The sequence below is a fragment of the Marmota flaviventris genome, chromosome 10, assembly GCF_047511675.1.
Source record: "Marmota flaviventris isolate mMarFla1 chromosome 10, mMarFla1.hap1, whole genome shotgun sequence".
NCBI lineage: Eukaryota > Metazoa > Chordata > Mammalia > Rodentia > Sciuridae > Marmota > Marmota flaviventris.
Genome location: NC_092507.1, coordinates 89,406,272 through 89,694,629, shown reverse-complemented (window position 1 = coordinate 89,694,629; position 288,358 = coordinate 89,406,272). Strand labels below are relative to the sequence as shown.

The window sequence follows — 288,358 nt, the reverse complement described above, 5'->3', positions numbered from 1 at the left end:
TTGTATGGGATTTATTTAATTTCATTTGAATTATCTTGCATTATTCTCTTTATGCATAATAAAATAATATGATAAAATAATTTAAATTATTTAAACATGGTGATTAATATTGATCTAGATGTATTTGTGTGCCTAAAATAAGAAAGATTTCAAAAATACAACAAACTGAAAGGGTAGAATGAAGGAAATGGATTACAGTACAAGAATGTCTGAAATATTGCAATACCTTATATTTTAAGAGAGAACTTGATATTTATAATTTCTATCAACATAAAAAATAATAGTTTTTAAATAGCAAAACCCAGATTTTCACATTATTTTCTTCATGTTGGAACCAATTATGTGATTTCTGTATTGTAATTTTAATCAAATTTTCCTAATTTTGAGATACAAAAGAATCTCATTTTGAAAAGCTGGCACAGGTTTTGGAAAGTTAAGGTTATTCTATAATTTGTAGGTGAAATGAATTATTTGTAAACTATCTTTCTTTTTTTGCTTTTTTAAAATTTATATGATAGCAGAATGCATTACAATTCTTTTTTTTGCCATTATACATGAGCTCTCTTATTTTTTTGCATACAATTCTTAATACACCTTTATACCACAATTTATCATATCTCTGCTTGTATATAAAGTATGTTGACACAAAATTCATATCTTCATACATGTATTTTGTATAATGATGACTGTCTCCTTCCACCATCCTAGATATTCCCCTTCTCCCTTTCTTTCCCTCCTACCCCCTATTTCCTATCTAGAGGTAATTTTCCTCCCATGCTCTCCCTTCCTAACTCACTTTGAGTCACCCCCCTTATATCAGAGAAAACATTCAGCATTTGTTTTTTGAGGATTGGCTGACTTCATTTAGCATAATCTTCTTTAATGCCATCCGTTTCCCTGCAAATGCCATGATCTTATTCACTTTTGGTGCTGAGTAATATCTCATTGTGTATAAATGCCACAGTTTTTTATCCATTCATCCACTGAAGGACATCTAAGTTGGCTCCACAGTTTAGTTATTGTGAATTGTGCTGCTATAAACATTGATGTCGCTGTGTCCCTGTAGTATGCTGTTTTTAGGTCCTTTGGGTATAGTCCGAGAAGAGGAATAGCTGGGTCAAATAGTGGTTCCATTCCAACTTTCCAAAGAATCTCCATACTGCTTTCCAAATTGGCTGGACTAGTTATACACAAAATATATTCACACCAATTCGTGTCTTCATACGTGTACTTTGGATAGTAATGATCATCACATTCCACCATCATTTATAACCCCATGCCCACTCCCTTCCCCTCCCACCCCTCTGCCCTAGCTATTCCTCCCATGTGCCCTCTTCTTATGCCCACTATGAATTAGCCTCCTCATAACAAAGAAAACATTCGGCATTTGGATTTTTGGGATTGGCTAACTTCACTGCTGAGAGCCATAGCCAAGTAGGCATGACGCATGGCAATTTCCTTGTCAGCCTACCCAATGTTGCTTAGAGGGAGGACTCTCCATTGTGGAAATGGGCTTGCCTTGGACCCAGGTCATTTGCAGTGACATTGCATGAATGTTTGAGAAAGGTGACCCTGCTCAAGGACCAGGGTGGATCTGGGTTTAGGGTGGATCTGGATTTAGGGTCGATCCTGCTGGGAATAGGGCGGTTCCAGGTTTAAGGTGGATCCTGCTGGGAATAGGGCGTACCCTGCTGCCTCAGGCGCCCACTCCTTGAGTTCCCGTTGAGTTCTCCCGGGATTCAGAGAGTTTTTGGTATGCAGAGCCCAGTGGAGTGTGTGGATTTTCCCAGAACGTGCATGTAGAGTGCCAGTGAGAGTTCGGGAATAAAGAGTTGCTGTTTGAATCTACAAGGCGGTGTGGTGGCTCGGTTATTTTGTGCCCAGCCAGACTGCGGCACTTCACTTAACATTATCTCCTCTACCTCCATCCATTTACCTGCAAATGCCATTATTTTATTTTCTTTTATTGCTGAGTAATATTCCAATGTGTATATATGCCACATTTATTTTATTCATTCATCTACTGAAGTGCATCTAGGTTGGTTCCACAGTTTAGCTATTGTGAATTGTGCTGCTATAAACATTGATGTGGTTTTGTCCCTGTAATATGCTGCTTTTAAGTCCTTTGGGTATAGACCAAGGAGAAGGATAGCTGGGTCAAATGTTGGTTCCATTTCCAATTTTCCAAGAAATCTACATACTGCTTTCCATATTGACTGCAATAATTTGCAGTTCCACCAGCATTGTATGAGTATACCTTTTCCCCCACATCCTCACCAACACTTATTGTTGTTTGTATTTATAATAGATACCATTCTGACTGGAGTGAGATGAAATCAGAGTGGTTGTGATTTGCATTTCTCTTATTGCTAGAGATGATGAACATTTTTTCATATATTTGTTGATTGATTGTATATCATCTTCTGAGAAGTGTCTGTTCAGCTACTTGGCCCATTTGTTGATTGGGTTATTTATTTATTTATTTATGCTTAGCTTTTTGATTTCTTTATACACCCTGAAGATTAGAACTTTATATGATGTCTGAGGGGTTAAGATTTGCTCCCAAGATGTAGGCTCTCTATTCACTTCATAGATTGTTTCTTTTGCTGAGAAGAAACTTTTTAGTTTGAGTCCATCCCACTTATTGATTATTGATTTTATTTTTATTTTTTAAAGACAGAGAGAGAGAGAGAGAATTTTTTAATATTTATTTTTCAGTTTTCAGTGGACACAACATCTTTATTTTATTTTTATGTGGTGCTGAGGATAGAACTCAGTGCCAGGTGCATGCCGGGCTAGCGCATTGCCACTTAAGCCACATCCCCAGCCCTCTTGATTTTAATTCTTGCACCAAAGGAGTCTTATTAAGGAAGTTGGGGCCTAATCCCACATGATGGAGATTAGGGCCTACTTTTTCTATTAGACACAGGGTCTCTGGTTTTATTTCTAAGTCTTTGATCCATTTAGAGTTGAGTTTTGTGCATGGTGAGAGAAAGGGGTATAATTTGATTTTGTCGCATATGGATTTCCAGTTTTCCCAGCACCATTTGTTGAAGAGGCTATCTTTTCTCCTATGTATGTTCTTGGCATCTTTGTCTAATATAAGATAATTGTAATTTTGTGGCTTAGTCTCTGTGTCCTCTATTCTGTACCATTGATCTACTAGTCTGTTTTGGTGCCAATACCATGCTGTTTTTGTTACTATTTCTCTAAAGTATAGGTCTGGTATAGTGATGCCACCTGCTTCACTCTTCCTGCTAAGGATTGCTTTAGCTATTCTGGGTCTCTTTTTTTCCAGATGAATTTTATGATTGCTTTTTCTATTTCTATTAGAATTGTCATTGGAATTTTGATTGGAATTACATTAAATCTGTATAGTGCTTTGGAAGTATGGTGGTCATTTTGATTATATTAATTCTGCCTATCCAAGAGCAAGGTCTATCTTTCCATCTTCTAAGGTCTTCTTTGATTTCTCTCTATAAGGTTCTGTAATTTTCATTATATAGATTTTTCACCACTTTCATTAAGTTTATTCCCAAGTATTTTATTTTTTGAGGCTACTGTAAATGGGGTATTTTTCTCGTTTTCTTTTCTGAGGATTTATATGCAGAAATGCCTTTGATTTATGGGTGTTGATTTTATATCCTGTTACTTTGATGAATTCATTTACTAGTTATAGAAGTTTTCTGATGGACTTTTAGAGTCTTCCAGGTACAGAATTATATCATCAGAAAACAGTGCCAATTTGAGCTCTTCTTTTCCTATGTTTATCCCTTTAATTTCTTTCATCTGTCTAATTGCTCTGGCCAGTGTTTCAAGAAATATGTTAAATAAAATTGGTGAAAGAGGGCATCCCTGTCTTGCTCCAGTTTTTAGAGGGAATGTCTTCAATTTTTTCCCATATATAGTGATGTTGGCCTGGCTTAGTGTAGATAGCCTTTATGATGTAGAGATTTGTTCCTGTTATCCCTAGTTTTTCTAGTGCTTTGAATATAAAGGGTGCTGTATTCATCAAATGCTTTCTCTGTGTCTATTGAGATGATCATATGATTCTTATCTTTAAATCTATTGATGTGATGAATTATATTCATTGATTTCCATATGTGAACCAACGTTGAATCCCTGAGGTGAATCCCACTTGATCATGGTGCAAGATCTTTTTGATATGTTTTAATATTCAATTTGCCAGAATTTTGTTGAGAATTTTTGCATCTATATTCATTAGATATATTTGTCTGAATTTTTCTTTTTCTGATGTGTCTTTGCCTGGTTTTGGAATCAGGGTGATATTGGACTCATAGAATGAGTTTGGAAGTGCTGCCTCTTTTTCTATTTCCTGAAATAAATTGAAGGGTATTGGGTAATTCTTCTTTAAAGGTCTTGTAGAACTTGGCTGTGTATTCATCTGGTCCTGGGCTTTTCTTGATTGGTAGACTTTTGTTGGCATCTTCTATTTCGTCACTTGAAATTGGTCTGTTTAAATTGTGTATATCATCCTTATTCAATTTGAGTAAATTATATGACTCTAGAAACTTGTAAATGCCTTTGATGTTTTCTATTTTTTGGAGTAAAAGTTTTCAAAATAATTGATGATTGTCTTCTGTGTTTCTGTAGTGTCTGTTTTTATATTCCTTTTTCATCATGTATGTTAGTAATTTAAGTTTTTTTCTCTCCTTCTTTTCATTAGCATTGCTAAGGGTCTGTCAATTTTATTTATTTTTTAAAAGAACCATCTTTTTGTTCTGTCAATTTTTTTGTTTCTTTTGTTTCAATTTCATTGATTTCAATTCTGATTTTCATTATTTCCTGTCTTCTGCTAATTTTGGTGTTGATTTATTCTTCTTTTTCTAGGGCTTTGAGATGTAATGTTAAGTCATTTATCTGTTGACTTTTTTTTTCTTTTAAGGAATAAACTCCATGAACTGAAGTTTCCTCTTAGAACTGATTTCATAGTGTCCTAGAGATTTCTATATGTTGTATCTGTGTTCTCATTCACCTCTAAAAAATTTTTAATCTCCACCTTGATATCTTCTGCTCCCCATTGTTCATTCAGTAGCATATTGTTTAGTCTCCAGATGTTGGAGTGGATTTTATTTCTTATTTTATCATTGATTTCTAATTTCATTCCATTATGATCTCATAGAATGCAGGGTAATATTTCTACTTTTTTGTATTTGCTAATAGTTACTTTGTGGCATAATATATGGTCTATTTTAGAGAAAGATCTATGTGCTGCTGAGAAGAAAGTGTATTCTCTCATTGAAGGATGAAATATTTTATATATGTCAGTTAAGTCTAAGTTATTGATTGTGTTATTGAGTTCTATACTTTCTTTGTTCAGCTTTTGTCATTATCTGATGTTCTTTCTTCCAAGTGATCAAATCTGTTGGTTATGCTTTCTATTAAGTTTTTTATTTGATTTATTGTATCCTTTATTTCAAGTATTTCTGACTAGATTTTTTTCAGAGTCTTTATCTCTCTCTTCAAGTAATCTTTTGCTACCTGTATTTGCTCTCTTATCTCTTTGTTGGAGTGATCAATTTTTGCCTGTATTTGCTCATTTAAGTCATTCTTTAATTCACAGATCATTTTAATTATGATCCTCTGAACTCCATCTCTGACATTTCATCAACTTTGCTGTGCATGGGTTCTGTTATTATAGTGTCCTGGTTTGTTTGGGGCACTTTTCTTTCCTCCTTGTTTTTTTTTTTTTTCATGTTGTCTATGTGTCTTCCTTTCTTGCAGTGTGGATCTGAGATATTACAGTTTCTTCCCTATATTCTTGTAATAACTGTGCAGACTATCTTTACCTCACCTTGATCTTGCTGGTGTCCCTCGGTATATGCTACTGCATCTAAGGTTGATGGTGGCAATAGCAGAGATAAATTGAGATAAAGGTTAAGGTGCCCCAAGATGGAAGCAATGTCTTACAGAGATGGGGCTACAAGAGTGGGCCTCACACTCCCTTTGGGATGCCTGCTCTGAGATGCAGCTGCTTGTAGGCCCTGTCTTTTATCAAAAAAAAATGTGTGGGGAAGGCTATGGCAATGACTGCAGTGTCTCAAGATGGAAGTGGGTTAGCTTTAGGCTCCCAAGTGTGGAAGGAGGGCAAACTTGAATCTACCCTGGACCTGGGTCCATCACAAGTTGGTGTGGACAAATCTGGGCCAGGCCTGACTCCTGCCAGTGGAGCTGTGGACCCGGGCCTACAGTGAGCCTGTGTCCCCCATGGGTTGGTGTGGGCGGTCTGGGCTGGGTCTTGGTAAACTATCTTTCATCAGGGCCATTCCAATTGCTAGTTTCTCTAAAGATAAAAAGGTGAAGTAGAGATGCCTCTTATCTAGTCTAGCATTTAAACCTGAAACAGAGAACAATTTTAAGGACTTAGAAGAAAGATGCCAGAAGGGATGTATTTGTACCTCTATTTCCTTTCTGTCATGCATTTTTAAATGATAAGGTTTGAGTTGATATCTTGTCCCAGAATACAGTGATAACTTGCAGCCAGGAATAAGTCATTATCTAGAACCACTGAGAATTATAATAAAATTAAAATTGAAATTTACAATTCAAAAAATTTATATTTAGAATATAAAGTGATACTATTCATGTTGCTACCTTCATTTAAGACCAAGCAAAATGAAGCTGAAATAAAGAGGTCAATATCTTATTTTTTAAAACACTTGTCAAAAATATGTAAGAGTATGCTTATCTATAAGCATATATTTTCTGGATTATAAAAGGAGAACATTTTAATTTCATAAAACTTAAACTGAAAATCAATATTTTTAGCTTATAACAGTTTAAAATGATAAAAATGGCAAATATATAATATATAATGTGAATTATTAATGTCTACTGATGGTTTTCTTGTATTAATATAGTTGATATTACTTCTTCATCCTCTGAAAAGAATTGAGCTTCCTATGAAGATGAATGCAGCATTGCTTGACTGCACATTAATGTTAAAGATATCATTACTTTGATCTCCAGGAATTCCTGGTAGCAAATATCATTAAATCATAACATCCACACACTGCCTTTTTAGTTCAATGAGATTCTCTAAATTTAACAGCAACAAATGTGATTTAAATAGCAACAGATTTTTATTTGAAAAAAAATGTGCCATAACTACTTGGTCAAAATTATTGAAATTCTATTCTGTTTAGTATTTCATTACCAGATTTCTGTGGGAAATTGCTAAACTTCATTTTTACACAGTCATTAGGAAGCATACTAAACATTATATTTTCTATACTTTTTAAAAAAATTTAAATTGGTTTATTAATTGCAACATGTTAATATGTAATAGTTAATTAACAGATTGCAGGATATGTGGAAAACTTTTTATTATCTTTGCAATTTTTTCTGTAAATCCAAAACTTCCTAAAAATCAGGCTTATTGTTAAACAACATTAAAAACTTGAACTGGGCATACCTGTAATAATTATTACTGGCATACCTGTAATAATCTCAGCTGAATGGAGGCAGAGGCAGTAACAAGAAAGTTGGAGGCCAACCTCAGCAATTTAGGGACACCCTGTTTTTACCAACTTTATATTTTTTTTACCAAAGTATTTTGGAAACAGAATATGATCTGATTCTCACCTTTGACTCTACTTTAATTAACAACAATAATATTCAACAAGCCAAGTAAATGTTTTCTCTCTAAATATCCCAGATGCTTACTCTACTAAATATCTATATTTGTCTGTGTTTTTTTTTCCAATTTTCTATAATATTTTGAAAATAGAAAGCAAGGAATAGAAAAGAGTGAGAGATTTTTCAGACTTGACCTGCCTTGGGGGGGAAAAAAACTATATGTTTGTAGGTTGAAGAGAAACTTCCAACACAGGACATTTAGGATATGTGTCTTAAATTTTAAAATTATTTATCCTATTTACTTACCTTTTAGGTTTATAACAGGAACCTCATCATGTCTCTTGACAGCTTAGAAGTAAGAAATCTAATCAAGTTATGATGGACATGTAGGAAAAAATTTTGAAGATGCTAAGTGCACCAGGAAGGTCATAAATATTCTTTCTAGATCATCTTCCTGGCAATCTAATTCTTTCTTTTTTTCTTTTTTTAAGATATGTCATAACTCTATAAGTTTCTAAACTGATGTCATGGCAAATGATTCTTTCTCATGAAATATGAACAAGCTTATCAGTAAATTTAATTATTTCCCCAGAGTTAAGCCCATTTTGCATCAATTTCAGAATTTATTTCTATAAGTTATAACTGTTTATATTTGTTGTATTGGGAACCAAAACAGAAATTTTAAAATGTTTGTTGGTTCATTTTAAGATAGCAATGATGTCATGAATGCATCACATGATAACATCATACAATTAACATGAAATTAGTTTTGATCACAAAGACCTCCTTGATCTGTCCTAAAGGAAAAGCAGGAGTTGTTATTGATATTTTGTTGTTGTTGTTTACCAGAATAAGAAAGAATATAATGAAGGAAGGTAAAATTATGGAAAATAATTCTTTTTGCTTTAACAACTTATAGGGATCTGAAGAGAATCTATGAAACATGTTAAAATCTTAACTAAGATTGTTAAAATTTGATAGGCTTCTTTACTTGATTTACTAACTAATGTACTTAGCTAAAATATGCAAAAAAACCCATTCTGTGTAAACTATCTAGATAATAGAAATTTTTCATTATACTAGAATAATTTGTATTATTTATTATTAGGGAACAAAAATAAGTATTACCTAGCCTGGAAATGTGACTCAGTGATAGAACACTTGTCTAGAATGAGTGAGACACTGGGTTCAATACCTAGCACCACAAAAAATTAATTAATAATAATGATATAATGTGTTCATCCCTTATAAAATAATTGTTTCTTTCCAACTGTTTTAAATTCATTGATTATTTTCAATTTTTTTCAACTTTGCTTTAATAGACAATCAAGTATTATTTCTTAGGCACTTAAGATTCTATTTTAATTAAAATTCCAAATCTTCTCAAACCACTTCTTAATTTTTGCTTTTCTAAACTGAATCAAAAAATAAGAGGAAAAAATGTTTACAAAATGTTACAGAGAAAAAAAACTACCTTTAAAATTTTCTCCACAGGATTCTGAAAAAGCAGAATTATTCTTCTTTTATCTTAAAAAGAGAAAGAGGTGCTATAAAGGATTATGATTTGTGAGAAGCTTTCATCATGTCTCCTAATCATAATATGCTATCATATCAAGGAAAAAAGATCAAAATTCTCATGAAATATTTTTATTAAACTTTCCTATATTTGTCATTGTCCCAGTGGTCTCTTTTTAAACTAATAGTGGATAAGAGCAAAGATTTACTACAAGTAGCTTATTGTTTAAATGATTAATTGTTTAATTGCTCAGAATCTTAATTCTTTTATCAAAATCTAGCAGATTCTAGGCCTCTAGTTCCTAACTGGTGATGCACACTAGACTTGCTCATGGAATTTTATGAAACTTCAGATGTCTGGGTCCTATAACTTATTGTGTCTTTTTATATAATATTTTTAATAAGTTGAATATATCACTATAAGTAACTGTATGGTACATCTCAGTATTTTTCTTCAAATCATGGCTTTGAGGCTGACCTTCCATAGAAACATCCAATGTGTAGCGTGAGTCTGTATTTCCAGGATTCTTAGTCAAAAGCAGATGATTCTGAAGACTATAACATTCATCAAAACTCCAACAGAATAAGAATGAAATACACAGGATTGATGGAACTGAGGAGGAAATCATTATTCTGATTTTATGTTTGAAGCATATTTGATTTACATTAATTTTCTATTTTATGTATTTGCAAAGAAACTTTCTTTTTCTCATGCTATTGAACTCATAATGTCACATTTTTGTAAAATAAAATAAAGTATTTTTAAATGATGTCAGGTTCTCAATGACCCCTACTGGTTCTGAAACTCCCTTTCATATTATTTATAGAAATATATTCATTTCAAGGCTTTGTTAAGTTCTTTTAAAAAATCCATTCTCATTTTGACAAAATGTAATTGGACATATTCATTGTACAATCAATATCTTCTCTGGAGTTTCATATTTAAGGATAATTTGCATTGAATATGGTGTGACCTGCTAGTTGTAAAAGATTCTAAGGCAACTTAATTTAAGAATCTAATACCTACCAGACTGTGACAAAAACAAAAAATGTTCCAGTTTTACAGGGCCCTAAGCTGTAAGTAAGATAATCAGAAAGTTTTTCGTGGCAACCATGGGACACTGGCAAATTTGGAAGGAGTATCAAGAAGTGAACACACCCATATTCATAAGAATGACAGATAAAATATTGTTGCATATTTCAGCAACTTGTATTCCTAACTTGGGGATACCTAATAGGGATTTTTAGTGTTCAATTATAGAGTACTTATAAAAACTTGCAGATTAAAGTGAATTTTGTGGCCATAGAAATTGGTCAGTACTATGAGGCCCAGATTTGTAAAATAAGTTTGGATTCCTACAGGATTAATTAAAATTCTTGTTGAATCTATGTAAACAATCAGAACAAATCTATTGAAAGAAAAAGTTTGGCATACCAATTATAATATTTGAGATTCTTAATCAAAGGGGGAAGGACAGATATTGTAAGAAAAAAAATTGAAAGAATCTGCAATTCAGCAAAAGAGACTATAATGTCCTGAATGGCATAGCCTTCCTGGTTATCAAAGCCTTTCATCATGTTTGAGCTATTTTTGAAACTTCATAAGGCATAGAAAATTGATAACAATACAAATGATTCTTATTCATAGAAAGGCAAATTCATTATGCCCCATGAAATACATTTGGTTTTGATCAGTGGATACAAGCATTTTTATATCTATTTATAAATTGATTTTAACAAATCTTAATTTTCTATCTATATGTGGCAACTTAAATTTATTTTTGAACTGGTAGTAACATCTTTTTGGTTCTCTGATTTATTACTAAGTTAAATGAAAAACTGAGGAAACATTTGCTTTATAATTTTATAAAAGCAATTGATTTTCCTTGTAAAAACACTTAGCTTTTAGGAAAGTCTTATGTTTTCAGTTTGTTTTTTACTTCTTTGCTTTTGTGTGTGGCTTTTGGTAAAAATCAATGAAGGGACTGAATTTTATATCTGGTTCTACAGATAAAGTAAAAAAAAAAGTTATATGAGTACAAAGGTAGAGGGAACCACAAGAAATATAACATATATTAAGAATTAAAAGGTTTGGGGGACATTTTGAATTTTTCAGATTCTAAAATTAAGGAATTTAAGATCAACTTATGTAGATATCAGAGATTCAAGAGTCTCAAAGTCACATATACTTAGCTTTGTTTTTGCTATTTTTATTATTATTGTTATGACTCTGAAAAGTATTGTTATAATTATTGTTATAACTAAAGCAGAGTCTTGGCAAATGGCAGGACACAAAGAGCAAGTTAATCACAGGCTTCATTCCTGCTTCAGCTACTGACTTTGACTGAACACAGTAATTTTTTACATTCTTGAAATCTTAAAATGTCCTCCAATGTAACTTGAAAAAACAATTACAGTTATAAGTATAGATACCAGAAAAATATAAACAAATCATATCTAATTTATTTTAATGTATTTTTGGAGAACTATTTATGTGATATATCACTTTAACATAAACTATTTCATGAGAGCAAGAGGATTTGAAAATTTAATACAAGAAAATTGTAGCTACTCATAATTTTGATCTAAGTAACTTCTGTAGATTCACCCAGAAAAGGAAAACCAAATCTTGCCAATCAGCTTCATTATAATTATTAGATAATATGCAAAAGAAGAAAAATATTAAGAACTGATAAACTTCATAGCAGTAGGTAACATGTATTGAGGGCTTATATGCTAGCTATGACTAAGATTTGGGTTTTACTTTTATAAAAAAAAATTAGTTTGTTCAGGTAATTAGAAGCAGAACAAATTGAATTCATTTATTCAGCTGCTTTACTGAACATCTACTTTGCATCTACAAAGTGACTATTAAGAACATTTTTCATGGATAAGAAGACATATAGCCTGACTATATATAAAAATTGTTATAGGAACTAGTCAACAAATACTTTATTTTCTATTGTATATTGTATCTTATTCCCTATGGCCATGACCAACCCTACACACACACACATGCAAATGCACACAATGTTACTAATTCCCTTGCCCTAGCTAGGTACAGTAAAATAGGCACACGACCTGAATAGTATTCAGGAATGTCCAGCCTTATGAAAAATAAAATGATAACAATGCCAAACTGTGGTAGGGATATTTTAATCATCCTTTGATTTTATAAATATAGACAAAGACAGTGATTTCAAATAGATAGATTTTTTTGGGGGGGGCAGGCATGTATTATCTGCTTTGAAAACATAGTGAGAATTAAAGGCACCCACATCTATACACAACATATCTTCATTTTCCACTGACTTCATCAAATTAATTTTACTCCTGGAAACTCTTGCTGAGAAAGATAATAGTGTTCATGCTAAGAATTTTCTGAAAGACATCTGTTATACAGCATATCAAAAAACAATTTTTAGGATCCTTTTTCTCAAAATCCTCTCCTTGCTATGTCCACAATACTAAATTGCTCTTTCTGCAATTCTAATAAAGTCCCTGAATCAAAACACACCCCCACCTCCAAAAAAATTTAGCCTTTAAAACCTTAGACGTATAACCTTCTCTCCTCCTTCCAAATGGTAGGAAGACTTCCATGAGGTGGCGCTTGCTCTCTTTATGGTAGGAATAAAGCCAGCATTTCCTCATGACTCAGCTTGCTTGATAATATTTTCTGGAGCCAGAATTCAATGATAGGTTTATCAAATACATAGAAATTGTGTTTAATACTTTGTGCTTTTAAGTTGTACCTAGAATATATAATCACTGGTTAATTTTTCTTAAAAAGTAAAGATAAAGCATTCTTGCAAGATGACTACCCCATGATAAGGTAAAGCAGTAGGCATTTTGCAAATATTACATTCTAACAATGAAAATATATTAAAATTTAAAGAACAGAAAAAGAAGATATTCAATTGTAATCTTTGTTTTTTAAGGTAAAATAAATTCAAAGTGTTTATGTAATAAGTCTTCAAATCTTTATTTGTTTTTTAAATTTATTCTTGACATTTTTCTGTGCCTTGTTCTTAAAGTGAGGCGCTCCATATGGCTAGGAACAAATACTGAGAAACTTCCTTCTGCAGTAGCTGAAAAGAGGAAGTCAATCAAAAGCAGATGATGCAGAACAGCTTTGAAGGTGGAGTAAAAGGAGATTAAAGAAGAGTAAACCAGAATAGCTGAAGAAAGGACAGGAGCCCTGGGATCAGGGCCAACAGTTTGCTGGAATGGAGACTGGGGTATGAAGATAACTAACAAACATTGGAATTGGGTGGCTTTCTGCAGTGGGGTCAGAATAGGAACTAGAATGAGAAGCCTGGGGTTGGTAACAAGCTTTTCCCTATCCTAGATATACATCAAATGTATATCATTTGATGCCAGATTTAAATGAGCTATTTCAAAAACATTTGTGAATTAAAAGCAATGCTTCAAAAGGTATAGAATTCACCTCTTAATTGCTAGCTCCCAACATGTTCATATTTATAAATTCAAGTTTAGAGAAGGGCTGTTTCAATTTGGCCTATAATCCTCTTCCCACTTTTTAATTTACATTAGATCTATAGGATTACCTTAAGTTTAATTCTACTCAAGTAGCATTGTAATGTGAACCATATTATCCTCTTTATACCAAAAAGGAATTTATCTTTCATTTTATCATCTCAGATTATCCATGTTATTCTCTTTCTTCAAAAGAAATCCCTGCTACATTATGTACAACCATTTCTGTTGTTGGTCTATTCCAAACTAATAGTTATTTTCTTCCATTTTGAAAATATAGGATTTATATTGAATAAATTTGGGGAAAGAATAGAGAAAATTCACAATAGAGAAAAACAAAATAGGTTTGGCATTCACAATAGAGAAAAACAAAATAAGTTTGGCTTATGAGATTTCTGGAATTTATGTAGTTTTATTAGAAGATGTATATATTTTCTTCATGTTGTATTATGTCTCAAAGAGTATTGTGCTGCTGCGTTAAAATGTGAGTATAAATGCTCAGCATGCTGCATACCATTGTTTCTGCCACAAAAAGTGAAATTATTCTGTTATAAAATATTACCTTGCACAAAGGTGAATTTCTTTGTTGTATGTGTCACACATTTATGTTAAAGCAGTTTGTCTTCTGAATTTAGCTATAAATGTACAAAAAAAAAACTTGCAGAACATTGCATGAATATTCAATTAGAGTTTTAAAAACATTTATATACTTCTATCTAACATAATCCAGAAAGGTTTTTTTTAAATTGATTTCAGGGTTTTGGCCTGATTCATAAAAGTGCATTTGGACTTTGCATAGGCCTATGAGTATTAAAAATTCCGTGTTTAAAACACATTCAGAACGTGAAACCAATCTTTTTTCCTTGACAAATCCAATAAATTTATCTTCTCTGTGGTGATCCCAGTAAAGTTAGAAGCTGAAAGTCATCCTTCAAGTTTTTTTTTTTTTTCATACTATTTCCAATTGAATGGATCGTGTGGATATATAAATTTCACAGCAGTAATATCTTTCCAAGCTGGCCTACTTTTTAAAAATTCCCATTCCTATTTTGCTAAATTTGGTTCTGTATTATTTCTCTTTTGCACCATAGCTATAATGTCCTGAAAGAGTTTCTTTTATTAAACATTATTACCTCTGAAATAATCTCACTGGGAGTTTTGTTTTTGTTTTATTTTGGTTTTTTCATTTAATGATCATAAGATATTTTTTCATATCTCATTGAAACCCCTTGATGACTGCTTTTCAGACAACAAAGTTCATCATTACGTACACGAGGTCCTGATTCATCTCAACTGACTTTCCTCTTGCTTGTATGCTTCATAGATAGAGATTATCCATCTTTGTCAAATGTCACCATTGTATTCTATCTATGCCTTCCTAATTCGGCCTACAATATTCTAATATAACCCAGGCACGGTGTTCATAATTCCACTGGTACATACTGGGGATTGAACCCTGGGGCACTATAACACTGAGCTACATCCCCAGTCCTCCCCCAACCCTGCTGAGAGAGTGAGTTTCTCCTAATCATAAAATCTTAATTTGTCACTAAGGAGGGTCTCCTTAACTTATTGAGGTTGGCTCAAAATTGTGATCCTCCTGCCTCAGCTTTCTGAGTTGATGAGAGTATAAGTGCATCATTCTAGGGTTACAGAGCTGGGGTCTTCTGAGAAACTGAGAAAATGTGAAGACCCTCTTTCAAACCCTGATTCTTGCTATCAAGCCAGAAATATTTCAGATATATTGTTCAGTATAACTGAAATGAGTTTATTGAAGAAATAGGAAAAGGGAAAAAGGACACTTTCAAGAGACAGAGTGTGTCTTCTCAGAGAGGAGAAAAACAACATGTGTCGGGGTTTTTAGCACCCCCCACACAGTTTCCTCCTAACCTGCGGGAGAGATAGGGAGAGCATGCCCTGACCAGGACCAGCCAAGAAAGGAAAAGGGCGACTGACGGCCTGCACCCAGCCCTCCCTCAGCGGAGGACAATCAGAGGCATCAGGGAGACCAGTCAAAGCAGGATCTCAGTTTATTGAGAAAACACACACAGCTAATATACTGTACAGGAGCCAATCAGGATAAAGGTCAGCAGGGTGGGAAGAGTTCACGTGAACACCCATCCTACAGGCCGTAATGGGAGACACAAGCTGTCCATGAGGGTGGAAGGGTTCTGAGCCTATCCTAGAGGTGGTCTGATTTTTCATCACAACCCATGGCAATGCCTTCTGGCTGATCGTCAGGCGCCATCTTAGCCACATGTGCAGCCCCAAGCCCGGGAAGTTGGTAGCAGCCAACAAGTTAGGTTTCCTCTTTTCTGATGCAACATGCCCCACGTGTTACATCATGCCCTACAAACATGCCTCTCTTGCACTCCAGTTTTATTGGCGAGCCCAGAGAAGTTTACAGAGAGTTTTCCTAGGTCCATCTCTTGACTTTTGACTGACATCAGAGTGAGACTTTCAAGTACCCACTCTAGATCACCTTGGCTCATGCTAACCATTTCTTACAGATTTTATGGTTAAGAGGACATATCCTTATCTCTAGAGTTTTAGGATTTATTCACAAAAGTCTTCTAGCTTCCTCCTATTGACACTATCATGAGCTTGCATTTCTCCTGCAGTTAACAGGTATTTTGCCAAGGAATATGACATATCTTTCCACTTACGCCAGGCAGGACTATAGGTAAATTGCTTGTTGGAAAAGAAAGCATCGGGGGTTCAGCACAGTGGGCCCATTTTATACAATTATTTTCTTAACATTGTGTTCCCATTTTTCATATGTCTGTCCCCTAACATTATCAGGGTAATATAGGAGTGCATACTGAAAGAAAAGTGACTACAATACTCGGAGCAACCAAAAGATCTTTATTGCAGCAATGCAACAAAGAGAAAAGAAAGAAGGAAAGAGAGAGAGAGAGAGAAAGAAAGAAAAGAGAAGAGGAGAGATGAAGAGGGAGAGAGCAAGAGAGAGAGACAAAGAGCACATGCAAGAAAGACAAAGAGAGCAAGAGAGAGGGGGGACTGGCAGGAGGGAGTTTTTATAGCCCAAATATAATGGGCCCTTTGGGTCTGCAAGCTACCTTGTTGGCCCAAGGGGGGTTAAGTGTTCAGCCTTGAGGCAAACAGGTGATAAAGGACTTGATAGAGGGGGGTTTGAGTGTGTGGGCTATCCTGCAGCCAACATCTGTTCAGCCTGCCCTGCAGACAACACAGTTCAGCCTGCTCTGCACCCAACACATACTAAGTAGGAAAGTAAAAACAAAATAAATCTGAATTTCAGAAAACTTTAACAAATACTCCTGAAGTTACACTGTGTGTGTGTGTGTGTGTGTGTTTCACAGATATGGAAATCTATACATGGATGAAATAGACAATGATAAAATTTCAATATAGTGATTAATTCATTTCAAATCTAATTCATTTGAAATTAATTATTTGAAATAAAGTAGGTTTAATTTAGTGATTTACATTTGTCCTGCTAGTTTATTAGTCTTTTTTACACACACTGATGTATCTCACGAAATTAAACTTTAACAGTATATAATGTCTGAAGTTTTACACAAATGTCTTCTCCTAAGCCTGGATATGTATGACAGATAGGTAGATTACAGATAAATACAGAGAGAGAAACAAAGACATTATCTTATAAAACAGAAGTATTTAGGAAAATGTATACTTCCTAGCCATTAAAAATCTAGCACAAACATTCAGCTATATTTGTATTTATAAAATACCCAGAAAAGAAATATAGATGATCCCATTTATAATACCATAATAATACTTAGGAACTAATTGGAAAAAAAGGAAGTGAACAATACTAAAAACTGTCAAATTATTGATTAAAGAAATAGAAGAAATCACAATTAATGGAAACATATCCCTTTTCATGGATTAGAATTAATTAATATTGTGAAAACATCCATACTATCCAAAGCAACTTACCAATTCAATGCAGTCTCTGAGAATTCAAATAGTATTTTTCATAGACATAGAAAAATAATTACAAAATTCCTATGAAACCTCAAAAGACATCAAATAGCCAAAGTAATTGAAAGAAGAAGCCGTGTGAGACAATTCACTGGAGAAGTTCCACTTCATTGCAAAAGGCTGTGGGCTTATATAGATCTAAGGAGAGATGGCAGGGCTTAGATAAATGACGGACGGGTCACCCGTTTATTGGTAAGTTCTCCCAGATGTCAGTTCCTGAGCCCACAAAATTAGTTCTTATTGGGGCTAAGGTTCCCCGCCGGCGGGATTCAAATAGTGGCACCAGCGGGAGAGACTTGGCGCCCAGGGGAACTATTCTCGCTAGCAGGAAAAGGAAAAGCAGGAAGAGAAGCTCTTCAGGCGCCATGTTTTTTTTTTTTTTTTTTTCCTGGGGTGCGGCTGCCGTTATACTTTTTCCCAACAGTAATTTTTAACAAAATTAAGAAAGTTGGAAGCATCATACCACCTGATTTCAAAATCTATGCCAATGCTATATAATTAAATCAGTATGTTATTGGCATAAAAACAGACACATAGACCAATAGAACAGAAGAATAGTGAGTCAAAAGTAAACCATGAATTTATACTCAATCAATTTTCAACAATGATGCTTAGAATATACAATGGGAAAAAAGGAATCTCTTCAATTAATGGTGCTGGAAAAACTGGCTATCCACATGCAAAAGAATGCAATTATCCCCTTATCCTATACCATATAAAATCAATTCAAAATTAATGACTTAAATGGAACACTTGGGAATCTTCGGCTTGTTCCTTACCTTAGAGCAAAAGCTTTCAACTTCTCACTGTAGAGTATGTTTGTATATGTGATCTTAATTATGTTGAAATACACTCCTTCAAAAACTATTTTGTTAAAAAGATTTTTATTATACAAGGATATTGTATTTTGCCCAATATTTTTCTGTATCTACTGTGATGATCACATGATTGTGTCCTTCCTTCTGTTAATTTATATCACATTTATTGATTCACAAATGGTTGTACCACGTTTGTGTTCCTGAAATAAATCTCACTTGATCATGGTGAATGATTTTTTATTGTGCTGTTTAACTTGGTTTTCTATTATTTGGTTGAGGATTTTTGCAGCCCAATGATCTCTGGTGGTCCTTTCCCCATCTGTGGTCATTTTTTCTGATATATATGTACATACCATTTCTCAGCCTGAAGACTGGAGGTAATGCAGCAGTAGATTTCTAAAGCAGTCTCTGTCTCAGCAACTTACTCTGTAAATCTGTACCACAAAATATAGGTACCTGAACCTTCCTGAGCTCTGATCTTCTCCTTTCCATTTGAGAACACAGTCACAAGTTTCTGATTTGGATTATTTTTTTCCTCTCTGTGTAACCCAGTAACTACCTCTAGACCACAAGCTACAGCAAATGTAAGCCTGGCCCCATTTGTTGCATTTATTCTAAGGATCACAGTCCTGGGCTGCTTGTTATCTTATCTAAAATTAATTGTTTCTCATACATTTTATAGCCTTCTAGTTCTTTAAAGAAGAAAGAGAATTTCTACAAAATAGAAGTGTAAAGGTCGGGCGAACGTTGGAGGAAAAGACCACCAAGAGACTGTCTCATGCAACAGCAAAGGGTTTATTGGGGGTCCAGCATGCTGGAGCTCCAAGCCCACCTAGAAGGGGTAAAGAGCAAAGAGCCCCAAGAACAGCTTGAGCAGAGCTTATATACATTTTTTTGGAAAGGGCGGGGACTTCACATACAGCATAACAAATCATCACACACCGCGGGAAAATCAAACAACAACTCTTAACCATGATTAGTACATTCACTGGCGGGAACAAGTCAGGTAGGGGTGATTGGTCAGCACAAAGAAGGGTATACATTCGAACTGATTGGCTTAAGCCCTGAGGTGTGTACAGCCGGACTGCACAGTTTCTGGGTGGGGGTGGGTTGTTTTTACAGAGCAACCAGATGGTCAGGGGAGATTTCAACATACATTTCAGTGGCTTTTCTGGGAATTGTTTTTAACTTCCACATGAATTTCAGGTTCCAAATGCAACTTAACAGAACTTAAAAACTTTACAGAACTTGAAACGAATCTTATCCTTTACATTTCAATTTTTTTAACCTTTCAGAAGTTGTCCTCAGGTTTTTTTTAAATGTAATGTATTTCTACTTTTTTTTTTTCATTTTTATAAAAAGGTAACCTTGGTTTTTGGGGAAACAACCCTGCCTACACACACGCACACATAAACACACATATGTGTACTTAGTAGTATTTAATTCCTTATTGGAAATGTTCTTATTTACTATATCAATGACATATTTTTTGAACTTAATTTAACTAAATCTTAACAAATTTGAACATTGCATTTTCAGTTTATATAACCCACTGTGAATATTCAAGAGTAATTTATATTTTAAGTCAGATTCTCATGGCTTGAATATCCATAGAAATTGTAAGCATATAAACACAAATTTCCAATTGATATTTGGAGAAACATAAATTTAAACTCATTAGAGATGTTGTAATGCAGTTCTTAACAAACTCTTAAAAGATATTTGAGGATGAAATTTCTATAGTGTTTAACACAAGACAGTGCAATAATCAAACCCATTCAAATATTAATTCCCAGAGGAAAATAACATCATATCAAATGAAAGTATGATAGAAGAACAATAATTTCTTTCTAGAATAAAGATAAAAAGTGTTAACACAGATCATTGAGTTTATCCTTAATGGCATTTAAACTTTAATTTCATAATGCTGAAGAATAATTAAGCTTTTCCCCTCAATAGGTGGAATTCTCACAAATACTACAGAAAAAAATGTGCTGTGAAAGTTTTATTAGTCTTGGTTTTAAAAATTTTATTTAGACCTTGTTTGGCATTTTCAGATTGAACACTTTCTGGTTTGGTCTTCCAAGTTTAGCAAAAGTAACTTCTAAATTCTCAAACTATCTTAGATATTAAGGAGGCTAAAATAAACTATGTGATATGTAAAAGATAAAATATAAGATGTGTAAAGCATACATGACCTCTCATCTTAAAATTTAAATATACAGGTAAACAGGGAGAACAGTTCAATTATGGAAACATTTGAGAACAAATGACCATAAAAGAATATGGAGATAAAGGAAAAAGCCATTAACTTGAGGAAACACATGATAAAGAAAGGAAATTGCAGATTTGGCAGTTAAAGGAGAGATTGAGATAGAACAGTATTGTGCAGGGTACACTGGAGAGGAAGGAACTAAAAAACTAATTGGATTTATATACCAGTGTTCATAGCAGCAGTCTTTACTTTAGCCAAAATGTAGAAACACTGTCTACATATATCAACAAATGAATGGATAATCAACATGTGATAGATATTTGTATATAGTTATCTCATTGTGTGTATTATATCTGTACATATTTATATATATGCATTGTTATATATATAATATATATAATAGTTACACAATAATAGTTACACAATAGTTACACAAATGACATGCATATAATTTATATTTTAAGTCAGAGTAATTTTAAGAGTAATTTATATTTTAAGTCAGATTCCCATGGCTTGAATATCCATAAGAAATTGTAAGCATATAAACACAAATTTCCAATTGATATTTGAAGAAACAGATATATGTGTTTATGCATATATACATAAGCATACACAGTGGAATATTATCCAGCTTTAAAAAAGAAATGAAATTCTGATAATTTTTACTATGTGGTTGAATCTTGAAAAACATTTTCTGAATGAAGTAAATCAGACAAAAAGGTAGAAATATATACTAATATGAAAATTCAAAGAGCCAGAAAATAGAATAGTAGTTATCAGAGTTTGGAAGAAAGAAGTAATGGGGAGTTAAGAAAATTACTTTTTCATAGTTATAGAATTTCAGTTTGGGATGATAAAAATGTTCTGAGAATAAGTAGTGAGATGGTGCAGAACAATGTCTTTCTACTTAATGCCATTAATTTTTAACTATTCTATAGTTAAAATTTAACTATTATATAGTTAAAATTTGCTAAATGCTAAATTAAAAGTGTATATATATATACACATTTCTGTATATACATACATATATATTATTACATATATGTATATATAACAATAAGAAAAATATTGGTGAGTAGTTTGGGGGTAAATGATGGAAGTCATTGAATGTGTTGTTAAAGAGCTTATATTTTTCTCTTGTATTGATGCTTTTCGAATTGACATCTAGTACCACTGAGGAACATAAGGATTTTTCATAGGTATACAGAGAACTAATGTTCCCATAGGATCTTAATTCCTACCTGGCTTTAAAATTTCTTTTCTCCTGCTTTATAGAAGAAAAGCATATTTGTTAACTCTCCAGGATCTTACTGTGATGTGTTGCTCTTTATTATACAAATCTTCCAAGTATCAAGTAAAAAGAGTTCTGAAAAAAAAAATCCTTAAAAGGTCTTTGTTTTTTTTTTAAAGAGAGAGAGAGAGAGAGAGAGAGAGAGAGAGAGAGAGAGAGAGAGAGAGAGAGAGAATTTATTTTTTTTTCCGGTGGACAGAACATCTTTTATTGTTTTATTTTTATGTGGTGCTGATGTGCATGCCAGGTGAGTGCATTGCCGCTTGAGCCACATCCCCAGCCCAAAAGGTCTTTCTTCTCTAATCAAGTCAAAATATACATCACTTGAAGGGATAATACTGGGAAAACAAAACAAAAAGATTCAAAAGAAGAGTGAGTCTATGCAGCCTTATTGAGTTCAGATGAGAACAAGCAGTGAGGTCACATGTCTTATTGACCTTTCTTAGAATTAAATTCCAGACACCTTATTTTCTTATGCAATATGTATTATTGTGTAATTATAGATTGAAAAATGACAATGATCTTGTCCAATCTGTTTTGACTAGTTAGTATGAAGCTATAAACTACATTTTAACAATAAGTCATATGCTATTTTTCATTTAAACTGATGAGATAAAAGTACAGTGCCATGTTATTGATAAAAAATTTTAAACAAATGATAATTAAAAGTATTACATAAAATGTTATATTGGTAAAGGCATAAAATTCATAGATTTTATTTTTCTAACTCAGCCAATCAAGATTAAAAGATGCTTCCAATTGAAGTATTATTTATAATAATTTGGTTATATTAATTAACTTTCTGATTTTTTTTCTCAGAATTTATTGAAGTAAATACTTCTAATGAAAATGTAATATACCTTTACAACTGTCTTCTTTCTACCATATACAAATAGAAATTAAACTTGTTTATTTATCATAAAATACAGGACCTAGAATGAGGTTTGAAAATGTACTCAGTGCTCTAAGTCTTTCCTATAATCCCCACTGACTTATATTTGTGAATGATGTTTTGTTGATGTTAAAATCTTCAACTGTTAAAAATGTTAGGATTGGATTGATACAAAACATTTTCTTACTGTAACTAGAATTTATTCTAAAGATACATGCAGTGATTAAAAAAAGCAAAATACCATAGAACACTCCTTGTCATTTCATTAAGAACTTCAGATTTTACTTGTATGCTTAATTATTATAAATTATATTTTACATTTTACTGAATTATGCACCAATAACATTTTTTAAAACAATTTTATCCTGGAAAATATTCTGTCAACAAAAAGTTTTTAGTCATAGGAAATATTTTTGAAAGCAATATTTTTTCATATTTTGTTATAGAGAAGCATGATTAAAATTATCAGTAAATAAGTTTCTCTAATAAAAATATTATATAATAAAATTGTGTGAAGGAAATAGGAAGTGAATATAAATTCAAGGCATAAAAAGAACAATATAAAATTTCTCTTATGTAGTTCATGTATTTTAAATAGATACTAAGAGTAAATTTGCTCTCCTATTTTTATTTCATTACATATCTTTAAAAGTTAATATAAATGGTTTAATTGCTTATAACATAAAATATAGTATTTTTATTTAAGAATGAAAAAAGTTGGTATCAGTTTAATAAATGCAAAATGATACATAGATTTCAAACTTATTTTAAAGGACATGGGAAAAATTTGGGAGACTATTGTCATATACCATATGCATTAATGAATGTCTTTGAGTAGAAGTTGGAGTAAAGAACTAAATTGTTGTGGTAATTCATAAAGGACTATACTGAAAAAATGATTAAATTAGGTTACTTATCTTCTCAAACTATATAGCTGGAAATAAAGTCCAAAATAAAATAATGTTCAAAGTATAAATTTGAAATTTACAACTCAGAAATCATATTGAAGTATCAGTTCTAAGCAACAATTTATATGTTGATTTAAATATTATCATGCTGGTATAAGAGAAAATATGTAGATACCGTTTCAGTATGTTACTAAATGGTATCCTAGAGTTATGAAAAAAATTAATTTTACTAGCAGAGACATTCTACTTTACAAAATTAGACAGGAAAAACAGTTATTTTCATTTTTCTTCTTTCCAATACTAAGTTTTTCTGACCTAGTACCAAAATAAACTGTTGATCAATGCAAGACAAATCAAAATTAATAACAGAGTAATAACAAAGTCCCCAAATTCAACAAAACCAGAAATATGCATACATACATAAGAGGAGGAAACATGAAATTATTTTTGCATTGAATATCGCAGCTATGTATTTTTTACTCAGGTAATCACCTGTTAGAAATCACTGAATATATGAACCACACTTTCATGGTAAAACATGAAACTACTGAAAAAAGTAAACTCGAATACTCAACATTAAAAAATAGTTTACATAAAATACTATAAAAGTTTTTTTGAATTTTGCCATCATAATCTTAATGTATATTTTAAATATGCTAAATCTTGTTATTACTAAGTCAATGGAAAAGGAAGGAAAATTTGAAGATATGGTTAAAATAAAATGTCCACCTTAAGAACAAAGTAATTTAAAATTCCACTTAGAGATAAAATAATACTAACTCTTGAGATAATTATTGTAAAATCAATATTATTAAATCTATAAGTAATATATATTTATGATCAGGATTAAAAATAACATACTTGATATGAAAATAATGTACATTAATAGTTTAAACATTATACACTAACTTTGGAAGTCATATTTTTCTAACACATTAACTGTAATATAATAAAAGATTAATATTTTTCCAAGCAAGCTAAGACTTTTCAGGACCTTAAAAATTAACAATAAAAAATAGAATACTTCATTCAGAATATCAATATTTAAACTCTTTCTCATTTTTTTTTTTTGCCTCACAAAATTTTTAAAACAACTATATATTAGAATTTATTTAAAAAGATTTTGGAAAATTCATTATTGCTCTTTGGATTTCTAAGTTCTGATTCCAATTAAGAAAATTAAAAAAAAAAAAAAAAAAAAAAAGGCCAAGCATGGTGGTGCTCACCTGTATTCCCAGTGGCTCGGGAAAAACAGAGGGAGAAGGATTTTGAGTTCAAAACCAGTGTCAGCAATTTAGGGAGGCCCTAAGCAACTAAGTAAGACCTTGTCTCAAAATTAAAAAAAAAAACAAGGGCTGGGGATGTGGCTCAGTGGTTAAGTACCACTGGATTCAATTTCCTGTATCCAACCACCTCCCCCTCCCAAAATGGAAGAAAGCAAAGTCTTCATAGATTATCTTTGAAACAAACACTCTCATTTTTGAAGATTTCTGGACCTAATATTCATTTCATAGTGTGATAGTTATTTTAGGGTTTGTTTTGTTTTTCTGAAAGACAGAAACAAAAAAAGATTTTTTTAAAATCAAGCATTAGAATTTTGAAATCTCCACGTAATTTTAAAGTGCCAATTTATATATATAAAAAAAGAGAAAAATCCAGCATGAGTATTTGAAGCCTTATTTGCTTCAAATAGAAAGATCTATTCTAAATTAGAAGCTCACTGTACCCTTCACTGCAGATCTGTCTGTGACTAACAGAGTTGCCAGGCTTATTATCTTCACAAGACTCAGACACTCTGAATGAACCATTGGGCTCATTAGAACACACAAAGCTGGGAATATCTTTCAACAACTCATACCAACAAATTACTGACACTCCAGAAAACTTGCTGTCTACAAATTTAAGTGGAATAAAGAGTTATCTAAAACAACGAAATAATCAGAGCAGAGCCATGTTTTAACACATGTTAGACTTCTACAATCAAGGAACTGTCAAGAGGAAAAATGGTAAGCTACTACTTTTTCTTCCTATCAAAGTGAAAATGAAAACAAGTGTTAGAGTGACATGAAGAAAAAATGTGTAGACAGAATTAGAAGACCTCTCCAGTGACCTCTGTGTGTGTGTGTGTGTGTGTCTGAAGGAGAAAATCAAGTTTGCTTTCAGAAGTCATCTTGTTTTTAAGTTATATTATTATATTATTTTATATTATTATTATATATTGTTATATTATTAATATTATTATATTATATTATATTATTTAAGTTATATATTGTTATATTACAATGCTTTGCCAACCTCCAAATCTCTTTGTTGAGGAAGTTAAACTCTGACCTGACTGTGAGAGCTCATTCAGCAAAATGAAGAAATCACAATGGGATCAAGATTCAGATTGTTCAGGCAAAGACACAGAAAACATGTCTTGAAGTAACTTTCTAAAATCTTCCCAAATAATAAATATGACAATGATGTATTTGAATTTAATATAAACCCAATTAGGTGACTTTAACCCCAAATATACATCTTAGTTGGTATTTCTGTTATCTTTTATCAGCATTTTTGATAGAAAATCTTTTTTTTTTTCAGGAAAGAATAAGGAGTTTATGAAAAATAGTTAAGGACTTCAGACCTGCTACTAACTACACTAGGTATTTTCATAATAATATTTACTCCAGGCATAGGCCTTTTAAAGATAAAATATTTTCAATGCTTAATCTCTTGATCTACCATTATTTGATTTTTTTTACTCTAAGATATTATTATTATAAAAATTAATCAAATCAATCAGTACCTAAAATACTTTAAAAATATAGCTAACATAGCTAATTGTGCAGCTATATAGCTAAGTGACTTTAGATATATTATTCTTGGATTCCTAATTTTTCCTCCAAGATATAATGCTATGACAGGGATTACCAAAATTTTACTCCATTGCTGTCTATTGAAACATATAGGACAATTCCTCACTAATTGTGTTCAGTGAGGCTAGAATTTTCACCCAGTCTTTGAAAGAAAGAGATGACAATCAAACTTGGGAGAATAGGGTGGTCATTTGTTATTTACATATTAATTCATGTATAATCAATTATTGGTTGGAGTATGAATTACAGAGAACAAAAGTACCCTTCTTAAGTGTTGACTTTTGACAACTGTGTACATCTGTGTAACAAACACATACTAAAGGAAAAACCATTTACGTCATCACAGGAAGTTTGCCTCTGCTCCTTTCCAATCATCTCCACCACTTTGGCAACAATTTTCTGATTTTCATGACCATGGGACGGCTTTTCCTATTCAAGAATTTAATCTGAAAAGCATCGTGCCTTGTATTCTACTTTATCTACACCTTCTATCTCTCATAATAATGTACATATGCTTCACCTACTTGGTTGAGTTAGTAGTTTTGTTGCTTTTAATGCACATTATTATTCCATTGTACAAGATCCAACAATTGGTCTAGTATTCTTCTGTTGATGAAGAGTTAGAACAATTTAAAGATTGGATGTACTATGAATAATGTGCCTGTGAACTATCACACATAAATCTGTGTGTGAGTGTGAGTGTGTGTGTGTGTGTGTGTGTGTAAGTTTTGCTGTATATTTGTACATCATTGTGCACTTTATACATTATTCTGGTATCCCTTGCTTTTGTGCAAGAGTCTAAGCTTCTCCTACACTGCTGAATAGGAAAGTAAAATTGCACCCCTGCCTTATTTCTGATCTTTATGAGTGTATCATCTAATATTATTAAAGATATTATCTTTAACTAAAGATAACATCTAAACATTAGCTAAGGATGATATGTTTAAGATTATCTATAGGTAATATAAATATTATTATATTAGACATAAATATTTTATAATTATTAGATATTATCTTTAATTTTTAGGAGTACCTTTTATCAGCATGAAGAAGCTCCAATTTCTCATTAGTGATAATTTTTTTTACAAAAATTTCCTGAATTTTATCAAAGCTTATGTGATTTACTGAGATCATTATATTTTCCTCCTGTTTTCTATTGATTTGATTAACATGATTTATATTAAAAAAATTCAAGCTTGCATCCTTGGAACAAACTTAGCTTGCTCATAATGTGCTATCATTTATATTTCTGGTTTCTATTTCATATTCTATCTCTGTGTTCATGGAGGTATTGGTCTATAATCTTCTTTTCTGATGATATCTTTGTCTAGTTTTGATATTGGGTTTATGGTTCCCCTATAAAATGGATAATCGTAATCTTCTTCTCTTCTTTCTTAAATAATGTACTGGGGATTGAATCCAGTGAGCTACATCCCCATCCTCTATTTTATTTACAGACAGTGTCTAGCTAAGCTTCTTAGGTCTTGTTAAATTGCTGGGGATGGCTTTGAACTTTGAATTCTAAGCCTCAGCCTCCCAAGCCTCTGGGATTATAGGTGTGCACCACTATGCCTGGCGGGGGTTTAGTTTTTGTTATGACTTGAATTCTGTCCTCCCCAAACTCGATATTGAAGTCCTAACCCACAGTACCTCAAATGTAATCTTTTTTTGAAAATTAAAGGATTGCAGATGTAATAAGAAACATTAGTAGGATCTGTCTCTAATCCAATATGTCTGGTGTCCATTTAAGAAAGAAACATTTAGACACAGACATGCACACAGGACATAATGTCATTTAAAAATGAAGGCAGTGATGATGGCAATATGTCTATCAACCAAAGAATACCAAACAAATCTAGCCAGGTAAGAGGTATGGAGCCAATCCATCCCTTACAACCCTCAGAAGGAACCAACTGTGCTAAAACTTCATCTCGGATGTTTTGCTTCCCAAACTGTGAAACAATAAACTTCTGTCAATTAATACTATTAGTTGGTGAGACTGCATTGTGACAGCCCTAGGGAACTGAACCACATACACCATACCACTATTCTGACTTCATCTCTCTTACTATTTTCTACATCATTCACTTAAAACTGCACTGGATACCTTGCTGCCCCAGGAAGAAAGAGAGCATGCTCCTTTCTCAGATTTAGCATACACTGTGCTTCTTCCCAAATCTATTGTTTTCCACAGAAATTGTAAATGGCCCATTTCCTCATCATCCCAGGTCATTAATATCCCATTCTTAGTGAGGCCTTGGCTGACTACTCAAATGCACCTTCCATCCCTAATATCTGTATTACTAATATACACCAGTTTAACCATCTTGGCAGAAATATGACTTTATATATAACTCCATCGATAGAAAAGTCTAAGAAACGAAAACTATTGTACAAACAGGTTGAAAGCAGATTCGTGGTTACCTGGAAAGGGAGATAGAATGGATTACCAAGTAGCACAAGGAGGTCTGGGGATGTGACTGAGTGGTAGATTATAATGATGATTTCACCAGTGTATGTATGCAAAAATATATCAAATTTTACACATTTTAATGTACAGGTTATAGTGCTTTAATTGTTTCTCAAAAACAAGATGTAGCAGCAATTTCAGGAATGAAAAAGGAAATATTGGGCTCAGTTGGTCACTGAGAGTTTAATAGTTTGTGACACACCATTACTTCTGAAAAATATTAAGATGGAAATCACAGGTAGTATGAAAAACATTGTGAGAGATGATGTAAATGTTTTTAAATAACTAGACACTACCTTCACAGTCTAACTAACTTCATATCATTTTATATTCTGTATTGGAAATATATTCATACATATGAATTTTAAAATCTGGTAATAAAGAAACTTAAGTTTCTTCATATTTAAGGCACATCTTCCTATTTCAAATAGAATATCTTTTGGCAAATAAAAAACAAAATGGATGAATCTAGATGCTTTGTTATAATTTTTTAATAGAAGTAATTCATGGTAATCTTCAGTAAATTAGAAATATGCTGTGGCATAAAGAGAATTTGTACAATATTAGAGACACAAACATGATGCTCCTTATGAATCAATGGTCTTCAAAAATGAATTGAAAAGGACAGAATTAAAATTGCTTCCAGAAACGTAAGCCAAAAGGAAAAATCAGAAATGACTATCAACTCTGCAAACCTAAGAGCTATAACCTTGATTATTTCCTTTGAGTTATGCCTGTATTAAGAATTTTAGGGCAAAAAATATAGATTGTTAAAATGTACTAAGCAACATATTCTTACATGTAGATTATTGCTTCTTTGGGGGTTTAAACTATCATTTTTTTCAAGGAGAAGTGGAAGTTAAAAAAATAGACATACTGATTTTCTTGTCTTTTATATTTCAGAGATGATATTCAATTTCAAATTGCCAAGAGGACCTCCCGTCTGCATTTTTATTCCAGAACAGTTATATCCCTTTGGAATTATTAGGCCTTGACAGCTGTACATAAAGTTAAAATAATGGGATTTGGCATCTGAGAGCTCCTTAATCTTCTTTCATCAATATAGCTATAATAATTGAAAATGTCAAGTTAAAATGATTGCAAGGCTCAGACATCTGTCACTTATAATCATAAAAATTTAGCTATGATTACTAAATGTATGCATCATTTTGAAGCCTATTATAGAAAGCATAATTATTTGCAAAGCTTAGAAAACTATGTATCATTTAATAGCAATTATACATAAATAATGAAACATGACACTAATTTACAAAGAAAATTTAAGATCCTCTTTAATATAATACAAAATATGTGCTACTCCCTTAATGATGGTCAAAAAGTATGTTATGGTACTTAAACAATTTGGGTAACTATGTAATAAAATAAGACACATTTTTATGTACCCTGAAAGTGGAAAGATCTTCTTTGTTCTTGGTTTCAGGCATATAACGAAGAAAACATATCTCTGACTTAAAAATGTTTATCAACCCAAGTGATGCCTTCTAAAAATGTTTGGATATAATTTAGTGTTTTGTCCTATAATTTTTTTCTTCTGGCATATAGTATCTTTCTGAAATAATATGATACCTTTTATTAATAGTGCATAAAATGTGATTTATTATTGTATACATTACAGCTTCATATTTAGCAAATTTTTGAATTTTTAGATAATTTTAGTAGTCTTTCCATGAACAGTTTTGGTTCCCATGTAGGTGATCATATTATATGAAAATAATGGAAATTCAGTGTCTTCATTTCTAATTTTAAAGTTTGCATCTTTGTCTTCTTTTATTGTCCTAATTTAGACTTTATTAGACAACTTTTAGTGGTCATCCTTCTCATAATGATTCTGTTATTTCCAAATTAAGTGTGTCATGTTTCATAAATTTTTTGGACCTCTAGACAAATCACAGCCCTAACTGAAATTTTCATTTTCTCATTGTGAAGTCCTAAGCAGACTCCCAATTAATGTTTGCATGCACTCCTGACCCAAAAAAACCTGGTGTTAAGTTGTTTGCTAGGTTTGTGGCGTTGATAAGTGGCAAAAAATAGTTATTTTGAGTGGGATTGGGAAACTTTTTCAGGAAGCTCTTAATTTAGTGGCTCATACTTAGTTATCCATACAACCGCATAATTGTGTTTTCAATGTCTAAAGAAGCATTAATAATATGCCCACTTTATCCATGAGATTTATAATTTGCTTATTCTATGTTTAATCTTGGTTATTTGGGCTAGAGTTTTATCTCTCTTATCAATTTATTTTTCAAATAAATAGTTTTTGATTTCATTAATCTTCTCTTTTTTTATCAACTTTGTTAAAATCTACATATGTTTTATAAGGCCCTTGCCTCTTTAGGATTTCAATTTGTTTGCTCTTTTTAGTTTATTCTCCTAATTTCTGTTTCTACTTTTGTAAGCGCATTTTTGAATTGAGATTTTTCTAACATGAGTATTTTATGTAATGGATTGACCAATTTGTCATTATGCACCAGCCTTATTTATCACTGGTAGCATCTCCTTCTCCAAATTTTACTTTGGTATTATTATGGTTACTATGACTTTGATTTGATTAATGTCCTGTATGTATTTCCCCCTGATTTTATTTTAATCAGTTTGTCTTTATATTTAAAATTGGTTTCTTGAATATAGTATAAGGACTCTGTTAACACAATCTGATAATCTCTGCCTTTTATTGAATGTTTGAACAATTTGTATTTAAGATCATTTTATATGGTCAGATCACAATAATCTCATTTTTATGTGAAAGGAGGAGGCAAGTGCCAAGGAGTGATATTGGTCAAATTATATTATTATGTTATGTGCACGTATGACTACCTAATAACAAATCTCATCATTATGTACAAATATAATGCACCCATAAAAATTTCTCATTGACTTTTTTTTTCCAAATTAGTTGAAATGTATATCAATGTGGATTTATTTGGGTTTATCTTATTGGGTATACACAGGGCGTCTTGAATGTAAGTGTTCACGTTCTTTCCCAAATTTAGGGAGTTGTTGGCTATTTTTTTTTAATAGAACAAACCATCTGGCCATTTCTCCATTTATTTTCCTTCAGAATATCCCATAATGTGTATATTGGTCATCTTTTTTTAAAATTATTTTTTTGTTGTTGTCGTAGATGGATACAATATCTTTATTTTATTTGCTTATCTTTATGTGGTGTTGAGGATGGAACCCAGAGCCTCACACATGCTAGGCAAGCTCTCTACCATTGAGCTACAACCCCTGTCTATACTGGTCATCTTAATGAATGTTCTGTAATTCCCTCAAGTTTTCTTCACTGATTCAATTTTTATCTTTTTGCTCCTCTTAATTATTATTTCTAGTATCCTGTTTTAAACTTTTCTAAGTGTAACACTTAGAATGCTTTTTTAAAAGAGAGAGAGAGAGAGAGAGAGAGAGAGAGAGAGAGAGAGAGAGAGAGAATGAATATTTATTTTTTAGTTTTTCGAGGACACAACATCTTTGTTTGTATGTGGTGCTGAGGATCAAACCCGGGCTGCACGCATGCCAAGCGAGCGCGCTACCTCTTGAGCCACATCCCCAGCCCTTAGAATGCTTTTTAAACACATAAGAATGCTTTTTATGGTTTGCTCAATTGAATCCCTCTCCTCAGTTTTCAGCATACAAAATATGTTTATCAGCTTCAAGATGCCTATTTAGAATTTTAAAATATTTTTCTATATATTTCTTAAAATTCTCACTTTCTTCACTGCATTGTTCTTTGGCTCTCAACATCTTTAGGGGTGTTATTTTAAATCTATTCTCAAGTGAGTGACATCTCTCTATTCAGTTAGGGAGAGCTTCTGAGGATTTATCTTCTGTTTTTGTTATTAGCATTTTTTCTCACTCTTCACATCCCTTCCTTCTGCATTCATGTCTGTGCATTAGACCAAGCAGGTATCCTGCCAGTCTTGACTAATTGGCATTGTACAGAAGACCTCCACTCAGCAGCTTGGCCAGAGATCCTGGAGACCTCTACAAACCCATTCAAGGAAGACACACAGGCAATTCTTGAGTTTGTCTGCTTAGTATGTGTTGCACCAGGTAGGTAGTGGTGGCATCTAGTAGCCCACATAGCCATCTCTATTTTCCCATGTATCTAGATGGGCCACCTGTCTCAGCTTCAAGACTGGCAAGACAGATGCTAGCTCTTAGGGCAGGCCCAGATAAAGTTTGGGAATATGGATTAGAATTTTTCTTCCTCTCACTCTGCTGTGTCAAAAGTCGGAGAGTATTCTTAGCCCTGTGTTTAGAATGGAAGGTTTTTTTCTCTCCTCTACCAGCAGCAGTATGATTTTACCGGTGTGCTAGGGGTGGCAGTATTGGCCATCCTTTACTCAGAGAGTTCTGGCTTTTGATCAATGGAAAAGGCTCAGAGCAGGATCCAAGCAGGCCCCAAAGCCTTTCTTCTTTTTTTTAAAGAGAGAGAGAGAATTTTTTAATATTTATTTTTTTAGTTTTCGGCGGACACGACATCTTTGTTTGTATGTAGTGCTGAGGATCGAACCCAGGCCATACGCATTCCAGGCCAGCGCGCTACCACTTGAGCCACATCCCCAGTCCCCAAAGCCTTTCTTACAGTAGTTGCTCTTTCCCTTCTCTGGGCCCACACTATTCAGGAACTTTCCTTTCTCTTGTCTTTTCTCTGGGTGCCTGGGAAGGTCTGTGGAGAAAATCTTGTGGTTTCTCTCTTTCTTTTTTCCTGTTACCACAGGTACTCTATATTCTCTCAGTAGCCTGCATTCAGCATCTAATTAGAACTTTGTTAATTTTTGTTGTTGTTGTTGTTGTTCTGCCTTGTAACATCTGTTCCTAGTAGGAAAGTGCCAGCAGTGTCTTTTGGAGCATATATATATCTTTCCTCAAATTTGAGGAGTGTTATTCAGTGATAAAAGGTTTCTGAGTTCAACAAAAGTTTTTCTGGATTCAAAAAAAGTTTTGGATTTGCAGGTTCTGTTTTGTTGTTTTGTTTTGTTTTGGTTAAAATGAAGGCAATGATAGTTTCAACTCTGTTTTCTATGCAGAATGTGGAAGTGGTCATCTATTAAGTTATGTTCAACATCTTCCTGGTCTTTTAGTAGCATCTTCCTCTTGAGCATGTTTTTAATTTCTTTTTTTTTTTAAATTTCCTCACACATATTAAATATAATTATTAAATGTAATTACTTTTCAATATCAGATCATTTTAATATTCCTTGCCTGGATTTTAGTACTACTGCTGTATACCTGCTATTACATGAGTATTGGTACTTTTATGAACAGGGAGAGGATGACTGGCCTTAAATCAACAGCATTACCTTTAAGAACTGAGGTGAAGTGGAGATAGAGGGGGCTTTGAAAATTGAGATGCAGCTAAGAAAATTATCATGTGAAAGAAGATTCTAAGTTACCTTTCCAGGAACACCTCATCCACAGCTGCATTGAGGAACATTCCAGGCCCTCAGGATAGAAAGATTCAGCAAAAACGGTCAAGACAGTGCATAAGATTAAATGCCTCTCATCTAAGGCATGAGTTTATATAAACTTTATTTGAACATAATAAAAATAAAGTCCAGGGATAAATCATAAGATCATTTATTCAAAGGTATTGGATAAACTAGAAACAGTTATGATGTTTTAGGGTACAAAGTTACTTTCCTCCTACCCAGTCATGTGTCTAATGACACATGATATAGGGAAAAAATAAAATTTCTACACATACTCTTGTAATTCTAATTTAAATTGTGTATTTGGAAATCAGATTTAACATTGATGGTACAAACTTTTTCTATATTCATTTTCTTTAATATAATCAAAATCAAGGATAACAATTTTGTAAAATTTTACTTATTAATATCAATATCATTATTGCTTTAAATATTTTCCCATTCTTACTTCCCTCTTTTTTATAATATTCTCTAGAACCAATTCAAATCAGCTATATTTCAATTTTAACTGTAGTATAGAAAAAGAAGTCATGGTATTAACAGTTTTAAGTATTTGTTAACAATTATGTTTTTAATTGATCTCTCTGTTCAAACAAAGGTAATCTTCTACTTCATGCTTATATTATTTTCTATAGTTTATAATTATGTTCTATAAACAATATTGAGGCAATAAAGCATGTGTTTTCTTCATTAGAGATACATAATGTGATTTTTAAATTTTAAACTCTAATTCATGTTCAGTAATAATGAATCCCTAAGCAATTTCACATTCATGACTTAAATGATATTTATCTGGTTTTCATTATACAATTTTATTATTAATACTTTCTGTCTTTTTAATTTTACCTATTTAGAAGGACTACTCTTTGCCTGAAAATATTTAATAAAGGTAAGACATTTTTTTCTTTTTTGATTAACAACACAGAGTTTGCTGTTTGATTTTCTTTTGAATATTATCTTTAGTCAGAGGAATAAATTTTACACTAGGTAATTACCATTGTTTTTCTCAGTGTCAATTCACATTTCAGATTAGGTTTTTAAAGATTATTCATGTGTAACAAGTTAAAGAAAGTAAATTAAGCTGAAAGTTTAATAACTTGATTGAGAATCACTGCCTAAATAAACCTTATTAACATGTAAGATTCCAGAAGCTTACCCATGTCCATGCCAGCCACCTGTTTATTATACACCTTTTAACTTTCCTTTCTAGACTCCAGCAAAGTAATTAGAGAAACAACTTTTCATTCTACTTTGCTGAGTGTTTTACTTCTACATTATATGTACTGTTACTATAACATAATGCTATATGAATGTAGATAATATTGGAAGCAAGTTAACTCTCCTAGTTTCCTCATGTTTAGCTGTGCTTCTAGTTTACCTGAACATTAAGGACAAATTCTTCAAGGAGACATGTTTCTAAACCTCTGCTGCACTTAGAAATTATTTAGAGAGCATTCAAAATAACACTGATTATGGTGCCTCTTCCTCCTCACTCATTGTTTTTTAATTAGTTTGTAGTATGAATTGGACACCAATTGTTAACATTTCTTTTGAGTTTTCTAATATGTAGCCAAGGTTGGGAACCGCTGGCTTAGATTAGAATAATTTTCTTTGCAATCATCTTAATAATAGCAAGGGGAATCAAATAAGTTCAATGGTATGGAATTTTATCTAATTTATATTTTATGTGATTCTTGGCATTTGATAATGAGCTTTTACAATTTCTTCAAGATGAGAAAATAATAAAAATAATATAAATGTTCTAATTTAGAAATCATTAAATACTTCATATAAAGGTTAAATAGTAAATGTTTTAGAATTCACAGACCATACTCTATCTACAACTACGTAGCTCTGCTGTTATGGCATAAGAGGAGACAAGACAATACATAAACAAATATGTCTCAAATGAAATTTTATCTATAAAAATATGTAGTTGTCTCTAGGTTGTCAACCCATGTTCTAAATCATTATTTTTCTTCTGAAAAAAAAATTAAGTTCAACAGATAAATTGAGGGATAGCTTAATTTCCTACTTATTTCTTTATCTCTTATTGTCAGAACTAAGATCTTATTTTTGAAAACAATTATAACAGGTATCTAATTTTTCATATGACTATAAATTTTAGTATTCTTTGGCTCCATTAACTTTTAGAAAAAAATATCAAAAATTCATGTTGTTAATTGAAAATAAAATCACCTAAAATCTCTATCCATTCTATACATCATAACTAAATTAAGCATAATAAGAATAAGATTATTTTATTCCTTCCATATCTAGGTTTGGGGGGAAAAAGGTAATATAAATGTGATATACTCAGTAGACAATAAAAATATGTTGTTGCTCTGACCTATAACTAGTGATTCCTTACATTAAAAATGATTGTTAGATTATTATTTTTTTTTAATTTAAGATGAAACTTCATTTTAATTGAAGTATTATTTTAAGTTTTGAAGGGGTATTACAGACCTAAAACCTGAACAGGATTTTTCTAAAATCAAATCGTTAACTATATGTACATTTACACCACCATTTTCAACATGTTCTTTTAATAGCTTTACTGCAAATTCCTTGCAGTTAACCTTCCTTTTAATGAACCAAATATAAATTTCAAGACTTGCTGTCATCTCTCTGACAGGAAAATATTTACTCTAAAAGTAGAAATCTTATTTAACTATATGTGTGCGTGTGCATATGCACATCTATAAACTATACATACTTATTTATAAATATATTGTTTTATATAATAATGCATGTATTATCAAATATTGTTAATATATATGCATGTATTTGTAATTTACATACCTATTGATCTATGTGTACTTTTGTGTGCAGAAATTGAAATATTCCTTCAGGACATTTAAGAGCCTTTGAATATTTATCAAAAAAGCATTTATCAGTTTGTGTAAATCAGGATATACACCAATGATCTTTATCGAGTTAAGGTGAAATTGATACAGACACCTTAGCTTTTGTGTATGTTAGTGATTGCAAGGTATATCTTTCCTGTCTCCTTTTTCTATCTCTGTATTTAAAATGAGATTCTCAATGGTAATGCATAGTTATTTTTTTCTTCCTTAGTCAATTTAACAATGTTTGCCTTAATTGTACTATGTTGATCATTTAAAATCAATGGGAAAATTAAGTGAAATTTTCACTAACCCATTTGAAATTAATGGGAAAATGAATTAAAACTAAGTGTAAATTTACTGTATTGCTATTTATTTTCTATTTTCCTCTGTCTCCCCATTTCTTATTTGTTTACTTTTGTATTAATTGTATTTTTAATGTTTCTATTACATATCTATTGTTGGTTTATAGTTAAATAACTTGCCTTTTTTTACAGTAGTTGTTGCTCTTGAGTGTATAATACACAGTTTTTAAAGTCAAATTCAACCTTCAATGCTGCATTTCCATTACCAATACAGTATAAGAACCTGAGAATAAGTTATTTCCTCCTGTTGCTCTTCATTCAGTTGTCATACATTGGGGTACAGCTTGTGCTGTAAACTTCAGAGTACTTTGCTTTTTGTTGTTTTGCAAATTTTATTTTATTTTTTTAAATTTTTATTTGTCTTAATTAGTTGTACATGACAGTAGAATGCATTTATGCACTTTCATATATCGTACATCAATGGGATTTAATTTCTCATTTTTCTGAGCGTACATGTTGCAGAATCATATTGTTCATGCAGTCACATATATTCATACAGTAATGTCTTCTACTATCTTTCCTATCTCCACCTCCCCTCCCATCACTTCCCTCTGCCTAATCTAAGGTAATGCTATTCTTTCCTAGTGCCCCCCTCCACCGCCTTATTGTGAATTAGCATCCACATATTACAGATAATATTCAGCCTTTGGTTTTGTGGGATTGGCTTATTTCGCTTAGCATAATATTCTCCAACCCCAACCATTTACTTGCAAATGCCATGATTTCACTCCTCTTTAAAGCTAAGTAATATTACATTGAGTATATATACCACATTTTTTTTTTATCCATTCATCTATTGAAGGACATCTTAGGTGGGTTCCATAGTCTAGCTCTTGCGAATTGAGCTGCTATAAACATGATGTGGCTGCATCACTATTGCATGCTGATTTTAAGTCCTTTGTGTATAAACCAAGGAGTGGTATAGCTGGGTCAAATGGTGGTTCCATTCCCAGTTTTCTGAGGAATCTTTTGGATTAGAAAATAGGTGATTTTAAATATCAAATAACAAAAATATTTACATATTGGCCTAAAGTGCTATAATGATTATTTTGCTTTTTAATATATCTTTTTTATGTATTAACTTCTTTTTTAATGCTTCTTCAATCATATCATGTTGCTCCTTTACATTTTCATTTCTTTCTTTTATTTTATTTTATTTATTTATTTTTAATGAATGCTATACTAATCTTTGTTACACTGCAACTAACATGCTGCTTTTAAGATTCATTGTTTTATTATTGGTTTTGTGCTATTATGATGTACTGTGTTGTAGTTCTCCTTGTAATTTTTGTCCTGGGAAATCATTAATTTTCCTGCATCTTTTTATGTGTGTCATCCAACATATAAATGACTTGGGTATTATATCTGCAAAATTCTCCTCATCCTTAGGGGACATCAATTATACCACTTTTAGATCACTTAAAGCTTTCCTGTGGTTCAATGATATTTTGTTTATTTGTTTGTTTGTTTTTAAGTGTGTCTTCTTTCTTTCTTTGTATTGTATAGTTTTCTGTTGCTATGTTGTCAAGTTCACTAATATTTTCTTCTGTAATGTCCGTTCTGTCTTTTTTTTTCTTGCATTATCATTGTCAAGGCAAATATTTATATTTCATTTTTAGAAGTTAGATCTTTTTGAAAAAAACTCATGTCTTCCATGTCTGTAATTAGACTGCTTATTGCTTCCTGTACCATTCTGAATCTGTAGAATATAGTTATAGTAATTTTTAATAGTCTTGCTGGCTCATTCCAGCATCTGAGCCATTTGAGGATTTTCAAAATTGACCTAAATTTTATATTAATTATAGAATTATATTTTCCTACTTTTTTCATACATAGTAAAATTTCATAGTATACAGTCATTTGGAATTTGAGTGCTGAATACTCTGTATTGAGACACACATACACACAAACGCACGCACATACACACACACGCACACACACACACACAGACTTACTCTTGGGTACAGATAAGTGACTTGAGAACAGTTTGATACTTTTGGATCTTGCTTTTCACCCTCGCATTGTTAGGTAGGCCCAGAGCAGCATTTAGCTTTGAGTTAGTTATTTCATATTGTGGGGTCAGGGTATATGCTTTTGAACATTCTATTTATGTCTCATGAATTATGAGATTCACTTGTATAACTTGGAGGACTAAACACTATTTCTGGCCCTAAATGAGCTCTGAGTGCTGATTCCTTGTTTTTATTGTTGTTGTTTGTTTGTTTGCTTTTTTTTTAATGCCATCCCTCCTCTAATTTTGGGCATCAAATTCCTTCCTCACAGGCATGTGTGGGTCAACATGCAGTGAATTACTTGTGTGGGGTTCTCTGCACATTTCCAGGACTCTTTGTCTAGTTCTCCTGCCTCCAGTGTTCTCTCATAAACTCTAACTCTATAGGCCTCCTTGGACTCTTCACTCTGGCACCTCAAGATAAGAGCTCAGCAGGTTCCAATCAGGATTTTCTTAAAAAAAAATATTCACTATGATCTGCAAAATACAGTAAGGTGAATAAATTATAAAATACACTTTATTTGTCCCCCATATTACAGAAATGAACTTCTCATGTTACTGTGAAAAGAAAAACATTGTTTTATCCTTTCATGTGTCATCAAACCATGGCCCACCTAACAAATTTGTCAATATGCCTTCACTTACATATAGTCGATGAATATAGACTTTTGAAATATAATAACAAAGTTGAGTAATTGCCAGGGAAACTACATCTTTCACAACTTTGAAACTGTATTCTATCTGGACATTTACAGAAAACTTGTTGTCTATCTTGTTACATACTGTCTTATTTTATAGTTGTTGCTATTGTTTTTCGAGACAAAACAAGAATTGTTGACCCTGTTACTACATCTTGACCAGAAGCAGAATTAAGTTCATTCTTTATCAACAATTCTTTTGGTAATCTTTATTCTCAGTAGAGATCCATGTCAATCTCTGCAATATTAAAAAGACAAAAGTAAAAGCATAAACACATTTCCATCTTTATAGGTAACATATACCAGTGCCAAAGTCTCCCTTATGGAGTGATTCCTCAAGTTTTTCTTTTATGTGCTTCACACTGTGTCAAATATTTTGCTATAGAGACAGTTTCTTTTTTAATTTTTTTAAAAAACTAAATAAATAAATGACAGCGGGAGACAGATTCTTAATATCCAAGATAATAGACCAGGTTGTGTTTATTTATAGTTTATTTGGAAATTTCAGAAGCTCTTATATGTGGAAAACAATACTATTTTTGTTTTTCACATCCTTTTAATGTAGTTCAATGTGAATAATAAATTAGTAATACTTTCCAAAATGTTCTTGGGTAATTTTCTTTGAATAATTAACTTCTGTTATTTTTAGTTAGCTTTCTTTATTTGCCTCCCTAAATTTTGTCTGGACTATAAAACCTTAGGGACAGTTCATTTGTTTTGTTGATATGTAAACATGTGCTCTAAGTACATACATACTGTCATTAAAATAACAACCTATTTTATTGGATTTAAATATTATTAATATTACCATTATATAATGCTTTAGTATCAAACATTAGAGACGCCTAAGACATTTTTTTCTACTAAATAAATATTCAAAAATATAATTGTATGGTACTTTAGATTTTAATTATTTCAATTCCAATTAAATAGCCTGTGATTCAAGTTAGATCTTATGAAATACTGAGATAAATGTGTATAGTCATGAACACTAGCTTAAACCAGGGCATGTTAGGGTGATTTATTGATTGATATCAACCTCAAAGCAGTAAAATAACAAATTATTTTCTGGTAGTATTTGCTGATGAGGCATACTGGCATCTTTGATTTATGTAAGTAGATAACCATTAAAGATTCAAGTAGAGAAACATGATATGATTTTCCGTTTTAAAAGAATCACTTTGACTCCTAACTTGAGAATATCTTTAAAGGTATAAAAACACAAGTATAGAAGCCAGTTAAAACCCTACTGAAAAATCACAGAGAAGAGATGATGGAATCTTTATTCCCAGGCTCAGAGTTGTAATATACTAGATGTATTTTAAAGACCTGCATATAAGGTATAAGAGAGAGATGCCAAAGATGTTTCCAACTCTACTTGTTCATTTTATATGACTTGAGTTGCTTTCAAGGTGGTAAAGAACACAGGTTTGGGAGGGAAAAAATTAGAGGTTCAGTTTTGAATAAATTGAGTTGAAAATGTCTATTGTGCATAGGAGAAGTAAGGGAGAGTACACAGTAGACACTAGGGTTTAGGGAGAGGTATGTGTTGGGGACACAAAGTTGGCATTTATAACCATATACCATTTTATTTATCAAGCCATGGGATTGGATGAGAGCCAAGAGACTGAGTGTGGAGTATTAACATTGAAAGGCAAAACCCCAGCACATAATACTATTAAGGGATGTGAGAAATGAGGAGGAAGCTTCCAAGAAGACTGAGAAGAGTCACCAGTGATAAAGGAGAAAGGAGGATGTAGTAATTCAGCTCCTAATAGAAAAAATTACTTTTAACCCAAGAAGGAAAAGAAATGAATTCTACTGGTTCCCTATGCTCTGGAATCTCAACACTATTCATTGATATTTATTTGGGATTCTGTTTGCCATTTATGCATGAGATTCACTGTGGAAATAAGTTAAGGATGATGATACCAAAATCAGGGTGAAACATATTAAAGATAAGCCAAAAGTTACAAACAAATAAGATGCCCATTAGCAAAAATCATAAACATTATTTTCCTTTTCTTTTTTTTTTCTTAGCAATAGAGACAGGGTAGCCTTGAGTTGCTTAGGGCCTCACTAAGTTGTTGAAGTTGGCTTTGAACTCACGATCCTCTTGCCTCAGCCTCCCAAGCCTCTGGGATTCTAAGTGTGTGCCGCTGCATCCAGCTCATGAAGACAATATTAAGCTTGGTTTTCCTAGATTACTTTATATGACATGGCTGACCTCAAACCAAGAGGCCATCACTTTAGTCACAAATTTGTTTTCACAAAACTAAAGGTTTAAATAAGTCACATATCCAAATTAATTGAAGTGGACAGACCCATAGGTACAAAATAAGCCTTAAAAACATTGACTTGAATTTAAAAAGTAAATAACTAACCAAGTCATTTTATTCATTCACACATTCATCCAAGTAACATTAATTTATTTACTTTGCCTGGAATGAAAATTTATGGGGGCACATGAGACAGAACAGTGGCAGCGGACGGAGACAGATAAATATGACAGTGTGACCTTTAGTTGATGATTTAAAGCATGATGAAGGAATTGCCACGTAAAACAACAAGCTGTGTGTAGAGTAAGGGAGAAGATGCTGGCATAGGAAAGACCACCCTAAACCATCAGGAATCTTCCTGAACACTGGGTGAAAGCAAGATCAGTAACAGTGCAGAGGCTAGGGAAAAATGAGGAGGATGACAGAATAAGAGAGTCAGAAAAGCAAACAATAGCTCCTGCAAAGCCTTTCATGTCTCGCTAAGGATTTTGGATTGCATCCTGAAAGCCACAGGAAGATTTTTAAGCATAGACATGACACGATCAACTCTGTTCTTTATAAAGATAACATTAATGTTTCTATGGAGTCAATGCATTCAGTTGAGAACAAATATCAATCAAGCTGGCTGTTTGGCATCATGTAGACAACATAGATGGTTGATTGACTGAGTACTTCACATTTTCAGCTAGTTGTTTTGACATGTGTATACATAACCTCTAAATAAAAGTGGTATTTTTAGCATGCCTAAATTATTCCATAATTCTTTATGGCAGTTATCTGTAAGAATCAATTCTATCACAAATCTTAAAAGTACAGATTTTATCTATTTGATATATATAGCTTATATTCAGATGATGATGAATCTAGTAAACTATAAAAGATAAAAATAATATGAGCAACTAAAAAATTGAGACAGTTAAAACTATTGACAAATGCAATCATAAACTTTGTTATGTAGTCAAAGTTAAGGATTACAAAGAGGGAATTTAGGCTGTATTTTATGTCATGAGATTCAATTGATGGGATCTTGAACTTCCTGTTTCATAGTCAATGGGTAATTTTCTCATTTTTAATGCCATGCATTAAAATCTAATTCAAGTTTTCTTGTATTATTTATAGTACAAAGTCTGATTTAAACAGGATATTAAGTTGAACATCAGGAATAAGATAAAGTGTTACCAAAGAGAATTTGTACAATCTAAATATGAGCTTGATGTTTATTAAGGAATCTACACTAAATTGAGAATTAAGGGCATACATAAGATAAATTAAATTCTCCACATTGAAAATGAATAAAAGAGAAGAATGTCAGAGTTCATTTCTTGAATTAAGTCTCATATCATCAGAATAGTAAGTTACAGTGAATTGATAGCCAGTAGGTGGAAATGAAAGGGGCTTTTTAAAGGGTAAGAGGCTAGACAAGATGATTTCATTGTTCCCTACTGACCCTTTCCTGTTGGTATTTGTTTGCAATTAATGAGCAAAATGTCTGGTCTGATATTTCTCCAATGAAATTCTGACTAACAAAACATTATTTCTATTGAAATAGAAATATTAGTACACATATTTTTTCTGTTATTTCAAACTGAGAAAAAATTTGGGGTGAGTCCCCACAATATTATGTAGATTTAAATGTGGAATAAGTAACTAAAGAAACAAAACAGAGCTATAATTGAAGTAGGGTCAATGAATTCTAGGAAGCAAAAAATAAATGCTCACTCTAAGCAGACTCATACATCTTAATAATCCTAAATATACTCAGAACACTGAATGACTAAAGAGAATTCAGGTATTTGATATGCACTCTGCTTCTTGTCACTGGACTAAGTCCCTTAATTCTATATAACATCCACTGTAATATTTTAACATTAGAGTAGCCACATAGTCCTAGTTTGTGCCTGTTATCTAGGATGGGAGTTACTGGCATTCTCTTGCCCTTTCAAAAATATCAATTTGGATGATGAATTATATGATTGCCTATTTGTTTACTGGGGATGGAACCTAGAACATTCTACTACTGAGCTAAATGCCCAACCCTTTTATTATTTATTTTGAGACAGTGTCTCATTAAGTTACCTAGGGCCTCAGTAAATTGCCGTGACTGGCCTCAAACTTTCAGTCTTTCTGTAACATATTTTTCTCATGCATTAGGTTTTATCTTTTCCAAAGACCCTGACCATCCTCTTGTCTGTAAAAGTTAGAATTGAGATCCTTCTTTTCCAGTAAATATTTGATTCAAATAATAGCTCTCTTCTTATTTAGAAAGGAATATGTTGGCTGGTGAAGACCTTATATATAAAAGTAAAGCTTATCCTTAGCAAAAACATGTAGAATTTGTGGCTTTTACAGTGTAATTGGCAGGTCCTTCATCTCACAAAATATTCAGAGTCCACCCAAATTATAAGAGCACCAGATGGGAATTCTCCAACAAGAAATCTCAAAAGCTTTTTCCTTCTGTCTCTCTAAAAAATTACCCTAAAAATTTGGTGTGGTATGATATTAATTATAGTGATGGTTAGAAGAATAAGTGGAAAGAAAATTTTGTAGGGATAAAAAAATAGGTCAAACCAAACCAAACAAACTAAAAACAACAACAAAAATTTAAACCATTTAAACTTCCCAGAAATTTTACTGTATACCTCTACACATTTGTCCTTGCCACAATACCTTATTATCTAAACCCATGACAATGGCAGATATGTTTTAAATTTTTATCATTATATGTGTGTTATTATACATATATATGTGTGTGTGTGTACATATGTGATACATGGATTTTTGTGTGAACATAGTATATAGGCCTGTGATGGGGAGATATATATATACACACACACACACACACACACACATATATATATATATATATATATATATATATATATATATATAAATTGTAAATATATAATTATATATTTTTATTGCAAATAAATATATACATATATGTATATATATTTTTCTTACAATAAAAAGCAACTCTACTACCATGTTACTTTTCATCTATTAGCTTATGACTCAGATTAAATATCTTCAACATTTTATATATATTCATATCACATGATTATCCTTTTGTCTGAGTTGTTTAATGTTAAAGATTATCTATTGGGGCTGGGGATGTGGCTCAAGCGGTAACGTGCTCGCCTGGCACGCGCGCGGCCTGGGTTCGATCCTCAGCACTACATACCAACAAAGATGTTGTGTCTGCCGAGTACTAAAAATAAATAAATAAATAAATAAATATTAAAAAAAAATAAATAAAGCATTACATATGAGATTTATAAAAAAAAAAAAAAAAGATTATCTATTGGCTTAATCCTATCATTGATGAAATTGTTTTTGTCCTACACTTGTTTGTTTACCATCATACTCAAAACAAATTATTTTCATTGTTTTAAATATGTTCATTATGGATTCCAATTATAGTACTAAAATATTTTCATGAATTATTACTATTAAAAAGTTTGTATTTAATATGTCTTTGCAATGTATTCTTAAACAAAAACATTCTTGATATCTTTTGCATCTGTAATAACTGGAACATCTGACCACCCTGATGTTTTCCTCATTTAAAAAAAATGTTGTAATACACTTTATGTTTAGAGAAGTTTTAAGTTTATAGCAAAAGAAAGTGGAAGAAACAGAGATTTTTCATAAGCCTCTCCTCTTTCCACATATACATAGCTTACCCACTATCAATAATACTTACCAGGGGTATATTTGTTAAAATCCATAATCCATAGTGGTATATTTGGTCAAAAGTATATCATTATCACTGAAAGTTCATAGTTTGCATTACAATTCATTCTTGGTATTGTACATACTGTGCTTTGGCAAATGTATATAGAATCAAACAAGAGTAGTTTTATTGACCTAAAATTCCTCTTTCTTCTGCCTATTCATGTGTCTACCCCCAGAAACCATTGCATTTTTTTTTATAGTATACATACTTTTCTCCTTTTCCAGGATCATTAACATTTTTCACCCAGCACTATGCATTTAGGATTTCTGGATTTCTGAATGGATTTGTTTCTTTTCTTCTTCTCCTTCTCCTTCTCCTTCTTCTTCTTCGCTACTGGGCTTGAACCCAGGGCCTTGTGCATGAGAGATGCAAGGCAAGCACTCTACCAACTGAGCTATGTCCACAGCCTTCTGAATGGACTTTTATTCCCTAATCCTTATAACTTATTTATTTCTAGTGCTAAACAATGCTCCACTTTTAACATATCTATTCACTTTCTGAAGAATATCTTGGTTGTTGTGTGGGCTCTCTCTTGTCTAGCGAGCAGGTCCATGGAACAGGGTAGAGGAGAGTGTGGAGATGCTAATCAAGACCGCCGGATACCAAGCAGGAAGCAGATCTAATTTTATTGTGCAGTTACCATGTATACTCAGATAGTAGCTAAGCAGATTACAGGCAGCCACTAATACAATTTCTTGCCAACTGTCCTTGCAGCAACCAATCGAGGAGCAGGCTATGGAGCAAGCACAGGGACTGCAACCAAGGCCTCACACCCAGAGCTGTGCCTTCAGAATAAGTGGTTTGCTGCTCACACACCTAGCATGGAGGAGTGGTTTGCCACTCAGACCCCCCTAATATGTGCCATTTATGCAGTACTCCTTATTAATAAAACTGCTATACACATTCAGGTTCAGGTTTCTACATTGATTTACACTTTTAGGTTATTTGGTTGAAAAAATCTTAATTGCTGTGTTATATATTTTAGTTAACTTTTCATAGCTGTCACCAAATTACCTGACAAGAACAACTTAGAAATAAAAGTTTATTGGGTCTCACAGTTTTTAGAGGATTCAGTCCATAGAGAGAAAACTTAACTCTGGGGCCAAGGTGAGTTAGTACACCAAGGGGGGAAAGATCCATTAAAGAAAAGATGCTTAACTCATGGCAGGGTTAGGAAAAGAGAGAGAAGTTAAACCCTTTTAAGGCACACCTCCAGTGACCTATCTCCTCCACCTATGCTCTACCTACCTAGAGTTACCACCCAATCAATTCAAACTAGGATTGACTAATTAGATTACAAGTCTCTTAATCTATTAATTTTACTTCTGTCTATTCCTTCACTAACCAGGAGCTTTGGGGGACACATCATATCCATACCATGACTGTATGCTTAGTTTTATAAAAAATATTCATCCTGGGTCTTGGTTTAACTTAGTGGTAAGAACACTTGTCTAGCACACATGAGAAGAACCATATTGTTGTAGTTTCTGTGTTAACTCAGGATTATTCAGAGGTAAAATGATTGCATTTTTGAAAGCTGGAACCATATTAGCCCATCCTAGTTTAAATGGACTGCTAGGTGGTGACTGTAGGCAGATGGGGCATGGCTGGAGGAGGTGGATCACTGGGGTTGTTCCCTGTGCCCTGGAAGTGTTCATCTTTTCTTTGGCCCCTTTCTCTAGCTTTCTCTGTTTCCTTTCCACCCTGAAGTGAACAGAGCTCCTCCACCATGCCCTTCTGCCATGATATTCTGCTTTACTTTGGGCCCAGAGTAATGAAGTTGACCAACCACGGACTAAACTTCTAAAACCATAATTAGTTTATAGGAAAAAAATTTGGAAAATATGGAGATACAGGCTTGAGAAATCTTAGGATGCTGTAAACCAAGGATAAAAGGGTGATTCTGGTGGGAGCTCAGAAGAGCAGAATGCTGACAAGAATGCAGATAGCAAAAACTGTACTCGTGAGAGTTCACAGGGGAATAAGGGCTCTATTGGAAATTGGGCCAGGGACCATTCATGCTACATTCTGGAAAAGAACTTTCTACAATTTGCTCTTGTCTTGTGACTTTTTGTGAGGCTGAATTTAGAAGTGGGACACTAATTAATCTGGTGGAGAAAATTTCAGGGCAACACAGCATTTGGTCAGTGGCATGAATGTTGCTGGCAGCTTTTAGTCAGATGTACTATGAGAATTGGAAGCTGACAGCAGAGGTGACAGATTTTTAAAATTTCAATTTGGCCAGAAAAGTGCATATAAAATTGGGGCCAAGGAAGGTGTGGTGGTTAAAGAGATTAAGCATTAAAGACATACTATGTACTCTGCAAAGAGACACTAGAAATAATACCTAAGGACTTATAAAACCATGCCTATTGCAGGCTCAAGAAAATAAAATAGAAAATTCCTTTGAGAAGAGATTATGGGTCACCCTTTTTGCACAGTGTGTCCTAGGAAGTTGTTCCACCATGCCTAGCCACCTAGACACTCACGAGTCCACTGTAGCCATGATCCTGGGGATGGGGGTGGTGGTGGCAGATACTGCATAAGATGATGTAAGAACTTGGTATCATCCATGTGGTACTGGTTCTGCACTGATGCAGGATACTTGAGTTCAGGAATTAAGGGGTCATGGAGGCCCCCACAGAGCTTTCAAAGTAAGACCTGAGACACCAGAAAAAGTATTTCAGGACTAGAGTGTGTCAAGGCTGCCCCTGAGAGGGCAATGAGTGAAGCTGCAAATATAAGACTGAAATTGAAATAGAGTCCCCAGGAATTAATAAATGCCAGAATTGGGGACTTTCTGCCAAGTAAATCTTCTGGAAACAAAGAAAGGCAGGTTAAAAGAGAGCCAGTGTGGGTTGCAACTGGCAATGCTGAAGGTGTGGGACTGTCCAGACCATTTGGAGTAAACATCTCACCATGATGTGACTCAGATGCTGGATGTGAATCTACAGAACTTAACATCTGCCTGGCTAAGTTTCATTCTTGCTTTGGTTCCATCCCTTAATTCTATGCCCCTATTCAGACCTTTTAGAATGGAAATGTTTATTCTGTGCCATTGTATATTAAGAACATGTAACTTCCTTTTATTTTTACAGGGACTCAGAGCCAACAGTTTTCCTTGGGTCTCTGATAGAACTTTGGACTACGAATTTTGGGCAACAATGAAACTATTAAGGCTGGAGGTGGGGTGACTCTTGGAAATGTACTAAATACTTTCTGCATTGTGATATGGACATGAGCTTTGTAGGCCAAGGATAGAATATTACGGTTTGGGTATGAGTTGTCCTCTCAAACTCCTTTTTTAAATACAGGAATATTCAGAGATAAAATCATTATAATATGGAAACTGTAATCAAATCAGTCCATCCTAATTTGAATGGATTAAAAGGGGGATAACTGTAGGAAGATGGAATGTGATTGGAAGAGGTGGGTCACTGAAACCATGTCCTGGAAGGGTTTCATCTGCTCTATGGCCCCTTCCTTTTGATCCCTCTGCTTCCTGCCTTCCATGTGTGGAGCAACACTTCTCTTCCATGACTGTCCACCATGATGTGTGGCCTCACCTTGGGCCCAGAGCAATGAAGTTGACCCCCCATGGACAGAACCTCTGACATTGTGAGCTGAAATAAACTTCATTTCCTCTAAGTTGTTCTTTTTGTATATTTTGGTCATAGCAGCAAAAAGGGGACTAGACACACACTGGTTTCCAAATGCCTGCATTGTTTTCTGTTCCCACAAACAATGAATAAGAACTCTTTTTTCTTCATAGCCTCATCAGTTTTGATTTTCTTTTGGATTTTGGCCATTCCACTAGGATGTAGTGGGATCTCAGTATTACTTTACAGTCCCATACATAATATATGTATGATATTCAGCATCTTTTCATATGATTTTTCACCTATCTTATTTGGTGAAGAATCTGTTCTGGTCTTCAGCCTATTGTTATTTGAGACTTTCATTTTCTTATTGTTTAATTTAAGGGTTATTTGTGCATTTCGATTAGTAGGCTTTAATCAGATGTTCCTTTTACATGGAATTCCTTCCAATCTGTTACTTGTCTTCTCCTTCCACCAACAGTGTCTTTCACAGAGAAGAAATGTTAATAAAGTTCAGCTTCCTAATTTTTATGAATCATGTCTTTTATGTTATATGTAAAAAAGTCTTTGCTTACAGGTCACATGAATTTTTTATGTTTTCTTCCAGATTTTGTGAAAGTTCTATGGTTTTCATCCAGATTTATTTTTGCATATGAGTGCCCAGTTGTTTCATTGACAATTGTTAAAAGAATATCTTTGTTTCATTGTATTTTCCCCTTTGTCATCAGTTGACTATATTTATGTGGGCTTATTTCTGGAATGTTTTATTTATTCATTTGTCACCAATATGACTGTCCTGATGTCTGTGGCTATATAGTAGTTCTTGAATTCAGGTAATATCAGTCCTCTAAATGTGCTCATCTCATTTTAGATAGTGTTGGTTTTGGGGGGGTCTTTTGCTTTTCCCTATAAACTTTAGGATTAATTTATTGATATCACATGTGTTAATCAGAGTTTCTTTACTATAATGAATACATTAGATAATCAGTTAACAAAATGCTCAAAAAAACTAAAATCTATGTTGATGAATACATGCAAGAAAATCTATGTGTACGTAGTTAACCTTTCACATATATCTATATATGTATGTAATTATATATCTGCTTGCATATAATTATGTTTATTTATATTACACTAAACATGAGTTCATATTGATATTATTAACCCTAATGCATTGCACATGGATTATCTCAGTATGCACCTTTTGTTTATCCATAACTTTATACACTGTAAATAGCAAAAGTGAGAACTCTGGTTCTACCATCCACCGTCTATTTACTTAATTGTTAACCTTCACATACATATGCAGTGCTTTCAGAATTATCAATTCATATCTTGACAGAAAACAATTTTTAATGGCTAGAGCACTGTTCTTATAAACATTTTATTTTCCCATCATCCTTACAGACTCAATTCATTTCCAAAATTATATAAATCAGCTTATTTTATTTCAGTGAAATGTTTCATATTTTGCATGATAGTCAAACTGTCTTGTCACATTGTATTCCTTTCTGGCATCTTCGCATACCCTGGATAATTTTTCTATTTGCATACACTAAAGTTTACTTTTTATGCTGTACGGTTTTATGGACTTTGATAAATGCATCATGTCATATATCCAACATTATGATACCATGCTTCCACCACTGTGAAATCCCCTTAACTTCATTTATTTCTACCTCCTTGAAGTGTTGGCGACCATTGATATTTTTGCCATCTCTGAAATTTTGCCTGTAGCATATGTCTTGTAAGTAGAATCATACTATGTGAGCTTTTCAAGGCTGGTTTCTTTTACTAAGCAAAATACTTTCAAGGTTCTTCAATGTCTTTCATGGTTTAGAAGCTCATTTTTAAACTGCTAAATAATATTTCACCTTAGAAATATACCAGAGGTCTGTTTTCAGTCTTTTCACCTATTGCAGAACAACCCAGTTATTTTGCAAATTATGAATAAATCTGCTGTAAATATTTGTGTGTAGAATTTTGTGTGAAAATAAATTTTAAACTCATTTGGATGAATACCTACTAGCACAAATGCTAGATTACTTTGTTAGACTATTATTATTATTGAATGAAATGGTCAATTTATCTTCAATGTGGTTGTATCATTTTGCACTTTGCACTAGACTTGTATTATATGAATTTGCTATAATTACTTATTATATCCAGAACACTTTTATTATTGTTGATTTTGGGGGCAATATTTTATATAGATAATAATGTCATCTATGAACAAAGATCATTTTATTTCTCCCACACCAATTTGCATACTTTAGTGTTGATATAATGTGATAACATCTGCCATGTTTGTAAGCTTTTCCTTCTTGTCTGATTGTTCCTTTCATTCCTCATCACCTTTTTCTGTATTTTATGGTTTAATTCAAAATTTATTATAATCCCATTTCTCTTTTCTCTTTGCATATCAATATACTTGTTTGGTTCATTCTGAGGAATTGCTTTAGAGTTTGAAATATACATTAACAATGGCTTAAAGTTCACATTCAAATTATACACCGTCATGAGTACTGCAGGTTCTTTAGAACAACTTTGTACTTCCAGTTCTTTCTTTCTTTTCCTCATAAAATCGCTTTAATTCATTTCACTTATTCATATGCCTTTATTACTTTGAGTAAATATCTACAAAGTCAAATAAACTTTTCAAACTATCTTTCATTTCAGAAAATGAAAGATAGTTCATTCAATTTTACCGATGCTTTTCACTTTTTTCCAACTTTGATCAAAATTTTATTGCTATTATTTTTTATTTATTTTCAATGGATACATAAAAACACAAGAATTGTACATGTATGAATGTACAAACCAGGTATGTTGGGGCCGGAGTTGTGGCTCAGCGGTAGAGCGCTCACCTAGCATGTGTGAGGCCCTGGGTTGGATCCTCAACACCACATAAAAATAAAATAAAGGTATTGTGTCCACCTACAACTAAAAGAAAATATTTATTTATTTATTTATTTATTTTTTATTGGTTGTTCAAAACATTACAAAGCTCATGATATATCATCTTTCATACATTTGACTCAATTGGGTTATGAACTATGCCATTATGTAAAAATGTGAGTGTGTAACTGATGTGATTCTGCAATTTGTATTTGGGGTAAAAATGGGAGTTCATAACTAAAAGAAAATATTAAAAAAAATAACAGGTATGTTGGCATGCAACTGCAGTCTTAGCAAGGGAATCACTTGCTCTCAGGGATCAGCATGGACAATATAGAAAGGCTCCATCTCAAATAAATAAAATAGAATTGTAGCTATTAATAAAGTATCAAATAATGTTTTAATACATGTACACAAAATGTGATGTTTAAATCAGGTTAAAGATATTTATTTCCTCGAACATTTATCATTTCTTGAAAGGAAACTTTTTCAAATACTTTCTTTAGATTTTTAAAAAATTATAATGAATTATTGTTACTCTACTACACAACAACACACCAGAACTTCTTGCTGTTATCTAAGTATAATATAATGCCCATTGATCAAACTTTTTCCATCTCTACCTATATCAACTCTCCCTAATCTGGTAACCACCATTTTACTCTCAACTTCCATAAGATCACTTGTTTTAGATTCCACATGTAAGTGAGATCATGCAGTACCTGTTTTGTTAACCTGACTTATTTTACTCAACACAATTATCTATTCCATCCAAGTTATGGCAAATGACAGAATTTTATTCTTTTGTGGCTGAATAGTATTCAGTTTCTATATAGACCACCATTTCTTTATCTGTCAATTGATGGACACCTAGTTTGTTTCCTCTCATCAGTATTGCGCACAGTACTGCAATGAATTCATGACATGAGATGTCTCTTCAACATATTGATTTAATTTCATTTGAATATATATTCGGTAATAAGATTTCTGGATCATGTGGTAATTCTATTTTTAATTTTTTGAGAAACTTCCACACTGTTTTCCACAATTGCTGTATTAATTTACATTTCAATCAACAATGTCAAGGGTTCTCTTTTCTCTAAGTCTGTGTAAGCATTTGCTATCTTATCTACTTGATAACAGTCATTATTACTGTGGTGAGGTGATATCTTATTATAGTTTAAATTTGTGGAATTTCTTTTCATTATGTAAACTTGTTTTGATCTATATATTTTTATTCTTCTTAAAGAGATTCTTTCACTATTTCATGTCAGGTAGATATATTGTCCTCACTTATTTTCTTTGAGTCTAAAGAAAACATATTTCTTGCACTTTCCAATAAAACTGAATTTTTTTCTCCTTTCAACACTTAATTTTTTTTGTTTCACTCCCTTCTCTCATAATTTCTAATAAGTCCAAATTAACTATTTTCCTTTTTACTGTATAAATAAGTTACCTGCTACCTCTACCACTCCCACCACTTCTTTCAAAGTTTTATATATGTTACGCTTTTGAAATGTCCCAATATGATCTTCTTTTCTTCTACTTCTCCTTCTTTTTCTTCCTTTTTAGCATGATGTTAATTTTTATTAAAAAGCTGATATGCTCTATCAGGTAATAGCACCTGCAGTGAATAGATCCTAAATGTGAGATTATTTTTAAGTAAGCTATAATTTGAGCTGTTTTGATTGTTTACTATGTCCACAGTTGCCAGGGGCTTCAAATTCCTTAGGTGTTCTTATTTCTCTTTCTACTGGTGTCTTTGGTTTTCCTAACAATTATGTATTTCAAAGTAGTAACATTTCCCTTCCTTTGTCAGAGATGTGGCATGACTTTTGCCTTGGATTTTAGTAGTGACAGCCTTGTGAGGTTCTTAGAGATAAAATCCATACACTGAGATCCCTTACTCTGACTGTGGGTGCAAGGGATTTTTACTCTGACTCTAGTCCAAACAGAACTTCTATCAATTACTCAATATTATCATGTAAGTCTTCTTGCCAATTTATAGTTCCAGCAGCTTTGATCCAGGTAAACTGATCTAAGCTCTGATTCTCCACATTGTATGGTATCTTCAGATTTCATGGTGCTGGTTTGTTCTGTGACCACTTCTCTTTGATGGGCTTGAGAAGAATCCTTGTTTTTCAGTTTGTTTAGTGTTATACTTGTAATAATGATAATAACATGCTCTTTACATGTCAGAGCTGATGTCCATTTTTTTTTGATAAACTAGTTTGTACTAATTTTTCAGGAATCACTTTGGTACTTTCTGTTGAGAAAGTATTGGCATGAATTTTCTCCTAGTCCTAGTATTGGGTATATTTCCAAGTAAGGAACATTCTGAGCCGAGTCATCTCTTCAAATCTTGACAAGTCTTGTCCTAGGTCCTGTGGCTGCTAAAGTCTTCTCCTCTAGGTTCGGCAATCCTTATTAGTGAGAATTTGGCCTTTTGAGGCAAGCTGGGGTTTATAGAAGGCAAATGTGGCAATATAATCACTAAAATTCTTCATTTTAAAATATTTTAAAACTGTGTTTAAGTCACATGACATTTTAGTAATGTGCCTCACTAATGAAACATTTGTTGATTATTTTAATATATACTGCCTTTAAAAACATTATTCCAGGTATATAAAAATAATATATAAAATTAAATATTTTATAATTATTACCTTATTGGCTGTATTTACATGCATATATATGTACTGATATTTATTCATACTTTAAATTTGAACAAATAATTGACTTTTACTGATACAAAAAATAAACTTATGAAAGATTCAACAATTTATTTCTCATTTCTATTTTTCTACATATTCTGTTGTAGTTTGAACACATCTCCCATACTTATGACAACTGTTTGATATGTCAAATAACTTAGTCGTGAATTTCAAAACAAAATTGAAAACATCTACTAGTAAAAGTTCCTGACCTATATACAAAGTCATCAATTACTAATTCTGAAAACACTGACATGCTCTATCATCTCAAAAGAATTACTAAAGTTGAATTATCTCATAATTAAAGAAGGGGAAATTATTTTTTATAGAAAATAAGTTGTGTTGAAATATAAATAGTTCTAAAATTAATAATCATACTGAATAATATCATCATACAAAACTGGTAAAAAAATTTATGTTAACATTCTGTATTTTCAAATAGATGACCTGCAAGTACTCAAAAATAAGTGATATGTCATGGAAATTAATAAAAAAAACAGTACTTTTTCTCTAGATAAATATTTTAAATGAAAAATATTCCTTAAATAATCAGTCACAATATTCATTTAAACTGGAGTTCACCAAAATTTTAACTTTGCTTGTAAGTGAAATTCATATCACCATAGAGATGACTGAAACTATAACAAGGTATATAAATGTATATGTGTTTGTGTATTGTAAGTGGCATGTATTTAAATAAGCATTTCTTCATTTTAATTGGAATAATGTTTTTTCCACCTCTCTGAAAAGGGAGTTTAAAATCTTATAGCAATAACCTTAGAAATATTGCTATTTTTTAACTTGTTATGTAATTTATAGAAAAATATTTTTTAAAAGTCATGATGGATAAAATGTTGATGTTTATGGGATCATTTTATAATACATATGCTATGAATAACTTAAAATTATATATGAAATATGGGCAATAACTATAAATAGAAAATTTTATATTAAAAATAATGCTCTATAACCAAACTTTTATTATAGATTTTATACAGAAAATTATCATGATATTTTCAACTCGATATATTAAAATTTGAATCATATAAGACCAGTTTATTAACAATATTTTGAAGAATATTTTGCTAATGAAAATCTGTTACTGTTAGATTTATATACAGAAACATGGAATCAAAATATATGCCTGCCTAAAATAGGTGAATTCTAAGTGATGAAGTTCACACACCATTCAGTTTAATATGACACATAGCAAAAGCTGTTATTCTGTTCCATTAAATCCCTGAGTATATTAGTCAGCTTTTCATCACTATAAGGAAATATGAGAGTTACCTAACTTAATTTATAAGAGAACAGGTTTATTTAGATCTCGGTTTGGGTGGCTGAAAGTCCAGTCACCATAGGAAAGGTTTTAAAAGCCTGCCCCTTTAACTACACCACCTGGAGGTATGACTAGCAATGGCAGGAGTCTGTGAAAGGAAGTGATTACATCTCAACCCAGGGACAGAAAGGGAATGAAAGGAGTTTACCTCATGCCTCCATTGCCCTAAGAACCTCCTACTAGGCCTCCCTCTGAAGGGTTTCACCATTTCCCAATAACACCAACTTAGGAGCCAAGCTTTGGGGGAGAAACAAATCATATCCAAACCATGGCAATGAATTTTTTGACTTAATATCTCTACTTGGATTTTAAGTTTTTAACTTAAATTCAATACGTGAATAAAGAAAATATTCCCAGCAAAACTTGTAAAATGTTTTCATGAAGGTTTACACTGATAGGTAATTTCTCAATATTTTATTTACATTTAGTAACTAAATAGAAGCTTGATATCCTACAACCAAATATTTATTTAAACGTTTGAAACTAAATTGCTGAAGCTGACATTATATTTGCAATCCTTCTGCCTCCAGAGTTGCTGGGATTATAGGCATGTGCCGCCATGCCTGGAATTTTTTTTTAATATATATCTGGGAATTGAACCCAAGGGCACTTTACCATAGGACTACATCAAAATATGCTTTTGAGTCCATTGTACCAGTATTAATATATGAATCATAATGATAACTTGCTGTCAAATAAGCTCTATCCTGGGGATTGAACCCAGGGCCTTGTGCATGAGGGACAAGCACTCTACCAACTGTGCTATATCCCCTGCCCCTCAACTGTATTTCTTTTATATTATTTATTTCTTTTATATTAGGTACTACTTTCTCTTTACATTATCCCTAGCAGTATAAAATTTCCACTAAAATAATTTTTTAAAGTTGTAAAATATATACACCATATTATCAGTGAACAAAATGACTCATAGAAATGCTGAAGTACTTAAGATATCAAGTAAATAAGTTGTTTGAACTTTCTAATCTCAAAATTAATCTTAAAATAGAATATTTTACTGCAATTGATTATACCATTGAAATAGAACATATCATATACCTATATCTCATTATGTCATGATTTTGTTCTTATTATATAATAAGAAAGAACTATCTATCTATCTCTATCTATCTATCTCTATCTATATCTATATATATATATATCTATATATATATATATATATATATATATATATATATATATATATATATCTGTTGTTGTTGTTCTATTAAATCCCTGAATATATTAGTCAGCTTTTTTCATTTTCTATATATGTTTCATTAAAAATAAACATTTACTTGAAAGATAAGTCTTTCCTCATTTATAGCATAATGAAAGATGAAAAAAGTGGATATATATATATATATATATATATATCAGCATCAATGTTTCTAGCAGCTCAACTCAGAATAACTAAACTATGGAACCAACTTAGATGCCCTTCAGCAGATGAATGGATATAGAAATTTATATATATATATGCATATATATATATATATATATATATATATATATATATATATGCAATTTGCCAGAAATTTATTGAGAATTTTTGCATCTGTGTTCATCAGGGATATTGGTCTGAAGTATTCTTTCCTTGATGTGTCTTTGCTGGTTATTAGGGTAATACTAGTCTCATGGAATGAATTTGGAAGAGTTCTCTCTTTTTCTATTTCATGGAATAATTTGAGAAATATTAGTGTTAATTCTTTTTTGAAGGTCTTGTAAAACAGCTGAAAAATATGTCTGATCTTGGGCTTTTCTTGGTAGGGTTTTGATGGTGTCTTCTTTATTGCTCTATATTGATCTATTTAATTTGTGTATGTCTTCTTGATTCAATTTGGATAAGTCATATGTCTCTAGAAATTTGTTAATATCTCCTAAATTTTTTATTTTATTGGAGTATAAGTTTGCAAATTAGTTTCAGATTATCTTCTCTTTGTAGTGTTCATAGTGATGTTTCCTTTTTAATCACAAATTTTATTAATTTCTGTTTTCATTAGCATGGCTAACCATTTCTCAGTTTTATTTATTTTTTCAAAGAAACAACTTTTTGTTTTGTCAACTTTTTAATTGTTTCTCTTCGTTTTCAATTTAATTGATTTCCGATCCAATTTTAATTATTTTTTATCTTCTACTGCTTTTGGTGTTGATTTGCTCTTTTTTATCTAGGGCTTTGAGATATAATGTTAGGTCATTTATTCATTGATTTTCTATTCTTTGAATGAATGAGCACAGTACAATGAACTTTCTTCTCAGCACTGACTTCATAATGTCCCAGCAATTTTGATATGTGTATTGTTGTTCTCATTTACCTCTAAGTATTTTTAATTTCATCCCTGATTTCTCCTGCTATTCATTTGTCATTCAATAGCCTATTATTTAGTTTCTAGCTGTTAGAAAAGTTTATAAATTTTATTCTAGCATTGTTTTCTAATTTCAGTCCATTTATAATCTGATAGGATGCAGGATATATATATATATATATATATATATATATATATATATATATATATATATATATATATATATGATTTGCTAAGAGTTGCTTTGAGGCATAAGATCTGGTCTATTGTAGAGAAGGATAAATGTACTCATTGATGGATGGAATACTCTATATATGTTGGTTAAATCTAAATTATTATTTAGTTCTCTCTCTCTCTCTCTCTCTCTCTCTCTCTCTCTCTCTCTATATATATATATATATATATATATATATATATAATAGAGATTCACTCTATAAAATATGAAGGTTATGAATAGAATTATATATTTTCATTTTTAATGTGATTCCATTAATAAACTCTTGTAAGGCAGGATATTGTACTGACATACCTAAAAGATTTATTGTAGACGTGGATTCTTACACTACTGAAACACAATTTTGAAGTTTTCCTTGAAACTGAAAAGGTAGAAGGTTGCAAGATATAAATTGTTCCATTAACAAGTGGCTTTATAAAAAGGAAAAAAGTAATAAATTTTTATAATTATTTAATTATCTACTTAAAACTATATTTACACTTGGCAGTAGGAATTATAATACATATATTAACTTTGTGGTTAAAAGAAATCCTAGTTTGAGTTCTGAAGATACTTTAATTTTAAGAAAAGTTTTCCAATTTGAATATTAATTTCCTAAGAAAAACTCTGAAAAGAAGGCCAGATAATGTGCAGCATAAGTAGCTGATTAAAGTAAAGCTCAGTAGAGAGAGGCATACAAAAATCTTGACACGATTCAGACAATTGAGCAGTCTTATTTTGCAGTAAGCATGGTTTTAAAACCTTACCATTCCAAATTTAAAACCGGATTGTTATCTTTAGAATATGATTTTACTGAATTTCTAAGTCTGTATTGGCATTAACACTGCCAGTTCAATGCACTGGGGAAGGGTTACTTGGGCAGACAGAGAGGAATGTACTAGGAATAAATTTGGATTGGGAGAACCCGAGGTATGAAGAGAGAGAATAATCTTAACTGACTCAGAAATGGTGGGACAAACTGATAATTTGAAAGTAATCAGAAAGGGGACTGAAGGGAAGGGAGGAGGGATGAGAACAGGAAAGACAGTAGAATGAATCGGACATAAGTTTCCTATGTTTGTATATGAATATATGACCAGTGAAACTCCATAACATGTACAACTGAAAGAATTGGAAGTTATACTCCATGTACATATCATATGTCAATATAAATTCTACTGTCATGTATAATTAAAAAGAACAAATAAAGAATTTTTTAGAAAGAACAATTATCTACAAAAGTTCTTTATGTGTCTAGCCCTGTTATACTATATCTTTTTAAAAATTAATTTAAGTTAAATTCTGGCATGAATAATAAAAATAACCATTGAGTTTGGATTTAAGATTTGATATCATTAAAATATAATACATATAAAATATAAATGGTTAAAAATTTTAAAACATATATTAAAAAGAAAGTGATCAGAACCTCAACAGGCAATAGATTTTTCCCAGCTCAGAAAGAAAACAATTGTCAGCCAACAGTTCAATATCCAGTAAAGCTATCTTTCAGAATTCTTCAATTAAAAATAAGATATTTTCATGATAATTATAAACTGAAAGGATTCATAACTACCAAGCCAGCACTACAAAAAATACTTAATGGTATACTAAATACAAAAAAAACCCAAAAACCTCAAAGACAAACCCCAAAACTCCCAAATGGATGAAACTTTCTAGTAAAACAATTAACTATTTTCCCCATTTTTTCATTGTCAGTATGCTTTCTATGCCTGTTAGAGGAATCTTTTAAAAAATCTAAATTCACTTTCTTTTCAGCAGCTCATGGAACCTTTTCCAAAATAGATCATACCCAAGCTTACAATGTAAGTCTTAGCATATAAAAATATATGTAATCCTGTGGGTCTTATCAGATCGTGATAGAATAAAATTAAAAAGACCAGGTCAGGAAAAAATATATAAATCACATAAACACATGGGAACTGAAAAATATTAAATGAGGAATGCATCATAGGAGAAATGAGAGAAAAAATCAAGAACCTCTTAGAAACCAACGAGAACAGACATGCAACATATCACAATCTCCTGCATAGTATGAAGGCAATTCTAAGAGGAAAGTTTATGGAATTGAAAAAATAGAAACATTCCAAATAAATAACCCAATTCTACATGTTGAGGCCCTGTAAAAGGAAAAAACAAACTAATTTCTAACTCAGTGGAAGACAGAAAATAATTTAAATCAAACCCCAAATTAATGAAATTGAGAATAAAAAACACAAAAGATCAAAGAAACAAAGAGTTAGTTTTACCTAAATATAAACAAGATTGATAAACCTTTAGCCAAACTAAAATGAAAGAGAAGAAAAATCAGAGATGGTGGAGTAGAAGAAAGCTGCAGTCCAATGTGCACCATTGTTGGGACCAAAGAAGCAAGTATACAGCTTCCCAGAGAGGTGGGTGAAAGAAGGGTTTCTCTAAAATTTAATATTAGACACTCAAAGAAGCCCAGGAACTCAGAAATTTGGGTACAACAAACAAATAAGAAAGCACACACCAGACTTGACCTAGCAGCCCCATGGGTGACACCCAGAGGAGATTATAACAAACTGATTATTAAAATGTTCATTGAACTAAAAGAAGGTCTAAGGAAGAAATTAAGAGAGTAATTACAGGAGACAAAAGAACACTTTAATAAAAAAATAGGAATTGTGAAAAAAAAAAACAGAATTCCTAGAAATGAAGGACACAATTGATCAAATTGAAAACTCACTTGAAGGCATCACCAACATACTGGATTAACAAATTAGATTGCATAAAAAAATAGAACTTCAGCCCCTGGAGACAAAACTTCAGACATTTAAGACAGGGTACATAATCTTGAGTAAGAAGAAAGTAGTAAAGGAAAACATATAGAGAGAACATGATCAGAATGTACAAAAACTCTGGGACACTTTAAAAGTCCACACCTGAGAATCACTGGGATAGAAGAGAACGTAGACATACAAACAAAGCATAAAGAACACTTTCAATGAGATAGTCACAGAAAATGTTTTCCATATTAGAAATGATACACACACACACACACACACATACAGGAGGCTTACAGGACCCCAAATAAACCTGGTTAAATGAGAATTTTGCCAAGACATATCACAATGAAAATGTCTAACATAGAAACTAAGGAAAAAGCAGCAGCACACGCCTGTAATCCCAGTGGCTTGGGAGGCTACGGCAGGAGGGTTGCAAGTTCAAAGTCAGCCTCAGCAATTTAGTGAGGTTCTGAGTAATTCAGCAAGAGAGCCTGTTCGTAAATACCATACAAAAAAAGGGTTTTGGATGGGGTTCAGTAATTCAGTGCCCTTGAATTCAATCCTCAGTACTAAGAATAAATACATAAGAAAAAATAAAGAAAAGTAGGAAAGAATATTAAAAGTTGTAAGAGAGAAACATCAGGTCATATTTAGAGACAAACAAACGAGGCTTACGTCTGATTTCTCAGCTCAGACCCTGATATCAAGGAGGGCCTGAAATGAGATATTCAAAGCCTCAAAAGAAAACAACTACCAGCCAAGGATACTATAACCAACAAAACTCAGATTCAAATTTGAAGGGGTGATAAAAACTAAAAAAAAAAAAAAAAAAAAAAAAAAAAAATCATGAGCACCAAGCCAAACAACAAAGAATACTCAAAGATAAACTGCACACAGAGGAATCAAAAAATAATTCCCAAAGCTCACAAACAGAAGTTCAATAGAAGAACAATCCACCAAATGAGAATAAAGACAGAAAAAAAAAATATAGCAAACAAAAAAAGTCAGAAAAACACAAACACCTATCCATACTAATACTGAAATTTAATGGTCTCAACTTTCCAATTAAAATACACAGATTTGCATCAACAAACAAGATCTAAGTATAAGATCTTTACAAGAGACTCATAGGCAAATACACTCATAGGCTAAAGTAAAAGGATGGTGAAAAATACTCCATGCATATAGTTCAAGAAAACAAGGAGGAGTAGCTATTCTTCACACACACACACACACACACACACACACGAGGTGTGTGTGTGTGTGTGTGTCAAGCAATATTCAAGCAATTATTAATCAGAAGAGACAAAGAAAGGCACTACATCTAATAAAAGAAACAATCCAATGAAAAGACATAATGACAATAAACATTTATGTTCCAAATGTCAATGCACCAAATTACATGGAAAAAAATACTCTGTGATATTAAATTCTACATAGACACCAACAAAATAATACTGGGTGATTTTCAGTATTCTGTTATCACCAATAGAGAGGTCTTCAAAACCTCAATAAAGATATCTGCAACCTAAACTACACTATAAATCAAATGTACCTAATGGACATATATAGAATATTCCACCTGAAACAGCTGAACTTACTTTCTTCTCAGCTGCATATGGAACTTTTAAAAAAATAAATCATATTCAAGGCCACAAAGCAAATCTTTTCAAATAAAAAATTAATAAAGTTCTATGTATCCCATCAGATAATATTAGAAAGAATCTATAAATTGACAGCAAGAAAAATAATAGAAGCCACATAAACCCAGGGGATATTGAACAAATGCCCTCTAAAATAAAGAATTAACAAAGAAGAAATGAGAATAGAAATTATAAAATTCTTAGAAGTGAATGATAACAGAGAAACAGCATATTAAACTCTCTGGGACAGTAGGAAAGTAAAAATATATAGCACTGACAGCCTACATTAAAAAATTAGAGCAATCTCAAATAAATACACTTATGCTCCACCTTAAAGTTTTAGAAAAAGAACAAACTAACCCCATGAACCAGTAGAAGACCAATAATATTAAAATCAGAGCCAAAATCAATGAAGTTGAAAATAAAAAAAAAAAACAATATACAGGATCAATGTAATGATGAGTTGGTTCTTTGGAAAGAACCTTAGCCAAACTAACCAAAAGAAAGAAGATGCAAATCAACAAGATCAAAGATGGAAAAGGAGCTAATACCCAGATTTTTTTGAACTGCAGAGGATTCTGGGAACCTATTTTGAAAACTTATACTTCAATAATCTGGAAAATCTGGAATACACTGGCAAATTTCCAGACACTTATGACCTGCCTAAATTGAATCAGAAAGATATAGAAAAACTATATAGAGCAATATCAAGTAATGAAAGTGAAACATCAATTAAATGCCTTGGAACGAAGAAGCTTAGGACCTGATGGATTCTCAGCTGAGATCGAACATTTCTTTACAAAAGAACTAACACTAGTCTTTCTCAAATTATTTCACAAAACTGAAAGTGAGGGAACACTCTCAAATACTTGAAGCCAGTATTACCTAGATACCAAAACCAGACAAGATGCATCAAGGAAAGAAAACTACAAATCAATATCCCTGATAAATATAGATGCAAAAATCCTTAATAAAATGTTAGTTAATCCCATCCAAAAACACATCAAAAAGGTAACACACCATAATCAAATAGGTTTCATTCCAGGGATGCAAGGTTGGTTCAACCTACAAAAATCAATAAATGTATTTCACCACTTAAAAAGAATTAAGGACAAGAATCATCATCTACCTAAATGCAGAAAAGGCCTTTGATAAAGTCAAGCATCTCTTCATTTTAAAAACTATAGAGAATCTAAGAATTAAAGAAACTTACCTCCACAACATAAAGGCTACATATGACAAATGCAAAGCCACCTTCAAACTGAATGAATAAAAACTAAACCAATTTCATCTAAAATCAGGAACAAGACAAATATGTCTACTCTCACCATTTTTTTCAACTTTAGCCAGAGCAATTAAAAGAGTGAATTAAAGTGATACAAATAAGTAAGAAAGAATTAAAACTGTCTCTGCTGGTGATATGGTTCTATATCTAGAAGACCCAAAATCTTTACCAGAAGACTTCTGGAATTGATAAACGAATTAACAAAGTATCAGGATAAAAGGTCATCATTCATAAAGGACGTTTCCTCCAAAAGTGATTCTGCTGAGAAAGAAATCACAAAACCATCCCATTCATAATAACCTAAAAAATTACATGGTAACTAAAGTAAGAAATTGAAAGACCTCTACAATAAAATTTTAGAACACTAAATAAAGAAATTTAAGAAGCCCTTAAAAAATGGAAAGACCTACCATGTTCTGGGATAGGTAAAATTAATACTGTCAAAATGGCCATAATACTAAAGGCAATACAGAGCTCTAATGCAATCCATCAAAATACCAATGACATTCTTCACAGAATTAGAAAAAAAAAGTTAAATTCCTTTAGAAGAAAAAGATACCCAGAATAGCCAAAACAATACTAAACAAGAAGAGACATCACATTACCTGATCTGAAATTATACTACAGAGCTGAAGTAACAGAAACATCAAAATAGATATGAAGACCAAGGGAATAGAATACAAGATTCAGAGACACAAATCCCCATAGTTATAGTCATCTAATACTTGTCAAAGGTGGCAAACATACATTTTGGAGAAAAGATAGTTCTTTTCAAATGAACATTGAGATATATAGAAGAATTAAAATATATTCCTATTTCTCACCCTGCACAAAAGAGTCTAACTGAAGTGGATTAAAAACCTGAGAAATTGACCAGTAATATTGTAACTGCTGGAAGAAAACAGAGGCTCAACACTCCAACATATTGGTGCAGGCATTGAATTCCTTAACAAAATATCTACAGCTAAATAAATAAAACCAAGAATTAATAAATGGGATGGTATCACATTAAAAAGCTTCTGCACCGCAAAGAAAATGATTGAAAGCTTGAGGAGAGAGCCTAAAAACTGGAGGAAATTTTATTCAAACTATTCCTTTGACAGGGGAATAACATCCAAAAAAATGTAATGAAATAAAAAAAACTTAACATGAAATAACCAAATAACCCAATCAATAAGTGGACAAAAAATAAATAAATAAACAGACATTTTTTTTTTCAAAAGCAGAAATGCAAATGTTCAACGAACATAAAAAAAGTGTTCAATATCCCTGGCAATCAAGGAAATGCAAATCAAAACAAACTTTAAGAATTATCTCACTCCAGTTCAAATAATAATCATCAAGCATACAAATAATAAATGCTAGTGAGGATGTACACTCATACATTGTTGGTGGAAACACAAATTAGTACAACTACTTTGGAAAACAGTATGGAGTCTCCTCAAAACACCAGGAGTGCAACTACTGTATGAACTAGTTATTCTTCCCCTTGGTGTTTATCCAAAAGAATTTAAATCAACATACTCAAAAGGCACATCAATATTTAAAGCAGCACAATTCACAACAACAAAGTTATAGAACCAGCCCAGGTACCTTTCAACAGTTGAATGGATAAATAAAATGTGTTTTATACACAATGAAATTTTACTCAACCAAAAAGAAGAATGAAATTATGGCATGTATTGGTAAGTGAATGGAAATGGAGATTATAACACTAAGTGAAATAAGCTAAACTCAGAACATCAAGCATCAAATATTTTCTCTCATATACAGAAGATAGAGCAAAATATGGAAAAGAGTAAGTATATCACATGATCAGTGAAGTAGATTAAGTGACTGAGAGGGAGGGAAAATGAGCAGAAAATGGAACTGTGGAATGAAATTGACAAAATTATGGTATATACATATATGAATATAGCACAATGAATAAGCACCAAAAAGCAATAAATAAAAAGAAGTAGTAAAAGAGTAGACAAAGAGAAATAAGGGGAAGAAGAAACATTGGGAACTGGAGCAAATTATATTGCATGCATGTATAATTATGTCAAAATAAACTCCATTATTATGTATAGTTATTATGCACTAATAAAGAACATTTTAAAAAAATCATTCCCTTGAAGTAAGCCAATCCCCAAAAAACTACATGCAGAATGTTTTCTCTGATATAAGGATGCTGATTCATCAGGGGGATGTGGGTGGGCATAGGAGGAATAGACGAATTCTAGATAGGGCAAAGGGGAGGGAGGGGAAGGGAAGAGGCATGGATAGAAAAGGCAATGGAATGAGATGGACATCACTACTCTAAGTACATGTATGAAGACATGAATGGTGTGACTCTACCTTTTGTGTACAACCAGAGATATGAAAAATTGTGCTATATATGTGTAATATGAGTTGAAGTGCATTGTGCTGTTATATATAACAAATTAGAATAAATTTAAAAAAAAACAAAATAACAAAAATCATTCCCATTGTGAGGTATTAGGATGTTAGAAACTTATCTATGGTATATAGAGATGAGACCTTTGAGAGGTAATTAGGATTAGATAAGGTAAGGCTACTAGTGTAGGGTCCCCACAAATGAATACTGGGGCTTCATAAGAAGAGGGAACGAGAGACCAAAACACCACACACACACACACACATTCTACTTGCCTCTCGCTAACTCTTGCCCTGTGCCACCTTGGGATTTTGACATCAAGAAGACCATCACAAAATGCTGACCTTAGACTTTGCACTTGATTGAGGCAAAATAAATCTACTGTCTTTGTAACTTACCCTTCTGTGGTGCTGTCCTGTTACAACAAAAAACAGAGTAGCATATCTCTGTAAGATGACTTTCACCTATTATTCTTTTTTTTTTTTTTTTGAGAGAGAGAGAGAGAGAATTTTTAATATTTATTTTTTAGTTTTTGGCTGACACAACAACTTTGTTTGTATGTGGTGCTGAGGATGGAACCCGGGCCGCACGCTACAGCTTGAGCCACATCCCCAGCCCCCACCTATTATTCTTGTTTCATTTAATTAGAATCTTTGACATTACTTCTACTTCTAGGTCAAAATATCCTTCTTTACCACTCACCAACATTCATCAGTCCCGTAGGACTGGAAATTAGTTGTAGTTCATGCCTTCAATCCTGCTGTTCATTCATTTATGAGCAAACGAATGAATCAATGTCATGGTTTGGTTTCTTTCAAGTTATATTACATACTTTGTGTTAATTATTGCTTAACATCCAAAATCTATAGAGTAGATTTAAATATTTTCCTTCTTTCAATTTGGTCCTAATATTAGCTTATTTTACAGTAACTTTTTATGTTAAGTCATGGTTAGTCAACAAGACTGTCTTCTAATTTTATTAACATATTTTTATTCCTTTCCTTATTTATTCTTTATGTCATATTTTGCTGTGTTCTGAGATAAAAGTTTGAGAAAAGAGAACATTTGCTTCACCACCTTGGAAATTTTTTCTGTGTTATTATTTAGCATCCATAAGATATAAAAAATTATTTATTCTTTACACAATTGTGGTTTAAAGCTGAAAACCATTGCATTAATGTATACTCACTGAAAATTACTTAAAAATATTTTTCTTTATATTGTTTATTTTTCACTTAGTCCATAAAATTCATTTTCTGTAAAGTGCTTGGCACACATACGATTCTCTTTAGAAAGATAAAAGAAAAAATATAATACTTATGTTCATAGTCCTTTGGGGTATTCCCCAATTGAGTCTTTTGTAGCTATAGCATATTAATGCCATCTTATATTACAAATGTACTTAAAAACATTATAAAGAATATTTTTCTATGGCATATGTTGTATTATTTCACATAAAAGTTTATTGTATATGTTGAAAAATAAAGTTCAATATGAATGAAAAGCAGATCAAAAGTTCACTTTAACAAATTCACTAAAAGAAATAAAAATGTTCCGTGTGTCATTTTAAAAAACTCACACTAGTATAGTTATTTTGCAAATGCATTTGTTGCAATAAACATTAATCAGTGCCTAAGAAGGCTTGAAGTGAGATAAGAAGGTTTCTACTGTATGTGATAATGAAGAAAATGGAGAAGGGAAGTTGGCCACCTCTCTTGTTTCTGATCTTTAGGTGAGGATCAAAGCAAAGTAGCCTTAATTGTAAAATAAAACAAGGTATTCATAAAACATGTAAATAAATCTATCCTTGCAGTGGACATGAAACTTGATGCATTCCCCATGTTTTTATCTATCTATCTATCTATCTATCTATTTATTTATTATTTGGGGGGTATTGGGAATTGAACCTGGGATTTTTAACCACTAAGCTACATCCCCAGTTTTTTTTCCACTTTTTGTTTTGTGACAGGGTCTTATTAAATTGCTGAAGATGGCCTTAAACTTGTGATTCTCCTACATGCAGCCTCCTAAGTCACTGGGATTAGAGGTCTTCACAACCATGCCTGGATGTTTGTATTGCTTTTCTAGTCTTTGGCAGTATCTACCTTGTGTGGAAGAAAAGATTGATTATTGAATGTAAAGGCAACAAATAATAGGAGTGCATGAGTAATAAAATAATTAAACCCTCTTCATTGAGTCCTCCAAGTTCTTTAACATTGGTAAAATGTATGCTTGGGGCATTTACAGCCCTGAGATTGAATATCAGTGGATCACATTAAAGGAAAATCAGTTGGCATTATAAATAATTTGGGAATGATTATATGCAAATTATACATGTGATATGCAGAAAAAAGTGGATATAACATTCAAAAAGTATTTAACTATAGAATATTTTAGAAACCACATTCCTATATGAAATATGAAACCTCCACTCTCAATGTAATCAGTGATGCTTTTATTATTTTATATCTATTGTTTTATAGGAGAAATATTTTACCTTATTGAAAAGCAACTTGATACAAATTTGCAAGAATGCAAGACAGTTTATCACAAAAAAAGGATTAAAAGCAGATTATATGAGCCATATATGACATATTTGGTATATGAAGTATGATTATAATAAATCATGCTGTTATAATTTCTAATTATACATATTAAAAGACAATATGTGAAATATAATTAAGAAAGTATGTTCTGTCTGTGTAAAGAAGAGTGTCTGATGTTGGAAAAAACAGGAAACTAGATTATTTTCAAGAAATTTGTAAAATATCGGTGAGAATACAAGCCTCTGTCTTTAGGCAACACAAAATTAAGAACACTGACAATTAAACCAATAACAGCTGTGGTTTGGTATAAGTAACATAAAAATTTAATTAGGAATATACATTTTAAAATCAAATATTAAATAATAATATTCAAGTTACAAAATTGAAATGAGAAGAAAAATGGAAATTAGTTGTAGAATATAAAATGCTAAAGCTGTAAATTCTCTTGAAAGAGAAATTTAAGAAAACTCATATCCATACCCTAATTAGTTTTACTTTGAATACACACACACACACACACATATTATATACATATATGCCTAGAATATGTCAAAATTCACTATATTTCATTTACATTTTTTAAACAAAATATAAAGAAGTTGATCAAATGTAAATATTAAAGTTCTCTAATAAAGTTTTCATGCAGGTAATTCATATAGAATTGTGCCTAGAACATGTTAAGTTCATTATATGTGTTTTTAACATAGAGGAGACAAAATAAGCAGATTCTCAAAATATGTGTACCCATTGCTTTTGTTCTTGCAATAATCAAACTGCTCAAATAACCACATTTATTGTAATAAAAAAGCACTTGTTTTTTATTACTCATGTGTTTTTCTACCTTCAGAAAGTTCAAATAATTTTTAATGGAGCAAACTTGATTTAAATTCTATTTAGTCAACCTTAATAAACTGATGTTATTAAATGAGAAAACTTAAAAATATATAAGGCAAACCTTTAGTTATAACCTCAGATAAATATTATTATATTTTAAATGGTATTCCAATAACTTATTGATGTGAAAATTGATAACACCTTAAAATATTTTTATGACTTATTGCTTATCTGTGTGTGTGTGTATGCATGCACGGACACGTGTGTGTGTGTATGGGGGGGGGTATTGGTGATAGAATTCAGGCACAGTACATCTTTGAGCTACTTTCCCAGTCCTTTTTATTATTTACTTTGAGATAGGGTCTTGCTAAATTGCTGAGATTATCCTCCTACTTGCAATTCTCCTGTGTTAGTCCAATGAATCACTGGGATACAGACACGTGCTATGAAGCCAGGCTGTATAACTTGTGTTTATAATTTTACACAAAACTTACTTTCTTAGGAAGGAAAGATTGTTGAAAAGGCACCAAATAATATTTAATGGAGAAAATTTAGCCTTTTCAATAAATGCTGCTGGCAGAACTGGATATCCATATGCAGAAGATTGAAACTTGACCATCATCTCTTACTCTGAACAAAATCAAACACAAATAGATTAGAGACCTAAATGTAAGATCTGAAACTATGAAACCACTAGAAAACACGGGGAAACACTTTAAGACATTAGTATAGACAGTGATTATTGGATATGACCCCAAAAGCAAAGGGAACAAAAGTAAAAATATACAATTAGTATTGCTTCAAACCAGAAAGATCTGCACAGTGAAGAAAACAATCAACAGTCTAAAGAGATAGCTTATAGACTAAAAGAAATGCTTGTCAACTATTTATCCAACAAACGGTTGATATTCAGAACATATAAGGAATTTAAACATATAAACAGCACTAACAAAAACCAAATAATAATCTTTAAAAATTGGCAAATATCACTTCTTAAAAGAAGAAATGCAAATGACCAACAAATGCATGAAAATATGTTCAATGTCATTAGCCATCAAGGAAATGCCAATCAGAACTCTAATGAGATGTCCTCAAACCTTAGAATGGCTAGAATGAAAAATTAATAATAAAATAACAAATGCTGGTGAGAATGTGGAGAAAAGCAATATTTAAGTCATCGTTAGTAGAAATCTAAATTAATATAGCAATTATTTAGAACAGTATGGAGGTTTCTGAAAAAAAAAATAGATCTACCATATAATCTATCTATCCTACCCTTGGATATATGTTCCAAAAAAGTGAAATCAGCATACCAAAGAAATATCTGCTTGCCCAGTTTACTGTATAATCATTAAGATATGGAATCAATGTAGACACCCATTAATGGGTGACTAGATAAAAAAAAAAAATCCTGTGATTTGCAGCAAAATGGTTGGAACTAGAAGACATTATGCTAAGTGAAATATGCTAGACAGAGAAATAGAAGGACATATAGTCTCTCATGGGAAAGCAACAGAAATATATCTGATGTAAAATAATGGTTAGTAAAAGTCAAGAAATGATGGGCAGAGGCTAGATTTGATTAGTGCACAACATATGAATGTGTTGAAATATCACACTGCACCCCCTAACATGTACAATTAACACATTTATCAACAATAAAATATTTTGAAAAATAATAAAATAAATTATGTATACCTTATTGTCTCTCAGTCATATAGTTCCTGAATTATCAATAGTCATATTTTAAAATTTAGTTTTTAAATCTCCCTCTTCTTACAGTTCTGGTCAAATTATTGTTATCCAATAAATACTGCTTAACTAACTCATCATGCCATTTATATTTCTTGGGGAAACTACAAATAAGAGTAAGAAAACTAAGAAAAGAGAAAATAGTGTGTATATGTATGTATGTATATATATATATATATATATATATATATATATATATATATATATATATATATATATTACTTGTGATGCTGCAAAAAAAGGTTTAGATTTTTATAATGAGGAAGGAGAGAGAGTTAGATACCTTGTTTAAAATAATAGGAATTTATTTCTCCATGTGTTAAAAAATACACAGCAGGAAAACAGAGTTTACAAAGACAAATCCTTCTCATGAAGGATTCCCAGAACTATGGAAGAACACACACACACACACAAAGAGGCATCAATGCCTTGAAGTTTTCTACCAGAAAATCATTTCAAGAACAAGTCTGTACTGATTTGAATTCTGTTTCCTGTTTGTTTTTCTTTATCTTCTCATTGTATATGTTAAGCTAGTTTATTAAATGTATGGTTGACATGCAAAAGAGCTGTGCACTTTTAATGTACACATCTTATTGAACTGGGGAATAAATACAGACTCTTGAAACGTTTACAACTATCAAGATCATGAATATGTCTATCAATTCCCCAACTTTCTTTATTTTTATGTGTATGCAAAAAGAACACTTAATAAAATATATACTGCCTAATTAATTTTACAAATACACTATTGTTGGCTATAGGCATTATGTTGTTTATTAGGGTTCTAGAACTCATTTATCTTGCTTGATTTTAATAGCATTTCATAGTAAGTATATAACCACACTTTCTTTGTCCATTCGTTCACTGATAGGCAATTAAACTGATTCCATATCTTCCCTATCATGAAGGATGCTGCAATGAATAGGGAGTGCAGTTATCTATTTCACATGCTAATTTTGTATCCTTTGTACATACCAGAATTGTGAAGTTTTACACTTAATGTTTTCTATGATGGCTGTAATTATTTACATTCCCATCAATAGTGTGTAAGGGCTCCCTTTTCTCCACATCTGCATCAACATTTATCTTCTCTATTTGATTGTTTGTTTTAATAATAGCTATCTCAGGGGGAATGAGGTACTATCATTGTGGTTTTAAGTTTCATTCTCAGACACCTAGGGAATTTGTGTACATTTTCTTATACTTGTTGGAAATTTGTACGTCTTCTTTGGAGTAATGTTTATATTATACCTTTGCCCATTTTTTAAAAAATTATACCTTTCTTTCTTCTTTCTCTTTCCTTTCCTCTCTACCCTCCCTTCCTTCTCTCAGTCTCTCTCTTCTTCCTTTCATAATTTTTGCCATTTAATTTTGTGAAATATTTATATATTTTGGATAATCCTTCAGATAAATGATTTGGAAAATTTTTTCCATCTCTTATGCAGTCTTCTCATTCTTGATATTTATTGTTGTTTTGCTTTACTGTTTGAAAGCTTTTAGTTCAATGCAATTCCAATTACTTGTTTTTGCTTTCCTTGCCTGTGTTACTCATATGATAACCATAAAATTATTGGCAAGACTATTATCAAGGAGCTTCCCCCCTCTGCTTTCTTGTAGGAGTTTTATGATTTTCAGTCACATATTTAAGACATTATTACATTTCAGTTTATTTCATGTCTTGTGAAGTAAGAGCCCAGTTTCACACTTCTTCATGAATTTGTTAATATGAGTTGACCAAGAATGTATTAAAGATCACTAGAAGTTAGGATGATATATGAAAAACTAAAGGTCATGTAGTAAGTAAAAAAATTAAGAAATGCTCACAAATGAGTTCCCAAGGTATGGCATCCAAATGGTAGGAAAATATGGCCTTTAGAAGCAAACACCTTCATTACCTTGGGAAGGCAAATTAATATTTCATAATAAGACTGAGACTTTCAGGTGAAATTCTAGAACTTCACAATCTTCGAAGGTTTAAATTATATTTCAAAGTGTGTTAACTAAAAACTGATAACAAAATTAATTTCAGACTGAGGAAGTAAGGAAAATGCTATTAGATGACCCAATAAAATTAGAAAAATATTGTATTATGTAACTAAATTATGTTATGAAAATGTCTAATTAAGAATATAAGATCAATATTGCACAAATGTAACCATGTACAAGTTCCAACATTTCCCATTAAATACCTCAGTGATGTTCTGACCCTAAAGTAGTAGGTACATTAAAAACGTATTCAGTTTAGAATTATAAAATACTGTATTGATTTTTAAAAAGATACATAATTCATTCCAGCATATTATAATTGATGGCATTAAATTGGCCCTTCCAATTTTACCATCAATTGTGCAAGTTACTTTACTACATCATAGTTACAACTGTATAGCATTCTAACACTATTAAATAATATTATACACTTCTTTTAGTAGATACAAAATAAAAATACTAAAGTCATTGTTTTTCATGCTTAATATCCTTTTATCATGTTACTCTGAAGTCATTTTTAAAGATATCATTAAATACTACCACAGACTTTTGTTACAAATGTCCCAATATCATGCTGTTTATTCAAACTTTTGTCTTTTTATAATTCAAAATCATTCATTTTAATCATACTTCTTTGCACAAGATAAATATATGAACCATGAATAAATATTTATCCACTCAAAATTTCTAAATCATAAATTACAAGAGCAAATATTTTAATAATTCATTATTCAGCAAACACAAATAGTGTGAGTAGTCTTTTCAATTTACGATTCTCTGTCCATTGGATAAAGAGAACTCTAAAGATTGACAACTAACTGTCATGAATTTACATTAGAAGAAAAAAAGTCCAAAAACGAACACAAATACATTTCTATAGTAAAGTACTGCAGATCAGGAAAAGAGTATATGTGGTAGTAATGTAAGAAATAATGTTTCAAAGGAAAAATCAGGTTAGCGGAACACAAGTCAAAATGATACATTTTATTACTTACAAAATGGATTGTACTTAGGATAGCACAGCCAAAGCTGAATGACTGAAAAATAAATTAGGAAAATAAATTATTGAAAAACAGGGAAAAAAGTTAAATATGTGGTCTGATCATATCATGTCACTACTTAAAACTTTTGGTAGCTTTGGAGTTGTTCATAGAATGAAAATGCTGATGCTCTTGCTTGGCCTACAGCCAAGATCTTAATAATTACCTGCCCCTCTCCATGTTATCTAATCTCTCTAATTATTAGATATCTTATAGAGCCATGAGTCCCGGTTTCAATTTCTTGCACAACCTCACCCTTATTCTCTATTACTAATTAACTCCTACATCCATTTTAGATCTGAAATCGAAGTTACATCCATAAGAAAGACCCTCTGTGCAGCCCCTTTTCCTACACACAACTACAACAGTGCCTACTTTCCAAAACTTACTATAATATTCTCTTGTGGCACTTAACTGTGATAAGTTAATCATATATTGGTTTTATTTAATCAATTCTTGTCTCCCCAAATGATATCTTAGCTCTGTGATGAAAAGAACATATCCCATGCTTTTTTTGTCCTGGTTTGTCTATTGAAATGGCAGAATACAAAATATATTTGTTGGATCAATTAATCATTTGGAATGATTCTCCCTCAGGTTAAAAGTGGCTACTTGTATAACTTCATTCAGTATGTGATATATATTTCAGCAGTTTTTAAAATATCACTTTGATTCCTCAAATCTTATATCTGTCATCTAGATCATAATTATGTCTGCTATGAAATAGTTCAAATGTTTTTGAGGGAGGGATAGTTAAATAAATGAAATAATATTTGGATATTAAAAATAAAGTACTTCCACTGTTATAATGAAAAAAGTACCTGACATTGGACTTGATTTCTAAGTGTAAATAAGTGGAAAACGATGCTAACAGTAAAAGCAAGAGTTTTTATACACTAGAAAACTTTAGTATTGGATTGTGATCACTTAGGCAAAATTAACAAAGAAAGCCTTATCTTTATCCTGATTTCTACTGACAATTTCTGTACCAGGTGCAGTGAAAGAAATCACAAACAGTACACAGCAATTGAAGAGATGGAGAAGACATCAGAGAGGATTAAGGGGCTGAAATTTGTGAGGCAAGTGCAAGAGAAGTGGGCCCTAAACACAAGAGTAAAGAAATATTGTTAGAAATCTTCTGGACTCTTCTTGAATATTAAACCATATAATCATAGAGGAGAAATTTAAAAGCTGGAAAATGAGTCCACATAACCTCCATAATTTCACAGATTCTCCTGGGTTAGAAGAGAGTTAAATTTTGATAAGCTGGGGAGAAGAGACTTTACACAATGCTAGAAGCATGTGGAATGAACACAATGAAGGACATACCTTAATAGTAAGCTAAACCTGCCCAAAGCAAAGGCTTATCTAGGTATGGAAGTACAGTCCTTAAAACCAGCCTAGAGACTTGAGCCAGCTCAAATTAGCAAACATGATGATATATCAGAGATTATCCAGCCTGGAGAGCAAAAAAGAAAAAAAAAATAGAACTCAAAAGAAAAAGAAAATTATCTGATTCTCAAAGATCTGTAGGATAGAATCAAGGATAATAACACACACACATACACACACACAATTTACATTACACTAGGAGAAAAGAGAAAAGACAAAACAGAATATTACAGAAAATAATGGATGAAAACCTATAACGTTTGATGAAAAGTATAAATCTACATATAAGATTTTTCAACAATATTAACACAAAAAGAAGAGGAAAAGAGACTATGTGAGGTCTTTTTATATTGTTGGAATTGAAATTAAGGTGGTAATACTACAAAGTATATTGCAACCTAAAAAGTTAAATGTAATCTCCAGAAATGAAAACTCACAAAAAGGTTGTTATGGAAGAATAAAAGGGGAAAGATAGAGCTAAAAAACAATGGATGAATTATTAAAGTGAATAAATAAATAAATGGGCCGTACAACTACAAACTGTATATCAGAAACAGTTTAGGTTCAAAGAAACATAAAACTTGAAAGTAAAATGAGGGAAAAAATATGCCATGATTATGGTAACCAGGAGATTCCAGGAGTGACTATAATTGTATTAGACAAAATTGACATTAAAGAAAATAAAATGGTTCTGAGATGGCTGAATAGAGTGACCTGAACTCACCTCTGCCACAGAGAAAAACGAGGACAATGAAGGGAAGGGATTTTGAGGTGAATGTCTAAGGGAGGGCGAACTCTGGGTATCTTGCTAGTGTTGGGCTGGGTATGTGGGGAAGGAAATATTTTATGTTGCTAGAAAAAGTTAAACAGGCAAATATCAGCAATCCCCATCATAACAGCATACCAGCAATTTAAATTACAAGAGAATCCGACAGTTCTCACAAGCTATAAATCCAGTTCAGAGTTAATTTAAAGTAAATTCAACTTCTGCCTGAGGTTTCTACAAATACTGTTCTCCAAAGAAAGGCCTCACATTTCCCTTCCCCATGCCCCCAGAATTTAAGTTGCTACAACAGATACTGCTAGATGCCATACTGCCTTAGAGGCAAGTAGACACTCCCTTGAAAACTCCCCATGTTTTGGGACCAAAGAAACTAGTTCCAAAAGCCTTGGCATCATATTCCTTCTTCCTTAAGACCTGAAGAAGGTCTCATCTGTGTCCTTTAGCTCCAGGACCAACGATTCCAGCATCACAAGCCCTGGCACCACCTGTATACACTCAGTAGAACCTAGGGAAGTTCCCCTTCATATCAAACAAGATAATTCAACAGAAATAGCAATATTGGAACAAATACCAACAAAAAAGAATCAGACTGTTGGAGCTGAAAACAACAGTCAATGAAGTTAAAAATACAACTGATAGCTCCCACAAGTTACTAAGATAAGCAGAGGAAAGAATTTCTGAACTTGAGGAAGGTCTTTTGAAATAATTCAGGAAAAAAAATAATTAAAAAGAATGAATAAAGACTGAAATAATGGGACTTAATTAAATAAATTCATTTATGCAGTATAGGATAGTCAGAAAGACAAAAAAGTGTACTGAAAACCCATCTAACAAAATAATAGTTGAAAGCTCCCCAAATCTCCAAAGAGATATATAAACATCAGTACGCAAAAAGTTCAAAGGATCTCAAGTAACTTCTACCAAAGATGACTCTCTGCATTGCTTATTGTAGACAGACTGTTGAAAGTATAAGAAAAATAGCTGCAAACACAACAAAGGAAAACTAACACATTTAAGGAAATTTCAATTAAACTAACAGCGGATTTCTTAGAAAAAACTTTACAGGCTAGAAAAAAAATGATGATATATTCAAATCTATCTCTCAGAAATGAAGGAAGAAATAGTATTTCCAAAACAAGCAAAGCTGGAGAATTCATCAATATCAGAGTGGCCCTAACTGAAATTCAGAAGGAAGTCCTATACTAGACACAAAAGAATGACAAGTACCATCACAATAAAGGAAAAAAAAAAAAAAAAAAAAAACAACAATACTAAAACTCAGTACACCAAAAAAAGAAAGAGAAAAAAATCAAGCCTATCATGAAAGAAAGCTAACAAACCACAAAGATAAAAGATAAAATAGATCTTATGAAAAGGAAAAAGAGAATATAGCAAAGTGTCAGAAAACAATACAATTACAGGAAGAAGTTTATACCTATCAATAATTGATCTTGAATACCAATGTATTAAATTCATCAACTAAAATTATAGACTGACAAAATGGGTGAAAAAAATAAGACCCAACTAATATTATCATAACAAACTCACTTCACTTGTAAAGATACACATAGGCTGAAAGTGAAGGGTTGGAAAAAGATACAAAAAACATATATAAACACTGAGGAGGAGTGTATTCATATCAGGTAAAGCAGATTTTAAATCAAAACCTATAAAAGGAGACAAAAGGTCATTGTACATGGATTAAGAGATCAATTCATTAAGAAGATACAACAGTTGTGTATATATGGACACCAGAAACAAACCATCTAAATATATTATTGATTCTAAATGACGGATATTACTGTTTGAATATGAGGTGTCCCCTAAAAGCTCATGTGTGAGTCAATGCAAGGTTTAGAGGATAAAGTATTGGGTTATAAAAGACTTAACCCAACCAATCCCCTGATAGGATTTATTGAGCAGAAACTGAAGGTGGGTAGGGTGTGGCTGGAGGAGGTAGATCATTGCAGGCGTGTCTCTGGGGTATATATTTTGTCTATGCTGGGTGGAGTCTCTTTCTGTTACCTGATCATTATATGAGCCACCTCCCTCCACTATACTCTTCCACCATAATGTTCTGCCTTACCTCAAGCCCTGAAGAATGGAGTCCACTGTCTATAGATTGAGACCTCAGAAACTATGAGCCCACAATATACTTGTCCTCCTCCATAATTGTTCTGGTCACGTCTTTTAGTTAGAGCAGTAGAAAGCTAACTAACCCAGAGGAATAGACACAAATGCAATAATAGTTGAGTCTCCCTATGTCCAGCACAGCAAGGGATCAGTAAACTGACTGGAGGGGTGAACCCACTGGGAAACTAAACATCTGAAGAAATATTTAGAAATAAAGACAAAAGACCACAGAAAAATATATTTGTTTCAAAATCAGGGGCCTCATGGGTGTTTCAGACTTGATGTGTCTGATTCCTCTAACACAGGGAAAAAACCCGGAATGCTTTATTTAAAGGGAAGCCCATCAGAAGGATTTATTGGCAGGTGGAGTTCTTCAAGATAGACAAAGTCCGCTGGAACAGGCTAATTGGGGCTGATATATTTGCACAGATACCTTCTTCTTACTCTGGACAGCTGGCTCCTCAAGGCTGTTGAGCACACCCATATTTCTTTTACCCCAGGGCAGCAGGTAATTCAAAGCTAGGGAACCCATAAATCCCACGCCACACATGGAATCTACCTCATTAACAGCAGCCACCTCCAAATGGTGGTGTCACACTGATGTACTAAGAGACACTCAAAAGGACAGTGTAGCTGTCCAAGACCAATGAGTTCCAAACAATGATTCATTTGTGAATCCCAAAAGTTGATGGTTCAACACTCCACTTACTTCAATAGAAAGATTGTCCAGACAGAAAATTTACAAACATACCTTAGACTTGAACCATACTATGTAGCAAATGGATTTATTAGTCATCTACAAAGCATTTCATTCAACAGAAGCAGGATACACTTTCTTGTCATCTACACATAGCAAAATCTCCTATAGATCATGTTAGGTCACAAATCAAGTCTCAATAAGTTTTAATTGAATTATATCATGTGTCTCCACAGATCATGAGAAAACAAAGCTAGAAATAAGGGGAACAAGGAAAATAAATAACTACATGACAAGCTCCACTCAGTAATAAAACAAACTGAAGATTAATAAAAATTCAAAAATCATAAAGATTCAAGTAGAAATAAAATCAAAACTAAAAAAAAATTACAAAACATCATTGAAACAAAAAAATTAGAAAAAATAAACAAATTGGCAAACCTTTAGCTAAACTAACCAAGAAAAAAAAATGAGAACTAAAAAATGATACAACATAAATACAAAGGAGAATAAGAAACTTCTTTAAACAATTACATGGCAAGAAAATGAAATGTCTAAAAGAAATGGATGAATTCTTGGAAACATACACCTACCTACCAACATCAAATAAAGAAGAAACAGATCAACTACACAGACAAATAAGACATAACACAATTTAAGCCATAATTAAAGTCTTCCATTGAAGAAAAGTCCACGACCTTATTACCTTGCAAGCTGAATTCTAAAAACATTTAAAGAACTAATTTAAATCCTTTACAAATTATTATAAAAAACTGAAAAAATAAAACAGAATTCTGCTGCAATTCCTTTTAATAAAGCCTGGATTACCTTGATAACCAAACTCAAGGCACATCAACAACAAAAAAGCCTATTACAAACTAATATACCAGATGGACATTGATGCAAAAAAATTTCAGGAAATACCTAGCAAAATAAATCCAGTGGCACACCAGATAGATCATATAACATAATTGGGTGCAATTCATCTCAGTGATGTGAGGTCGGTTTTACATTTGCAAATCAATAAATGTTACATCACATCAAAAAAATGAAAAACAAAATTTTAACACCATCTCAACAGATACAGCAAGAGCACTTGATAATATTGGACATCTCTTCATAAAAATAACTGCCAATAAGTTATGTTTAGAAGTAGCATGCTTCAAAATACTAAACTCTTTACATGGTACACCCATAACCAATATAGCATGCTGAATGGTGAAAAGCTGCAATAAATTTTTCCAAGATCTTTCATCATTCTTATCCAATATAGAACTGGAATCCTTAGCAAGAACAATTAAGCAGGAGAAAGAATTAAAAAGTATCCAAATTGGAAAGAAAAAAGTCAAATTACCCACATTTGTATATGACATGATTTTATACATAGAATACCTAAATAATCCATCAAACAGCTGTCAGAACTGGTGATGAACAAATTAAGTAATGTTACCAGATACAAAAGCAGATTTTTTATATAAAAATATAAAAAATTTTCAACTTACTTGAAAAAAATTCAAGATATCAATCACATTTTAAAAAGCTAAAAATAAATACATAAAGTATTCAGGAGTGAATCAAGGAAGTAAAAGAGCACTGCAATGAAAACTAACATACTAATGAAATAAAATTTACAGGGCATGAAAATACAACCCATGTTCATAGACTTGAATAATTAATAATACTAAAATGACCATACTGCTGAAAGCATTAATGAGAGTCTTTGGAGAAATATAAAAGAAACCTGAAATTAATATTTAGACACACAAAAAAATCCTGATTAGACAAAGAAATCCAGAGTAAAGTACAGCAACAACAAGAACAATAAAACTTGGAGGCATCACAATGCTACAAAGCTACAATAATGCAAACATCATGGTATTGATATAAAAACAAATATACATACCAAGGGAACAGAATAGAGAACCCAAAATAAATCCACAAACACAACAGATTTTTGACAAACTCACTAATAACACAAATTGGAGAAAGACAATCTATCAATAAAAACACTGACATAAGTGGATATATTATACATAAATATATATATGGAAGAATGAAACTAGATCAATACCCCATATCTTAAAAGGATCAAAGATCTAAATTTAAGACATAAAACTATGAAATTAATACAAGAACTCAGAGGGTAAACATTCTGGGACTTTGGTATGGATGAAGATTTTTGGAATTGGCAATGAAAGTTAAATCTTGACAACTGGGAGTGTATCAAACTAAGATGCTTCTGCAGGGCAAAGGACGTAATCAATAGCAGTAAGACAGAACCTGGAGAATGAAGGAAAATACCTCCAGACAATTAATTTGAGAATGAATTAATACCAAGAATATATAAGTAATTAAAAGACTCAAGAACAAATAAATAATCCAATTAAAAATGAGCAAAAGAAAATGAACAATCATCAAAAGAAGATATATAAATGACAAATGAGCATATGAAAAATGCTTAATGTCACAGTCAAAAGGGAAATGCAAATCAAAACTACAAGGAGATATCACTTTGCTCTGGTTAGAATGACTACTATCAAGAAGAGAAAAAAAGGAATAAATGTTGGCAAGGATGTGGAGAAAGGTGAACTTTTATTCATGATTGGCAGGAATGTAAATTAGTATAGCTATTATTGAAAATTCCTTTAAAAACTAAAAAAAAAAATAGAGCTGTCATATATTCTATCAATCCACTCTATTTGGGTATATATACGAAGGAAATACAATCTTTACATCCAGAAAATACCTCTACTCCCATGTTTACTTCATCAATTAAGGTGTCCATTCACAGATGAATGGAAGAAAATGGGGTATACATGTAAAATGTAATATTGTTCAGCCACATAAAAGAATGAAATCCTTTCATTTGCAGCAACATGGGTGAAGCTGGAAGTCATTATATGAAGTTGTAATGGCTTAGATATGAGGTATCTCCCAAAAGCTCATATGAAGCAATGCAAGAATATTCAGAGGTGAAATGATCAGATTATGAGAGTTATAACATAATTTGTGGATTAATACTCTGATATGCGTTAACTGGGTGGGAATTGTAGGCAGGTAGGATGTGGTCAGAGCAGAGAATCCTTTTGGAGTTTATAATTTGTCCCTGGTAAGCAGAGCTGTCTTTCTCAGCTTCCTGGTAGTCATGTTCTGAGCTGCTTTCCTCCTCTGTGCCCTTCTGTCATGCTGTTCTGCCTAAATTGGCCACGAGGTATGGATTTGGCCATCTATGGACTAAGATTTCTTAAACCATGAACCTCAAATAAACTTTCCTTCCTCTTTGTTTTCTTGTCAAGTCTTTTGGTCATAATGGTGAAAGAGGACTGAAACTAAAATGAAATAAGCCAGATTTAGAAAGGCAAATAACATGTTCTTACTCATTTGTGGGAGCTAACAGGTTAATCTTGTAGAAGAATGGAGTGGAACAGTGTTCCCTAGAGACTGGGAAAGGCAGAAGAGATAGAGATGGAAAGAGGTAGATTAGTGGCATCAAAGCACACTTAAGAGGAATTGGTTCTGATGCTCTATTGTATAGAGTACAACTACTGTCTGCACCAATCTGTAACATATTTCAAAATAATTCAAGAGTATGAAACTTCCCAACACATAGAAAATATTAATATTTGAGAAATAGAAGTGCTTATTATTTTGATTTGTTCATTATACAGTATATATATATATATATATATATATATATATATATATATATATATAGTTTCAGGACTGAATCACATAAATATGTACAATATTATAACCTGGATATCTGTATATAAAAAATTCCCAGCTACTCCATTTATATGAAAATTTGATATTCTCTAAGGTTTTATTGTAACTAACTTTGAATAAAGCTGGTATTTCTATTTTTTAACGAGAGAAAATAGTTATAAAAAACAAATAATTTTACTAAAAATAAAAATTTACTAAAACTAAAAATTACGATAAAAGGGCAATGGGTCAATCCATTCAGGAAGTTGTTACATTCATAAACTTAACACTTATCAAAAAAGGCCAATAGTATATGAAACAGAGTTCACAGAATTAATGCCCAACATAGTAGGAAACCTCAAAATTCTAATTCTAATAATGGTCAAACAAAATGCAGAAGGTGAGTAAGAAGCCTTGAATAACATGATAAGTCATCTAATACTGAAGTCATATATAACACTCCAAAAAAAGGCATAGAAAAAGCAGAATACACATTGATATTAATTACACAAAGAACATTGCCCAGATAGGCTATATGCTAGACTGCAAACAGGTCTCACTAAATTTAAATGGACTGAAAATAAAGAAAGTATGTTATCCATTGATAATGGAATAAAATTAGAAATAAATGACAGAAGGAAAATGGGGAAATTCACAAATTTCTGGAAATTAAACCATGTGCTTCTAAATAAGAATTAAATCCAAAACTTAAAAGTGAAGACTGGAGAATTTCTATAGATCCATGGAAAATAAAAGTATAACATATAATAGCATATAGGATATAGTTAAATCAATGGTTAGAATGGAGTTTACACAATGTAAATGCCCACATTGAGAAAGAAAAAAAAATCTCATATTAATAAGCTAACATTCTACTCCAAGAAACTCTAAAAGAAAAATTAAACTATAAAGAGGAATAAGTTACTAAATATTGGAGTAAACAATAAAATATATAACAAAAAAGTTAAAGAGAAAATTAAGCAAAATGTTGATTATTTGAAAAATCAACAAAATAAAAAAAACATTTTAGGCTTACTTAAAAAATGAAGACTAAAATAGCTAAAATCAGGAATGAATAAGGAAAAACCACTAGCAACCATGCAGAAATGAAAGAGTTGATAAAGGGACACTATAGATAAATATATACCAATAAATTACATGAATTATATTAAACAAACTGACTTTTTGAGACTTTCACAAACTAAAAAGCTGACTTTAAGAAGAAAACATCATCTGAATAGGAGTATAAAGATAGATGGATAGAAATTTTCATATTAAAATTTCCAGCAACATTAAAACCTAGGTTTAAATGAACAATTAAATTTTGCTGAATATTTTAAGAATTAATGCCAACCCTATAAAAATTCACTGCAAAAAAAAAAAAAGGGCTGGGGATGTGGCTCAAGTGGTAGCGCATGTGCCTAGCATGCGTGAGGCACTAGGTTTGATCTCAGCACCACATAAAAAAAATAAAGATATAAAAAAAAGAAGAAGGAGAGTAAAGAAGTGAATCTGGAAATATACGTAAAACATTATATACCATAACCAAGTAGGATTTGGTGTACAAAGAAGTTTAAATATATGAAAAGCAGTCAATGTAAAGTGCTATATTAATAGAATAAAAATCAAAAACCAAATTATCATCTTTATAGCCACATAAAAAGCACATGATAAAAAATTATCACCTTTGCTTCATAAAAACACTCTACATACTAGGAACACAAGCAAATATGCTCAACCTCATAAAGGGCATCTATTTCTAAAGAACACAGCTGACATCATATGTAATATCAAAGACTGAAAGGTTTTCTTCCTCATAATCTAGAATAAAACAAGGGTATTTGTTCTTATCACTTCTATTAAGCATTGTACTGGAGGTACTAGACAGGAAAATTTAGCAAGAAAACAATATTGAAAGTTTCTAGATTACAAAAGAAAGAAGTGAAGCTCTCTCTACTGGCAGATAACCTAATCTTTTACAGTTAGAAAAAAATAGATAATAATGGGGCAGAATACAAAACTGATATACCAAAATCCCTTGCATTTCTATAAAACAACCAAAATCTGAAAATTAAATTAATGAAACATTTTAATGTACAATAGACTTAAAAAGAATAAAATGCCTAAGAATGTTTTTAATGGAAAATAAAAAATTTAACCATGAACACTATAAAATATTGTGGGAATAATTAACCTTAAACAAGTAATAAGAAATCTGATATTAATAGGTTGGGGTTGTGGCTCAGTGGTAGAGCACTTGCCTAGCATGTGTGAGGCACTGGGTTTGATTCTCAACACCACATATAAATAAATAAAATTAAGGTCCATCAACAACTAAAAAAATTAAAAAGAAATATGATATTAATGTATAAAGTGTTGCATATTGTTAAGATTACAACATTCCACAAATTCAATACATTCCTATCAAAATTGGGAAGTTAATACTAAATTCATATGGAAATACAAGGGATATAGGCTAGCCAAAACAAACCTGACGAAGAACAAAGTTAAACTACGCATTTTTCCACATTTCAAAACATTACAAATCTGTTCTTTGAGGGTATATTTCTGGACCCTGACTTCTATTTGATTCAGCAATGGAATAGAATAAATATCCTAAAAATCACCTCAAAGATTAACTGAATATTAACAAGGGTTTCAAGGCAATTCAGTGCAGAGAAAATAGTCTTTTAACGAAATGGTACTGAAACAAATAGATATGCACATGCAAAATAATAAAAGTAGACACTTCTATGATATATAAAAATTACCTACATGGAAGAGATAAAGCTATAAAAACCTTAAAAGAAAACATAGGTCTAAGCCTTTGTCAACTTATATTGACCAATACTTTCTTACATGTGACACAAAAACATAAGTGATAACAGAAAAAATAAACTGGACTTCATTAAAATTATTAATTTTATTTTCTTCCAAAAGATACCATCAAGTAAATGAAAAGACAAATCAGAGAAAGGGATAGTCTTTGAAAACCATTAAGTAAGTGAACAATAATCCAGAAAATATAAAGCACTTTTACAACTCAAAAATAAAAAAAAGGAAAATACTCACAAGTGGAAATACACATTATTCTAAAGAAGAATGCAAACGTCGGGTATGGTGGCACATACCTGTAATCCCAGTGACTCCAGAGGGTGAGGCAGGAGAATCACAAGTTAAAAGCCAGCTTCAGCATTTTAGAGAGACCCTGTCTCAAAACAAACAAACAAATAAATAAATAAATGGGTAAAATGACCCTGGGTTCAATTCCTAGTACCAAAAAACTGAACAAACAAAACAAAGGAAGTATGCAGAAGACTAATGAACATATGAAAAATATCATTAGAATCAAATGAGATACCACTTCCCACCTATCATCATGGGTCCTAACAGAAAATAGTGGTGGTTGGTGTGGGTGGAAGAAATTGAAACCCTAATACACTCCATGTGGGCATAAAAAACAGTAGCTATTCCTAAAATTGTTAAAACAGTATATGAATCATCATGCACATGGAAATTCCTAAAAGGGTAGGAAGCATGTCCATACCGTTAATAACAGCATTACTCCTAATGATAAAAAAAAGAGGAAATAAGCCAAATGTACTTCAATATACAAATGGAGACGTATGCATGCAATGGAATAGTATTCACCTATAAAAATTAATCACATACTAATGTATTACTTACCATGAAAAATCCTTAAAGATTATGTAGAAGAAGTCTGATTCAAAAAGTCACATTCCCATTTATATAAAATATCTACGATAGGCAGAAATTCTAGTGGTTGTCAGAGATTTAGAGAATGGAGAGAGAGAACTAGTAATACCTATGAGACTGGTTTGGTAATAAAAATTTTCTGGAACTAGATATCAGTAATGGCACATGCCTGTAATGTATAACCTGAAATATACTGAAATTCACTGGATTCTGTACTTAAGAAGAAAAAATGTGGCATATACGTTATGGCTCAATATATTTTTAAAAAAAATCCCACCTAGAAACAATTGTGATTCTAGACAAATAAAGTCAAATACTAGATAAAAATTATACATTCTAAAGTGAAGCAACACAATTTAGATAATGCATGCTTTTATAATATTAAGATGGAATCAGAATTTAATGGACATAAAAAGAAGGTCTATGCGATACATACTGAGGAACAGAATCAGTCAAATTGAAATAGACCCCGTCCAAAAAATAAAAACACTAAAAAACAATTATATAGATGCTGAAATTAACACACAAAGATACTAACATAGTTGTTATAAATATTATTAAGATTGAAGAAGAACACTCGAGGAAAGAATTTAAACAAAATATAAAATTCTAGAGCTAAAAATTATAATTTCCATGATTTTAAAATTTGTCTTTAGACTCTAGAAAAAAAATGCACACCACTGAAATAAAATATCAGTAAAATTGGAATAGCAGTCAAAATTGTTTAGACAGAAGCAAATAAAATGAAAAATATTGTTTTAAAGTGAATAGAAAATAAGTAATGTGCATGGCAATGTTCATCAATTAAACAAAGATGTAATGGAAGCATCAGTAGAAGAAATGACAGAGAAGGGAAGAAAATTAAATTTGAGTAATGCTCAAATTTACCAAGATTTTATATATATAATCTATCATCTATCTCTATACATACATATATTCATATAGACAATACCTTATATAATCTAAAACAGAATAAATAAAAGTAAAACTAGACATGTGAATGTCAACTTCATAGAACCAAATATAAAAAGAAAAGCATTAAATTACCAGGTACATTGTGTACAGAAAGCAACAATAAAAGCAATTATCAAATACTCATCATAAACATATAAGCCAGAAATAATAAAAAGAGTTTTGATAGAAAAAAAAAAAGTGTCACTCTATAATTCTGATTCCATGGAAAACATCTTTTAAATATGGAGGTGTAATCAACACCCATTTAGAAAACTAAAGATGAGAGACTCTTGCCACTCACGCCACTAGACACATTACAATGCTTCAGGGTAACAGTAAATGATCATAGAAGAAAGCATATGTGTACAGGAAGAAATGAAAGCAACAGAAATAGCATTACGTATGAGTAAATAGAAAAATATTATTAAATTTATTAAAATATATTTATTGTTTAAAGCAAAAAGTAACATTGATTTAGTAAATATATCAAATCTGTCAAAGTAAAATATGATTTCAAAAGGATAAGGATCTAGAGTAGGTAAATAGAACTGTGTTATAAGGTTTTTACAATGAACTTGAAATTGAGTATTATTGATTCAAGGTACACTATAAATAAGTAAGAGCACATATTTTAACAGGACTAGTAAGACAGAAAAATAAAATTAAAGTGCATACTATGTGCACATTGTTATGTTTCCTTTTTTTCCTCATAATCCATTGCCTGGGGCCCAACTCTTTTCTCTCTCATTAGAAAGGGTCATTTTTCATACAGACTCCAATTTTCAGTCAGCAAATGTCCAGGTAGTCTCTGACTCACCTTAGTCTGTCTTCATATTTTCATTCAGAAAGTGAATAAAAATTCATAATCAATTTTCTAGACATTAATTTAGAGTTAATTAATATTCTTTCCAAAATTCAGTTCTATGGATAACAAGTTTTGTACTTACAGACTTTAAATATCTGAGTTCTCTCACTATTGTTTACCATATTGAAAAATAATTTTAGTTTTACACTGAATTACATCACATTTAAAATTTTAACAATATGTACATGTTAATAAGAATCTGCCGCAGTCTGGCTGGGCACAAAATCACGAGCCACCACACACCTTGTAGATTCAAACAGCATCTCTTTATTCCTGAACTCACACCGGCACTCTACAAACACGTTCTGGGGGAATTCACCTTCTGGGCCCCAATCACGTTCTGGGCAAAATCCCAAATACTCTCTGAATCCCACGAGAACTCAAGGAGAACTCAAAGGGAACTCAAGGAGCAGGCGCGCCTGAGGCAGCAGGATACGCCCTATTCCCAGCAGGGTACACCTTAAACCTGGAACCGCCCTAAACCCGGATTGTCCTAAACCGGGAATGCCCTAAACCCCAATCTGCCCTAAACCCGGATCCGCCCTGGTCCTTGAGCAAGGTCACCTTACATGCAATGACACTGCAAATGACCTGGGTCATGCCATGCGTCATTCTTACTTAGCAATGGCCCTCAGCAAGAATCTCTATCTACACATGACCTATTTTAAAATTTAATGTACCCTATGTATGTACCTGTCGCTCTTGTATCCCCTGTAGTATTTTTTCTTCCTTGCTTTGGCTGTCTGAAGTCACAAGTGTTTTCAAAAGTCTACTCAGTAAGTGATTTCACAATGTCTTCTTGTGAGATTATTTTTCCCTTAGACTACTTTTAATTTTATATTAAATGGAAATGGCTCACATGATTATGTGATTCTTTTATTTGCTCTACCTAAGTGTGATAATTACCATCACCATTCTCCACTTTTCATTAATAGTGTTTCCTTTTATTCATTTACATCATCTGGGGAATAACAAAAAGAAACTATCTCTATTATCAACTCACATCCAATGCTTTTTATTGAGACACAAAAGAACTGACTAAAATAAAAACTGAAAAACTATTTTTAAATCCATAACTAATAGATTCATGTAATGTCTGTAACTTTCTTTGCCACAGGGTACAGTATTTAGAGCTATTTCATCTCAATGAAGATTTTAAATATATGAAATAAACAATTGCTTTAAATCTAATTATTATTTTTCATCATAGTTCTTCTGTATCATAGTAACCTCCTGTACATATTGATCTCTAATTACAAATATTTCTGAAGTGAAATTTTATTTAAAAAACAAATATTTTCAAAAATTTAAGAACTATTTTCAGAACATGGAGTAAATAAAGTAAATATGAAAGTACCTCTTTAGAGGTGGTAATAGTGGTAAAAAGAATAAATAATATTTCAGATCAGTGTAGTACATTTTTAAATGCCAGCTACTTTGAATTAGCTAGTTCAAATATGATATGTTTTTAAATATAAAACAAAATCATTTAGCATTAGCCATGATGATTGGATGTTTGCCTATCACTGCTATTTGTTGTTGAAATACTAAAAGTAAATTTGGAACTCAAAATAGGTTATATTTCATCATTATTTTTAGCAATGCTTTGGGGACATATCCAGCACTTAGTAAAACCACTCACTCAGAGATCTAGCAATGCAAATAAGAAGTAAGCAGAGGACAGTGGATAGCCCTAACTAGAGGTAATTTATTTTATCTATAGCACCAGGTAAAGCTTAATTATAGCTGGATTAAACAGCAAGAGAAAAGGGAAGACATAATGTTGCGCACAGTACTTGGTAATAAACTTGGGTTCAACCGGGAAGCATTTTTCTCTCTTATACATGGTTGGGCACAGCATGGTTTTCAGATATTCATTTTCTCCAATAAATAGACAATTATCTAGCAAGATACTAAAAAGAGAATTTCCCCAACTGTAATCAGTACAGTATAATTGGGCAGTAGGGTGCATGCAAGACATTAACAGGAGATGTGATTGAAAACTTATCTTCAAGATTATCTTCATTAAAAAGAAATAACATTCCATGTTCTCAAACACATTTAAACTAGAAAAGATGGCACTGCACGTTCCTCATTAAGAATAAACAACAAGAAAAATCTTTTTTAACCCTTAATTCTTACACTGCCTTACTACCTTGATTAAACCCTCAATTTAAGATCCAAATATTTTATTATTATTTCTACAATTTGAGTAAATTCACAAAATAAGTGTGTGTGATTGTGTGTGTGTGTCTGTGTATTTGTATAAGTATACACATATGTATACTGAGAGAATAGGAAAAGGGAAAAATAAATATGGCAAAATGTTAATTTGGGTGAAATTATATAGTTATTTGGATGACATTACTTATGTTTCTTTACAATGTTCTAAAAACTTTTCTGTAAGTCTAAAATTACACAAAAACAAAAAGTTAAAAGAAAACAAGGTTTTCCTTTTCCAAAACTGTGAGAATATATTGAGCAAATTCGCAGGATGATAAAAAACAGCATAATCATTTTAATTGCATTTTTTAAATATGAAAAATTCAAGTTCTACAAGGAGGAGAATGTGAAAACACTTTTAGATTGTAAGATTTTTTCCCTAGAGTCTACTCTACAAGGTACAATGGAAATAAGTAGATGAATATAAGAGTACTCCTCTTTGTACAAAAGAGATATTAGTTTCTCTTCCTTTATTCTGTGAAGCAGACTGGTAGGAGGTGGGGACTGTTCTCCCATATTGTAGACTGTGGAATGCATTAAGTAGTACTGTAAATATCTGACCATAATGAAAACTGCGAAATGAATTCCTATATTTTTCTCCTGGAGAACAAAATATATTTATTTCCCTTGTCCTATCCCTCTAATACAAGCTTTATATCCTAATTAGATCCACAGATAGTAGATGTGGAAAATAAATGCAATGAGAAAGTCAGCATCAATTTACATCCCTACTGTGTTGTTGTCAATATAGCCAAGAATAAGTTATGAGTAAATTTACTGGATGATATGCCCTATATACTCTCTTGCCTGAATATATTTCCGGTGGATTTTTTCCCCTACCTTCCACACAAGTGGAGAATTACTTATTCAGTCTTTGCTATTATGCACACTTAAAAGTGTCCTGTAGTAGAACAGTAGTGATCTTGTCTAAAACAGGAAACCCAGTAGGTTAGAAATGGACCCTCTATAAATATATCCTACATTTATAATCATTTCCAATAACAACTTACTATTGTTTTTAAGCATTTAGTGCCCCTTTCTGTGAGCAAATCGTATAAGTCAATTATTCATTCCTTCATTAATTTCTATGCACCAGAGAGGAATATTTGGAAGGGCTGTTGTTGAAATGCAGAAGTCAAGTAACTGAGGATCAAGTCAGCTATTGTAGACAACGTTGGTAGATTAACCTCTGTGTCAGTTTCCCAATCTAGAAAATTAATGTGACGAATTCTTCAGCTGCTTTTTGTTTTCGTAACTCATTAGTCTCGGGTGCTCTCAAATTGAAGTCACAGCCAATTAGTGTAGAAAATAAATACCAAACAGGCGAAATATGTGCTAAGATGCCTCCTCCTCTCCTCCTTTTACCATTGGTATCTGCATTTGCAAAGCAACAGTGGAATTGACGGTGTATTTGTCACAGTCATAACAGAAGACAGATGGCACAAGCAAATTAGGATAATTTGAAGAGGATTTGTAAACAAAGAGACTAATTACCAAAGAGTGGGCAGAGTGTAGAGGACCCACAAGGGAGTGTGCAGGAATCTGGGCTGACAGCCATGGAGTAGTCATCACCTGTAGATCCAAAAAATGCTGGAGGTGGGAGGCAGGGAGAGTCTACTGCCATCATAAATGAGAGAGAGTCCTCTAGAGCAGGCACATTAAAAGGAAGATGAGGCTTTAATGGAGAGAAACACCAGCTAAGATTACCTCTCAAGGATGTAAGCAGGGTGATAAATATCCCTTGACTCCCGTTCTTTTCTGTTCTCCCTCCCTTTAATTTCCCTTGTCTGAATGGAGAGCAGAAGCAGAAACTGATAATAGTCCATACAGGTTACACCTCCCCAAGGTCAAGAACAGGGGAAGGTTGAAGAGGATGGGCCACTAGAAAGTAACTGGCAGAGAAAGGAATGAAAATTGCCTTCATATATTTATTCACTCATTCATTTAATCAATAATAAAATTTTTAAAATATATCCAGTATTTCAGTATTATTAATAGATCTTGAATTTATAGTCACATTTGGAGGAAGAAGTTTTTTTTTTTTGTAATATACAAAACACAAAACCCCAAACTGTATCTTAATCCACTCTGTCTCCTGCAGTCCATTGAAGCCTATAAAGATAAGCAAGAAAATTCATACTATTAATGAACTTAATCATGTTTTTCTCTAGTAAAGAATCAAGGAGATTATATCTGAAAATGAAAAAAAAATCCATCAAGATTGAAAAGAACAAACAGGAATAAAAGATCCTACAAGGGAATCCTGAAGTTTGGAAGTAGGTATCTGTATCTGTATATGAATGTAGAGATAAAATGGCCAATGAAAGTGTAAGCTGGACTTCTGGGCTCAGTTCTGATTAAAATCCTGCCCATTCTAATAAAACCCACACACTAATGGCCTTTTCCATCAATTTAAAAAAAATGTAACATGTAGCTAACATAATATAAAAATAGAAGTGAGATTATGTTGCTTCTCACAACACCCAAATAGCTTGGCAGATCACTGAAAATCAGAGCAAAGTTCCTTAATATCGTCTATGAGAACCTAAATCAGCTGGGCTTGCTCTCCTTGTTACCTCTCCATATTCACCTTCATCTGTTTTTCAAATTCCCTTTGTTCCTTCTGCTTCTGCTGTTCCTTTCCTGAATGTGCCACACTTGATTCTAACCCAAAGCATTTACACTATTGTCTACCTGGAATGATTGTTTTCTGAAAAATAAACTCCAATACATCCTCATCTTTTTTTTCCTCTGTCACTCAATCAGTGACACCTCTTCTGACCACCCGATGGAAGAGTTTCTCACTTAGGGAAGCCACACCAAGATTCTCTCTAACCAATTTCTCTGCTTTATTCTTTTTTCTGTAGAGAGTTTATCACTGTTCGTGCATCACACATTTCACTTACTCATTTCTTCATCGTCTTTTTATGACAACTAAATCATCATCACTACAGAAGCGAAGTGTTTTCTGTTTTGCTCATTGTTTTATTCCCAGGAATAAGAACAGATAGAGACAGATATGGTAGAGATTCAGTGCAATTTATTGAGTAAGTGGATAATAGAAACTGTGACTTTGGGGTTAGTGAGCTGAAAGACAAACGTGACAGCAATAATATCACACCTAATTAAAATTTCAGTTTAAAAATTTGGAACAAAGAAATGGCTAATCATAAAATTGATTTCCTGCATCATAACAAATGATACCAGAATAAAGATCTACTAGAAATGAAAGAATGAAACTGACAGAGAAAGAATAATAAATGAAGGAATAAGCTTTCCTGTTTGAAAGACTATTTATGTCTTCTGAGTTGAAAGTAAGATTCATACACACAATATGTGTATACACATATAACTACAGAACAAATCATGATAGATTACATGTATTTCAAACATCAGCACCTTAATGAAAGCTGTGCCTGGAAAATAACAATAATAGAAAAATTAGCTATAGAATTTTTAACAGCTATGAAATTATAGATTACAAAATGAGTCTTTTCATTTGTTTCCTAACTTATCTATATATCAAATTAATTAAATGCTTATTTAAAATAATTTCAAAAATGTGAAATATAATCAGAATTTTTGTGGAGGCACTTTGCTTTAACTAAGATAACATTATCCTATTGAAATTCCAAACATTGTTTTCTAAGGTATTGTTTCATGATTAGATCTTTTTTTACAACCCAGTGAGATGAATAATCAAGACAAAAATGTGGCATTTATACTCAATGGAATATTACTCAGCATTAAAAAAGAGCAAAATTATGGCATTTGCAGGTAAATGGATGGTGTTGGAGAAGATAATGCTAAGTGAAGTCAGAAAATAAAAAAAAAATGCCAAATGTTTTCTCTGATATAAGGAGGGTGACTCATAGTCGGATAGGGAGGGAGAGCATGGGAGGATTAGATTAATTCTAGGTAGGGAAGAGGGGTGGGAGGGAAAGGGAGGGGGAAGGGGATTAGCAAAGATGGTGGAATGTGGTGGTCAGCATTATACAAAGTACATGTGTGAAGACTTAAATTGGGTGTCAACATATCTTATATACAAACAGAGATATGAAAAATTGTGGTATATATGTGTATTAAGAATTGTAATACAAAAAGTACATGTATAATAGCATAAATTGACATGAACATACTTTATATACACAGATACAAAAAATTGTGCTCTATATGAGTAATAAGAATTGTAATGCATTCCACTGTTGTGTATTTAAAAAAATAATAAAGTCAATAAAAAATTTAAAAAAAAAGAATTACTGTTCCTATATTACAAGTACATTAAGTTTAGCTTCAGAGAAAGAGGTGTGTTCACTTAATTACAGGCATCCTGCTAGAAAGTGTAAACTTGAGACAAATTAATATTTTCTGGTTTTTAGCCAATGCTTATTCACTAAGATTCTAATATGGATACAGACAAGTCTAACAGAAATTGAAATGCTTCTTATATGAAATCTGTAGTGGTAATAAAGACCAATGGTTTCTTTGGAGCTTTGTAGAGTGTCTTGCTCAGCAAAAGGGGGATGGCTAATGAATTTCTATTCTTTTTTAAGACTTTATTTTTTTTTTCTACAGCAGTTTTAGGTTTACAGCAATATCAAAATGAAGGTGAAGAGATTTCCCCTGTACCCCTTGCTCTTATGAACACATAGCCTCCCCATTAACAACACCCCCCACTAGAGATAAGGTTGTTACAATCCATGGACCTACATTAACAAAGCATAATCACCCCAAGTCCACAACTTAAATTTAGGCTTACTGTTGGTGTTGTCCATTCTACGTGCTTAAAAAAAATCTATATTCACCATTAAGAGTTATGTGAGCTGCAGTGTGTGCAGTGTGTTTGCTTGTTTGTAGAAATTGTTATCAAGGTAAAAAAGATCCCTTCTTTCTTAGTTAACTAAAAGTTTGTTTATTTATTTATTTTTTTACTGTGAATGGATATTGTATTTTGTCAAATATTTTTTCTACATATACCGATATGACCATATCGTTTTTCTTCTCTCTCCTGAGTATGATGTACTGAGTAAAAGAAACTAATATATAGGCCTTTAATAATGTCATGGTAAGGTCTAAGACACGGATAGTCATCCTGCTGCCCTGTGATTAGATCTCAAGCCATTTAGTGGTCATATGCCTCTTAGCTATTAACTTCATGAATATTTCCCAGTTTTTTTTTTCCTAGCTACTTGCCTTCTTTCATGTTGAAGACTAGAAGAAGTCGGCATTGAGTATATTCCTCCTAAGAAACTTTTAAGTCTAGAGCTGGATGGGAGTTAGATGGTTCCCTTCCTATAAGTCTGTTAAGCTACAGTGATACCCCAAGCATGTTAGCCAGCCTCTGGCTATTTTCTCCTGATTGCATGCTTTGTTTATCTGGACAGAGTCTGTGGCCTATATAAAAATGGTTCCTTTTTCCTCTTGCCAGAAGCATAGCAAGATATTGTAGTTCCAACCTGGAATGTCTTCCAAGGCTCATGTACTTAAGGGATTGGTCTCCAAAGGTGCAGTGTCCAGAGGTGAGGCTAAAACAGAAAGGATTTGATAAGGAGAGAGAGAACTTTATCAGTAGATTACTCCATTTGATGGATTAATAGTTTGAAAGGAATATCAAGAGGTGGAAAGTAGATGGAGGAAGTAAGTTATTGGGGGGGGGCATGCACTGGAAAGGTTTACCTTATCTCAGGCCACTTCTCCCCAGCCCCACATCCTCCCACCTTCCTGCCTGCGTCACCTGGGCAGCTTTCCTCTGCCACACCCTTTCACTGTGATGTTCTGCCTCATCTCAGACCCAAAGCAATGGAACCAGCCAACCAAGGACTAAAGCTCCGAAAGTGGGAGCTAAAATAAATCTTCCCTCCTTAAAGTTGTTTTATATTGGCATTTTGGTCATAGTGATGAAAAGCTAACATAGTATTTATGAGGGAAACTGATCAAATTCTGGAGGTAAATCTCATACTATTTAGGGGATTCCATAAGTACAAACTCCCCTGGAGCTTTAAACATGAGGATTTTTCTAGTCTGAGCATCCAGGAGTTTGTTGATTACAGTCCAAGCTTTCCTACCCTAGCACTGGTCCCTGTTATATTTTTCTGCTCCTGAATTTCAGTCCCACTTGTCTGTGATTCCCTGTATTCACTTTTCTGCCTCTACCATCTTGGGGGAAGCTGTTCACGCTTGTTGTCTCCTTTCTTACAGATCCACAGAGAGTGGTTGATTTTCAGTCCATTCAGCTTTTTACTTGGTTTGTTTTTTTTTTTTTGGACAGGCTGGAGATTCCCAGACTTCTTAGATGTGAAATTTGAAACCAGAAGTCTGTGGCTATATTTCTTATTTGCATGTACACTTTCATTGGAACATAGACAAATCCATAAATGCAAATGTTATCCAGGATTTGATTTTTCAACTACAGAGAAATACTTGACTTTATACAAGTGTCAAGAAGCTAAGGAGAAAATAAAAGCTTATATTAGAGGTATTAATAGTCAAGAAAGATACTATATATGTATACAACCAGAGATATGAAAAATGGTGCTCTATATGTGTAATAAGAATTGATTACAATGCATTATCATTCTGCTGTCATATATAGATAAAAAATTAAAAAAAATAATAAAGGAAAAAGCAGGGATGGAAGAATAAAATCAAAGATTTCAATTTTGAGAACTTTTGATGTTGCAGGATTTGATTAATAAAAAGAGATAAGCACTCCATAAAAAATAAATAGTAAGAAAATGAATATATAAGAAGGGACTATCTGTATTGAATTTCAGAAAAAACAGGGAGCAAAAATGTCCAGAAATGTAGTGTGTTTTAATCTGGGCAGTGCTTACAAGGGTATGTTCATTCATATTACCATTCAAACTGTGTCTTAAAATTTGTAAATGTTACTGAAAATAAACTGTAATTCAAGTGTGTGTGTGTGTGTGTGTGCGCGCACACATGTGTAAAACAAAGGTCAGCAAACAACTGCCCTCTGATTTAAATTGAACCCAATGTCTGCTTTAGTAAGTAAAGCTTTATTGGAATACAGCCAAAACCATTCATTTATATATTCTCTAGGGCTATTTTCATGTTACAACTGCTGAGTTGAATAGTTGTGACAGAGAAATTATGGTATACAAATCCCCCAAATTTATTATACCTTACAGAAAAAAGATGACTGAAACCTGATTATAGCAATTGCTGTATAAATGAAATTATATGTACAGTACATGTTTGTGTGTGTGTGTATGTGTGTGTGTGTGTGTGTGTAAGTGAAATCAGAAAACTGCTCTAACAAAGTAGGGAGAATAGGGAAACTATAATGTGTGAAGGAGAGGGAACAGTCTGGAATATGACTTATCATGAAATGTAATTACCTTTTCTCCAGCATGTTTCTGAATGAAGGCTCTCTTGCGTGGATGTTCATTGGGCTAAGATTTACCTGCAGAACTTGAATCATCTAAAGAGGTTTGAGCAATCTGACATCTGTCACCCCAGATTTCTGACTTAATTAGCCTTGAGGATGTGCTAGCAACAAGGCTTTAGAGAGTTATTCTAATACACAAGTAAGCAGTCAAACCTATTGCCTTAGTGTTTGAAGATGTTTAAAATATAAGATTAGCTTACTGTATTTATAGATTTTGTGCTTGTACCCTATTGTAACAGGACTATTTATATTTTTTGATGATACCCCTCCTCACATCATTTTAAGTGCATATAAGTTCCTTAAAATAATAAGAAAGTAAGAAAATGGCAGTAATTTTAAATGTAATTTTTCCATATAGAAATATTCAGTCCAGTTATTGCTAAAATCATTACAACATAGTCAGATACTTACATCCATACCAGGAACCACCTTTTTAGAATTTCTGTGAATAAAACAATAACCAAAGAAGATTGAGTTGCATTGTTTTAGAACTTCAAATACCATGAGCAGAAATTGTAGACAAGGATGGGTTTTCTGAAATATTAAACAACACTCAGTAAAGCAAGCTTTTTTTCTCCATCAATAACATAAGCAAAGATTCAGACAATCAAAATTGTACCTACCACATTTACAAAATATACCTAGGAATCATTGCCTCTTCTATTAAAAACCACTGCTGTAAGTGATTTTTATCATATGTTATTATTGTCATGATTAGTTTCACTTTCAGGGTAATATGTCACTATAATAAATGAATCAATCAAGTAATTTATTTATTAAGGACACTAAATAAACTTACATCCTGTTCTTTGGAAATCTGATAGTTTCAATTGCTGTACTTGTGTGGTTATCTGGGAGCTTCAGAATAATTCAGGCTATGAAGGTTCACAGTCTTACTGACTGTCAAATACCATATATCATGTCATTATCACCAATAAGGTTAAGTGTGATACGTATGATGGCATAAAAAGATTAAAGAAGTACATAACTTTTAAGAGAGTGAAATTCAACCTTGCAAAAGAGGAACTCATGAAATTTCTAGGACCAGAATCCCCCAAGTCAATTGTTTGTAATCCCAGAACATCATGTAAACAAGTATACAATAATCTTCTTGGGAAAGGTGTTCTAAGTACAGAATGAAAAATTTACATAGATAGGAAGAAAGAGAATCACTCCCAAATACAAAATTCCAGATCTCCCAAGATATTTTTACCTCATCTTATTGCAAAACAGATGATCTACAGTCTTATAGTAAAAGGACAAAAGATCTACCACTCTGTGATCGTGATTGATGTAGGAAACAAGGACACACACACAGAATCAGGCCTCCTTAGGTACTTTTCCTGTCTGTCCACTGGTCAGTTTAAAGAAAACACAGAAGATGAAGTAGAAAACTCTATTCACAATGCTATGATTTCTTTGTTTACTTATTTTGTTACTGGGGATTAAACACAGTAACAAAATAAGTAAACAAATAAATTTTTGAATTTCTGAACTACTTACTTGGTCCATTTTACACTTTTTTTGGAGACAAAGTCTCTCTAAGTTGCTAAGGCAGATCCTCCTGCATTAGCCTCACAAGTTGCTGGAATTACAGGTATGCACCAGAACATCCATGTCTATTTGGTCTTGATTGAATTTTTGGCTCCACTTAATGAGAACATTTGTGTCAAATTACATGACTTTTCCAAATCATGCCCTTAAATATTCATTTTTAAAATGTTCTCTTTTTTCCTAAATGAGGTTTTTCTGCCATTATGAGATTATATTACAGAAGCATGCTGATTGCTATAACAAGAAAAAACATATCATGCAAAGGAAAACTTAGAGAAAAAAGCACTTATGAAAGAGAAGTAGTTTACTAGCAAAGATTTTCTGCAGAAATGTAAAATATATGAGGTATTCATAAAGTTTCCAAAGAAACCAAATTTGCAGAGACTCCATTCATAGAGGAAAGAGAGCAATTTTCTTCCACAATTTTCATGTCTGAAAAAGTCATCATATATGTCATCATATATTTCCAGGAATCAGCATCACAAAACTAAAGGGAAAAATTCTTTTGGTTATAGACACAGTATGTTAACAAAAAATGATTCTAGTTTTCCTTCTATGAGAGAATAAAAAGTGATAGGGTGACCATTTATTATAATTTTTAGAATTTATTTTACAACGAAATTTTCAAATTACATATACTGACTGATCTCACATATGAATAGAACATGAACCAGTCAAATTCATAGATGCAGACAATAGAATTTGGGGTATCAGTGTCAGAGTGGGGAACATTGAGGAGATATTGATTAAAGGACATAAAACATCATTGGGAAAAAGGAAAATTCAAGAGATTCATTGTACAAAATGTTCACAATAGTTAATAATGATGTAATTTGCACTTGAAAAGTGCAGAGAGAGTAGATTTAAAGTGTTCTCCCCACAAATGAGTAACTATGTAAAGTGATATCTATATCTATATCTATATCTATCTATCTATCTATCTATCTATATATATATATATATATATATATATATAATTCATTAGCTTGATTTAGCCATTCTACAATGTAGACATATGAAAAAGCATTTAAAATTATCATATTTTTTTCATAAATATATGTATTTATTTTATGTAGATATAAAATTTTGTCATAAATAAATGTATACACAGACACACACTCACACATATATATGTCAATTAAAACTAAAAAATGAAGAAAAAACTCCTCAAAAGACCATAGTTTCTTCAATCACTTACTTCCATAGTCATAGTGTGGTCCTTGACTATAATAATGGTAACTGTAGGTACAGTTTCAAAGTTTTCATGAACACTGTTTCCAATTTTACCAGTTGACTTTATTAATACTTTGACTATGACAGAAATTTAGTATCCCACTGTGAACTTTAATATGTAATCTCACTATCTCATCCTTGTCTATTCACTTGTAATCACTTGTCTCTTTTGTCCAGCTAAAATACAATGTCCCATCTTCATCATCATTTCCTTTGATATCCCTTCAATTCCTCATTTCCTCTCTTGCTTTATCATACTTACTTTGCTAAACACAATTATGTTTAATTTAAACTCTACACCTATTACACATCAGCAACCATAAAATTAAATATGATTAGAAGAAAACTAAAGCTATACATTTTAACATTTTGCTCCCTAGTAATAATATATGCTTTGTTCATTTATTCTTCTGCAGTTCTAAATCACTATTCTCCTATTTTTTTAATCCTTAAAATTCCAAATCTTCTTGCAATATTGACTTTCTGGTGATAATCTTTCTTCCCAGTTTACTGAAAAAAATTGAAGTAAACTTCAGAAAATTTCCATTAGCTCCCACTAACATGCATCCTGCATATGTTCTTTATCTCCTATGTCTAAGGATAAATTGCAAAGACGACTTTTCAGTAGAATCTATCCTACATTCTCCTGAGTCAATTCTCCCTTTGCCACTAGGTTATTTCATATGCATTCAAACTTGGTGCAATGTCTCCCATATCCATTAAGATTATAGTGGTAGCTTCATGATGATTATGCAGAAATTTTCTCTTAGGAAACAGAAAATAACCAAGAGAGCCACATGCAACTGTCTGAAAAAAAAAAACAACAAAACACAACATCTATATCATAAAATGCCTCCTAACAAACAGACTCTCAGGCAGAGGTTGGTAAGCAGGAAGATTATTAGAAAGTGCTCTCAGAATAAACACTTAAGGAGTAGACAGCAGGAATGCTCAGGGGGAGAAGTTGAATGGCATGCAGTTAGAGTGGAGGCCTAGTTTTCTGTAAAGTATCATGACAGAGGTCTTATGAGCTTAGATGACTTGTTCTGAAGAGCAGAGTTGCTCCAAATCAAGGTCATTCCTGTGGAACTTTATATTGCTAAGTTGCCAAGAATTGGATGATAACACTCAGCAAGTGATGTCCTGGAGAGGAACTCAGTGATAGCTGGGAAAATATACCCTCTATTACTTAAAGGATATCTGTTATTCCACAGAAATAGATTCACTATATATTCAGCAAAATTAAGCGATGGAAAATTTGAAATCACCAAATTGCATATAAATTCTTCCCAGATAGACCTAAATAGAAAATCCATGTATATGATCTCTAAATCCTCTCTCTTCATATCCCCAAACAAAATCAATTGTATCCATGTCTGACTCATCTTCCCCACTAGCTCTAGTGTCCAAGTAATTAATTTTGCATGACTCTTCTAACTGAAATTGTAGGTAGGAATCATCCTTAATTGTGATCTCACTCTCACAGTAAACATCTAATCCCCAAATCTAAATGTTGTCTCTATCATCAAAATATCCCTTTAATCTTCCTACCACATGTACTGCTACTGCTCTCATCCAAGCCACCCTCACCTAGCCACTTTATGCCTAAAAAGCTAAATTTTTCCACAAATTCTCTTTGCACACTTCCTTCCCCCAGATATTCTGTTTCTTTCCCAAGACAGCAGCCAAAATGATATTTTGGAAAAAAAATAAGCACATGTAACTTCCATGCATAAAATCTATCATACATGGGAACAAAATTTAATGTAGGCATTACATGGCCTACAAAGCTCTGTCTCTTAATCTAACTTCATTTCCTATCACTCATCCTTATTTCAACAGAATGGAAAACCCCAGGAAAGGGGAGAAATTTTGTCTCTTTTGTCTACTTCTGCCTCATTGTACTTAAAAATGTACCTAGCACAAAACAAGAATTCACTAAACACTGGTTGAATTCAGTATTTACTTATTTCTCATGCAGCAAATTGTATTTTCCCAAAGTGGTTCCAATACTTCCATTTAGCTCCCTTTTCCCAGAAGGGACTTGATATTTCTCTTATTAGAAGGTGACATCTGTGTTTGCTTTCTTGAAATCTGAAGAGAACTGTGACTAGAACAGAAGTGACACTGTGTGACCTCCAAGGACTGTCATTAAAAGTAGTACAACTTTTGAGCTCATTTTCTTGAAATTTTCACTCTTAGAACCCAGCTGTCACTGCAATGAAGCAGACACAGTAGCTGGGAAAGCCTATGTATTGAGGAAGTAACCCAACGGCCTGTGTTCCCTAAGTACATGTGAATCATCTTGAAAATAGATACTCCAGCTATAAATTAGCCACTCTTATTCCTTAGGAGGGCAACATGAGTTACTGCCATTAAATACTGAGCAAATTACAGATATATGAATAAAATAAGTGATCATGAATTGTAAGCCACTATGATTTGGGGCGGTTGGTTATGTGGTGTTGGTAATTAGTGCACCTGGGAATGTTCTATTTTCCATTTCTGCTCACTCTCAAGTCTTTCCGTTTGCACTTCACTTCATTACTATAAATTACCAATATCAATATTAGCTCTTGAAAAGCTGCCAATTAGTGTCAATTGTTTATATGACATTCCCAGAATAATACCCAAATCATAATAGATACTGCAAAAAATGCTAACAATTACAAATATCTTTAACTAGTTTTTCTTTTTACCACTTTTGACTTAATAAGTATTATAATATTTATTCTGATAAGGACACTTGAGTTTGCACTTGGATACAGCATTTAGCAAAGTATAGCCTTGGAGGACCTCATGGAATATGGGGGAAGACTCATGAAAAAACTCGGGTCTAAAATGACAGGAATCACAGTGATTAAAAACCAAGAGATGTAGGAAGTAACATTAAAAATCCATGTTGAATTTTAATTTGAATGTCACAAGGGAATTCAAAAAGGTGTTACATGAGATGACCTTGAAGAATAGTATTCACAGTAGAAGAATCAGGGATCATAATTATTATCTGCAATCTATCAATATTTACTACTATCATTTCATTTAGTCTTCACAACCTTTTATAAAATCGTTATTTCTAAAATTCCTATTATAGAGATGAAAAATGACAAATTATAAGTAAAACAACATATTCAAGGTCACATGGCATGGTGCCATTATGAATGGAATGTTGAAGGATGCATAATATGCAAAGTGGGCATGTTTAGAAACAATAAGTCCAGAACTAGCACCATGATGGAAGACGGAAGCAAGAGATGTACTTGATGTTGAGAGTGAAAAGGTTTGTTAGGGTTGAAATGATAGCCTTAAATGTCATGCTCAGAGGTTTGATCTTTATTCATTAGGTAATGGATCATCCTTAGTGGATTTCAGATAAGTGCTATGAATATTTAAAGTATATTAAGAAAATAACTCATTATGCTAAGGATACACTGGACAGTTATGAGGTTTGAGGGAGAAAACAGTTACTATATTATAGCCGAGTTGTCAAGAGGGGGCAATCTGTCCCCAAGAGATAAAGGAAAACGTCTGGACACAGTTCTGATTGACCCAACTACAGGTAAAGTGTTACTGAATTTTAGAGAATAGGGGTTATAAATGGTAAGAAAGAGCCATAATACATTGAACAACTTAGCACACATTCAAAAAGAATTCTCTGAATAAAAATCTTGTTAGTGCTGAGATGGAGAAAACATAAAATACTGTATTATCTTATGTATAAAGCTGTGATAAGTGGCATGATTTTAATGAGATCATATAGCATGAAAGAGAATATCAGGTAAAGAGAATATAGAGATAAAATCTGGTAATACCTATTCTGTACTGAAGATGTGGTTAATGAAAAAAATAGAATAGTCTTTAAAATTATACTCAGAAAAATAAAAATCCTATGACATAAAGCTGCATGAGTATCAAGTATAATAAAAATAGAGAAAACAACATCCTTTTAAGCAATTAAATCTAATCCACAAATTTAGATACTTGAAGATTATTGTGATTTCTTAAATATGTATTTTTCCCTTTATCATTAGTTTTAATAACACTCTAGACTCTATTTTAAAATTGATCAAAATCATGATGTTTGATTAGTGAGACCTCCTCTTAAAACAGAAATTAGATCTGTCAGCTAGAGTTAATTTATTCCCTTATGTTTTCAGAATCATAAATACATTATGAAATGCTTACCTACATAAATGAATAAACTACAAATTCAAATCTTTGTTTTTCTAATGGCAAGATGAAGAGTCCATGACCTTTAATTGAAAAAATGTATACATTAAAAATTTTCACAATAGAGGACACAGAGACTAACCCACCAAATTACAATTATCTTATATCAGACAAAGGTGCCAAAAACATGCATTGGAGAAAAGGTAGCCTCTTCAAAAAATGTTGCTGGAAGAACTGGAAATCCATACGCAACAAAATGAAATTAAACCCCTATCTCTCACCATGCAAAAAACTTAACTCAAAATGATCAAGGACCTAGGAATAAAACCAGAGACCTTGCATCTAATAGAAGAAAAAGTAGGCCCTAATCTCCATCATGTCAGATTAGGCCCCAACTTCCTTAATAAGACCCCTTTGGCACAAAAGTTAAAATCAAGAATCAATAAATAGGATGGACTCAAACTAAAAAGATTCTTCTCAGCAAAAGAAACAATCTGTGAGGTGAACAGAGAGCCTACATCTTGGGAGCAAATTTTTACCCCTCACACATCAGATAGAGCACTAATCTCCAGGATATATAAAGAACTCAAAAAGCTAAGCACCAACAAAACAAATAACCCAATCAATAATTGTGCAAAGGACATGAACCGATACTTCTCAGAAGATGATATACAATCAATCAACAAATATATGAAAAATCATTGGCAATTAGAGAACTGCAAATCACAACTACTCTAAGGTTTTCATCTCACTCCAGTTAGAATGGCAGCTATTTTGAATACAAACAACTATAAGTGTTGGCGAGGATGTGGGGAAAAATATATACTCATACACTGCTGATGGGACTGCAAATTGGTGCAACCAACATGGAAAGCTGTATGGAGATTTCTTGGAAAATTGGGAATGGAACCAACATTCGACCCAGCTATCCCTCTCTTCAGTCTATACACAAAGGACTTCTACTACAGGGACACAGCCACATTGATGTTTATAGCAGCACAATTCACAATAGCTAAATTGTGGAACCAATCTAGATGCCATTCAATAAATGAATGGATAAAAAGACATGGCATATATACACAATGGAATATTACTCAGCAATAAAAGAGAATAAAATAATGGCATTTGTAGGTAAATGGATGGAGTTAGGGAAGATAATGCTAAGTGAAGTTAGTCAATTCCAAAACTCCAAATGCTAAGTGCTTTCTCTGATATAAGAAGGCTGATTCATAGTGGGGTAGGGAGGGGGAACATGGGAGGAATAGACAAACTCTAGGTAGGGCAGTGGGGTCAGATGGAAAGGGAGGAGGCATGGGGTTAGAAATGATGGTAAAATGTGATGGACATTATTATCCAAAGTACATGTACGAAGACATGAATTGGTGAGAATATACTTTGTATACAACCAGAGATATGAAAAGTCGTGCTCTGTATGTGTAATAAGAACTGTAATGCACAGTCAACATATAAATAAAAAATAATAATTAAAAAATTGCACATATGTATACAGGTCAATGAGCTTTCCAAAGTAGTTACTTCTGTGTAAACATCTCACTGATTAAAGAAATAGGTCATATATAAACACACATATTAGTATACATGTATATAAATCAGGTCTTTGTAATAAGGTTCTACATCTCTTTCATTAGATTTAATCCTGTTATCTTAATTATTTTTTATACCATAACAAATGTTATATTTTTATACTTTGAAAATTTTTATGTGCATATAGACAAAATTGACCTTTGTGCATTGATTGTATATCTGACAATTTTACTAAATTTAATTCCTAATTCTGATAGTTTGACAGATTACAAGTATGGTTCATCTTTAGATATCTTCCTCTTCTGGCACAGGTAACAAACCTGATATGATGTAGGAACTTCACATTGAGAATGAACTGAAGAATATCAATGCCTACACATTTTATTTTACTTCAACATCAACTTTAACTGTCATGTGTTAAATAGAAGAGATGCATAGTGGAGTTGGTCCAGTCTGGATCAGCAAAGAATTGTTGAAATAGGTAACTGGAGGCTTGAGATACTAGGCATGAAGATTGCTAATCCTTTCAGATTCCTAAGTGATCTTTCTATTACTAACTTTGTTAAATTACAAATTTTTTTTATTTAATCAATAACCTTTAATTTTGAAGAACTTCTAAACTTGATCTCTTGTATCAATGCAGGAAGTAGTTAACTGAATAATATCCACATGCCTTGAATCTGGGACATTCATGCTACATGTAGCTTATTCTTTTCTTCAACCATTACCACTATCCCTACCAGACTCATATTTCTGTTTTTTCTCCAAATTTTTCTCTCCATTCTTGTTTTTTGACTACATTGTGATGGTTTATCTATTCAACATTGTTTGGGAGCACAAGATATGTACTAGACATTGGCTTATCTTATCAGAGTTATGTGTTCTGTGTCAAGCTAGCCATAGAAATTTGCTTCTCAAAGTGATATCCCTAAAAGTAAATCTCTACTTCAGTGTATTTTTAGTAGGTAGAAAACTTCCCCTCAATAAAAATGAAGGGGTTAGTAGGACTTCCTTCCTGAGAGAAAGATGATGGTCCCTCAGCACATTCCAGTTTGGGTCTGCTGTTCTACTTGATAAATTGTCTAGGAAATATTTTTGAAGGATGATCTTTCTAATGGTGAATTTCTACTGCATTTTTCAAATGATTTTTCCTCTATTCTACTCTTTCCCAGGAAGAAAATGTGGGAAACATTTACACTCCTTATCATTACAAGTAGGACCTAAAGGTTAAAAAATGGAATTTCTATAGATAATACCATAAGCATTTGTCTTTAAAACCATGATAACTGAATCAAACACATAGATGATGTTAATAGCCTGGCCACCTCGAAATGTATAATGCATAAAATGCCAAAATATCCAGAGACATTAGCTAGACAAGGGGATAGGGCCACAGATGGTTTCATTTTTAATGATTGAAGTAGTTGTAGTAATTCTATTGGTACATATTTTAGTTAACAGTATACAGTTTGTTTGAACCCATCAAATATTCTTGGGAAATTATTAAGCAATTTAATGTAGAGAGAAACTGAATCAAAGGAAGGCTTCATAATTTGTTCCAATCTTTACAATTTGCCTAAGAATTAAAAGACTGATTCCAGAACCTGATTACAGTAAACGAAACAGTTTCTTGAAGACCCTTGTAATAAACATCATTTTTATGTTGGCAGAATATTACCCTAAAAAAACCACCTGATGAGTCTTCACATCATGCAATATATAATAAGCAAATGGCTAGTCTGTAGAACTAGCTGAAAAAAAACCTCATTAAATTACACTTTCCTTTTCTAAAAATATTGCTTCTATTTTTAGAAAAGGAAAGTGTTATATTAGTATTTTTAAAATTTCAAGAAACACTAAAGTAGAGGGAGAAAGAAGATAAGTGAAACCAGTCCTATGACTATTTAACCTTAATTGCACTCATTAATTAGCAATAATTGTTGAGTCTCTCCATGTGCCCAGCATAAAGAGCACATACTAGAAATATAGAGATGAGAACCAGACACTTCTGTAAAGAGGCATCTCAGAAGACAAATCTATTTTATGTATTGCAAGAGGCAAATATTTAAAAAACAAATCATGCAATAAAGGGTCATAGTTAAATAACAAAACTTGAAATACAGAAGATGAAAGACATATACCCTCTTTTTCCAATAATACCTGTAGTTGGCTATATAATCATCCCCAAAGATATGAGCTTCTAATCTCTGAAGCCACAAATGTTATCATATATGAAAAAAGTGGTTTTTCAGATGTAAATAATTCATGATTTTTGGAATGAAGATATCCAGAATTATAGTCCCTACGTTTAATTTCAACAGTTTTTATAAAAACTTAAATGTTAGTAAAGGGAAGACATTAATCTGAAACCAACTACTTGCATTAGAATCATTAAAAGGCAGATTTTTTAAAACTATGTTTTCTAATGTGTCTTTATACTGTGCAGATTAGTCTTATTTGATACTGATTATACCTTGCAACAAATTTGGTAGTTTCTCCTACAAAATCTTTTGTATTAACACTTGTGTTCTCAATTTCTTTTTATTCTATTATTTCAGTAATCAATTATTGGTGAATTTCAAAGAGATGCCCAATTCATTAAGACAAAAGGCATCTGTCCTGTACCTAGAAACTATTTTAAGTACCTTTATTTTCTAAGTTATATAAGCACAGAAGCAGGAAAGAGAATCTTTTTTTTATTGTCTTTTCTTAATAAATATGGTCTCCTCCTATTTGACACTCTATGTGGTTTTCTTCTGCTTTTGTCTGTCTCACCAGAAAATTTAAAACTATACAATATTTTAATAGAGAAAGCTAATTTCTCTGTGAAAATTAATTTTATTTATTTGTCTCATCAAAGACACATCTTTGTGTATTGTTTTACTGTTATCTTCACCTGGATCTATTCGAAATCAAAGTAATGTTTCCAATGATTTTGGAAGCAGCATTTTAAAGCTTGAAGTTAATTTTAAGAACCATTACACTCATTTAAGTAAAATACTTCAAGAATTTAAGCTTGTCATTATCTGTCATCTTCACTCATCATCTGCATTTTCCCCTTACATAGAGTATTGAAAGAACTTCAAGATATACCTATGGAATTATTCTCAGATACTCTGCAGTCATTGGTGTCTTCCTTTCCTAAATTTCCATATCACTTAAGAATCATATCATTCATTATATACAGGTTTCTTTTCTTCATGTGGCTTCATATACCTACATTATGGCTTTGCAACAAATTATATGCTTCTTAAGCAAAAAGTTCATGGTTTTACTTTATTTCAATTTTCTCTAACTAAAAAATATTTCCACCCTTGTGAAATGTTTTAATTCACGCACACTGTTCTAATTTTTGGTTACCTTCCCAATTCCCCAGCAATACCAGACCTCCCTGTTTGCCTCAGCAAGGCAAGAACTGTTTATTGGTTTAATGAATGAGTAAACACGCCTGTGAATACACAAAAAGCTAAAGATTATTATTTATTACCTTTATAAATATTTTCTATTTTAATTTTGTAATTGTTTCCACATAATAGTAGCTCATATTTTTTCATTGAGATAATGGCTTCCATTTTTCTGTCAGTTGTACTTGCAAAGAACACTGACTGCAATCTGATTTATCTCATAATAAAGCAAAGCTTTCTTACATTTTGTATCAAACTATTGAGAATTTATGCTGTATGGATAATTTTGTGGTTCTATTCTCTTATTTCTCCCCAACTTTTAAATTGCTTTTAATCCCTGGTCTCACTTCTCATATTCTTCATTTAAAAGTTTCTCTTAATTCAAACAATATTACTATCCCATAAAATCTTAGCATAAACCAAAATATATTTTTACAAATATCAGGACTCTATTTCAGGGAATAATGCTTTTTTTTTTTCCTATGCTGTGTCTAATTCTCTAATGGGAAGAGTGATTTTCAGGGAAAAGAAGATGCTAGAATTCTCTATCCTATACTGGATAAAATAACACCACTATAATGTGAAAAATGCTTCTTCACATAGAACTTCTTCAATATATTTCTTTAAGAGACTAACATGTAATAACTATGTCCAAAAGTTTATTGCTAATATGGTATAGATTGATCACTAAGTTCACTTAACAAAGAGGTGACAGTGCTATGCCCCCATGATCAGCTTCGAGGTCCTGATTACCAGTTTTTGTGCTTTAGAGAAAACACAGATGCTCTCCAACAGACCAAGTTTCTGTGTATAAGGCTAGAGTTACTTATAAGTGCTTTGGCAAGTAATCAACAAGGCCATAATTTGAAGTTACATTGAGAGAAATCTTGCTTCATGATAATTTCATTGTTAATGTTGGATTTAGTTGGAATATAACCGACATTTATTGAAGGTAATTAGATAAAGATTATGAACACAATACATATAAAAATACATCCAGTGGACATTACCGTCTTCTTTATAAACAATTAAAGTTCAGAGTGGTTAAACTCTAATAAATCACATACCTGAGGAAAATGATTCTCAGTGAAGTTAAATAATTTTTCCAAGTGGTCAAAAGCCCATTTAAATACAGGGACTTCTCACAAACAAAGCTGTGAGAATATTTATTAAACGGGCGAATGAATGACTGAGTATAGAGAAAAAATGGGCTGGACATAGATGCTTAGTTCCCTTCTCAATTATGTTACCATTATCTTTGCAAAGATAATCTTCAAGAACAAGGACACACCTTGTGGCTTCCTCGAGTTGCAAATAAAGCCCATTTTCTACACACATGAAGTTACCAGAATCCAAATAGATGGCAGAAGCTCATATTTCACCATGCTTATCTGTTGCTCCTGGAAATAGCTTTAAGAAGACAACTAGAGACAGGCCAGACCTCGCTTTTCTTGTTCTATAAACTTTTAGTCTCCCATTACTGGCTTCCATTGGCAGATTTTAGCTAGAAATAAGTTGATACAAGAGTCTGAAAAACACAGCTTGTGGAAATGAATATATCACTTGCCATAGATCTTTCTTTGGGTAGCCAAATAAGTGAGATGTAAGAAATCTGAGGGCAACATTTTCTGGGTCCAGAGCGCAACTGTCCCAAGAGTTTAGAAGTGAGTTGCAGAAGTCCGCTCGCTAGTCATTTAATCTCAAGTTATCGCCTGATCAGTAAATCTATAATAGACTTCACATTAGTATTCATGAAAGACTGTAATCTATATGAGGGATATTACCTCAAGATAGAGGACTGAAATTCATATTTGAAAAAAGAAATCCCTTGTAATTAGGAGCAGACGTTCAACTTGAACTTTGCTTGGCATCCATGGCAAAGTTGTTTTACCCTGTCCTCCCTCTAGGTGGCCTAATAACCCTCTTGGGACTTGAAGTTTCCCTCCTTCAAAGGAACACTGCACTATTTCAATCTCAGCCCTGCCCCTGGAGTTTATTTCACACCATAGAGTACTTCTAATATTGCACAACTTCAAAATTTCTTTGTCCTCTAGAATTTCTCCAATCTAGAAAAAAAATCTAATTTACAAAAATTCTTTTAGCTGAAAAGAAGTAGATTATGAATATTAATCAACATGAACAAAAATAAAATAGTCACTCAAAATTCACCCTACTACCTACAGACATCATCACAGACCTATCAGTGAAGAAACTTACTTCCTGGCAATGGTCACCACTTTGTAATTTTTGTTTTTTAAATCTCCTATGGCTGACCTTTTTCTTTTTTCTCAGAAATATTCAACAAGGGCTGGAGGTATATAGCTCAGTAGTTGAGTAGTACTGGTGGTGGGGGGATTAGAAAACTAGATAAATAGATATAAAAGTAAAACATCTTTTTTGACACTCATTTACTTTTCATTCATTAAAAGAGATTTTTACTCACAAAGGAAAAAGAAAGTGTTCTATGGTCATGTCTGGTTGCACTCTGTGCTGCAGGAATGTGAAAGAATAAAAATTGATTAGTGGATGAGATGCTGTGGTGGGAAGCTAATCAGCTAAAGCACTTTGGTCAACTGGTTAGCTGATCTGTGAGGCTGTGGGATGAACTTGGTGTACTGCAACAGCTGAGAAGAATCCCATTTCTGCATTTTCCTGTGTGCACTGACTGTTTAATCTACTCCCAAGCATATGCTGTGTAAGAAAAATAGAATCTCTATCAACAACTCAGGTTGCTTTATTTTCTATAATGTGCTGTTTGAAATTATTTTACACATGACTCTGCTAGACAAGACTGATCTGAAATGGAATGCTTCTCAGCGTGAGATCTTAAATTTAAAACAGTGCTGTGTTCAGTTTTATTAACAATAGTTTCTAAAAATAATGATTTTTTTCTCTCTACAGAGCAGCAAATTTATCAGAGATAGACACAAAGATATGTATGCACATAGACATGTTTAAAATGTTATTTATTCTGGTGAAAAAATGAAAAAAACTTAAATGTCCCAGAAAGGAGACAGTAGGATGGTTGAACTACATTTCATATATACAAAGGATACCATGTTCTTGCACAGATATTTCTCTCCCAGACCCATTTTTCACAATGGAGAATATCCACTTAAGTCCCCTTCCCCATCTCTTATACACTCCTTCTTACCTGGTTCGTTTCAAAAAGGTCATGTTCAGATCAACAAATTCTCCCTATCTTTATTTACAGAGCAAGCCTATCTCATGAATGTAAATACACATTGTACCTTCAATGTCATGAATTCATAGGAGCAGGATCCAGGAATGTGTACCACTGTTAATTCAGGATCAATTATTAACAAATTCACTTAAACATGAATCTAGCCTCATTTTACCATGATATCAGTAATAGAGATAATATTTTGATTACTCTCTCTGTGCCTTTCCCATATGTTCATCATTCAATTGGTTCTTTTAAAAAATCCAGGTTGTTTCTGTCCATTTTTGTTTTTATTGACTCAACTGAAATCCTAAGTCTTTGCTGGTCTTGCTATCTTGAGAAGTAGCAAAAAGCTATACTTTGGAAACCAAAATATATCATCAAGATAAATTTCTGAAGGGGATCCAAGATGGTGGGCTAGAGTGAGGCTGCATTCTGTGTGGCTCCATGACCAGGGATTCAAGTAGTGAGAATACTGTTTCTCTACAAATTATTAGAGGACCCCCAACAGGTGCTCCCATTCAGGAATTATGCCCACTGTGCCAAGTAATTCTCCAGGCCTCAGCATAGGACCCCAAGCCACTCACCCACACAGGACCTCCAGGTGCTGTGCCTGAGAAGGAACACCATCAGCACCCATGCAGGACCCCTGGCCACCCACCAAGGCTGGACACTCGGCCACTGCCCATGCACAGGACCTCCGGCTGCCACTCCTACGTGGACCCCCATCTACCAACATGGGGCTCCCCCAGTCACCTCAAACTTAGGACACTACAACCACTACCATAGTCCCCAATATATGGTAGCCTGTACTAGGGGACACTGGACAGGGGCTGGAGAGAGCCACCAGTCACAACATAGCATGCCACAGAGCTGTGTCTCAGAACACACGACCCAACATGACCACCTGACCCAACCCAACAACTCCCCATCACTGAAAGCATCTGTCTCCATCTTGGAACAACTTTTTCACCATCTTTAGTTGTGGCAACTCCCAGCTTGGTACATCAGCTGGGTATTAGAAGCAACAGTCCTCAATTCCCCCCTATCTTCTGAAGCCACTAACCCAGTACAGTGCTTGCTGTTACATGGCCAGTTCTTAGTTCACAAAACCTGGTCCTGAACTGCCTTATACAAAACAGTTCTCTGAGACAGGTATGCAGCCCAAAAGACCTCCAGAGAGAGAGAGAGGTTCCTGATTGGGAAGTAAAAAGGGAGGGGGTGAGTGAGATACAGCTTAGAGACTAATTTAGAGACCAGAAATTTCAAGGTCTAAAGGCAATATAAGGAGATAAGACCAGACACCCACATCATACAGGCCCCAAAGGAGATATGTGGAGTTCAGTCTCCCATTGGGGCCCCACAAGTGCTGTACCCCACCTCCAGGAGCTCCGTTCCCAAGACCAACCTTCTCATCCTAATAATCTTCACCCTCCTGAGGGTGGAGATACCAGAAAACAGACATCCCCACCTATTGGATGAGAAGGGAAGCAGAAAAGATACTGATCTCCAACAAAAACAATTCTTATATCTTCCTTGAGATTTTTTTTTCTTTTTTCTATCTCTTCTCCTGCCCTCACATCTTTAACATTTGTGAAACCAAGTATTTATCATGAATGAGGCTACTGTAGACTGGGATGTCTGAATAGTATACTATGGTTGTGTTGTCTATTATTTATCTTCTATATTCACAATTTTTTTTTTGGTGAATTCTTTTTTTTTTTTAACTTTTTTTTTAATTTTTTATTGTGGGTTGTTCAAAATATTACAAATTTCTTGACATATCATATTCCACACTTTGATTCAAGTGGGTTATGAACTCCCACCTTCACCCCATACACAGATTGCAGAATCACATCAGTTACACATCCATTGATTTACATATTGCCATACTAGTGTCTGTTGGGCTTCGCTGCCTTTCTCATCCTCCACCCTCCCCCCTCCCCACCTCTCCCCTCCCCTCCCCTCCTCTCTCTCTACCCCCTCCACTGTATAACCCTGAGGGTCTCCTTCCATTACCATGCAATTTCCCTTCTCTCTCCCTTTCCCTCCCACCTCTCATCCCTGTTACATGTTAATCTTCTTCTCCTGCTCTTCGTCCCTACTCTGATCTTAGTTACTCTCCTTATATCAAAGAAGACATTTGGCATTTGTTTTTTAGGGATTGGCTAGCTTCACTTAGCATAATCTGCTCTAATGACATCCATTTCCCAGCAAATTCTATGATTTTGTCATTTTTTAATGCAGAGTAATACTCCATTGTGTATAAATGCCACATTTTTTTTTATCCATTCGTCTATTGAAGGGCATCTAGGTTGGTTCCACAGTCTTGCTATTGTGAACTGTGCTGCTATGAACATCGATGTAGCAGTGTCCCTGTAGCATGCTCTTTTTAGGTCTTTAGGGAATAGACCAAGAAGGGGAATAGCTGGGTCAAATGGTGGCTCCATTCCCAGCTTTCCAAGAAATCTCCATACTGCTTTCCAGACTGGCTGCACCAATTTGCAGTCCCACCAGCAATGTACAAGTGTACCCTTTTCCCCACATCCTCACCAGCACTTGTTGTTGTTTGACTTCATAATGGCTGCCAATCTTACTGGAGTGAGATGGTATCTTAGGGTGGTTTTGATTTGCATTTCTCTGACTGCTAGAGATGGTGAGCATTTTTTCATGTACTTGTTGATTGACTGTATGTCCTCCTCTGAGAAGTGTCTGTTCAGGTCCTTGGCCCATTTGTTGATTGGGTTGTTTGTTCTCTTATTGTCTAATTTTTTGAGTTCTTTGTATACTCTGGATATTAGGGCTCTATCTGAAGTGTGAGGAGTAAAGATTTGTTCCCATGATGTAGGCTCCCTATTTACCTCTCTTATTGTTTCTTTTGATGAGAAAAAACTTTTTAGTTTGAGTAAGTCCCATTTGTTGATTCTAGTTATTAACTTTTGTGCTATGGGTGTCCTAGTGAGGAATTTGGAGCCCGACCCCACAATATGTAGATCGGAGCCAACTTTTTCTTCTATCAGACGGCATGTCTCTGATTTGATATCAAGCACCTTGAACCATTTTGAATTCACTTTTGTGCATGGCGAGAGAAAGGGATTCAGTTTCATTTTGTTGCATATGGATTTCCAGTTTTCCCAGCACCATTTGTTGAAGATGCTATCCTTCCTCCATTGCATGCTTTTAGCCCCTTTATCAAATATAAGATAGTTGTAGTTTTGTGGATTGGTCTCTGTGTCCTCTATTCTGTACCATTGGTCCACCCGCCTGTTTTGGTACCAGTACCATGCTGTTTTTGTTACTATTGCTCTGTAGTATAGTTTGAGGTCTGGTATCGCTATACCGCCTGATTCACATTTCCTGCTTAGCATTGTTTTTGCTATTCTGGGTCTTTTATTTTTCCATATGAATTTCATGATTGCTTTCTCTATTTCTACAAGAAATGCCGTTGGGATTTTGATTGGCATTGCATTAAACCTATAGAGAACTTTTGGTAATATCACCATTTTGATGATGTTAGTTCTGCCTATCCATGAACACGGTATATTTTTCCATCTTCTAAGATCTTCTTCTATTTCTCTCTTTAGGGTTCTGTAGTTTTCATTGTATAAGTCTTTCACCTCTTTTGTTAGGTTGATTCCCAAGTATTTTATTTTTTTGAAGATATTTTGAATGGAGTGGTTGTCCTCATTTCCATTTCAGAGGATTTGTCGCTGATATACAGGAATGCCTTTGATTTATGCGTGTTGATTTTATATCCTGCCACTTTGCTGAATTCATTTATTAGCTCTAATAGTTTCTTTGTAGAGTCTTTTGGGTCTGCTAGGTATAGAATCATATCATCTCCAAATAGTGATAATTTAAGTTCTTCTTTTCCTATTTTTATGCCTTTAATTTCTTTCGTCTGTCTAATTGCTCTGGCCAGTGTTTCGAGAACTATGTTGAACAGAAGTGGAGAGAGAGGGCATCCCTGTCTTGTTCCAGATTTTAGAGGGAATGCCTTCAGTTTTTCTCCATTCAGAATGATGCTAGCCTGAGGCTTAGCATAGATTGCTTTTACAATATTGAGGTATGTTCCTGTTATCCCTAGTTTTTCTAGAGTTTTGAACATAAAGGGATGCTGTACTTTGTCGAATGCTTTTTCCGCATCTATCGAGATGATCATATGGTTCTTATTTTTAAGTCTATTGATGTGGTGAATAACATTTATTGATTTCCGTATATTGAACCAGCCTTGCATCCCAGGGATGAATCCTACTTGATCATGGTGTACAATCTTTTTGATATGTTTTTGTATCCGATTCGCCAGAATTTTGTTGAGGATTTTTGCATCTAGGTTTATTAGAGATATTGGTCTGTAGTTTTCTTTCTTTGAAGTGTCTTTGTCTGGTTTAGGTATCAGGGTGATGTTGGCCTCACAGAATGAATTTGGAAGTTCTCCCTCTTTTTCTATTTCCTGAAGTAGCTTGAAAAGTATTGGTATTAGTTTTTCTTTAAAGGTTTTGTAAAATTCTGCTGTATACCCATCTGGTCCTGGGCTTTTCTTAGTTGGTAGTCTTTTTATGGTTTCTTCTATTTCCTCAATTGATATTGGTCTGTTTAGGTTTTCTATATCCTCCTGACTCAATCTGGGCAGATCATATGACTTAAGAAATTTATCTATGCCTTCACTATCTTCTAATTTATTGGAGTATAAGGATTCAAAATAGTTTTTGATTATCTTCTGTATTTCTGAAGTGTCTGTTGTGATATTTCCTTTTTCATCCCGTATGCTAGTAATTTGAGTTCTCTCTCTTCTTCTCTTCGCTAGCATCGCTAAGGGTCTGTCGATTTTGTTTAGTTTTTCAAAGAACCAACTTTTAGTTTTGTCAATTTTTTCAATTGTTTCTTTTGTTTCGATTTCATTAATTTCAGCTCTGATTTTAATTATTTCTTGCCTTCTACTTCTTTTGCTATTGTTTTGCTCTTCTTTTTCAAGGATTTTGAGATGAAGTATGAGATCATTTATTTGTTGTTTTTTTCTTTTTTTAAGGAATGAACTCCAAGCAATGAATTTTCCTCTTAGAACTGCTTTCAATGTGTCCCATAGATTCCGATCTGTTGTGTCTGTGTTTTCATTAATCTCTAAGAATTTTTTAATTTCCTCCTTGATGTCTTCTATAACCCATTGATCATTCAGTAACCTATTGTTCATTCTCCATGTGATGTATGCTTTTTCCTTCCTTCTTTTATCGTTGATTTTCAGTTTCATTCCATTATGATCAGATAAGATGCATGGTATTATCTCTACTCCTTTATATTGTCTAAGAGTTGCCCTGTGACATAATATATGATCTATTTTTGAGAAGGATCCATGTGCTGCTGAGAAAAAAGTGTAACTGCTTGATGTTGGGTGGTATACTCTATATATGTCAATTAGGTCTAGGTTATTAATTGTGTTATTGAGTTCTATAGTTTCCTTATTCAACTTTTGTTTGGAAGATCTGTCCAGTGGCGAGAGAGGTGTGTTGAAGTCTCCCATGATTATGGTATGGTGGTCTATTAGACTCTTGAACTTGAGAAGAGTTTGTTTGACGAACATAGCTGCACCATTGTTTGGGGCATAAATATTTATGATTGTTATGTCTTGTTGGTGTATGGTTCCCTTAAGCAGTATGTAGTGTCCCTCTTTATCCCTTTTGATTAACTTTGGCTTGAAATCTATTTTATTTGATATGAGTATGGACACTCCTGCTTGTTTCCGAAGTCCATATGAGTGATATGATTTTTCCCAACCTTTCACCTTCAGCCTATGTATGTCTTTTCCTATCAAATGCGTCTCCTGTAGGCAGCATATTGTTGGGTCTTGTTTTGTGATCCATTCTACTAGCCTGTGTGTCTTAACTGGTGAGTTTAAGCCATTAACATTTAGGGTTATTATTGAGATATGGGTTGTTCTTCCAGCCATATTTCTTTATTTCTGTTACTAAACATAGTTTGTTTTCCTCTTTGATTATTTCCCCCCCTTTACTGTCCTACCTCCCACTGTTGGTTTTCAATGTTATTTTCCATTTCCTCTTCCTGTAATGTTTTGCTGAGGATGTTTTGAAGAGATGGTTTTCTAGCTGCGAATTCTTTAAACTTTTGTTTATCGTGGAAGGTTTTAATTTCATCTTCCATCCTGAAGCTTAATTTCGCTGGATACACAATTCTTGGTTGGAACCCATTTTCTTTCAGTGTTTGAAATATGTTATTCCAGGATCGTCTAGCTTTCAGAGTCTGTGTTGAAAGATCAGCTGTTATCCTGATTGGCTTACCCCTAAATGTAATCTGTTTCCTTTCTCTTGTAGCTTTTAAAATTCTCTCCTTATTCTGTATGTTGGGCATCTTCATTATAATGTGTCTAGGTGTGGATCTCTTATGATTTTGCACATTCGGCGTCCTGTAGGCTTCTAGGATTTGGGATTCTGTCTCATTCTTCAAGTCTGGGAAGTTTTCTCGTATTATTTCATTGAATAGACTACTCATTCCTTTGGTTTGGAGCTCTGTACCTTCCTGTATCCCAATGACTCTTAAGTTTGGTCTCTTGATGTTATCCCATATTTCTTGGATGTTCTGCTCATGGTTTCTTAACAGTCTTGCTGAGCTGTCTATGTTCTTTTCCAGTTGAAATACTTTGTCTTCATTGTCTGATGTTCTATCTTCTAAGTGTTCTACTCTGCTGGTAGTATTCTCCATTGAGATTTTAAGTTGGTTTATTGCTTCCTGCATTTCTAGGATTTCTGTTTGTTTGCTTTTTATAACCTCTATCTCCCTGTATAGTTGATCCTTTGCTTCCTGGATTTGTTTGTGTAATTCATTGTCGAGGTGATCTTTCATTGTCTGATTTTGCTCTTTAATGTCTTCCTTGATACTCTAGATCATCTGAAGCATGTATATCCTGAATTCTTTATCTGACATTCCATCTGCTGCAGCTGTTACCTCTTCTAAAGTTGCATTGACCTGCATTGCTTGTGGTCCTTTCTTTCCTTGTCTTTTCATACTGTTTGCGTATCTTTCCTGCAGGCGCGGGCGGCGGCTCTGCTCTCTCCTTATTCCAATTGGGGTGTCGTGGCTACCACGCCGGCAGGTCACTGGGCCTGTTCTGGGCGCTGGTGGCGGCTCTGTTCTGCCCCTACTCCAATTGGGGTGACGAATGTACCACGCCGGCAGGCCACCGGGCCTGATCCGCTGGTCGGTTGCAGGTTTGCCTACCCTGCAGGCGCGGGCGGCGGCTCTACTCTGCCCCTACTCCAAATGGGGTGACGTGTCTGTCGTACTGGCAGGCCACTGGGCCTGTCCCGCTGGTCGGTTGCAGATCTGCCTACCTTTCGGGCACGGGTGGTGGCTCTGCTCTGCCCCTACTCCAATTGGGGTGTAGTGACTACCCCGCCTGCAGGTCGCTGGGCCTGTTCCTGGCACGGGCGGCGACTCTGCTCTGCCCCTACTCCAATTAGGGCGGTGTGTGTACCACGCCGGCAGGCTCCTGGGCCTGATCCGCCAGTCTGTCTCAGGTCTGCCTACCTTGGAGGCGCGGGCGGCGGATCTGCCCTGCCCCTCCTACCACGCCTGCGGACCCCTGGGCCTGATCTGCAGGTTGGTCACAGGTCTGCTCACCCTGCGGGCACAGGTGGTGGTTCCGCTCCGCCCCCACTCCAATTGGGGTCACGTGGCCACCACACCGGCAGGGCCTGATCCGGGCGTGGGAGAAGGATCTGCTCTGCCCCTACTCCAGTTGGGGTGACGTGTGTACCACACTGGCAGGCCACTGGGCCTGACCCGCCAGGCTGTCACAGGTCTGTTTACCTTGCAAGCGCAGGCGGCGGCTCTGCCCTGCCCCTCCTACCACGCCCAAGTACCACTGGGTCGCGGGTCTGCCCACCTTGCGGGTGAGGGTGGCGGCTCCGCTCCGCCCCCTCTCCAATTGGGGTCACGCTGTCACCACGCTGGCGAGCCGCTGGGCCTGCTCCGGGTGCTGGCGGCGGCCCGGCTCCTCCCCTCTGGCTCGACGACAAATTGAGGAGACTCGGGTGTCTGTGCCTCACCCCCCCTACCAGGAGACCAACTGTTTCTGTCGCCGCTGGTATTGATGAAGTTCTCTCCTCCGCCGCTTTCTGATGACATCAGATCTCTGCCATGTTGGTATCCTATGCGAATGGCAGCCTTTCGTTCCCCTTGCCGGGCAACCAAAGCAACGGGTGAGTCCTGACCGGCCCTCAGCAGGACCCGGACCGAGAAGCAGTTTCCGTGGGCTCCTAGCCCTGGGCCAGGGCAGTTCTGGGAGCCGGAACTCGGCCGCTCCGTGCTCGGTGTAAGCTCCTATAAGGGTAGGCTCCAAGAAGCAGTCCCCGCGGGCTCAGTTCCGGGAGCCGGAATTCGGCCGCTTAGTGCTTGGTGTATGCTCTGATAGGAGCAGGGTCCAAGAAGCAGCCTCCGCAGGCTCCCCAGCCATGGGCTAGGGTGGTTCTGGGAGCCGGAACTCGGCCGCCCCGCGCTTGGTGTTCGCTCCGATAAGATCAGGTTCTAAGAAGCACCCAGGCACTGAACCCTAGCAATCTGTCTGCCAGCCGCAGGCGAATGGCAGCCTGAAATTACCTGTTCTATGGCTGAATGAGCTGCGGTCAGTCGAAAACAGGGATGGTGACGTCAGCTCTCCAACATGGTGGCTGCTGGCCCCCTCTGTGGTCTGACCGGTGTGGAGAACCGAGATGGACCGCTTCCTTCCCCCGTCTCGAACCCAGAATTCAGCCCTGAGTACGGTGCTTGCACGGCTGGCAGAAACTGCAGCGCTCTATATTCACAATTTTTTAAAAATATTATGTTCGTTTGTTGTACTCTCTCTATTGTCTTCCCACTTACTTGTCTCCCCCAAACTACTTTCTTTTCTTCTGCTACTAACCACATTCTTTAGATTCCTCTTTCACACTTTTTAAGTTCTAATAACTCTATAGCCTCACCTTCTACCTCCTTAATTTCTCATCCTATACCTCATCACTTGGTTCTCTCTTTGTTCACCATCAGAAACTGTAGACCCTGTTGCAAAGCTACTGTTTACACTGTAGAAAATAATTGAACTCATCATCTCTGTATATCGTGACAAAACTGTAAACAACTTAATAGCAGATATTTGGTTTAAGGCTGTATATTCTGTGTATTGGGTTCTGTTAACATTGTTCTTCCCCTTAAAGGAGAGGTACTGGAACCCTGCATGGACACTATAAGCCTATAGTAACACCTTGGATGCACAGGGCTAGAAGGGAAGAAAGACAAACATCATGAAAAAAAACAAAGGAAGAAAGTGCCCCCAACAAACCAAGACACTACATAATTAGAATCCATGGACAGCAAAACCAAAGAAATTACAGAGGAGTTCAGGATGTACATAATTAAAATGTTCATTGAATTAAAGAATGATATAGAGAGCAAATACAGGCTGCCAAAGATTACTTCAATAAGGAGACAGAGGTTCTGAAAACAAAACAAAGAAATCCTTGAAAAGAAACAATATACCAAATTAAAAACTCAATAAAAAACACCACTAACAGAAAGAGGGGTGGGAGGGGAAGTGACGGGGCAGGGGAGGGTGGGAGGAAAAGGGAGGTGGCAGGGAATTAAGACATAAATTGGGTGTCAACATATTTTATATGTTCAAACAGAGATATGAAAAATTGTGGTATATATGTGTAATAAGAATTGTAATGCAAAAAAATGTGCGTGTATAAAGACATGAATTGGTGTGAACATACTTTATATACAAAGATATAAAAAATTGTGCTCTATATGTGTAATAAGAATTGTAATGCATTCCACTGCTGTGTATTTAAAAAAATAAAGTCAATCAAAAAAAGGAAGAAAAATAAAGCACCACCAAGAGATTAGATCACTTGAAAGACAGAACTTCAGACAATTAAGACAAAATATATAGTCCTGAAAAAAAAATGGTAATCACATAGTGAAGATGATAAGAAACCATGAGCAAAACATTGAAGAATTATGGGATATGGTAAAAAAAAAAAAGATCGAATTTAAGAGTTATATGGATAGAGAAATACCTACAGTTAAAAATGAAAGGAATAAGCAATCTATTCAATGAAATAACATTGGAAAATTTTTCAAACATGAAGAATGAATTGGAAAATCAAATACAAGAGACTCAATAAAATCACAACAGATCTACACTGAGGCACATTATAATGAAAACACCTAACGTACAGAATAAGGAGAAAAATTTAAAAGCAACAAGAGAAAGGAATCAGATAACATATAGGAGGAAACCAATTAGGATATCTGCAGATTTTTCCAACCCAGAGCCTAAAAGCTAGAAAATCCTGGAACAACATATACCAAGCTCTGAAAGAAAATGGATACCCACAAAGAATTGTATATAAAGCAAAATTAAGCTTTAGATTTGATGATGAAATAAAAAGCATCCATGATAAACAAAAGTTAAAATAATTTACAACTAGAAAGCCTGCACTACAGAACTTCATTGCCAAAATATTCCATGAGGAGGAAATAAAAAACAAAAATTAAAATCAGCAAAGGGAGGATTACAGTAAAGGAAAAGCCAATTAAAGGAGAAACCAAGTCAAGTTAAATACCAAAAAATGAACAAAAATGATCAAGAAAACAAATCATGTCTCAACAATAACCCTGAGTGTTAATGGCCTAAACTCATCAAACAAAAGATATAGACAGGCAGACTAGATTTTAGAAAAAGACCCAACAATATGCTGCCTTTAAGAGACTCATATAATATGAAAAGACATCCACAGACTGAAGGTGAAAGGTTGAGAAAAAAATACCATTCACATGGACTTCAGAAACAAGCAGCGTTTTCCGTTCTATATCAAATAAAGTAGACTTCAACCCAAAGTTAATCAAGAGGGATAAAGAAGGATATTTCATACTGCTTATGGGAAACAAACACCAACAAGACATTACAATTATAAATATATATGCCCCAAAGCATGGAGCATTTACTTTCATCAAACATACTCTTCTCAAATTCAAGAGTCAAATAGATCATAACACAATAATTCTGGGTGGCTTTAACACACATCTTTCACCACTGGATAGATCTTCAAAACAAAAGGTAAAGAAAGAACTATAGAACTCAATATTACAATCAATAACTTAGACTTAACAGACATATATAGAATATTTCATCCTTCAATGAAATAATACACTTTTTTTTCTCAGCAGCACATGAATCCTTCTCTAAAATAGACTATATAATGGGCCACAAAGCAACTCTTAGCAAATACAAAATAGTAGAGATACTACCCTGCATTCTATCAGATCATATGGAATAAAATTAGAAATCAATGATAAAAGAAAAAAATACAAGATACTCCAACACCTGGAGACTAAATAATATGCTATTGAATGAATAAAGGGCTGCAAAAGACATCAAAGAGGAGATTAAAAGATTCTTAGAGGGGAATGAGAACACAGATACAACATATCAAAATATATTATATATAGACCAATGGCGCAGAATAGAGGACACAGAGATAAACCCACATAAGTACAATTATCTAATACTAGATAAAGGCCCAAAGAACATATATTGGAGAAAAGATAGCCTCTTAACAAATAGTGCTGGGAAAACTAGATATCCACATGCAACAAAATAAAATTAAACCTCTACCTCTCGCCATGCAGAAAACTCAACTCAAAGTGGATGAAGGACCTAGTAATTAAATCAGAGACCCTGCTCCTAATAGAAGAAGAAGTAGCCCCAAATCTTAATCATGTAAGATTAAGCCCTGATTTCCTGAACAAGACTCATATAGTTCAAGAAATAATATCAAGAATCAAAAAAAGCTTCTTCTTAGCCAAAAAAAAAAAAAAAATCAGTGAGGTGAAGAGAGAGCCTACAGAATGGGAGCAAATTTTTACAAACACATATTAGAGAACTAATCTCTTGGATATAAAAAGAACTCAAAAACTTAACACCAAAAAAATAAATAACCCAATCAATCAATGGGACAAGGAACTGAACAGACACTTCTCTGAAGATGATATACAATCAGTCCATAAATGTATGAAAAAATGTTCACCATCTCTAGCAATTAGAAAAATGCAAATAAAAACTACTCTAAGATTTTATTTCACTCCAATCAGAATGGCAGGTTTTAAGAATACAAACAACAATAAATGCTAGTAAAGATGTGGGGGAAAAGACACATTTAAACATTGCTGGTGAGACTGCAAAATAGAAAGCAGTATGGAGATTCCTTGGAAAACTGTTAATGAAATCACCATTTGACCCAGCTATCCCACTCTGTGGTTTGTACCAAAAGGACTTAAAAACATCCTATTATAGTGATGCAACCACAACAATGTTTGTAGCAGCCCAATTCACAATAGCTAAATTGTGTAACCAACCTAGGAGATGATAACCTAGTCCTTCAGGAGGTGAATGTATAAAGAAAATGTGGTATACATACACAATGGAATATTATTCAGCATTAAAAGAGAATAAAATCATGGTATTTACAGGTAAATGGATGGATTTGAAGAATATTATGCTTAGTGAAGTAAACCAATCCCAAAAAATCAAATGCTAAATGTTTTCTCTGAAATGAGGATGCTGATCCATAGTGGGGATGGGGTGAGTACATGAGAGGAATGGAGGAACTTTAGATAAGGCAAATGAGAGGGAGGGCAAGGAAGGGGTAGTGGGGATAGGAAAAATGGTAGAATAAGATGGACATCATTACCCTAAGTACACGTATGAAGACATGAATGGTATGACTCTACTTTATGTATAGAGACATGAAAAATTGTGCTCTATATGTGTGCTGTGAATTGAAATCAACAAATGGGACTTACTTAAACTAAAAAGTTTTTTCTCAGCAAGAGAAACAATAAGAGAGATAAACAGGGAGCCTACATCATGGGAACAAATTTTTACTCCTCACACTTCAGATAAAGCCCTAATATCCAGAGTATACAAAGAACTCAAAGAATTAAGCAAAAAGAAAACAAATAACCCAATCAACAAATGGGCCAAGGTCCTGAACAGACACTTCTCAGAGGAGGACATACAATCAATCAACAAGTACATGAAAAAATGCTCACCATCTCTAGCAGTCAGAGAAATGCAAATCAAAACCACCCTAAGATACCATCTCACTCCAGTAAGATTGGCAGCCATTATGAAGTCAAACAACAACAAGTGCTGGCAAGGATGTGGGGAAAAGGGTACTCTTGTACATTGCTGGTGGGACTGCAAATTGGTGCGGCCAATTTGGAAAGCAGTATGGAGATTTCTTGGAAAGCTGGGAATGGAACCACCATTTGACCCAGCTATTGCCCTTCTCGGACTATTCCCTGAAGACCTTAAAAGAGCGTACTACAGGGATACTGCCACATCAATGTTCATAGCAACACAATTCACAATAGCTAGACTGTGGAACCAACCCAGATGCTCTTCAATAGATGAATGGATAAAAAAAAAAAATGTGGCATTTATACACAATGGAGTATTACGCAGCACTAAAAAATGACAAAATCATGGAATTTGCAGGGAAATGGATGGCATTAGAGCAGATTATGCCAAGTGAAGCTAGCCAATCCCTAAAAAACAAATGCCAAATATCTTCTTTGATATAATGAGAGCAACTAAGAACAGAGCAGGGAGGAAGAGCAGGAGGAAAAGATTAACATTAAACAGAGACATGAGGTGGGAGGGAAAGGGATAGAAAAGGGAAATTGCATGGAAATGGAAGGAGACCCTCATTGTTATACAAAATTACATATAAGAGGTTGTGAGGGGAATGGGAAAAAAAACAAGGAGAGAAATGAATTACAGTAGATGGGGTAGAGAGAGAGAAGATGGGAGGGAGGGGAGGGGGGATAGTAGAGGATAGGAAAGGTAGCAGAATACAACAGTTACTAATAGGGCATTATGTAAAAATGTGGATGTGTAACCGATGTGATTCTGCAATCTGTATTTGGGGTAAAAATGGGAGTTCATAACCCACTTGAATCTAATGTATGAAATATGATATGTCAAGAGCTTTGTAATGTTTTGAACAACCAATAAAAAAGGAAAAAAAAAGAAGAAAAGAAATCAATGCTACATGTATAATCTTGCAACCAGATTTCAAGCATATGATACACTCTATTTCATTATAAATATTCAAAATTTGTTAAGACTAATTAGCCCTCACTTAGGAAAAATCTGAAATCAATATTCTACAAATTAAGTAATTTAAAGCAAATAGTCATATAAAGGACAAAATAATTTTCAATGTCTATTTATACTCAACACAGCATTTCCAAAAAAAACTATACCAGGGGAAGATGAAATATTACAGAAAATTTAAAAAGTTCAATACTGAATAAAAGCACAAACTAAAAGTCTATATTTTACAAAACTAACATGAAAACTCTAGCTAACACAAGATTATATGATCAACAAAATCAAATAATAATCATCAGCCAATAATTATAATGGCATGTGAATCATACTACATACTCTTATTTGTGTTGCTCAGTTTGAATAATTGCTTTTCTCCGTAATTTTAGTTTATGTTCATAAATTTCACTCTATTCCAATGGTTATGTCATTCCCATTAATTTAATATTTTTAACCTGAGTGATTTTACTACAATATTAACCTTTTTCCAAAAAAATATAAAATACTATACCTTCCCTTATCATCAACTGCATGTATGTTTGCTTTATTCGTTTTTTTTTAAATTTTTTTATTGGTTGTTCAAAACATTATAAAGCTCTTGACATATCATATTTCATACATTAGATTCAAGTTGGTTATGAACTCCCAATTTTACCCCAAATACAGATTGCAGAATCACATCGGTTACACATCCACATTTTTACATAATGCCCTATTAGTAACTGTTGAATTCTACCATCAAAAAAACAAAGGAATGCATTCTGTTGTCATGCATACAAATTAAAATAAAGAAATAAATTTAGAATTAAAAAAAGAACAAGTACACAAAAAGATAAATGTCTTTTTTTATTCAAAGTTTTCGCTTTTGTATCTTGGTTTGATATTAGCTTAGAAAGTAAATATGATACAGTGCATATGGATAAGAAAATACCTTGTCAAGCATCATCCAGGTCCTGCCCTAGCAAAGTTAAAAAAAAATAACTACCCCTGAAGCCTTCTAATTAAATATTTAATTAGAATATTATTTAAAATATTCTATTTATAAATTTTTACTCTAAAATATTATCTTTTATAGTATTTATTTCTGTGTAATTCTTTATGTTAACCTTGCCCTCAGGATGCATCATTGGATATTATTAGTATATTCTTGTTCATGGTTTTGCTTCATGAGTCCTTTAACTTGTTATTGAATTAAAAATCTGTCTCTGTTTTCCTAGTGCAGAGTCACATACCAAGAAAAACTGAGTGAAAAATACAAAGATATTTCGTATACTTCCACTCGCCACACAAGCACACCCTCCTGCATTATCAATATGCTCCAACAGAGTGCAATATTTGTGTCAAATGATGGACCCATACCGACACATGTTTATCATCTAAAGTCCATAGTCCATGTCAGGTTTCACCTTTGTTGGTGTACATTCAAATTTGGATAAATATATATTGACACCTATATGCCATTATGCTATATCATAAACATTGGTTTCAGTGCATTAAATTTTTTCTGTGCTCTTTGTATTTATCCCTGCTGTTGCTCTAACTCCTGAAAATCATTGACCTTTACTGTCTCCATAGTTTCTCCGTTTTTCAGAATGTCATTTTATCGGAGTCATATGGTATGTGTCTTTTTGGATTGCTTACTAAGTAGTGATGTACATTTAATTTTTCTCTGTTTTTCCTTCCTGGTTGATAACTCATTTTATTTTAGCATGGAATAGGATTCCATTGTCTGGATATGCCAAAGTTTGCTCATCTAAGACCCAATGAAGGGTATCATAATTGTTTCCAATATTTGGCAATCATGAATAAAGCTACTATACTGTCTGTGTGCAGGTTTTTATGTGCATATAAGTTTTTAACTCCTTGGGGAAAATAAAAAAAAGTATAATTGCAGAACTGTATGGTAAGAGGATGTCTCCTTTCATAAGAAATGGTCAAAATGCCTTCCAAAGTGGCTTTATCGTTTTTAATTAGAATCAGTAATCAATGAGATTTCCCTATTGCTCTACATTCTCACAATCATTTGGTTCTCTGAGTTTTCTGGATTTTGGTCATTCTTGTAGCAGTGTCTTGCTTTCATTTTAATTAACATTTCCATAATTGTGCATTATGTGCAACATTTGTTTTGCATGGTTATTTAGCATCTATATACCTTCTTTGGGGAGGCATATTATGGTTTTTAACCCATTTTTTAATTGTGCAGGTTTTTATTTAATGTTAAAGAATTCTATGTATATTTGAGGTAAAAGCTCATTATCAGATATACTTTTTGAAAAATATTTTTTCTAAATCTGTGGTTTGTCCTTATATTTTCTTGACAGTCCCATTCATGACACATGTAGGAAATTTCTCTAAAAAATGAAGACCAGCCTATCAGTGCTTTTTGCCATGGACTACAATTTTATATCCTATCAAAAGGCCATCACCAAACCTCTCAAAATTTTAGAATTTTGCACTTTTAAGTTGCTTTGTGATTCATTTTAATGTAATTTTTGTGGAAGGTGTAAATCTATGTCTGGATTCATTTTTGGTTTGTCGATGCCCAACTATTACAGTAACATTTATTAACACTTCTTCTTTATTTTTTGTCTTTGCCCTTTTGTTAGCCTTTGTTAAAGAGAAGTTGACTATATTTTACAGGCCTACTTCTGGGCTCTCCATTTTGTTCTATTGACTTTTTTGGTACCTATTTATGCCACTTTTTCTTGATTCCTGTATCTTTACACTAAGTTTTGAAACCAGGCAGAATCAGCCCTGTAATGTTCTTCTGGAATACTTTGCAAGTAATACTGTTTTGTTTTATTTTTTAACTTCTCCATATAAACTTTAGAATCAGCCAATATCCACATTTTTATTGGAATTGCATCAAATCTATACATCCAGATGGGAGAACTGACATTTTAATAATATCAAATCTTCCTATCTATGAACAAGAATATCTTTTTACTTACATAGAGTTGTTTCTAAATTTCCATCATTAGAATATTACTTTCCTCATATTGATGTTGTATATATTTTGTGAGATTTATACCTGAGTATTTTATTTTGGGGGTTGATAATGCAAATGATGTTATAGTTTTCATTTCATTTAATTTCACTGATGGTATATGGAAAAGTGATTGCCTTTTAGATATTGAACTTGTATCCTTCCGACTTGAAATGGTTGCTGAATAGTTCTGTAACTATTCAGACTTGTTTTTACTTTTTTTAAATTTTCAGTGTTATACATAGACTGTCATGTCTTTTATATAAAAAAAAACCTTTTATTTCTTCCTTTCAAATCTCAAATCTGTAGTCCTTCTATTTCCTTTACGTGTCTTATTCAATTATGATTTCAAGTCCAAAGAAATGTCAAAAGAGGACATTGTTTCCTTCTTCATCATCTTAGTAAAAAGCTGCCTTTCTTACCATTATATATGATGATAACTGTAGTTCTGCTTCACTTTTGTGTTATTTTGTTGCAGATGTTCTTATCAAGACAAGGAAGATCCCTTTGATTCCTAGTTTATTGAGAATTCTTATCATGAATGAATCTAGAACACTGTCCGATGTTTTATGCAACTATTGGTGTGATCATGTGATTTTTCTGCCCCAGCCTGTTGATATGATGGATTACATTAATTGGTTTTTAAATGAAAATACAGTCTTGCATACTTGGGATAAATCCTGCTTAGTCACGGTGAATTATTTCATAAAGAGAAACTCTTTGCTCCTATAATTTGGCTACATGGAAGTAAAGTTTGAATAGGAAGGGTGTAAAAAGCATTTGACTCTTTCCTTTTATTTATACAACTTTCCAGATAGTTAGTTTCTTATTATCCTATTATATAATGAACATAAACATAAACATATGGATTGATGGGTACCTTTCATCCACCAACTTTTAGTTAGACAAATGCCTCTCCCAATTCCAGTAGTTATTCTCAACTGGACTGGTGAACTATTCTATGAAAGATTTTAGGCTCTTTTGGGTTTTCCTCTTGCCAGATCTGTCAGAGGTACACTGCTTTCCCTTCCATCTCCCACACAAGATGCCAATAATGCATGGGTCTCATGCGTGTTCATGCCTTGGGGTCAACATTGATGTTAGTGGACACAAATCTTCAGCTATTTTTTGGTTTTCCTATCTAATGATATCTTTAATTGTCTTTGAATAAAAATTCAAGAAGATCCAAAAATTATTCTGTGACTGCTTTCATCAACTTCCCATGATTTCCTTTAATATTTCATGACTTTGAAGAATAGCTTATATGAAGTTTGAAACTACTGAATTATAACATACCATCAAGATTATATCCACAAAGTCGTGATAGCTCTATATACTTGCACAGGGACTTTCTCCTAGTTTTAACTAAATGCATGTCTTAATTCTTAATAGTAGGGATATCTTGGTTTCCTTTGCAGAACTTGATCTGTCCTGTGAAACAAAACTTTTAGGCATGGCTAACACAAGGCTTTGATTATAGAGAAATAACATGAATCCAGTGCTGAGATTAATGTATTATTGGAATTTGTGTGTAGGAAAAAAAGCAGAAGGAGGCAATAGCTTTTATTACTGAATAGATAAGAAAGAACAGCAGGTCCTTGAAATGAACAGAATAGCCTATGTTTTTAGTTTGAGCTATAAAAACCATTTCAACTCAAACACTAAAATATTCCACTGGAAGATATCAAGGAAGAAACAGTGTTCAAAAAACATGCATTTGTCTTTACTATTGCAGAAAAACAATGTGAGACATTTTTAAAAGGAATCTGATTCTTCAAAGATAGCCTGATTAAGTTAGAAGAACAACTAGATTTTCTTAAGACAAAGTTGAAATATCAAAGTTTGACTTCTATGCAAGAGAAAAAAATAATAGACCAAACCTGATTTTAAATGAGACACTACAAAAATGGGACAGGTTTTAGACATTGCTAGAACAAAAGGTTACTAGGTTCTGAAAACTTTTAACATAAGTGCAGAGGAAAGATCACAGAGAGCAGATAGGGATGATATGGAGCAACCCAGATTCCATAAGTCTTTAAAATATATCCTCTTAAAACTTTAGAGTAGCTATAGTAACTTTACAATTAAATATTAAAATGTAACCCTTATATTTTGTCCTCTCACACTAGATCCTTAAGGGAGAACAGTGAAAATCAAGTAAAATCTACATCATAAAAACAGATAAGAGCAATCTGTGTATGACTAGCAAGGAAGAGAGCTGTAATAAATTCTTCCACCATCCCACCATCCACATCCAACCTAGGAATCCATTAGGAGGCCAAACTTGTGACTCCTTTGGAGAGACTTGGAAGAGTGCTCCATGTCTTTTCCATCCTCTTTAGAGGAAGAATAAGGAGTGCTGTAACCTCCTTGGTCAAGGAACAAGTAAGAGAGACTTGAGAAAATCACTTGAAACCAGGCACAGTGGCACACACATGTAATCTCACCTGTTAGGGAGGCTGAAGGAGGGGGGTCACTAGTTCAAAGTCAGCCATAACAATTTAGCAAGGTTCTAAGCAACTTGGTGAGACCTTGTATATATAATATATATATATATATATATAAAGGGCTGGAGATGTGGCTCAATGGTAAAGTGCCCTTGTGTTCAATCTGTGGTACCAAAGGGGGAAAAAAAAGAGTCTCTTGATGAACTTGGCACTTATACCCTCCAGATACAGTGGAATTTCCAGGCATGAAGACTGTTCTAAATAACTCATGAGACCATTAAGAATAGAATTTGTCTGGTGTTCTTAGGGATCATTGAAAGTGTGGAGTCAACTGGCATCCTTCTGTGTTTCCTGGTCTCGGAGAAGTTTTTTCCAAATGTTTCCCCAGAAGGAATGATGTTTTCTGAATAATATTATGTAAATAATCTTTATTAACTTAAGTAAATTCCTTTATAATCATTTGATAACCTCATATATAGTATATATAAAATATATATGCTATATATAACTATATATAATACACATATACATATATACATAGATATACATATATACATATATTAAACTTAAAATATCCATCTTTTTATAAAGATGCATTGCATGCTTTCAGCAATTGATATATATATATATGTATATAATGTAAATATTTTATACACAGTTATTATAGTTATTCATATTAATTATATCACATGTAACTATACACATATATGTTACCTTTGCTAATAATGATTGGTGAGTAATTATTCATCTCTTTTAGTGTTATTTTTGAGTTTTGAAAGGAAGATTTTGATAATCTTACAAAGTGATCTGAAGCATGTTTCTTATCTTTAGAATAATTTGTTTAACTTTGTAAATTTATTTTTCCTTGAGTGTTGGCTAGAATTTTCTAGTGAAGTAATTACAGGATTACAGTTTTTCTTTGAGAGAACATTTGACCATTTTAATACATTAAATTTTAATTATGATCTTGGTAAGATATTCAAGTTTTCTGTTTTTCTTTTGTTTTGTTTTAAAATCTGCCTTTCTACCTTATATTTTTAGGAAAATTCTGACTTGATTCATGTTTCATATACAAATTTATTATAGCAGATTGTATTCTAAATACGTGGCACATACTGGGCAAGTTCAATCCCAGAGTTGCATACCCAGTCCAATTTGTGATTTATTTTAATTAATTAAACAAAGAGATATTTTGAAATGTCTCCTAATTCCAGGTTTATATTGATTTCTATTAACCTGGTTTACACTGATTTCTAGCTTGTTAGCACTTTACTCAAAGCACATGCTCAAAATAATTTTAATTCTTTGAAATTAATTGGAATTTATTTAATGAGAATTTTATTATAATTTTTAAACATTATGTGCTGTAGGCAATAATGTACTCTCTGTAGCCTATTATGCCTAGTTTTTTAAACTACATCATTAAAATCTTATATATCCTAATTATGTGAAAAAATACATTATGTACCCTCTTATATCATTTGTTAGGTAAGAGATATCAAATCTACTTGCATATGAATTTTTCTATTTCATGTTTTCACCTAATTTTTATTAATTCATTATAGTTGTACATGATGGTGGAATTTATTGTTACATATCAACACATATGTACAATATAACAATATAGTTTGGTAAATATCCCTTTCTTATCCTATTTCTTAATGTAGCTATGTCAAGTTTTTGTTTTGTTCTTAGATGTTTTTGAATTTTAAAATATTATATATTTCTGGTCAATTAAATACTTCAGCATTATGAAACTACACTATCTTTGGTGATTCATTTAGTTTTTTTTTTTCTTTCCAACATCTCTCATTCACTTCTCAGAGCATAACTAGCTAACAAGAGGAGTCACATATTCCTAGAGATGCTGTTAATGATTAATTAACACTGTCTTTTTAAAATTTTTAATTTGTTATATATGATAGCAGAATTCAATAAAAATCATATTACATATATAGAGCAAATTTTTCCATATGTTTGGTTGTATATAAAGTATATTCACACCATTTGAGTCTTCATACATGTACTTAGGGAAATGATGTCCATCTCATTCCACCATCTTTTTTTATACCCCTTGCCCCATCTCTTCCACTCCCTCCTCTTTGCCCTATCTAGAGTTCCTCTAATCTTCACAAGCTTCCCCTCCCATTCCCACTATGAATAAGCCTTCTTATATCAGAGAAAACATTCAGCATTTGGTTTTTCAGGATTGGCTAACTTTACTTAGCATTATATTCTCCAACTCCATCCATTTACCTGCAAATGCCATGATTTTATTCTCTTTTATTTCTGAGTAATATTCCATTTTGTATATATACCACATTATTTTTATCCATTTGTTTACTGACGGGCATCTAGGTTGGTTTCACAGTTTAGCTACTGTGAATTGTGCTGCGTTTTGGCTATAGACCAAAGAGTGGAATAGCTGGGTCAAATAATAGTTCCATTCAAAGTTTTCCAAGGAATTTTCATAGTGCATTCCACATTGGCTGCACCAATTGCAGTTCCACCAGCAGTGTATGAGTGCGACTTTTTCTCCACATCCTTGCCAACAGTTATTGTTGTTTGTATTTTTAATAACTGCCATTCTGACTGGAATGATATGAAATTATAGAGTAGTTTTGATTTGCATTTCTCTAATAGAAATGGTGAACATTTTTTTCATATATTTGTTGATCATATATCACCTTCTGAGAAGTGTCTATTCAGTTCCTTCTTCTATTTATTTGTTGGGTTATTTGTAATTTTGGTGTTTAGCTTTTTGAGTTCTTTATATACCCTAGAGATTAGTGCTCTATCTGATGTGCAAATGGAAAAAAATTGCTCCCAAGCTGCAGGCTCTCTATTCACCTCACTGATTGTTTCTTTTGTGAGAAGAAGCTTTTTAGTTTGAATCCAACCTATTTATTAATTCTTGATTTTAATTCTTGGGCTATAGGATTTTTATTAAAGAATTAGGGGGCTAGTCCAATGTGATGGAGATTTGGGCCTACTTCTTCTTCTACTAGTTGCAGGGTCTCTGGTTTAATTCGTAGGTCCTTGATTCACTTTGATTGAGTTTTGTGCATGGTGAGAGATAGGGGTTTAATTTCATTTTGTTGCATATGGATTTCCAGTTCTCTCAGCATCATTTGTTAAAAAGGCTATCTTTTCTCCAATGTATGTTTTTGGTGCCTTTGTCTAATATGAGATAACTATAATTATGTGGGTTAGTGTCTGTGTCCTCTATTCTGTACCATTGGTCTACAAGTCTATTTTTTGTGACAATATCATGCTGTTTTTGTTTCTATTGCTCTCTAGTATTGTTTAAGTCTGGTATAGTGATGCCCCCTGATTTACTCCTCTTGCTAAGGATTGCTTTGGCTATTCTGGGTCTCTTATTTTTCTAGATGAATTGCATGATTGCTTTTTCTATTTTTATCAGGAATGTCATTGGGAATTTGATTGGAAGTGCATTAAATCTGTATAACACTTTTGGAAATATGGTCATTTGGACAATATTAATTCTGTCTCTCCAAGAACAAGGGAGATCTTTTCATCTTCTAAGGTCTCTTTAATTTCTTTCTTTAGTGTTCTGTAGTTTTTGTTGTAGAGTTCTTTCCCCTATTTTGTTAGGTTGATTCCCAAGTATTTTATTTTATTTTATTTTTAAGGCTATTATAAATGGTGTTCCTTTTTTCCCTTTCATAGGATTTGTCACTGATATACAGAAATGCCTTTGATTTATGGGTGTTGATTTTGTATCCTGCTACTTTGCTGAATTCATTTACTAGTTCTAGAAGTTTCCTGGTGTAACCTTTTGTGTCTTCTAGGTATAGAATCATATTGTTAAAAAATAGTGCTAATTTAAGTTCTTTTTTTCCCTATTTGAATCCCTTTAATTTCTTTTGTCTGTCTAATTGCTCTGGCCAGTGTTCCAAGACCTATGTTAAATAGAAGTGGTAAAAGAGGGCATCCCTGTCTTGCTCCAGTTTTCACAGGGACTGCTTTCAATTTTTTCTTTATTTAGGATAATGTTGGCCTGGGGTTTAGCATAGATAGCTTTTACAATGTTGAGATATGTTCTTGTTATCCTTAGTTTTTCTAGTGTTTTGAACATGAAGTAGGGTTGTATTCTATTGAATGCTTTTCTGCATCTATTGAGATGATAATATGGTTCTTATCTTTAAGTCTATTGATGTGATGAATTACATTTCATTTCTGTATATTGAACCAACCTTGCATCCCTGGGATGAATCCCACTTCATAGTGGTACATGATCTTTTTGATATGTTTTTGTATTTGATTTTCCAGAATTTTTTGATCATTTTTGCATCTATGTTCATTAGAGATATTGGTATGAAGTTTTCTTTCTTTGATGTGTCTTTGCCTGGTTTTGGAATCAGTGTGATATTGGCCTCATAGAGTGAGTTTGGAAATGTTCCCTTTTCTTTACCCTGAAATAAATTGAAGACTATTGGTATTAATTCTGCTTTAAAGGTCTTGTAGAATTTGGCTGTATATCCATTCAGTCCTGGGCTTTTCTTGGTTGGTAGGTATCTGATGCCATCTTCTATTTATCACTTGAAATTGACCTAACTTGTGTACATCATTCTGGTTCAATTTGGGCAAATCATATGCCTCTAGAAGTTTGTCAGTGATTTCAATATTTTCTGTTTTATTGGATTACAAGTTTTCAAAATAATTTCTAACTATCTTCTGTATTTCTGTAGTGTCTCCTTTATCATCATGGATGTTAGTAATTTGAGTTTTCTCTCTCCTTCTCTTCATTAGCATGACTAAGGGTCTGTCAATTTTATTAATTTCTTCCAAGAACCTCCTTTCTGTTTTGTCAATTTTTTCAATTGTTTCTTTTGTTTAAATTTCATTGATTTCAGCTCTAATTTTAATTATTTCCTATCTTATACTGCTTTTGGTGCTGATTTGTTCTTCTTTTTCTAGGCTTTGAGATGTAATGTTAAGTCATTTATTTGTTGACTTTTTCTTCTTCTAAGGAATGAAACCCATGAAATGAAGTTTCCACTTAGTACTGCCTTCATAGTGTCCCAGAAATTTTAATACATTTATCTGTGTTCTCATTCACCTCTAAGAATCTTTAATCTCTTCTTTCATGTCGTTTGCAACTCATTGTTCATTCAGTAGCACATTATTTAGTCTCCAGGTGTTGGAGTAGCTATTATATTTTCTTTTATCATTGATTTCTAATTTCATTACATTATGATCTGATAGAATGCATGGCAATATTTCTACTTTTTTGTATTTGCTAAGTGTAGCTTTGTGGCATAATATATGGTCTATATTAGAGAAGGATCCATGTGCTGCTGAGAAATAAAGCATTCTTTAACTGAAGGATGAAATATCCTATGTATGTCAGTTAAGTCTAAGTTATTGATTGTATTATTGAGATCCATAGTTTCTTTGTTCAACTTTTGTTTGGAAGATCTATGCAGTGGTGAAAGAGGTGTGTTAAAGTCACCCAGAACTATTGTGTTGTGGTCTATTCGACTCTTGAGCCTGAGAAGAGTATGTTTGATGAATGTAGATTCTCCATTATTTGGAGCACATAAATTTATTATTAATGTGTCTTGTTGATGAATTGTTTCCTTAAGTAGTATGAAATATCCTTATTTATCCCTCTTGATTATCTTTGGCTTGAAGTCTACTTTATTTGATATGAGGTTGGAAATCCCTGCTTGCTTCTTCAGTCCATGTGAGTGGTATGATTTTTTCCTAACTTTTCATCTTCACTCTGAGGATGTCTTTTCCTATGAGTCTCTTTGTGACCACATATAGTTGTCTCTCTCTCTTTTTTTTTTTTAAATCCAGTCTGCCAGTCTATGTCTTTTGATTGGTGTGTTTAGGCCAATAACATTCAGGATTATTATTGAGACATGATTTGTATTTCTATTCATTTTGTTTATTTTTGGTATTTAACTTGACTTGGTTTGCCCTTTGATTAATTTTTCCTTTAGTGTAATATCTCTTTTTGCTGATTTTCATTGTTGCTTTTTAATTCCTCTTCATGGAATATTTTGCCGAGGATGTTCTGTAGTGCAGATTTTCAAGTTGTAAAATATTTTAACTTATGTTTATTATGGAAGGTTTTAATTTCATCATCAAATTTAAAGTTTAGTTTTGCTGAATATAAGATTCTTGGCTGGAATTCATTTTCTTTCAGAGCTTGATATATGTTGTTCCAGGACCTTCTAGCTTTCAGGGTCTGGGTTAAAAAAATCTGCACATATTCTAATTGGTTATCCCCTATATGTTATCTGACTCCATTCTCTTGTGGCTTTTAATAGTCTCTCCTTATTCTGTATATTAGGAATTTTCATTATAACGTGCCTTGGTGTAGATCTGTTGTAATTTTGTACATTTGGCATCATGTAAGCCTCTTGAATTTGGTTTTCGAATTCATTCTTCATGTTTGGAAAATTTTCTGATATTATTCATTGAATTCAGTGTTCATACCTTTGGTTTGGAACTCTATTCCTTCCTCTAACCAATAACTTTTAAATTTGGTCTTTTTATACTAGCCCATATTTCTTGTATGTTCTGCTCATGGTTTCTTACCATTTTCATTTTGTAGTCTACATTCTTTTCAAGATTATATATTTTGTCTTCATTGTCTGAGGTCCTATCTTCCAAGAGTTCTAATCTGTTGTTGATGCATTCAATTAAACTTTTAATTTGGTTTATTGTTTATTTCATTTCAAGGATTTCTGTTTTTTTTTTTTTTTTTTTTAAAAAAAACCTCTATCTCCCTATTAAAGTAATATTTTGCTTCCTGTATTTGTCAAAATGATCTTTGCTGCCTGAATTTACTCTCTCACATCATCTTTTAATTCACAGAACATTTTAATTTTGTACATCCTGAACTCCTTCTCTGTTGTATCTTCTTCTGTGCTGGCCATGGATTCTAATGATGTGGAATCTTGATTTGCTTTTTTATATTATTTGTGTTTCTTCCCTTCTAGCACTGTGGATCCTAGGTTTATCAATTTTACCCTATAGGCTTATTGTGCCCCTGTAGAAATCCAATACCTTTCCTTTTAGGTGAAGAACAATGTTATCAGTTTATATTGACATCAATGTTATGTTTATATTGTATAAATAATATACATCCTTATAAAGAAACAAACAAAAAAAACCCAAATATTTGCTAATGTTTACCATTTGTTCACAATGTACAGAAATGGTGAATTCAATTATTATCTACAACATACTCAGTAGGTTTGTAAAAGGCTTTACAGATTCTGATCATAGACAAAGAAGCAAGTGTGAGGAGTAACATGATATGCTGAGAAGGTAGGAGGTGAGGATATAGAATTGTTATACCTTAGGAAGTGTGAAAGAGAAAGATGATTAGCAGAAGAAAGGTGAGGAAGTATCTTTGTGTAGACAAGTAAGTGAGAAGACAGTCGAGTACATAAAACAAACACACATATATACTAAGAAAAGTTAAAAATGTTTGAATAGCAGAATTTGGTGGGGAAAAAAGAAAAAGAAAAAATAATTAAAAAATAAAAATAAATTAAAAAGTATGTACAACACAATGTAATATACTATTCAGTCGTCCCAGACCTCAAAATCCTAATTCATGAAAAGTCCTTGGTTTCACATACTTTGAGGATGTGAGGTCAGGAGAGAGGAGAGGGAGAGGGAAGAGGAGAGAGAGAAAGAGAAAGAGAGAGAGAGAAATAAAAAATCATGAAGGAAGACACAGGGCTTCTTTTGGTATCTTTCCTGCTTCCCTTCTCATCCAATAGGTTGGCTCATCTGTTTTTAGCAGATTTCTCTGCCCTCAGGATGGTGAAGGTAACCAGGGTGTCACTGTGCCAGGTTAATGGCTGCTGAGGAGAGTGGGGAGTTAGAAACTGGGTACCTGAAAGATGATGATGAAAATGACCCAAGATGGAGGCTCCTGCTTTCAGTGGTGGGGTATTCGGTCTATGGGGGAAGTCTGGTGATGGTGTTGGATGATGATTTCAGTGGTAGCTCTGTGACTTGCAGTGTCTACTGACTTCAGAGCCTGTGTGAAGTTCCTGGGTCCAGACAGGATATCTGGGATATGTCTGCTGCTGCAGAATCCCAAGATGGTTGTGACTAGGTGATTTCCCACATTGGTAGATGCGGGTCCACACAGGGGTGGCAGCTGACGTTCTTACTCAAGGGAAGCTGCCAGGTGTCCTACATGGGAGTAAGTCAGTAATTTCTGCTCAAGTGGGTGGCCAAAAGTTCTTTGCAGGTGCTCTGGCTGCCGCCAATGGTCCCACTAGGTACCCAGTACTCCTGAGTGGGCGAGCAGTTGGGAGACCTATTCTGACACTGAGGCCCAGAGCCCTGGATGCACAGGTTGCTTCCTGCATGGGGGGCAGGAATATTGTTGGCAGAGAAGCTGTATTCTCACAACTTGAACCCCAGCTCACAGAGCGACGCAGAATGCTACCGCATTCTGGGGCGCCATCTTGGAATCAATTCATTTAGTTAAGTCTAGTCTGTCGATTTTTCTTTGTTTATCATATCTATGGTATGATGTTGTGACATTTTGCATGCAAACTATTCTACTTACATTTTGAATTTGCTTCCTTTAAAGAAAATATAGTATTTTGTTCACCTAATAATATTTGACTTTGACCAGGAATGTCAAATCCATACATATTAAGCACAATATCTGACATAATTGAAAATAGTAACCTACTGTAACTAAGCTTTCTAGTTCTGCTTCCTGATTTTTATTTTTTCTTCTATTCTTTCTTGACTTAATTTTGATTGATCAATTCTTATTCCATTTTATCCCACCATAGTCAGAAATTTTATACCCTTAGTTTCATGTATCTTTTTTTGTGTTAAATATTTAAGTTTCACTCTTACATATGTGATTAATTTCATAGGCATTCATGAATGCATGGAGTATTCTGGGCTTCTTGAAGTTTAGATTAGTGTCTGAAAATTCTCTGCCATTCTGCCATGAACCATTCATATATTGCCTTTTCTTCACGTTTTGCTCTCTTCTTGGAAGACTAACATTGTGATTCTGCAACCTGTACACTCAGAAAAATGAGAAATTATATCCCATCTGATTCAAATGTATGATATGCCAAGTTCATTGTACTGTTCATGTGTAACTAATTAAAACAAAAATAATTTTTTAAAAAAGCAAATACTGTATCATCTCCCTTCCTATACTCTCACATATGCAATAGCCACCTTTTTGTTTCTCAGTGATACACTCTAGTTATATTTTTGTTTTATATGGTAGTCTAATAATTAGATTTCCTAAATTTGAATTTTGATTCAGAAGCATAAAGATTAAAAAAATCATATCATAAACTTACAAATTAATATTTGTAAACTGAACATGGACTTATACCAAGCATTCAGATCAAGGAAAATATTAACAGAAGTCCAGTAATATACTTATATTGTCAGTCAGTGTCTTCCTCAGGGAATTGTCTTTCTCCTTACATAATTTAGGTTTTTATTTATATGAAATAACTATAAAGTGCAATGTTTATTGTAGTTGGCATTTTCATTCAGCATTACCTACATGAAATTTGTCTCTTTTGCCAGGTATAGCTGTAGATCATTCTCACTTCTGTTTCGTATTCTATTATGAAACTGTTACTTACCTACTCTACTATTAGCAGTCATTTTAGTAGATTCAACTGTTATTCTATTATTGGCAATGCTGCTATTAACATTTCAGTACACATTTTTGTGGTTTATAAACATACTGTAGTGAACACATGATTTTTTCTTGCCTCACCATCCATTTATATTATAAATTGGATTTTCCGATATCAGAAATAGGGTTTTGTTGGACTCCACACAGTCTCCAGCTCTCTGTCTCCTTCAAGTTCTCAATACATTTGACCCAAATACTTGTTTATATAACTGCCTCTTTGTGATTACTTCCCTGTGGGTCAGTTAGATGCAACCTACTTGGCTCACCCCACTTATACCCACTCCCTGTACAACTGCACAGATATGTCAAAGTGAGCCCCCTCAGTCAGTTTGCCTCAATGGAATTCATGCCAGCTTCCTCTAAACCACCAATTTAAAACTCCCCTCAAGAAATCCGTTTGGATAAGGCCTTAGATCATAATCTTTAGTCTAAAGGTGCTCTCACTCTTTCCCCTTCTTTTCTTTTTCCTTCTCTTCTCCTCTTCTGTCCTCTACTCTCTTTTCTTTCTCTCTCTTCTCTTCTCTTCCTTCCCTCTCCAACCCTCCCTTGCTTCCTATTAACTGACTGATCCTGTATGCTATGTATCAACCAACTTCCCCTTTCCCATTGGCCCTGTGAGGCAGGCTGCTCTTTTCTCTCTGAGATCTTTACATAATACACTGGCTTCTCTTATTTCCTGTGTTGGGCAGAACTGCCTCTTCTGTATCTTATCTGTCTGACACAGTGAAGCTATCTTCACCAGGAAGAGCTTCCTGGAGAGAGGTTTTTTTGGTATGAATAAATTGAACACAGGTATAACAGAAGCCACAAAGGATTCTGCCATCTTGAACAAATTTGTTCTAAAAGGTACACCCAGTCACAGGTTGACAGCTTAAACATAAGGCCCTCTCAGAGGATACACAGAAGTATGCTGTCAAAAGCACTTTGTAAATATCAGAAGCAAATCCATCAGGGAAAGGCTAGAGTTGAAAGTAACTCTCAGAGAGAGGGACCTAAAAACCGAATTAGAGGAAAAAAATGCATACTTATATATATTTCTTTTGAATATAAACTTAATACTAGAATTACTATATCATAGATTATGTACATAATATGTATTAGAAGTTCCTGCAGAGAGCTTTTCTAAAATGTATTTACCAATTTGCAGTTTCTTTTATCACATGAGGTTTTTGATTTGTTCACATTTTGCACGAATAATAACGTCAGTCTTTTCAAGAGCATCATTAGAGAGGATATATAGTGTGGTCTCATTTTAATTTTAATTTTTATTTTCTTTTTTCTCCAAAAGATTTTATTTTATTATTTCCATTTGTATCCACAATTCATCAGCTATTTAGTTCTGTATGTGAGATAAAAGGACAAGAAACCTTTTTCCATATGTATGTTCAATTGATCTATCACAATGCTACATATGTTAAGTAAGTGTAAAATGAAGGTGCTTTATGAAAAAAATAATTCCTTTTGGCATATGTTTTATAAATGCAAACATAAATGGAGACTTTAATAATTAATCTAGGTTTGATCACATCCTGATGAGACAAAAAAGTAGCTGGAGAGCAGTTTTGGTGATCCAGGGGGTCTCCCTGCTTCTATCATGACTTATAGTTACTTGTATTATGGAAATTATAAGTAAAATTTTTGTTTTTGATTATATCTCTTATTTGTGCATTTATGATTAGATGTCTCAGTCCTTATTCCAGCATTTCAGGAGAAGAAAGATACAAGCAGTCACAAGGTGAATGCATGCTTCAAACTAAAAGTCTAGAAATTCTTGATTGTTTTCAGACATAATTTATTTTTTTAAAAACTGTATTAAGTCCAGATGATATATATCTTCCAACAAAAAGAATTAACTGTTAACTCCTCCAAGCATACACAAGTGAGGAACAAATAGCATCAGTCTATTCCCTGGTCAATTGCTCTGCCATGAAATAATACATCCTCATGGAAAGCATAGACCAAATATTTCTCCTTTTTTTTTCTTCGTTTTTTGCCCCACCCACCCAATCTACTGCAACATATGTCCAATAAGATTTTAGTAAAGCTTTTGCTAGAATTCCTAAATTTTTGTTTTTAAATTTTCTATGATGTTGCTCACAATAACATCTCTTTAAAGATTTTTCTATTGACTGAGTAAAATGCCATTGTATATATTTTTCACACTTTCTTTATTTATCGTCTATTGACAGATGCCATGGCTGGTTCCAGAACATGGCTATTGTGCATTGTGTTGCTATAATAGGTGTGCTTGAATCATTATAGTGTACCACCAACAAATATACCAATCCTTAGCAATCAGGAAATCCAACTAAAAGCTACACTGAGATTTTGTCTTACTCCAGTAAGAATGATAATTGTCAAGGTTACAAATAATAATAACAAATTCTCTTGAGGACACAGAAGAAAGGAACCTTTATACACTGTTGGTGGAATTGTAAATTAGTACAACCAGTATAGAAATTAATTTGACAGTTCCTCAGAAGACTAGAATCACCATATGATCCAGTCATACCATTCTTCAGTATTTATGCAAAAGAATTAAAATCAGCATACTATAGTTGTACACATAGACCCATATATATAGCAGCGCAATTCACAAGTACCAGGTCATAGAACCAATCTGGGTGTCCACAGACAGATGAATGGATCAAACTACACACACACACACACACACACACACACGCAATGGAGTTTTACTTAGACACTAAGAGGAGCAAATTTATGTCATTTGCAGCAAAATGGATAGAACTATAAAGAATCATGTTAAGCAAAATAAACCAAAATCAGAAAATCAAGGGTCTTACATTTTCCTTCATATGTGGAAGCCCAAGGGGAAAAAAGAGAAAAAAAACCGATCTTCTGAAAAATAGAAAGATCAATAGAATAGAAGAAGGGGATCAGTAGGAGGGAAAGGGGAGCGAAAAAGAGGGTGTTGAGGAATGAAATTGGTCAAATTATCTCATGCTCATGCACAAATATGTCATAATAAAAACCACTCTTATGTGTAATTATTACACACCAATAGAAATTTTTTTTTAAAGTTTATTCTTATCATGAAATAGAATTACTTCAACATGGGTTTTGTGGGTCTATTGTGCAATAGTTGAAAGAAGGTAGATACCTGTTTTTAAAAAAAACTGAGAATGGAGGCACTTTAGATTGGGCAGAGGGGAGTGAGAAGAGGGAGTGGGGGGGCAGTGGTAGAAAGAATGGTGGAATGAGATGGACATTATTACCATATGTATTTGTATGATTACACAAATGGCGTGACTCTCTATCATTTATAGCCAGAGAATTGAGAAACTGTGTTCCATTTGTGTACAATGAGTTGAAATTCATTCTGTTGTCATGTATAACTAATCAGAACAAATTTTTTAAAATAAATTAAATAGACCTGAAGAGGAGTTCCTAGAGTTTGGATGCATAAACTATGTCTTCTGTATTAATTCCATTCATTTTATGTGATAAGAGCAAAGAAGGGAATATATGGTCATTTTTATAATTAAGAAGACTCTCTCCCAGTGTGCTTCCCTTTGAGCACATTTGTGGTTTTAGAGCTTAAAGTGGTTCCTAAAGTGCTATATTCTGCCATTAGTCAAGATAAATGATGAAGAGTACTAGATTCTATTTTAACCCTGACTTTATAGGGATTGTAGCAATGTGTTAGATTTTGCTGTATATTTGTACAGTTTCTTGAAAAGGAGTTTTCTGCTGCTTTCATTTTAGGACCTGAGAAAGAAATCAAGACTGATAAAATTACTTAGACTAAGACAGGTACTTAAACTAAGTTATAATATGTCAATATTTCTGGTCAATAGTCAAACCTATAATTAGCCTTAATACCCTCATAAATAACAAAACTATGTGATTGATTTAAACTACTTCTGACAGCAAGAGGTAGTGGTTTGTCTTTGAATATATGCCATTTTCTGACAATTTTTAAGCAAATTGGCTGATCAATTTATGCTTTTTTTTTTTGTAAGCTCAACCAGTAATGATGGCAAGTGAATGGCTTGAATTTCTTTTTCTTTTTAAACATGTTTTCCAGCTGTCATTTTGGATATAGCATAATATGATATGTTAAGTTATCTATATATTGCTTTAAAATACCTAAATTTATATATCAATATAAATAAACTTAAATAAATTTTCTTATGAAAATATCTTCCATTATTTAAGAAACCTTGATCATCTCTATTTGAATAATTGCAATAAGCGTTTCATACTTTCATGGATTAACATCACTATTAGTACTTTCTAGGAAGTAAAAAAGAATCATTCTTCTGAACCAATTGCTATACTCTTAAATACAAATTTTTTTCTTTTTTTGTTTGTTTTTAATTTAATTTTATTTATTTATTTTTATTGGTTGTTCAAAACATTACAAAGCTCTTGACATATCATATTTCATACATTAGATTCAAGTGGGTGATGAACTCCCATTTTTTACTCCAAATACAGATTGTAGAATCACATAGGTTACACATCCACATTTTTACATAATGCCATATTAGTAACTGTTGTATTCTGCTACCTTTCCTATCCTCTACTATCCCCCCTCCCCTCCCCTCCCATCTTCTCTCTCTACCCCATCTGCTGTAATTTAATTCTCTCCCTTGTTTTTTTCCCCTTTCCCCTCACAACGTCTTATATATAATTTTGTATAACAATGAGGCTCTCCTTCCATTTCCAGGCAATTTCCCTTCCTTTCCCTCCCACCTCATGTCTCTCTTTAATGTTAATCTTTTCCTCCTGCTCTTCCTCCCTGCTCTGTTCTTAGTTGCTCTCATTATATCAAAGAAGACATTTGGCATTTGTTTTTTAGGGATTGGCTAGCTTCACTTGGCATAATCTGCTCTAATGCCATCCATTTCCCTGCAAATTCCATGATTTTGTCTTTTTTTAGTGCTGTGTAATACTCCATTGTGTATAAATGCCACATTTTTTTATCCATTCATCTATTGAAGGGCATCTGGGTTGGTTCCACAGTCTAGCTATTATGAATTGTGCTCCTGTGAACATCGATGTGGCAGTATCCCTGTAGTATGCTCTTTTAAGGTCTTCAGGGAATAGTCCGAGAAGGGCAATAGCTGGGTCAAATGGTAGTTCCATTCCCAGCTTTCCCAGGAATCTCCATACTGCTTTCCAAATTGGCCGCACCAATTTGCAGTCCCACCAGCAATGTACAAGAGTACCTTTTTCCCCACATCCTTGCCAGCACTTGTTGTTGTTTGACTTCATAATGGCTGCCAATCTTGCTGGAGTGAGATGGTATCTTAGGGTGGTTTTGATTTGCATTTCTCTGACTGCTAGAGATGGTGAGCATTTTTTCATGTACTTGTTGATTGATTGTATATCCTTCTCTGAGAAGTGTCTGTTAAGGTCCTTGGCCCATTTGTTGATTGGGTTATTTGTTTTCTTATTGTTTGATTTTTTGAGTTCTTTGTATACTCTGGATATTTGGGCTCTATCTGAAGTGTGAGGAGTAAAAATTTGTTCCCATGATGTAGGCTCCCTATTTACCTCTCTTATTGTTTCTCTTGTTGAGAAAAAAACTTTTTAGTTTGAGAAAGTTCCTTTTGTTGATTCTAGTTATTAACTCTTGTGCTATGGGCGTCCTATTAAGGAATTTGGAGCCGACCCCACAATATGTAGATCGGAGCCAACTTTTTCTTCTGTCAGTGGCAGAGTCTCTGATTTGATATCAAGCTCTTTGATCCATTTTGAGTTAACTTTTGTGCATGGCGAGAGAAAGGGATTCAGTTTCATTTTGTTGCATATGGATTGCCAGTTTTCCCAGCACCATTTGTTGAAGATGCTATCCTTCCTCCATTGCATGCTTTTAGCCCCTTTATCAAATATAAGAAAATTGTAATTTTGTGGATTGGTCTCTGTGTCCTCTATTCTGTACCATTGGTCCACCTGCCTGTTTTGGTACCAGTACCATGCTGTTTTTGTTACTATTGCTCTGTAGTATAGTTTGAAATCTGGTATCGCTATACCGCCTATTCATGCTTCCTGCTTAGAATTGCTTTTGCTATTCTGGGTCTTTTGTTTTTCCATATGAATTTCTTGATTGCTTTATCTATTTCTACAAGAAATGCCCTTGGGATTTTGACTGGCATTGCATTAAACCTATAGAGAACTTTGGATAATATTGCCATTTTGATGATGTTAGTTCTTCCTATCCATGAACAGGGTATATTTTTCCATCTTCTTAGGTCTTCTTCTATTTCTCTCTTTAGGGTTCTGTAGTTTTCATTGTATAAATCTTTCACCTCTTTGTTAGGTTGATTCCCAAGTATTTTATTTTTTTGAGGATATTGTGAATGGGGTGGTTGTCCTCATTTCCATTTCAGAAGATTTGTCGCTGATATACAGGAATGACTTTGATTTATGCGTGTGGATTTTATATCCTGCCACTTTGCTGAATTCATTTATTAGCTCTAATAGTTTCTTTGTAGACCCTTTTGGGTCTGTTAGATATAGTATCATATCAACCACAAATAGTTATAATTTAAGTTCTTCTTTTCCTATTTTTATGCCTTTAATTTCTTTTGTCTGTCTAATTGCTCTGGCTAGTATTTCGAGAACTAAGTTGAATAGAAGTGGTGAGAGAGGGCATCCCTGTCTTGTTCCAGATTTTAGAGGGAATGCCTTTAGTTTTTCTCCATTCAGAATGATGCTAGCCTGAGTCTTAGCATATATAGCTTTTACAATGTTGAGGTAAATTCCTGTTATCCCTAGTTTTTCTAGTGTTTTGAGCATAAAGGGATGCTGTACTTTGTCGAATACTTTTTCTGCATATATCACGATGATCATGTGGTTCTTATTGTTAAGTATATTGATGTGGTGAATAACATTTATTGATTTCCATATATTGAACCATCCTTGCATCCCAGGGATGAATCCTACTTGATCATGGTGCACAATTTTTTTGATATGCTTTTGTATTCGATTCGCCAGGATTTTATTGAGGATTTTTGCATCTAAGTTCATTAGAGATATTGGTCTGTAGTTTTCTTTCTTTGAAGTGTCTTTGTCTGGTTTAGGGATCAGGGTGATGTTGGCCTCATAGAATGAATTTGGAAGAGCTCCTTCTTTTTCTATTCCTTGAAATAACTTGAAAAGTATTGGTATTAATTCTTCTTTGAAGGTTTTGTAAAACTCTGCTGTGTATCCATCTGGTCCAGGGCTTTTCTTGGTTGGTAGTCTTTTGATGGCTTCTTCTATTTCCTCCTTTGTTATTGATCTGTTTAAGTTGTGTGTATCTTCCTGACTCAATCTGGGCAAATCATATGACTTAAGAAATTTATCGATATCTTCACTATCTTTTATTTTATTGGAATATAGGGTTTCAAAATGATTTCTAATTATCTTCTGTATTTCTATAGTGTCCATTGTGATATTGCCTTTTTCATCCCATATGTTAGTAATTTGAGTTCTCTCTCTTCTTCTCTTCGTTAGCATGGCTAAGGTTCTGTCAATCTTACTTATTTTTTCGAAGAACCAACTTTTAGTTTTATCAAATTTTTCAATGTTTTTTTTTTTTGTTTCAATTTTGTTGATTTCTGCTCTGATTTTAATTATTTCTTGCCTTCTACTACATTTGCTGTTGTTTTGCTCTTCCTTTTCTAGGGTTTTGAGATAAAGTGTGAGTTCATTTATTTGTTGGTTTTTTCTTTTTTTTGAGGAATGAGCTCCAGGCAATGAATTTCCCTCTTAAAACTGCTTTCATTGTGTCCCATAGATTCTGATATGTTGTGTCTGTATTTTCATTTGTCTCTAAGAAGTTTTTTATTTCCTCCTTTATGTCTTCTGTAACCCATTGATCTTTCAGTAACATATTGTTCATTTTCCAGGTGATGCAGGAGTTTTCCTTCCTTCTTTTATCATTGATTTCCAGTTTCATTCCATTATGATCAGATAAGATGCATGGTATTATCCCCACAACTTTATATTTACTAAGCGTTGCCCTGTGGCATAATATATGGTCTATTTTTGAGAAGGATCCATGTGCTGCTGAGAAGAACGTGTATCCACTTGATGATGGATGATATATTCTATATATATTGGTTAAGTCTAGGTTATTGATTGTGTTATTGAGTTCTATAGTTTCTTTATTCAGCTTTTGTCTGGAGGATCTGTCCAATGGAGAAAGCGGTGTGTTGAAGTCACCCATAATTATTGTGTTGTGGTCTATTTGACTCTTGAACTTGAGGAGAGTTTGTTTTATGAACATTGCAGCACCATTGTTTGGTGCATACATATTGATAATTGTTATGTCTTGTTGGTGGATTGTTCCTTTTAACAGTATATAGTGTCCTTCTTTATCCCTTTTGATTAACTTAGGTTTGAAGTTGATTTTATTCGATATGAGTGTGGCCACTCCTGCTTGCTTCCAAGGACCATGTGAGTGGTATGATTTTTCCCAACCTTTCACCTTCAGCCTGTGTATGTCTTTTCCTATCATATGAGTCTCCTTAAGGCAGCATATTGTTGGATTTGTTTTTTTAATCCAGGTTACTAGCCTATGTCTGTTGATTGGTGAATTTAAGCCATTAACGTTTAAGGTTACTATTGATATATGGTTTGTACTTCCAGTCATGCTTATTTATTTATTTATTTTAATATGGCTAGTTTTTCCTTTTTGGTTATTTTTTCTTCCCTTTACTGAGTTACCTCCCACTGTTAGTTTTGGGTGCTGTTTTTCAATTCCTCTTCTTGTAGTGTTTTGCTCAAAATACCTTGCAGTGCTGGTTTTCTGGCTTAAAATTCTTTTAACTTTTGTTTATCGTGAAATATTTTATTTCATTGCCAAATCTGAAGCTTAATTTTCCTGGATACAGTATTCTTGGTTGGAATCCATTATTTTTCAGTGTTTGAAATACGTTGTTCCAGGATCTTCTCGATTTCAACGTCTATGATGAAAAATCAGCGGTTAACCTAATTGGTTTACCCCTGAATGTAATCTACCTCCTTTCTCTCGTAGCTTTTTATATTCTCTCTTTGTTCTGTATGTTGGATATCTTCATAATTATGTGTCTTGGAGTTGGTCTATTACGGTTTTGTATGTTTGGGGTCCTGTAGGCTTCCAGGATTTGGCAATCCATTCCATCTTTCATATCTGGGAAGTTTTCTAAGATTATTTCATTCAATAGATTGTTCATTCCTTTGGTTTGAACCTCTATACCTTCTTCTATCCCAATGACTCTCAAGTTTGTTTTTTTCTATGACATCCCATATCTCTTGGATGGATTGCTCGTGATTTCTTAGGATCCTTTCTGCGTTGACTATATTCTTTTCAAGTTGATACACTTTGTCTTCATTATCTGATGTTCTGACTTCTATTTGATCTAGTCTGTTTGTAATATTCTCGTTTGAGTTTTTAATTCAGTTTATGTTTTCCTGCATTTCTAGGATTACTGTTTGATTTTTTTTTTTTAAATCTCTATCTCCTGGTAATGCTCATTCTTTGCCATTTGAATTTGCTTATGTAATTTGTTTTCAAAGAATGCTTTCATTGTTTGAACTTGCTGTCTAATGTCTTCTCTAAGATTCCGTTCCATCTGAGTTAGGTATGCCTTGAGTTCTTTCTCTGTCCATTTTTCTGATGCCTATAGGTTCTCCTGTGAATTTAAGTTGTCCTGCATTGTTTGTAATCCTTTTTTCCCTTGTTTTTTCATGGTGCTCACGTTACTTTCCAACTCTGTTTGACTGCTGTGTTTCTGTTTTCTCCTTTAAATTTGTTTTGCTTTTTATAGTTCCAATATCTCTCCTTTGTGTTTGGAGACAATGTTTAGAGATGTTGGATTTAATTGTGATTTAAGGCAAATTCATTAGTTTCATTAAAGGCCTATAGAGTTTGATGGCATATAGAGAATTGAGGTTTGAACTTAGGATTTTATGTTAAGGTCGGGTGATTTGATGGTATGGAGGTTAGTATATGTTAGCTTCTTTGTGGGGTTGCTCAAATGCAGGCAGATATTAACAAGAGAATAGACAGGAGTACTTGGGGGTAGTTAAGGGCTTAGGCAGACTATAGTATTCATAGTATTCGTCTATTTGCATTTAGTAAGTTATATGTACTCTGGGTGGTCATGCTTAAGAGGAAAGATGGGGAAAAGGTAAGGAAGCAAACCAAGAAAGAGAGAGGGAGAGAAGAAAGAAAGAGAAAAGAATAGAAAAGAAAAAGAAATGATAAAAAAATAAAATGCAGTAAAATAAAAATTACAATTAAAAAAAGATTAAGATTAAAAAATAAAAAAAAGAAAAAAAGGCACTATTAGGCTTCTATTTTCTTCGCTTCCAGTAGGTGGTGCTGTGCCTTCTGGGCCAAGATTTTGCCCTCCGGCTGTAGGAAACAATCCGTGTGAGGCCGCTCCCTCCTCCCCCCACTGGTGTCTCTCTAAACCTGTTAGCTTAGGTTTATTCCTGGTCTCTAGTCCCCTCGCTTCTCCTGCCAGCCAGGCCTTTCCCAGTGTGATACCTCTCGGCAGTTCAAGCTACACTCTGGGCCTGCAGTTTCCTGGATGTGGAGGGCAGCTATTGGGAACCAGCACCTTATTGTTTTGATTCCCTCCGGCAGCCACTCCTCTGAGAGCTGGCGAGACAGGTTTCGTTTTCGCTGCTGGTGGGAGGGGGGAGTTGGAGGTCAGTTGCCTTTACCTTTCCCCACGCCTCTGTTCACGCTCACTCTGTTAATCACACCCCCGGAGAGCCGGGGAGAGATTTTATGCGATTTCCCCGCTGTATGGGAGATGGTCTAAATGACACACATCTGTTCTATCGCTGAACTTGCTGCAATCTGTGGGAAACTGGCGATGGTGACGTCAGCTCTCCAAGATGGTGGCCGCTGGCTTCCTCGGTGGGCTGTCCTGTGTGGAGGACAGAACTGGACCGCTTCCTTCCCCCGTCTCAAACCCAGAACTCAGCCCGGAGCACAGTGAGAGCACAGCCGGCAGGACCCCACAGAATCTGCAGCACCATTCCTCTGTGTTGCTGGCACAGCTTTTCTCGGTGCGCTGCAGTCTCTAGCAGCGGGGCGAGCAGCAGATAAATCAGCCTGAATCTCCGGGTGCACAGTTCACTTGCGATTGAGCCCCAGTAACCGACCCTCGGGTGATGGAAATCCTTCCTCTATGTTTCGGTGCACCCCAATTTTGCTGGAAATTCCTAACAAGATAGCTTTTGGCCGTTCTAACTCGTTATTCACCTGCGCAGTGACGCGGTACGTGGGGGTGATTCACTCTATTCGCCGCCATCTTCCAACCTTAAATACAAAATTAATTACCATCTTTGATATTTATTGATTTGTAGATCATTATCCAGAACAAATCATGGTCAAGTATAAAGGACTTTGCAGCCAACCATAAAAGTAAGGCCAACTTTCAAATGGGTTCTGAACATAGTATCTTCTAATGATAACAGACATAGTTACCATTCTGTGGATTTGTGATATATGCTTCATGAGATCTCCTGCAGTACTCTCTTCACAGTGTGTTGATTTTTGACTTATATGGTAAGATTTTGATTTGTAGAGCTATTACTACAATTTCTCTAAAGGACAGCAGTTTGTCATTTCTTGAAGTTAAGTGAGTGCCTGAGATTTAGACTTTGAAAATATGGATATGGTGCAAAGAAAATTGTCTATAATATCATTATAATGTGAGTTTAAGATATATGCTCCTCAGCCAGGCTCATGCCTGTAATCCCAGCAGCTTTGGAGGCTGAGGCAGGAGGACCATGACTTCAAAACCAGCCTCAGCAAAAGCAAGATGCTTTTGCTGTCTCTAAATAAAATACAAAATAGGGTAGGGGATGGGGCTCAATGGTTCAGTCCCCCTGAGTTCAATCTCCAGTTACTTACCCCCTCAAAAAAGAAACATACCCCTTTATATTGTGAAATTCTATTCTTTTCAATCATGAAAACTTAGTATGTACAATTCCGAAATTCCCATTCTAAAATTAAAATTAATGAAAACTAGTAATTCTGGAACTAGTTAATTATCAGCTCAGAGTAATTGTTTCATATTAACTAAGTTCAAAATTAATCATAATCTGAAGAAATATTGATACTGAATATGGTAATATTAACCTGATTATTTGATGAGTATTCTTGATTGATAACTCATTAATTAAAAAAATTAAAAATGAATTTTGTTTGAGAAAAAGCCAATGCAATTTGAAGAAAGATATATAGCCATTGCGTAGTAATTTTAGAATCAAATCATTTTGGAACAATTTGCGATACCATCAAATTTTCATATTTTAAATACTTCAGAAAGTTCCATAAAATAAAATAAATAAAATCTATAATTCAAATAATTTTCTTACCTCTAAAGCCTCAAGCAAACAATAATATCAAAATATTTTATTTAAGTAACATGTTATTTTCTTTTTAACATGATTACCTAAAAAAATTCTTTTATCCTAATGTTTTGAAATGCTTTGATAAAGAGAAATAGAAATGGGATTGTTGTTTTACTTAATTATAACTAATAGTAAGAAGCTGACAATGTAAACCATTCTTATTCTAAAAATCAGGTTTTTACATATTTCTGCTTCTACAGTGGGTGAAGTTGGCATTATTTGCCATCTTGCAATAACTGAGACTGATAGTATTTACATAATGTTCTCAAATGCTTTAGCATGAAAGAAATTGACTCAAAATTTTCATATTTCTTTAGTCAACCTTTTTGTCTTATTCCTTGGGCTGCTATAATAAAACTAGATAGCTCAAAAGCTAGGTAGCTGAAAAACTAGATAGCTCATAAAAAACAGAATTTTTTTTTCACAAATCTGGTGACTGAGAAGTCACCAGCAGATTCGGTATTTGATAAAAGCCGCTTTTGCTGCTTTATAAAAGACTTCTTTCACTGCATCATCACATGATGGAAGAGTAAGACTGCTTTCTGAGGTCTCTCTATAAGGGCACTTATCACATTCATGTGGGCTCCACCTTCATGACATAATCACCCCTAGAGGCCCCACCTCATAAAACCATCACTGGAGATAAAATTTCAGCACAAACCTTTGGGAGAGAGTCAGTAGTCAGATCATAACTAGATTATATCTCTGATGTGCTGTTCATCCAAGGTTGCCCATCATTTAGTGGTGGTGATCATTCTCATTAGCCATACTTATGAACCCTCACTCATCTGCAATACTCAGACACCATGTCTTTGCTTCAACAATCGACTTCTAGACTTCCCTCTTCCCAAAACTCTTTAGTCCTATTCTCTTCATTTATATAATTCAATTTCTTTTCCTCTGACTACAACTTCAGGAACTATAGTTCTCAGTCCCAGATTTTGTCCAAAAGGGATGCTCATCAACCAACCTACCTAACCTACCCAATGCTGAATTCTTTTTAAAATAATCACTATACATTTCCTTTGTAACAAAATATAATTTTTATCCTATAGGACCTATTGCACAATTAGTACTGAGAGGAGATAGAGATCTCAAAACAAAATGAAAAACAAACAAAAAAACTCCATAATTCAACCTCTGGACATCAGTATAAAAACTTACATGGACAATATCATTTGTTTTTCGTTTCAAAACATCCTTACAAAATAATCAACTCAAATACTCCTACTTAAAAGTTGGAGGTTGTCAGACCTTTGGCCTCTAGATCTTGGATGACCCACTGGTATAATTAACTATATAAGAAATTTTCTGTAGCAATTTCACAATTTAGGCACCAATAATTTTTTCCTATATTGCTTAAACATAAAAGAGTTATAAATGCTGAGAACCAAACTGGAATTATAGTGCAGAAATGCTCTAGTGTTATTATAGAATAGAGATTTCTATAGTAGTTCTCATTTCATTTAAAAAAAAAATGCCAAAATACAGCTGGGAAAAATTACTCCAGAGAAAAATCAGTTACAAAACTATTGTCCTGTAGTGGTCATGCTCAATAACCTTTCATAACAATAAATTAAATATGAGCATAGCTATAGAGGGTTATGATAAATTATAGTATAGTATCTATATAGTCACCAAGTGATCTTTGAATTTTCTAGTCTGTTTCAAAGCTTTATGTTATCATAGGGAATAGACATGTGTAGGTCATTTTAGGTAACCACTGGTGGATAAATTTTGAAGATTTTAAATGAAATTTTCTTAAATTTTTCACCTTATAATCAGAATTCAAACACCAGTTCAAAATTTCCATAGGTTAGAAGACTGCACAAGCCTCAGGAGTCTTATAATCACATAGCCCAAACTTCCATTTCAGTATCAGTCTTCCCAATAAACCCCTTGGAATTTTAATTAATAATCTGAAGCCCTTGAAGTTATTTTAACAATTCAGTTTACAGATTCATTCCAATATAAAAAAAAATCTGAGAGGAGAAGGGTGAATAATCTGCTGTAACATTCACACTATTTAGAAGAAACAAAAATAGTGTGGTGAAAAAGCTCCAAAAGCATAGTAGATATCCATTGGGAAAAATAACAATATCTTGTTTTGTAAACTTAATTTTAGCCTTTTATATATTTTTATGTATCAATTTCATTACTTTGCTTGGCATGAGATATCACTTATACTCACATGGCTTATTTACATACAGAAATAAATTTCTAGGAAATCTGTTGTCAGTTGCAACATTCTACACAAAGGCAGATAAGCCAAAAATTCATTGAGCATGACCTTGTAATTAATCTTATCAACTGAATTTAAAATCTATGAAGAATACTTAAAGTCACTACAATAGCATTATTATTTTCATCTTCACTCCAGATTAAAAAATATCATGAATGCATGGCACACTGGAAGTCATTTATTACAGAAAAATATGACTGGCATATTACACACACCTGCTAAGGAATACATGAAAGACATTAATTGGCCTGATGAACTACACTTGCTAATGATATGTCCTCAGTGAAGTTTATGCTAAAATAATCTTTTAAGGACAAAAGGAAAATAATTTCATATTTGAACGTAACATGAAAAATTTAACCCATCACTCTAAGTCTAAAGTGGTTTTATAATTTTATGTTTATTGTGGAATGTCAAATATTTGAACTATATTTCTGCAAATTTGTACACAATCTCCTGAGTTTTGATGAAAACTCAAAATTAAAAATAGGGCACATAAGGGTATAGAAAAAATAGTAATAGGTATGTATTAAAAACGGGACTTAAAAGATATGAGATGCTGATGAACTGCTGACTGTAATGACATTACTTTTAATCATATTCTTGGTTATACAGAAATTTTATGACCACCCTAAAGGAAGGAGACAAAAGAAATGCAGTTACCTGGATGCCCAGGATGAAGAAGTAAATTTACCAAAGGGCTCAATGATCTATTCTACAGACCCTTAACCTCTATGACTTGTTGTATCTTCACTTTGAAACAGAGATAATAATACTCGCATTGTAGTGCTCATATGAAATTTAGGACACATATGTGTTAAAGGTATAGCTTGTTTGTTTCATTAAATGTTGTTTCACAAAATTCAGAGTGAAATTCAAGGACTTAATCTCCTTTCATGATGCCAAAGATGGATGAGATGGTTCAGTCAAGCATTACATGGATCTGAAGCTATTGATGAACACTTCATTCTTTCTGTTGTAGGTTCACAAAAATAAATGGAGAAGATAGAAAGGAAAAGCAAGTCACTGAAACAAGGAGATCCCCTGGAGCTATCCAGTTCCAGAGATATCAGGTTGGCTTTCCAAAACAGAGGAGAATTGTAGGAAATAGAGTCAATATGGTAAGTGTCATGGCAACCAAGCTGAATCCTGGAAATATGTAGTGTTATATCAACTAATTTTACATTATCCCTATTTCATATTACTATTTAAAGGACCCAAAGCTACTTTGGGTTTTCTAGTGTCTCAATAATTAAAAATAAAATATCAGAATTCTATTGAACTATCAAATTTGTTTTAAAAATACTGCTTCTGAACTTGGCTTTTAAACATGAGTCTATGTTTCTTACTTTTTTTAACCGTTAGGTTCTAAATCAGCTGAGGAAACTATTTATTAATGACAGTGTTTCCGCCCCTCCCCCTTCCTACCATAATGGTCTGGATGGAGGAACATCATCCTAAAGCATTTGCCTGCTTTTTTTGAGAGTGCCAAGTCTGCAGTTGCTGAATGCAGACTGCAAAAAAAAAAAAAAAAAAAAAAAAAAGGGCAATAGAAGAGCAATTAGCAAAGGAAGTATCTTAAAAGAAAATGCGGTGCAGAAAGAAGTTGCCAATTCTGAATTAGAATTTGAACTCACCTGATGTAGGAGAACATAAATGCCAAGATTCAGGACAGCTTAGGAAAGCCTTGAAAGAGACTTCCAGTAACCTCTTTGGATATGAAAAATGAGAAATAATAGAGCATGAACCTCCAAAGGTACCACCAGGAAAAATATTCCATATATCCAAACTCTAGTTAGGGCAAGAATAGAATTTTTGTAGTTAATACTAACAGAAAGTTCTAATAGACTCTAAATGGTATCTGAAGGGTGGTGGAACCTCAAATTAGTAACTTCAGATTGGATCAAATTTTCAGACATTTTTTTTTGACTCAGAATATTTTTATTTAGAGGCTATTTCACATAAAATTGCAGATTTTTAATTTCTGTGGGAAGCAAGATCTCTAGCAGTATTTACTCTACATTTCTTCATGTGACCAATTAGCTGAAGAAAACTACAACTGATCTTTCAGGCATAGACTTTCAGACATGAGACTATGGTCTCAAGTTTGTTACAGTTCTTACCCCTTTCTATTATATTAGGTCTGCATTTATCATTCTCCTTACTAAACAGCTCCATGACAACATTTGAATTTGTGACCTCTGCTTTTAAAACCCCTATGCCCTTAGCAATAGATCAACTATGGGGATCAATATACTGCTTCAGAACTTCATATATTACAGCATGTAGTTCTAGACAGATCACAATAAGCCGGGGAAAGCAGAGAGCAGTGAAATATTGGAAGAGGATGCATGGAAGTTGACCATGGAATTAACAATTCCTTTATTCTACATGATTAGACATTCTCTTCAGCACCTAAAAGGTTGCTATTATTTGATTTTCCTTTTCTCTGAATGAAAGATGGACAACTACTTTCATTTGAAAAATCTCTAGAGAAGGAAATATTCTAGTGGAAAGATTTAGAAAATACAGGGAAAAAATCTGAGAAGTGGGTGGTCAATAGTAGCAAAACAGAAGTATTTTGATATCTGGATGTTTCTGATCATGAATGACATTGTGGAGACCTGGGTGATATACACAAAATTGAGACTTAAAGCTTCATATGTACCTAAAAGAAGAATGTAAATTAGTAACTCCATCCTTTGAACCATGTGAATTTTTAAGATGATGAACAAAGCTATAGTAATAGTGGCAATGATTTCACTACCAGTTATGGTGTTTGGATTTGGGAAGACAACCTGCCAACTTGTCCCTCTGGAACAGTCAATCTACCTGTGCTTTTATAGAATTACACCTATACTCTAGGCTTCCAATATGGTAGCCTTCCCTTCTTAGATAACACAATGTTCATGACTCAAACCATGAGTAAAAGGAGACACATCAGAATTGTCTTTCAGGGTTTGATATAAATATTAGAAGGGATCAACTAGCTTTTCTTCTGATGTTATAAATTCTAAAGGTGATTCTAAAGTCTTCCTGGAAGACTACATCTAGTTAGTCTTCTGAGAAGAAAAGAAATAGAGTCAAAAGATGCAAAGAAATATCCATTAAACTCCCGGACTTAACCATGATGTGAACCAGTGTATTTCTCTTGTGTGTTTGTTTTTATTCATTTGTTTAGAGGTAGTTAGTTGAGTTTCTGACATGTTTGATAAAAAGAATCACAAAAACATGTTGGATAATTTCAACATATAGTATGATAGAATTCTAAATGTCTTTGGTCAAATAGAATGTATCAATCTTTTAATTTCTCCTCAAAAAGTTTTTCAAGAGAACTTTAGTTATTATAGAAGCAGAAACCTAAAAATAAGAGACAACCAAACCCCTGGCAGAGTTTGTTTAATGTCTTAAATAACCTTGTTGATAGTATCAGGACCTGGTAATGGGAAATATGACATTCCTGGTTGTGGACTGAATAAGTCAGGATGTTTGACTTATATTGCTGAGTCGGTCTGATGGTTAAGGATCTTGCTGGAAAACAGAACATGTTATCTTTTAGTACAAGTCAAGCTCCCTAGAAGCACACATGTACTGCATCTGCCCATAGCCAGTTAGATTAATTGGTTTGTAGCCTAAATGTGTTTTTCACTACAGATTCACAATTCTGATAAGGCAGCCATATGCACTTTCATGCCTTTATTTTAGGAGATTTATTACAAAGAAATGCTGGTGACTGGTGAGAGAATATAGTGATGTTGATGCTTTACTGAAAAGTTCATCCCATATCCTCTAAATACTTTCCAAACCATAGCTTTTGTTGGCACTTTGCACTATTGGAATAATTTTGTACAGCAGTTTGGTAAAAGTGAGATTGTGGAGAGGAGCTAAGTATTATTATGTAACTAGCTACTGATTCCCACTTTATAATGAAGGAAGCACTTAACTGACACTGGCCAACTACTACCAAATTGGAAGGTGGAAAACTAGACATCTAACTGTATAATACTGTTCTCCCTATATTATATCTCTTGCCTATGAGAAGGGAACAAGTTATCCTTCTGTGCTACCTACCAAGTTTTAAAGAAGATATAGCCAAAATCCTAAACTCCACCCCAGACAAAAACTCAGCATCTTTTGCATTTATTGGCACCAGAAGTATAGAATATTTAAGGAATTTTTCCCCTCTGCTGGTCTTGTATTTTTTTAAATTTTTATTGATGCCATCAGGAGCAGGGATGAAGTCAAAAGATCCATTTGTGACAGTTAGAATTACAGGTCCAGGAACTCCAAAATCCTGCCAACAATGTGCAAAGTGTGGAACACTGGAGGAAGCCATTGTTTTGTAAGAGGTGTAGACAAACTAAAAATAGTGACATCTTTAAGCCAGTGCCTTTGCCTGAACATATGTCTGCAAAAGAAGTGATATCCTCAAGCCAGTATCCTTTTGAGCATACATGTGTGGAAGCCCTGTATCAACATGGGAGGCACAAGATATTCTATTTGTTACTTTTTTGTCAAAAAAAATAGTAATAATAATGGGAAGCAGAAGGCTCATGTTGTTTCTGAGTATATAAACTATATACAGGGTATGCCACCTATGCCTATAGTTGCCCAGATAAGAATGTAAAATCTGATGGTAGAAAATTATCCGAATGCATTTACTGTTTGGAAAAAAAATTGTAGACACTTATTATTTTTCAAGTGATCTTCCAGATTCAAAATAATCTCTGCAGTCTTAAAAATCCTATTGATTTCTTTTTTTCTTTTGAATGGTTTGCTAGAAATTAAGTTTTTAGGGAAAAAAGGCAGTAATTTCAAGACAGAAATAAAAAGAACAGAAAGCAATCCCAAACTTCTAACGTGACATAGAATTGATTAATTAGAATAATTAAATTAAGCAGTTATTTTATGGCTTAAGTAGTCATGAATGGCCGGTAGTACCAGATCTTCAAGAGTTGATGATGTTTCATTCAATATCTGCAAATTCATGGGCAGAGAAAGGAAAGGTTGATTATATGGCAACCATACCTATCATAACTAATAGAGGAGCAAAGTATCCATACAGGTGACATTCTTTTAGATGTGTAAAAGGAGAAATCTTCAGAATGGTCTCAGTTTTGCATATCATCTTGCCTCTCCTTCTCTGTCCAACCTTCGTGAGTCTGTCCCATGAAACACCACCATCACCACTACCACCACCAAACAACAACGGAATATTTTTCTTTCACTCTCAAAGGTTTTGCTGTATATCTGATATTATGTAAGTACATATTATATAAGTATATCATTTAGTTTTATCCATTCATTAAAAAATATGGATTAAGCAACCAGTGAATATCAGATATCGTGCTAAGTACTTCAGGTGAAATCACGAACAAAATATCTCATGAGCAATCCTTAAATCTTCCTTTCTCTGAGAATTTTCAGTATACTTCCTAAATATCCCTCAATGCCTCTAGCCATTTGCTTTTATATCCTAGATATCTCTAAAGGGTTCCCTCACTCCAAACACAATATAATGAAAACAATTTTTTGGAAGGAGCAAAACCAAATATGCCAATATCATATCCAAGCAAATAAAAGGGAAATGAACCTGAAAAGTAGTAGCCATAAGCCAAGATAAATAGCCATTTATTATTCTTACGGCATATAGAATTTTTATGAATATGACCCCAGATACTAGCTTGCCAAATTGCTTGGACAAGAGACATGATAATGATGAAAAGGGTTGAATCTAAAAATGTTAACCACTTTGACAGAAATCCTCCAGAGACGCATAAAAAAAGAAACAAATGCTTTTGAGGGCATGAGTTACACAAAACCATCAATTTTTATAATGCAAATTCAAGCTTTATTCTTTAAAGTATTAGAATTAGCTTTTGATGTTCATGTTCATGTTAATGATTAATAGTGGGAATATTGATATCAGGTGTTGCTTAAAAGCATTTTTATTAGAAATATCAAAATTCCTTGGAATTGTCAATGAAAGTCAATTTTGCTTCTACATTATATCTGGAAATTGAATTTCTAATTGAATATCCTGTTAGTTTGAGGTTGTATCTAAAAATATTTGTTTTGTCTTTTTAAGAATTTGTTTACATTTTTTATTCATGATTGGCTATCATTTCTGACAGATTTGTAAGATATGATATCCATATGAAAAAAACCCTTCATATTACATTAAAAATATGCACTGAAAAGTAAGCTTCAATTAATTCTATCCTCACAATTCTCCATCCTAATACCCAGGGGAAACTATAGATACCAGGTTCTGAGATATTTATATTTTTTGTTCTCTTTAACAATATATTTAGGAAGTAATTTCATATCAGGCTTTAATAAGTCTCTTAAATTTGAAAAAAAAAATAAATCATATATTGATCTCTCAGAAATAATGATAAAAATATGAGGACAAACATAGTTGAAAGAGATTTTCTAAATGACATGGCTTCATTAATCTACTGCTTCACTCGTTTACTGCTTATTTTAGGTTCTGCTTATCATGTAAGTGAAATGAATGCATAATTTTCCCAAAAGAAACTCTTTGTATGTTTGAGGGTTTACTTAAATTATTACTTTAGTATTTATAGTTCTAAAATTGACTGCTTCTGAGCAGAAACAATGTGAATTAACAAAGATCTGAATATGGATTGGATCACTGAATAAATGATGAACAATGCCAGAAAAAAGGAACAAACAAATAATATGGTTGATTAGCATCAGAGAGTTAGATGACCTATGTTTACCCAGTCAAGCCACTGAAGAATGGTTCCCTTTGGTAAAATGCCTAGTACAGTCTATTTTTATGGCTAACGAGATGGTACTTCTAACCACTTCACTTAATAGACTGTTTCACAATCCATCTGATTTAATCATTTGGATATTGCTTCTCTAATAGTCAGTATAACATTTTTTTCACTTAATTTTATCTGATTTCCTCTACTTTTACTCTTTCATTACATTATTCTAGAGGAATATGACTGACAGGCTTTAATGGATGTATCTTGATGTATACCTTTAATTTGGGGCATTAAAATGATTAGGAAATTAAAAGCATACAATCATTTCTTATCTGTCTCATTAATTGCCTTAAATATCCCTATTATGATTTCACATTGGTCCCATGAGTAATGATATAAGGAAGAACTCATTATGTTATGGAAGGAAAAAAACCCTACACATTTATTAGATTTATACCTATGGGTCAAAGTCCATTGCAATGTTATCCCTGATTAATATTATTTTACTTCCCTGAGTTGCAATTATGCTTTGCATAATGGGTGATCAGGATTCAGTACAATAAAACAGTCATGGAGGTCATGGTCGAACAAGTGGAATGTGGTGAATAATAGCTCTGAGGTCTAGAGTGATATTTAATATAGACTCCATTATTTTCCTAATGTATGTATCCTTCTTTTTATCTAGAAATTAGGACATTATTAATGTTCAATGACATCATGCCCCTTTTATCAAATGAAAGTCCAAGACCTTTGAATAACATACAGAAAGAGGAGAAGCACTGGGTTTCAATGCTGTTACATAAACTTCTAGGTAATAAAAAGTCACATTTTAATCCGAATAAGAAAATAGGTCATAAATGCATACATTTCTGCAATCCTACCATGCTAACTTGTTTCTCTGATCAATAAAATACACACAGAAAATGGCCCAGAAGGACATATTAACAGTTCTTGTTTGTAACTTGGTTAGTTGGTGGTGCTACTTTAGGAACATATTTTTTTTTTCCCTTAAGGAAGCAGAAAAAGCATTTGGGGGCAAATGAGAGTCAACAGCTCTCCTTTTTTTAGCCTGAGTTACTATGTTCTTAGAGACTATGTTGGAATCTCAAGATAGTAGCAATTAAAAGAACATCTGATTTAATCATTGCACATCAGATAATTTAGACATAAACTTTGTCAAGACATAATATAACCAAAAATGAATCTAACTCTATGAGGCATAAGATGGAGGTAGATTTTCTGCAAAGACTACAAATCTCCCTACGATCTTAGGAAAAAATAAGACACTGCCTCCTGTACTTCCATCCATCTAAAGTTGTACTTATTGTCCAGATGTAGTTTTAACTGTATAGTATTTACATCCATTCCAAAAATGAAGTAATTGAGCAACTCTAGATTTAGTGACTGATGGGACAAGGAATTTATTGTACTTCTCTTTCCTATCTTGCAATTTAGATCCTATAGAATGCAACTCCACAATTAAACCCAGCTACCCAATACTCCCTTAGCAGCAAAACTGATTCCCAGCCCGTAAGTACTTTATAATTCTCTATGCTTATGGTTTAAAACTTGCTTTCTGTACTTCTTTCTGGTCTCAGACATCCTTCTAACAAATGAATTGATTGTTTGAAACCATGATGTTGCTTTTTGCCCAACTTTTACCTACTTTTAGAATATCATTTTTCATAGCTATTACCTACTATATTGGTTGACTTTAGGGATTCTTTGAATAGCCAAAATGCACCTGAACTTGCTATGTTCATTTGAATAGCTTTCACTAAAAGCCTCTGTTATGTCTCCAACACCCATAGTTTCTTCTACCCTCTCTTCTACATATCTCGGCATGCCCCCAGAGTAACAATGGTAATATACTACTGATATTCAGATGAAGATTAGAGTTCATCTCTTGTCACACACAAAAATCTTGGAATGGACAAAATAATAAATTAGGAGTAGGCATTAGCTAGTTTTTTTTTTTTTTTTTTTTTGTTGTTGTCACTGTGACCCAAATACCTGACAAGAACAACTTAGAGGAAGAACATTTTACTTTTGTCTCATGATTTCAGAGGTCTCACTGAATGGTCTGTGGATGCCACTGCTCTGCTCCTAAGATGAAGCAAGACATCATGGCAGAATTGTGTGGTAGAGAAAGGTTTCTCAGCTCATGGTAGCCAGGAAGTGGAGAAAGAAAGGAAGAAGCCAGGTATAAAATATTATCTTCAAAAGCAACTGTCAGTGACCTACTCCCTCTATTCAGTCCTACCTGCCTACAGTTACTACCCAATACAGGCAGAAGTCCTTCCAATTTATTAATCTACCAAATGGATTAAATTATAGCTCTTATAATCTAATCGTGTCACCTCTGAACATTGGACATTTTTATGTTGCCTAATTTGATCTTTTCAGGAGATACCTAATATACAAACCAAGGAGGGGGGTGTACTATTTAACATAGTGCACACAATGGCACTCTTTTGAGAATGAGAAGAAGTAGGACAGATGTTAAACTTTCAGTATGCCTGGGAAATCAAACATAAACCAGGCAAATTGGGCTAATAATCACTCTGGCTACTATGTTCCTGATGCTGGAATCCGGGGAATGCATTCTTTAATGCATTGGTTTATTGCTTCTCTGAATGACTACAATATATGAGGTAATTTGATAGGCCCTCAGGCTACACAGAGATTAAGGAAGACATAAATTTTGCCTTCATGGACCTTGTAATCTAATGGTAAAAGCAATTGAACAATTATATGTATGATGAAAACTACAAAAATAAAAATTGGTAATATTCCATAGCATAAGGAGAGAAGTAGCTTAATTTGTGAGGTCAGGGAGGGAAACCTGAGAGACATATTAGCTAAATCCTGAAAACAAGTGGGAGTTATAGAGGCAGAAGATGGAAGGACATATACTTGGCAAATGGAAAAATTATAAAAAAACTGACCAAATGGCCTTAATATTCCTCTCAGATTAACTAAACTTTAGACAGGCTTCTTACTGACACTAGGCACCTGACTTTCCTTAGAACATTTACTTTAGAAAACTTATGCATGCAGATTCTTTACGCATGTGTTCCTTTAACATGTAAATCCTCTCCTACCTTCTTGACAGATTTCCAAAAGACGAAAATCTTTCTGGAGGATCTAGGAACATCACTTTTGAAACGCAATGAAATAGCACCACTAATGCCCGCTCTGTGGAAGAGTGAAAGAAAGGAAGAAACAAAGAGAAAAAAAAAAGTTAAAGAAATAGACACATGATTTATGGAATATAAAATCAAAAGGAGACATTTATACCATAATATTCATTATATCATAATATTCAGAACAAATCTACAATGAGAGACAAAGAAGACAGACATTTGTAAGTCAGAATTGTCAATTTTAATAATCATACTACAATCAATTCTACTTGTTTTTTCATTTATTGAGCTGTCTTCTAAACTTTTCCTATGTATACATTCTTTTATTCTTTGTTTTCATAGTTGCATAAGTGGCTCAACAGAATAAAAGTTAATACAGAAAGCAAATGATCTCTCATGGCATAATTTTGACATAATTCCCTGGTATTGTGACTCTGATTCAAATAATGGCCTTCTTTTCCATACCTTCCTTTCTATTGTCTGAATATTAAGACTTAATCTCTCTTTTTTTAAAAAAAAATCATCCATTTCATGAACATTTATTAATATCTCTAAAACTTAATCAGAGACCAAAGATTTTCTCCCCGCAACTGTAACATGTACCTCAATTCAAGAAAATAAAATATGACTGAGATTCTATGATGAGGCAGTCAGGGACTATATATATATATATATATATATATATATATATATATATATATATATATAAACTATATGGAACAAGGAGATTTTTATTTTAAGAGTCAAGCTGTGATTCACCTGAAGAGTTATGCTGGCTTCACACTCAAGTCATAGGAAGAAGTTTTTTAAATACTAGAGAGAGTCAGTGTTAGTCTTTTTGTCACCATAACCAAAATGCCTGTCCAGAACAACTTTGAGGAGGAAAAGTTTATTTGGGGCTCATGATTTCAGAGATCTCGATCCGTGTTCAGCCATTGCTCTGGGCCTGAAGAGAGGCAGAGCATCATGGTGGAAGCCTGTGGCAGAGGAAAGCTGCTCAGTTGATGGCAGTCAGGGAGCAGAGAGAAAGCAAGGCTACAGGGACAAAACATGAGGCCCAAAGACACACCCTCAATGACCTACTTCCCCTAGCCCTGCCCCACCTACCTAGAGTTAATACCCAGTTGGTCTATTCAAATTATTAATCCAGAAAATAGAACAATCCATTGATCTGATTATATCTTTTATAACTAATCACTTCATTTCTGAAGACTCTGCATTGTCATAGGAGTTTTTCTGAGACAGCTCATCTCCGAGCTTAACATTCTACCTCTGGCCCCCAAAAGCTCATGATCATCTCACTGTGTAAAACACCATTGAATCCATGTTCAAGAGTCCCCATGATCTTAACGATTCTAGCATTGCCCAAAAGTCCAAATCCAAAGTGTCCTCTGAGATTTAAGGCAGACTCTTTGCTGTGAGCCCTGGTCCATATCAAAAGAAAGTTTCAAACATCCAATATATAACGGCAGAGTAAATTTTTCTATTCTAAAGGGAAAAATAGGGACAGAGAACAAAGGGCTAGGATTAAAGCAAGACTACAATCCTGCTGGGCAAATAAGTACTGTGTTTACCCCTCTGGCATCTAGGACACATAGCAGCAAGATGTGATCTCCAAAAGGCTTCAGCAGTCATATCCCTATAGCCTTCTCTGAGATAGCCCATATGGCCTCTCCCTTACACTGACTTTGTCCACAGCCAGCAGCTTTCTTTGTTAGTTGTCCATGTTACCATCATGTTTAATTTCTGGAATCTTCCTTCTAACTTTGGCTTCAATTTCACATCTTTACGCATCACCCTCTCAGAGACTGCTCGCAGGGTTTTTGATCCTGCTACATTTACCCTGGCCTGCCACACCCTCCTTTGAATTCTCTGTGGAAGCTCCATTACCCCCTAATTCCAGCATCCTGAAGAACCAGCACCACATGGATGATGCCAGTGTATGCCACCAGCCAGAGCAATAGTTGGGCTCCCTTGGACCATGGCTTTAGGAGCCGCTGAGTGTCTAGGTGACTGAGTATGATGGAATGAGTCCTGGGGAAAAAAAGTTATCTGGACACCCCTGTGCCGGTTGGATGGTCCCAGAGCATCTTAAATGAGTTTTCACCTCTACACCTTTGAGCCAGCTATAGATGTGATCGTACTGATTCCTGAAAAGCCATGAAGGCATCTTACCTATCATTTATGTGCAAAGTACTCAGCTTCACTTAAGTGACGGTAACATCTTCAACAATCACAACTCCATTACCTCCATATTACATATGACAAACTACAAGTTTTTTAAATATTTTTCTCTCTGTTTTTTGTTCCTGAGTCTCACAATAAACCTGAAAAAAGTCTACTACAAATACTAATGCCACTTCCTGAATTTTATCCTGCCTTGAAATTTTCTTCTCCAGATTAATTAGTTCATCACCTTTAAATTTGGTCACATATGAAATCTCAAGGCATGGGCAAAATGTAGACAAGTTATTTGCCTGAATGTAACATAAACAGCTTCTCAAGCAATTCCCAGCAGAGTCTGAAACCTCAAGAGCACAGTCTTTACCCTCTTCATTTTTCTTCATTGTTCTAAACTCCCCCCAGAACCTTCCATTAAACTCTGCTTTCAACATTCTAAGAGTTCTCTATACTTTTCTAAGCACTCCTACAAACAAGTTCTAAAGGTTTCTAAATCACTTGGTCAAGTTAGTCAGATGAAGTTAGAGGCCCCAGTTCCATTACCAATTCCTGTGTTAGTCATCTTTTTATACTGTGAGAAAAACACCTGACCAGAAGAACTTAGAGGAGGAAAATATTATTTTGGACTTGTAGCTCAGAAATCTCAATTCATGGTCAGCCAACTCCATTGCCCTGGGCCTGAGGTGAGGCAGAACTTCTTTGCCAAAGGGTGGGGAAGGTACACTACTCAGCTCATGGCAACCAGAGAGCAGAAAGAGAGAGCAAGACAACAGGGACATAATTTAAACCAAAAAGACACACCCAAGTGACCTACTTCCTCCAGTCATGCCCCACATGTCTAGAGTTAACACATAGTACATTCAAATTATTAGCCTAGCAAATGAATTAATCCACTGGTTAGTTTATAGATCTCTTAATCTACTTGGGTCATTTCTGAAGAGTCCTGCATAAACACAGGATCTTTTGGAGGATGCTTCTTATCCAAACCATAATACAGATTTCTATAGAGACACAGACTGACTTGTTTTGTGGTAAAGCTAGGGTATTCATATTTTTATATGATATAAAATATATATATATATATATATATATATATATATATATATATATATATATCCATGTCCCCAGAGGAATCTAATATGTAATTATTGTTGTGAGCAACTGATTAAATGTAGATTCTATACAGAGTAATTTATTCTGGTGTTTATTCATTAGGAAAACCCTTTGTAAACTTCTCCTTCTGGCTGCGTAGAAGGATCTTCTGCTCTAGTCCCAATCTATCTCCAATACGTATCTGGAGTTAGTTTTCAGCTTGTTATAGCACTCTTCTTCTGATGAAGGATTTGTTATCATACTCTAGCCCAGTTTATTAAAGTTCTATAAGTTAGTGTTTAAGTTTATTAATAAAGTTCCCTATAAGTTAGTTTAATAAGTCTGGTTTATTAAAGTTTTATTAGACTTCATGGCCATAGTCTCTACAAATTAATAACACACTCTGCCAACCTCATTCCAGGTAGATAGATTTTTACCATTCAGATGGAATAAATGATTCAGGAGATTTGTGATCCTGGAACACTTGTACAAATACATTGATATTACTACTCCAATGCCATCACATAAAATTACCTCTACTAAAGACAGTTTTGCCTAAATCAATTCATGCTCTACATGTGAAATAGGCAAAATTTAAAAATAATTAACCAACACAATACTATTCATAACCATATTGGCATTTTTACTATTAATACTAATAATTACTACTTTTAACTTCAGTTTATTATTATTTATGTTAATTTTATCACTTAATCTTCATTATAAATTTCTGAAACATATAATTAAGCTAAATTTCAGATGATAAAATTGAGGTTTTTAATAGAAATGAAACAATATCAAACCTGTCAAGTCTGAAACTATTTTAATTACAGTAAATATTAAATTAAATATTAAATTTTCACTGTAGTAAATATTAAAATCTACTGTTTGTTGTTTATGTATTTTGTGTAAGATATTCAGTACATGATTGGCTGCTGATCCTCACATTGCAATGAATTATAAATTCATTTGTATACATACATTAAATTATGTATGTGTACATGTATATATATTATTAAAAATGTATCTATACATTTATGTGTATTTGTATATTACAAAGTATTTGATTCACAAATAATTCACATAAATTGTCTCCTCATATTTTGGTTATAAATCTGTGCTATTTAATCGAAAATATCTTTGCAAAAAAAATGGCTTTCATAAAAGATTGTAGCAATAATAATACCAGAAAGAACAAACTATAAATTTTCAGGAGAATAAATTGGCCATAACTTTCTTATGTTCATATGTGAATACATGACCAGTGTAACTTCACATCATGCACAACCATAAGAATGGGATCTAATTAACATAAAATATACTCCACTTATGTGTAATATGTCAAAATACACTCTACTGTCATATATATGTAAAAAGAACAAATAAAAAAAGAACAATCAACAAATACTATATATGCAAAAGCTGAAATATCTAAAGCAGAATTATATAAGCAGAGCAATCTGCATAAGCATAAAAGAATATAAAGGAATGAGTCAAGATAACCTTTGATACCAAGTTATTTAAAGTCTTTTACATGCCATCCTTTCAAGTACAAATAATACATATTCATCCAACAATATAAATTTCTTTTCCAGTGTCATTTACTCTGTCAGGTGGTTTATATAAATAAATAGAGTACAGCTAGGCACAGTGGCAAACGTCTGTAATCTCAGCAATTTAGGAGGCTGTGGCAGAAGAATCACAAATTTCAGACCAGCCCCAGCAATTTAGGGAGACCCTAGCTCAAAACAAAAAAGAGCTTAGTAAATAGCTCAATGGCAGAGCACCCTTAGGTTTAAACCCTACTGGAAAAAAAAGAAAAAAATATACAATAAGAGTCCATCTCTCACTACATTACTCTCTTCACCATTCACATTTACTTCTGAAGTTATATATCTGTATGAATATTTTGTATTAAAACTTCATAAAAATAAAAAGGAAGTTTTGATCTATTCTGCATACCTGAATTTTAATCAGCATATCTAAAATTTTTTTTTTCTGGTACTCGGATTGAACCCAAGGTAATTATCCACTGAGCCACTTCCCCAACCTTTTCATTTTTCATTCTTTTTATTTTGAAACTGTGTTTCACTAAATTGCTGAGGCTGGCCATAAACTTACAATCCTCCTGCCTCAACTTCCCCAGCCACTGGGATTATAGGCATGCACCACACATGCCCAGCCAGAATTTTAATCTGATACTTTATAATATTTCAGGAAATTAAACATGTTTATATTTTAGTAATTATTGTTTAAACATAAATTGAACCATGAAATGAGTGAACTAAAGAGAAAACGGTGACTTGAAGGAGATTTTTCTACATGGTTATATGTAATTTAGCCCTGAGCCAAATCTAATCTTAATCTAAAATACTGCATAATATCAGAGTCAAATATACCTGTCAGACAGGAGCCTTATGAATAAACAGATCTTTCCATGCCCATAAAAACCTATCAGATTTTATACCAGAACACAAATATTAGAGAATTTTCAAAGACTGTGAACTTCTGGACAACACAGTGGAAGCCTTCATGAATGCAGGGTCCAGCACTTGACCAGGGGACTACAATTGGGGATGCGTTTGACCCCTACAGCCATTAGGAATGAGCCATTTCTCAGCTACCATGCCTTTAAATTCATCAGCATTAAACTTGATAAAGCCCACTTCTTTGAGATGTGGATCTTATGGCAGCCCGGGAACTTGAACTTGGCCCTGCATAGGGTCAATCATATGTCCTGTTCTGCAGCTTGGTGAGGATGGACATGTTGCTTGGCCAGCGTGAACCCTGGCCACCATGCTCTGAGTTTCGCAAACCAACCATACACCAGTCTGGAGCTTGTCAGCCCCAGCACAGCACAGTTCATTGTAGATGCAGATAACATAAAAAGAGTAGAGCCATACTTCAATTATGAAAGCCATCATTGCCACAACTTATTACCACGTACTTGTGGGCAGCCTCAGAGGCTTCAGAGAATAGCTGTTCATATTCATCAGATACTGTGTGACCTTAGAATAGAAACTCATCCCCTTCTGCCTTTGTAGGCACAAGGTCAAAAATGCAGATCTTGGCATCAGGTCCACCTCTGCAGAAATGACTACTGCTTGTTCTTACTATACTGGTAATCCTAATTATAAACTGCTTTTAAAGTCAATATTTTATTTAAAAATTCCTGATTTAAAAAAAAAATGTCTTTGAGGGTTGTGGATGTTAGCTCAGTGGTAGAGCTACATTTTTCCTGGCATGTATGAGGGCCTGGCTTATGTTCCCAAGACCGCATGCGCGCGCACACACACACACACACACACACACACACCACACACACACACACACACACACACAAATCATCTTTGCTCTACAGTACTAAGCACTCCAAATTTACCAGGTTAGAACATTTCAGGTCCCAGCCCCCACAGGCATTTTCCATAGTGGATACTTAGATGTTCAGTCATCAATTCAATAATATATTCTTTTTATTTTATACTCAACCAATTATATATAGCAGGACCCTGAGAAAAGCATCACTGCTTTAAACTTTCCTTTTAGCATTGAGAAGTCACTGATTAGGCCCCTAATGAATAGACCCTTCCCTGAGCACCACATGTATACAGATGTTCATACTCAATTCATAACAGTTTTCTATTGCTAGCGCCTATTTTTTCTTTATCAAACTCACGTACAAGCATACACTTATCTATTTAATAATCCACACTTTTCCCACTAGAAAACTAGCTCTTTGGAGCAAAAGAGCAAATCATTAGGTAGATCAGTGTGTGTAGCAACATGCCTAGATTTAGAGATGTTCAATAAAATGTCTTAAATAAGTGGCAATTTGTCACTTCTATACATATTGCCTCTGAATTCTACAAACATTAAGATAAATATGAAACAAAGATATTAATGGTGGGCTGGGGATATCACTCAGTTGGTAGAGTGCTTGCCTCGCATGTGCAAGGCCCTGGGTTCTGCAACACCACAAAAGATAAAAGGTTAAAGACATAAATGGGACAATAAATTGGTAAGTGCAATAAAATATTAAAATATATATAGATATATAGATACAGTAAAAACTACTGGTGAGAGTCAGGAGTAGTAATTATCATTATGGTATAAAAGTATATGTGAACTTCTATTATTATTATCATTCTGCTGATCAAAAAAATAATCAGAGGTAAATTAAATCTGTCAAAACTTAGGGAAAATCCCAGAACTGGAAACAATGGAAAAATGTAATCAAAATAAAAGAAACTGTGAAATTGATGCTTGAAAATGCAGATGCATCAAAACTAAAGAAAGATACCACTCTCACTCTTAAGCACTGACTCACTAAACAATAAGAAAGTAAAAGAGGACATGGCAGGACAATTGAAATCTGGTTAGAGATGTGGACCATAACCAGAAACCTAACTCAGTTTAATTAAGCCCAAAGCGGGAAAAAAATAAAAACAAAAACAGAATACAAGTATTAATACTGAGAGTGCTACTACTAATTAATATAATGAAATTATTAAAATGAATATAATAGCTCATGTATATCAAGCACTGCCTATATTCTAGGGGTGTTGTAGGTATATGTACTGTTATTCATGACTGAAAACTTCTCTGTGAGGTAGATGCTGTTTTCATCAATACATTACAAATAAGGAGGTTGAGATGCAACAGGTAATATGCCTAAGATCTCAGAGGTAATAACTAGAAAAAGAAGGTTAAATCTAGCCAAACCCATTCTATTATTCCTCTCAGGTTGAATAGGTAATAAATATATATTCCAGACATACAATTAGATTAAAATCTGATAGAAAAATAAAGGTAAAAAGATTGTAAAACATTCAGGGACTCGATTTTTTTCTTTCTTTTTTTGGGGGGAGGCATTATTTTATACTAGGGATTGAACTAAGGGGTACTTTACCACTGAACTACACCCTCAGTCCTTTTATTTATTCATTTATTTTACTTTCTTTTATTTTTGTACTGGGGATTTAACCTAGGGACACTTTACTACTGAGCTCATTCCCAGCCCTTTTTATTTGTATTTTGAAACAGAATCTTCCTAAGTTGCTTTGGGCCTTGCTAAATTTCTGAGATTGGCCTTGAACTTGTGATCCTCCTACCTCAACCTACTGAGTCCCTGGGATTAGAGGCATGTGCAACTGTGACTGGCTTTTTTTTTTTAATTTTTAAAATTCTTTAAAAAGAAACAAGCAATCCAATTAAAAATGGAAACACTCCTGACAGACACATCATCAATGAAATTTTAGAGAGCACATGTGCATAGGAAAAGATGCACAGCATTATTTTACATAACATAATTTATTAGGACATTGCAAGAAGAAAGCAACACTGAGATGTCACTACACACCTATTAGAGTGACTAAAAGCCTCATGCTTATAATAACAAAAGCTAGAGAGGATGCCTAGCAACAGGAACTCTCACTCATCACTGGTGTTAAGGTGGTAGTCACTTTGGAGGAGAGTTTGGCAGTCAGATGGGAAAAAAAAAAAAAAAAAAATATATATATATATATATATATATATATATATATATATATATATATATATATATATATACATACATACACACACAGTCCATCAATTGAGCTCCCAAATATTTACTATTTGAAACATAGTCACACAAAAATCTTCACATGAATTTTTATCAGACCTTTATTGATAATTACCAAAAATTGAAATTCACAGATGCCACCCAAATAGAATTTATCCCAGATATGCAAGACTTATTCAACATTCATAAAGAAAATAATGTATTCTATCAAACTAAAAATAAAAGTTTACATGATCATGTCAATAGATGCAAAGAATTTTGACAAAATTCAACACTCATTCATAATAAAACCTCATAGTAAACTTGGAAAAAAGGGGAACTTCCTCATAAGATTATATATATATATATAAATATATTATTATATAATATTATATAATATAATATAAATATATATATATATTTAAAAAAACACCTAAGATCAGGAAAAAAGAAAAGACTGTCCACAGCCAGTCAACATCATACTGGAAGTTCTAGCTAATATCCTAGGTATAACATGTACAAATTGGGAGAAAGAAATAGAGCTACCTTTATTCAGAGATGCCATGGTTTTACATTTAGAAAATGCAGAAGAATTAACAAAAATAACATATCCCAGAAACTAATAAATAGTTATAATAAGACTGCAAGACACATGAGTAATATAGAAGAGTTAACTACTTTCTCATATGTCAGCAATAAATAAGTAAGAAGAATCTGGAAATAAAAACACAATACTATTTATATTAGCACACCCTATAAAATTCTTTTGTTTAAATCTAATGAAATATGCACAAATAAATATGAGGAAAATCATAAAACTTTAATGAAATCAATCAAAGAAGAACTAAATAGGAAAATATTCCATGCTCATGAATATAGAAATTCAATATTTTCAAAATGTCAGTTCTTCCCAATTTGATTCATAAATTCAATGCAATCCCAATGAAAATTTTAGCAAGTTATCTTGTAGATATTGATAAACTGATCCTAAAGTTTAAATGGAGAGTTAAAACAGCATAATAACCACACAATAGTAATGAAAAGAATAACATTAAAAGATTGACACCATCTGATTTCAAGACACAGTATAAATTTATAGTAGTCAAGTCACTGTGATATTGCCAAAGAACAGAAAAAACAGATCCAAAATTTTCTGTTAGAATTGAGAGTCCAAAAATAGACCCACAAAAATAAAGTTAATTTATCTTTAGCAAAAAGGACAAAGGCAATACAAAAGAAAAAAAAAAGGTCTTTTCCATAAATGGTTGAAATATTAACATTAAAAAAAAGTTTTGTGCAGAATTACACCCTAAAAAAATTAACTTATAATTGATCACATTTAAAATAACAATTCTAAAACTCTAAAATTCCCAAAAACTAACATGGAAAAAAAAGGCTGGAAGACCTTGTGTTTGTCAGTTACTCTCCAGATAAACACAAAAAGCATAATGCCTAAAAGAAACAATTTATACGATGGAGAACACTAAAATTAAAAATGTCTGTTCTGTGAAAGACATCATCAACAGAATCAAAAGACAAGCCACAGACTGGGAGAAAAATTTGTGTAAATATGTGTCTAATACAGGAATGTTAACCACAATGTAGAGAGAACTTTAAATCTCAGCACTCAGAAACAAACGTCTAATTAAAAAAATAAGCCAAAGACTAGCAGACACCTCACAAAATAAGATACACAGAGGAAAGAAAATATCATGAGAAGATTCTCCACTGCATATGTCAGGGAAGTGCAAGTTAACAGAATAAAAAGACACTACTACATAACTGTTACAATGGCTGAAATTTAAAACACTGACAACAACAAATGCTGGCAAGGATGTTGACTAATAGAAATTTTCATTTATTGCTCATAACGTAGCACAGCCTAGGAAGATAAATTAGCAGTTTCTTACAAAACTAAAAATACTCTTACCATACAATCCACCAATTTTACTCCAGGGTATTTATCCAAAGGAGTACTTATATGTAGTATAACCATATCAGAATTGATAAACTGGATTGCTTTCAGTAGCAACTTTTTCCATTAGAATACAGTGCTTGTGCATAGTTTTATTTGACTTCTGTCTTACAAACTACTCATTATGAAAGTTGCTTAAGTCAGCACTTTCCTTCCAATGTTCTTGACTGAAACTTATATATTTGAAGTACAAATAGATTCTGATCCTTTTCAGCATTTGTACTTCAAATATATGAATTCTGATAGGGGTATACTACATATAAGTGCACAAACACCCTCACACAGGTAACAGTATGTAACGTTTTATTTGTAATTTATAACAGTTTTATTCATAATAATCATAAAAACTTGGAAGTAACCACAGTATCCTTTAGTAGACAAATAAAAAAGCTGATAATTCAAATAATAAATATTATTCGACACTAAAAAAGAAATGTTTTTCTCTTCTCCTGGTATCTGATTTCTGGTGAACTCCAACACATAGCAACATTCAATTTTTATCCCAAACGTATAGTTTTGACTTATAGCTTTACTCTGAGGTAAAAAGTTTACACTGTTTACTATTTCACTCTTTTTTCCCCATTTATGTTCCAAAGTGCTAATATAACCATGAAATTTGGGATCTTACCCTTTCTCATTCTGATTTTCTTTTCCCGAATGATCACTCTGATGTTACTATACTATTTGAATTCATTTAATGTTTGGTTTTCTGTATGACTCACTATATCTTTGAAATGTGCAAACATATTTACTATCCATGAGATTATTAAAGTCATCAGAATATATAACACTGAAGAGAGAATAACAGATTGGAAAAAAGTAAGAGAGAGGCCCACACAGATAATAGAAATCATGAGAAAGTAAATTAAGGCATGAATACTGGAGAATTTCAATTTTTAGAAAATAGAATGAGAAATCAAAGAAAGAAACTAGTTGTTATCATTTGCAAAATAAAAGCCTCAGACTAATTTTCTATCTAAAGCATTATCAATCCTCAGCACCTCCCCCCACACACAAATAGCTAAATGGAAAAGCTCATCTGACAAATCAAAAGCCTGATTTAAACACTGCACAAAGTGTGCATGTATTAAAATAGCATATGGTACTTCGTTATGTACAATTTTGTATCTTTATTCCTTTGCTAAAACATAAATTAGTTTTTAAAAATTTTGAAAGCCAACATCAAACCTCCAGAAGTTATGAATGAATGTATGCAATATGTATGTGGCTATACAAAACTATAATCTAAGGAAAATTGTACTCTTTGAATTTTTACAAGATTTTTTAAACTCAATATTATGTAGTTTGTAAAAGGAAAGTGAAGGGCAAACATTTAGATCTGAGAAAAGGAAAAGATTTTGCTTTTATAATTAAAAACTGGCATTCTCTAGTATTCTGAAATGAATAAAATAATACTAAAATATTTATTAATTTAAAATTTTACTAAGAAATCTTAATCTTTTTTTCATCATCTATTCTTTCACAATCCACTTTCATGGTCATTGTGAATTCCCATTTATTTGTCTATTTAATTAATAGCACACTACGTTTTAACCTTCAGAAAAAAATGACATTCAGATTGTTATTCTCACAGGTGTCTTTAAATCGAACTTACTTTTTTGTGTATTAAATTGTTTATTTTCCCTGATTTCTTCTTTGCTAATCATATTTCTTGAGTAATGAACCCTGATGCTTCAATTTTGCATTTATTCGGATAAATCATTTTGAAATACTAGTATTAGAGGTTATTATTTTAAATATCCTTACCAGAGTCAAAAGAAGGTCCTCTTCAATTCTATTGTCTATTTACTTTGTTTAAATATTGACTAAGAATGGCAGGAGTCAATAAATTTGTACTATATTCTGAAAAAAAAATAGTGTGTCCTCTTTTTCTGAATACTTCCCAAATCTCTTTTCTACTTTTACCTTAATATTTTAACTAATTTATGTATTTAATTTATGTATTTTATTTTTAATTGTTTCCTATAGAAAATTCCACCTCTTCCACTAGAACATAAGCTCTATGAAAACAGGAGAACAGTTTTGTTTCCTACTATTAGAGTTAGGAGACTAGAGATCAGCTTGATTTAAGCATTTTATAAATATCTTTAATAAATGAAATTTTTCTGCTATATGTTTAAAAATAGTAATACAATAAATTAATTTTTCTTTTTTATGGAGAAATCTGTATTACCATCATGGACATTTTCCAATTTCAATTAATGTTGAACAATAGGTTTTGGCAGGAAAGACTGTGAATAATAATCTTATTCATAAAACTCATATATACAACACATTAATTTGGATTTGTGAGAAGTAATTTTCCAATGTAAATTTAATTTATATGAAGTTTAAGAAAATAAGAACACTTAGAATTGTAACAATACAAAAGTTATTTGCATAAGTAGAATCACCCTCTCAATCCCAAATAAGTTTTCATTAATAGGTTACCACAATTGAAATTATAATATTCATTAGATTAAGTGATTCTCTCCTTTGGCATGTTTTTTTAAGCCAGGAAGGAAATGATATTTTGTTAGTTATTAGTTTTCATAATTTATACAGTTGAAATTTTTAATATCTTCTTACAAATGCATTTAAATGCTCTGTGCAGCAGATTGCTCCTCCAATTCTAGACTTTTCAGTTAGTTGAAGTAACAAAGTAAATGAATTGGTGCATAGAAGTCCCTGATTATACTTGGTTGATTTATTATATTAATGTAGATGAGCATTAGGTTTCATTTCAACCTGGTTCTCTAAGATCATGACCAAATTATCAAATTTCCCACAAATTTCTCCAACTCAGTGCCTGGATCTCAAATTCAATATATTTGAAACTAAACTTATTATTTATTTCCTCTCTCTACTCTAAAATGCCTCTTGTGTGTTCTCGCCATTACTGACACATAATAATTCAAGCTGTGAACTTAAAGATCATAGTCTACTCTGTATTTCATTTTTTACTCATCCTGTTTGTGTCAAATAATCATAGTGGTTTTACCCATAAACATTGTTTTAATATATTCCTACTCTCTATCTCATCTGCAACTGAGCAAGTCTTCTACCAAGGCAATTACTATGACCTCTGAATTAAATTCCTGCTGTTTGTTTTGTCATAACTCCTTTTCAATTCTTCATACTTCTTTAATATGTATCCCCAAAATAAAAGTCTCATCAGACCATGTCCTTGTCTAAAATTCTACACTGATTCCTGGAAGCTTACTGGAAATTCAAATTTTGTAGCATACCAAATAAATAAATCTTTCACTACCTCAGTTCAGATGGCACATTCATCTTTTGCCCTCAGAGAGCAGAGCTCCTGATTCTCTGGTTTTGAGATTTCAGAATTTCAGTAGCATTGCCTTCCCTACCCCTTGTTTTCAAGCTTTTGACGGTTAGATCATCCATCTTTCAAGTCCAGACTTGAACTAATTGTACCATAAACTCTCCTTGTCCTTCAGTTTCCAGATGCATATCATGAGACTTCTAAGACTCTGTAATCACATGAGCTAATTCCCACAATCAATTTCCTGTTATATATATATTGGGGGGTGGGTACTAGAGATTGAACTTGGGGGCACTCAACCACTGAGCAACATTCCCATCCCTATTTTTTGTATTTTATTTAGAGACAAGGTCTCACTGAGATGCTTAGCACCTCTCTAAGTTGCTGAGGCTGGCTCTGAACTCACGATTCTCCTGCCTCAGCTTCTCAAACCGCTAGGATTACAGGCCTGTGCCACTACGTAGGGCTACTTTTATATATCTTAATGTTATTGGTTCTGTTTCTCTGGAGAAGTTGGACTAATAGAGTAAATATGTTTCCACATCATTCTCTGTCACAGACATACTTCCTTTGCATTGAATACCTTTTTCCTAATATCATGCTTAGGATTCTTTATGACTTGAAAGTAAAAATATCATCATTTCTTTCTATTATTTTTCATTATTGGGGATTAAATCTAGGGCCTTATGAATGGTATGTGAGTTCTCTAACACTTAACTATATCCTTAGTCCTTTTCATTTTTATTTGGAGACAGGGTCTTGCTAAGATGTCCGTAACAAATTTGAACTTGCGATCCTCTTGCCTCAGACTTCTGGAGTCCCTTGGATTACAGGTATGTACACCATAAACAGCTTCAACATTTTTTTAAAACTTCCTCAATTGTCCTGGAATTGTTCCAATGAGTTGCTTCTGTATCAACCTTCTATATGCCTCTATTTCAGAATCCTTTAAGCTGCACTGTAATTACCTGTCAATGTATTTGTTCAACTAAGCCAGATACATTGTCTTGTCTTTATCTTCCCCGAGTTTAATACAGTGCCTAGTGCACAGATGTAATGTAGTGAATTTCTCATTGTGGTTATTGTATTGGAAAATTAACTCCAGAATTTGGATTTGATACTTTGCACATTTCCTATCATTTTATTTATATTCTCTATTTGGAGATACAGGATTACTATACCTTCCTTTATTTCTTAGGCATGGTTTCCTTTAGAACTTGCATCTACTTATGCTATCTGCTTTGCAAGATCTGTCTGCTAAGTCTGACATCTAGTCCTTCTCAAAGGTTTTTTTTTTTTTTTTTTTGGTATCGGGGATTGAACTCAGGGGCACTAGATCACTTAGCCACATGCCCAGCCCTATTTTGTAATGTATTTAGAGACAGGGTCTCACTGAGTTGCTTAGTGCCCCATCATTGCTGAGGCTGGCTTTGAACTCACAATTCTCCTGTCTCAGCCTCCCAAGCCCCTGGGATAACAGGCATGCACCATTGTGTCCAGCTTCAAAGTCATTTTTATTGCCTATTTTTTTCTTATGTACAGATCACACTATTTTGTGTTCTTTTATAGTTCATAATTATTCTAAGCAGTATGTCATGGCAATTTCAAACTTACACCCTCCTATAGAGCTTGATGTTTATTTATTTTCTTAATCATTGGCCTGGACTATTTCAGATAAGGTTCTATGATTCCTTCTGTGTATAGCCTCTGATGTTATTCTTCAGAAGGTACACAGCCTTGGCATATACATAGTTGTGTTGGATTTAGTAGATTTCATTGAATTAAAAGGTGTTTCTATTTATTGCATGTCCTTAGGACATTTTTAGAGACTTAAAATGATTGGAGGTTTTTGCAATAATTCTCACAAATTATAGTTGTTTTTCTGAGAAAAGGATCTATGGGGCTCTTAATGGTGCTATTTCAGAAGTATCTTTCCTGTGCTCTCTGACTTTACTACAAAATGTTTTAGTATTTTAATAAGAGAAAAAATACATTTTAATTATTTAGAAAATTTGTGTTGTAGAAAACTTGCCCGGTCTGTGGGGATCAACATATGAAACTTCTATATTTGTTGAGGTAACAAATATTACTGGCTCTTCAGAAATTTAACTTGTTAAGTGATCTTTGAATATAGGTATTTACCCTGTCTTGAAATTCCTAATAAAATAATTTTACCTTATATACATTGCAATAGATGATACTATGTACATTGGGTAATTATGGGTGGGAAATACTTCTTATGTTTGTTTATATTATTCTATCTCAGTGTTAATATATGATCAATAGAAGTCATCAGAATTAAATTATGAACATAAAAGAGGAATTTGGGTTTAATAATCCACAGCTTTGGCAAATATCCAATATTTAGAATCTGTAATAAAAAAATGAGTTGCAGAATATAATCAAATGCAACAGAACAGAGAGTTTAGAAAGACATATTTGAGAGTTAAATTCCCTGGGAAAATGTAAAACTTCACTTCACTTACCACCCATAATCAAAAATCACAAGTGATCAGTGTGACTAAGATCAAGTAAAACCTGTTGGTTGGTGAAGTCTTAAAAAACAGATGTTCTTAGTTACACACACACACCTGTATCCATAAATGGCTTCTGTAAAGAACCAAATAGCTCAATTTCATTTGTCATCTTTCAGTCTCGATTATGAGTGTACTACCTCCCAGTCCCCATATAAGTCTCTCATGGTGTACAGATTTTGAACAGCCCAAGGGTATAGCATAGATCTATTTATATAATTAACTAGTGCTTCCTGAAGCACATTCTACAGGACACTAATTACATCACTAAATAACTGCAAAAATGACTTTCCTGAAAAAAAGTTTGAAAAAAAATGTCATCTATTGTAGCCTATTTTTAAGATATTGGAAATCTTCACTAGCATATTACTTCCTGGAATATAAATCCACCATAGTCAATGAAACTTATTTCATTGTATTTTAATAAATATGTTTGTTCTATAATCTGTTGACTATAAAGCTCTTTATTATAGTAAATATTAAAGTCCCTGGAATAATATTTTCCTTATATACTTTGGAAAAGTTCTACTAGATATATTGGATGTTGAATACATAATGGGGTATTTTATTCATTGATTAAAATGTATTTATTGAATGTATACTTTGTGTGAAACATGAATAAGGCATTGAGTATAAGATAAAAGCACAATAAATTAAAGAGATATCTATTATTACAAATAAATATGAACATAACTTATTCATGATTTTTATAAAATTAAATTTTCCTATTGTCTATATACTCCTCTTAAGAAAAAAGATTTTCAATGATTATATGAATGTTGTCTATAAAGGATGTTAGCATCAATACAAAATTAATATTAAAATATGGACATTTTATATGCATACTTGTTAGAAACTCATTCATAATTAGTGTTACCACAAGACAAATATTTGCATTAGGTTCAGAAATAATTGTGATTCATGGTTCCAAGTGCCCTTAGAAGGTAAGAAGGAGAAGCAAAATCTCACTTGATAAAATTCTTCATATTATTTCATAATATAGAAAGAAAACTTAGGGAACTGAAAATCACATATCAGTGTGACAAAATGATAAAAGATGCAGTTGTAAATGGCCTTTTGCTAAAATGCTTCTCTAAGTTTTTTTAAACACTTTTTATTTGTTCTTTTTAGTTATACATGACAATAGAATGTATTTTGATATACCATATACCAAATACATGGTTCCCATTTTTGTGGTTTTATATGATGTGGAGTTATACTGGTTGTGTGTTCATATTATGAACATAGGAAAATTATGTCCAATTTATTATTCTGTCTATCCCATTCCTGTATCTCTTCTATCCCTTCCACTCCACCCTATCCAATCTAGTGACATTCTTCTTCTCCCTCCTCTGACCCCCACTTATTTTGAGTCAGCATCCATCTATCAGAGAAAATAGTTGGCCTTTGGTTTGGGGGATTGGCTTATTTCACTTAGTATGATAGTCTCCAATTCCACCCAGTTACTGGAAAATGCCATAATTTCATTTTTCTTTATGACTAAGTAATATTCCATTGTGTCTATGTACCATATTTTCTTTATCCATTCATCTGTCAAAGGGCATATTAGTTGGTTCCATTATTGAGTTATTGTGAATTGCACTGCTATAAACATCTATCTATGTGGCCACATCACTGTGTTATGCTAATTTTGAGTCCTTTGGGTATACACTGAAGAGTGGGATAACTGGGTAAAATGGTGGTTCTATCCCAAGTTTCCTGAGGAATCTCCATAGGGCTTTCCAGAGTGGTTGTACCACTTTGCAGTCCTACCAGCAATGTGTGAGTGTGCCTTTTCCCCCATATCCTTGCCAACATTTATTGTTGCTTGTATTCTTGATAATTGCCATTTTGATGGAAGATTAATGCTCTATCTGAGATGCAGGTGGCAGGAAAAAAATTCAAACTATATACTGCATTAAACCAAGTAGTTCTTGTTATGATGTTTACAAAGTTGTCACAATAGACAGAAATGATATGACCAATAATTGTCAACAAATAAACCCAATAAATTTGAAAAAATGTTTTACAATTTCAAATGGTGGACATGGTGGGAATAGAAGTAATGTAGGATGTGGTGATTATGAGGAAGGAGGAGAAAGGGTAGAAGTAAAAAAAAAGTTAAAGGAAAAGTGAAGAGAGAGCAATAGATATTGGCTGTTAGCACAAAGAAATAGAGAAAGAGATTCAAGGGAAACTCTGTACTTACACACTCCTTGTTCTCCCTAAAATACAGGCTCCTTTAATTCACTTACTCCTCCACTGTGCTTGTGGAGGGACAAGTCTGAGTGGTGTCTCCAGCTGTAGCAATGGCTGTGGTCAGAGAAAAAATATTTTAAAGTAAAATTTTTAAAAAATTAAAAAAAATACAAAACAAAACTGAAATATACTAATTAAACCTCCTAGTTCTCAAAAAACTAATACATGAAAAATAACTGGTTTCAAAAATGCTAGAAATGAGAAAAAAGAAAAAAATATGAATATGCATAAATGTCCATGAACCATTAAAGTCACAAATAAGCAGAGAAAAGCAGAAAGAAGAAGAACGAGGAGGAGGAGGAGGAGGAGGAGGAGGAGGAGGAGGAGAAGTCGTGAACAAAAGTTAATTGTTTCTGTTGGAGTTCAAAAGATTCTCAGCTTCCATTCTCAGGAGTTATGTGGGGTTATCTGGAGCATGATGCTCACTCCTCCCTGGGTTGGGGGGTTGCTGGGGAGAGAGAGGTAATCCTATAGACAAAACTCCTAGAGGGGGGATTTGGGCTTAGGTAGTTGCAGGCTCTTTGCTGAATGCCAATTGATTTGGAAATTCTAAATCAGTACACCTCCAGGGCCCAGTAATTGCTGGTCCACACTGGAAGACTGTACCCAGGATCGCCCCTGGTTTCCCCTTGTGTGGTGGAAGAGCCAATTCTTAGTCCACTACATCACCTGTGGAAACCAAGTTTCCTGGTCTTAGTTTCAGTCTCCATATTCAGCCTCTCCCTACCCTGCCTTTCAAATTCCTGGCCAGGCCTGTCTCCCCCAGCTGGTCCTGGAAGCAGCCACATTAGAGGGGGAGGGGCAGAACTAGATGGATTTCCAGCTGTCCCTTGTGTAAACCTCTCTTCATGTTTGATTTACTCCTGGTCACTTAGGCACACTCTATGTTGTGCAGTGTGGTTTTGCCAGGCCTGTATTAAAGGCTAGACTCAGGTTTACCAGGACTTGGCTCCCTCAGCTGCTGGTCCCTAAGCTGTAGTCACAAAATGCTTCTTTCCTTAATCCTCTGAATGCTGCTGGGAGAGATGTGGTTTCTTTCCCATACAAGTCTATTGTGCCATGTGCCTTTCAATTTAGTCAGGCAGTATCTTTGATCTCTAAACTCTGTACTTAGACACGCCTTGGTCCTCCTAAAAATACAGGTTCCTTTAAGTAATTCCTTTACCCCGCCACTGGCTTGTGGAGGGACCCCTCTGACTGGTGCCTCCGACCACAGCAGGGGTTGTGGTCATAGAGATTTCTTCCTCATTTTATTTTATCCAGAGTACCCAATGTGTACCTGAGTAACCAATGTGCTTTGAGTGTCCAATATTAAATGCCATGAAGGTTTCTCCCAACTTTTTTTTAATCACCCATCTTGCCGAGAAGCTACCTGTCTGCTTTATTGGTCTCATACCATGGAACAGCCAGGAAAGTCACCTGCTCTATTCCACCATTGTGAAAACTACTCCCCTCTAAATTTAGATTGTAATTTTAGAAATTCCACTAAAATTTCTTACAAAACACATTTATATGGACATACGAGTTCTTAAATATTAAATCTTCACGTATGCACTCTCTCTATATTTTTATAGTACTTTTTGATAACATACACTTTCAATCAGCCTGAAAGGAGATATACAATCATACAAAACATTCCTACAAACCAACCTGCCTACCTATTAGATAATCATGATCTGATATCTTACAGAGGAAACTATTAGGATCCTCAGAAATTCTATACATTAGAAGTGACCCAATTTAGAATTGTATGATAAATTCTAGTTCCACTTACATATATGGAACTCATAGTTCAAACTTCTCTATCAAATCATTTAATTCCAAAAAATGTCTTAGATTAGGTAATATGATAAATATCTGTCATCATACCCTCTATTATGTCTGATGACACCCTCTGAAGTTGACCCCTATTTCCTTTGCTTTAGTATATTTGGCATATACTCCTTGTTTATTTTTTGAGTCTATACAAAACTTGCTACTATTTGATCCATTCTTGTTGATCCTAACTGGGGACCACATTGACAAGACATTTGACTAGTCTAAGAATGCCACCAATTAACCAATTAACAAGAAATCACAAGCAGAAGATAGAAAAAAGATTTTCTGGAATAAATAATTTGGAATTAGATATAAGAGTTTGTGTGTTAAAATAATCATAGTAATTAATATGAGAATGTCATTCCTCTGCTGACAAGAGGCTAAAATTGGATGGATCGTGGAATATTGAAATGCAGTAGGAGATTTTAATTTTCCATATAGGAACCTTTTAGATATTCACTTTAAGGCTACCTCCTATGATATCTCAAGCATGGTGACATCAAAAAAGAAGAAGAAAACAAAAAATAATAAACTATGAACAAGGACTTAGTCCTTTTATGCTAACTCTAAATCCCACTGAGTTAAATGTTTTTAAAATGGGAATCCTGTTTTCAGATGCATGCTTATATTTATATAAAGTGCCACCATGATCTGTGATCATAATAATCAGTAACTATTTATTAAATGCTACAATGTTCAGGTTTCCATCTCACTAGGAAGACTGGATCATGAAAATTCATTTTGGACAGTGGACTGAAATAAAAACTAATTCAAAATTAAGAAGAATTTATCTAGGCATGGAGGCATTTATATGTAATCTCTGGGACTCAGGAGACTGAGGAGGAGGATCACAAGCTGGAGGCCAGTCTCTGAAACTTAAAGAGACCCTAAGTAAGTTTTTGAGACCCTGTCTCTAAATAAAAAATTAAAAGAACTTGTGATGTAGCTCAGTGGTAAAGTATCCCTGGGTTCAATCTCCAGTACCCCCATATATACATAAAATAAATTATCTATATATAATAACAAATTATAAATGATAATAAATTATATATAATGTCTGTTTATACATTATATGTAATGTTATAATACATAATAATAAATTATATATATTATATATATAAAAAATAAAAGATTTTTTAATATTCTTGTCCTTCTATAATGAAGGGTCTATAGGAAAAAAATATTATAATTTACCCAGCATAGCTATGCAAAAACATCTGTTAAAGTTGGAAATTTCCCTAAAAGAGAATCCACAGTGATTAATGTCTCTTCAGGAGCAAACAGCCATCAGCACAGCTGAGGAAACATCTTGAAACTGAGATACATGGGCACTTTGATGAAGATATTTCCAACTGCCAAGGTTTTGTGTTCTTTTGGGACTTGCTGAATTATTTATGGCTAAGATTCTTTCTTTTTTATTATTTTTTGGCTGCAGCCTTTATCCTAAAAAACATAGCTCTCTCTGTTGTTGCTTCCATTCTCTAAGTGTTAGGCAGGGACAATGCATGCCCTGAAAACTAAGTGTCCCTAACACCCTCTGTGTGCTCTCAGGACAGATGGCATGGTGGAACACAGCTCTCCTGGTCTATTTGTGCTGTTATGATTCAATACCCTAAACTGGGCAATTTATAATGACCAAAAATGTATTTCCTCACAGTTGTGGAGGCTGGAAAAAGTCAAGACCAAGGCACTGGTTTCTGCAGCAGGCCTTCCTGCTGCCCCATCACACAGTGGAAATGTAAAAGGGCAAAGACAAAGGCAGAAGGTGCCTGAAACTGTCCTTTTATATTGGCATTCATCTCACCCATGAGGAAAGACTCCTTACAGCTTTATCACTTCTAAAATGTCCTTCCTCCTAACACAACCACACTGAAAGACAAACTTTAACATGAATTATAGGGCATAAACATTCAAACCACAGCATTTCACCCCTGATCCTCAAAGCTCATCTCCTCTTCACCTACAAAATGCATTCCCTTCATCCCAATAAATGAAAGCCTGAACTTGTACCAGCATCGTTTCCAAAGTTCTAAGTCTCGTCTAAAGATCAATGAGCAAGACTCAAAATATGATTCATCTTGAGATGAATTCTCTTACAGCTGTGAGTCCATAAAGTCTAAACAAGTTACATCCTTCCAAAACACATGGCAGGAGGGCCATAATATGAACATTCCTGTTCTAAAAGGGAGAAGTCGGCAAGAAGAAAAATGTAAAAGGCCCCCAATTAAGTATAAAACCTAACATGGTAAAGAACATTATGTGTCAATGCAGAATCATTTCTAACTCCATGTTCTGTCAAGTGGACATACTGGATCAGGGGTTGAGCCCACAAGGTTCCCGGTCTTCCCAGCCCCATGATTTGCTGGACACAGTCCACCTATGGCTCTAGTAGGTTGGAGACAGTTGTCTATGGCCTTCCGAAATTGAGGTGCACACTGAAGGCTCCACAGTTTTGGGGTCTTAAGGATATCTTGCTCTCCTAATCTTACTAGGCATTGCCCTGGTTAGGACCCACTGCATACCCCTAGTTCAGATGCTCTGTCCCTATGATGAACCTGTGTTTGAGACCCACATAAGGTAGAATGCTTGCCTAGTAGGCATCAAGCAGAGGTTTTAAATCCGAACACCACAGAAGGTAGGGTGAGTGCTTTCTGGGCCTATGATAGATGGAAGGGTATCCTCAAAGACCTGTGAAATGCCTTTAGGGTCATTTTGCCACTCTCTTGATGAACAGCATTTGGCTTCCTTCATTTCAAACTAACATCTTTATCAAAACTACACTGGAGCTGGGCACAATGACACACGCCTATAATTTGGAAGGCTAAGGCAGGTGGATCACAAGTTCAAGGCCAACCTAAGCAAATTAACAAGGCCCTAAGCAAAACTTAGCAAGACCCTGTGTCAAAATAAAAAAAAATAATAATAATAAAATAAAATAAAAATGGGCCTGGGATATGGCTCAGGGATAAAACACTCCAGGTTAAATCCTCAGTACCAAAAAAAAAAAAAAAAAAAAAAAAAAAAAAAAGAAGAAGAAAAAGAAAAGAACAGGAATAAGAAAAGCCACTCTTGAATTTCTTTCCTAAACACATGTTCACATGTTCATTCTTTACAAGGCCAGGATAGGGATTTTCCAAATTGCTAAATGTGCTGCTTCCACTTTAATTATAAATTCTATGTTTAAATCATTTCTCTCTTCTCACATTTTGCTATACACAGTTAAAAGAAGCTGTGCACTCCCCTGATTATCTTGCTGCTTAGAGATGTCTCTGCCAGATATTCTAGATTTTTGCTCCAAATTCTATCTTTTATAATGCTGATCAGAATGGACACAATGCAGCTAAGTTCTCTGCCACCTCATGAAGGATGACCCTTCCTCCAGTTTCAAACACTTGGTTCTTCATTTCCATCCAGGACTTCACCAGAATCGCCTTTCCCATTCATATTTGTACCAGTATTCTGATTCTAACCATATAAATAAGCACTTGAACATCTGCCTACAGTTACCTTTGAAGCCTTTAACAGAATTACACTTACCACTCTGTTCATGGCCATACAGACTTTTTATCATAATTACTTAAAAGCTATTTCAGTCTTGACTCATTACCCTCTTCTAAAACTACTTCATTATGTTCATGTATTTGTTATAGCAATACCTAACTTCTCTGATACTAATTTCTGACTTAGCCCTTTTTGTAATTCTATAATAGGACATCTGAGACCATTTAACTTAGAAAGAACAAAATGTTATTATCCCACAAGTCTGAAGATGGAGAAGTCCAACATCAAGGTACCAATAGTCTGGGTATCTGGTGAGAACCTGGCTTTGCTTTCACTATGGCACCTTGGACATTGCATCCTCTGAAGGATGAAAAGCATTCTTCCTCACATGGCAGAAGAGCAGAAGAGAAACCTTACTGTTTCCTTAAGAGTAGGAGCTTTTTATAGTTGTATTGATCCATTCATTAGAATGGATGCTTTTCAGTTACCGAAACACCTTCCATTGGGCCCCACCTGCTGACACTGTTGATGTGGAAATTAAATTTTCAAAACATAAATTTGGTAGGAATTAAAAAATAAAACACACAAATCAAACCAAAACAAAACAAAACAACAAAAACAAACAAACAAACAACAACAAGAGCAACAAAAAATACTCAAGCCACAGCAGTAGCAGACTGGGTGGTCACATGACATGAAGGATCCTCTACCTAAATTTCTCTTCAGAAGTACACTCAATCTCCAGATACTAGAATAATTGACTGCTCCTGGTTCCCATATGTCTCACTCAGAAGAGAACTAAGCTGAAGAAAACTCTCTTGCTCAAGAATCCATTCTTCTCCAGGTCCATTGACTGATCAGCAGACCATGGACACAAAGCTTTATTCCTTGGTCCTATTAGAACAAGTATTTGCAGAACCTTCTCAGTTCCAGAGCTCCCCATATGGCTGATTTAGCTCTATTTCAATAACCACACTTAGCTCCACCTCTTCTGTCTAATTCTACTTCCTCTATTTTCTCACAGATCTCCCTAAAGAACTCCTCAATAATCCTCCTGAATCCACATACACATCTGAAAGCCTGATTTCCTGCAAACACCCATTTAGGTAGGTCCCTATTTTCCTACCAGCAAATTGCTGGTCTTTGGGATGGATAATCTTTAATATATTTCTTGATTTTAATATTCTATCATTGCAAACCATAACTCCTCACTTACCTCCCACAGTTATATATGCTTATTTTATTGTGGTATGAAGAAAATTAATTAATCTTGATCAATTTATGCATTTTTAGTGGATGAACTTTCCATTATCATAGAAGCTATATAAATTTTACAAATTACTCCTGATTCTGGGATACATTCTGGATAATTGGGGCAATGGATAATGACTAACATAATTAAGATTTATTTTGAGCACAGGTACTATGTAAGTGCTAGGGAACACACATAATTAATATAAGCACTTATAATAACAGCTTTCACAATTTAAAAGAGGCATGGGCTTATAGAACTTTTATGAAAATTGGTATGACAAAAGTGGTTGTCTACAAAATAGTGCAATTATGTATTAAGCATTACAGTACTTTAATTATACAACTAAGCATTTCATACAGCGGGAGAGTAAACACAGACATAAGTTCAGTGTTAATAATTAAAGCAAAATTGTTTTGATTAAAAAAGCACCAGGACAAAGATATCCAAATAACCAAAGTAATCAATTTGGAGACCATTCTTGATGAAGATATTTAATATTTTACTCAATCTCTGGAACATCAGTGAAAACAGAAGAAAGGACAGAGAGAGACAGCTTTTAAATTGTAAGAAAAGTTCAAAAGCACAACTGATGTATAATGTAGAACCACAAAATAAATGGAATATATGGCTTAGGAAACCACATTTCTTAAAGGTTGACACATAGCTACTATAAATTCCTATTTTTAAGATGCATTAAAGGATTCTCATGAAATTTTATTGATTAGATTCTATTCTTACAATCATAGCTTTGACAGAATAATTCACAAGATCCGTAAATGCTAGATGCTACATTCTACTATAACTGTTGATACTTGGAAATCATTAAACTTTTAGAAAAGTCTACTTTCGGAGAAGCTACAGTTTCCAATGCTTTTTATATAGTTTTAAGTAGTGTAGTATAAATGATACATTGCTTTAAACAAAAAAGGCTACAGGCTCAGGTGCTTGCAGATTCTTGAAGCTATCAAAAGTTTTACATGTTAAAATGACATGACCAGGGACTGACAATTCTAAGAAAAGAGAAAAAGGTAGACAACTTTGCATAGCTTTTGAAAATGACAGATTCAAATGATAAATCTAGCTCAATCGGATGAATTATAATGACTCTATTCATGTTTGACAAGTAACAAGAGGATTAGAAATGGGACATTTGTTACTGTTCTACCCATCTTAAAACATATAATCACAACCAATGGTTATTTTTCATTGAGTAATACTGCACCCTCCAAAACAGGAACCAAAATGGCTTTGGTTAAAAACAGAAATATCAATCTTTTAAAAATTACTGATGAGAGGAAATATTTATGTTGCTCATAGGAGAAATAAAAAAGTATTCCAAAGCAGGTTGAGCAAATTCTAATCTGTTAAGCACATATACGTCCCGTGTGGAAAAAAAAAAAAATGTGTATTTTACTTTTCGATACCTACTCATTAAGGTAAAAGGAAAAATATCCTGTCTAGATCTCTTTTCTTTTTAAATCAACTCAGAATATGTTATACTGTGGGATTTATCATATCTTGTACATCCTTACAGTCTTTTTGGTTTGGACTTCCTTCAATTAGTCCAAATATATTGATAATCTCAAAAAACAATTATCAGAGGATGCAAGATTTATATTAATGGTTGAGTATAAAATGAGGTAGAGGGGAGAAAGGATGAAGTTTAAAGAGGAATTTAGGAAATAGAGTTAAAGCTTTTAGATAATATTTGCAAGGAGTAACAATGGAAAAAAGTAATGAATCAGGGCTGACTACCTGGATTCTGTTTTGTGCAATAGATGAAATAATGTTCACTGTGAGGGTAAGTTGGAAGATGATATGTAAGGATGTGAGGGGTAGATATGATTGGTTCCTTTTTGAACTGATTAAATTTGAATCCAAAATATCTGTTATATTTAATAGGAACACAGATCATTTTATTTGCCAGTCAATGAAATAATTTAGGTGGATATATGTGACATGTATTAACCCACTATCAGAATATTGGTATATTTTATGTAGGTAGAATCAAGAAAAATCATGTTCATAGTAATTTCAAAGCCAGAAGGAAGCTACATCAGTGTGCTCTTTCCACAATGATAACTCATTGACTAACATCTAAATGATTTTAATGACATTCAACAATATCATTTATTTTTGGTTCTTGAATCTCTGGTTAAGCTAGGTTAAACTAAAACAGCACATAGCTAGGATCGGTTCCAAGATATACACTGGGTCTGGGTCTGTTTTGTCTCAGCCTCCTTGGTGAGTGGCTGATCAAGACAGTTATGCCTCATGCCAAAGTTAGGAGTATAAAAAAAGTAAGCTAAGCACACTTTAAGCCTCTGTTTAAATTCTATCTTTAAACATCACAATGGCCAAAGAAAGTCATGTGGCCAAGCTACAAACAAGGAGGCAAGAAAGGACACTGTGTATTTGACAGGTTTTACAGATGGCAAGGCACCAGTAATTCATTGCAGATGACCTCTATTTTTGTATGAATTGAATTTTTGCTGCACCTGGAAGAAAACTAGTAGAATGGAGGCTTAAACAATGTGATAAAGGCTAATGGGGAAAAACATTTTGTTCAAGACAATTTTGGAAGAATTTCTGGAAAACTTACCTTCCAGAGTTATATATGCTTAGTTTATTGTGGCAGTAGGGGAGCACATACAAGATGAAAACCTCAAATTTACTGTTGCACTGAGGAAAACATTTTATGTATCCAAGAATCCTTCCTCAGTCTTGGTAAATGTGTATAATTCAAAACTTTTGCTGATACATATATGTATTACACACACACACACACACACACACACACACATTATTTGGGTTTATGTCAATATTTCCTCATTCTAATGACCATACAGGTCTCTTGATAATTGAAACTGTTTTGCAGCTGCTTGTAATGCCATCAGTAACTTGAGTCTGCTCTTAATGAAGTTTAATGATGTTGATAGCATTGCATAAAAAATAGGATGAGATAATGTAAGCAAGTACTTAGCACAATGCCTGGCACAGAACAATAGTTTTTACTTTTTTCCCCCTTATTATCCATATAAATATTTTTTAAAAAAATAAATAGAGGAAAATGGGAAGCAATTAAATCAATGACAATATGAAATCAGATAGTGTATGTTTTCATACTTTATTTTGCAATTATTGTACATAGTATGGACCCTTTGTTTCTCTAAGTAAATTTTAAAGTCAACTTGTATTTTATGTCTTATTTTCATGGTTTTATAAAGAACTATTAAAATTTCATTTTCCAAAGTTTGCTTCCACTACTTAGAAATAGAATTGATTTTTGTATATTAACTATGTCTCATGACCTTCATAAATTCACTTGGTAGTTGAAGTAGTCTGTAAATGCTTTTGGTTTTTACATGTACAATTACCTAAAAATAAATATAGATTTTTTAAAACAATTTTTTGCCTTTTATTAATTTACCTTGCCTATTGCACTGGATACATTTTTCAATGTTTTCACTACAATATTAAATTGAAATGATAAAAGCAAACATCTTTCACTTGGTGAATTTAGGAAAGCATTCACTATTTTACCATAAAGAATAACATTACCTCTAGGCTTTTCAAAATTCTCTTCTTCAGAACAAAAAGATTCTTTTATACCTAATTTACTAAGAGTTTTTAATCATACATGATTGTTGTAGTTTATAAAATGAGTTTCCTGCATTTACTGAGATAATTATATGTCATTCTACATTATTCTATAAAATATACTAATTACTTTTGAAAAAGGGAAGATTTGCCTTTGAGATACTCTATTATGATATGTTATCTTTTTTATATAATGCTGAATTTGATATACTAGTATGGTGTTAAAAGTCTTATGTCTAAGATGATGAGAAACATTGGTCTGTAATTTTTTTTTTTTAGTACCTAGGACTGAACTCAGGGGCACTCAACCACTGAGCCACATCCCCTGCCCTATTTTGTATTTCACTTAGAGATAGGGTCTCACTGAGTTGCTTGGCACCTCACTTTTACTGAGGCTGGCTTTGAATTCTCAGTCTCCTGTGTCAGATTCCAGAGCTGCTGGGATTACAGGCATCTGCCTGGTGACTGGCTAATATTTTTAAATAATAATATCAATGTCAGGGTTTCTAGCCATGATAGATCAATTTAGGGATTTGCCCTCCTCTATTTTTTAAATAAGTTTCTGTATGATTAGTATAATTTCTTCTTTTAATATTTGTTAGAATTCACAAGTACACTCATTTGGGCCTGAAGTTTTCTTCCCAGTAATATTTTGATTACTGATCAATTACTTTAACAAATATAAGGCTGATCACATTTTTTTAAATTTCTTATGTCATCTTTGATTCATTGTGTGTTCCAAGGAATTTGTCATGTTTACTGACTTAAAGTTATTAATAATACTCCATTCTTGTTCTTTTCCTTATTTATGATGATGATGAAGAAGAAGAAGAAGAAGAAGAAGAAGAAGAAGAAGAAGAAGAAGAAGAAGGAGAAGGAGAAGGAGAAGGAGAAGGAGAAGGAGAAGGAGAAGGAGAAGGAGAAGGAGAAGGAGAAGGAGAAGGAGAAGGAGAAGGAGAAGAAGAGAAAGAAAAAGAAGAAGAAGAAGAAGAAGAATGGGGGACTAAACCCAGAGCTCTTTTTCACTGAGATATATCTTCAGCCATTTTTTACCTTTTACTTTGAGTCAGATCTCACTAAGTTGCTAAGGCTGGCCTTGAACTTGTGATCCTCCTGCGTTAGCATCCCAAGTCACTAAAACTACATGCCTGCACCACCACACCTGGCTTCCATTTTTTTTTTTTATGTCTGATGGATATGACTAATGTCCCTTATTTTAATCCTTACACTGTTATTTTGTGATTTCTTTCTATTTTTTCCATAATAAGGTTTATAAATTTTATTAACTAAATTTTGGTTTTGATAACAATAATATCTTTTCAAAATTTTAGGCTTATAATTTAATTTCTTTGTTCTCATTAATTGTGTTTAGGGTAGAAATCTAGAATATCTATTTAGACTTACTTATTATCTAAAATAGCTATTTAATATATTAATTATGTAATCTAATTTATTATAACTCTCAATTTCTCTCTGAACACAGATTGAATCCATAAATTTAGACATGATATACAGTCATTATCAATAAATTTAATTTTTTTTACTTGTGATTTCTTCAACATATTTAGAAATATGTTGTTTAATTTCTCAATTATTTTTTTCTTTTTTTGGTATAGGGGACTGAACACAGGGCATTCTACCAGCCCTTTTTATTTAATTTGAGACAGGATCTGGCAAAGTTGCCAGGCTGGCATTCAACTTGTGATCTTTCTGCCTCAGCCTCCTGAGTCACAGAGATTACAGGCCTGTGACACCACTCCCCAAAATATTTGTTTTATTTAAGTTACACTTTGTTTTCTAATTAATTTCTATTGGCTTTAGAATGTGTACCCTAGAAGACACCAATCTTTTGAAATATATTAATATTTTATTACTCAGAACATCATTTTATCTTGAAATCATGAAGTCAGATCCCACCAGTACTTGGAAATTTTGGAGTTGTAGAATGTATCAGGTCATGATTTTTAACTATGCTTTTTAGACAGTCTACATTTTTAATTCTTTATGTTTAATTGTTCTGTCAATTGCTAAGATAATGGTGCAAGACTTGCCTATTTTGTCTATTATTTTCTTTAGTACAATCAGTTTAAACTTCATTAAATTTTGGGTTCTCTTATTTGGAAGATGCAAGCTTATGTTTGACAAGTTTTTCTGATAAACTGACTCAGTTAGCCTTATGAAATGCTACTTATCTTTGGTAATATGACTTTTCTTGAAGTCTTTGTTGGACATTATAATTACTCCATCAGTATTTAAAATGTGTGTGTACTTGTGAATATATATATATATATATATATATATATATGTGTGTGTGTGTGTGTGTGTGTGTGTGTGTGTGTGTACTTTGTGTGTGTTATGTATCTATATTATATACTTTAAATATGTAAAGTTTATTTGTCATATGAATATGTCCGTTTATTTTCATTGAGTTTGAATTTCTTTGCCTTTTATTTGAAGTGCTCTACCCCTATATATTTTGTATAATTATTAAAACACTGAACTTAAGTTTGCTATAGCATGAGTCATCTTTTATTTTTCCCTATTTTTATTGTTTTTTTTTCCCTCTCTTTCTAATTTTTAGTCTTTCTTTAGTTAAATGAAACAGTTTTAGTATCCCATTCTAATTTTTGCATTAGCTCTTTAGCTGTACATCCTTCTATTATTAAATATTTATTGACTACTCTAGGAATTGCAACATACAAAAACTTAGGAATTTTCAAAGAAACTTCCACTAGCCTCTCACTTTTGCATTATTGTTTTCATATATTTTACATCTATATACTTAACAAATTCTGCAATAGAATTACTAATTTGCTTTAGTTTTAAATGATCCAATTTCTTTTGATGAAATTGAAAGAGATAAAAAGGAAATCTGTTACAGTAATCTACCTTTTCTATAGACAGTGTTTCCATCTAATAGAACTCTAATCTTCTTCCAACCATTTCAGCTGTATTTTAACTTACATATTTTACTAACTTAAAAATCACACTCCTTTGGTGCTTCTTATTCGATAACTGAAAATAGTTGTTTCATTTATTTTGTGGAGATTTACAGGTGTTTGTAATGGAGGACAGATATGATTGCCCATCATGGCTGATCAGGGCTGGAAGTGGAATATATCACTTTTATTTTATTATCATAAAGTATTGTTATCATTCTTCCCTAAGGAAAACTGGCAGAAAAGAATCTCAAATGCCCCTGAACTGCTAAGTCCAAAGCTGAGATGCAGACTAGTTACTGGATCTGTGCCAAAATATATGTTTTCTGTTTATTAACATGTTATCTCTAAGAAATGAGACCATTTAGGGATATTTATTTTGATAAAATTAATGTAAATCAGTGTTGAACCCATTAATAAGCCCTCTCTCTCCCCTGCCCCATAAATAATTAAAAACAAAGAGAAGAAAAAAAAAAAAACAAAGATTTTTGATATTTACCTTTATGATCCTGCACACCTTTCTTCAGAACAAGTCAGTAGATAAATCTATCATGGAGATAGTTAACTACTCTCTGTGGATAGGTCAATATTAATATAATTGAAAAAAATTAAAGGCCAGGTTCTGAACTTTTTAAACTTTACTTACTTTAAGTCCTTAAATTTTATGATCTCCTATTTTTCTATGAGAAAACTGAGGATCAGTGATGTAGCTGCACTTTCATTGATAACCAATTTGTAAGTATAAGCCTGGGAATAGAAATGCAATCTCTTTGACATTAAAATATATCTGCCAGTTGACTACTCTGAACAATTTCTAATGATGCTGTCTGCTATACTTTGTCCATGTGTTAAAGCCTGGTCTGTAGCCCATGGTACTGTTGAAATACAATGGATCTTTTAGGAAGTTGAGTCTATTGGAAGGAAGAACATTATTTGGGGCATGCCTTTGAAGTTGATATTGAGAGCCTGTGCCCTTCCTGTCTTTCTCTTTGTTTCTCAGACAGCACAAGGTGAGAAGATCTCTGTCACACATTTCCACTATGACCTACTGCTTCACCACGGGCTGAAAAGAAGCAGGTCAACTGACCATAGACTAAAATCCTCAAAACTGTAAGCCAAAATGAACCTTTTACCTTTTTACATTTGTTTACCTCAGGTAATATAGTTACAGAAATCTGACTAGCACACTGCCACTGGACAAAAGCTTTATCTAGGGAATGACAAGATGACAAAAATTGAAAGAAGAAAGATAGAGATAGAATTGGGAAGTTAATATGATGTGAGAAGGAAAGAATGCAGGTTTAGTTAGTAAATGCCAACACAAGTCCTTTTAGTGTCCTGGAAAATTGGAGAATGTATAAATGTAATTTTTTTTTCCTTTTCTTCTTTTTTGTTTTTGTTTTTGGTACAGGGTTTGAACTCAGGGGCACTTAATCACTGAGCTGAGCCACATTTTTAGTTTTATTTTGAGACAGAGTCTCACTAAGCAACTCACTCAAAGTTGCTATGTCTCACCTCAAACCTGCCTCAGCCTCCCAAATTGCTGCGATTACAAGCATGCACCATTGTACCTAGCATAAATGCAAACTTTTTAAGTATTACAAAGGAAAGAAAACATATATTTTGGTCATTCATATTTCTTCTTCTATGAAGTGTCTGTCTAGTTCCTTAGCCAATTTATTGATTGGATTATTTGTTATTTTCGAGAAATGCAAAGCAAAACTATACTGTAATTACATCTCACCTGCCCAAAGACAATTATCAAAAATGCAAGTGATAATAAATGTGTGTTAGTCAGCTTTTTTGTGTGACTAAAAGACCAAATGAGAACAACTGTAGAAGAGGAAGAGTTTATTGGAGGGCTCAGAGTTTCAGAGATCTCAATCCACACAGAGATCCATTTCCATTCCTTGGGCCTCAAGATGATACAAACAACATGGAAGAAGAGTGTGGCAGAGAGAAGCAGCTCATATGATAATAAGGAAGTACAGTGAGTCTCCAATCACCAGAAACAAAAATATACTCCAAAGCCATAGCCCCAATGCCCTTTCTTCTCCAGCCACATCCCACCTGCCTTTGGGTACCACTCAATTAATCCCATCAGGTGATTAATTTACTGGTTGAGTTAAGGCTTTCATAACCCAATCATTCCTTCTCTGAGTCTTCTTGTATTGTCTTATACATGAGCTTTTGGGGGGAAAATCGCACATACAAACCACAAAAAAATGTTGGTGAGGAGGTGGGGAAAATGGTGTATTGGTACTTGGAAAGGAAACACCACTTAACCTAGTTATCACACTCCTCAGTTTATACCCCAAATATTTAAAATCAGCATATTATAGCGAAGCAGTTATATCAATCTTTCTAGCAGCTCGATTAACAATAGCTAAGCTATGGAACCAACCTATGTGCATTTCAACAGATTAATGGATAAAGAAAATGTGGCATATATATACAGCATAATATTACTCAGCATTAAAGAAGAATGAAACTATGACATTTGCTGGTAAACAGATGGAACTGGAGACTATAATGCTAAGTAAAATAAGCGAATTCCAAAAAACCAAAGGCAGAATGCTCTCACAAATATGTGGATGTTGATCTACAACAAAGAAGGAGGAAATGAGAAGTTCATTGGATTAGACCGAGAGGAATGAAGAGATGGGGGTGGGTAAGAAAGACAGTATAATGAATTGTACATAATTTTTCTATCCTTATGTATGAATACACGATCAACATAACTCCACATCATGTAAAACCATAATAATTGGTTACTAATTGGAACAAGTTACACTTAATCTATGTATATATAATATGTCATGTATATCTAGAAAGAACAAATAATTTTTTTTAAAAAAAAGAAAGAATGGAAACAGATCTAACCTCCATTTGTTGCTGCCTTCTCCATTCTTTTCAAAGATTTCCAATAGTTTTCAAAGAACCAAAAATGAACAACAACAAGATGCTAAGAAAAATGCCTAAGAAATGCCACAGAAGAGAGCACTCAAGAGGAAGGTAGAAATTCCACTGCTTCAAATAGACATGCTCCACTTTTTCACTTTCATATATTTGACTTCCTATTATTTTTTTTTCTTTTGTTATAAAGAGTTATGCTGCTTAAAATATTTGAAACCACTGAACAATGGAATCAAGAGGCTTTCAAATACTTCAGATCCATTTCTCTGCTTGACCCTCATGACTCAGTGGAAAAAGTCTGGGAGGTACCAGTGGCGTGGAGGAAGGAGGTCAACCTGCATTCTGGCATTTCATAAAGTACTTCCTATTTTAAATCATAAAGAAATATGGCTTATGAGGTCAGATAGCAGAACTTCAAAGAGTAGTGGTGCCTGCAGAAAAAGACTGGACTACTGTGGAAAGTAAGTTGGTTGGAACACCAGGAAGTCCTGTCCTAAATTAGCCTTTCCAGCTACCTACACATTTTAGGAGAAAAGAAAAGGAAAAAAAAAAAACATAATATATCATTTTCAAAAGCACAGGACTCTCGTGCATATACTTTTAAGACAGGAAGCTTTAAAAAAATATTTGTAAATAAAATTATGTCCTTAATTTGCTGGACAATATTCATGGTAAAATCTCTTTACTTTTTTAAGTCCCAAAGCAAATTGAATTTCCTCAGAAACTGCAAGGATGTAGAACTTTCTGAGAACAGTCCAACTGACACATCAGTTTTCCCATTCCATACCTAAATATTAGATTTTTTTTATCTCAGTTACTTCAATGTATTTCTTCTAATTATTAGTTATTAATTGCATGTTAATTTATTTTCTTAAAAATATAAATCAGATGAACAGTAAATATTTTAAACATGAGGGTCCTTTCTACCTCTGGATTATGTTGTTGTTTGTATGTTTGCATGTTTTCAGTTTGACAATTAAAATCTTCTTTAAACTCTGATTAAACTACTACAGATTCTTTTTGCTGCCCTTGTTTTTTAAGAGATCTAGGATTACCCTGCATGGTTTAAGGTAATTAGGGCCCCTGGAGGAACTCTAGGGACAAAATAAATGTTCTTATTCTGTCTGTCTTCCAGAGATATGACATGAGTAACAAGACATGTATACAAGAAAAAGAGGTCCCTAGGTTATTTGTTGACATACTCTTGCTTGACAAAATTACAGAGCTCTAGCACCATGGTAATTTTGAGAAAGACCTTGAGCACTTTTCTCTCTTTCAAAACCCTTACTCCCTGTCTACAATTATTGTTGTGCATTGCTTCAGAGGGCAAATAATCCTAGGAAATGTGCTATATTCTAACAATTAGAGAAAATATTTCTTTTATAGTCCCATATCTAACATTTTCCAAGGCAAGTTGCAAGTAATCATACTTGTTATATTTTTGTATAAAACGGATAGATTCTGGCTTAAGAAAGAGTGCTCATCAAATAGTTCAGAGTAAATTTAGAATTAGAATTAATAATAAATTAAATCCTTTATGGAACCTGTCAACATGGAATCTCTTACATTAGCAATGAGTAGTAGAATAAAATTACATTGAATTTGGAAAATTTTTGCTATATAAATTTTAGTGGGGTCAAAGAATAACTCTTGGAGATAATTTTCATCACAAATTTGCCAAGTATATTTCAAGCATTTTTTTAATAATCCATTGTATATCTATCTTTGTGCAATTTATAGCAAATAAAAAGAAAGTAAACTATTTGTTTTGGAAGACTCTATATATACTTATAGATAGGCATTCAAACAAGTGTGTACAATGAGACATGGAAATTGCTATATGAAAGTGTACATATGCTACACTAGACTATAAAGTAGTTTAATAATGAAGTCTACAGGAGGCACTCAACTGACAGCTTCACTGAGAAATTACAAGGATAAATTGGAGTTGTAAGCTCATGGACAGTCATACCAATTTTTTTTTTAAGTAGGAAGGTCAGGGAATATATTGTAAAGAATGCCAAGAATAAAAAGAAAAGACATTCAGTATAAGATGAGAGTGCAAATGATAGCCATGCAAATGAGAATTTTATGAGAAGCATGGTATATGTTATGAAGAAACTTGTAAAATATACAAAATATGATGATGTATTATAATAAAATAATGCTAACTCATTCAAATGAAAACTTAAAATAATAATAGAATTTTTTCTGTATTTAAAATTCCTGCACTAAAGATGAGTAAGTTTCCATTTAAGGAATCATAATTAATAAAAAAAATTCAAAAACCATTCACTAAGTTGAATTTGGGGAAATAGAACTTTTTTCCCCTTCTGGAAGAAAAGTTGAAAGGAAATTGATTTAATGCAAATTTTCCTATTTTTATTTTTAAATGTATGGTTGTACGAGAAAATTGACTCTTTGCTTTCAAATTGTCCCTATGAATCAGGAGCCACATCCTCTCCTCTATCCTGCTCCCTCAAAGGAGTGAATTAAACATTATAAATAACTGTTTAGTGCAGATGGAATCAAATTATGAAAGTTATTGTAAAAGGCCAGGTGTGGTAGCGCACGTCTGTAATCCCAGTTTCTCAGGAAGCTAAGACAGGAGAATCTCAAGTTCAAAGCCAGCCTCTAGCAACTTAGTGAGGCCCTAAGCAACTTAGCAACACCCTGTCTCAAAATAAAAACTAAAAGGGGCTTGGGAAGTGGCTCAGTGGTTAACTTCCCCTGGGTTCAAACCCTGGTACAGGAAAAAAAAAAATATATATATATATATACATTTATTTATTTATGTATTTAATTAATTAAAATAGTTATTTTTTCTTTCTTAAAATAAAATTTCAGATCACCAAACTATTTTTAACACTTTTAATTTATATGATTTGAAAAAATTAAACAATAAACATTAGAAAAATACCACTAATCTGGAAATAATAGAAAATAATAATTATTTCGATACAGTAAACTTTCATATTTTATTTTAAAAGTACTTAATTTATTAAAATATAATCCACATTCTGTTTTATAATCTAATTTTTTTTTTTTTTACTTTTTTTTAGTTCTGAGATTGAACACAGGTGCATTTTACCACTAAGCTACATCCTCAGCACTTTTTTATATTTTACTTTGAGACAGGATCACACTAAGTTTCACAGACTAGTCTTGAACTTGTGATCCTCCTGCCTTAGCCTCCTGAATTTCTGGGATTACAGTTATGTACAACCATGCCCAACTTGATTTTTGTTTAATTTTATATACTTAATAATACTCTAGACCATCAGATGTTTCTCAAGCATATTATTTTTAGTGACTAAGAGTCTATCTCATTGATTTGAGAAAGTATTCAAATGTTACAGAAATGATTTCACAAAATATGTCCTAGAAGGAGAATGAGAAATGAGCCTAAATGACTCTGGTCTAGCACACAAAGTTCTGTTGGCTTCTTGATGCTATCAAGAAAACAAATTGCCTTAGTAAAAACTGTTATGCCAGATTGGTGGGACCCCAATAGACCTCCATGAGCTGAATCAGAGGCAATCACACAAGAGTCTTTATTGCAAGCTCGAGACTGGACTCACAACCATTCCTGACGCAGTGGTCCCAGGGAGTGGGTCCCGGTCCTTTGTTCAGTGAGATTTTATAGGTTTGGGGGGTACTCTATGCATCACAACATCACACAGCAAATCATTGCATACTGTGGGAAAATCAAACAACAACTCTTAACACTGATTAGCACATTCAATAGCGGGAACAAGTTGGGTAGGGGTGATTGGTTAGCATAACGGGGGATTCATTTGAACTTGGTTTAGGCCACAAGGGGTGTACATGCTAAACTACATGGTTTCCCAACATGTTATCAACCACCATAAACTACTTGGGGGTCATCTAGCATTCCAGGTATTTTCCCTGTCTCATGCTGATTGGAGGTTGCTAGGGGGGTTGCTCACCTAGCCCAACTGAGTCGGGGACACCTGGCCCGCAGACCTCTTCTGTTATTTACAAACAACTCAGCAGGGTGGGTATGTGCTTAGGAGTGCTCTGTGGGTTTTTCCAAGGACAAGGGTCACGCCCCCTCGTTGGACAGGCCTTGAGGTAGAAGCTGCTGTTATTTACTTACTTTTAAAAATGGAGTCACATCAGTTTCTCAAAACCTTGTTCTGATTATTGCAGTTCTTCCCTGGAATTTATAACATAAGTGACCAACAACCAAACAACAGCCTGTGCTATTGTTGATTAGTGTTAACTGTAGCAAGCAACTTGCTAAAACCTCATTTTCTTTTTAATCTATAAAACCAGACCCCCTGGACACCATTTCAGAGCACTAGTTCTGTGCAACTATAACACATGATTCCAACGTGGCCATCCTCACACTTGATTCAACTAAAATATTTTACAGAGTTGTACGAGATTCTGCATTTTAGGTTGACATTTTTTGACAATATAGTTGGGACACAAAGTGGCTCTCCTTGCTCATGCTGGTAGCTCTGTCTGAACTCAGCTTGTAGAACTAGTAATTGATTCCATTGTTTTCTTTGACTACAGAAAGAACCAGAGGCCAGGGGTGAGTCCTCTCAGGACACCAGGTCTCCCAGTTTTTTAGTTGAGAATGAGCCTGAAAACTCAGTCTTTGTCCCCACCACTGATTCAATGACAAGGACAAGGTTTTGAGAAAAAGGAAAAAGAAGTTTTATTGCTTTACTAGCATACAAACATGCACAGTGGACTCCCATCCCAGAGCCTTTGATTCTAACTGCCAGGAGGAACAGTGGATTTTTAAAGAGAGGAAACAGAGGCTACACTTCAGTTGTGCCCTGACAGGAGTCATAATTCAATTATAGTCTTGAGAGATAGCCATTTCTCATACCCACTGGTACCAGCCCAGGGCTGTATTCCTTCATTCCTACATTCCAGCAACCAAAGGACAGATAATTTAGTTTAAGGCCTTGAAGAAAGTTAATCTTGTTTTTTCCCATTTTTAGGAAGCAGGAGAGGAAGAGGAGGAAAGGGAAAAAATGTGAGTTTTGGAATAAGCTGCTAAGGTAAAGCAGCAAGGGCTACATTTAAAGCATGAAGGAGACCCCTGATATAAGAATGGGCTTTATTCAAGCCATTTGCTGACTCTTCGCTGTGAGAATTAGTAGAATTTTATCTCAATAAAGAGAATGATAGTGCTTTCCACATTCATTTGCAGTTAAGGTCTGGGATAAGGGCACAGTTATTTACCAGGAAGGGTTCTAAGGATTTTCTTTTGGCCAATTTAGTATAAGCACTTGCCAAATTGCAGTTGATCTTTTGCTTTGTGATTCATGTCCACCTTTGACTCTGACCTGCCCACTTTATTCTGACCCTGATTAAAACACATGAGAGCAAATCCCGTTCTGAAGATGAGCCATTTCTCCCTCTAACCATGAAAGGCAGTATAGACCACTAGAGCCTTACTGAGTGTCTGCACAACAGTCCATGATGCAGCGCTCTTGGTGATCAGAACAATTTTAGGGAACTTTCTGCTCATCCTGGAGGTACGCATAGAAACCAGACACCTGGTACCTTGAGAACCCCACTTACTATAAGACGCTAAAGAGAATGTTATAGACTCAAGGGCAATACCTTGAGAATCTATACCTACAAGAAACACAGGAACATACGTGACCCAACATACTTTCCAGACATGGTCACTTTCCAAGGAAGCAAATTATAGGAAACTGATCTTCCAAACCTGATAGTCTTTCCAATGGAGAGCCTGTACCTAGATTTCCAGCTATATGTATAATAGGTATAGCACCTCATCTTGCCTGTACCTAGGAAAACAGCCAAATCTAAGGATGGTCTTAAACTCCAATGGCTAAAATGGGGATCTTTAGAGGATATATCTGAACTAGTATTCTAAAGTTGCTTCTTCTATGTTTTCTGCTCTCCTCATATTTCTTCTCTATCTCTGCCTTCTTCCCACCCCTCTCCCTCACTGCCACTACTTATTCCATCACGACAGACCACTCTCCAGGTCCCAATAGTCCCTCTGTCCTTGTGGGCCACTTTAAATTAGGCCCACGAGTCAATGGGAACATTGAATATTGTATACCCCTTGAATTAGTGCTGAGCTAAAGCCACTTTTAAAGACTTCCCAAGGCTGCCACTGAACCTACAGGGATTGCCAAGGAATTTAATTTAGTTTTTGAAACTTATAAGCCGAGTCACTCTGATTTTTACCAATTTGTACACATCATTGGAAGAAGGAAAAGTTAAAGCATGACTCGCTAAAGTTAGTTGGACAAAACTTTTGAGAATTGTAATAAAAAGACAGCCAAGGAACTCAATGAGGCACAAAAATTAGCTCCAGCCTTTCATCAGTTTATTCCTCGAGTCTTTCCTAAAACTGTTGATTGGAGAAAAATTAAACAATGTGTCCCCAAACTCAAATGAACAAACCTTGTTTATTTTAAAAGTTTGGGTAAAAGAAAACTTAAAATGATACAGGTATATGAAAGCTATAATTTGCCTCTTCCCCAGATTACTGAAGCCACTTAAACAATGGGGCTTTCTAATTCTATCAAGAGTGTTTACAAGTTGAAGCCTATAATGTTCTAAGTGGAGCTCTTACCAAAGTTTTAGGTCAGAGACCCGACTCTGAGGACCCAACATGTCAAATCTCACCATTTGCCCCCAAGGCCAAACTGAAAAAGGTAAGGCAGAAAAACTTGAAAGGAACTTTAATCAGCTACACCAGGAAGACAAAAGTGTTAGGTAGCTAGTCAGCCAAGAATGGGTAAGCAGAGAGAAGACAATGAAGAGGACAGGGAACTTTATTTGATAGATAAGTACCTGGAAGATGAGGGTTTGGTATGCCAAACCTCCACCCCATAGTCATTATGACTTCCCTTGAAGAAAAAGGGCTTCCAGAGTAGGATATACCCTAGTGGACCTTCCTTTATTATGGAAACTATCCACAAGCTTTAATCACTATGGCAACCCAAACATCAAGACCTTCTCAAAGAAAGCTTGTTTAGGATTACTCAAGGGATAATAAGTCCATTAAGGCAGCAGGAAGTTGAGGAAAAAACAGGAGGATTCAATTTCCTTAAAATCTCCTACTTAATAAGCACAGTGCCATCTACTATGGTAGGTGGTCCATGAAGTTCATATGCTGTCTATTAAATCAAAAGATAGACCTGCACAGGATTCTCGGGAAACTGCTGTGGAACCCCCAATAAAACTCGAGAGACTCATTCTTTCCCTTTGAAATCAAATTTTCTGCTCATTTGATCGTGGCAGGCGAGGACCATTTGTTTTACAACTCTCTCTGCTCCATAGTAGGAGACACCTGCTACTGTTGCCTCTCATCAGCAAACTGCCAGTGGTTTCTTTCTAGATTCTTCTTGTCTGATAAACTCTTTTTTTAAAAAAAATTAATTTGTTTTAATTAGTTATACATGATAGTAGAATGAATTTATGAACTTTGATATATCATACATAGATTGGATATAATTTCTCGTTTTTCTGAGTATACATGTTGCAGAATCATATTGGTCATGCAGTCACATATGTACATATAGTAATAATGTCTGTTTCCTATCTGCACATCCCCTTCCCTCCCTCTCATCTCTTCCTTCTACCTAATGTAAGGTAATGCTATTCTTTCCTAGTGCCCATGCCTTATTGTGAATTAGCATCCTCATATTAGAAAAAAACATTCAGCCTTTGGTTTTGTGGGATTGGCTTATTTCACTCCTGTCAGAATGGTAATCATCAAGAATATAGGCAACAATAAATGTTTACAAGGATGTGGTGAAAAAGGTACACTCATACAGTGCTGGTGGGCCTGCAAATTGGTGTAACCACTATGGAAAGCAGTATGGAGATTTCTCAGAAAACTGGGAATGAAACCACCATTTGACCCAGCTATCCCACTCCTTGGTTTATACCCAAAGGACTTAAAATCAGCATACTATAGTGATGCAGCCACATCAATGTTGATAGCATCTCAATTCACAAGAGCTAGACTATGAAACCCACCAAGGTGTCCCTCAATAGATGAATGGATAACGAACATGTGGTATATATACTCAATGGAATATCACTCAGCTTTAAAGAAGAGTAAAATTATGGAATTTGACAGTATATGGTTGCAGTTGGAGAATATCATGCTAAGCAAAATATGCCTATCTCATGAACTCTTAAGAATAAAATCTACAGAGAGTGGAGAATAAAGAGTAAGAGTTAAGCAAAATGAACCGAAGCTCTTGCTGAGTGAAAGGGGTCCCCATAAAGGGTAGCCACATAAGTGTACTCACTTAGAAGTTTGTAGGACTGCTAGGTTTAGGCATTCTTCAATATTTATGCTGATCAGGTATTAGAAAAATGCTAAGATTATCACTCAGGACCATGACAGTCTGATTGGTTGTGCCTTTTTTTGTCATTGAGTTCATAGCCTTCACTCAGATCCATCTCACTTTTCCTGTTTCCCCCTCCCTGGGACAAAAGAATAAGCTGTAATTTTTGGAATGTTTCCACAGTGTAATCCATTTTTAATAGGTAACATACATTTGTACATTTAGAGAAGGGGGGCATCAATAGCCTTAATTATCTACCACTCCTTTACTGTCTATGCTATCTATTCATGTTGAGAGTATCCCCTTTTCTCCTTTCCTATCCCTTCTAATAAACTTGTGCCTGTTATTGAGTGATATGTCTGAAATTGTTCCAGTATAATTGCAAGAAATGGGGTGAAAAGGACTTCATCACTACCGCAGTTTTAAAGTAGGTCTCTGTCCTATAATAAAAGAAATCCATGTCCTTAGCCCTAGGTTCGAGGGGATGATATTGTCTTAGAGGTTTTATGGAAAGAGAATGAGGGTCAAGCACGTGGTGCACACCTATGATCCCAGTGACTTAGGAAACTGAGAAAGGATGATGACAAATTTGAGGCCAGCCTCAGCAATTTAGTGAAATTTAAAGGATAAAAGAAACTGAAGTTAAAGACCAGGCTTTGTAAAGCTTCTAAGCTGCAAAGCCTGAGTTAAAATGTAAAAGACCAGGTATTGTTAAGTTCCTATGCTACACTCAAAACCTGAAATTCCTGTAGCTGTTAGGACAATTCACGGGACTGCCCAGTAGATATTCCCCCTGACCATTTAGTTGTTAAATAACCTGGGCACTGTGCAGTTTGGCACGTAGGCATTCAGGCCCCAAACCAATCAGTTTGAATGTACCCCCCTTCTTAGGACTGACCTATCACCCCCACCCGACCTGTTCCCGCCAATGAATGTACTAATCATGTTCGAGAGTTGTTGTTTGATTTTCCCGTGGTGTATGGTGATTTGTTGAGGGGGACTGTAATGTATGTAAAGTCCCTGCCCTCCCTAAAAAATGTATATAAACCCTGCTCAAGTTGTTCTCGGGGCTCTGGGCTGCTCTCCCTCCTTGAGTGAGCACAGTGCCCCAGCATGCTGGATCTGCAATAAACCCCCTTTTGCTGTTGCATGAGTCAGTCTCTTGGTGGTCTCTTCCTCCATCGTTCGCCGGTCCCTTACAAAATCTTTAGCAACTTAGTGAGACCCCCACCTCAAAAGAATAATAAAATAAAATAAAGGCTTGGGGATGTAGTGTAGCACAGTGATAAAATGCCCCAGGATTGGATCCCCAGCTCCAGAAAAGAGAAGGGAATGGGAGGTGGCAGGTCCACATAGCTGTAGGGATTACACAGCTGCCAAAGCTGTTGATCTAGGTCAGTCCTGGTCTGGTGCATCATTATCTCAGAATTTGGGGGCAGATCCTGATGACAATAAGAAAGTTCTTTTTACCTAGAGCATAGTGTCTACTCATGTCACAAGATGTTTTTCCATCAAACCTCTTGTTTCTAGAATTCAACTTTACTGCAGAGAAGTATGGCTCAGAAGAAAAGTCAGAAAGGCAAAATGGAATGAAAATGGAGTTAGGTCAGTGGCTAGTCTCTCCTTTGTAAGTTCTTGTTACAAGTTCTCTATTTTTACTTCTTTCTCTTTGTCTCATCTGTGTGGATCTATCCTGTCAATAGGGATTTCTCAGAAACTCATAACACACACATACACACAGGCACATCTTATTTTCCCAAAAGGCAGATATACCTAGAGCATGCATAGCAATTAAGACAACTAAAACAACCTTATTTAAACTTCTATGAAAATCTACAAACTCTAAAATTTCTTCCTGGCTAGATTTTATTTCTAAAAATGATTGAAACCCATAAAATAAATTAAAATAAGTAAATTTAGAAAACTCTCAAAAGACCATCCCAAATACTACCTTGGGTCCAGCAGGCATAGAAAATGATCTGTAAGGGTAAAAGAAATTGAAGTTAAAGCGTAAAAGTTAAAGGGTAAAAGACTGGGTATTGTAAAGTTTCTAAGCTGTAAGGTATGAGTTAAAACGTAAAGGATTAGGTATTGTTAGGTTTCTATGCTACCTGCAAAACCTGAAATCCCTGTAGCTGTTAGGACAATACTGGAACTGCCCAGTAAATATTCCCACTGACTCCCTGGTTGTCTAATAACCTGGGATTCTGTGTAACTTGTCACGTAGTCATTTAGGCCCTAAAACCAATCAGTTTGAATGTGTACCCCGCTTAGGAGTGACCAATCACCCCCGTCCGACCTGTTCCCACCAATGAATGAACTAATCATGTTTAGGAGTTGTTGTTCAATTTTCCCACGCCTCATGATGATTTGTTCTGATGTATACAAAGCCCCCCACCCTCCCCAAAAAGTGTACTTAAGCACTGCTTGATCTCTGCTCTGGGCTCTGGGCTGCCCTCCCTTCTTGAGCGAGCCTGCCTGGAGCCTCAGCACGCTAAATTGGATCCTCAATAAACTCCCTCCTGCTTATTGCATGAAGCCAGTCTCTTGTGGTCTCTTCCTCCGACGCTTCACCGGACCATTACATATCTTCACACTATTTGTTAAAAGGCTAGGCTCTATATTCAGTAATCTAATTAAGAAACAGCTACCATAAAAAGCCATAAAACTATCAATAGATTGATCTCCACAATATGATTTTTGGGGGAGAATATTTTAGTTGGCTTTTAAAAATTCCTTGAAAAAGAAACTTACACCTATAAATAACATTTATGTCTCTTTCTCTTGGACTCTTATGGAACAGAAATAAAGTAGAATCTTAAATCTGCACAACAAGCCTTATCATTGATCCCTTATCTTAACCAGCCTTTACTTACACCCTTCTTTGTCTCAGCAAATAGCAGTGTTAAAATCTTAGTTCTGTTTCTTTAAAGTGTAAATTTACTATCTTCTTTCACCAAAAACTCATATCTTTGGAAATGCAAATTTAAGGTTGCTTAGCTATCAAAGGTCTCCTGGGGCAATAGAAGATGTAATCACAAGATTGGTGGTTTAACAAACAAACAAAAAAAAAAACTTAGAAGCTAGCAAGTAAAGTACCAAAAAGAAGAGTCTTATAATCTTCGTTTCTGTCTATTTTTATGAATGTACTTCATAGTTTTTGCTTATGTGATAACTGCCTAATATCCACTTACTAGGAAATGTTTAACAGGGATAACTTGATGATGTCTAGCTACCTTTATTCAAAGCCTCCAAATCTTTCTTTCAGCAATTTAGACATGATCGATAATAATGAGTAAATTGGGTAAATGTAAATAGGGTGAATATTGATAAACAAATTTTTCTTAGTTTCAAAATCTTATTCTTAACTTGAAATTTTTAAATCATATAATAAAGTCTGTATTTTTTATTAAATGTCTAGGTCATTTCTAAATAAGTTGCTAAAATGTCAATTATTGAACGCAGGTTTATTACTGGAATAAATCTGGACATCCCACTGAATCCCGTGTTGAGAATATGATCCCAGTCCCATTTCCCTGTGTCAAAGATTGAACACCCCAGAAATGCTGAGGCAAGTTCAGAAAAATAGTTTATTTAAAGGACAGAACAGAGAAGAAGGGGATCATGAGCTGTTATTCATGGAAATGGGGTGTCTTGCCCCTTTTTATCCCATGCTCTCTCTTTCCCTTTTCTTGTTTATGTGTCCAAAAGGTGGGAAAGAAGCCTTCCAGGGTGCCTCTCAAGTGTCTGCCCAAAAGGGCAGGAAGGAGCCTCCCAGGAGGTATTCCATCAACAATTTTCGGTTAGGAGGAACAGTTCCCTAAAGGCAGGTAACCTTCACTACAAGTGAGGAGGAGCGGAAGTGTCCTGAAGGTTTTAGCATTTCCTCACCCCAGAAATCATCTGTCTACACTAGCTGCCTGTCCTTTGTTCCTACTTCACCACCACTCAAAGGCAATATGTGGTTGCTGAGAGGTGGTAGGAAAGAATCAGGTTTATTAGAGGGCTGACCCTGAAAAGGATGGAGAGATTGTCAAGGCTCTATCTTTGAGGGGGTCTGAGGTGCAAAGGGATTTTGTAGGGAGGGAAAAAAAAGATGGGGAAGAAGGTTATGTGCTAAGGGAGTCATTATAATGTGTCTCCCTTTTTGACTTTTCTGGAGCATCACCATGGACCTCCATCTCAAGGTACTTAGTGCCTACAGTTCTATTTAGACAGGCATATTCTTTTTCTGCAAGGTAAACCTCACATTAATCTACATATTTTCTGTTGTAAGGGTAAAAGAAATTGAAGTTAAAATGTAAAAGTTAAAGGGTAAAAGACCGGGCATTGTATAAAGTTTCTAAGCTGCAAGGTCTGAGTTAAAATGTAAAGGAGGTATTGTTAGGTTTCTATGCTACCTGCAAAACCTGAAATTTCTGTAGCTGTTAGGACAATGCTTGGAACCGCCCAGTAAACATTTCCCCTGACTGTTTGGTTGTTTAATAATTCAGGTCTCTGTGTAACTGGTCACGTAGTCCTTTAGGCCCTAAAACCAATCAGTTTGAATGTGTACCCCGTTTAGAAATGACCTATCACTCCAGCCTGACCTGTTCCCGCCAATGAATGAACTAATCATGTTTAGGAGTTGTTGTTTGATTTTCCCGCGGTGTATAATGATTTGTTAAAGGAGACTGTGATGTATGTAAAATCCCCGCCCTCCCAAAAAAAAGTGTACTTAAGCAGTGCTCAGCCCCTGCTTGGGGCTCTGGGCTGTTTTCCCTTCTTGAGTGGGCACGGAGCCCCAGCATGCTGGTTCAATAAATCCCCTTCTGCCAATTGCATGAGTGGTCACTTGGTGGTCTCTTTCTCCCACACTTCGCCTGACCCTTACACTGTCAGTTGATTTACAAAATTAATGACTAAGGAGAGGTATCACAAAGGTCCCTAGAGTTTCTGTAAATCTAAAGAAAGATCCAGCAACTAACAGGTGAGGCTCTTCTTCATGCAGTACTTGAAAAACAATTAAGGAGGGGAATCAACTTTGCCGAAGGGCAACCGGAGGGAAACATGAAGGAAAACTCCAAAGGAGCCACCCTCTTACAAGTTGATAAACTTTAAAAGTTTTTACATGGTAAAAAATGCCACGTGTATTTGTATCTGTTTATACAATCAAAAATGGTGTTATGAGAAAGCATGTATTTCAAGAAATGACATATGGGTGTAAGTCTACAGAAGGTTGGTTCACAATTGATAAGGATTAATGTTTGGTAGTTAAAAGTCTACAGAAGGTTGGTTCACAATTGATAAGGATTAATGTTTGGTAGTTAAAAGGAAAAATAAGAAGGGAAACAATTCTGTGAGGAAAGTAGGACATTTTATCAGAAAGTTGTAAGTATGAGTATGCATTTTTGATAAAGAAGGTTAAAGAGTAATTTTTAACTGAGAAAATCTTGTGTGCTCAAAATAAGAAAGAAAATAAAATTTTCAAAGAAACTAAATTTTGTCCTAAATTTGAATGTGTGTGTGTGTGCACACTCTTGCATAAACTGAAGATTCAGGCATTCAGGCAGCTTATAGAAAGTTTGAACCAATTATAAAAGGTTTATAGGACAAGGAATATAGTTGAATGGTGGAGTGCTTGCCTACCATGTGTAAGGACTCAGATTCAATCTGCAGTCTCTCTCTCTCTCTCTCTCTCTCTCTCTCTCTCTCTCTCTCTCTCTTCTCTCTCTCTCTCTCTCACACACACACACACACACACACACACAAACACTAATGTTGTATACAAGGTTTGGTGGAAGATAAATCTTATGAAAGAAATTTTATATGTAATCAAGTTGGCTAAAATGAAAGAGAATTTATAGGCTATTATTTTAAAAATAAGTTTTCATAGCAAAATACACTAATACTATACTGAAATTTAGTCCCCTCTGTTAAAATAACAAAGCTTTCCTAAAACAATGATTTGTTTTTCATAGGAAATACAAAATATAGCAACTCTCTTAGGAAATAAATATTGTTTTATTAATATAGTTTTTGAGCTCTTCACTATTTTATAGGTTCTAAATAAAACAAGCCTACTAAATATTGAAAGAGCTAAGTGGTTTTTTTTAACACTGTATAATTTCTATATTTACTTTTAAAATCTTTTATTGTTACTTTGATGAAATTATGGCCATGCTAGGTGTCTTAGAACTTTTGATAATTTTAACAAATTTATAAAAATCAAATATTAAAATTAAAACATTTCAATCTAAAACTTTGACCCTGGAAAGTTCAAAAAGCATATATTTGTATAAATGCATTAATTATGTGTTCCTGTGGGGACAGGTGCATGGAGTACCGCATACATAGCATACTTTAAGGGCGTGTGAGTGGCAATCCACTCCCCCATGCTCAGCCTGTGAGCGCAAATCATTACTACGAAGGTAGCCCCTGGGCGCCAGGCTGCATGTCGTAGTCCCTGAACTTGCTCCATGGCCAGCTCATTGTTTGGTCACTGCAAGGACAGTTGGCCAGCAATTGCATTGGTGGCTGCCTGTAATCTGCTTAGCTACTGCCTGAGTATATACACATGGTAACTGCACAATAAAATCAGACCTGCTTCCTGCTTGGTCTCCCGAGGTCTTGATTAGTGACTCCACAGCCACACTCCCCTCTATGCTGTTCTGTGGGCCTCCTCGCTGGACAAGAGAGTCCATGCATGTTCCAAATTGTGTTAGATATGAAGAAATCTGATATATCTTGGTATATGTTATTAGTAATAATCCTATGTTAAAATTATTGTAGACTACAGAAATAACCAAATTTCTTTATCAATTGTGAATGGTTGTCAGATCTTCTACCATGGCAATTTTTTAAGTTCTGTCTATTGGGTGTGTGGGAGACTCCTCGCTGAAGTTAAGTTTCAGTCTCATCTTGCAAGAACAGAGAACATCCCATAAGCCCTTATCCCTCCCCCTCCTCTCTGAAGGGTTCCAAGCCAAAAAGTGCCAAATTCAAGGGTTTTCTTGACCAATCCCTGCAGGACACAGCATCAGCTTACAGGTCCTGAATCACCCTGCCAATCAGCACAGGCCACATCTTAAGCCAAAACTTGCAAACTCACATGCTCTGCCCTCTTCCTCTTCTTTCTCTCCTCTCTGTTTCGCTCTGCCCTCTTCCTCTTCTTTCCTCTCTGCTATCTTCCTCTCCCTCTCTGCCCTCCTCCTCTCTTCTCTCTGCTCTCTGCCTCTCCTGTTCTTCCCCTCCGGGAAGCCCCCCAATAAAATCTCTTGATTGAATCTCTTTCCTTTCACTGACCACAGTTAAGTTGCTATATTTTGATGTCTTTCTGGAAGATCTTTATAAACAACTACAATCATACAATGTTGGGTTTTCAAGAAGGCTTTTGGAAGGGTGGACAGGGCTCTGACAAACATAGGTTTCCAATAATTTGGAGCACATAATGATTTCCAGAGTTCTAATGAAGAAACTGATGGGTCTATGACACTTCTGACTATAAAATCAGACAGAACAAGAATTAATCATGTGAAAATTTTTTTATATCTGAATCATACAAAATAAAGATTGCCTATACTTTTCTTTGTAATATTAGTAGAGAAAACGCCTTTACCTTAAAAAATGTAATTTTTTGTTGACAAACATATTTTGAATTTTTTTGATATATTTCAATCTATCACTTTGATGTGGCTACTCTTGATTTCAAAAAACTCAATTTCAAGGCAAAAAACTAGGGTTTTACTTTTAAGGCATAGCATTTATGTATCACATGACAGGATAAATGATTAAATTTCACGGAACTCTTGAATTATCTGTGAAAAAACAAAATTGAAATACATTTTTTTTCTGGCACATTCCCATTGAGCTCCTGTTGTCTAAGCATTATTTTTTTTATATCTACCTTCTACTTTCCAAATTTGGTAAATTATATAGCTTGTCCTATTCTTTCTGTTTCAGGGGTTTTGTATCTCTGTGCTAACCTTGAAATATTATTTTTGACATAACAGCATTGGTATTTCAGTGTTATAATTGCTATCTACACCTACAAGGACAGCCAATATGCTAATTAAAAAACAAACAAAAAAAAAGCTTCAAAAATGACCTTTAAATGCATTCCATCATGTGGAACTTAATTCTTTAAAATATTATGTGTGTGGTACATTATTGTAAGTTATATGAAATTTGTATAGAGTTTATAACCTTTTGTCACTTTTCTATGAAAATTCACTTATACCACTGAAAGGACCTTCATGTAGGTCAGCTGGTATTAATAAGCATACACTATGCACACCACCTATGTAATAGAACCAGCAAACTCATACTCAAAATTAAGTTGAGAGTTTTATACCTTTCTGGTTGTTTCTTCTTATATGTCTGAATTTAAAAACACAATGTAAATACATTTTGTTTACTAACAAGGCAATACATACCAGAATATTTTATCTAAGTGTCTTAATTTCATACACAATATTTTAATATATTTCTCAGAATCTGTCTGAAATTGCTAATTAAATGCAAAATTTTAAAATGGAAAGTGGAAGGTCAAAATCAATATCATGGTAGAATAGATTTTCTTTTTTAAACTTTGTCTCCTGATGAAGCACTTTTTTGTTTTTTAATGTATTTATTGAAGTTTACACTTTTTATGTCTCACTGAATTCAATGTTTAAAATATCACCTTTACTAATAGAAAGTTATACTGACACAGATATGTGCAGAAAATTCCTGGTTATATATATTTCACAACAATGAATATCATTATCAGTTTCTTATAACTAAATTTGAGGACGAAGATTTGGTTTACAGAATATAAATTTTAATAATACATATTATAGTAGCTATGTTAGATGTCAAATATATCTATTAGTTTTATATTTTGTTTGAATTTCTTTGATGTAAAACTTGCATATTTGTAAGACACCATAAATCTGGCAATTTTCAACTTTTCAGTCAGCCATCAACAGGTGTGTTTGTCTTTGAATATTTGATTTGCCCTCATCAACCACAGTATTTCAGTGATTCTAAGCAGTGGATGCTATAGAAAAGAATAGTTAATATTTACTTTGGTCAAACCAAGCAACTGTTTGCTGAATCTTGGTTGTCCATTCCTAACATGGAGGCATCAAATTATATTCTACCGAATGCTTCATGTTGAAGAGTTTTGTAAGAATCTCAGGGACATTCCCAAATATGAGAGCTACAAAGGAGTTGTCTATAATCATTATTAATTATATCTTTATTTTAAATTTTTGTTTATCCATTGATTTATTTAAAAATCCAGAAATTCTTACAGATTTTCTTCAAATGTTACCCAGTTTCTGAGAAAAAAAAACATAAAAATATCTACAAATTCCTTGATATTTATTATCTACAAGAACACTGAGTTGACCGAATAATCTACGGGATGAACATCATCTCTCTTAATCCATTCAGTACTTCCAAGGATGGAAATGTGATTTACATTGTATTTGATAGAAATATGGTTAAAAAAAAAACAAAACTAAAGAGAACAGAAAAAGAAATGAGACTGAAATAGCAGCTGATGTTACATAGCTAGTAACTTGGATCATAAGAACTCAAAATCTTCAACAGAATTACAATATTAAGTGAGAAGGGGTGAATGAAGATCTTTTTTTTAAAGAATATTTTAATACACATTAAAACATTAAGTAAATAACTTCCCAATTTGACTTTGATATGGCATTTATATAAAAATATTACATAGGATGCTTTATAGTTACTGAGTCTGAGTTATCATAAGCTTTTAGATAGTTAATTCAATGAATATACTTGTGCCAATATTGAAGGCAATATTATTTAAAGAATATGAAACTTCTTTAAGAATGATGAGAAAATAAGAATTGCTTTAACAACATAGTGTGTTTTAACTTCCCCATGATGTGTTGAATTTGGGGATCATATTTAGCAAGTCAGTTTTATCAGTGGTTGAATAAACACTGAAATTGCTCAGAGTCTTAAAACTACTCAAATTCATATCTTTACTGTTACTATAGTTAACGTTTATCCTAGTCTCACATTCATGCACTCTAAAATAAACATAGTGATGATAATGATGTGGATGATGATTATGGTAGTAGTAGTAGTAGTAATAGTAATAATAATAATAATAAAAGCTATTATATTTCTGTGATATTTACTTTTTAAATATTAAGTTCACAGACAACCCCACACCCATAAAACTAAATTTTCTATTAGGAAAGACATACTACACTTCTAAAAATGCATGGCCTTAGATTTATTACATAATAACTTTGTATTTTTCTCTTTAAGTCAAACTACTAACTCTGATTCTATAAACCTACCATGGAGGCAGAGTAGTGGACTCTTGAAAGAATTAAGCTGTATTCATTGCTATGTCTATGCACATAATGCCCCAGAAAAATATGCTGCCTGTTCCATTTATATATCTTACCCATCTTCTAAATTCATGTAAGTCACCTCTTCAGGAAAGCCTTTATTGAAATTGTGATATTTCTTTTATGGCATTGTACTGTTTAGCTTTCTTATGTTCTTGAAAATGGTGTCTGTGTATTATACTTCTGTAAAACACTCAGTATCTGCTAGAGTCTTGCATGTATAATAGGTATTCATAAGTATATAAAACACAGACAGCTACTCACATAATGACAATTCTAATATAGCCCATAAATGCTAGAAACGATGACAGAAATTTGTTCTGAAACACTAATTACATTGCTTTTTCAAAAACTGCATGTTTATTCTCTAAAAATGAATAAATAGCGCTCTTCAATTATTTGGGATTCTTGGATTGCATAAATCTCATGTCCCACAACCAAAATTGTTTAGATTTAAATCTGCCTTTTTCAATCATCTATCTTCATGAAATCAAATATTTTCAATTGCAGAACCTAGAGTATGTAATGTAGGACTAATGTTTCCAGAAAGAAATTCTGATAAAAATATTCACAATTATTTATACTTCTTTAGCCGATGTTGATTACTTGCTTGAAATGCTTTCTGACCTTCTTGATTAGAGTCAAGGATTGTTTTCAGAGGACGTAATTGAGTCTAATCTATGCAACAGCTTAGAATTGGATAGTTGAACAATGTTTTTAATAAAAAAAAAACCAGTAAAACTACAATTGTCTGACTTTTCCATATATATTAGTAACACAAGAAGAGCTTTCAGAAATTGTTTTTATTATTTAGTAATTTTCTAGAAATTCAGAGGCCTCCGGGCCTGAAAATTCCTTTCTGCATTTAGGCATACATCATTTTCCTTTGAGGAAACTTTGAATGCTATTTTATTGTTAGGGTTCCAGAAATACATAGAGACTCCTTGGAAGCAAGGTGTACTTGCATGATCAAAATGAAGAAAATCAGATGATAGCACAGACTTGGTTGTTTAAATTTTGTATTGAAATGCTCCAGGAGCTGGGCAGAGCATAGCAACAAAAATTTGAAGAGATGATAATGAGAAAAGAAGGGGAGTATATGCATCTGCAATGTCTGTCCGCAAGTGGCAAGTAGCCGATGAGGGGTAGGATATAGGTACTTATGGTACATACATTGTGTACAGAGACTCTGTCATGTTCCTTAAATAATTCACAACCTTGTGGCTACTTTGATACTGGATTTGAAATAAAAGAAGCAACTCCAGAGAGGATGAGTAACTAAGTCAGCATCCCACCTGTTTTAAATAAGAGATGGTATTTAAACAAGGTTGGTGTGACTTCAAACCATGGCCTTTAATCCCACCTTAACACCTAGATCCTCATAATATTAACGTTAGGACAGGATTTCCTTTTCTAGAAGTGATATGGGCAAGAGAAAGGAAGTTATTCAATGACTAAACTTGTTATTACAATTAAATCCCTCACTGAAATACATGTCCAAGGAAATCCAATTCTTTTAAATTTTGGTGCCTTTTGTTTCGTTCATTTATGAAACTTTGTGTAGTTGTTTGCACTTAACTAAACCCTAATACTCCCTCATACAACCCAATGAAGCTCTCTTACAAATTTCACATGCTATAAAGAAGATTTTCCCAATATTTGCTGAGCTAACGCATGATCATTTCCAACTATATAACACCCCTCCTGTGAAAGAACACCACATGCAGGTCCAACCTTTTACTTGATATCCAAGAGACTTACTATAAACACTTTCCACAGAAACAATGTTGCATGTTATACTGAATCCAAGTAAATTTACATTTGGTGCTTAAGCATTGGCTTCAATTATTTGAGGGAGGTCTCCGATTGTCTGCTCCAATATGGCATTTAATAAACATCAGCTGGATGGCTAAAGTTAGTCATTACATCCTTTTTCTTCTGGTTCCTAAATCTGTTCCTAATAGTCAGATTATTTGCCATTTTGTGCAGAAATAATTTTTAGGAAAATACTGTGAGGATTGATAAAAGCAATGATTTGGTGATTAAATCAATTTTGTGTTGAAATATTTCTGCATCATCAAATGAGTCAGCCATGGTACTTAACAAATATGGAGAACATCAGTTTGAATATGTGTATCTTTAGGGGGTGTATTTTTCTGTACATCTTGAAATATGGAGTAGGAAATGGGCTCTGACTTAATGTTTAATGTTTTTTTAAAAAAATGTATTTTATTTTATTTTTGTAACCTGTTCAGCATCTCTTTAAAAAATCTGTTAACTAAGAACTAAAATGAGGGAAGAGGGAAACATCTAAAATTTTTAAGAAGACATATTTACCTATTATAGTGAAATACTGGTATAAAGTACCATACTTAGTCAAATGAAACTCTGCATGTTCAAAAAATGTGAATAATTTATTTGAAATTTTAAATATGAACAAAAGCAAATGAGTCTGGAATGAAACACAAAAACCATCCTCTCCTACATTGTTTAAGCACTTCTTTTTAATTATATCCAGAATATCTATAAAAAGGGAAATAATTTTACCTGATTAAAAATCTAAAGAGATTCTAAACATTGATAGTGGGATTTTTTTAAAAGAAATATGACAAATCATGTAACAAGACATTTCATGATTTTGTTCACTAAGAATATATTAAGAAAAGCTAGCCAGAACAGAATGAAAACAAGAAAATTCATGACTCTTCTTTTTAAAAAAAAAAATAGAGAATTAGAAGGCAAATACAAAAGTGAGATGTAAGGAAATGACTTTGAAAATCCATTCTATATAATGCAAAAACAATTTAAGGCACAATAACCAATCTGGAGTTATTCTGGGTTAAAAACTCATCCTTTTCTAAGAGGTATTTGATGTACCATGTCACAAATAACTCCTTTCTGCAGGTCAGTGTCTGGCATGGAATGATAGGGGCCAAGTATATGCACTTTTCTGAGGAGATAGACAGGACCAAGCTGTATGTTTATGGCTTTAGGAATAAATAATTGACCACAAGACAATGTTCATGTTAGCCCATATAATCTTTCAAGAATAAAAAACTATACTAAGCATAGTTTTCCCAAACACACTGGAGCATATTAGCTGTCAGATACTTAATGTGTAGTCTGAAAATAAAGACAATTAAAGGTCTGTTCCAGAATTTCCAGGGGTAATAAAAACAGTAAAGTCTGCAATTGCCATAATTTATTGTTTCCCTTCACATGTGAATAAATATGAAATATTTCCTCTAATATTTTCTTTAGTGCATGTAAATATTTACTTACCATTTTCAAAACAGGAACAGTGATGCCCAAAGGGACTATGACTTGCTCGGAACCACCTACCATGTTATAGTCGTGGCCAGAATTTATACCCTGATCTTGCTCCAGTTCCCACGACCAGACCACTCTGAATATTTCTGTGGCAGTAGTGGAGGAACGTTTATGTAAAAATATTAAGATTTTCAAAACCTCCAGTGTTTTCAGACTTTCTAAATCTCTTTCTCCAAAGTAATATTATAGAACAGAATAATTGCAGTTTTCTATTGTTTCTGAAACAAATGACTGCAACACAAATTTATTGTCTTGTAGTCCTACAGGTCAGCAGTTTGACATGGGTCACACCAGTCTAACATCAAGTTACTGACCAGCTTATCCACATCATTCTAAGCACTCAGCATGCATCACTTTAATTTCATGCCATAAAATAAGAGGTTCACATTATCACAAAGTTCACTTCAAAAAACGAAGAGGTAAAATAATTTATTTAAGCTAGGATAATAACAATTATCAGTAATAATTTGAAAGAATGAATAGGCTATGTTCTGATTTTCTGAATTTATGAAATAGGTTATAAAAAGAAAGAAATTTGCTTCATAATTGAGAAAAGAGAACTTCAGGAGTGAAAATGCTATTTCCCTAACCTAGAATAAAGAGAATAGTAGGCTGAAGCTCTGTAACTAGAGACAGGAAGAAATAAACTGAAATGTCAAAAAACTGATCCCACAGCTGATCTTGCTACCTGCAGCCAGACTTCTTGGATAAAGAACACCTGCCATGTTTATTTTCATTCTAATCACCCATTCTGTTATCACCACCTCCCATTAATAGATTCTCCACTATTGCAATGAAATTCCCACTTGACTACCTGAAAACTTCCACTTTCTATGTTCATGAAAGTTCTTAATATCAATGGTCACTCCATGCCTTGTATAATATTTGCTTGACTGATTATATTTCCTCCCATTGCATGCACCAGGGGCCTGCAATGTTATCTATCCCCTAAGCAGGCAATTGCCATTATGCCTTCCTCCATCCCACACCACTGATGGGGATATAAGCATTGATTGTGTCATAAATTGGGCTGGATTTTGATTCTGCACTCCTTCCTCTTGCACAGACACATTTCTAGAAACACTATTTTTGTGTGTGATTAAAAAAAGCAATTAATTTTGGTGAATGCAAATTAAATAAATGTGGAACTGTTTTCTCAAAGATAACTATTAAAATATTTAAAAGGGAAGACTCATTACAGTTTTCTTTTACCTACCCATAATATATTTTAGATGATTTTGTAGGACCAAAATGCCAACACATTGGACAACTATGAATTCAAGTTGTCATTTCTTATAATGACCACAACACAAAACACACACACACACACTCAAACACACACAAAGCTCCTTGTCAAACATTTTCTAAAATTCAAGGCATATGACTAATGTGGCAACACAATCCTTTGGTCTACCTGTTAATGGTATTGAATGCAAAATTAATGATGTTAAAATGCTTGATGTAAATTCTCTAAGTGAATTTATAGTGACATCTCAAGAATACTATGGTATTTCCTAAATACTAAAATTTTCAAAAACAAACCTATAAGAATTTATCGCATGCTCATAGTTTAGTTTTTTATTTTGCAATTTCATTCTTAAAAAGTGATGGGTATTTACTCATCAGCCTCAGAAAAATTGTCTCATTTTTCACGGTTTCTCAAAGATATATAACCAGTGTTTCTATGGAAACAATGAAAAACTTTTTCAATATTGTGGAATGAGATTCATTTGAGTCTAAACTCATAAAGAAATTATAAATGCCTATACCCTCCTCTAATATTTATCACTTAATTAAGTGATAGTTCCTGTTATTTAGAAGGATAAAAAAAATGAAGCAGAAGAGAGTCTTTCAATATTCTCAGACAAAATAATTTGAACTCCAGAGCCAGATATCCATGCTCTAAATGCTATTTCTGATGTTGATATGGCTCAAATGTCCCCTCCAAAACCCATGTTGAAATGGAATTTCCTCTGTAAAAGTATTAAGAAGTGGAACCTTTTAGAGGTGACCAGGTCTTCAGGGCTTCTACCCTCATGAATGGTTAATGTCCTTATTGTAGAAGTGAATTAGTCATCTCAAGAGTGGGCTTGTTTTAAGGGCTGTTTTCTCTTACTGTATCTCATCTCATGTGTGCTCACTTTCCTTTCACCATGTTTTGATGTAGCAAGAAGACCGGATGCCAGTGCCATGCTCTTGTACTTTCCCACATTCAGAACTGTGTGCCAAATAAACTTCTATTGTTTATAATGTACACAGTTAGTGGTATTTTGTTATAGCAACAACAAATAAACTAAAACAGATACCAATAAATGTGTGACTTTGAACAAGTTACTTAAACTCCTATATCTTAATTCTTGCCTCTATGAGCAATAGAAAAATAATAAAACATATGTCAGGGGATGGTTGTTAGAATTGAGGAATGTAATGCCTCCTATAAAGCATGTTTCATGTTACATTATAAACTTTATCCCAAGTCATTTTATATTTGATATTTACTCAAGCATTATTTTCAGACCATTTTTACATATTTTTATATGTGTATGTGTGTCTTTGTGTTGTATGTTCCCACACAAATAATAGATACTATTATTAAAAATTTGGAATAATTCTAGATTACCAAGGACTTTCTAATACTTTGTGTCATATCACTTGGACATATGCCTTAACATTGCCCTGATTAGAGACCAAAAGTTTCCCTTTTATTCATCATCATGTTAATTATAGCATGTCATCAAATGCATCTTATAATATTGCTTCTTATATTCAATGAAATAATTCTATACAGAACTCAGTGACTTCTAAATAATGATCTAAATAAGATCTATGGATTAACATCAGTGAGCATATTTTTTTCAGCATAAGTAAATTTTTCTCTTTACCTGAACTTGCTTTTGATTAAGAGTAAGCTTTAGGTATAATTGTTTTATCACTTAAAAGAATTGTGTTGTGTATACTTTTCTAAGCTAAGATTTTTTGTAAATGCCATGCTTCTTTTTAAAGAATCTTGATATTTTCTACCCTCAACTAAAAGTGTGAAAATATCATAAAACAGAAAAAAAATTAGTAGCAATACAGAATAACATGAAAGGATGATTTCACTGAATTCATTTTGATAAATTCCATGAGTCTAGAAAGTACCATAGATAGGATTGATGGAGGAACAACGGCAGGGAAAATTTTCTTCTAAAATACCCATAAAAGAAAATTGCTGCAAAGGTAATAGGATTCCAGAAATGGCCCAACTCACATCCAACAAATGCAAGGCACAAAACGGGGACATGAGGTCGTTCATTATGAAAGACAAGAACTATTATGTATAATGTATATTGAACCCTCCCCCCACATGCACATTATAAACTACAATGGCTGTAAGACCTACAAGATATAGTTTGACAAAGTCAAGAATCATAAAAGTCAAGAATCATAAAACACAGAAAGCTGGGCTGGAGAGGCCCTTCCAATTTCAAGAATTATGGTGAATAACTGCTATAAAAAGCATAATCTAACAATGCAGCAAAATTATCCTCGAAAAGTTAAAGAGCCTTTGTATACAGCATATATTTGGAATACGAGGGTTGGAGACAAAGGCAGAACATTTCTTTGAGGAATTCACAAAAACATTTATGAAGGAAAAAAATCAAAAGGAACCATCTGGTTTTATTCTACTCTAAAATTATTAGGGCCGTTCTCTGAAATGGAGAAATCTCAGAGCCTCCCAGACACATCTCTAAGAATAGGAATGCAAGGCGGTGTCCTCAAGTATAGTTCCTGTGTAGACCTCAAAGAAGTTGTCTACAATGAATTATTACAATTCAGTTTAGTGAAGATTTTATACATACTACTCTGCACTGCTCAATGTCACCAATAACCTCAATAATACCAAATCTAATATTCAGTTATTCTTCCTCTCAGCAGCATTTGAATAAATTAATCATAATCATGGCCTACTGTTGGGAACATTGCTTTTGTTTGACTTCTGAGATATTAAACCCTCCTGCTTTTCTTACTACCATACTGCTCTCTTTGATTTTTTTTTTTTTTTGCTTCTGCATCTATTGACATTTGTTAGGTGAGTCAGTCCACCTCAAGAATAAATACCAGGTAAATGCATGCTAATAACATCTAGATTCATGTCCCACTGGGATGGTCCCTCTCAATTCCACACTCTACAGAAGGGTACCAGGGTACTGCACAACTCAGTATGCAGGTCTGTTAGGCACAACACATCCATGACATGCAAATCCAAATTATGGTTGTTTCTCAGGAATATGGTCACACCTGCCTGTGAGTTTCATTTTAGTAAACAGTCCTGCATTTAACATGAATTGCTAAAGCAAAAACTTAGAATTCTCACTGCTTTCTCTCTCATGCTTCTCATGTAGTCAATTAGAAAGTTCTGGTATCTCTTTCACATCTGAAAAAACTGCCTCTGCTCACTAATCCACTGTCATTATTTCATGATCTAATGCTTGGATTTTTGTTATTTCAACCTACCTCTTGCTTCTCTAGTGTTTTCTACTTCACAATAGATGAATAGATCTTTTGAAAACACAAATCAGATCACATCACTTCCTGCCACACTTTATATAAAATTCAAAATGCAGCCACAGCATGCAGGATACCAAGTAGTACAGTTCCTGGCAATCTCTCTGGGCTCACTTCTCACCGTTTGCCTCCTCACATTTTGGGCCTCAACCTAAATAGCCTTCTTGGTTATCTTCAAACATGCCTGGCCTGTTATCAAGGCCCAGACTTATGCTGAGAGATTAAGTGGTTTGCTTCTTCCACCCACTGAGGTCTGAAATATAACATCACGTCCTTGAAAAGAAACTCAGTGAACACCCTATCAATAAGCTCATACTTCTGTCTTTCTCTGTTGCCAATCAATTAATTGATGGCCCTTTTGATGTCTGAAATCATATTGTTTTCATATTTTGAATTTTTTTTTTACTGACTTTGATTTTATTTTCATTACTTCTAGAAAATAAACTTGAGAAAGGAAGCAATCTTGCCAGATTTCTTTTTTTCATTTGTGTCGCAGTAGTTCCTAGAAGAGTACCTGTCAAATAATATGAAGGCTGAGACGTAGCCCATGGTAGAACATGAAAACATAGGTTTTATCCCCCCAGAGTCCAGGAAGTAAAACTGCCCAATAAATGTGTGCTAAATGAAAAGACAAGATTGTTAATCTCTTGCAAAATATTCAATGTCTTATTTTCCTCACATTTATCTTCCTTGAGAATATATTTTAGAATTCTATAGACTTCCTTTTATAAGTAAATTTAAGAATAACTTAAACTTGATAAAATTTCTATAATTATCTGATTGGAATTTACATTAAAACTGCACAATGACTTTTCTTTTTCATGAACATTTTTTTGTGTAAAGATTTAAATTATTTTCTATAAGACAATATATATATATATATATATATATATATATATATATATATATATATAAATGCACATATCCTTATTTACATACACTTAAGTTTTTGTTTATTTTGTATATTTACATTTATCTTAACAAATAATAATGTTATTGAATTTCAAATTTATTTTTTTCCTGTTTTCATTTTTTTTAAATATTATTAATTTTTTTGTTCTTTTTCATTATACATGACAGAAGAATATATTTTGATATCATATGTACATGGAGTACAACTTCCCATTCTTGTGATTGTACATAATATGGAGTTTGATCATGTATTCATTTAAGAACACAGGAAAGTGATGTTTGATTCATTCTACTGTCTTTCCTATTCCCATCCCTCTCTCTTTCCCTCATTCCACTCTGTCCAATTCAGTGAACCTCCACTCACCCCAACCTCCACTTATTGTGAACCAGCATCTACATATCAGAGAGAACATTTGAACTTTTGGGGGAAGGGGAATTGGGTTATTTAATTTGGCATAATAATCTCTAGTTCCATGCATTTACTAGCAAATGCCATAATGTCATTCTTCTTTATGACTAAGTAATATTCCATTGTGCATATGTATCACATTTTCTTTACCCATTCATCTGTTGAAGGGCACATAGGTTGGTTCCACAGCTTAGCTATTGTAATTGAGCTGCTATAAACATGGATGTGGCAACATCACTGTAGTATGCTAATTTTAAGTCCATGGGGTATAGACCAAGGAGTGGGATAACTGGGTCAAATGGTGGTTCCATTCTAGTTATCTGAGGAATTTTCATACTGCTTTTCATAGTGGTTGCACCAATTTGCAGTCCAACCAGCAATGTGTGAGTGTGCCTTTTCCCCCACATCCTCTCCAACATTTATTGTTGCTTATATTCTTGATAATTGCCAATCTGACTGGAGTGAGAGGAAATCTCAGTGTAGTTTTGATTTGCATTTCTCTAATTGCTAGTGACATTGGACATTTTTCATATATTTGTTGATCAATTGTGTATATATCCTTCTGTGAAGTATCTGTTCAGGTCATTTGCCCATGTATTGATTGGGTTATTTGGTTTTTGGTTTTTGTCTTTTGTTTTTGATGTTAAGCTTTTTTAATTCTTTATATATCCTGGAGATTACTGCTCTATTTGTTGGCTCTCTCTTCATGTTCTTGATTGTTTCCTTTGCTGTGATGAAGCTTTAAAAATGTTATTAAGAGAATATTGCCATATAATAATCTATACTCATTTAAAATCTACAATTTGTCAAGTTTAGATACATGTATATAACTGTGAAAATCATCACCACAATTAAGATGATGAACACATCAATTACCTCTAAAGTTTTTTAGTTTTGTTTTTAATTTCAATCCTCACACCACCATGGACCTTTTCCTGGTCCTGGACAACCACTAACTTGTTCACTGTTACTTGTCATCAATTTGCATTTGTTAAAAAATTCATATAAATAGGACTATGCACTAAATTAATTTTGGTCTGGATTTTTTTTACTCAATAATTATTCTGAAATTTATTCTTATGGTTGAGAGTATTGATATTTCATTATTTTTATAACTGAGTAGTGATACATTATATGGAAATGCCATATTATTTTGCTCATCCATTTTCTTATTGGTGAAATCAGGATTGAAATCAGGATTGCCTTACAGCAGCACAATTCACAATAGCTAAACTGTGGAACCAACCTAGGTACCCTTCAGTAGATGAATTGATAAAGAAAATGTGGTATATATACACAATGGAATATTACTCAGCAATAAAAGAGAATAAAATCATGACATTTGCAGGTAAATTGGGTGGAGCTGGAGGATATAATGCTAAGTGAAGTTAGCCAATCCTCAAAAATCAAATGCCAAATGTTTACTCTGATATAAGGAGGCTGATTCATAGTGGGGTTCGGAGGGGGATCATGGGAGAATTAGAGGAACTCTGGATAGGGCAAAGAGGTGGGAGAGGAAGGGGTATGGGGGTAGAAAAAAAGGTGGAATGAGATGGACATCATTACCCTCAGTACATGTATGAAGACACGAATGGTGTGAATATACATTGTATACAACCAGAGATATTAAAAATTGTTCTCTATATGTGTACTATGAATTGTAATGTATTCTGCTGTCATATATAACAAAATAGAATAAAAATAAATAAAACAGAAATCAGGATTGCCAGATTTAGCAAAAAATAATACAGTACATCTATTAATTTTGCTTTGTCATGTTTTTAATCTTGCATTTTTATTTATTCACATTTACTATTAGAACTTATCTTAAGCAAGTATTGAATTTGTAAACTGTCCATATATTCTTACCATTAAAAACAGGTATTAATTACCACCCTAAGACGCAGAACTCAATGCATTCTTGTAACACTTTAGTTGGCTGAAACTGTCAAATTTATGATACTCAAGGATTAAAACAAACAGAAACCTTTCCCATTCTCTGTCCAATTATTTTCTTGGAAGCTTTTCTCATCATAGATATTCAATCAATGCTTTCTTATTACTTGTTTTAGTTCATTACTCAGATCTCTTCCACTTCATATTTGAAGTGGGTAGTGATAGGAATCATGTATACACAATTTAGGCTTGGTGAATTTCTTGTACAATTTCCATGGTTAATGAAATACTTTATATATAATTAAGGCTGTAAAATTACTTTTGATAAATTTTCCCAACTTCCCATAGAAATGAACATTTTCTTAAGCTTTATTAAGGTAAATTAATATATAAAATAATTGTGCATATTATGTGGATGTATTTTGCTCATATTTACGCATCATTTACCCATAATACCATCACCACATTGAATCTACTGTATATATCCACTACCTCCCCAAAGTTCCTTCTCTTCTTTATGTATTTTTTTTGTGTGGTAAACATGCTTAGAAGATCTATCCTCCTAATATTTTAAAGTGCATATTTCTGTATTATTATTGATAGGTACTCTGTTTTTAGCATATCTTTAGAACTTATTAATTCATCTTGCATAATTGAAAACTTATCCTATCACTTCCACATTTCTTCCTCCCCCATACCTCTAGAACCACGATTCTATTTTATGCTTTTATAAGCTTGACTATTTAAGACACTTCAGGTAAGTGGAATCATGTAATGTTTGTCTTTCTGTGACTGGTCTAATACTCTTAGAAAAATGTCCTCCAGATTCATCCATATTGTCAAAAATAAAAAGCACAGTGAAGATTGAATTTCAGAACTTTCCACCTTTGACTTTCTGAGTCTGGCTTATCTCATTTATCATGATGTTCTCTAGTTTACCAGCAAATGCCATAATTTTTTTCTTCTCTATGACTGAGTAAAACTCCACTGTATATGCATACCAATTTCTTTGTCCATTTATTTTTTGATGGGCACCTAAGACGGTTCTGTAACTTGGCCATTATGAGTTACACTGCTATAAACATTGATGTGACTAGATCAGAGTAGTATGTGGAATTTAGTTCTTTTGGATAAATACCAAGGAATAAGATACCTGAATCATATGAAGGTTCTATTCCTAGTTTTTGAGAAATCTCCATAGTGGGATTAATTTTTAGTTCTACCAAATATGAATGCACCTTTTCCCCCACAGCCTTACCAGCACTTACTATTTGTATTCTTTTTTTTATTGGTTGCTCAAAACATTACAATGATCTTGACATATGTATTCTTGATAATTGACATTCTAATTGAGATGGGAATTTGGCTTTGCATTTCCATGTTTGCTATAGATGTTCAACATTTTTTTAATAAAAATATTAAACATTCATATTTATTCCTTTGAGAAGAGTCTGTTTAGTTCTTCTGCCCTTTTGTTAATTAAGTTGTTTCTTTGGTGTCAATATTTTTGAATTTTTTATATATTCTGGATATTAATCCTTTCAGAGGGAACAGAGAGTTAATAATTGAGGAGGAGTTGGTGAAGAGCTTCTCCCATTCTATAGGTTCTTTCTTTGTGCTCTTTTTCTTTAATGTTCAGAAGCTTTTTAATTTAATGCCATACCACTTGTTGATTTTTTATTTTATTTCTTGCATTTTTAGGAGTCTTGTTAATGAAATCAGTACCTGACTCAGTATGTGGGGATATTGAGTCTCTTTTCTTCTAGCAGTTGCAAAGTTCCTGATATCATCCCTTTGATACTTCTTGAGTTGTCTTTTGTGCAAGGTGAAAATAGTGTTCTAGTTTCATTCTTCTACATATAGACACTGAGTGTTCCTTTTACTGTTTATGTAAAAGGTTACCATCTATCCAATATGTTTTTTGGACCTTTGTCAAGTATCAGATGACTGTATCTATGTGGATTTGTTCTTGTCTTCTATTCTATTCCATTGGTCTTCATGTCTGTTTTGGTGTCAATCCCATGCTGTTTTGTTACTATAGTTCTGTAGTATAATTTGAGATCATAAATTGTGCTTCCTCTTGCATCACTGTTCTTGTTCAGGATTGCTTTGGCTATTATGGGTCTCTTATTCTTCTAAATGAGTTTTAGGGGTGTTTTACCTTGTTATGTGAACAATATTACTTGTATTTTGAAGAGGATTCATGGAATTTATGTAACAATTTGACGAGATAGCCATTTTGATAATATTGGCATAGATGAAGGTACCAAAATAAAAACTAAAGAAAAGCACAAACTTTTCAATTGAATAATAAACAGAAAGGTTCTCAAACCTTAGGAATGAGATTAAAATCCAAATACATGAGGAAATTAGAACTCAAAATAGGAAAGATCAAAAAAGATTCTCTCCAAGACATAATTAAATGCCCTAATGCACAGAAAAAGGATATAATTGTAAAAGCTGCTATAGAAAAATGGTAGGTCTCATTTAGTTGTGGGTCAACAAAGATTTTAACTGGCATCTCAATCTAGACCCTAAAGGCTAGGAGGACTCAAAGTAATATATACCAAGTCCTTAAAAAAAAAAAAAGAAAATGGGTGCCAACCAATGTAACTATTTACAGCAAAATAAAATGAAAACCTTCCATCATAGGCAGAAACAAAAAGAATTTATAACAACTAAGCCTGCATTAAAAAATATGCTCAATGAAATATTTCAGGCAGAATAAATGAAAAATACAAATGCGAATCAGTATAGAAATGATTCTCACACAAAGAATAGTCAAGTAAATGAGAATCAAGTCTGAAATAAGCATTGGAAATAAATCAAAATGGCAAGAAATAAAAATCACCTCCTAGAATAACACAGACTATTAAATTCTAGACCCTCCAATCATAGTTGGAAGAATGGATTAAAAAAAAGATTCAGCCATATGTTATTTATAAGAGACTCACTTTACAGGTGAAGAGATCCACAGACTAAATTGGAAAGGATTAAAATATAGCATGCCATTGGAGACCCAAAGCAAGCAAGAGTAGCTACTCTCATATCGGTTGAAGTAGACTTTAAGTAAAAATTAATCAGAAGAGCCAGCACAGTGGTGCATGTCTATAATCCCATTGACTCAAGAGGCTGAGGAAGGAGGATTGTAAATTTAGTGAGGTCCTAAGCAACTCAGTGAAACACTGTCTCAAAGTTTTTTGTTGTTGTTGTTTTGTTGGTTTTTTTATTTTTTTTTTGTTTTTGTTTTTGTTTTTTGGTACTGGGGATTGAACCCAGGGCACTCATCCACTGAGCCACACCCCCGAGACCTTTTTTTTTTTTTTTAATTCAGAGAGAAGGTCTTAGTGAATTGCTTAGTGCCTTGTTAAATTGCTGAGGCTGTCTTTGAACTCATGATTCTTCTGCCTCAGCCTCCCAAATTGCTGGGATTACAAGTGTGTGCCACCACACCAGGCTTCCATTTTTTTTTAAGGAGTTGGGGATATGGTTCAGTGGCTAAGCACTCCTGAATTAAATTTACAGGTACCCAAACATAAAATAAATAAATGAATAAATTTATCAGAAGAGACAAAGAAAATCACTTCATACCAGTTAAAGGTATCATCCAACAACAATATAAAATGATTGTAAATATTTATACCCCAAACATTGGTGCAATAATTACTGGTGCAATAATTTATATTTATATTTATACCCCAATAATTATTGGTGCAATAATTTATATTTTCAATATAAAAAATCAAATAGAAAACAATGCAGTAACATTAGGTGATTCTGACACACCTGTCTCACTGTTAGATGGATCATTTAGACATAAACTAAATAAAAACTCTTAGGAAGTAAAAAAATACTATAAATCAAATATATCTAACAGACATCTATAGCATATTTTATCCATTGACAACTTAATTCACTTTCTTCTCTGTGGAGCATTAAAATTTCTCTAAAACAGATCATATCTTAGGCCACAAAACAAGTCTTAGCAAATACAAAAAGTAGAGATAGTTTCTCATATCCTATCAGATTATAATAGAATAGAATCAGAAATCAACAAGAAGATAAAAGACAGAAACCATTTCAACACCTGGAGATTAAATAATATAATTTTGAATGAAGAATAGGTTAGAGAGCAAGTCAGGGGTAAAATTTAAAAAATACTTAGAAAAAAGTGAGAATACAGATACAACATATCAAAATCTCTGGGACAGTGGGGCAGCATGAGGGCAGTTCTAAGAGGAAAGTTTATAGCACAGAGTTTATATATTAGAAAATCAGGTTCCAAGTAAGTAACCTATTATTACACCTCAGGGCTGTAGAATAAGAACAAACTAACTCCAAAATCAGTAGAAGACAAAAATAATGTCAGAACTAAAATTAATAAAATTGACAATACAAAAACAATAAAAAGGATCATGAGACAAAGATAGACCCTTAGCTAAATTAATTGATAGACCCTTAGCTAAATTAATCAAAAGAAAGGGTCAAATAAATTCAAAATTAGAGATGGAAAAGGAAATATCATCTCAGACAATTCTGTGAAATCTAGAAGATCATTAGAAACTCTTTTGAAAATTTATACTCCCATAATTTAGAAAATGTAGAAGGTATTGACAAATTTTAGACATACATGGCCTACTCAAATTAAACTAGGAGGATATAAAAATTTTAAACAAGTCAATACTAAGTAATGAAATTGAAGCAACAATTAAATACCTTCTAATAAAGGAAAGTCCAAGATCAAATGGATTTTCAGCTGAGTTCTACCAGACATTTAAAGAAGAATTAATACCAATTCTCTTCAAATTATTCCATGAAATGGAAAAGGAGGGAACACTGCCAAATTCATTCTATAAAGTCAGAATCACCCTGATACCAAAACCAGACACAAACATATCAAAGAAAGGAAACTTCAGACCAATATCCCTGATGAACACAGATGCAAAAATCCTTAATAAACTATTGGAAAACCACCTTCGACACATTAAGAAAATATTACACTATCTTATCAAGTGTGTTTCATCCCAGGGATGCAATGTTGGCTCAACATACAACAATTAATAAATGTAATTCAATACATAAATAGAGTTAAGGAAAAGAATCACATGGACATCTCAAAAGATGAAGAAAACCATTTGACAAATTCCAGCACCAATTTATGTTAAAATTTTGGAAAAAATAGTCAAAGAAGGAACTCACCTCCACATTGTAAAGGCCATATATGACAAATCCAAGTCCAATTGCTTACTGAAAGGAGAAAAACTGAAAGCATTTCATCTAAAATCAGAAATAAGGATGTCCACTCTCACCACTGCTATTCAACATAGATCCTGAAATTCTAGGCAGAGCAATTAGGAAAGAGGAGGAAATTGAAGTGATACAAATAGGAAGAGAAGAAATCAAATTATGTCTGTATCTGATGACATGATCCTATATTTAGAATCCCGCCCCCCCCCAAAAAAAAACTCCGTCAGAAGATTTCTAGAGCTGATCAACAAATACAGCAAAATTGCAGAATATAAGATATACACTCGTAAGTCAATCACTTTCCTACACTGTTTTTCAGTTTCCTTCATTTATTTCCATACTATTGTGTTGTGAGAAATATTTACATCTTCTATAAACAAATCCTTCATCATAGATAACATGAAAATATATTTTCCCAGTCTATAACATATCTCTCAATTTTCTTACTAGTGATTATTAAAAGAAGAAGTTTTTAATAAAGTCCATATTTCAGTTTGCTTTCTTTCTGTGTATTGTGGTTGAATTATTATCAGTATTTTTCCTGTGTATTGTAATTTATTATCATACCTAAGAAATGTTTGATTAACCAAAGATTACTAAGGTTTCCTCCAATATTTCTTTCTGGATATTACACAGTTTTTAGTTTTTACATTGTATTTAGGAACTATTTAGGGACTATTTTGAATTTATTTTTATACATGGTACAAAAAATTATCAACGTTCACTTTAGTGCATATAAATATGCAATTTATCTTACCACTATTTTTTGAAAGGAAATTGTTTCCTTATTAGATTGCATTTACAAATTTGATGAAAATCATTTGTCTTGACATGTGGGGATTTCTTTCTGGAATTCTTCATTCTTTTTCCTTAATCATTTGTCTATCTTTACATCAATCATTCTGTTGCAATGTCACTTTATATTATTTATTTGTGTGTATGTTTGCAGTCCTGGGGATCAAATTAAGGACACTGTGCCTATTACGCAAGGGTTCTACCACTGAACTACATCTTTAGACCTAAATATGTCCTGAGCTCAGGTAATGTAAGCCCCCCAACTTTACTCATGTTTGCTCAATGTGTTTTTATTTATTTCTAGCAGTATTCAGTTCATTACATTTCTGTATGAATTTTATCAATTTCTACAAGAAATATGAACTGGTGGTCACTTCATAGATGATTGTTTGTAATCCAGAAACTTGCTTGAAAAAATAGACATTTTAACAATATAAAGTCTATATAGCCAAAAATAGAGTTTATGTCATCTATCATTTTTGGTGTTGATTCATAATTTAATTCAACTATAATTAGAGAATGTAATTTTTTCACTTGAAAATTATTAAAATTATTGAGAATTTTTTTGGTTCACATTGCACAGTCTGTGCACACATGGATGCACACATTAATTTGCATAATGATGTATTTCAAGAAAAAGACATAAGGAATTGAAAACGATAATATAGTGATACAGTGATTATAGTAAAAGAAAGCATTTATCAATCCTGTAACTGCTATAAGACTTTTCATACATTATCCATTTTATTTCTAACAACTTTCACTTTATGGTATTGACAACACAATTCTCATATTATATATTAGACCATTGAAATGATGTTCTTTCTAAGGCTGCCCTAGCTTTTATATGGCTGAGTATAAAACTCAGGCAGAAAAATACAACATCTTTATTATCTTCCAAAAAAATACATTTATTACATTGGAATTAGAGACAAATTTCTTTAATAGCATAAATGCATGATAGGAGAAATGAAAATCCTTTAAAAATTACTCAGGATTCTTAGTAATCAGTGGGACTTGTTTTAAATTAATGAACTTTTCCAGCCATCAGAGTAGTAGAAATTATAAAAGTTAATAATATTCAGTGTTGGCTTTCATATGGGAAGAGAAACCCTTAAGTAGAGCTAGCCAGAGTGAAAATCAATGACTGGACCACATCTAGGAAAATTGAAGCATATACAAAAGTATACTTATAGTGGCCAAAATAAAGTCAGGGAATTTCTATCATATTTTGTTCCAGGATAGGAAAAAGAAGAGACAAGTAAATGTCCCTCTTTGGAGAAAATAAATAAGTAGCCTATGATTTAATTTTTCAACAACAGTAGACATTCAATGCATAATGCAGAAGTTTAAATATGTAAAATTTATCTCTATTAATCTCTATAAAAATATAAATATATTTTACAAATACATAGTATTAAAATCAGCTTTATTATTATGTAAAATATTATGTATTTCATTAAATATTAAAGAATAAAAGCAATATTATATATGATTTATGGGTGCATTATAATGATGAAGTTTATGATATTGTGTTAATCAACACTTTGACCATAAAGCAAAATTATGGTAATAAAAAGAAAGGGCTTGTGTTTTACATTTTAATGATCTTTCTTTAAGGATAACATTAATTCTTTACCATATGCAGTGGCATATACATGTATTCCCAGTGACTCAGGAGGTTGAGGCAGGAGGATTGCAAATTCAAGGACAGTCTCCATAACTTAGTGAGACCCCATCTCAAAATTAAAAAAGGAGAAGGGGTAGAGATGTAGCTCAGTGGTAAAGCACTTCTAGGTTCAACTTATATTACCCACCCCCACTCTTATAAAAAGAAGAATATTGATTCTGATTTTTTAATTGCACTTTTTTTGTTGCATTCATCTTGCTATATTAATTATTAAATATTGTCTGTCTTAGTATACATTGATAATAATGCATTATTTGCATCTATTAAGTTGTTTTACTATTGGACTTTTCCAATATACATTTTATGTTCCTATATCATATACCTTTTCATTGTGCTGTACTTAGAACAATGAATAATCCCAGGATATATGATTATAAATGTTCATCTATGACTGAACTGTCAATCTTAACTTCAGATCATATTAACTTCCAATAATGTTTAACCATTGATAAAATTATTGCACGCATAGTAGAAATCCCATTTCTCTTCTTTTTCCACACAGTACCATTTCTTCCTTTCTAGAGGTAACTTACAACTGATATTTGTTGTTCAAAACCAAAATGCACATTTCATACTTTTACTACAGGTGTTTAAACAATGACAGTATGGTAAATATTAGGTGAAATAAATAATAATTAATACATACTATATATAATGTCATTTTTATTTTCTTGATAATCTGGCTTTATTTAACTCAGAATTATAATTTTGAAGATAATCATGTTCATTCATGTAGCCCCAGATTATTAGTTTTAAGGGCTAAAAAGATTTTCACAGTATGAATATCCATGATCTATTTCTGCCTTCTACTCTTAAAGAAGAGAAATCAGAGAGATATTTAACAAATAACGTTTCTTAAAATGCTCAAATCCTCAGTTTTGAAGCATATATAAGATTTTAACAGAAAAGAATTTGCTGGAGAAAAAAAAATAATTGTGTACCCAAAGGGCATTTCCTTTTACCTAGGGAACTTCAGACTCAATGTTCTATATATATTCAAACTACAAATGTTACAAATGGTTAGAACAATGATTGTAGTGACCATATTTCTTTCCAGATTTGCCCCTAATTAAATTTTTAACAAAAGAGGTCCTGTGCATTTGAGGAAAATGAAATTCAATGAAAAAGGCAAGTGAAGCTCTAATAATTAGGATTTCTGACACTTTTGGTTTGGTTGAAAGCAGTGTCAAGCAGAGTTTCACCAGAATTGCCTCTTTGGAATAATACAGCAAGCTTGGAAAATTTAATTTCTGTTTTTTTTTTTTGTTTCTTAACGAAAAGAATGCTATTTCAAAAATACTTTCTCATCTTTTGTTCCTGTAAGCATTGTTTTACCTGTGACCTTTTGGACTGATATTTTGAAATAATGTTTTCTATTTCTAAAATGTTACCCATTAGAATACCCAGCAGACTTTCATTTATTTGGCTATATTTGAAGTCAGCTAAATTTGACAACATGTTAAAAATCAGGTAGAGTCAACCACATTTATTTTTAAAATAATTATTTCAACACATCATATGAAGTGATTTTAAAGATCTTCCTATTGAAGTGTGTGTGTGTGTGTGTGTGTGTGTGTGTGTAATCTTCATTCTATAGGTTAAAATAGGATAATCTACCATATAGATTGATTGCTATTTGGTTCATGTTCATATACTCTTAAGTACAATCAATTATTTGATTGAATTTTTGCCAATTGTAGATTTTCCTTCCCTGGTAGTATGATGTTTTATAAATTTGTTGATGCTTATTTTATTGAAAGAAATCTTATAACATAAGCAACTCTTCCAGAGGAAAAGAGGAGAAATCTAAAACAATTTATAACATTTTTAATTCAAATATTTTGAATTTAAACATTGTTTTTTTTTTTTTTTTTTGCTTATTTTTTTTTCATTTTTCAAGTGAGCTCTATGGAATCAGTCTGAGTTAAGAGGGGATGTTTCATGAAGAAATATTGGATATTTCAATACTCTCTTTCAGGATATTTTCTATTTTACATTTTTTAAAAATGTTGATAATTTTCTTGACTCTTAACTCACTCTATTTTTTCTTACTTCCAAAATTACACTCTTATTTTATTACTCATTCATGTATTTGTCTTGCAGTACTGGAAGCTGAACTGAGGGCCTTGCACATGCTGTGCAAACACTTTACCACTGAACTGTAGGTCCAGCCCTTTTTGTTTTATTTTGAGACATGGTCTAACAAGTTGCTGTGTCTGACCTTGCACTCATGGTCCTCCTGCCTCACCATCCTGTGCTGGGATTATAGGCAAGCACTACTCATAACTATTGCAGTAACTAAGAAAATACTAAATTTACTTATTTTTTTTTGAAAAATTGGTGGTATTTTATTTTTGTCTTTTTTTTCCATACTGCTGCTATTATTTTATTTTCTCAGAGACAAGGGATTGATTACTTCAACAATGAAAAAAATAATAATAATCATGTTTCTTTTTTTTCAATTTAAGAACTTAACCTAGAATATTTTTCCATTTCAGAATTTCAAAAACTACAATTCTTCATTTTATTTTCTTATTTTAAATTTTAATAGCAGCAAGTATTGTCTTATTGATCACAGATCATTAAGCAAGAGGTTTTGGTTTAGTTTGGTTTGGTCTGCTTTGCTTTTTAACCAGAGAATAATGACACACCACTGGAAACTAGAGAATATATATGTTATTCCTTCTCTCTGAAGTTGAACTTTTAACTGTATTCTTTAATAGTTTCTGCTTGGGTCAATACCACTTTGCAGTCCTTGCGAAAGGACCATCATGTTCAACCTCTTTAGGAATTGAAGGCCCTACTTCTAAATTGAAGGCCGTACTTCAATATGTCTTTTAGTTTTTGTTGTTCTAAATTCAGAGAAGGAGTTACTGTAGTACTCCTACCCATATAGCTCCCTTGCTATACTTTTAGTAGATATCATAAATTTTTTCTTTATTTCGTAAAAAAGAGATTCATGATAATATGATTACTTAATTAAAAATAATTTAATGTGCTGGATTAACAGGGTGTTGAAAGGAGACTGAAAGTGTTACCTGGCAATTGATCAAGGTATTTTATCTTTTAAGACAATACTCGCATAAAAATAGCTCATAAATCTGAAAGGTCAATTAGTCTAGCAGTGTTAGGAACATTTTTACAAAAGAAATTTGAATTAATGAGAAAGAGGTTTTTAATGATACAGAGCCAGTATTACTGAGCTCTTCCTTTTAGGACAGGTATTATTATGTGTGTTATATGCATATTTCATCGGATGCTTTTAAAGAGCAATAAGAACTCTCCTCCATCTCCACAGTATTTTAAAACTAAAGTGCTTTAGTAGAAGGACAAAGAATAAATATCAAAATAGCTTTACATATTTTGTGGCAGCATACCTTTAGTATAAATAGCACAGTTGTGTGTTGACTCTTATTCATCACTATGATATAAATTCATTGTTTTATAGTCAATGAGAGTGATTTAACTGTAAGAGTCTCTGCCATTTTGAGACACTAGATAGACATACCTAATAACCAGAATTATGTTGGCTGTTTTTCTGTAACAATGAACAAGTTTAATTTAAAAAAAGCATAAATTTAATATATATGCAATATTTGGCTTATTAGAGTATGACAGCATGGTCATATGATTCTGGTGTATTCCATGTTTCTTTGAAAATAGGTATGTTTTTGCTTTGGGATAGGTATCTTTTTCCTTTGAACTAAAATTTGTAAAACTTCACAGAGTAAGAAATATTTTGCATAGAAAGATAGATAAAATCATCTTTATGATATTGGGTGTACAGAATAAGCACCCTTCAAAGGACATTTTAAAGGCCATTAGTGCCCTTGATTAATGGAACTAGGTCTTTTATGACACTGGCTAGATAATAAGAAATAATGAGTCTTATAATTTTGTACATAAGTAAATATTCTACAATAAACACAATTTACAGCCCTGATACTATTAGAAAAAGAGAAGCTTCTTTTCCTAAATATGCTTCTGCCCTACCTAAATCCGTATCTATTCATACAATGAAACTGAAATTATTTCCATAATTATTAATACTTTAATGTTTTATATAATATGATTTCAGAACCACAGTGACTTTTCTACATAAGTAAGCAATAGAATATCATTTATAATCATCCCCTCGTTATGACATATCTCTTTACATCAAATTGTACATAAACCTAGGATATAGAAAAAATGGACAACATACTTGTAAATCAATTCCAAAACCCAATGGTCCAGAAATGCCTCTTGTAAGAAAGAACAAGAAAAGTCCTTTATAAAAATTTTGTTGGAAGACAAAACAAACAGTTAGTTGTCAATATTGTTGATCTTTAACAAAATATAAAAAATAATTCTTACTATACTGAATACAATTAAAACCATTGTCATGATTCATTAAACAAAATGGGGTTAGGAGTTAGGCCTAATTTATAGATTATAGTCCTAGTACCTATTAATCAAATTTAGAATGTCTATAGGTCCTCCTTCTGACATTGACCATATGAGAAAAAATTCAGTAAGCCTTCCCATTAAGATAAGGTTGTATTTATTGCTAAAAATAAAATCTTAGACTTGATAGACTATACTCTAAAATAATATGCTTCTTTGCACAGAGCAAAAAAAAAAACTATTTTGAAAGTATTCTGGCGTAGAAAGGTCTTTAAGACATTGTTTTCTGCTCTTATTTCCATCCTTAATGTAGGTTAAGGACTCCTTAAAGGTGCTGAATACATAATAAAGACTGTCAGAGCAGCTATAAATCAATTTCTTGTCCAAAGGAACTATTTACATCTCAGATCTCCTCTGATAACACCTATTCAGCCATTCTACAATGAGAAAATTTGGTCTAGGTGTGTAAATTTGCAATCTTCTTGAGTTTCCTGTGCAGAGAGTGACCAAAGTAGCTAGTCATTCTTCAGGGGCAAACCACTAAGACATATGCCTGTTTATTAGTACAACAAAAAGATTGAGGGCATTGTCCTTTCTGATTGCATGTGTTAATTCTGTTTGTCTCTCCTATATGATACTGATTTTAATTTCATTTCCCTTAATTTATTCCCCACAGCCAATCTATTCAATTTTAGTTCTGAAAGATACTTCCATTTAATGATTTTAAAGATTTTCTTTGCCCATTTCCCTTCTTTCAAATATAGTTACCTACGAAATTCCTCTAGAGTAGGTAAAATTATAACCCTTAGTTGAATCCATGTTCGATTTCAACAGTGGCAGCAATGTGCAGAAAATTTCTTTTCTTGTTTTTAAGCTGATAGTGTTTTGAGAGCAAAAGAAATATTAGGCAAGACAGGCGATGAAAATTTTATATGATTTAAGAGCACAACGCCTTCTCTACAGAATTACTATGGTTTGCAGCAAATTCCACATCAACTATAAAATATAAAAGTAGAGAGATCTATTATTATGTACTGTTATATCCACACTGCTTCCAAATAGAATATATATTAATTCAGACATCTGATATTGCTTGACATCAACGCAGCATGACCTAGCCTCTAAGTTCCTGCATGTTTCTTTTAACCAAAATAGAAATACATTTCTGTATTTCCTTACATATTAATAAAAAAGAAGTTGGGAGGAAAAGATGTACTTACTTCCAAGTGGTTAATTAACTTACACAAAACAGTAATAGACCCAGCTACTATTTTGTAGTACTTTGATCATAATGTTTAAGATAAAACGTGTTTTCTGTGCTTAGCTTTGTTCCACTTTACCTAGAGGTTTCTAAATATTCAAGGTTGGTAGCTTTAGCTACTAAGCAATTCAAGGACATTCACAAGTCTGAATTTGATACAAACACAGGTATCTTCTAAAAATCATTATTTCATTGTGTCAACCAGAAATTCTCTTGAGGCAAATAAAAATATATGCCAATGCTTATGTAAATTTTAAGTATATCATAAAAATTCATAGTTTGAATTTATTCAAATATATAATTCAAAAATATCTTCCAAGAATTCAAGGCGTTTGAAAATTTTTGCATGTGTGTTTTATTGCATATGGGAAGACAATCAATTTTCAGTGAAGTTGACCCTTAAATTTTTGAAATGATAGAAAAGAGTTAAAAGTCATTCATTCACAAAACCTCACTTCTTGCCATAATATCCCTATTTGTAAAGCATAGACAAAGTTTAAAGACATTTTCTCCTATTTCTAAAGTCAAAAGGCAAATCATATTTTTAGAAGAATAGAATTTTGGTCCATGGTCCACACTTTTCCCTAAAAGATAAGGTGTCCATACACAACAAGATTCAGTATCTACATGAGATCTGAACTGCAAATTGCAAACACTATTTCCATTAAATTGTAGACATGGAAATCTTTGTTCTCAGATGGGGGGTGTCTCAGTTAATTTTTTTTCCAGAATCTGAATTGTCACCTGAATTTTTAGTAGAAAAGATATGCCTTGCTCCATGACAGCTGGTTATAAGACTGAGACAAGCAGATGCCCAGTATGATTAGCATTTGCAACTATAATATATTTAAGCCTTTGTTGATCAGACATGAGATCTCCAGAAGAGGCTGACATTTGATTAGTGAACTGGTGACAACACAAAACTGTTTTCTGCAGTGTGGCTGCTACTATAAGAAACATGCTGAAATAAAACCATGCCCAAGATTTGCAATCATCAGAAAACATGTCTGTGAACTAGTTTTCAAATAGCCATGAGGATACATTTTAGCATTCTGCTGCTAAGCATATTGCTGTTCCCAGGCTCAATCTCTATAAATGCTTTCACCTGATATGACAGCAGAGATGGTTTCATTTTTCTGGTAATCCTTCAAATATTTCATGTTAAAATATTGGACTTCTATTATAAAATTGAACACCATAAAGGATAGTAAATTAAATTGCCTTGAAATGATTAAAATTGAGTCTTTCTATAAGATTTAAATAATATGTTGCTTAATTTTAGAGAACCAAGCTACAATAGCTTTCTTATTCTGGCTGGAAAATATTAGCATAAAATATAGCCAATGAAGACAATCTAATTGATCATTCCTATTTTCCTATAGCTTTATTGAATTTTAAATATAGAAAAGAAGCCTATAACAAAAACAGAGGCATAATATCAATGGGTATCACTGAAGGAGATGACGTAAAATCAACAAATGACTTCTTTGACCAAACTGACTATATTTTAAGTTACCACCCTTTTTAGAGTGTCACGACTATTGGGAATTTAATGTCATTTATTTCATCTGTAAAAAGTGTGGCAAATGAAAAAAATACCAGGTTAATATTGAGTGTTACTTTTTCAATATTATTGCTGCAGCCATTAACAACATGATCTTCCTTAAACTCTTATGTAGTCTGATGATACAAGGCTTGATCTGGTTAGATGCTACGTAAAGTTTTTTTTTTTTTTTTTTTTTTTTTTTACCTGCAACTTCTATGAATATTTTAATTGGCATTTTCCATAGACTGCAGATAAAATATGAGAATAACTCTTGATGTAACATTACATTTATATCAAACTTGTTTTATTAGAGGACCAGTTTAAGAGGGTTAAAACGCTTAAAATTTTTATTTATAATAAGTTACATGCTTTAAATTAAAACTTATACACCTATTATTATAAATCCAAAATGTTTTCAAGTACAGTAATGTAGAGAATTACAAGGTGACTACAGAGTTCTGCTCCTACATTTGGCTAAGTACCTCCCAATAGAACAACCATGCAGCATATAGTCACTATTAACTTTGGACAAAGTACCTAAGGGGTATTCAACTACCTGAAGGCACTAGAGAGCAAACTGTTTTAGGCATAACTGGAGAAAGGTGGAGACTGGATGACGAGAATATAGCTGAAGAGCTTCCTATTGTTTTTATATGTAGCCAAGTAGTAGTCCTCCAGTCTGCACTGTGTGGGTTGGCTAAAAATCTGATGGAAAAAATAAGGTCATGCTAGCAGGCAGAATTAGAGGACAGTGTTCAAGCCACTAAAGCCACTAGAAAATGAAGAAGGATGCAACTCTGTCATTTGAAGAGAAAGCCAAAGAAAGAGAAGCTCAGATTAGGGTAATAGCCAAATATCTGATTGATCATTGAACCACTCATTTGTAGGGCAGACTGTAAGCCAGCAGTTAAGTCTGAAAAATTAAACTCAAATTCATCCTGAAACCATAACAGTGGAGCTAAAGATTACAAATTACTTTATCAAAGTTAAAAATTAACTTTAAAACTTAAAGTACTTTTTTTTGTATTATTAACCAAATTCTACTGTCATATCATATGCATGTGTGAATACCAACAACAAATCCTACAAATATGCATAATTATAATGACCAATAAAAATGCAGAAAAAAGGATTCCTAACTTAATGACATAATAAAATGTTCTATAACATGGAATTCACAATGCTCAAGACACCATCTAAAACTTCATGTCATCCAAAGAAACAAGAGAACACCAAATATTCTTGAGAGAAAAATAATTCAGTGCAATAGAGAACCACATTTTGGAATTATAAGAAAAAAATTCAAGGCAATTATAAATATTCAAGGAAAATGGGCACAGTTAACAGAGGAACGTAGAGATGGATAAATATGCAGTAAACATATGATAAAATTTCAATTGTAGAATTAATATGGTATTCACTTCAAATTTCCTTAATTAAGTTTAATTTTCTCATAGTAAAATTTGTAAATGTTTCTCAAGAATGAAAAGTGGCATAATCCTGAAGAAAATATTATTTGTCAATGTCACTGAAATAAAGAATATCATGATGAATTTGTCATTTGCATATAAATGTCTCTGCTCGATTGACCTTGTCAATTTGTTGAGAAAGATGTATAAACATAACTACATTTATGTTTATATGTGAAGAGTTGACTATTTTCAGGAAAAAAGAAGAGTTATGTGGAACATCAAATGTGTAAAAGCATTGAAAGTTTTTCAACAATCTTCCCACAGCTGTCATTCTCTAGTCAGCTGACACAGTTCAAGTCAGTTTTCTCAAAGCTTACACTTCTTCATTTTGTAAAATGCAGTCAATTTTACATACCCCCTAGGATTATTGTAAGATCAAATGAAAGAATGCATTTTGAACACTTTATATCAATTTAGAAGCCTGTATGATATGATCACTCTGTAATAAGTGAGATAAAATAAATCTGGCCTATTTAAAAGAATATCTAAGTCAAGGACTTTTGTGCACTTTTTTATTTCCTTTAATTAGTCATTAGTAATACTCAATATTTAGTTGTTATGAGAACAGAATGAGACAAATTTATAGAGTGCACTTCATAATAAAAAAAACACTAAAACCGTGCATGACTAACTCATACAGTAACTATTAAGGGGTTTCTTACTCTGTAACAAATGTAATTAGATAGACATACATAAACAACTAGAAGGTTGTGTGTCCCAAGAAGTAAGTCTACCTATTGTTTTGGAGGGTTAGAAGTTGATCTTGACCAATTTACCTAATCAGTTTTCAGAAGTTTCCAGGACAGATAAATGGAAAATAGAGTGAGATATATTCAAGAATGAGGTAGGCCAGGCAGGGTGGCACATGCCTGTAATCCCAGCGGCTCAGGAGGCTGAGGTAGGAGGATCTGTAGTTCAAAGCCAGCCTCAGCAAAAGTGAGGTGCTAAGCAATTCAGTGAGATGCTATCTCTAAATAAAATACAAAATAGGGCTGGGGATGTGGATTAGTGGTCAAATGCTCCTGAATTCAATCCCTGATACCAAAAAAAAAAGAATGAGGCAGGACTATAATTTAAGAGACTCAGCTCTATGTAACCCAAATCTGGTTAATCATTAACATTACCAAGGCAAAGTTTGTAAAATATAGATTAAAAAATATAAATTTAATAAATCATTTATGGAAAGTGGAGCTTCAAAATTCTGTATTAAAACAAAAAACTCTCTAGTCTAAGGTTAATATCCCTACCTTCTTGCTCAAACACCTCAAGAAACACTTCAGTGCATGTCTTCCCCTCCTGATGGATAGCAGCCAGACCCTATGATGCATTTGATGTATCATTTTAATCCAGAAGCACAGATTGTTATTTCTCAGTATTGTGCTAAAGCATGGTTTGGATGATTGGCATGAGGAGGGGCAGAAGTGAAGGGTGGCAAGCTCAACCATTACATTGTAAAGGTACTAATTCAGTTGAGGTGTTAAGGGGATCTCCAGGCATTGGAAATATTATTCATCTATCAAGGAGGAGGGAGAGGACTTTGTATAACACTTGGAAAGCTGAGGGAAATTTGTGGTTCAAGTTCTGCAGAATCATTAATCAAAATGCCCCTATTCTATTCTCCATATCTTATTCTATCAAGGTCTTAAACAAGACAATAAAGAAAAAAAAAAGCTGTGGATCAGTCTTCCTCACAATTCTGCCTCCTTTACACTGGTCTGACATTCAACACAATTTGTCTTCAGACTGTAGGAGATGAAGTTCTCCTTAAACTGTGATGGATACATGCTAGGCTTCAGTTGAATATTATACGATTTAACCTATAATTTTCATAGTAGCCTCTCCACAATTTTTGTGATACTATTGCCTCTATACTTTTTAGGTGTCACAGTAACAATATAGCATAAGATTTTACATTCTACATACACCTCATCCCAATCTCTCACAGGTTTGAGAAACATGCTTGCCTGTTCAAGCCCAAAGAATGGACCAAGAAACCACAAAGAACAGCAAAAAAGTGAGATTTGACCTTAATGACAGTCTTACAAGATCAAGTGACTGGTGGTCAGGAACCCCCAATTTGGATAAACCTGTGTTTTATCCCCTAGACTGCAAGATCTCTCCCCTGGGTTCTTCACTGGTTGAGTACTATGACTCACCAAGGTTTTACTGTCTTCTATTGGTTTATTTATTTTTTAAGGGTTTATTGTGGCTCTTTTAGTCAAAATGCAATACAGGCCAAAGCAAATAGCCAGCTGCTCCTCATAGTGTTAGACAATTTAATGCTCACTCATGCCAACCCTGCTGTCCAGGGGATAATCTCAGGGGATTATAGGACTCTACCTGTGGCAGATGGACAGCACTGTGAGGCCATACCTTACCAGTAGGCTGTGATAGACACATGGGGTTAGGACATAGAACATTTACATTTGGACTGGGATTCCACACACATACCTCTTCTCCTAATGTGGGAAACTTCAGGTCCTGCTGTTGAAATCATAAAGACCTTACTGGTTTCAGTCAAAAGCAGAGTTTCCTGCCAATGTGTGCTTCCTCAACACCCACTGGACAGTAGAATGAGCAGAACATAAATTCTGATTTGTGAGCCCTTAAGTTTCAGGGTTATTGTTTTGTTGTTGTTGTTTCATTTTGTTTCTTCTTTCTAATTAGTTATACATGATAGTAGAATGCATTTCTGGAAAAATGTTCAACTTCCCTAGTAATTAGAGAAATACAAATCAAAACTACCTTAAAATTTTAGCTCACTCCAGTCAGAATGGCAATTAATAGGACTATAAGCAATAATAAATGTTGGTGAGGATGTGGAGAAAAAGTTACACTCATACATTGCTGGTGGCACTGTAATTTGGTGCAACCACTATGGAAAACAGTGTGGAGATTCCTTAGAAAACTTGGAATGGAAATTCTTATTGGTTTATTTTTTGAAAATATATCTTTTGTGCTCCCCATCTCCCTGTGTTTTCTTGTGGCAGGAAAGTTCCCTTAGATTGAGTGCCTTTTGGCATATACATAGTTTTTCTCTTTTGGTCAGGTGGGGAGGGTGGCTTTCTTCTCAATCATCTCTTTGTCAAGGGGCTGTGAATTTTTACATTCCAGTGTTAGCTTCTTGTAACTTTTCATTCTGCTTTCTCCTCCAGATATCTTTCTTATATCCCCAGTCATTTCATATTTAAGGCTAAATGCTTTATTCTAAAATACAAGACTTTCTATTTTTCACACAGGTTTTATATACAAATTATATATTATACAAATTTGTATTATACACAAATTCAGCACAGTGAATTTTCACACATACAACCACAGGACTGAAATTTGAATTAGAATCAGATGAACTCCATGTTTGTATAAATATGTCAAAATAGACTCTACTGTCATGTATAACATGTATGTAAAACAAAGAAATCATGAAACTTGTCATCCTAGAGTTTTCCAACGTAACATTTAACATCAGAATATTTTCTTATTGCCATAGGTCTGATTAGTGATCCAACTCCAAAATTTCAGCTTTCTAGGGAACACAAGGTACATTGTTTTACATGATTTTTTTCCAACAAAGCACAAACTCAAATGAAAAGTCAAATTTAATTAGTTTATTAGGGAAGAAAATCCAGGAAGCAAAAATAAGGGATAGGGAAAAATCAAAAGAAGGGGAGAAGCAATACAAGAAGGCTACATTAAATAGGCTTAGATTATGCATAATTAGTTGATCGATCTCACAGAGTCCTAAAAATGTTTCCTAGAATAGTACACCATAATGAAGAAAGGATAAAATAGACATTTATCTGTTGCCTCTTATTCTTCATTGATCATTCCACTGAGTATTGAATTTCCACTTTCTAATTGCACACTCATGAGTTCCACATGTCCTCTGTCCATAGCAGCAAATATAAGAAACAAGAAACCAGAGATTAATGAGTTGAGGTCTCAGAAAAGAAACTAACAAGTGGTTTCTGGGTAAAGCCATTTGGAGGCCCTGTAGAACTAAACACTACAGTAGTGACTTGAACAAAAGATTTAGGAGATTGAGCAGACCTGACATGGTGTACAGGAAGAGTTTGATAGGGAGAATTATAAACAAAAAGTGAATTAATGAAAGGTTCTGTGAGGTACATTGTGATAAATGTATGGAAAATGTGTAGGAAGAAAGGAATATACTGAGAACAGAGAAGGGCAAGTAAATTTTAAATATTATGATAAAGGTAGGTCAGATAGGCAAACTGTGGTCAAATTATGTAGGGCCCTGAGTTCCATGTTTTTATTTTCTTGGGGGGAGGGAGACCAGGAATTGAACTCCCGGGCACTTGACCACTGAGCCATATCCCCAGCTCTATTTTGTATTTTATTTAGAGACAGGATCTCACTGGGTTGCTAAGCACCTCACTTTTGCTGAGGCTGGCTCTGAACTCACAATCCTCCTTCCTCAGCTTCCTGAACCACTGGGATGAGTTCCATCTTAAGGAATTGAAATGAAAGATGTTATTGTCATAATGGTAGTGCCTATAATCCCAGGTTCCTTGGAGTTTGAGGCACAAGGATTGCTTGAGCTCAGAAGATGGAGGCTAGCCTGGGTGACATACCAAGAACCCTTTTTAGGAAGGAAAAAAAAATTTATAAAGGAGATGTGGGGCTCTGTGAAGTGGAACTTACCTGTAATTCTAGAGATTTGACAGGCTGAAGCACAAGGATGGCAAGTTCAAGGCCAGCCTCAGCAACTTAGCTAGACCCTAAGCAACAGGAAGATTTTGTCTCGAAATAAATAATAATAACAAAATAATTATAATGAGGTTGGGGATGTAGCTTACTGGTAAATCACCAATGGGTTCAATCTCTAGTACAAAAAAAAAAAAATGGTGAGGGGATATGTGTCCTGACTTTTGATTTCCACATACAGAACAGATTGTGCATAGGAAAGAGCTGAATCCAAATAAATGTATTTGAGGCTATTATAGTAATCTACCAAGAAAAGTTATAGTCTTAGATCAAGATAGTAGTGTGTAGGGAGTAAGAAGTGGTCTAATAATGGATATATTTGGAAGCTAAGCCTACCTTGATTTTTTCATAGAGTTCACTTGACTTTGAAGATAAGGGATGTGAGTCTGGCAAGGATTGAATGTTTTCTCTTGTATGTGGAAACTAGATCAAAATAAAGGGGAAAGAGCAGGAGGTGATGGGTATCCCAATGAAAATAGTAGAGAGTGGAGCAGAGGAAGGGGGTTGATGGGGAGGGAGGAGGGATGAGAAATGGAAGGAATGATGGAATGAAATTAACCAAACTATCTTTGTACACATAAAAATATACCACAGTGAATTTCTTCTGTATGTATACGTGTAAAGCACTAATTTAAAATAAATTATAAATAAATAAAAGACCAGTAGAGTAAAGGAAAGGGAACAGGAGTGGGATGAGGGGGAAAGGACGTAGTAGGAACTGAATTGGAGCAATCTATATCCTATGCTTCTATATAATTATGTAAAAATTAACCCCAATACTATATATAATGCACTAATTAAAAAACATAATAATGGACCTACACAACTCAAAGAATTTAAATAAGAAAAGGTTTATTATATTTGTTTTTTAACATATTCCCTTTAAAATTCACCACTCTCTCTAGATGAGGAAATTGAAGTTCAAAATAGGTTAAATGAAAGGTTCAAGGCAAACTGTTAAGGGAAAGAGTTGACATTTGAAAATATGTCTACTGTCTCCAAGCGAGGTGTTTTTCTTTCCCAAATTGCACTTCCTTTTAAGAGATCAGGTATGCAAATGTGACAAAAGTGGCTGAGAATCAGCTTGAACTAGAGCCCTTTACAACTCTCTTGCTTAACCACAGGACTCCAGAAAGCATGGAATTGAAAAGCACGAGGTAAGTGACCTCAATTTTGTTAGGATAGGGAACTTACACTTACTTTGAAGATATGAAAATTGAATAAGGAAAATCTAAGAATTGTAAATTAAATCACCATCTTCCTAATGCAAATTGTTCAAACCAAGAGGCAGCTCTGTGGCCACTGGAGCCCTGTAAAAGCTGTCTAGCTGTCAGGTCCTCAATGGTGATAGTTAAACTGATCCATCAACAGAAGAGAAAGCCTCATGCTTTATAGTTGAACCAACAGATTTAAGCTTTTAGTGAAAGATGACACCTTAATGAGCAATCATACTGAAGGAAAGGAGAACTACTCTGGGACTATCAATGCTCAATTTATCAGTTTGGAGGAGGTAGGAAGAAAGTCATCCTACTGTTTGAAAAATAGAATCACTAGAGGTTACGCAATCTGCCTTTCCTCATTCAGTTCATCAGGATATAGGGCTCCCACCTGATCTCCAAGGGAACTCTAACCTTAGATGGAGATCCCTGAGGATGAAAAATTATAAAATAAAATAAAAACTGTCTAGATCCATACTTACAATCTGTAAAGATGGAGAATGGTAAATTTCTTTACTTTGAGTTTATGGTTCTGTTACTTTAGGAATTTCACAGATTGAATGAGTAGGACGAAAAAATCAAATAGAAAAATAGAATACAGATTAACATCAAATTTGGTGAAACAGTATCATCTTAAATTGAATACATTTAAGTAGAGTAAGTGAATTAGGAGGAAGGAGGAGGAAAGGGTAAGGGAAGGTACTGGGAAAGGAGACTGAACAAATTATGTTATGTCCTTGTATAAATGTGACATAATGAATCCCAGTGTTATGTATAATTATAATAAATGAACTAATAAAAAAATGACCTCTTTTAGCAGTTGAAAGGGTACTTTGATTAGTAGGTCTTAAATAGAAACATTGCATCTCAATATATTTACTAACTGATTCACTTATCTAACTCCATTGATTCATTACAAGAGGAGCAAATATATTATTCTATTAAAATAAATTATGTCTTTGTTTATCATGGAAAAAAAACTTAATTCAAATGCCTGTTAAAAGTTCCGACCTTTGATAAAAAATTTGAATCTAAATCTGCAATATTTTCAAATGGACACATTATACTTGTAAAAAAGGAACCTAATTATATTTAAATAATTAGCTAAATCATATTGACACTCTACTGATTGGGTGAAACTTGAAAATTTTCAAGTCTATAGATAATACATAGGACTAACACAAGTCTGTAAAATAATGATAATAATACTACCTCTACAATAAAAATTATTTAACAGATATTTGTTTCTTTTTTACATCATAAACAACATGTGTTAAGTACTATATAAGTACACCTAGAAAAGACAAAAATCTTTTCTTTAAATATCTAATAGTTTAAAATGGAGTGAAACATGAAGATAAATAGTTAAAATTCTAAGATTACACTGGTGTGTACCATTAGAGATATAGATAAAATGATAGAGAAATTCAACATAGATTCCACTTCCAGCTATGAAAAGGACAAGCACCATTCTAAAAAGCTAATGAGTTAGTATCCGGTGACTAAAAGTGAATTAAGTAATTAAATAAAATATAAAGTAAAATCTTGGCAATGCAAAATCCTTCATTAATGACTCACCTGAAACACTAAGGAGAAATCATGGCAAAATCCACTATACATTTCTTTCTGAAAGGAAATCCAAGGGAGGACTCTAAAAGGAGTTCAAATAACATGATATAGCTTTTACTTTATGATTCACTGTCTTCATTAACTTCTCATTCTTGTGCATTCCAGTGGAGCACTGGGTAAGTTTTAATTGGAAATGGTGGTGTACATGGGTCTAAAAGTTTAAGAACTGCAATAATAGCTAAAACTTAATTTGTTAAAAAAATGTCAAATTATATAATTTTTGTCATTTCTGTCTTCAGAGTTGATTGAAGAATGTGCAATCTCACTAATTCCTAAGGTTTTTTTCTTTTTAGCACAGTAGAATGTTTTATGTGTTTATGTGTGTGTCATTTTTTTCTAAAAAATGGCTTTCTCATATGTTAAAGTTTCTGGCATTTAAAATAGCATCTGACTAATGCAACACATACAGAAAATAAGCTTCTTCTTATGAGCCCACGCCCACCATTTTAGATCACTTGAAACCATGTTTGATTATAGTGAAGAAGAAGTGATAACTTCATTATTTTAAGAATTTGTGATAAATTTTCTTGATAAAATGTGATCCAAAGTTTCTACTATTATCAGACAGGAACATTCATGTACATCTGCTAGTAGATGTCTTAGTCCATTTTGTGCTACTATAGCAAAACGCCTAAGGCTGGACATTATATTATAAAGAACAGAAAATTATTTTCTCCTAATTCTGAGGCTGGGAAGTTCAAGATCAAGGTGTTGGTAGATTCAGTTGTCTAGTAAGTGCTGTTCTCTGCCTCCAAATTGGAGCCATGATATTGGATCTTTCAGAGAGAAGGGACAATGTATCATCACATGGCAGAAGTCAGAAAAGTAAGCTCCTCAAATGCTGCATGAACTGCATAAAGCCTCTTATATTGGCAAAACATGAACTTTGGAGCAGGCATATTCAAACCATAGTAGTAAGTAATATTATTTATTCTATAAGTTATATTTCTAATATAAGTTCAGGAAAAAAGTGTTCTTTAAAAAATATTGAATCCTTCATTGATACAGGGATATAAATATTTGTTTCCTCAAATACCAGATCCTTTCCATTTAAAGCTTATAAAATCCCATTTTTTCATATCCTTCTTATTTCTTACTTTAGCCATTTGCTTCATTCAGATTCTTATTATTCTCACTTGGATTATTGTAATTATCTTATACTTGGTAACCCAGTCTCCAACATCTCCTATCATTAATGAGTATTCAACAATGACAAAATACAAATACACATTTTTTTTTTTTTTTTTGGAGGGAGTGGATACCGAGGATTGAACTCAGGGGCACTGGACCACTAAGCCTCTTTTCCATCTATTGTGTGTTTTATTTAGAGACAGAGTCTCACTTAGTTGCTTAGTGTCTTGCTTTTGCTGAGGCTGCCTTTGAACTCTCTATCTTTCTGCCTCAGTCTCCAGAGCCTCTGGGATTACAGGCATGTACCACTGCACCCAGCTACAATGTGTTTTTGATCCTCCTTAGAACCTCACATACGGTAGAACCATTGAACACAAACACACACACACACACACAATTGGGTAAGTATCCTCTCTAATAACACTGCTATCCTTTCATAAGTTACTTGAGGTAACTAGAATTGTAACCACATTCTTGTCTACCCTGACTTCTCCACAAAGGATTTGAAGTTAATAGAATAATAATAATAGACATAATAACAATGGAATAACAAAATAGAAATGCAAAAATAAAACCAAAATAAGGAAGATATTAACTATTAAAATACATATCAACATAGGTGTTATGATAAGTTTCAAATTTGTATTCATTATTTTGGGGGATCCCCCAAAGAAATGCAATTTGTTGTATCATTTTTTTTTCTTCTTGTTTTGCAAAACAGAATGAAGTAGCATATCATTTGCTCATGAGAGGCAATTTTTTTCAGTATGAAATTATAAGTTTATCTCAGGAATGACACTTAAATAGGAGATTCTGGTTGGATGATACAAAGAATTGAGTCCTGCATGTTTGGATAGCAAATGCAGTAGTGAATTTTACATAGCTATAGTTGGAAGCTGAAGAAGGATGAGAACTTCAGGTGAGATGAGGGGCCTTGACACTACTACCCAGCAGCCAGACCACTGTAGGTATTCCCCACTATTGCATTGCCTGGACCCTTGAATTTAACCTTTGAATATTGGAAGATCTACAGGCTGCTTTGAGAGAGAAAAGAATGGAAGATTACACAAAAGGACTCCTCCTTCACAACATGTCCCAAAGAACTTAAAACAACAACCACAAAATGTAGACTCTTTCCAGTTTATGAATCTGATAATCACTCCTAAGCAGAACAGTGAGTCAAGAGAGAGAGAAGAAAGTGGGGAAAAGTAGTACTTCAAAACTATGGCTTCAATGCTGAATAACAGTGGACATTTTTTGAGAAATAAATGGGAATGAGATCATAAGGGTCCACCAATAACTGTGACTTCAAGAAATAAAGCCCACAAGCATAAAATTACCATACAATTTGTACTAAAAGGAACTGTGCTAGGAGCCACGTAATCAGTGCATGTAGCCTCCAAGTGATCAGAATGAAAGCCTGGGTATTAAATTGCCTATCTGTAAGAAATCTTTTCTAAATATGACCTTTCTTGGATATAAACTGAGGAAGAGACAACTCTCTATTGTGTTTTTATGGATGCAAAAGAAATTGGTGTTCTATGCACTTCTATATGTTTTGCTTAATATCCCAATGAAGAATTTTTAAATGGATAAAGTGTATCAATTTCAGATAGTTGAGATTTACATGCATTTACATTGATACTGAATTTGTGCCATTGAGGTTTTCTACCATATCTCTTCTACTGCCTGTCCCTGTACAGGTAGTCTTTTCAGCTGTCAGTGTGATTCCTGTTATGGTTTCTATCAATTTCTAAAAAATGCTAATGCAAAAGTAGCTTCTGTGAATGCCATGATTGCTCAAACACCCCCTGAGCTCTTCAAATCATGCTTATCTCTAACCAGTGTAACTTTTCCCACTTTTACTGGTTTATGGCCAAAATAGTTCAACTTACACTCTGTGAAATAGCATTCATTTTTATATGGTCATCAGATCTGTCAGACATAAATAAAATCTTCCTAATTAAGGTCAATTATCTCTTGAGTTTTATAATGATAGAGTTCTGCATGGGGCCCAAAGTCCTATAAGACAGATTTCTGATAGTTGAGATTTACATGCACATACACTCGTACTGAAATTGTGACATGGAGGTTTTGCAGTAACTTAGTTTCAGCATATTATTCTGGCTTACTTTGAATATGTCCCTCTGTGGAATCTTGTTTCAGCTGATTTAGGGTACTTATTGCCTCTTAAGTGTCTCTGGAAGCTTCCTCCCTTGTGCCATTTCTCAAGTGTTCTTTCTGCCTGCAGTGCCTTGTGGAACTCCGCTTGTGGATCTCTGGCTGGTGTTTTGAAACTGAGTCCTTATCTGACTTTATCTGTGAGATTTTCCTGACTTCAGTCAGAAAAGTTTAAGAAGAAAGAAGCTTTTCAAGTCTTTCTTCCTTCTTGACCTGCTATGAAACTGGTAGGATTAGTAAAATGGAACGTCAAATAAGAATTGGGAAATCTCATTTCAAGTTTTGATCCTTTTTACTATATGATCTTAAGTGAAATATTTAACCATAGTAATTAATACTATCCAGCTTAATATCCAATATGAAGCTCAATTCCATTTTGAGCTTCAAAGATATTCTTTGAATTTAGAACATGAAAATAAAATATTTGAAAAAATTAAAGTGCTTTATTAAAAAAAGATAAAATTTTAAAATTGAATATGTTTAAACTCATTCATTGTGGTGATTCCATACCTTCTTCATATAAAAAACCTGGACAACCATATCACCTACCTCATAGTGGCAAATGAGAGAAGAAATACACGTGATGTTCTGAGCATAGATGTAGAATTTAGGAGAAGCCCAGTGCCAAGGGTTTTTCTCTGACTACTTTTTTCTTTTAATTCGAATTCATTATACATGACAGCAGAATGCATTACAATTCATATTACACATATAGAGCACAATTTTTCGTATCTCTGGTTGTATACAAAGTATATTCACATCATTCATGTCTTCATACATGTACTTAGGGTAATGATGTCTATCTCAATCCACTGTCTTTCCTACCCCAGTGCCCCCTCCCTCCCTTCCCACCCCTTTGCCCAATCTAGAGTTCCTCTAATCTTCCCACACTCCTGCTCCCAACCCCACTATGAATCAGCCTCCTTATATCAGAGAAAACACTCAACATTTGATTTTTTGGGATTGGCTAATTTCACTTAGCATTTTATTCTCTAACTCCATCCATTTACCTGCAAATGCCATGATTTTTTTTCTCTTTTATTGCTGAGTAACATTCCAATGTGTATATATACCACATTTTCTTTATCCATTCATCTACTGAAGGGCATCTAGGTTGGTTCTGCAGTTTAGCTATTGTGAATTGTGCTGCAATAAACATTTATGTGGCTATGTCCCTGTAGTATGCTGTTTTTTAGGTCCTTTTGGTATACACTGAGGAGTAGGATACCTGGGTCAAAGGGTGGTACCATTCCAAGTTTTCCAATGAATCTCCATACTTCTTTCCATATTAGCTGCACCATTTTGCAATCCCACCAGCAGTGTATGAGTGTGCCTTTTATCCCACATCATTGCCAACACTTATTGTTGTATTTACTCTTAGTAGCTGCCATTCTGACTGGAGTAAGATGAAATCTTAGCGTAGTTTTGATTTGCATTTCTCTAAATCCTAGAGCTGTTGAACATTTTTTCATATATTTGTTGAGTGATTGTATATCCTCTTCTGAGAAGTATATGTTCAGTTCCTTGGCTCATTTATTAATTGGGTTATTTGTTTTTTCTGGTGTTTAGCTTTTTGAGTTCTTTATATACCCTAGAGATTAGTGCTCTATCTGATGTGTAAGTGGAAAAAAAAATTGCTCCCAAACTGTAGGTTGATAGTTTCTTTTGCTTAGAAGAAGCTTTTTAGTTTGAATATATCCCATTTATTAATTCTTGATCTTAATTCTTGTGCTAAAGGAGTCTAACTAAGGAAGCAGGGGACTAATCCTATATGATGGAGATTTAGGCCTATTTTTCTTCTATTAGATGCAAGGTCTCTGGTTTAATTCCTAGGTCCTTGATCCACTTTGAGTTTTGTGCATGGTGAGAGACAGGGGCTTAATTTCATTTTGTTGCATATGGATTTCCAGTTTTACCAGCACCATTTGTTGAAGATGCTGTCTTTTTTCCAATGTATGTTTTTGGCACCTTTGTCTAATATAAGATAAATGTAGTTTTGTGGGTTAGTCTCTGTGTTCTCTATTCTGTAGAATTGGTCCACCAGTCTATTTTCATGCCAATACCATGCTATTTTTGTTACTATTGCTCTAAAGTATAGTTTAAGGTCTGGTATATTGATGCCACCTGCTTCACTCTTCTTTATAAGGATTGCTTTAGCTATTTTGGGTCTCTTATTTTTCCAGATAAGTTTCATGACTGATTTTTCTATTTCTATGAGGAATGTAAAAGCCTAGGACTGGATGAATACATAGCTGAGTTCTATAAGACCTTTAAAAAAGAACTAAATACCAATACTCTTCAATTTACTTCAGGAAATAAAAAAAGAGGCAGCACTTCCAAATTCATCATAGGAGGCCAATGTCACCCAGATTCCAAAATTAGGCAAAGGCACATCAAAGAACAAAAACTTCAGACCAATATCTCTAATGAATATAGATACAAAATTATGAATAAAATTCTGGCAAATTGAATATAAAAACATATTAGAAAGATAGTGCACTACATTCAAGTGGGGTTCATCCCAGGGATGCAAGGTTGGTTCCACCTATGGATATCAATAAATGTAATTCATCACATCAGTAGACTTAAAGATAAGAACTAAATGACCATCTCAATAGATGCAGAAAAAGCTTTCAACAAAATACAGCACCCCTTCATGTTCAAAACACTAGAAAATTAAGGGATAACAGGAACATATCTCAACATTGTAAAAGCTATCTATCTAAGCCAACACCAACATCATTTTAAATGGAGAAAAATTGAAAGCATTCCCTCTAAAAACAGGAACAAGACAGGGATGCCCTCTTTCACCACTTCTATTCAACATAGTTCTTGAAACACTGGCCAGAGCAATTAGACCAACAAAAGAAATTTAAGAGATACAGATAGAACTCAAATTAGCATTTTTTTAAATCTATTTTATCTCTATTTGCAGATGATATGATTCTATACATAGAAGACCCCCAAAATTTCCACCAGAAAACTTCTAGAACTAGTAAATTAATTCAGCAAAGTAGCAGGATACAAATCAACACTCATAAATCAAAGGCATTTCTTTATATCAGTGACAAATCCTCTGAAAGGAAAATGAGGAAAACTACCCCATTTAAAATAACCTCAAAAAAATAAAATACTTGGGAATCAACCTAACAAAAGAGGTGAAAGGCCTCTACAAAAAAAACTACAGAACACTAAAGAAAGAAATTAAAGAAGACCTTAGAAGATGGAAAGATCTCCCATGTTCTTGGATGGGCAGAATTAATATTGTCAAAATGACCATACTACTAAAAGTATTATAGATTTAACGCAATTCCAATCAAAATTCTCTGGCTACTTTTAAGGTTCATATGTTTCTACAATTCACTGATGTTCATCTTTTTCTGTCTTCTCAGTGTTTGATTTTGAATATTTTATATTGCTGTATCTTCAAATTTACTTTTTTTAACTATGTAGGATCTCTTAATCTCATTGTATAAATTTTTTTTCTTTTTTTTATTGGTTGTTCAAAACATTACAAAGCTCTTGACATATCATATTTCATACATTTGATTCAAGTGGGTTTTGAACTCCCAATTTTACCCCAAATACAGATTGCAGAATCATGTCGGTTACACATCCACATTTTTACATAATGCCCTATTAGTAACTGTTGTATTCTACTACCTTTCCTATCCTCTACTATCTCCCCTCCCCTCCACTCCCATCTTCTCTCTCTACCCCATCTACTGTAATTCATTTCTCTCCTTGTTTATTTTCCCATTCCCCTCACAACCTCTTATATGTAATTTTGTATAACCATGCGGGTCTCCATCCATTACCATGCAATTTTCCTTTTCTCTCCCTTTCCCTCCCACCTCATGTATCTGTTTAATGTTAATCTTTTCTTCCTGCTCTTCCTCCCTGCTTTGTTCTTAGTTGCTCTCATTATATCAAAGAAGATATTTGGTATTTGTTTTTTAGGGATTGGCTAGCTTCACTAAACATAATCTGCTCTAGTGCCATCCATTTCCCTGCAAATTCCATGATTTTGTCATTTTTTAGTGCTGTATAATACTCCATTGTGTATAAATGCCACATTTTTTTATCCATTCATCTATTGAAGGGCATCTGGGTTGGTTCCACAGTCTAGCAATTGTGAATTGTGCTGCTATGAACATCGATGTAGCAGTATCCCTGTAGTACGCTCTTTTAAGGTCTTCAGGGAATAGTCCGAGAAGGGCAATAGCTGGGTCAAATGGTGGTTCCATTCCCAGCTTTCCCAGGAATCTCCATACTGCTTTCCAAATTGGCCGCACCAGTTTGCAGTCCCACCAGCAATGTACAAGAGTACCCTTTTCCCCACATCCTTGCCAGCACTTGTTGTTGTTTGACTTCATAATGGCTGCCAGTCTTACTGGAGTGAGATGGTATCTTAGGGTGGTTTTGATTTGCATTTCTCTGACTGCTAGAGATGGTGAGCATTTTTTCATGTACTTATTGATTGATTGTATGTCCTCCTCTAAGAAGTGTCTGTTCAGGTCTTTGACCCATTTGTTGATTGGGTTATTTGTTTTCTTATTGTTTAATTTTTTTAGTTCTTTGTATACTCTGGATATTAGGGCTCTATCTGAAGTGTGAGGAGTAAAAATTTGTTCCCATGATGTAGGCTCCCTATTTACCTCTCTTATTGTTTCTCTTGCTGAGAAAAAACTTTTCAGTTTAAGTAAGTCCCATTTTTTGATTCTTGTTATTAACTTTTGTGCTATGGGTGTCTTATTAAGGAATTTGGAGCCCAACCCAACAATATGTAGATCGGAGCCAACTTTTTCTTCTATCAGACGCAGAGTCTCTGATTTGATATCTAGCACCTTGATCCACTTTGAGTTAACTTTTGTGCATGGCGAGAGGAGGGGATTCAGTTTCATTTTGTTGCATATGGATTTCCAGTTTTCCCAACACCATTTGTTGAAGATGCTATCCTTCCTCCATTGCATGCTTTTAGCTCCTTTATCAAATATAAGATAGTTGTAGTTTTGTGGATTAGTCTCTGTGTCCTCTATTCTGTACCATTGGTCCACCCGCCTGTTTTGGTACCAGTACCATGCTGTTTTTGCTACTATTGCTCTGTAATATAGTTTTAAATCCGGTATCGCTATACCACCTGATTCACACTTCCTGCTTAGAATTGCTTTTGCTATTCTGGGTCTTTTATTTTTCCATATGAATTTCATGATTGCTTTATCTATTTCTATAAGAAATGCCATTGGGATTTTGATTGGCATTGCATTAAACCTATAGAGAACTTTTGGTAATATCGCCATTTTGATGATGTTAGTTCTGCCTATCCATGAACAGGGTATATTTTTCCATCTTCTAAGATCTTCTTCTACTTCTCTTTTTAGGGTTTTGTAGTTTTCATTGTATAAATCCTTCACCTCTTTTGTTAGGTTGATTCCCAAGTATTTTTTTTTTTTTTTTGAGGATATTGTGAATGGAGTGTTTTTCCTCATTTCCGTTTCAAAAGTTTTGTCGCTGATATACAGAAATGCCTTTGATTTATGCGTGTTGATTTTATATCCTGCCACTTTGCTGAATTCATTTATTAGTTCTAGTAGTTTTTTTGTAGACCCTTTTGGGTCTTCTAGGTATAGAATCATGTCTCCGCAAATAGTGATAATTTAAGTTCTTCCTTTCCTATTTTTATGCCTTTAATTTCTTTCGTCTGTCTAATTGCTCTGGCCAGTGTTTCGAGAACTATATTGAATAGAAGTGGTGATAGAGGGCATCCCTGTCTTGTTCCAGATTTTAGGGGGAATGCCTTCAATTTTTCTCCATTGAGAATGATGCTAGCCTGAGGCTTAGCATAGATAGCTTTTACTATGTCGAGGTAAGTTCCTGTTATCCCTAGTTTTTCTAATGTTTTGAACATAAAGGGATGCTGTACTTTGTCGAATGCTTTTTCTGCGTCTATTGAGATGATCATATGGTTCTTATCTTTAAGTCTATTGATGTGGTGATTAACATTTATTGATTTCCGTATATTGAACCATCCTTGCATCCCAGGGATGAATCCTACTTGATCATGGTGCACAATTTTTTTGATGTGCCTTTGTATCCGATTCACCAGAATTTTATTGAGGATTTTTGCATCCAGGTTCATCAGAGATATTGATCTGTAGTTTTCTTTCTTTGAGGTGTCTTTGTCTGGTTTTGGAATCAGGGTGATGTTGGCCTCATAGAATGAATTTGGCAGAGCTCCCTCTTTTTCTATTTCCTGAAATAGCTTGAAAAGTATTGGTATTAATTCTTCCTTAAATGTTTTGTAAAACTCCACTGTATACCCTTCCGGTCCTGGGCTTTTCTTGGTTGGAAGTCTTTTGATTGCTTCTTCTATTTCATCTATTGATATTGGTCTGTTTAAGTTGTGAGTATCATCCTGACTCAGTCTGGGCAAATCATATGACTTAAGGAATTTATCAATGTCTTCACTATCTTCTATTTTATTGGAATATAGGTTTTCAAAATAATTTCTAATTGTCTTCTGTATTTCTGTAGCGTCTGTTGTGATATTGCCTTTTTCATCCCATATGTTAGTAATTTGAGTTCTCTCTCTTCTTCTCTTCGTTAGCATGGCTAAGGGTCTGTCGATCTTATTTATTTTTTCAAAGAACCAACTTTTAGTTTTGTTAATTTTTTCAATAGTTTCTTTTGTTTCAATTTCGTTGATTTCCGCTCTGATTTTAATTATTTCTTGCCTTCTGCTACATTTGCTGTTGTTTTGCTCTTCCTTTTCTAGGGCTTTGAGATGAAGTGTGAGCTCATTTATTTGTTGGTTTTTCCTTTTTTTGAGGAATGACCTCCAGGCGATGAATTTCCCTCTTAAAACTGCTTTCATTGTGTACCATAGATTCCGATATGTTGTGTCTGTATTTTCATTTATCTCTAAGAATTTTTTGGTTTCCTCCTTTATGTCTTCTGTAACCCATTGATCATTCAGTAACATATTGTTCATTTCCCATGTGATGTAGGATTTTTCCTTCGTTCTTTTATCATTGATTTCCAGTTTCATTCCATTATGATCAGATAAAATGCATGGGATTATCTCCACCCCTGTATATTTACTGAGGGTTGCCCTATGGCATAATATATGGTCTATTTTTGAGAAGGATCCATGTGCTGCTGAGAAAAAAGTATATCTACTTGATGATGGTTGATATATTCTATATATGTCAGTTAAGTCTAGGTTGTTGATTGTGATATTGAGTTCTATAGTTTCTTTATTCAACTTTTGTTTGGAGGATCTGTCAAATGGTGAGAGAGGTGTGTTGAAGTCACCCATAATTATTGTGTTGTGGTCTATTTGATTCTTGAACTTGAGGAGAATTTGTTTTATAAACGTCGCAGCACCATTATTTGGTGCATAAATATTGATAATTGTTATGTCTTGTTGGTGAATGGTTTCTTTTAACAATATATAATGTCCTTCCTTATCCCTTTTGATTAACTTAGTCTTGAAGTCGATTTTATTCGATATGAGGATGGCCACCCCTACTTGCTTACGAGGACCGTGTGCGTGGTATATTTTTTCCCAACCTTTCACCTTCAGCCTGTGTATGTCTTTTGCAATCGGATGTGTCTCCTGGAGGCAGCATATTGTTGGATTTGTTTTTTTAATCCATGTTACCAGCCTATGTCGCTTTATTGGAGAGTTTAAGCCATTAACGTTTAGAGTTACTATTGATATATGGTTTGTACTTCCAGCCATGTTTGATTATTTATCTTCTTTTTTTTTAATTTAATTTAGTTTGTTTCTCCATGGTTAGCTTTCCCCCTGCCCTCTGTTTTTATAGAGGCACTTCCCACTGATGGTTTTGGTTATTGTTTTTCATTTCTCCCTCGTGTAGTGTTTTGCTCAAGATGCTTTGCAGTGCTGGTTTTCTGGCTGCAAATTCTTTTAGCTTTTGTTTATCATGAAAGATTTTTATTTCGTTGTCGTACCTGAAGCTTAATTTTGCTGGATACAGAATTCTTGGTTGGCATCCATTGTCTTTCAGTGTTTGAAATACGTTGTTCCAGGATCTTCTCGCTTTCAGTGTCTGTGATGAAAAATCCGTTGTTAACCTTACTGGTTTACCCCTGAATGTAATCTGCCTCCTTTCTCTTGTAGCTTTTAATATTTTCTCTTTGTTCTGTATATTGGATATCTTCATAACAATGTGTCTTGGCGTTGGTCTACTGTGACTTTGTGTGCTCGGTGTCCTGTATGCATCTAAAATTTGTATATCCGTTTCCTTTTTTATTTCTGGAAAGTTTTCTGTAATTATTTCATTCAGCAGTCTACTCATTCCCTTGGTTTGAATCTCTGTACCTTCTTCTATCCCGATGACTCGTAGGTTTGGTTTTTTTATGTTATCCCATATCTCTTGGATGTTTGTCTCGTGATTTTTAACCAGCCTTTCTGAGTTGGCTAGGCTCTTTTCAAGATGATATATTTTGTCTTCATTATCTGACGTTCTGGCTTCTACTTGCTCCACTCTGTTAGTGATACTCTCGATTGAGTTTTTAATTTGGTTTATCATTTCCTTCATTTCTAGAATTATTGTTTGATTTTTTTTTATAATCTCTATCTCCTGATAAAGATGCTAAACTTCTTCTTTTATCTGTTTATGTAATTCATTTTCAAAGTGTTCTTTCACTGTTTGGATTTGGTGTCTCGTATCCTCTTTAAGGTTCCATTCCATCTAAGGTATTCCTTGAGTTCTTTATATGATCATTTTTCTGCTGACTCTAGGTCCTCCTGAATATTTAGGCTGTCCTTCATTGTTTGTACCCCTTTTCTTCCTTGCTTTTTTATGCTGCTCATGTTACTTCTTGTTCTGCTTGACTGCTGAGTTACTGTTTACTCTTATAAATTTATTTGGTGCTTGGGAGGAAAGATATTAGAAGGGAAGGGAAGAAGTCACTAAAGAGAATGAGAGTAGGCAGGTAGAATTCAAGGAAGGGGGAATAAGGAAATTGAAAAGAAATGAAAAGACAAAAGAAACAAAAACAAAACACACACAAAAAAGTTATAAAATAAAGAAAGAAAGAAAAGAAAAAAATTTTTTTACAAAAATAATAATGATAATAAAAATAATGAAAATTAAAATTAAAAAATTATAATAATAATAAAAATTAAAAAATTAAAAAAAATTAGAAACATTTAAAAAAGTTAAAGAACAACAACAACAAAAAATTGAAAATGAAAGAAAAAAAAGAAAAAGAAAAAAAATGATAATAATAATAATAATAAATGCAGTCATAGAGTTCGATTAATTTCTCTTCCAGTAGGTGGAACTGTGCCCACTGGGTCAAGCTTCTCCTCTCACTAGGTGGGAACCAATCACTGTGTAGCAGCTCTTCCTCACAGACTGGGCGAGTCTCCAATCCTGAGTGCCTAGGGCCTTCTCTTGTGTTTCATTAAGCCAGGCCACGCTCACCTGTGACGCTCACCACAATACTGGCTACATGCCATGTCTGCTGCTCCTGGGAGCCCTGTCGTGCTAGTTTCAATGCAGTTGTCTCCTCCGCCCGTGACGTCAGTTCTCTGCCAAGGTGGTATCCCATGCAAATGGTGACTGTTCGTTCCCTTTGCCGGCTGACCAATGCAACGGGTGGGTCCTGACTGTCTCTCCCAATCCCCGTTTCAATCCTGTGGCCACTGCCTATGAAGGCTCAGTTGGTTTTTACCTCTGTAAGTTCATAAGGGCTGACCAGTTATTTCAGCAGGATTGTTAGTGCTGAGTCACGAGAAGCAGGCGAACCGGAGCTTGAATGCAGCCGATCCGGGCTCGGTGTGTGTGTTCTGAGGGGCCCAGACTGTACACCCCAGATCCACATCAGCTCAGCATTGCCTAGTGATCCTGAGCAAACAGCATTTATACAATTTACAGCTCCCTATGCCCGCGCAGTTGAAGAGGTCAGAGACTTGATCTCTCCCCGCCCGCTGCCATGTTAGATCTCCTCAATGATATTTATGTTGCCCTTACAGCTTCCTGGCATAAGCAAGTTCTTGGGATTATACAAACTGCTGCTTCTGTTTCCAGTCCAGATTTCTAGAAATTAAACCCTGCCGCCGTCGCCTCTTCCCCGGGGCCACGCTCAGGGGCGCCGCGCTCGTCCGCGACCATAGCTGTGCCGCGGCCCGGTGCTCAGCCCCCGGGGCCCAAGGGGCTGCCGCCGCGGCTCTCCGGCCCCCTCCTCTGGAGCACGGGTCCCCTCGCAGGGGGATGCAGAATGACCCCAGAGCAGGCTCTGCCCGAGGGTGCAGCGGCGAACAGGCGACCCAGGCGCTGCGGTCCAGCCTTCGGAGGACAGGGCTCGGCAAGCAGTCCAGCTCCAACCTCTAGGTGCGGCTGCCGGACAATGTAGACATAGCCATCAAGACAGCTAGCAGAGAGCAAATGGCGGCTCCCGCGGAGTGGATTTTCGGCACAGAAATCGCAGCCCAGCCAACAATCCCAATCCACAAACTCTCCCTGTATTAAAAAAAAAAAAGGCAGGGCGCACTGAGCTTTCTTTGCCTCGGGTACTTACAATCCACTGCTGATTACACATTCACCTTCTCTGCCCGGAGCGAAGCGAAAGAGGAGTCATTGTATAAATTTTTAATTCAGGTATTTTATTTGTTCATCCCTAGAAATTCCATTGCCTCTCTTTTTTAAAAAATATATATATATATATTCTATTGCTTTCCTCATCTTATTTATGTGCTCACTTTTTACAGTACACGGAACATATTTACAGTATCTGTTTTTAACAATCTTATCTGTTATTACCATCATCTTTCTCACTTCTGTGTTCACTCCTATTGTTTTTTACACTAAATTGTAAATTTTATTTTGTCCCATGACTGGCATGTTGTTTTATTTGGCTTCCAGATGTTATAAACTTGACAATGTTGGACAATGTTTCATTCATTTAATTATTGGTAGGATTTCTTTTTGGACCACAGTTAGATTGCTTGAAATCAGTTTGAGTCCTTCTAGGCTTGATTTTGAGCTTTACTAGAGCATGAGTATGTCTTATTGTGCCCCAATGTATAAGTAATAGTCTTCAGAATATTCCACCTGAGGCCTGGGCATTATGAGGTCCTTACATACATGGATGAGCAGGAAACAAAGTATCCCCAGTCTTAACTGGAGCCCTGGAAAGATTTAACCTACTGCTTTGTGGTGGTACTTTATCCATCATTGATTAGGATCTTCTCATATAGGTAGTTCTTAGCCCAGGATTCCAGCAGACCCTCTGCAGATCTTCAGAGTTTTCTGTAATTCCTTCCTCTGTGAGATACAGCTCCAAAAATTCTGATTCTGTCTTTTTCAATCAGTGTGAACTACTGCTTAATGTAAGTGGAAGAGTTAATGCAGATCTTCATGTTCCACTGTAACCTGAAGTAGAAATCCCCACCCCAGCATATTACACAAAGTAATTCCATAAAATATTAGTGGTATGACTAGTTTACTTAAATAATTGATTGTGGAAATATGGTGAGTTGAATATCTAATGTATTGATTTGGCATTATCTTACCCTTAAAGTAACAGAATGCTTTGGATTAAATTTCCCATGAGAGATACATTGCATGACTACCTGAAAGGAAAACTAGATTTGGAAACCTGAGCAAGAAGGTAGAGGGACACTTGATTGGAAATTTGTCAAAAAGAACAATTTTCAGACAGAAAAGAAAGTTTACGAGTTCATAAAATGTCTTCATTTTATCCTCATTGGTTTCATAAAGGTTTTAAGAGGGAAAAAGAAAAGAGAAAAGAAAAAGCCTGATCTACGGGAAGCAAGTTTTATTTTGCTGATGTTAGAGTAAACTGAAAGTTTGTGTATATGTTTTTTGAGGTTTGAGGCTTTAAGATCTTTAGACATACACTAGTTATGAGTCTGTCAAATGAATGGTAAACAAAGCAAATCCAGAGAAGTTACTGACCTCCTATTTCTCTATAGTTTATAATTTATGAGTATATTTCTTTCTGCTTAAGTTCTCTAGATGACAACCTTATCTCTTGTCAAAGCCCAACCATAACTCTATTTCTCTTTCAAAACCTCAAACATCACAGAAAGAAATAAAGCAAAGTGAATAAAAAAACATTTTAGAAATGACACCAGAACTCCACAAACTACTACAATGACCATATACAATAACATACATAATCATATGTATGGTTTAATTTCAAACTAGATTACAGCAACAAAGACAAATAATTATACATTTGTAAAGGATGTTTTAAAATCAAAAATAAGACTTCTATGTCTGAAAATTTTAACATGCTATGAATACAAATATTTATAATAATGTAAATGCATAAAATATAGCCTATGTATTTCAATATATTACAAAAAATGTATTTAAAATATGTAATGCTAAAATAAAACATCAATTTTCAATTGTTCTGCTAGAAATATTGAATTCATAGGTTGCTTCATTTAAATTCCAAATAATTGGAGTATTTTTTGCACAAACTATTAAATAAGTAACATAAAGGTACATATTTTTCCAGACACCTTAGGGCACTGACTCATACTAATTATTCAATATTCTCACATTAATAAAATAATTCTGCATGTGTAGAGGAAGAATGAAATAAACAGCTCAAGAGGACTTGATATCAAGACTTTTTGCCAAGGGCCTTATGTTATGATGATTAGTTCAGTAAGCCATCCGCAAACTGAATTTGAACAAAGTTTCAGAAGAATTCTTTTTATATCTTCCCATAGTACTCAGTATTGATTTTCAGACAAGTGTATAAGTTAGCTGCTCAAACACACCCTTTGAGATATTCCTTATAATCCAACCTGAACTCAAGAGTACTTTGAATGATGTTTTGTCCACTGATTGCATTTAATACAGTTCAATTCAGTCTTTAATAGGTCATTCTAAACCACAACATCTACAAATAAAATAAGATTTTTAAAAATGAATAAACAAGACACAACTCTTCAGGAGAAGAACATCCTCTATACTTTATGATACTGAGCCTCTAAAACATATAAGTGCTTTTTCACTATATTACCATTCAAGAAGAGAAAGGTAATTTTACTGTTGTTTTATACCAATTAAAATGTGTATGTAGTACTACAAAATCGTTGCATTCTTGGCTTTCTTGAATTATGTAGTTGGACCTTATATAGCACCTAATTTAACTAACATAGTTAAAAACATAATTTCCGTCATTACTCTGGTGTGTAAACACAATTATTTTTAGTTCAGATTCTAAAGAATGTAAATAAAAATGTGAAATAAAGAGGTTAGCTGCTTGATCAAGTGGTTCGGACAGTGGACTGGCAGGTTGAAAGAGGGACCACCAAGAGATCAACAGAAAATTAAAAATATTTCATTTTATTTCACGTTTTACTATTTTTAATAAGAAATGACAACTTAAGTAAATGTCATTTTGAACAAGAGCAATAGGGAAATAAACAGGCACGTGCAACCTTTGACTGTTGACTCAAATAGATGTAACTAAATAATGCTATGAGTGTAACCACGAGTCTCCCACTCGGAAAATGCAAGATGAGCAAGACGTGGTTTGCCTGAGATTGAAAATGATTTTCATATAATAAAATTGAAATCAGATGCTTGAAGTAATAAAATCTTGCACATGAAATAAAGAGGACATATAAGCTATTTCAACAAAAGAAGAAATACAATGGGCGAGATCATTAATTTTCTTTTTCACTTAAGCCTTTGGGAGTTTTTAACCACCCCTTTAAAAAATGTGTTTAATAAAATACATTTATTGCATACCCAATCCAATTTGAAAATATGTCAACTCAAAAAACTAAAACACAGCTAGTTGCATTGTACATAATGTCTTCCCTTGTGGGGAAGTTTGAGTGTTTACATGTATGAAATTTAAAAAATAAATAAATAACATTTTTTAAAATAATGTGAATCTCTACCATGCCACTTGCTACGCATTTGACCTCTTGCCAGTCGCTCACCATCCTCAATCTGGGCTTCTACATTTTTGCTATGTGTAATATCTACCATGATCATAAAAATAATAATAGGAGATGATGGATATGACATACATGTGGTGTGATGTGTGGTGATTACTATTAACTCCTCTATAAAAATCTCTGGCCAATTACTATTTGTGAAAGCAATTTTCAACAAATATTCTTTCATAAAAATTGTAATTTATTTTTATTACTCCTTTTTATTTTAAAAAAAAGAATTCCACCTTTATTTAGTCCAACTTCTCTCTCAAATACATTGAAAGATTTTGCCAGAAGAAGTCTTTCAAGGGGAAAATGAATAGCAACTTGTAAAATCCTCAAAAATGTACTGAATTTTTATGATACATTCATAGCTGCAAAAAAACCAGTGGATATGCAAGGGCTGGAATCCCAATTTCAGTTTCATAACTCCTCAGTAATTATTAGGGGAGTGGTAGTCAGAATATGGGGTGTTGTTTGTTGGGTGGAGCCAAGATTGTTCACTCTTCTGAACCTCACTATATAAGCTGGCTTGTTGCAGGGCAAGCAACTTTTAAACTTCTAAAGAAATACAAAAGTAACCCATTGTGATTTTCTCTGATTATAATCTTTCACCATTACTATGTTTTGTACAATTCATTCATCAACATTTCCACTGGGAAAAGTGTTAGAAACAAAGTCATCTCATAAAACAATATGCCTTCTCATCACTGATTACTAATTTCCCTTGCTAATCTCACAATATATATCAGAGTAATGAGTATTGTGGGATAAGAACAAATTAACATGACTCTCTATTTTCTGCAAATCAGAGTTTGTTTAAAAAAAAATAGACTCTTTCCCATCCAGTTGACCTTTCCCTAAATAGAAAACACTTCAAACCAAGTGCTTTGCATGCCCTTTCTTTTTTTTTGTTTTTATTTTTTTGGTGGGGGTGGGGGGAGCAAATGAAGATGTATGAAACAGTAAAATCCCAAGCCTTCTCTCTTCAAAGCAGAAAGAGAAATCTCTGCCTTCCTTAAAATTGTGCTGCAATATTGGTAAAACTGCAGGGAAACAGGGTGCATTTGGAAAGCAATTTAGCAACATGTTTTAAAAATTCAAAGCATTCTTAGAGCTTTTTACCCTTTAAATCTACTTTTATTAATTTATTCTAAAAAGCAATGCTAATTTTTTTTTCATAATTTTTGTTTAAATATTTTTTATAATGTTCTATACTGAAAATAGCCTAAATATTTGATAATAAAGTTATAATTAGGTAAACTATATCATATTTATCTTCATATATTAAACTAAACATATTGTATGTATTTAGAAAAATACTTTATTTTTTTTTTAAATAGGAGACAATATAATGTAATTTAAATGGCAGCTCTAAATAAGCCCTGGAACAGGATCCTAATCTCAATTACCAGAGTTGGTTTGGTGAAATTATGTGTATGAGTGACTATATTTCTCTGTACCTCAGGTTTCTTATCTGTAAAATAGGAAAAATAATATGATCTACTTCAATGAACTGTTTTGAACCATGAATGCCATAATAACACCTGTAAAGTGACTATAGCTTGATGAAGAGTCATTCATTAATGCTAGCTCTTTATTAATAACATAAGGTCACTTAAGTCTGTCTGATATGAATGAGACTTAGAAATAAAACAATTGTACTTTATTAAAACAATAAAATTTTGACAGTAAGATTTTTGTTCTCTGCCTTATGACTTTGCTAGATTTCCTATATTAGTTTTTTTTTTTTTCTGATTTAAAAAAATCAGTAACTTTTGGGATTGGGATGTAGCTTAGAGTTGGAATGCCTGCTTGCCAAACAGGCAGGAAGCCCTGGGTTCAATCCTCAGTACTGGAAATAAAAGTAAGTTTTTCTTTTCTTTCTTTTTTTAACTTTATATATATGGCAGTAGAGAGTATTGTGACATACTATACATACATGGAGTATAACTTTCCCAAACTTGTGGGTGTACATGATGTGGTGTTACACTGATCATGTATTCATATATAATCATAAGAAAGTAATGTCCGATTCATTCTACTATCTTTCATATCCCCATACCTGCTCCCCTTCCTTCATTCCACTTTGTCCAATACAATGACTTCTCTTCTCCACCTGCCCTCCCTTACTGTGTGTTACCATGTGCATATCATAGAAAACAGTCAGCCTTTGGTTTTTTGGAGACTGGCTTATTTCATTTAGCATGATAGTCTCCAGTTTCCATCCATTTACTGGCAAATAACAAAATTCATTCTTCTTCTTGAATAAGTAATATTCCATTGTGTACATAAAACACATTTTCTTTATCTATTTGTCTGTTGAAGGGCACCTAGGTTGGTTCTACAGCTTAACTATTGTTAATTGAGCTGCTATAAAGATTGATATGGCTGCATCACTACAGTATGCTGATTTTAAGTCCTTTGGGTATAAAAAGAGGAGTGGAATAACTGGGTCAAATGGTGGTTCCATTCCAAGTTTCCTGAGGAATCTCCATACTGCTTTCCAAAGTAGTTGTACCAATTTGTAGTCCTACCAGCAATGTATGAGTGTACCATTTTCCCCACTTCCTCACCAATATTTATTGTTAACTTGTATTCCTTTTGTGTTTTTTAAGAAGAAACATATATTTTGAACTTTGTTAAAATTTTGAGTTGGTAGTACTATCTCAATATTGTCCTCACTCAGTATGCACAGGAATTTGTTTCTTGTATTCTTGATAATTGCCATTCTGACTGAAGTGAGACAGAATCTCAGTGTAGTTTTTATTTGCATTTCTCCAATTACTAGACGTGGTAAACATTTTTTTTTTGGTATATTTGTTGACCAATCATATTTCTAAAAAGCTTTTAATTGTTATTTAAGATTAAATAAAATATAAATGTGTGAACATTTTTGTGGACAACTTCTACGTCTAAATCAGTCGAACTGTGTCACCAGGAATGTTTTGATTGTATAGCTCAATCACAAATTAGATCTAGAGGTTATATCAATCACAATTTGAATCATGCTGGTATACTTCTAATAAAAATAATAGAGATATAATTTAATGTTCTCAGATTTTCTTAGTTTACTATTTATGTGTATCTCTCTCTCTCCCTAACTAAAATGTATAATAGCCACATGACTATAGTGATATAATATTCCACTTGTCACTATTCAAAAACTTCACTTAAATACAAATAAACACAAATGGAAGAGGAATTCAGGTATAAAATAACTAGTTACATTTAACACTTTTTAATAGTAAGATGAGCCCTTTGTTATTCTTTTTTGGCAAAGAATTTCTTCTTTCCTGATCTTTGTCATTTTATATAGCTATTTCAAAGGTCATTTTTGAGACTTTAAACCTCAACTGTATCTGCTTCTTGCAAGTTAACTAGCCCATGGCCAGACTATTCACTGTAATTATCCTGCCCACTGTCAATAAATAACCGTCATAATTTCAGTATCAGTAGGCACAAGCAAAAATTTTATATTGGTATTTAATTGTCAGAATGACAAGTTGTAAAAAATGATTTCAGTATGGGAAACCAATAACAGATATTACATGTTGTGGGTTATTTTCTTTTTATTTTAATCCTTGTACAATTTATGTAGCACACATACCCAAACCAAAGGTTAATGCTACTTAGAATTAGAATTCATAAAATTCATAAGATCCTTGAAGTGATAATTCAAGAATAACGCTGGTTAAAATTTCTCCCAGGGTCAGAAGACTACTATTTCCTGCCTCTGCTATCTCTACATGAACTCTCACTCCTAATGCACTATACAACATTGTACCAAGCACTTTATATATTGTCTACAGTCACCCAATAATTATGTGAAGCAGGAATTTTTATCCTCATTTGATGATCAGAAAATTGAATTCCAGTTAAATGAAGTCCTAATCATCACACTACTGTTAATAATCTAGTAAGGATTTTGATATCATGAATGTTTGTTTAGAAGTTCATGCTCGTAGGGGCCATAATCTTACCAGACTTAGTGCCACCTTTAAATGTGTTTGTCTTTTACTTCAATGTTTTATAAAGGTACAAAACCAGTGATAGCTATTTTTATTAGTATGAAAAGCAGATAAAATCCTCACCTAAATAATTTAAGCAGTAATATATTGCTTTCTAAAAACTGTAAAATTTAGCACTTTATTTAACATTATCTATGAATGTTTTATGATATATAATAGAGTAATGGCTACCTTTTATTTTTGTTTTGGTATATAAATTACCAATGAATGATCTTATCCCATTTCTTTAAAACCTTGTATTTCTCCAATAACATTCAAAGCCTCTTCTGCCAAAAATGAACTTCCTTTGTGTGTATGGATGTGTTTATAAGTAGTATATTTTATTCCATTGATCAGTTTGTTTACTCCCACATTAATATCACAAAGTTTTAATCCTCATGCTTGAAATATATCTTAAAATATAATAGAGGAATTCTCACCCTAGCCATTTCTTATTTAAGATTTCTAAGATGAATCTGGCTATTCTAAATCTTTAAATTTGTTGTTTTTGCATATTTGAAGAAATCAGTAGTTTTAACTAATAATATTTTGACCCTGCCAGGGGCATTTGAACAAATTTAAAGGCACATTTGGTTGTCACTCTTGCAAAATCACTACTAGCATGAAAAGGTAAAAGTCAGAGATGTTGCTAACCATCCTACAATGCATGTGACACCCGTGAAGACAAATGGCTTTAAATGTCAATAGTCCTTATATTGAGAAAACCTATACTACAGAATTGGTGGCCCCAAGTTTGTGCTCACTTTTCAAGTAGTCTTCTGAATTACATTTATCACACTGCTGTTTCTCCAGCAGAAGTTCAGAGAGAGAAAGGAGAGCGATAGCAAGAGAAAAAGGAGGTCAGAATATTTTTGAACATGGATTTCTAAAGCAATGCCTCATCACTTTTATCATATTCTACTTACTTCTGTCAAGTCACAAGGCCCAGCTAGGACATGTGGTAAAGGGACTACATCCAGCTGTGCATACCATCAAATGAAGATCAATGTTGGCCATTCTGCAGGTTGTCTACCACCATCCTGCCTCACTCTTTTAAGGACTCAATCCTCCCCTTATACAAAATATACTACTCTATATAATCCCCTCAAATCTCATGTCTTTATAGCATCAGCTCAAATCCAGAGTCTCATCATTTAAACCAGATTCAGTTGTGGGTATGTATCCTTGATTATCATTTCTAAGCCTTCAAGGAGCTGTTAGGCACATTCATATCACACCATGGAGAGAGGATACATGGAAATTGATGAATGGTTTCTTCTGAACCTTACCTTTTTTTTTGCCTATATGCTTTTTCTCTTTGTTGATCTTAATCTGTATTCTTGTACTCTAAAATCTATCACTTTGGGTATAATAGCATTTTATTGAGTATCATGAGACTTGCTTGTGAAATACTAAACCTTAGGGTGATATTGAGACCATCAATATTTATCTCCAAATTTTACTTGAAAATTTCCTTTGCTATATCACCCAATTAATTAGATACATTTCTTACTTTTTGTCTTTCTAAAGTAGATATTCGTGCTAATTTTTCTGCCTCTCCATAACAGGGATATCTTTTCCTTTAGTTTCCAATAACATCTTCCTTTTCATTACCTTTCAAATCCTTTCTGGTGAGTTTCTTGCCTTCCAGATTCTTACCAACAGTCTCTCCAAGACTATTTAGGGTCTCTTTTTCACTCACTCAAAGTCGCTTCCAGCCTCCATCTACTGCCCCCTTTCTAGGCCACTCCACTCTAAGTACGTTATTATGTATTAAGTATTATTTATCTATAAAATGTTGTTCAATATTAATGGCTTGATATAACAAATATTATCATCAATAGCTGGCATGGGTAAAAACACCAGGCATAGCATAGCAAAGATCCTCTGGCTTGGAGTGTCTCTCTCTATATGTCGTAAGGTTTCTGTCTATATGTTGGCTAGAACTACAGTCTTCTCAAGACTTGTGTGTAGAATGTGCTGCTAAGGTAACTAACATGGCTGTTACCAGGCCTCAGATCCTCTTTGGTCGTTGACCAGATATATCAGTTCATTTTCATGTGGCCTCTCCCAGGGCCATTCTTGCTTCCCTTAAAGTGAAGCAAGAGAGAGAGAGAGAGAGAGAGAGAGAGAGAGAGCGAGCGAGCAAGAGAGGAAGAAAAAATTGGAAGACAATTTTTTTTCTTTTTTGATAGCCTAATCTTAGATGTGACATCTCATAACCTACACTGTATTAAATAGAAACAGGCAACCCTTGACTTCATGAAGATAACTAAACAAAGGTGTTTAAACGAGGAGGTGTCGATCAAAGGAGTTATATTAAAGGCATTCTATCACATCTAAATAGACCAGGAGAAAAAGAGAAAATACATAATTATCAATATCAGAAATGAGAAGAAAAATTATAGATGAAAAATTATAAGAAAGACTATCATAAAGAAATTTATACGAATACCATTAACAACTTAGATGAAATGGACAAATTTATTAAGAGCCAAAAACTACTTACTATGGTTTGAATATGTACTCCTGAAATAATTATGTGACAGTTTTAAGAGATGGAGCCTTTGAAAGAGGACTGTGTCATGAGGGTGGAAACTCCATGAATGGGATCAGTGTCCTCACAGAAGAGCCCCAAAGCTTATTTGTTCCTTGTACCATGTGTGGACACAGTGAGAAGGTTTTATCTCTGATCTAATATATGGTTCCTAATACATGGCCCCATACATCTTCAACCCAGAAGTGGCACTTTGATTCTCACTCATACTTTTTCAGATTTACCCTCCTATCAGCTAAAGAAAACTTTTTGCCTCAGAAAAGATCATCGGAGGCTGAGGCAGGAAGACGGCAAGTTCAGTTAGCCTCAGCAACTTAGTGAGATCCTGTCTCTAAAGAAAAGTAAAACAACAACCAGAAAAAAGGGGGGGGGGGCTAGGGACATGGCTTATTGGTTAAGCACTTCTGGGTTCAAACCCTGGTACCAAAAAAAAGAATATGTAATTAGTTTAGGTCTATTTTCTCTTTTTACTAGCTCAACATCGGTGTCTGCAAGAATCTTTTCACTATGTAACATGTCCTAATGATGTGTATGACATTTTGACACATTCATGATCCCATGATTAGCCTATTTTGTGATCATATTAACAGACACACAAAAAGGATTCAAGAAAATCTAACTTATATTCCTATTTTTTTTAAAGTGAGAATAGAGGAAAACTTCTCTAGTAAACAGCATCTAGGAAAATCTTAGGTCTAATGACATATTTAGTGGTGAAACTAAATCAGAATTTTTTGCTCTCTTCCCTTGTATGCAGCACTGAACTAAAGGGTCAAGTCAGTGCACTCAAAAAAGAAAAAGAAATTAAAAGCACATAAACTGGAAAGAAAGAATCAAAATTGGTTTTATTGTTAATTGACATGATTGCCTCTGCAAAAAAAAAAAAATGGTAAAACCTTCGCAAAAGCTACCAGAACTAAGAACTAATAATAACATAGCAAGTTTTCTGTATAAAATACCAATAAAGAAACATCAATTATATATCTATTGTATATCTATGTACTGGTAGTGAACAACTGTACATTGAAAATTAGAAAAACATTAGCTTCTAAAATATGTTCTAACATATGTACTACTTAAAAACATACCTGACAAATAATGTGAAAGAAATGTACACTGCCATTTACAAAATGTTGCTGAGAGATTTAAAGATTAAGTAAAGAAATGGAAAGATATACATCATTCATGTCTCTGAATAATCTTAAGGTTTTATTTATTTCCAAATTTCTCTATACATGCAATGCACCTCAATGAAAATCACAACAATCTTTCTTTGCAGAAATTTAGAAGGTAATTCTAACTTTGTGGAAATATAAAAGACCTAAATAGATTAAAAAAATACCTGGGGAAAAAAAAAAGTTGGAGGAGTGACACTATCTGTTTTCAGATCTATTTTAAAGCTTCAGCAATCAAGGTAGCATGGTACATGAACAGAAAAGAAAAGAGCTGAACCAGAAGGGGTTGCCAGAAATAGACCCCCCAGTACATGGAAACTGACTTTTGACAGAGATACAAAGGTAGAGCAAGAACAAAGTCTTTCAAATAAATGATTCTGGAATAATTGCATATCTACACACACACACACACACACACACACACACACACACACAAGAAAGGAGGAGGGAAAATAAAAGGAAGGAAGAAAAATCCAGGCTTCATGATACACAGTTAATTTAAAATTTAACTCAAAGTAGTACATGAGCCCAAATTTTAAAATCCCCCAGAGAAAGTGTAGGAGAGCATAAAAGTTAGACAAAGCTCTCTTAAGAACAAAAGAATGATCCTTAGAAGAACAAACATATATGACATTTCATCAAAAATTTAAGAATCTGCTCGGTTGTAAACATAGCTAAGAAAATGAAAAAAACAAGCTACAGATTAGGAGAAAATGTTGCTAACATACATGATTTTAAAAGGTGTAAAACATTAAAACAATAAAAATCTTAAAATGTGTATCTAGAATGCAGTATATAAAGAATACTCAAAACTCAATAAGACAATAGTTGACTCATAAAAATGGGCAAAATTTGGAAACTTCAGTGAAAGCTAGACATTGCAAACAAGATTCTTGACATAATTTTATTAACATGAATTAAAATCATGGTAATATACCATTATGCATTTAGTAGAATATAATAATGAAAACATCTGACCACATCAAGTGTTTCTGAGAATATGGGAGAACATAAAATTTTATATGCTACAATTGGGAATGAAAAGTGGTAGAACACTTGTGGGAAAGAGTTTGGCAGTTTCATTAAAAGTTAACCACAGCGGGGTGCAGTGGTGCATGTCTATAATCCCAGTGACTCTAGAGGCTAAGGCAGGAGGATCATAAGTTTAAAGGACAGCCTCAGAAATTAAGTGAGGCCCTAAGCACCTGAGCAAGATCCTGTCTCCAAATAAAAAATAAAAAGGATTAGGGATGTAGCTCAGTGAGCTCAGTGGTAAAGCATCCTTGGGTTCAATTCCCAGTATCTATTTCTCTCTCTCTCTCTCTCTCTCTCTCTCTCTCTCTCTCTCTCTCTCTCTCTCTCAACAGGTTAAATAAATAATATATTCCATACAATAGAATACTATTCAGCAACAAAAGGGCATGAAATATTGACATGTAGTACAACTTGTATGAAACTTGTTGAGTGAAAGAATATAGGCCCAAAAATTTACATTCCATATTCTATTTATATAACCTAAGAAGATATGCAAACTATTACATAATGAAGTTTATAAATAGCTTTTTGTGAATAAAAGTAGCCTGAAGGGATTCCAAATGAACAAGATGAAAATTTGAGGAGTGATATATAATTCCATTATCTTATTTGTGGTGATGACATATGCTTATTTTCAAGCATAAGATGGCACATTTTAAATATGCACAATTAAATATATGTGAATTGTTTCTGAATTAAGCTACTTTAAAAGATTATTTTAAAAACACAATGTATTCTGTGATTTAAAACACAAAATAGCATTCTATTTTATACTAACCAGATTGGCAAAAAAACAATAAATATATGGAATACCATAATAATAGGAACTTTTACAGACTGATATGGACCTTTGTTCCACAAAGGTCTGGTTATTTGGTTTGTTTTGCTCACTAATTGGTAGAAGTGGCTAGCAGGTAGTTCATGCTTTATAAATGTGAGCTTAAAATATGTATAAACAATGGAATGAAACTTGTATCAGTACATTTCGACACTACATGGCACAGCTGTCAATAATTATCCCACAAAATACAATAATTTCATGTATCTTATACTTGTACAAATTCTCCAGGAAACATATACAAAAGTGTTCATTAGCATCATCAAAATAACAAGAACTTTAAATAATATAAATGTCCATCAGAGATGAATAATAACTCATGATCCATTCGTATAATGGTAATCCAGTAAAAGAATAATTACAGGACCACAAATTAATATAGTTGAATCTCAAAAGTATAATAATGATAAGCAAAGACAGTAGCAAAAAAATATGTGCACTGTGATGCCAGTGACATAAGATAAGAGAAATTCTGGATATGTTTGTTTTACTCTTAAGATAGCAAAAGAATTGCGAAAAGCAGAATACAAAGCAAAATTTGGAATTGTGATTACCCTTGGGTTAGAAAGGAGCAGAATATGGGAAAATGCACAAACCATAATTTGCTATCCAACTCTGCATATTAAGCTTGTGTTTTTGTTTTATGTTATTTATCTGCACTGTACTTTTTCATATACATCAGATATTCCATTAAAATAAAATCATTTTAAGAAATACTGAGGAAAGAGTAAAATTAAGAGTTTTATGTATGAGTAATGCCCCTTGAGGGATAAAATGGGCAGCTGAGTCTGGTGTGCGTGTCCTAACTTCGAGGGGCTAACCTGAGGAGACGTTAATTGTTTTGCCAAGACTCATGTTAACTTCCCTCTTTCTCCCAAGGTGTCTTTTCTATGTATAAGAGAACATCCTTTTTGTGTGTGTGTTTTTATCCTGAGGGTAATCATCAAGCTCCTTTGCTCAGTGGGCCAGGGATATGTGAGAGGAATAGGAAACAGTCTATTCTCTGCACAGATCTTTAATTAATCCCCTCATCCTTACCTACTGCTAGAGGAGCAACAGGAAGAAGAGCTCCCTCCACCAACATCCAGAATGTTTGTGGTGCCTTCTCTTCTAGGCTCTCTTTTCTCTCTCTCTCCTCTACTTTCCCCCATGAAAAAATCTTTTATGTAACTCTTTTCTTGCACAATTTTATTGAGACTTCCTTTCCTTTGATATCTCTGTGTCCCTTTATACAACATTGTTAAAAGAAACAAAAGAAGTATCCTGTATATTTAAGAGTATCATTAGAGGGAGAATCAAACACATATGTTCTGTCTGTGATCTTGAAGTTGGCTCAATAATTATTTTCCTATGTAAACACACACACACACACACAGAGGAAAAAAAGCATCAAATTCAGACAATATTTTTAATAATTCCTGTTTTTTATTATTTATTTTTACTCTTTGTTAAATTAATGGAGAGTTGACCACATGAATTAGCAACTTTTAATAATTGCTTTTTATTATGTAGATTAACCTACATAAAAGACATTAAGAATAATTTTTTCTAGTTTCTTCAATCACTGATTCAAATCATTTCTTTCTTGTTTTTTTTTTTTTCCAAGAGTATCTATCCCAACCAAGTTTACACAATACCTGGTAGCTTCATATGTCCAAATGACTAGAAAAGATTTCACCTGAAAAAAGATAATATTCTGTATTAATTTTAAAGGTGTACCTACATTTCAAATAAATTGATTTTGATCTGAATACTCAACAAATCTCATAGATAAATAAGATACACCAAAGCAAAACCTGAATGAAATCATAACCTAAGTGTAAATATTTATAGTGGATGTTGAAATAGGATGTAGCTCTCTCAAATTAATTTTCTGAATTAAGTCTTTTTTTGAGGAAACTTATAGGAAATTGAAACCTTTGGTACCTATATTATTTATATCTAGTAATAATAAAACAATTGCCCTCAGAAATGTTTAACCAATAATAGTAGTATTTTCCTTTTTAATATTAAAATTAAAATTAATAATTATGTTCATAGTCTCTGTCTCTAGCCCCGGAATCCTCTTAAGAGAAAAGGCCACAGAAAGGCACAATCCTATGGTATTTGTTGAAGTGCATATTTTGAGATATATGACCTGAACTCAAATGCTGGAGATATTTTTATAGGTATATGACAATGAAAATATCTGCTTACTTGGATTGTTGTAAGGATCAAATTATGTATAAAAGCATATATAAAAATATTAAATAAATTTAATAAGTGTTATGTGTATAATATGATTTATTGAATGATAAACATCATTTTCTCACGTTAATGACAAATCTTGGCTTGTTTGTATAGTATCAAGTTGCCAAATTACATAATAACTAATAATGTATGACACACCATGATATTTCTCAGTAATTCTCTAAATACTTCAAAGTTTATACTGTATTTCTGCCTTCATTCAATCTCCCTGTTATTTTGTAATTTCTATGCACTTCCAGGTGGTCTCAATAGATGTTCTCTTCTCCCTCTACAGAAAAATAAGAATAACAGCTATGTCAATTAATTTATCATTAGGGCTTCCTTATAATCTCTACATTTCTGAAATAGTTCCAGAATATGTAAGTTATTTCCATATTAGCTTTCCTGAAGATAATTGTAGAACTCAAACAAATTATCTTCAATAAAGTAGGCAGATTTTTATTGATATGATAACAAATTACTATAGACTTGCTAGTTTTAAACAATATACATTTATTGTTGTACGGTTCTTGAGGTCAGATTTAAATATGGGACTCATAAGGCATAAATCAAGGTGTCTGGAAGGATGTTTCTTATTGGAAGTTCTGAGGAGGAATCCCCTTCCAGGTTCATGTATGTTGTTGGTAGATTTCCATTCCATACAGCTACGGTTTATAGGTGTATCATACACCTATAGGTTATAGGTGTGTTTCTCTGTTTTCTCGCTGGCTGTAGTCCTAGATCAGTCTCAACTTCTAGAGACTGCCTTGTGTTCTTTCCTTGACTCATGACTCCCTTCCCCTTAGAAATCAGCAACAATAGATGAAGTCTTTCTACCTTATCCTTTCTTTTCGTCTTCCATGTCTTCTCTGGTTGTTCTACTTTCTTTTTTCATTTTTAAAGGTCCATATAATAATGAAGGATTCTGTCCTTATTCGAAAGACAGTTTTTAGGGACTTATTTCCATCAGCAACATTGCTTTTGCCATTTGACATATTCATTGGCATTTAGTACAAAGAGGTAAAGGCTATGTTTACCTACCAGTAAATAAATGGTCATTTAGAAGACGGGGAAAAAATTAAAAATTTTTAAATATTCAACAAAATATTCATATGAACCCTTTAGGTACTCCCTCCCGTTTTAAAGAACACGTTTGTTAAAAGAAAAATTGAAATTTGCAAACTTTTGAAGACCAATGAATTTAATTCTATCAATCTTAAACTACCTTAAAAGAAGACTTTTCAATATAATATGTATTAGAATATTTTTTGTAGTACACCTTTTTAACTCTTTCAGGCACTCTGCATAATTTACTTTCAATTATTTGGTTAATGTAAATTAGGTCAAACTGTAGCAGAATTCAAAGATGATTGAAACCTTTTTTAATTTGCAAACTAAGTTTTCTCCAAAGGAGAGAGAAAATTCTGCTTTTCTGCCAGTTTAATTCTTCTGTTAATTGCTTTTTTTATGCCATGGGAGACCAAGTTCATATGATTGTGACAATAAGGAAATAATATAAAATCCTGAATCATAAAGTCATTAAGATATTGGTGCCTTGGTTGGTAAAATTCAAGTGATTTTATTGTTACTCCAATTGCATTTACAAAAGAGGCTCACAGTATTTCATGAACCAGTTAGATATTTGAGAATGCCTTCCCAATGAAGCAAATAAAATTTCAAGACACTCAATTATTTTTCTGTCCTATGAAAGCTTCTGTATCAGATAAAAATTTACCTCTGTCAAGAGTAAAGATTCAATAGTAGCATATACATATTTCCACAATTGAAATTCAGCGTGTAGATTTTGATGTCCATGTGGATTAAAAATTTTATATTCTGTTATATTTTAGATCACTTATACTTGTCCCTTTAAAACAAACCAAATCAACATTAACAATTCCCTTATTATAGAAAACAGAAAATAGATGATAACAAATAAGTACAGTATCATCCATAAAGGACTGATCGACGAACATTAAACTTAAAGTCAGAAATTCATCTCAGTCTTAAATCCAGCACGAAACAGCTGAATAAGGACATTTCTTTTTCAACATTTTCAACATGTGCTTACTCTTTT

General features: G+C 33.6%; 1 pseudogene; it reads right to left on the bottom strand.

The window, feature by feature from the left end:
* Positions 1 to 174,307: 174,307 nt before the first annotated feature.
* LOC114098913 (large ribosomal subunit protein uL16-like) lies at positions 174,308 to 270,056 on the bottom strand (annotated as a pseudogene).
* Positions 270,057 to 288,358: the final 18,302 nt, after the last annotated feature.